Source organism: Pholis gunnellus, assembly GCF_910591455.1.
Source record: "Pholis gunnellus genome assembly, chromosome: 4".
Classification (NCBI taxonomy): domain Eukaryota; kingdom Metazoa; phylum Chordata; class Actinopteri; order Perciformes; family Pholidae; genus Pholis; species Pholis gunnellus.
In genome coordinates, this window is record NC_136530.1 from 28358251 (window position 1) to 28646608 (window position 288358).

General features: G+C 42.2%; 5 protein-coding genes across 6 annotated transcripts; 2 read left to right on the top strand and 3 right to left on the bottom strand.

Moving 5' to 3' along the window:
• Positions 1-15794: 15794 nt before the first annotated feature.
• On the top strand, positions 15795-22668 carry hyi (hydroxypyruvate isomerase). 2 transcript variants are annotated; one of them, XM_079158074.1, is made up of 9 exons: positions 15795-15839; positions 16141-16420; positions 16555-16666; positions 17502-17616; positions 18416-18494; positions 19273-19322; positions 19402-19471; positions 20506-20640; positions 22314-22668. In XM_079158074.1, exons 2-9 carry the CDS (start codon positions 16222-16224, stop codon positions 22367-22369), a joined length of 816 nt encoding a protein of 271 aa, XP_079014200.1. In that variant the 5' UTR covers positions 15795-15839; positions 16141-16221; the 3' UTR covers positions 22370-22668. The 2 variants fall into 2 exon arrangements, with proteins under 2 accessions (XP_079014200.1, XP_079014199.1); XM_079158073.1 differs by having other exon boundaries at positions 15803-15897.
• Positions 22669-23644: 976 nt separating this feature from the next.
• szt2 (SZT2 subunit of KICSTOR complex) lies at positions 23645-132152 on the bottom strand. The gene is made up of 75 exons (XM_079158648.1): positions 132020-132152; positions 131015-131140; positions 130022-130195; positions 128030-128200; positions 127235-127357; positions 125608-125770; positions 123836-123942; positions 123494-123704; positions 122447-122617; positions 122134-122365; positions 121905-122034; positions 120794-120939; positions 120538-120690; positions 119848-119962; positions 118830-119035; positions 118502-118738; positions 116569-116647; positions 116371-116459; positions 115732-115900; positions 115446-115563; positions 114475-114588; positions 114068-114271; positions 113830-113927; positions 110158-110296; positions 109763-110071; positions 109475-109682; positions 108130-108177; positions 106442-106569; positions 105132-105399; positions 103573-103744; positions 103362-103454; positions 103007-103085; positions 100671-100961; positions 100338-100473; positions 99519-99635; positions 99346-99415; positions 97364-97549; positions 96498-96719; positions 95607-95832; positions 94158-94232; positions 93317-93455; positions 92171-92300; positions 91911-92031; positions 91668-91820; positions 90160-90262; positions 88220-88334; positions 84436-84523; positions 78094-78212; positions 77770-77934; positions 75975-76059; positions 71639-71812; positions 67768-67959; positions 66701-66912; positions 65762-65928; positions 64865-64962; positions 64581-64713; positions 61270-61400; positions 59930-59977; positions 58300-58421; positions 57155-57340; positions 51268-51523; positions 51073-51152; positions 49317-49442; positions 44069-44271; positions 43330-43426; positions 42058-42138; positions 40507-40581; positions 36359-36424; positions 33490-33703; positions 31490-31667; positions 31267-31389; positions 29535-30051; positions 27812-27922; positions 26624-26692; positions 23645-26528 (listed from the first exon to the last, which is right to left on the bottom strand). Exons 1-75 carry the CDS (start codon positions 132041-132043, stop codon positions 26385-26387), a joined length of 11148 nt encoding a protein of 3715 aa, XP_079014774.1. The 5' UTR covers positions 132044-132152; the 3' UTR covers positions 23645-26384.
• A 2155-nt stretch (positions 132153-134307) lies between these two features.
• On the top strand, positions 134308-138475 carry ddx10 (DEAD (Asp-Glu-Ala-Asp) box polypeptide 10; the record flags this gene model as incomplete). The annotated part of the gene is made up of 2 exons (XM_079158251.1): positions 134308-135657; positions 136421-138475. 2 exons carry the CDS (start codon positions 134308-134310, stop codon positions 137555-137557), a joined length of 2487 nt encoding a protein of 828 aa, XP_079014377.1. The 3' UTR covers positions 137558-138475.
• Positions 138476-140382: 1907 nt separating this feature from the next.
• Positions 140383-154288, bottom strand: LOC306695133 (transcription initiation factor TFIID subunit 4-like; the record flags this gene model as incomplete). Its single annotated transcript, XM_079158282.1, has 15 exons — positions 140383-140508; positions 142630-142737; positions 144851-144907; positions 145095-145220; positions 145878-146008; positions 146291-146451; positions 146740-146824; positions 148104-148236; positions 149863-149994; positions 150605-150694; positions 151504-151626; positions 152260-152388; positions 153201-153308; positions 153389-153510; positions 153790-154288. 15 exons carry the CDS (start codon positions 154286-154288, stop codon positions 140383-140385), a joined length of 2130 nt encoding a protein of 709 aa, XP_079014408.1.
• A 53874-nt stretch (positions 154289-208162) lies between these two features.
• Positions 208163-213837, bottom strand: LOC306694469 (aquaporin-4-like; the record flags this gene model as incomplete). Its single annotated transcript, XM_079157335.1, has 5 exons — positions 213821-213837; positions 211839-212295; positions 210405-210569; positions 209291-209371; positions 208163-208417 (listed from the first exon to the last, which is right to left on the bottom strand). Exons 2-5 carry the CDS (start codon positions 212220-212222, stop codon positions 208163-208165), a joined length of 885 nt encoding a protein of 294 aa, XP_079013461.1. The 5' UTR covers positions 212223-212295; positions 213821-213837.
• Positions 213838-288358: the final 74521 nt, after the last annotated feature.

Here is a 288358-nt window from a genome sequence, read left to right on the forward strand (position 1 = left end):
CAAGATCAGTAGCTACTTTTTGTTTTATCTTGGATGATGTTGCCCCCGATTAGCAACTGCGACATTCAAGCTTTGACCCAAACAATTCTTTCATATAAGGCCTTAAAGTCTTACATCTACCATCCCTCACTACACCAGAGCTGGGAGGATAAGTCATTCATTCCAGATAAGAGCATGTCTATCATGTAGGCTGTCAATAAGTTAGTGTTTGAACAGTATAATATGCAGCCGTCTCCACACTGCAGCTTGTGACAAGAAGACATTTTCAGAGCAAAGGATGTTGATGTTCTGCATATAGGCTAAGTTCTTAAGTCTTCAACCCAACATGAAAAGACTTAAATTCCATAGCAGTTTAGTGTATTAATGAACGATCAGTGCATGTTTAGCAGGTACGGTGCAGGGACTAAATTGTGTTTTTGATGAACTACTTTAACAAATGTGACAAACTAATTACACCTGGCCATTCTAATGTCTAATACCTATGCCACAGGAAAATATGTTTCCATCATGTTTCGGAGATAAGCGGAGCTCAAGTCTGAATTACAATCAAAAGGTGAATGTGGCGCTTGGACCAAATATAGGTTGGAAACACAAGGTACATACCTGCACTGTTTAGACACAAGATTGATTGCAGCTTGTTTTGTTTATATGAAATATCACTAGTGTAGTGTTTTTTATTGGTGTTAAGTGTAAATGATGAGTAGATGTTGAATTTTCAGTCTAAACTGCTGAACAAAGAAATCATTTTGTGAATCGTTATTGCCTGATCTGTTGTGACTATTTCCAAAGTGAAAAGGTTCACCAACCAACACCTGACTCCAGCTGTGTACTTAACACACACACACACACATGAGAATGATGTGTGTAAAAAGTGAATTTCTCATAAAACTATTCCTTTAATTAATTGTAGCAGATAGTACAACCGTAGGGTGTCTTTCTTTTTGTGCTCCAGCTGTTAGAGCAGAGAAAGAGTTCAACAGCTGCGTGATGGGGAGAATTAATTCTGAACTGCTTTTCACCTACATCCCACAAAAAACCTGCTGAATGGAAAACACATTTCACAGGGTTTCAGTGTCACATGGTATTTTATGCAGTCTTTTTTAAAAGAGAGTTCACTTTTTGCCATGCAACAAGGTTCCTCCGCTGGATGGCTGGTTTCCTCTGGACTGATATTGTACGAAATATAAGGAATGAAGAGAACCTTAGTAAACGGATGTGTGTGAGCTAGGCTTCGATGTGTATGTGTAGGTTTTATTATGCTGATTCAATTGTTGTGTTTTGTTTTTAAAATCTTTTAAAATCATGTCATCCAGTTGAGTGAATATATAGAGGTATCCATGGATCGGGGTTGCGCCTGCTGTCGTGGCCCTGCTTGACACCAACTGCGACTATTATATTTCTATTACCCTCACTGCTACTACTATTACCGTTCTCTGATATCGCACTACTATTATTATTAAGACCTGTTTCTATTATTATTATAGCTGTGCGATTAAACTCTTTCTCTGCCCATTTAGATCAAGGTTCTGTCAAAGTTTCTACCCGTTAAAGGGGGGGGGGGTTCTCACCTAGTTCTTGCTCATGGGAGAATGTTGGGTCTCCATAAATTAGTTATTAGTGTATAGACCTCTATATGAAAAGTGTCGACTTCTACAGACTTTCTTTGTTAAAACATTCTTTCCTCAACTTTCCCTCCTGGATATTTTGGATTGTATATCATTATACCTGTAGGAAATATGGCTGGCACAAATATTATTTTATAGCTTTCACCATCTGCAGTCATCACTAACCAGTCTTTTCCTCTCTTTTTTCCTTCATCCTTCCTGTTTTAAAGCCGTAGTCTCTGTGCAGCGCCTATCTACTGTGCAATGAGCACAAGCACTTTGATTCTTGAAAGAAACTGAGACTCAAAGAGAAACCCAGTGTTGCAAGTTATTCCTCTTAATTCATAAGGTGTTAAAGATACAAAGTGGAAAAATGAGAGTCTCATTTCTTTAGCTTAAAATATTCTATCATCATGTCATCAAGCACAATCACTTTACCGATCAAAAGGCAACACCTCATTCCTTCAGTTTGAGAGCATAATAATGCATGAGCATAATGTATGTCAGATCTAATTAAATACATCATAGTCAACAGGAAGGCTTCAAGTGTAGAGCCCCACTTGTGGCCCCTAGAGGCCATAAAAGTTCATGACACTGCACAACAAACTCAAAAGATGTTCCTGAGGACAGCACCCTGAAGACAGACTACACGTCTGCTTTGTGTCTTTGCTTTTTAGTTCTTGGAAGAGAGAGAGCAGCATGTTGTGTCAATGTATTGTTTCTTTTCATTTGTTTATTCCAATCCATAAAAACTATTTTAGTGTACTCTTGCTAATTTTTCAAGATTACCAACCCTAGCTTTAAATTATCATCGTATATTAATGATGCGCTGAGATGTAACCTAGCAACGATGGAATCTTTCACGTCCATTTTGTTTTCAGTCACATCTATATATAATTAATTGTTTGGAGCTGGTTGACATGAATTTGTGATAAGAATTATTTGATAAAAGACATATAATAATATGATAAAACATTATAGTAAGTCAGGCAGTGATTGTAATATATTTATAATGACTAGATGAACTGAGTCAGTACAGTACTGTAGTCTACCTGATCCATTAGCCAGTGTGTATCATTACAGTAAAAAAACAGCATCTTCTACAATGTTTATAATGATGATATGAATCATATTTATGATGATATGAATTAGTTTTATTAGTTTTTTGTTTCAGTGAGGGAGTGTTCATGGCAGAGCCGATAGAAGTTTAGCTAGCTTCAGTAACATTTGAAAAAAGCAGGACTTTTGGTTCTAGCAAAGTATTTCTACGCTGTGCTCTAGTAAATAATTGAATCATGAACATGTCGGTTGTATGTAAACGGTGATAGCGCGGCAAAAAAGGACAGTCTGCAGTTCATTGTCGTACCAGGAAGAGGGGGCTCCGTCCCTAGAGAGGATACAGAGGGCCCATTGAGCATTAGGTTCAGAACAGTTCAGGTGAGGGGTGCTGTTGAGCGGACACCCGGTGAGAGGTGTACAATTATTTTCAGGTCATTGTGAATCTATGGCGGGACAAAATGGACAAAATGGACTTTGGTGGGCTGCCACAGTTTTAAGAAACACTGCTTTTGAATTGGCTTTACTTCTCAGAATTTGGGGTTACTTCCTGTGTTGGGTCTATAAAGGGTCTATAAAATGTTTTGGAAATACAATTAGTTGATCAGCTGATGGCTATGCTTCACACTGAGGCATTCTTGAGTTCTTTTACCTCTACCCTATTCATGATTTTCTGATACTGGGACACCTCCTGCATAATTATAAACATTTCTGTTAATATTATTTACTTTAGTATCATGTAGTATTTATGAACATGTATTTTACACGTAATGATATGGCCTGAATATGTCCTTTTACAGGCATCACATCCTTTTGTCTCACGCAGCATTCAGCTGCTTAAAGGGACAGGTACTGCAGGAACTATTCGTTCTTAGATCAAACTGCTCACAAGGTGTGTTGTCTTGAGTAACTGGGTCAGGATTTCTGGAAAGAGACATTACTGTTGAGTTTATCAAATGTGGATTTTTTTGGCGATCTGAGCACTTTAAGCCGATTGTCATCTAGTAAACGGGAGAGAAAGAAGACATCTCTACGACCGATATCTCTAAAACTAGGCAACTCACACCGAGGACAAATATGTTAACAAATATAAGCATCGACTAAGCGGTTCTTATACGGGTTCCGTTTACAATGGCAACGCAGACAAAAGCCCCCATTTATCTTCATTTGAACCACTACACACAATCACCCATATGTTTAAGACCCTGGAGATTAATAAAGAAAAAGTTAGGGGAGATCTCAATTGTTTCCCCCCATGTATCCCTACTATATATGCAGTTTGCGTTCGTACATGGCTCCAATTACGTAGCATTACAGTCCGACTCCTACCCTTATAAGGAAGTTGTGTCTCTGTAACTGTAGTATTACCGCTGTCCACTTAGTGTTGGAAGCCTTCAGATTTGGGCCAATTTAACTTGCATCAAATATACACGTCTCAACCTTTCCCTCCATTGGTGGCTTCACATTTCTCCATAACACTGTAATCATCTTCAGCACCACCCCAGGCAACTATGCCTGGTTTTAGTGTCTATATCAGGGGTCCCCAAACTTTTTCCTGTGAGGGCCACATCACTGAACATATCGTTTGACCTAGGGCCCGATTATGGGGGGGGGGGGTTGGGGTGCTACGCGCAGGTTAGCGACTGTTGCATCGTGCGCGCGGATCGGGGCGGAACACCGCCGTGCGCGATACAGAGAGCTGGGGAATTGAAAACGCGGCGTGTAAATAAATTAAGCACAAGTACTCGTCCTTCAAGCTCCCGTCTCTCATCTCTCGGCTCTTCTACTTCTTCTACTCTTCTACTTCTACAGGGTGCGCGCATGACAGCTCTCATCTCGTTCGCCCCCTGGTGGTCGGCTGATTCAGGAAGCGTTTGATTTGATATGTAGCAGAGCACGTATTTTAAACGTTAATATCGCAGACGATCATGCTCATTTAATCGTGGCAGCCAAAATCGTGATCGCAATTAAAATTCGATTAATTGTGCAGACTGAAAAAAAATCATAATGCGTCTCTGGTATTGTTCAGGGGGCCGGACCAAATGTGGAGGCGGGCCGCATCCGGCCCGCGGGCCGTAGTTTGGCGACCACTGGTCTATATCCTCTGGGGTCTCACCCAGTATATAGACTAGAGGTAGGCCCACCACGATGATTCATTGTATCTCTGCCCGAATGTCTCTCCAGTGTTGAAAAATATGTATTTTTGATTCTGGGGTGAACTGTCCCTTGAACATGCTCTGATCACATGGTCTGAATTAGGCACCTTCTTGAACTTGCACCTGAAGTCCCAAATGATGCTTCTTGTTAAATTATGCTTGTATTTTTATGTTATACTATGTGTCGTTAGTACGGATCTTGGTGCTCCTTTTATAGTCTTTTGTGCAAAGTGAATGCCCCTCAGGGCAATAGAGGTTTCATTCATATGGATGTGGAATCATTTTGGCTGTGCCGTTGCTCAGTCTCCAGCAGCAGACTTCTGTGGTTAGAACCGTCGCTGAAGAGGCAGTTGGTCGAACCGGGCAGCTATAAGGACTGTGTATAACTGTATAACAGGGTGCTGTTAAGCTGGAAAGTCTACATGTATACATGCTTGAAAGAGCTGCATGAGAAAGAAGCCTCCTGAGAGCTGATGATTGCCAGAGGAATAGTCCCCATTATAGAGATATCGTGAAAATAAAAAAAACACTGACATGAACACAGAGCGCTCTCACTGTGCAGGCCCCACAGAGCTCCTCGTTTTATGGGTGCAAATGATGTCTTATGATCTCAACAGGCTTCTCTTTGTACTGAGGAGAAAGACTATCATTCTAGTAAAGTTGTGCCCAATGTTTTCAAATGACTCCTGCCATCCTGCAATCTTTGGAAAAAAAAAGTCTTATAAAAGAGGCTGATTTAACTGCACGGGCTGGATTTAGCTTTTTTTCTGATTCATTCTGAAAGTTACTCTTTCATGCACAAATTATGACAATCTCATTATTCCTCTGTAGACATTAAAAAATTCAAGGAATGGGTAACCTGTGCCACTGTGGTGGCAGATATGCAACTATGCCATCAAAGCTCATACATAAACAAGGAAAACGGCTTTGGGCTAGCTGTCTTCTGTAGTGACCACTATGTTTGAAGGATCTATCCATTACACAAACGCAGACCCGAAAGGTGGAGATCCACCAAATCTGTTGATGTGAAGTCGACTGATCCTGTTTTTAATTGAGAGCAAGAGCCGGCCGTGCGTTGCATGATGGATACGGCGCGGCGAGTTGACTTACCATATGTATTGGCATAGTCATGACTTGACCTCAGCTTCATGCAAATGAGGTTTGTCCCTTGCAAGGCAGCAGGCCTCACAAAACTCAGATCAAAACAGTCCAACTAGGCAGCGCTGTCAGAAATGAAATCAATACTCTGTTACGGCGCTGCCTATCTGTCGACTCAAATGTTTTCAGACATATTTTATTGTGCTGTTTGGGTGTTAAATGAGACAGCTGTCACCCGACCACCATGTTGAAAACAGTTGAGCCAAAACCAAGCACCACCCGCCTACAAACCAGACCGTTTAGTTTCCATTTTGTTGGCCAGATTTGATGCATTAATGGTGCATAAATCAGAATCAGAATCAGCTTTATTGGCCATGTATAGAAGGAATTTGACTCCGGTTTTTCGTTGCTCTCTACGTACATACACAGAATTTACAATAAACAGGAAAGATGTAAGCATAGACATTTAACGACTAAGTACAATATAAATATATATTCAAAAAGTGTATATATACTGTTTATATGAACATAACCTAGTGCTGGGCGATATACCAGTTCAAACGGTATACCGGCTTTAATTTCCCGTATGATATACGTTTTTCACACATAGCCGAAACAACTGCCTCTTCAACAGGCAGCTAAATATATTGCAGCGGAGGGCACTGCAGTCGGAGCTAGTTGTCTTAAGTGTATTGAGAGGGACCCGTAGTCATGGTTATAACTTTATAACAACAATTAACAACTAACGCTCTTTAACAGGGCAAAACACCACGACACAACAGTTTGTGACAAATAAACAATTAGTAACACTAATAATTGTACATTTATAAAATTTCACCGCCGAACGGCATGCTGGGTACAGCTCGCTCGCTAGCCAGCTAGCACAACAGTCTGTTAACAGCTGGGAGAGGCTCCGTCACCACAGTAACGTTACATTAAAGAACTGAACAGAGCGATGCAGGATGAACAAAGATTGACCGGAGCTGCACCGATATAGTCTGTGCCCAAGAGAGGAGCTGTCTCCGCTGCTTGGAAGTGTTTTGGTTTTAGAAAATTCGACATCCAAAAGACTATATATTGCAAAGTGTGTCGAGCCGCTGTTGTTGATGCTGGTGGTAACACTAGTAACTTTCTCCATCACCTCAGCAGAAACATGTGTTGGAATACCAAGAGTGTGATTTCAGTCGTATAAATACCGTGATATACCGTGAAACCGGCAGAATCTTAAAAATACCCTGATACACATTTTTGGTCATACCGCCCAGCACTAGCATAACCCTATACAACAATGCAACAACAGTGTCAATTAAATTCAGGTAATAGTGCAGTATGACTGATTAATTGTTCACCAGTCACGGCCAATGGAAAGAAGCTGTTCCTGTGTCTGGTGGTTTTGGCGTACAGAGCTCTGTAGCGCCTACCAGAGGGGAGGAGCTGGAACAGCTTGTGTCCAGGGTGTGAAGGGTCTGTAGTGATCTTTCCAGCCTGTTTCCTGACTCTGGAGGTGAACAAGTCCAGGATGGAGGGCAGGCTGGAACCAATGATCCTCTCTGCAGACCTGACAATCCGTTGTAGTCTGTCTCTGTCCCGTTTAGTGGCCGAGCCAATCCACACAGAGATGGAAGAACAGAACAGACTGGATGATGGCTGAGTAAAACAGGATCAGCAGCTCCTGAGCTACTTCCTGAGCTGGCGCAGGAAGTACAACCTCTGCTGGGCCTTTTTACAGAATGCAAAACTATGCAACAAAACAATGCCATTAAAAAGATAAAACAACAACTTCACATAAACACGTGTTGTAAGTAGACTATGTGGGGGGATGTTTGACTAACAGTAAGAATTGCTGACATTTTTGGAATCGTTATGTAAATTTCCTAACAGGCTTTACTTACAGATATTTAGCCCGCCATTATACACATGACGCGCGGAGTCCACTGGGTGTGTCTGCGCCGGAGCGAACACGGCCACAATAGACTATAATTTATGCTATATGCTTGTGATTCTAGAAGGGCCTTTCAGAAGCGTCCCATAAGTGTCTCTCTACTCTACTCCATGGAAAGCTGAAATTGTGCATAAACGCATCAATTTTCCCCCATTTTATAACAAAACGTCGCTTTTTATGCCACTCTACTAAGTTTTAAAATGTTGCTTTTAACGGTGTCTAAAGGCCGTTATGATTTGGGGTTTTTATTATCAGTGGAATAAACCTTTTTTCTAAGAGTGAAACAGAGTTGTTCACATCCGAACAAGATGTCAGCTCTCAGACAATCACATTCTTGTCAGAATCAGATCAGATTTGTGGAGGGTCAGGGAGGAGCTGTTCCTCATACAGACGTTTTCTGTGCAGCCTGGGAAATCAAACGTGAGCCTTCCCTCTTGCTGAACTCGGTGTGCGACAGAGCTTGTGGTGTGTTGGCAGAATGCTAATCCTCCTGGGTTGTGCGGCGCTGAGCCTCCAGAGGCGCTTACTGCTTCCGTAAGGATATTTAGATCTCACTTTGGCTTTATTTGATATTAACTTCCTCGATTCAGTGTTTTCCAGGGATTTGCTAGTAAAAGAAGGGATGGGTGCAGATTTAGGAAACTCACCAAATGATATTACAAGGCCACTTTTTTTTTTTTTATCAACACCAGAATACTGCTGTGTGAGCACAAGATAAAGCTTTTACCCTCCTTTTGACTGAGACACAAAGCATTCCTTTATGTTAAACTACACCCTTCATTGTCAATATGATCAAAGCATAATCAAAAAGCCATGTCTTGCCACCACCCCATGCAAAGTCTGACAGCTTGCTGCCTGGTCTGACAGTCTACCCTGAACAGTCTTGGTTCTGGTTCTCCCGTGCCTCCCGTGCCTCCCTTCCCTCCAGCAGGGCCCAGCAGCGCATTAAAGATAGAGCACCGACACGGTTGGTTGGGCTCCGTGGTCGCAGTGTCACTTACCAAATCAGTCAATTTCCCACTTTCCACTGAAACCAGCAAAGGACTCTATAAGCCAAGAAGCAAAACATTACCGTGAATGATGGCTGGAAACAACACCAAGAACACCGCTCCGAATAATCAACGCCTGTTTTTCTTACTGTTCTGCATTGCTCCTCTTCTCTATCATGCTTAGATCACTGGCACCCAGGACCATTTGCTTCCCAAATTTAGATCTGCTCCTACTCTGCGCACCAAAGGAAACGACATGAACTGCCACAAAATGGATGATTTACACGAGACAATGTATTTTTCTGGGGGGACCTCTCTTGCTCATCCGGTAGATTGTGAGCCCCACGTGGGCCGAGTTCTTAGCAGCGGCCCAGGTTTTTAATTCCGACCCGTGGCTCTTCACTGTGTGTCACCTTTTCCTGTCATTCTCCAGCTGCTCTGACAAAGGCAATAAAGCCCTAATAAAAAAAAGACAATCATTTTTCTCTTCTCGTCATGGAGACATACAGGTTAACCCCAGTCCACAAGCCTTTTGCACAGGCAAAAACGGTGTTAGCACAACACAGCAGTGTGCTGGAGCTTGGTGCGAGCAGACTGACAGGTGAGCCCGCTGCTGAGCTGACAAGCTGTCTTTGAGATGAACGGCCAGCCAGAGCTTACCCATCTGACTACAATAAAAGTTTGCGATGAGACGGACAATAGGCTGCCGGTGGGCTGATGGGTCATCTCCTGCTAGAGAAACAGGCCGACTACGTGAAATAGTAATACGACAGGTCCGCTCAGTTCAGCAGAGCTTCATGGCCTCTTTCAGCTCATTGTTCTAGTTTTCTGTGTAACTACTATACACCTGTTTCGGGTCATCGTTTCCTGCAGCAGCAGGCAGCTGTTTTGAACAGAACCCGCCTGTCGCACAACAAGTGCACACTGTATATGGTAAACCATCTACTAACAGACAACATAACGTATTTGGCTGTATTTAAAGTTACAGTGAGGAACTTTGAACTGGTTCGGATACTGTCTCAATTTAATACTGATGCCTCTATATGAATTATATATTAATGAGACCATCAGTGAGAAGGTTGGCTCTATATAGTTATTTTTAATGCTTGTCATTGGTGCCACTGGATTTTGCGTGAAATCAGACAAAATCATGCAGGTTCACCAAAAACTGGGTTCTGGGTCTCCTGTGCCTCCCTTCCCTCCAGCAGCTACCCAGATCCGGCTTCACTGCAGCCTTCGACCTGCAGTCAGAAGCTCCGGTGGTAGGAGGAGAGCTCATCCCCCAGCAGCAGCGTCTGCTCCTCCGGTCCCGCTGGGAGCCAACACCAACACCACGCTGCTGGAGACCCGAGGTCGGATTGCTGGGCCCGCTGGGAGGAAGGGAGACACAGGAGACCCAGAACCAGGACTGAGCAGGGCAGACTCTGCTGCAGTAAAATGAAAAGTTTTTCAAAAGGGATTTTGTTTCAGAAACACTACCACTTTGTCTAAAGGGACCGCCAAAATCCACACAAGAGAAGTAGTTCCGGCTCTTTCCTCCCACCCACCCCCTCACTGTATGCACCTGCAATTGATCGATATGGGTTGGAGGCCTGACTATTTGCTCTTTGCGTGTAAGATTATTGTAAATCGAGGCTGATCAACCCTGTGGTGAAACGTGTGGTTTGCACGGTTGCTCTTGTGAATAAGTTCATCTTTGAAGTCGACACAAGCCTCTCAGTGTGGGACGACTGGTTTTAGTTTTTTTACAGTAGCATTTCTGCCGTGGAGTGCAGTGAATGTAAGGGGGCTCTCCCACAGCCAGAGGGTTCCTGTGTAAATGACACAACGGCAGCTAAACTGCCATTATCAGCTGTTGTCAGAGGTGCAACCGTGCTAGCATTTGAATACATTAGACTAAGTCAGCAGGGCTGTTTGCTCAGAGATAATGAAGCCTGCAGTGACTCTGGACACCTGTAAAGGCAAGTGGCAGCCTGAAAACCGCTCACCTATCTGACGGTTCAGCACCACATTTCAAATGGAAATCTGTCTGTGATGACACTCTAAGCTGGAGGCCAAATATTGCCACATGGAATATTTGGATGGGTTACAAGAATTATTAGCTGTAAATGCTAAAATCCCTGCGTGTGTGCTGTAGATACAAGTCCTTCAAATGGAACAACAAAGAACGCTGTTTGTCCAAGAGCTCTAGAACGACACATGGAAGCGTCTTCTGGTCCGACACCGCTGTCAGCAGGATGACATCGTCTTGACTGTGCCTTCAAAACTGTTCCGCATCACGTTAGAAAAAATGAATCGGTTCTATATATATAATATTTGCACATATTATCTCACCTTTTGTTTTTGATTTTTGATGTTCATACATCAAGCACAGTACTAAAGGAGACATTTCACTGAACTTTGCAGAGACTTGTTGAGTATGAGACAAATAAAACTTGAAACTATAAGTTAAAAATATATAGTAGAATACCACAAAGAAGAAAAAGCTCACCTGGAACACAGAACAGTGCTTCCTTTCATGTGACCTCTGACCTCATTTCCTCCTGTTGTAGCTGAGACATCCATCAGCATTTGGAAGCTGTCAGAACAAACGTGAGCCTGAAAAAGAGAAATCAATGTAGAGCCCCGTCTGGGTCTGCCGACCCATTGTGGGCTTGTTAGTGTACAGACGTATGAGGGGCTGGTGGTCTGCTTTTCAATTCCCTGCCCTCGCCGAGAATCCGTGCCGTCTGGTCTGCTGGCGGCCTCATTAACAACAGGTGGGTGTCTGAGCACACACGTGTCCACTAGCTGTGTGTGTGTGTGTGTGTGTGCCAACGTCACTGGAAATGAAGGAAGTGAAATGCTCCCTGATCTGGGGGCCGTATCACTACTAGAATGAGTTCATTAGCAGGCTACAAAGAGCGCTGAAGAATGCCAGTATCAGACTGACTTGGTCGATCAGTTGTTTACTGCTTCTCAGTCAGGCGTAAGAACCAGCATGGCTTTAACTGAAGCTGTGTTATAACTGTAGTCTTGACCACTGACGCCTGGGCCATACTGCCTGCTATGGCTACCTCGCTGAACTGCTGCCACTTGCATGGTGGTGTCCATGCCACTGTCAGCCCTTAATCTAGCTTATTAGCAACACAGTATTTGTGTTTAAAGTGAGGAACCCAGACTGACCCAGTTCTGGCTTTGCAAGCAGCCTTCGACCTGCTGACAGAAACTCCGTCAGGAGGAGGAGAGCTCAGCGGCCGGCAGCAGCGTCTTCCTCCTCCTCCTCCAGGAGCAGAGCTTCTCCTCGCTGCTCCGCCGGTCCCCGCTGGAGGTCAACACTGACACCACACTGCTGGAGGCCCAGGCCGTATTGCTATGCCCGCTGAAGGGAAGGGAGGCACGGGAGAACCAGAACTGGGCGGAGCAAACCCGTGCTGCAGTAAAATGAGAGGTTTTCTATAGGTGAAACACCACCACTTCTGTCCACAGAGACTGACAAGTCATTACAAAATGAAAGCTCCTTATAGTAACTTTAAAACTACATCACCAAGCATGCATGTAGAAGTAAGAAGAATGTTGCTGCAGAAATGTAAACATTGTTACAATGAATTTCTGATGCATCAAGTGCATGGTTTAATTTGAATACCAAGACCTTCAATAAACATGCTACAGACACCAGAGTTAGTCATAAGTTATAATTCTTTACAAACTGAGGAAAACAAACCAGAGGGGATTGCATTCAAAATAATAACATATTATTTTGCTGTGATTGGAGGAAAACACTCCAATTATATAACTTATATGACACAATTGTATATAGACATTTTTTGCAATTAATACATCTAAATTTATATGTAATGGTTAAACACTGATTTTTGAAAATCTTTCTAGACACTTATTAATTATGTAATTGTGATACTTACTGGATGCATTATTTTGGCCACCTTTCATAAAACCCCAAACTTTGAGAGCACTCTGTATGAAATGAGCTAATTCTGTGAGGAGAGAATCATCTGAAGGGAAGCAGCAGCCTGTTCACAACACAACACACACATGACATGAAAAAGGATACAACATGTATTTCTGCTGGCGGTTCACTGCGTGCGCCGCCATGTTTATGTGACTTTAGGAGAACTGGCCCGGGCAAGCTTCCCGTTCCGATTTCCAATTCCCCTTAAACTCATCGTAGTTTATTAAGGGGAATTAGTAATGCTCTGTATAAAGACAGTAAGCCCTACTACAAGCATGAAAATAAGAGCCATAACATCAAACCTGGTTGGAACGAGTATGTAGCTGAGTATCGTGCTGAAGCCTGTGGAGCTTTCAGATCATGGGCTATAGCTGGTAGACCCAGACAAGAGCCAGTGCTCGAGTACAAGAAGCTCACCAATACTAGATATAAGTATGCTATTTGCTTCATTTGCAAAAATGAGCAATCCATGAGGAATGACTCCATGGCCAAGAAGCTGCTGAGCAACAATGTTGTTGATTTTTGGAAAGAAGTGAGAGCTCCTAACTGTAGAACATCGTTACCATGCACTACAGATGGAATGTCAGGAACAGACAACATTGCTGAGTTATGGCGACAGCATTGTAGCACCTTATTCAATCGTATCAAAAGTGATTTGTTTAAGGTGGACAATTTTGAGAGTAATGAATCAATGGCAATTACGTCATATGAGGTGCACCAAGCTATAAATAAACTGTCTGAAGGCAAGCCAAGTGGTTTAGACCACATTACTGCTGAACACCTTAAACATGCTAGTCCGAGGTTAGCTCCTCTCCTCGCTATTTGTTTTACTGGCTTCATGATTCACAGCTTGTTACCAGACTCAATGCTGTCTGTTCTCTTAGTGTCAGTCATAAAAAACAAAGCTGGTAAAGTATGGAGCCTAGATCATTACAGGCCCGTTGCTTTGGCCAGCGAACTGGCAAAAGTCCTGGAAAGAATCCCGTGGACAGAATATATGACTTTAACACCTCCACAGATAACCAGTTCAGCTTTAAAGCCAAACATGGCACTGACTTGTGTATATATGCCTTAAAGGAAATTGTCAACAAATACAGAGGTCAAAACTCATCAGTTCTTATGTGTTTTATTGATGCCGCCAAAGCTTTTGATCGTGTTAATCATAGTAAGTTGTTTTTCAAACTGAGCCAAAGAGAAGTCCCCACATATGAGAATTCTGGCTCACTGGTATGCGCACCAGACTATGCACGTAAAATGGGCTAAAATTGTCTCAGCCCCATTTGGGGTTAGCAATGGTGTCCGACAAGTTCTGTTTAATCTATATATTGATGATCTGTCCAAGAAACTGAAAGCCTGTAACACTGGGTGCATGATTGGAAATACTCTGGTTAACCATATCATGCAGATGATCTAGTGATTTTTAGTGCATGTAGTGCTGGTCTTCAACAGCTCCTTACTATATGTACTACTGTCCATGGTGTGGAACATGACATCAAATATAATGCCAGTAAGAGTGCTATCTTGATCTGTCGAACCAAAGAGGACAAATGTCTAAACTTTCCTGACTTCCAACTGTCTGATAACAATCTTGGTGTCTGTGATGAAGTAAAATATCTTGGTAATTTTATTACAGAACTCATGACCGATGATAATGACATTTAAGATAAGCTCAGATAAGATAATCCTTTATTAGTCCCGCAGTGGGACAATGTCGTAGAATGGATGCACAAGCAAACACTCTCTCACGTTAGCTTGGTCTGTGTACAGATGGAGTGAAGATGTCTCTGTTCAGAGCATATTGTCCTCCACTCTACTGCACACTTGTGGTCAAACTACAAAACAAAATGCTTACAGAGACTTCAAGTAGCTTATAATAATGATGCCATGAGAATACTGCTAAAGAGACCGAGATGGAGTAGTGCCAGTGAAATGGTTGTGGCTGCAGGAGTCAATACTTTCCAAACTGTGTTAAGAAATCTCATGTATAAATGAATCTGTCGGTTTCATGACTCTGACAATGAGATCATATTGGTTTTGACCAACATACGGTTTAGAACCACATGCTACCAGTCCCAGCTGTGGCAGCATTGGTACAGCTGTCTCTTTGTAAGGCATTGCTAGGCCGATGTACTGTTATTGTTTGTGTATGTCATTTTATGTATTTGTCTATCTGGACCCTGAGTCTGAAATAAAGTTGATCTATCTATCTATCATCGCCACCTGTCGCCCACACGCGCATGGGAGAAGTAATCCATGGCCCAATCCCAATGTCCCCCTCACGGACTCACGGACTTTGAGGCGCGCTCCCGCGAAGTCCGTGAGGGTTTAGAGCTGTCCCGCTGTCAAATCGTCAAGTGTTTGAAGGCTCTCTCGCAGACATTTTGAGCCCTTTATGAACCCATTCCGCAAGTCAGCATGGTATGCTGATTTAGCCTAAGGGAATTACCCACAAGTCATTGCAATGTGACGTTAAACACGGGGTAACCAGCGGATGCATGGAGACATAAAAACAATAAGGTAAACAAAGAGGACGGCTCACGCGTTCAGCCTGGAGTATTACATTTACACAGAAACATTAAGGGTTAAAGATGGAACAAAAAATAAACTTGAAATCAGGGAATATTTATTCATCACATATTTGATTTTGTCATTGAAGCTGTTTTGACAAAAACGAGTAAATAAATTATATGAAATTACTTCTCATCTTGTCAGGAAAGAGCCTGGAAGACGTTCAAATAAGAGAGTAGCCTACAAGTATAAAATAAATACACACAATTATACATCTTATTTTTTCGTTTTCATGGTAACGTGATATGTTGCAGCAAAGTGCTGTCCCGTTCATATTTACACCATCTCAAGCCCTCACAGACTCTCACATTCAACCACTTGACGTCAGTAAGTCCTTAAGGGTTCAGGGTTTGAGGGTTTAGGGGGGACATTGGGATTTGGCCCATCAGGACTTTCTTCCTGCGCGTGCGCATTTCACAGACCAGGAAGCACGCTGCTTCCAGTCATGTGACAATAATAAAACTCTCCGTGTGTTCGGTAAGACGCTGTAAAACGTGCAACTTCTGTTTATACTTTTTTGGTAACTATTTGCAAGGTAAATATACGAATATTAATACAGATAACGTCACAAGAAGAATGTAGCACGTGGGAATAAAAAACACTTTTTAAAGCAGTGCTAAGCTAGCGAAATACTAACAGTGTCTATACCTCATGTATGGTTTTTCCTAAAACATGTCGCCACATATGGTTGCATATGAATCCGATCTGAACAGGTCTACACTTAACCCGTCCGTGTTCCGCTCTATGACGCTGCCTAACTGTGGCGGACTGTACGCAGGTCTCCCCCGGCTGCTATCGAGGCGAAAGTCCAGCTCGCAGACTGAACGTCGGGTCGTTGGCCTCTGCAGTGTGAACCAGGATGGCTCCGCTTAAGTTCTGCGCGAACCTCTCCTGGCTGTTCACGGAGCTGCCGGACTTCAGCCAGAGGATGTACGCGGCTGCCTCAGCGGGCTTTCGGGCGGTGGAGGCCGGCTGGCTCTACGACTCCGACCTGCAGGAGCTGCAGAGAGCCAGAGAGGCTACAGGGGTGGAGGTGATCCTCATCAACACCCCACCCGGTAAGGACTGCAACATGGGCGGGCAACAAACAAACAAACAAACAGTACTGTTACTTCCATGCGTAGTAAAAATGAGAGGATGATGATGATGATGGTGATGATGATGATGGGAATAAAGGATGAATGTATTGCAGGAAATGTAAAGGGAGGCGATCTGGGTCTTGGTGCTGTTCCTGGCAGAGAGGCAGAGTTCAGACAGGGTCTGGATCTGGCTTTGAAGTATGCAAGAGCTTTGGACTGCAAAAGGTGAGCGTAAAAGTAACTCTTGTGTTTTCACCCTTAAACCCTCGCACACGAAAATCAGTGTGACGTGTAACGAATCTGCTTGTGCATACGGAAGGAAAGAGAGTTTGTACAGCACTTTTCAACAACAGGTACTGCAACATGCTTTTCGTGGACCAGGTTTTTATTAATTATATCTCTCTACTCTGCTCAGCTTCCCCCTCAGCCCCGAACAGCCCCCCGGACTTTCATGCTGAAAAACAGCCCCAGTGCCTGGTTTCCTCCAGACATGATGCCTAGAATTGAGGCCAAACAGTTCAGTCTTGGTTCCACCAGACCAGAGAGTCTAGTTTCTCTCAGTCTGAGAGTCTTTTAGGTGCTAGACTGGCTATCGGGTTCTTGGTCTCTTCTCCCCCGATTGCTCAGTTGGGTCGGGCTACCAGCTCTAAAAAGAGTCCTGGTTGTTCCAAACTTCTTCGAGCCACTTTGCTCTTGGGAACCTTCAATGCAGCACAAAGTGTTTGTAAGCTCCCCTTAGATCTGAACCTCCACACAGTCCTGTCTCTGAGATACTTTTACCTCATGGCTTGCTTTAGGCTCTGATGTGCATTTTCAGCTGTGAGATCTTCTACATTCAAGTGTGTGTTTTTCCAAATCATGTCCTGAACTGATCAAGGTGAAGAAAGGTCTGTAAGATGAGCTGGTAGACGTGTGTGCAAAAACAAATGAGTTCAATTATAATAACGCGTCGAGAAACTATATTTGTTTTACTGCTGCTGAGAACGATCGTTTTTCATGTAGTTACAAAAGCAGAATTCTTCATATTTGTGTATGAAGTATTTTTCTATGAACTTTTCAGGATCCACCTGATGGCAGGGAGGGTTCCCGTGGGCTCACACAGAACGCCGGTTGCCAAGGAGATGGAGGACATCTTTGTGGAGAACCTAAACTATGCTGCTGATATCCTCTCAAAGGTCTGTGACCTCTTCTGTCCAACATAACAACAACTCCCAGCAGGATGAACCGAGGGAAACAGGATTTCTGCAGAAAGATAGTGGAACAGCGCAAAGAGAAAGTAGAATATATATGTAAGATTAAAACATATGGAAGATGTTTAAATATGATTCAAAGTATATCCACTCTGTCCAAATCAAAACCAAGCTTGTTACAAAATGAGTAAGCAGGAGAAAGACTAATATACCATGACACAACTCATCACCTTATCAAAAAGATTTGAATAAACATGATTTATTATTAATAATGCATTCATCTTCAGGATTATGTTATTTGATCCCAGAGACACTTTAAAGCTTTTATTAGCTTCTTACTCTGGGAAAATACCCCAAACTATCTCTTTAACCAAATCACACATGTTGGCGATTCTGTGATCTTGTTTTGATAACTAATGTAATAACTAATGTAATAACTGGTTTTACTTCCATTGACTGGGCCTGCCCTGAATCAGTTAGAACCGACTGAGGAGAGAGAATGACGAGCAAAGCAGGTGCCTGGCTGAAACCGGAGCGTTGCATCACACTAGTTTTTCCTTTTCTGTGTTAATGTCATATCCTCATTTCTTTTGGTTGTATTTCTCTCTAGAATAGTGTTACAGGACGGGAATATTGTGGTATTCCTATAGCTGCTGCACTGTAGGCATACAATGTGTCGTGGTAGATCAGTTAACATCACACCACCCTCAATGAATGGTTCCTAATGTAGATGACGATGCTCTGTGTTGATGTGAACGCTGTGAAACGTCACTGCTCCTCACAGGAAGGAATCACTGGTTTGATTGAGCCAATCAACACGAGAATAACAGATCCCAGGTACTTCCTGGACTCTCCTCATCAGGGTAAGACGCTGAGACAACACCGCCTCTGAAAGTCAAAGTCAGGCCAATAAGGCAAATGCAACAAAACTGTTGGAAATGATGAAATCTCACTGTGGGAAACACACAGGGTGTTTAATTTATTCATCAGTTATTCATTTCAGAATGGTAAGAGTGTTGATTTGAGAACCAGGAGCTGTCCACAGGAGAAAGATTATCAGTTTACGCTCTTCTATTGGTTATTAGATGGTGAATTATTATTTTATTGGGCTTTTCAAATCAGTTATTGTCCAATATCTCAATGTGTTTGATGCATTCCAGATTTAGTTAGGATCGGTGGAGGCCTACCGGCTTATATTTTTGACGGCAAACATAAACACGCACAGTGGACGTGGCCGATGAAATTGTGAATACAGGAAGAAAATCTAAACTACTGTGAGGCAGCATTAATACCATGAGGGGTTTGATTGTTTCACTTGCCAGTCGTGTCATATCTAGTCACAGCTTTCAACAGCTCTTGAACTTTGGTCAAGTGTGTGAATGAGGAAAATGTATACGTCCTTTCCATGTCATATTTTTGATATGACATGGAAAGCTGGCCAGTAATAAGTCATTTAGCCCCATTAACATATTCTGATGCAAGTTGGCGGCACATTCTGTAATTTAATCTCAAATTAAACACCGAGCTCTGCAGAATCGATGCTGCAGTGTTTGATCTTGTTGGTGTCTTTTTTCTGCACACCTCCTGTCTGGCTACCTGCATGAGTCATATCTCTGCTCATCCTCGTTGTTGTGTCTGCAGCAGCTGCAATACTGGAGAAGGTTGGAAAGCCAAACATCAAGCTGCAAATGGTGGGTGCTCTTGGAAAATAAAGGAATGCAAAAAGAAATGATAAAACTCTGGACTTAACAGATGTGCAAACTGTTTCAGGACATCTTTCACTGGCAAATAATGGATGGAAACCTGACCGAGAACATACACAAGTATTTACCCATTATTGGTGAGTAAGATGAGATCAAATATTGTAATCGAATCCTTCAGCCTTGGTGACCAGTGACCTCATATTTCTTCCAGGCATCCTATGTATTTCATCCCCCAACACATCTCGAATCCTAGTGGCCTTTAGATATCTTAGAATTGATATTTACCCTTCAGTGATCTCAAATGATTTTAATATTATAACCCTATTGAACTAGGCTTCAACTGATGGAGTCTGTTTGGGTGACACCTTTTATACTACACACGTGTTGTTAATGTTAAATTATGTATGAGCGCCGCTTTCAAGCTGTTCCACACAGAGCCAGAATCTAAATTCTGTGTTGTGAGAAATGGGTTTGCTTTAAGTAAAAAAAAAATGGTCGTATTTAAATTTCTTCTGGTTAGCACTGGAGTCTAGCAACATTGACCAACGTGGAGGATGGTGAGTTTAAATCATCCACCCAAATAAAACATGCACCCGCAAGAATATTTCACTAGTCCACGTAGGCTGTCTTTAATTTAAATGTATTTAATGATTATTAATGATGTATTTTTTTTCCATCTTTGCTATTCTGGAACAACTCAGAACGTACATTTTTCAGCTACATCTGCAATCCACACGTCTTTAGTACACAACATTCACCTCTTGCTTTCAGCTTTTGGGTTGTCTAGAAGGTGACCCACAAGTTGGGGAAACGGCCTCGCGTGGTTGGGCTAGGTTGTCGGGCAGCGAGTCTCGGGAGAGTTTTCACACATTTCCCAGCTTGTGGGTAACCATCTACACATGACCCAGTTTTTGTTGTTGCGGTGACTCAGATAATTCAATCAATAAGATGTAGTAGAGTTTGGATCAGAGATGTGGCGGACTCATGCTGTTTAATCAGTGAAACTTTGATTTCCTACAGTAAATATGTGGAAGAAACACGCCTGTGCTTATTCCTGTTCAGCTAATATGGATAAACACATGCAGCTATAATGATGCGAAGCAGAGTGATGTTGACCAAAGAGCAGGCTCCGTATAGCTTGTGGAGCTAATAAAGATGGAATCTTCCTCAGGTCATGTTCAGATTGCTCAGGTTCCAGGCAGGAATGAGCCCAACAGTGCTGGAGAGCTCAACTACAGCTACCTGTTCAACACACTGGAGAACCTCCACTACCAGGGATACATCGGCTGTGAATACAAGCCACTAGGTGAGTGCTCTTTTTATTCAATATACAGTTATGTTCATAATAATAGCAGTGTGTTGAAAAAGGTGAGTAAACCTCAAAATTCTTCAAATAAATTGTATTTTAATGAACACAAATGCATTGGGGACACTGCACATTCTATTTCAAAGCAAGAAAATTGGAAAAAGTAATTGAATTTGATAATATTTTACAGAAAGTCAAGAAATATAATGTTCAAAAAAATAGCAGTGTTGACATCTTTCTTTACAAACTCAAAAATATACTGTATAAACTAAGAAATGCTTGAAGATTCAACTTTCCTGAGAATCATAAACTAATATTTAGTTGCATAACCACGGTTTCTGATAACTGCTTCACATCTGTGGTACATGGAGTCGACCAACTTCTGGCACCGGTCAACAGGTATTGCAGCCCAGGACAATTGTACTACGTTCCACAATTCCTCTGCATTTCTTGGTTTTACCTCATGAACAGCATTTTTTATGTCAGCCCACAAGTTTTCTATGGGATTAAGGTCCGGGGATTGTGCTAGTCCACTCCATTACTTGAATTCTGTTTGTCTGGAACCATGATTTTGCTCGCTTGCTGGTGTGTTTGGGGTCATTGTCTTGTTGAAACACCCATTTCAAGGGCATTTCCTCTTCAGCATACGGCAACAAGACTTCTTCCAGTATTCTGATGTACTCAAACTGATCCATGATTCCTGGTATGCGATAAATAGGACCAACACCATAGTACGAGAAACATCCCCATATCATGATGCTTGCACCACCATGCTTCACCGTCTTCACTGTGTACTGTGGCTTGAATTCAGTGTTTGCAGTACGTCTGACAAACTGTCTGTGGCCCTTAGACCCAAAAAGAACAATCTTACTCTCATCAGTCCACAAAATATTACGCCATTTCTTTTTAGGCCAGTCAATGTGTTCTTTGGCAAATTGTAACTGCTTCAGCACATGTCTTTTTTTTAACAATGGGACTTTGCGGGGGCTTCTTGCTGGTAGCTTGGCTTCACGTAGACGTCGTCTGATTGTTACAGTACTCACAGGCAACCTTAGATCTTCTTTGATCCTCCTGGAGCTGATCATTGGCTGAGCCTTTGCCATTTTGGTTATTCTCCGATCCATTCGAATAGTCGTTTTTCTTTTTCTTCCTCGCCTTTCTGGTTTTGGCTGCCATTTTAAAGCATTTAATATCATTTTAGCTGAACAGCCTATCATTTTCTGCACTTCATAGGTTTTCCCCTCTTTTATTAATTTCTTAATCAAAGAACGCTCTTCTTCTGAACAGTGTCTTGAACGACCCATTTGACTGTTTTTCAAGGACAAATGCACAGCCAGCATATGCAGCGTCAGTTGCCATGATGCTTAAATAAGGGCCACCTGTTTAACACCTATTTTTTTCACATAATTTTTTGAACACGCCCCTTTCAGTAAATGATTCAGTTTCACAGAATCAGCAGCATGCACGTCATGCCTGTTGGGTCTGTTGGTTTTCTATACCTTTACTAAACCTTCTAGAAACTTACTTGCAGTGTAGAAGTTGAAATTCTTACAAAAACAGTGATTTATCTTGCTAGTGATGTGGGACTGCTATTATTTTGAACACAACTGTATATTATGGCACCCAATTAGAAAATATATATACATGTTTATAATGATCTCTGTCCACTTTAGGCTCCACAAAGGAGGGTCTGGGTTGGATGAACGATTATGGCAAACACAGCAAGTGATGAGCAGCTGACCCGTCACAACACGGTGTACGTTTCAGCTGCTTAATGACAGACGTCTTATAGGTGTTCACTTCTACCACGAGTAACTCTTCTTTTTCCTTTGAACAGTTTCTAGTGGCCATACACAGTATATTTAAAGTATTTACTATACTTTGATGTAGTATATTTTACTGTTTAAATGACAACTTCCCATCTAAATGTGATTAATTAACCGGTGGTTCTATTGCTCTCTTATTAACAGACTATGTATGTAAACTATGTATAAATAAGCATTTCACTGTGAAAAATAAATTGTGATAATTATACTAAAAGATGTTGATGAATTCTCTATAAATTGGGAATGTTCGTTCAACAAGACGTGTGTTCATGTTGGTAAGATAGACGAGGGAAACTTTAGCAGGAAAGCTAATGTGTAGATGGAGCCTAACTATTCTGTGGAAACTATGCAAAATCAGGCGGCGCCTCATGGAATGTACATATTGGTTTTTACTGTTGGTTTTTCAGAAAGTGAACAAAGAAATCAAACGCTAGCTCATTTCTACAGGTATGACAGGGGCCTCATTATAGGACAAATATCCTCACGGCTGGTCTGATCTTTACTTGACTTTCAAAGATGGGAATAAACCTTCCTATTGCTGAAGCAATTCCTAACCTCATGGCTGTGTTCTATCCTATCACATAGCTCCCACCTTAAGAAATCCTAACTATCTGTTTAATTATTCAATCAACACTCGTCCGTGCATATATTTTAAAGCCTTTCAATCATATTTCAGTGTTCATGTTCCCATCTTCATTGGCATTGCCATACAGACCTAACAGTGAGGTTGCCATTTTTGTCAGTTATTTTGAATTGAGGACGGTCTATGCCATCGTAACCTAGGATGATGGTTCTGTAACAGCTACATTCCTATCCTTGGTTAAGATAGGACTTTCTTTTCTGAATACAGTAGGGCGAACGGGTTTCCGTAATACCACCTAAATGTCACCATAAACTGAGATAAGATAGGGTTTCAGATTCAGGAAGTTTCTGTTATGAGGTTTTGTTTATCAGAATGCCCGCTTTTGTGATGGTTGACTGTTTATTGTGGAGCTGTAGTTCCCTCTATTCAGAAGCAAAGATGTTTGGAGCATGTGCCCCTTCCTACAGGGAAGTGAAGAAGAGTATGGTTGTAAAGTTAATATAACCAGCATCAACAAAGCACCCGCTAAATGTGAAGCAGATCAGATGAGAAGAACAGATAGTACGTTGTGCTCACGTAGAAACCATACCAAACGTTCTCATTCATCCTACTGCTTTATTTAGCATTTCACATACTGTATAAAGTGTTCTGTGTACATAATATACATTATACAGTCAGAGACAGTGCAGTGTTTGTATTAGAGTCAAAATGCTAACTCGTTACAGTTCACATTTTGCATGATGAATATCCAGTGTTTAACATTCAGACTGAAGTCTCGCCGCTTCGCTCCACATTTCACGTCCACAACTGAGCTCAAACATTTGCTTTCCTTCCAGAAAATGTGTAGAAATCCAAGGCTGCTGAGCACGTCATTAATGAGTGGCCTGTGGAAACCAAGCCTTCGTGTTCACAATACTGTAGGCTGGCTTCGTGCCCTCTTGTAAATTGAGGTGTGGTTACCAGCCAACACCCTTTCAAAATATACAACACAACCTCAAACTCATCGCCCTCAACGTGCTTGGGAAACATTCGGCACTGATGACGTGTGTCCTGCTATTATGCAAATCAGCAGAGTTCATTTGACACATTTTCGTCCCGTTTCTGCAAACCGACTCAGACACTTCCACCGCAGAACATCAGGAGTATGTTCACAGAGATCTTCTATGCAGAGCTGATGTTACTACAACAGCGTCGCTTCAGAGCTTTGGGAATAAAAATAAAAAGAGGAGAAAGGCACTTCAGGGCACCAGATATGGCAGTGGCGTTCACGTGGGGTAAGAAGTTTGACACTTTTGAAAATGGAAGATTAAAGCCATCCTACTCAGACGTCCCAGCTGTCTCACTCACATAAAACACTGCTGTGGTCTGAAGAGCTAGCAAGATGCTATCAGAAGGCACACGATCCCAGATAATGAACGAAGCTGTGGAGTATGAAACTTGTGCAGAAGAGTTCATTGTTGGGTGCAAACGACATGACTTGTGTTACATTTTGGCATGAAGCATCAGAATCAGTAAATCTAAACTGCTGATATACATTTAGGGTAGTTCTCTGTCAAAGAGGACAAAGACAAGAGGCTTCTCTACACCCAAAGGTTTCCTTCACAGTCACGTCGTCAGAATGTGTCGGAGCTCAGGTCGAATTTTGCTCATGACATCAGAGACGTAAAGCCATCTCATCTACTTCACCACTTTTAGAATGGTCAAAGCCCATCAGTAAAATGGGCTTTGGTTCTGTGCTCGAGGTCTTCAGACAAACCTCTTCCCTGACAACCCTGAGGACCCGACCCAACAGGGTGTCCGGGTCCACACACAGTGGACCCTCTCGGTTGCAGGTCCAAATCAAACTGCTACGAGGGGAAAATATTTTGGGTTTCACAACATGAGCTGCGTCTTTAGTTTGCCTTGGATTGGTTAGTGGAGGTGGTGGGCGATGCTATGTTTGTAAAAACGTAGTATTGTCTTTGCCGTCTAAAGCGGGGCCGACACTGTGCAGATTAAACACAATCTTAACCCTGATCGTTTGTTTTCTAATCGGCCTGTATTTGTGACAGATGGGTTCATCATGGGACGTGCAGTTTCAGGCTGGAGGTCTACTTTGAATGAACTTCATTAAGAACGTCAATGGATAAAACCACGTTATGTAGCAGCTCTGCTAATTTGATTCAAAGTTTTATATTTTGTCTATATTATAAATGTGAATCCATTTCTTTTGAAGTTAGCAGAGGTGTCCCCCTCCCCCCACCTAGTCAGCTTGCACTCACTAGAAAAACGTTACTTTTGATATACTTGCTTGTTAACAAAGCGTGCACTTAACTCCCAGCTGCATTGTGAGTAGCATTGAGCATTTAAAGGTGTATCCACTGTGAAGCAGATCAGAGTAGACACTGGAATATCTTCACTTCTTCCATCTGGTCATAAATATAACTTAAAGGGCCAGTGTGTAGCATTTTGCGGGATCTATTAGCAGAAATGGAATATAATATTCATGACTATGTTTTCATTAGTGTATAATCACCTGAAACTAAGAATGTTTGTGACTGTGTTAGTTTACAATGAGTCCTTCATGTTGCAGTGTCATGTTTCTACAGGAGCCCAGAACGGACAAACCAAACACCGACTCTTGAGAGAGACTTTCATGTTTTTTGGTTACCTGAAGGCCACCGTAGTTCTCCGACACACGTGTGGAACTGCGCTAACGTTATCCGTCTGACTTCTGTTGCTCCTTAAGTAGTGGTATTATGGTATGGATGGCCTCTAAGCGAGGCCGATTGCGTTACCACGGTTCTGCACTCTTCGGCTCACATTACCGCAGACTTGGAAAAAAGAGGAGCGGAGGCATATTCAGTTGGTTGCAATCTGCAACCACATGGCTAGATGCCATCAAATCCTACACACTGTCCCTTTAACGAGCAAACACATATACTGCCACTATCCTACATGGGTTTCATTCCATATTGTGGACCAGTAGCATTGACTTCATCGCAGGAACACAGTATTAACGGGGTGGGCATCACACACACTTGAATGTGTAGTTAAAAGCAAGTATATCAGAGGATTAGGCTGACAGTGAATGAGCTAATGGAGTTAGGAGGCTTCAGTGTGAATCAGATTTTTCCCCAGTGGTTTGGTTCTTGGTTTAGGTTTGTGACGTTGGCACTGACATTAACACAGTAGCAACCCCGTAAGCTGCTGAGCCTAGCTGCTGGGAGAACTTACTGGCACAGAGGATTTTCCACACATGACCTCAATCCAAAAACTCTACAGACTGCTGCTTCCTGTTTCCATACGTCGGTCAAGATCACGTGGATATGAGTTGAGGTAAGTCCAGCTCTGCTCTACAACAGACCCGTCCAGAGGTTATAGCAGGCGGTGTTGATGACGGACTCCAGGTGGTGGTACATGGACACGAGCTGGGGAGGAGGGCTGCTGCCGGCCGGCTGCTGCGAAGGCAGCGGCTCCCGAAACACGACCTTTAGGCTCTATATGAGGAAGGAAACGGACAAGAAACAGTGCTGAGATGTTTGCACTACCACAGTGTAATAATATTATTAATCACGTCAGTGTGATAACCCACTGTTTTTCCAGCCTGGGCGTCCAGAAAGACCAAAACAAAGCAGTCTGTGAACTTCTGGTTCAGAACAGCCTGAAACAAAGACGACAGATGTGGACGTAGATTAGATGGACATTGAAAAGTAAAGCCTTCTACTGACAAGGATTCATCTTTTTGATCTTCTTCATGATGTTAAACATAAAGGAAATTTGTTTTGGGTGACAATGAAAAGGTTTAATGTTAGAACGCTGACAGAAATGATGGAGCAAACCGGAGCACAACATAAAGCTTCTTCCCCCAAAGTGCTGTGTGTGAAAATCTTCTTTTATTCGATACTACAATGTTCCTCAACACAAACACTGGGGTCTCTTAGATAACTGAAGTACTGTTAACTGTAAGCTCATGTCATGACATTTCTTTATAAAATAATATTTATATGTAAGGGTGGTCAAAATGCAAAATACACATCTGCAAATACTATATGTCTAGGTTTTATTGTGAAAGGTAAGAAGGTGTAGATCTGGTCTGAGTAATTAACATAAAGATGAACGGTAATATTCCATGGAGCTCCACTGTTGTCATGTTCCCTCATTACCAAGAACACAACGCGGCGCTAACACATGTTCAGACTGTATGGAAACCAAAGGCTGCCTGAAGGAGCACACAGAGTACACATTGCTAAAGCACAGCGTGGGAGTGATGCAAAGTACAAGTGATTGGATTGGCACTAAATACTAGACTACCCATAAGTCTTAGCAGCTGTTGCTATGGAGGAGACTCAGAGCTGTAGAGCACAGACGGCTTTGTTGTCGTCGTCAGGAATGAACGCCGCATCATAGCGGACTCTTTGCACACAAACTATTTAGAAAAACGTTTTAAAAGTTACATCTGACGACAGCTAAGAAAATGGATAAGAGGGAAGGGCAGGAGTGAGAGGTCAGGCTGTTACTGCAGCTCTCTCGTTTTCAGAAACTCAGAAGGATCCCATAATTATCCCCCTCAAGACAAAAAGAATCCCTCTGGAGTTCCATTTTACATTTAAACACTGCTCGCTCAGTCTTAACGTGACCCCACACTCGCAATAAAACGATTGTTCCTAAGTTTAACATCGTGTAGAAGCCAAAGAAATGCTGAGGCCGACTTGGAGACGTTACAGTTTATCAACCTTTTATCAAATGTAACTGCTGAGGCAGAACAGGAGCATCTTCTCACCAGATACTGGATGCCGTTGTCGTCAAAGTGTCTGCAGCTCTGAGGGAAGCGGTTCAGCAGGACTTTGATCAGGCTCTGGTACCAGGCTGGACTCATGGTGAGGAAGCAGTCCTGCAGCGACACATCACACACTGCTGTTAAGACAACCACCATAGACCCTATCTGAACACAGCGTTTCATTCTGCTTGACACATTCACTTCAAGTCAAATATCACAACCGTCTGCTTTTCTTTTTCCAATGGCTGAGCTCCCTGTCAATGAATAAAGTCTGAGGCAGTATCATGACCTGTGCATTATATATCTTCATTGATAAAATACACAATGTTTTTAACATGTACATATCGTCACCGTCAAATAAGCCCTCCTATATATTCTATATACGGACATACCCAGCTACCGCATGTGTAGAAAGTAGAACCTCTAAGTTGATTAGTCAACTAGTCGGTTGTTTTGGTCTTTGTCGACTGAGATTAGTTTTTTTATGCTTTTTTAAATATCAATGACTTAAAGTCCATCTGTGGTAAACACACCATTTTAATTGGTGCCTTTGTGTGATTTTTTGTGGAGAAACTCAGTTTTCAACACACGTTGATTAAATCAACTAATCAATTAGTCGACAAAACAGGTTGGAGTGTTAGTCACACAGTGTAGGTCTGTCTGTGTGCTCCGTTCTGCTTCTCGTGATATCTCAGGAACTCCTCGAAGGAATTTCTTCAAATTTGTCAGAAACGTCCCTCGGACTCAAAGAGGAACTGATTAGAATAGAATGTGGTCAAAGGTCACTGTGACCTACAAAAACACGTTTTGGCCATTACTCAAGAATTCATTAGACAATTTTAATTGTGACAATTTCCCTCAAATGTCTAAAAGCGTAAAATGATGATGAGACAGACGTGGATATAAATGTGTGAGGCAGTAATTGTAGTCTGTACATAACCACTACATGTTTATGTCTTTGTTGTTACTTTAAAAAACACATCTTTAAGTTTTGTTTGTACTTGCGCTTGGAGCCGTATCGGCACTCGAGCTGCGAACGTGAACGTTTATACTCTCTGCGCTGCATTATTCTCCGAAAATCCAGAGGACGTACAAACACAACGAACTGTGAAGAATCAAAAAGACTACGAGTGTAACTCATAGATATGCCCATAGACTGTAGGTGTAACCGGCTAAACGCCACAAACCAACCTCTACTATGACGAAGAGGGATTGTAATGATCTGTAAACTCATATCTCATATTCATGGACTACTTTATTACCTTTATACAAGAACTGTAAAGAAATAAAGGGTTAATATCCTGTAAACTATTTGATTTGGCTGCAAAATATTTACTGAAATGTAGATTTTTAAGACCTCCTGTTTCTAAAGCATCTAAAAGTGAATTAGCCTTCTTTGTATAATCCCTACACATGTAACTAGTGTTTTCATCAGTGAACTATTGGTGACAGTCACGTGATCGCGTGCGCCGCCAGCCAAGTTACAAAAATTCAAAGGTGCGCGACCAAGCTCCATCACCATGTTCCCAGATCTTAGCAATAACCCTGGTGAGTACATCATGTTTTCATAACCAATAGGAATGACGGCCAAACTGTAAAAAGGATCCAGGTTGTAAGAAACCAAAATGACCCTTAAATTATTCTCTTACAATTGACCAGGCCCTGACACGGTTGAGTTTGAGTGCTGATCAAAGGATGGTGGATGAATGTAAAATGGGAGTCTCACCAGTTGTGGGTCGATCTCCCCCACCGAGCGGCTCTGCACAGCCTCCAGCAGCTCCTCCAGCTCGCTGAACGACAGCTTCGTCAGCTTCAGTTTGTCCAGGGCCAGGTGCTCCCCGTGGAACAGCCTCCTCCACAGGTTGTCCCTGCGACAGTGACCCATGGCCTGCTCCACACTGGCCTGGATCTGTCTGCGGGCCGACACCACCTCGTTGTTGAGCAGGGGGAACAGAGGGGAGGAGTAGAGCAGCCCTTGAGTCTCTTGTCCGCCACCCGCCAGAGGGTAAAACTCATTGCCGTCGCTCGGAGCCAAGGAGGCTGCGGCTTCGGACGACGTTTCCTCCCAGAGGTCCTGCTCGGCACCGCGCGACCCGCAGGCCTCTGCCCGATCGGGGGGGAGCCGGCCACTCAGCTCACCAGGATCACGGTGGATCTGAGGAAGCTTCTTGAAACGGCGCATGTCAGCAGTGAGGCGGGGGAAGAGCTCCCTCTGACTGGTCATGATCACATAGAACCGCAACCTACGCATAAAGGAATAGGAGAATTTATAAAGACATTCACTTCAATTCAATATGCTCCTTGAGATTAAATCTGGACCGATATTACCACGGATATATCTGTATTGCTGAATAAAGTAATTCATGTGTATGGTATTAGACATTTGAGGCTGATACCTATGCTATTTGAGAGTCAATATCAAATATAGTGAATTTAAATGTAACATAGGAAACCAATTTAAGGATCCCCGAGGTTGTTAAAAGAACAATGACCAGAGGAGTATTCAAGTTACAGCAGAAAAAACAAGTGGTAGACAGCGATTGGCTGGGCCCACAAAAGTCAGTGCAGCTCGGGTCAAAGTTCAACATATTTGAACTTTCCGCTCCGCTTGGCGCATCGTGGCCATACGCACAGGGCCGTCAGAGCATGAACCCTTTAGCCATAAAGGCAGGGTCAGGATGTTCAGTCACCCTTACATGTGATGGGAGCCTCTGATGAGGTCACGCCCAATGTGAGACACGAAACCAATGCTATGAAAGAGAACTTCTCCTGTGTGCTCAGCGTGCAGGACGCCAGGCCGTCTAGAGCCAGTGTTTGGTTTGTCTGTTCTGGGCTACTGTAGAAACAACATAGTGGACTATGTGATAAAAACCTACTCACATACTTTAGCATGAGCCTAGATATGAAAGGCTCATGCTAAAGTAATGAAAACACCTCTGTTCTCGCTTTTAGGCAATTATACACTAATTCAAATATTACAAATAAATAAATAAAGATTACTAACTTATTCATATTCTTCCAATTCTGCCCTCTAAATGCTTCACATTGGATTTTTGAAGTTCAATGTGTTTTGACTAATTTATTTTTCAGCTGTAAAACGTTCTATTCTATCCTAACATAAGGGATGTTTATGAAAAATAAAATGTTGCCATTATGTGTTTCCGTAAAAATAATTTAAAAGATATCCAGCAAAAAAATGTATCAAACTCAAATATAGACATCGACCTCAAAATCCAGCATCATGCAGGCTCTACTTTAGATTATCAATATGGACAAGAGATAAACAACAAAACTAGGGCTGCTATGAGCAATTCATGTCATAGTCAAGTCACTATTTATTTCAATTAATCAAATATATACAATTTCAGAAAAAACTAACTACGGTGATATCCTTTTGCTTTTTCTGGCTCACACCCAAAAAAAGGTTTCTTCTTTTATCTGCTTTCATGTGTCTTTACCTCAACAAGTGCCTCTCCCCATCTGACTGTTCCTCAAATGGAGCAGCATTGTGGCACACCACCAGGGACACGTCAAAGTCATCATGGTGGTGCAGGCCCTCCAGATCCTTGTAGGAACCCGAACTAAAGCAAGGAGGAAGAGAAGATAGAGAAGGTTAAAGTGAAGCTGTGATTATATGAGAATATATAGTACATGTATACTGTGATTGGGATGCATTTCTACCTGTTCCACAGAGCCACTAGTGCATACTCGTGCAGGTCAGGCGTCCCTTTCTTGTTGTCAGTGGCGATGGCAGCCTTGGACATGCGGAGCGGTTTCATGCCGTAGGTGCTGGCGTGGTCAGTGATGTAGTTGTAGAGCTGATGAGCTGTTATCATCCCCGTGGAGATGGAGAAGCTCCCTGATGGACACAAGGTCAGAGACTCTTATGAAGACAATCAGGATTGCATTCAAGTGAATCTTTTATCTCTCCAATGACTCGGAAAAGAGCTTCTGCTCAGACTGAAGCAGCAGTTATACATTAATACGTCATGGAAGGAAAACAATAAAAGCAGTTGGGTTTGATTTAACTCATCTGTTTTTCTGTGCCAGTGAAACAATTTGAAAGATTCTATTTTGGCCAGCAGTGAGCTGTGGGGTGAGCTTGAGGACATGCCAGACATAGGGTGGATTAATACCTACACTCTAAAGAAGCACTGAGCCTGTCACTTGTTGCACACTCAAAGTCCACTCAGTCATATTTCTTGGTATTAAGGTGTTGTGTTTCAACAGCCTAATTAAAAATATCCAGCGAGGTTGGTGATGTTTGGACAAATTTGCACCGGGCCCATGCACAGGTTTAGACCTGGTGGCGCCCCATATTGAGTGACTTCAAAATAGTGGTTCACATGTGGTTCAACATTGTCATGAGACATATCCTGCAAGTTTTGTTATCTCTTGAAAACAAAATGTGATACTAACAAGCTTTTGACACATTTTGATAAGATTGGTCCTGTAATTATCCACAGAAAATGTAGTTGCAATCGGAACTAAGATTTAGGAGGAAATGTCAAAAAAACTATTTTTCCGAAAATGGCGTAAAAATGATCTGCCAGACTTATATTGTTCATGAGGCTTTTTGTAGAACACGTTGAGGGGGACATGTCTGTCCAATTTTAAGGCAATTAGACTTATGGTTTGATGGGCGTGGCCTTGCCCGTTGTTAGTGTTAATCAAAGCGCTGCCGCGTGGCCAACGGGAGTCTAATTTCTTAGGAAGCACTTAAACATCATTTACAGTTACTGGGCCAACTTTCATGTTTCTAATTTGTTCCAGCTTGTGAGAATTTGAGCCGCCCCTTTGGGGCTTGAATGCTAATAAAAGGAAAATAAAGAAGTGGAATTAGTCCACCAACAGCCATCAAACAGGACATTTTGAATTTTTAAGTAAAAGTGTTGTTTGTGGTGTTGTGAATGTGGAAGTACCATGTATGTTCTCAAATGGTTAAAGAGAAACTTTGCATCAAGTCATGTATGCAGGAAAAGCAAAGCTGTATTAAACACTATGGGTTGAAAGGTCTGTTGAACCACACCCATGATCGAGTAGAATAGCCTTGGTGTTACTCTTTCAGTACCGTTACTAACCTCTACTGCTAGATATCAACCATAAATACTGTGTGGGTACTTGCCGAAATGTGTCCCAGTGTTAAGTATTTAAAGTTGGCCCTGTATACTGGGTCCGATTCGTAGGCCTGTTTATGTATTATTTCTTAATCAGATAGTTCCGAGCATGTATACATCCCCCAACTTAAAAGTACTGTCTGTGCCGTTAACGGTACTGAGCCTGACCTTCTTTCCTCTCCGTCACTACCGCTTACATTTAGTTTTTGAGCAACCAGTCCCAAACTAAATGTTACTTCTAAGCATCAGCAAGATACAGTAGTAACAGGTAGAATAGAAGTATAATAAACAAGACTGGGATACTGACGGATGGAGTAAAAGCCTGTGGCTTACAGTAGCTTTGAATGCATTGTGAAGGCAATTTGCATATTTGTTGCACCACTTAAGCCTAATCCAACCAAGACTTTTGATCCACTGTGAGTTAATCACAAGGTATTCCGATGGAGTCACACAGTTTGCTATTTCCAGTGCAAATTCTAAGTGAATCTACCTACGTGTGGTGATTCTAGAGGACTCATGGGAGGTTGCAGGGTGAATTTAAATATGACTTTACACCTGAGTCACCTTGGAAGACGTGGTTGCGGCCAAACTTGGGAATGTCTGGGTGATGGGAGATGAAGTCGTCCAGGAAGTCGGTGAGCTGGTAGCCCTGGCGCAGCGTCATGTGGCAGCCGACCAGGTACTGGTGAACCACTCGCAGGTGGAAGTCGTAGCTGAAGGAGTGAACGTGCATCAGGTCCCGCACCTTGTCGCACTCCTCGGTGAAGAGCATGGAGAGCTAAAGACAGAGGGGTGGACACAGTCATAACCAGCACAGAGAGACTAGCGGAAAGTCACGGGGCTAAAGAAGTCGCAGCAAAACAAGTGTGTTCTTGATAAGTCTGGCCGTTTTCATTACACACATTTCTGGGAGTGAATAGCATCTCTGACTGGTTATCTGTGTAATCATCCACTTGTGAACCTGCTTTGCATTTGAAGGAGTACAACCTGCCATTTCAGCTGCAGCCGGCCCCAAAAGCTTTGTGCTGTGCACCTTAAAGCCCTGCTGCTCCCATTGCTTCTTAGCGGGAGCCTTTTGTAAGCAACTTTGATATCAATCGGATTCACAATGGCATCGTATTTAATTAAATCCGACATCAAAAGGGGGCTGACAAAAGCATTAATTGCAAATGTGAATGGCTGCAGAGAGAGGCCGCAGTGTGCAGTTAATTACAGCACAATGAGAGTTTGCGGGGAGGGCTGAATGCTCCTGCTGCGTTTACTTTCATCTGGACCATTTGCCTGGAACCTTTACAAACAGGCTTCATCAAATCAAAGAGGTGAGAAAAACTGCTTGGCTCTCTTTAGCGAGAAAAAACCTTCAACTCTGGGACCTTGCAGCACCTTTTCCCCGTCTCAATGCTTGTTCACAAACTAGCACAAGGGCAGGACAGTCAGCATTATCACCGCCCTCATCCGCAGGGATAAGAAAGAAGAATATTCTTTTGGCACAGTGGAATGAAAAAGACAAACATTAACATGTCTCTCCCCGGAGGTGTTCCCTGCAGTCTGGAAGTCTAATTAAGTGTGTCCTCTTAGCCTGCTATCGATGAAGCCAGGAGGCCATTGGGACTAGAAAAAACTCTTCAGCTCAATGGTAGCACATTTCCTGCGTGCGTCCTCTCCACTGTCAAGCTAACATTTATTATTTCCTAACCTGTAATCCCAAACGGTTCATGTTCTAGCTAATTAAACACCCCGTGTAACAAGTTGTCAGGTTGAGTCGTCGGGGCTGCAGCTCATCTCCTGTCAGTCTCTCTCTCTCAGTGGAAGTGAAGTTAATGACAGTGGCTACATTGATGGTAGAAGCTGTAATCAGTCTGGGTCTCACAAGAAGAAGAGAATACACAAAGCATGTTGATTAAAAAAAAAAAAAAGAGCAGAAAAGCTTCATAATGGTGACAACCATTGACTTTTCCCTTTCAGGGTTGTACTCCTGCATTATCTGTCCTGGAAAACAGAGATAATTAAACATGTATGTTATACAAACATTGTCATTTTGGTGGAAAGTAAGGTATTTTACAAATAGGTAGCTAGTACAGTGATCTGACAAACATTCTTGGATATACATTCTTTAATGTGGTAGTATTAGATTGACTGTCATCTAGTTTTTTGATTGAGTCCATGTTGACATTAACAAATGAAACATACAATTTCAGGTGAAACATCCAAAACCATGTAGGCCTACATGTGATTTGTTTGTTTTTTTAAACCTCTTGTGCTTTTAAATAAAATACAAAATTATGATTTATATTTGTAGTTTTTTTAAGTGATAATTTCAAATATGAGGTCAGATGTATGTTTCCATCTTGATAAACACATGTGGGACTTTGAAAAAATCAGGGACAACAATCATCCACAACCTTAGTTTTCTATACACATTTGAGAATGTTATAAATAATAATAAATACATTAATTACAATAACAATTTTGGCCTATATGTGAATTCATCAAATGTGAAATGTTTTACACAGGTATGGAAATCTAAAAATACTAGAATCAGCCTATAAACTAAAGCCCATATGTACTGTATGTTTTTAATAATAGAATGCAGCTCTCCTAATATTGCTAGAGGCCTCAAATTACTTCTTTGACACGCATCAAATCACTGTTTTGTGCTCAGTAGTTTTGCCTTATTTACGCTAGTGCTACATGTCGAATTTGAACAGAGGTGGCCCTAGAATTGAACCCTGGAGATCTCCACATCATTTTTGTTGGCTCAAATATGTAGACATTGACACAAAATCAATCCCTCATTTAACTAGGATTTGAACCAAATCCAACCAAATGTCACAGTCACAGCCCTATGTTATTCAATCATGGCCCTTTAAACCCAAAGAGATGCTAGAACTGATAGTGGAAGTAGGCCTGGAAGGAAGTCCTAGCTCCAGTCAACCCCCTGGCAACCAAAGATGCAAGAGGAAATATAGTAAGATTATCAGAGAAAGGGCAGAGGGGACAACAGCGACTGAACGGACAGTTACACAAATACAAGCTGAGAAACCCACGACACCCAAACCAGCAAGCACAGAGGCGGACAGCCTGTTGAAAGTCAAGACGGAAAAGGAAATCAAACGAGAGCTTGACTTTTGAGGCCTGAACCTCAAAAAGAAGATATTTCACAGCAGACCGTTGCTGAAGTAAAACCAATCTTCATCCAGCTAAACCTGCTACTTGCTTTGTAGTCTAGCTGTATGTCGTAGCAACTGTCGGTCCCACAGTATGAAAAAACACTTTGAATACTGAAACCCATTCATTCCCGAAGAGACAAAAACACAGATATGTAGATTTGAAAAGGAAGAGACCAGGACTGATGGCAGCAAGCAGAGCGGCGGGGAGGGGTGAAGCCTGATTGTAGTGAGACACCCCTCCCTTGAGAATGGCTGGGACATACCGCACAGTCAGATACTGGGGTGGCATCTGGAAACGGCTTGCAACGAGGTTTGGTGAGGAGGCTGCCCTGATGGAGAGATGACATGAGGTGGGACTAGGCAGACACACAGACAGATGGGATGAAAGGAAGACTGAGGAGATACTACAATAAGAACATGGTTTCTCAAACCTTTTCCATGCTGCAAAAAGGCAATGAGACACACATTACATACGTACACATTAGAGCTGTGGACCTCCAGTTAATAAGACTGGTGTCCAGAGGTCAATACAAGAATATCATGAAATCTGTTGTTGAGTGGACCATTTTACCGAGCTATCCGACTAGTCAGGAAGTCGACTACTAAAACCACTAGGCAGCACAAGTTAATGTGTAAAACACCAATGATTGTATATACAGTATTTACATATATTCTGCTACATTCATCAAGTTATAGTACAATGGCAGTCTCCTATGCATAATATCACCTTATTTATCATTGTTTACCGGTGCATTGTCACAGTAGGAGCCCAACTGTTTCCCTCTGTGCTGCGGTAAACTAAAGAGACATCTAATGTAAACAGAAACACTTCTTGTGGGTGTTTCATTGCAAATACATTTAATGTGAAGCAGTAGGTTTTTATTGTGAAACTACAGTTACCGCTAACTAGTCAATTTGTGAGATCACAGTGACCTTTGACTGACAAATTGGAATCAGTCCATCCTTTAGTCCGGGGGGACGTTTGTGCCAAATTTGAAAAAAATCCCTGAAGGTATATCTGAGCTTTCACGTTCACAAGAATGTGTAACTTTTGAAAAACATAATCTCCCTCTTACAAATGAAAACATAGATCCATGAGCAATCAAACAAACCTACAGCCTTTCTAATATTAGCTAATGTTTGCAAAATAGATAATGCTGCGGAAGTGTGCTGAATGTATGATTCCTCTATACTTGTGCTACTATGTTCTTTGCATTTATCATCCCCTCGTCATAGTAGGAAAAGCACTGGTGTTTCCAATAACATTCACAATGGTTTCTGTTCTATTCAAATGTCCCAGTAAACCATGACCATGTGACAGCAGGACCCTGAAACTGAAGCCGCTGAATGGAATTAAGCCACCAACAATTTGATCACGCACGCCTGTTCTTTTTTTCTACTGCAACATGTGTACAGTAAAAAACATAATAATGAAAAAAAAATATATATATATATATGTATATATATATACATACACATATATATATATATACATACACATATATAGGCCTACACACACACCCCGGAGGAAACAAATGACATCTTTGAAAACATCAGTCTGTGCCTTTGTCACATTAAAGTGCACTGGTTCCAAAATCTGAAAACGGATCAGTCACAAGAGGGAGAGAATGGAAACGGCTTGTGATGCTCACCTAACAGAACCAGGGCTTAAGCAGGAAATGAAGCTGTGGGGTGTTGGCAGATGGGATTAGAGTTACATCTGAAAAGCCTGAAATCTTTCACAAATGCTGAATCGCAGCTGTGAGAAATCACAACTCTGATCATGTGTAGACCACACAGTAGAGCCATCTTTGAACTCAAATTATATATTTAAAGTTACAGGAAACTAGATTTAGAATTTATGCTACATCTATATACAGGCAAAGGATTTTGAAGTTCCAAAAATATTTTAAAAAACTGCTCATCTATCCAGAATATTCTGCTAACGGGACAATATGTTAGCAATATTCAATATTCAGATCAAACAACTATTGTCAATGTAAAGATATAGTGGAGTAATGGCTACCTGAGCAGTGAATGAAGACACTCTCCCATTGTGGGTGTTGTAATCCGAGCTTTTCTATTTTCTTTCTTGTTGCCATAGCCGTTTACTTTTTTACACCGTTAGCATCGTTAGTGGTGAGCCGCTGCTCAGCCGTCGCCATGTTGAGAGCCGCTGACAGACAGCAGAAATGCTTCCAATCTTTTTATATAGCACCTTTAACAAATTTAAGTCTAGAAACATATCTGTCCCATCAAGTTCTGTCTCATAACTGTCTTGAAACCGTGTCTCTTCTGTGGAGGGTTTAACTAAATTGGACGGTGCAATTCAGCTAATAAGCTACAACATTCCCTCAAAGCTTAGACAATGTGCTACAACGGCAACTGTCAGGGTAAAGTTTCCCAAAGTTTAACTTGAAGTGAAGGATTTGCGCGGCTTTACTTCAACCCTGCAAGCAAATTCCATAGGAATTAATTGATTTGGCTGCAGATTTTGGTATTTAAATACAGATGTGAGCTGTAATAGTTTAAACTAATTAGCCTATTGAATGTCCCTCAGTATTCCTCCCTGTGAAGAAACACTGCCAAACTGCTTTAAGACCCAGCATCCGAAAACAGGAAGCAAATAATATTATTTAAGGAAGGAAACAACCTGAAAGCAAATTAATAGCAATCCATTCCATCTAGTAAGAGCTGATAGAAAGACCACAAAATAACCCCCATTTAAGACCTAATCAGTCACAACGCTGAGCTTCAGTGTCTTAAACATACTTGAATGTTTGTCTGCTGGACAAAAAATCCCTCTTTCTTTCTTGCAGAAATACATCTCTGGCAATGCACGGCATGACGCCGTACGGATTGGAGAACGCAATGCAGTCTAAAAAGTGACATCGTGTCAGCAACACCCTGTAAGTGAAAGTACTGAAGCAAAGTTATTTTCTTTCCAGATGAAGAATCGCTCTCGGAGAGCATCAGGATTTCATCTTCACAGGCGGGTTACCTTTTGAAAGGTTCGGAACCAAAAACAAAAAAGATATATCCAGTGTCAACAATGGATAGAAACCGAGGTCCAAGAAGAAATGCTAGTTAAATATGGTACATTTGGAGGTCAAAGAAATACAAAAATATATAAAGATGTGCTGCCAAATTAACACATATTGAATTTATCTCACAATTTCTGGACCTGGATGTATTGTCATTCTACTTAAAAAACATTGTTAAAATAATGGTAACATTAGTAACAGCTGTATGTCGTAAATAAATGAGTCGACATGTTTGTGCAGTAAAGCAATGTTCCTTCATGCTGTTTGTCAAAAGAGCAAGTGCCAAAAAAGGCCGATGGATGCTGCCAGGATTCAAACAGCTCGGCTGCCATTTCCAGACTCTACTCCCTTTAAAAACGTCGCATCACTCTTTCGTCTGTTCAAATGCCCATAAACGACATATGTTTCCGTTCCCTTTTAGTGGCCGCTGACCGTCGCTCTCACCAGTTAAAATGACAAACGTCATTGGCGGTCGGTCAGCCGTCGCTAATTAACATGACTTCTGTGAGTAACTCGGTGGCAGACCACAATGAAGCTCGGCTGTTATCTGGTTTGTTTGCTCTCTGCCAAATATGATTGAATTTATAAGATTTGGTCATATCTTGGGTGATTAAACTAGGGCCCCAAATGTGGTGAAAATAGTCCCCAACAAATACATTATTCGTTATAGAGAGTCACAGACAGGGAAGTGAGGAATTATCGAGAGACAGACTAGCCCATTGTTGGTTTCAGTCTTTTCATGGCATTTGTTGACAATAACAATAATAAATGCAGCTTAATCCTTTGATAACTGGAGGTTCTATGAGCAAAAACCTCCACTATTGATGACCAGAGAAATCAGAGAACACCAGCTGCACAAACTTCATCAACACATAAGCCCAGAAATGGGACATCACACAGACTATTAACCAAACTTTTTCCCAGACCTGTAATCTCAGCAAAGACCATCTGGCACCAAAGATGTAGAGCGAAAGAAAAACCCACAGCAATGTTATCACAGCAACAAAATAAAACAACTACAGCAAGGAGCACATAGCAGCAAACGCCTTCTCAAACCATGGACCATCAAGTAAAAACACAAGACTAAAAATGAATTTGTATTTTAATTAGTTTTTCAGTTGCCCACTCTTTCTGACCCATGGGACCTTGAAGACCCTCGGCCAGTTGCCCTGGAACTTTCGTGAGAATCCCTGGAACCCAATTCAGGGCACAGAAACTTCCCCCACAAGTCCCTGGACCCTGCTGTGAAACCACTGCTATTCAAGGAGATCAGTTGACCTGCGGTTCTCTTTCATGCTTTCAATCCTACAAAACCCCACGGAAAGAAAAGTCACAGCTCAGAGTGGAGCTTTCTGTCAATCATTTACCTGGGAGTTGACTGTCTGGCCCATGGGAATTCGGGAACACTCCAGTGCATACTGCTTCACACAGAAGTAACACCCCTGGAGGAAGGAGAAGGCATATGGAGAACATGTGATTATTTCATGAAAAAAACATCCATGGGGAGAATGGCACTCTGAAGTTTACTTTACTGTTCATCGGCATAGCTGCAGGTTTCAAAGAGACAGGATGATAGTTTAAGACCTTTCAAATGGCCTCCAATAGAAACTCAAGACTAATTGAGCCACACAAGCACAACATTAAGTCCCAGTGGGTTTATCTCCCACTGAGCCTACAGTGGCTATTTAAAGCTATAACGAAGAACAAAACAAAAACCCAGAGACCAGGAAACTAATTGTGATGTTTGTCTGGAAATAATATGGCTGGAAAAGCAGACAATGCACACGGGGGTCAAACTCACTGTACTTTGAAAACATGGAAACGCTAATATCTCCGGGTCAAAGTCAACCCTTTGCTTTATTTCACTTGTCTTGTCTCAGTTCGAGAGAAAACAGTTGTATTATGTCTTCTATGGCTCTTCAGGAGCTTTCTCAATTCTGGGAAAATTGAATTAGTGATTATCTGTGGGCTGGGAAACTACAAATTGTTGAAAGAACGTCTGCGTAATAAACTGGGGGTAAGGAGCTTGAAAGGATGTTTGGAGCTTGGATGGAATGCCATTAAATGTTATCAAAATGTCATGGTCCCCAGATGATGAATCCTAATACATTTGGGGATCCGCTGACTTTTTTGATCTAGCACCATTATCAGGTCAATATTGATAGCATGCTAACACGCTAAACTAAGGTAGTGAACATGGTGAACATTATACCTGCCAATCAACATGTTTTCAATGCTATTGTGAGCCTTTTAGCCTGCTGACGTTAGCATTTAGCTCGAAGCGCCACTGTGCCTAAGTACTGGCTCACGTAGCTGCCAGCATGTCTTGAAGTAATTTTAGGCTGCATTCAAGACTATATATATATATATATATATATATATATATATATATATATATATCGCTGTGAAAAACGGATTGTGGGTCGGAATAGGCAAAACAGCATGCTGGCTTACATACTGCAAAATGCAACCGGATGTAAAAGGACATTGTGGTATTTTGCTGCATTTGACATACTATGTTTTGGGACCAACTAAATCTTCTTCTAGCAGACACAAGAGTAAGGTAATATAGGTAGTCTTGTTCAACAACAAAACCACTGGTTTACACTAACTTTAGTGTTTGAATATCAACCAAAAGAGACTTGAAATCCATCACAGTAACAACATTCTCTTTTAATCTCTTTTAATACTTTGTCAGTTACTGTAACATGATGCAAACAATATTTTAAACTCCTGACTATTTTAAGAATGAGTCTGTAAAAAGTTGATTTTCATACCCCACTGTCACAAAGAAGTCGTCAATATCATGAATCGTTCCAAATGTGCAAAAAAGGCACCAACAGATATAACTTTGTGATGTTGGCAAACATGTTAGTGAGCTCGCTGATTCTGAGTGCCCTTCGTCATCCTAATCTCACCTGAAAAGCCAGTTCCATCAACACGATGCCCCCTGGCAGCGCCCTCTGGAGGTGATACGCGGTGGTGCCCGATGCTGCAATCTGCAAAGGTCATTTACATAACAGTCATACAATCACAGTTTGTCTAATAAAGGAGTTTGAGCCGTTATTGAATTCCTTTAAAAAGAGTAATAAAGCCCCTGAACCACTTTTGTGAATTGGGACTGGTACTGTTAACATTTATTAAACAGTTAGAACAGAAACTAAACATAGCTTCTAGCTGCAATGTTTACAACAGCAAAGCCAAAGTCTATCTATTGTTTTAACAATATGTTATATTGTAGATGTCATTAGGGGAGTTTTAACATTCTTTTTTTACTTGTGCACCTGTGACTACAACCTTGGGAGGACGTTTATTGACCTAACCCCAACAATGGAGGGCACTGGAACAGGAAACACTATTTGAAGGGGAACCAGACTTTAACACAACACCGGCAGTGGATGGGAGACTGAGCAAAGCAGTGGAAAATATCGCTTCTACAAATGTATTATAAAATGATGTAAATGTACATATTTTCTGCTCTTCGTCAAGTTCCTGATAAAATATCTTCATTATTACAAATTTAGAACCAGTTCCAGTTCAGAACAGGGTTTTTCGTGGGGGGGCCAATCCATATTTGTGAGTTATTGAAGTAGTGTGCAACCAAGTACTAGGAAACTCTAATCCGAGCCACCTCTCACTGATGTTAGCAGCAATGAAAAGGTTACCGCTACCTGACAGAAAAATGCACCATGCTTACTGAACGCCCAGCAGCTAGTTGAGCGCCGCACTGCACAGTCTTTGTCATTGCCGCGACAGCACACACATTCTATCGCTATCACGATCGTCTTCAGAGGCATGAATGCAGTTTACTGGGAAGATCTCTGAATTCAATAACAGCTCAAACACCTTTAGTGAACAGCAATGTACGAGTTTCTAATGCTATAACAGCCTAAACTGATCTCTGCTTTAGATAGTGTATGTAGTACGTAACCGTGTTTAACTTAAGCACTACTAGTATTACTAATTATTCTAGCTTCTAAAACATATATTCAGAAACTAAAAATGAGATATAGCTACAAGGAACAAATGGAAGAACTGTTTTTGGATGCATGGACTCACTTTTAATGAGACACTCCAAATGTAGAGGGGCCACTGTTACAATAGCAGCCTGGCTCGATCCCAAGTGTGTGTGTGTGTGTGTGTGTGTGTTTGGAGAATAAGATTTGTGCATCTCTGAGGTTAACGCTAACCTTAGGGCTGTCCTCGCTCTTCTGCTTTACATAAGAAAAAGACATCCTCCCTTCCGATGACATGGAGTTCAGCATGGCAGCACGAGCCCGGGCAATGCTGTAAGAGATGGGGGGTGTGGAGGACAGGGGTCAGATAGGGTCTGGTTAAACCAAAGAGGTCTTGACCCGAGGGACAACGGACCGCCAGCAGCGCGTAGCCGAGCCGTGAGACATAATTCAGAGAGAGTCCCACGGTCTGAGCCTAGAAAGTGACAGGCATCTGCCCCGCATCTGCTCTGGTTACATCAGCCATGGGGCGGCAGCGCTGCGAGGTCAGAGGTCAGACGAGGATCAAAACACATGTGATGACTAACGGATGAGTGCTGCTCTCAATGGAGGAAGAGAGGACACTAAGAGGGGCAGAAATGGAGTGATGCATTTTTTAAAGTTTTGCACGAAAAAATGAGCAGACACAAAAGGAAAAACACTTCGGTGCGTAACACATAGCACCCATTCACTAATGGAACGGTCAGCCAGTTCATAGATTTCAAACAGCAAACAAAAAGCTTCTAACTTTGTTTAAAAATGGTGTACTTGATGTGTGTCTTCTTGAAGATAGTTTCACATACATTTAAGCCTAATTTGATCAAAGGGGAAGCCTCAAATATCAGGCCAAATGCAGGAGAAGCAATGGTCACAAGTAGACATTCAACAACAATTAAAAGCAATTTTTCTCTTTCTTGTTTTTGCAGAGACAGACCTGCGAGCTGGAGACTGAGGTCGGACCTGCACGAGAATGAAGCCCATGCTCTGCAGGTACTGGACGTACTGCTGGAGGAAGGTGCTAGAAATCTCCAGCAGCCAAGGTTCTTCTTTCAGACGGCTGGGCAGCATGTCAGCCGAGTCAGTGCTGTAGCTTCGGTCTCGACCGGACGCTGTGGAGTCGCTGGAGCGATGGCGTTTCTGGCACACAGAACAGCGGAGTTTACAGCGGACATCACGTAAACATACAACAACTCGTTAATTTCTGTGCCATTGGGGAGATTAAAGTTACTTGTATGAACTTTTACCTGGTTATAAAACTCAATGTAATACATACAGTGGGTACGGAAAGTATTCAGACCCCTTTACATTTTTCACTCTTTGTTTCATTGCAGCCATTTGCTAAAATCAAAAAAGTTCATTTTATTTCTCATTAATGTACACTCAGCACCCCATCTTGACAGAAAAAAAACAGAAATGTAGAAATTTTTGCAAATGTATTAAAAAAGAAAAACTGAAATATCACATGGTCATAAGTATTCAGACCCTTTGCTGTGACACTCATATTTAACTCACATGCTGTCCATTTCTTCTGATTCTCCTTGAGATGGTTCTACTCCTTCATTGGAGTCCAGCTGTGTTTAATTAAACTGATTGGACTTGATTAGGAAAGGCACACACCTGTCTATATAAGACCTTACAGCTCACAGTGCATGTCAGAGCAAATGAGAATCATGAGGTCGAAGGAACTGCCCAAGGAGCTCAGAGACAGAATTGTGGCAAGGCACAGATCTGGCCAAGGTTACAAAAGAATTTCTGCAGCACTCAAGGCTCCTAAGAGCACAGTGGCCTCCATAATCCTTAAATGGAAGAAGTTTGGGACGACCAGAACTCTTCCTAGACCTGGCCGTCCAGCCAAACTGAGCAATCGTGGGAGAAGAGCCTTGGTGAGAGCGGTAAAGAAGAACCCAAAGATCACTGTGGCTGAGCTCCAGAGATGCAGTAGGGAGATGGGAGAAAGTTCCACAAAGTCAACTATCACTGCAGCCCTCCACCAGTCGGGGCTTTATGGCAGAGTGGCCCGACGGAAGCCTCTCCTCAGTGCAAGACATATGAAAGCCCGCATAGAGTTTGCCAAAAAACATATGAAGGACTCCCAGACTATGAGAAATAAGATTCTCTGGTCTGATGAGACCAAGATTGAACTTTTTGGCGTTAATTCTAAGCGGTATGTGTGGAGAAAACCAGGCACTGCTCATCACCTGCCCAATACAATCCCAACAGTGAAACATGGTGGTGGCAGCATCATGCTATGGGGGTGTTTTTCAGCTGCAGGGACAGGACGACTGGTTGCAATTGAAGGAAAGATGAATGTGGCCAAGTACAGAGAGATCCTGGAAGAAAACCTCTTCCAGAGTCCTCTGGACCTCAGACTGGGCCGAAGGTTCACCTTCCAACAAGACAATGACCCTAAGCACACAGCTGAAATAACAAAGGAGTGGCTTCGGAACAACTCTGTGACCATTCTTGACTGGCCCAGCCAGAGCCCTGACCTAAACCCAATTGAGCATCTCTGGAGAGACCTGAAAATGGCTGTCCACCAACGTTCACCATCCAACCTGACGGAACTGGAGAGGATCTGCAAGGAAGAATGGCAGAGGATCCCCAAATCCAGGTGTGAAAAACTTGTTGCATCATTCCCAAGAAGACTCATGGCTGTACTAGCTCAAAAGGGTGTTTCTACTCAATACTGAGCAAAGGGTCTGAATACTTATGACCATGTGATATTTCAGTTTTTCTTTTTTAATAAATTTGCAAAAATTTCTACATTTCTGTTTTTTTCTGTCAAGATGGGGTGCTGAGTGTACATTAATGAGAAATAAAATGAACTTTTTTGATTTTAGCAAATGGCTGCAATGAAACAAAGAGTGAAAAATTTAAAGGGGTCTGAATACTTTCCGTACCCACTGTATATGCATCTGTATGACCTCCATCAGTAAACAAGACCATCGATGAGAAGATTGGCTATTTCGATCTAGTTATTCGTGCCACCAGGGTCCGATTCTCTCAGAGACCAGAACTGCTTCAGCAGCAACTACTCCTCCTCCAGCCAGGAGCAGAGCTTCCCTGAAGCGAAGGGAGGCGTGGGGAGAACCAGAACTGTGCTGAGCAGACTGTCAGACCCTGCTGCAGTAAAATGAGAGGTTTTGAAAAGGGACTCTGGTGCTTAAAGACTATCGTTTTGGTCCACAAAATGGAAGTTTGTGGTAATGGCTTTAAGCCAGGGGTGCCCAATACGTCGATTGGAGGTAGTGCCGGTAGATCGCATGCCATTCAAAATAAATGTGATGTCCTCATGGCATTTGCCACTTGATTGACGTACAGTGCAGCCAGTCTGAGATCACGTCTTTTCTAACACACGAGTCACCACGTCTGCGCGATCAACAACGTGAGCTACTGCAAAACTCCGCGAGCTAATTAGTTAGCCTTCCAATTTATTTCTACTAAAGAAGCTAAAGCTGCAGCGCCATGATTTGGGGAACTTCCAAAACCTCGCGTCAGAGCTGGAGACGCAACGGAAGGCGTGTGCGCAACTTGACAGTGCTCGCTACACAGAGCAGATTGACAAGTGTCTGTCAGAGTTTGACAAACGCTTTCAAGACTTTGCTTTACTCGAGCCAGTCGCTACATTTATGTGCTGCACATTTCAGGAAGATATTGAGGTTGATTCACTCGCATTAAAAATGTCAACGCTGTCATGGACAGTTTTAGTAACCAAACATGAGGAAATGTGCCACCTTCTTGACTGCATTATTCGGCTCTACTTATTTATGTGAGTCAGCCTTTTCCCACATGAAGAAGGTGCGCCAACATATATTGTAAATATAAAGTATACTCAGTATATATATATATATATATATATATATATATATATATATATATATATATTGTAAATATAAAGTATACTCAGTATATATATATATATATATATATATATATATAGAAATAAATAGATATTTAGCATTTTTAATGTAGGTAGATCATTTTGACTTGATTTTAAAAGTAGCTCGCAAGCCGAAAAAGTATGGACACCCCTGCTTTAAGCAAACAAAACGTACCTTAACCTATGGCTAACAGACACTAGGTTATAATAGCTTGAAAATAGACTGAAAATATGTTAATGTCCCCCCTAGTATTCATGAATCCATTGTATCCCCAAAGGCCTCTCAAAGTAAGTTGGTCAGGATGAGCTCAGACTAAGGCCATGTCCACACCATTCCATTTTAAAACACATATGTTTTGCTACGTTTACACTGAGCGTTTACACACTCCGGAGTTTTAGTTCACCGAAAACTAATATGTTTATCAATGCATATTTTGTTCTGCACAACTATTGTGAAGTCCACACAAACTGTAAAGGAACAAAAGCAATAATTGCCCTCCAGTATGACAGGGACTTCAGCCACCAGCAGAGCTACGAGTGAGAGAACAGACAACAACGAAACCAAGAAGAAATGAGTGAGATTTATTGACCTTTGATTTGTAAGTGTTCATTTTAAAGTAACTTTGATGTACACTACCGTTCAAAAGTTTGGGGTCACTTCGAAATGTCCTTATTTCTCAAAGAAAAGCACTGTTTCTTTCAATGAAGATAACATTAAATTAATCAGAAATACACTCTATACATTGTTAATGTGGTTAATGACTATTCTAGGTGGAAACGTCTGGTTTTTAATGAAATATCTACATATATGTATAGAGGCCCATTTCCAGCAACTACCACTCCAATGTTCTAATGGTACATTGTGTTTGCTAATCGCCTTAGAAGACTAATTGATGATTAGAAAACCCTTGAAAACAGTTATGCTGGTGAGAGAAGCTATAAAACTGGCCTTCCTTTGAGCTAGCGAGTATCTGGAGCATCACATTTGTGGGTTCGATTATACTCTCAACATGGCCAGAAAAAGAGAACTTTCATGTGAAACTCGCCAGTCTATTCTTGTTCTTAGAAATGAAGCTATTCCATGTGAGAAATTGCAAAGAAACTGAAAATTGACACGAAATTGTCTGGGTGACCCCAAACTTTTGAACGGTTGTGTGTGTGTGTGTGTGTGTGTGTGTGTGTGTGAGAGTGAGTGAGTGAGTGAGTGAGTGAGTGAGTGAGTGAGTGAGTGAGAGAGAGAGAGAGAGAAAAAGACCCACAGCCTTGTAACTAAGTATCAAGCACAACTCTTTATTGTTAGACTAATATAATACTCTTATTTTAAGCAACCAATCTACTTTCTGTTTACACCGGCACCTGCATACCCACTGTATGTGAATAGTCATGTGATATTCGGTTTCAGGTGTGCTGGTATGGACAGAAATCATTTCGCAAACAATGCTGAAATGCCTGTGTGGATGGAGATCGTTTTCGTTTTAAAACCCTGGCTTTAAACAAAAACGTATTAGTGTGGATGTAGCCTAAGTTGACCCCACTGTGTTTTGAGTATTCCCCACAGACCGAGAAGGTCGCCTGTTGTCTTGGAGTACCCGGGCTATATGGAGTTTCTGGGTAACGTCCTGGATTACACATGGACCATGTTCAAAGTCTTCATGGCTGGTGCCTTGTCATGGAGGTAGACGCATTCAAGCTTAAGAGGGAGGCCTTTTCAGGGCTTGGACAGCTCAGGGGACAGAATGAGCAGAAGGACAGAACAGAAAAATAAGTAAAATTACCGCCACGTGATTGTAGCCTCAACCAACTACTACAGTTGCAGTTTGCATCCAAGTCCATCCAAAATGTCATCAATTCATAATTTTCCACATCCACAGGCAGTGGAAACAAAACTGAGCAAGTCCTGAACCTGAACAACAACTGGAGGACAAGTAGGAGGACCAACCAATCGCTCTGGCACAGGTCCATGTGCAACACGAGCCCTGAGATGCCCAAGGCCCTGACATATGGTGGGCTCAAAGTGTTGGTGTGGAGGTGTGCTGGTCCCAAATCACAGTGAGAGCCTGTCGTCTGCAGCTCTTTCAGCTCACTGCGGCTGTTTCTGTTTCATGTATGTCAAAAATCACAAAGGGTTGCTTGCAACACAGAACCGGCTAAATGCCCAATCTACTTTGTGTTCGTAGTGATTGGTGGTATTTAAAAAGAATGTGAACATATGCACCTGAGTGAGTAGTGAATCACAAAATCTAAAGAGAAGACCCAACCTCCTCTTCCCATCACTTCCCTTTGAGTCAGACAGCAGACATACCTTCACTGGAGGCTGAACGATCTGCTCCTCTTGGATCTGCTTGCGGAAGATGGGGTCGAAGAGGAGAGGGGTGGCACAGTAGTGGACCAGCCTGGACGACTGCTTCAGGGTCTCCAAATCAGTCCCCTGTTGAGACAAACATGTTCGGATAAGATAGTGACATTAAGGATTTTAAAAGATGGATACTAAACGCTGTACACGGGGCTTGATATTCAGATCCAGACATGACTACGATGCAGTCACATCATATCTAATCTTGATTTAGTCCATCTATCCACCTAAAAACCAATTGCCAGTGGAAATGGCCGTGGTCCCCGCCGTGTCCGGGTCAAGCTGGAGATCTCCTCCTGGACGTGCTTGAGGTCGAGTGCTCTGTGGGTGTCTGTTGAAATATCTAATTCGTGAATTTAATGCCACTGTGTAACCCCTGTTGAGATGTCACCGTTAATTAACCCCAGATATTCCCCACTTTGAAAAGAGGCGATACTAAATGATTTCCCCCGAGGAATGAACTGGAACTGTGAATCCATAAAGCCATCAAGTGGTGAGAGGCACCACTCCCCCAGGTTTTGTCGAGTCTAATTAGCTTTATTTCATATTAAGCTACTTTCAACGTACAGAAATGTAATACTGCTGACTTACTGGTCAGATCCAATTTGTTGTGAGATTGCTCACATTATGCTTTTTTTATTGTGTCCAATATCTAACACCATTTAGACCTTTCTGAACCAACCCACGAGCAAAAGTACAATATCACACCGGGGGGGGGGGGGGACGACGGTAACTGGTTGGTTGGATCCTCAACCATGACAAACCCTGCATTGTTTGAATGCACACACAAAGCCTTGGGATTCTTCTGTGTTAACTATTACACAGAATCTGATGTATTGATAGTGAGTTGCGTGTCATGACTATAATCAAAAAAGGAGCAAGTACAGGAACAGTTGGAGCTGAGCTGTGTTGGTATTGCAACCACGTTCTTCTTTGTTTTTTATCAGCTATTTCTTGGTGTGTATTCAAACTCGTAAACGGTTAACGACTAAACCTGTATGGTTTTCTCACAATACGGAAACATTAGAAACAAGTCCTAACTGTCCCTCTGCTGAATACTTCCAGAACTGCTGTGTTCACCTTTCTTCGTGAAAGTGATAGATTGAAGTGAAACAACTTCAAATTAGACTTGTCGTTGTTAAAAATCTGAAAGATGTCAGATATCAATGTGAGTTGATTGGTCAGTCTTGCTTTTGTTTACATAGGCTCTGCAATGTGTTCATAATGGCAGTTACAGCAGTGTCATCGTGGAAGGGTCACACCCACCCTCCGGACCCCCCTCAGGTAAACACTGTCGTCGTTGTTGGCAAAAAGTAATTGCAAAGTAATGGTGCGTGTCCACAGGCGCGTTTTTGGACGAGGGGTTCCCGTCATTCAAACCGTCCAACACGATGGCCTGTTTGGAAACTTTTCTTCTTATATTACATAAAATAGTTCACCGAAATGTGTTTCTGAAAACATTTGAGGCGAGATAAATTCCATGCAGTTGCTAGATCCGCCTTCATTTTAGATCGACAACGGTCAGTTTTTCTGGAGTTACCAGAGGTTGTGAGTCTCGCTGGACGTCCCTGATTTGCATTAAGTAGCATGACCTCAACTTTATGCAATGCCATGTTGGCAGCCGTGTGGAAGCAACTCCTTTGGAATTTAGCACCCAGTTACAAATATTTTGTCACATCTCAGAACAATGACTTGGGCTACTTACTGAAATGGGCATGTTGGACTGTGCTGACCTCTGCTGCCACGTCACAAACAGGTTCTCTATCTTCATCTGTTTCTCCAGTTCTGTCAGCACAAACACAAAATCTTTACCCTTTCTGTCCAGTGTGGGGTTCGATGGGCTCATAATAATGATATTGTTATTATTATTAGCAGTAGTAGTAGTTGTAGCATAATTAACCTCTTCGCTCAGCAACTTTGATCTCCAAGAGCTGGCCCCCGTGTCGGGCCACCACGTCCCCCTCCGTCAAGGGCCGGATGGTGCACACGTCCCTCAGAGCCTCGTCAAAGGGCAGCAGCTCAGAGGGGAAGTGGAGTGGAGCGAGACTTCGGCCAGAGCTACCCAGCCTGCCCTGCTCTTTACTGGGCAGAGGAGGCACTGCGCTACGCAGCAACGCATCAGGCTCCATGGAGGGGCTCAGGAACGGGTTGGGGTCCTGGAAGAGAGAAATAAAGACAAGGGCAGAGGACAACATGTGGATGGTTTGACTTTAAATGCTTAACTGAAAAGACAGCAAAGACAGAGAGGATTGGTACTATTATATAACGCTTCCTGTTAGAGTGAAAGCATCATCTAACCAATTTTAGGAATATTCAAGTTAAATTATATCAATGACCATCTTCTTTTCACTGAAGACTTTAGGGAGGAGCTCAAATGTTTTTATTTAATCTAACTTAGTTACTTATTTCTTGTAGTTGATACTCGTATTGTTTGTTTATGTTGTTTTTATAAAACAACAAATTGAAAGATGAAATATTTTCAAATAACTATCGATTAAAAAGTAGAAATCCTGATTTCATTAAAGAGATAACAGACTCTTACAAGAGACATGGCACAGAGGAGACAGCTCCACTGGTTGTCCTCACAGCTACACTTGTTTTATTAAGCCATCAATTAAACTCCAAACCAAGCAAGGTAGGGACTCAGAAGGCCTGATGTTGTGGAGTAGATTGAAACTAACCCATTTGATCAAAATGATGAACAATGAATGCTGAAAATTAGCAAAGACGTAATTAGTGCAGATCAAGATATCTAACCCTAACTACAATAAAGTGCTTTCCTTCTAGAGGGGGAAATAAACCATTTCAAACCTTCATCTGTGGGGACCTGAACGCTAAGACTGGAGAGAAAGCTGACGCTGCAAACAACCAGGAACTCTTTGGCCCACCTGGAGGAACCTGTTCTCCTCTCCCTGAACTCCCCCCTCCACACAATCTTGATTCAATTACAAACACAAGTGGCACCTAGCTTCTACAGCTCTGCCCCACCTTGGGTCCGTGCATAATCAATAGTAGGTAACGAGGAGACTCCGCTCTTGGCAGCAGTACGGTAGACTGTGGAATGACAGATTAATGACTGCATGATCAGCTGGGATGCTAAAGTTTGGGGCGTCTTTCAATCGGAAGATTCATTCCATCCTTCCACCATCCAACGTATATAGAATATTTTCCCTGCACTGTCTATTGGTGTTGGTGGTTGTTATCATCAGTGGCTACATGCATGTCCAGAGCATTGTTCGCGTGCCCTGGTTGCTGTTGAAAAAGGAAATTTTGGGCGAGTTTGCTCAGCGGAGCAGCTCGGGGCCCAGATGCCCCAGTGTGGCAGAGCTGGCTGCGCCGTGCCTCACGGGCTAGAGGGCTCTAAGTGTGCGCTGGTGCTCCCTCTGCTTCTCATCAGGACCATGACAGATGAAGCTCTGTTCAGGCAAATTTTCTGCTGCTCTGACTCTGCCTTCTGTCCGCACTCATTAGTGACGCAGCGATGAAGAGCGGGGCCGTCGGAGGGAAAGGGGAAAAAGTTCAGTTCTTTCCATTCTTTGAGCTTGTTTTGTAATTGGCCGTGGGGGAGAGGCTAAAAGGGCATTTGGTGTCTTCTTCGCTGTGAAACGCTGCTGTAATAAATTTAATAGATCACTGCTGCAGCCCGCTCCACACAACAACGCGGGGGCAACACGGAACGTGACACTTTTCTGTATTCTGTAACCTTTCTTAATTCAAACTCGACTGCGTTGCATGCTTTGTGACGAAGTCGCCATGCCAGATTGACGCGGGCCCTGGGGCCAAAATGAGCTGCGGGGCCGTATTAACCCATCTAGCCCGCTCCCTTCCTCCCATTCTGTCCATCCTTTTATTCCGATGCTGGGAAACTAGCTGGCCAACGGTTTTCTGAGTGGAGATTTGATTAAACAAAAGTGTATTTACTTTGCTGCACATCCCTAAACCACAACAGCAGGAGCACAGTGGTAATGCTGAAACAGTCTGAGCTCCTACACATACCACTTGATCATTGTCACATCAGTTGAGATGCTTTTGAGAGGTGCACGTCACCAAATCAAACTACTAACAGGATCCACTTTGCCTGGTTGGTCATTTCGCCTAGTTTAATGCTCATACCTTCCACCCATTCAGCATGACACGAGGGCTGATGTTGCACTGGAAGCAGAATTATTGCAGCTCTCTTGCAACACTTTGGGGCTCAAGCCTTGCTTTCCAAAAGAGGTTATTATTATTAATCTAATTATTACATTTAATGGGACAAAGTGCAGTTTTTCCATCACAACTCAAAAAGTCACACTAGAACAACCGCCTCCTACAATCAGTCTGGTTACAGTTTACATCGACGCGTTTTTCCAAAATCTCATCATTTTACACGATTAGACATTAGTGTGAAATTGTCATAATAAGCATATGAACTTGCATTATGGGAAAATAATGTGTTTTGTGAGGTCACAGTGACCTTTGACCAACACATTTGAAGAACTTCCCTCCAGGCGTTCTTCAGAACGGACCAGATGGACAGACGCACAAAGCTGAAGACATAATGTCTCCACTGCTGTCGCCGGCACGGAGGCATATAAACGTAAAAATGTGTGAAATGACTTTAGGCAAAACAGAGCAATTTTAGCAGTGAAAATGACAGTAAAAATATGATAGATATAATCAAGTGTTATTTGTGTTACATCCTGAGAAGGCAGCAGTGTGTCTCTGCATGGTTTGAATGGATTTTTTAGAAAACAAAGGAAGCCTTTTACTTACTGTAGGAAAACCTGCGCGGTGGCCTTGCACCTGGCATGGATGTCAATAGTAAAAAAAACTAAAAAAGATTGTGATTCTACCTCAACAGCAGGGACTGTTACTCATGTGCTTTCTCTACCCATATTTGCCCAGCTGGCTTCTTTTAGTCACTGAACTCTCAGCTATCTCAGGCTTACTGTCAGATTCCAAATGTCCCTACACAGTTGAGGGACACTGCCCTTCTTGCAAAATCTCCAGTGCTCCCGTGGTGTTCTACACTGCGTCAGGCTCTCCAGCTTCAGACCAGAGTCTCTCTGCACCACCGTCCTCTCACTCACCAGTAGGAACAGTGAGGCTGTATATGACAGCTGACTCCTGATGCGAGCACGGAGAGGAAAGCAGGTGGAGGAGTGTGAAGGAAGGCGGGTTGTTAAATATGCTTAGCAAACAAGTTTTGCCACTGGAAGTACACTTAAAAAAACTACAGGCCGTGAAAACTCCCCCGCTCAGGCCTCTCTGCGCCAGAGCCGGTCGTAAATAATGCAAGAGGATAAATGGAAACTGACGGGGACTAAATTGCATTGAGGTAGTTAAGCGTTTCATTTTGAAAAAACAAGGCCGTCGACCTGACGGGTTGTATTTCCAGGACGTGATCAACAGGAAATGCAGAGGGTGAAAGAATAGAGGAGAATAAAATGCTTAGTCGCATAGCTGGGAAATCTTGTTTTGGTTTGTGCCGCCGAGTCCATCAGATGCACATCGATCTGCGGCTCCATATTTAATACAGGAAGTTCCAGCAGATTTGCTGAGATGCTCAAAACAGAAAACATGCTGCAACAAACTGCAGGGGACAGGAACATGGAAGGGAGTCTAGCATTTATACTGAATGTCACCTGGAACACTGGGTTCATCAGGAATTGATTCAAAAATTCACTTCAATTTACGAATAACTCTTGTGACGACCCCTCCCTTCCACCAGGGGTCTGTGTTCTGTTTCCTCTCAGGATGTTAATCGGCCACTGATGGGCGACACCTGAGCTTTGGTTTGGTCCCAGTTATAACGGCTGCCCCTCTTCTCTGGCTGGGGCTCCTCTCCTCTCCGACTCTTGTTTGGCTGACAAGGCTGCTGCTTTGTTTTGTTTGTTTGTTTAGTTCATTAAATAAATGTGTATTTATTACTTTTAACTTGTTTTGTCTCCCTCATGTTACGGCCTTTTGAGCCAGGTTATGACACTTAGTCTTACACAAGTACATAGTTTCAATACTAGCCAACGAATACACTTCAATCTAAATAACAAGGCAGCTTTCGTCTTTTTATCTTGTCGGACCACAGACAAATCCCATTTTGTAGGAGCACTGATGGACCTTTGGAAGCCAGGTAACACCAGAACTTGTAACTTTCATGACTTTACTTAATGGAATGTATTTCTGTTTGCTCGCAGCGAAGAACCCAACGAGTTATCGTTCCACTCTGTAGTCTGTAGGGCCTATACAAGTGCTGCAGTGCTGGTACAACTTCATGAGATCTGTAGTTTTTGAGATGGTAATAATTGAAATGGTGGTGGACTTTGATAAAATCATGAAGGACACGCTTTCTATTAGGAAGTGCTGTAGGAGTAGTTATTTATCCTAAACCGCAATGACGCACTGAAGCTAGGGTCATATATGCAAGACATTATGGTCACTGTAGTTCACGGACACGCTGACTTGTCATCAGAACAGTTAGAGAAATGTAATGTATCGGAACAAGCGGAAGGAAGTTTCTTCGGCCGTGTTTACACTTGTCTTTTCAACGAGTCTTTTGTCATCCTGCCAGGATTCACTCTCTGTACGCTCCCAGATCTTTCTCCCATTGGGATCCAATCCGCTAGCTAGACCACATGCCGAGGTGGCCTGGCTTGCATCGAGTTCTGATCTCAGTGAGTTGTTTACAGCATGTGGGGACAATCCAGACAATTTATCAAACATAGGTCTCCATCATCTCCCCCCACCACCACCACATGGAGTTTCTTTACAGAGGAGAGCAACGGGAACAAAGGAGGAAAACCGAGACTGGAGCACAGCTAAGCCCTGCCGTCTGAGTCCTGGTTACTTACTGCTGATGAAAAAACATTTGCTGATAATGTTCCTTCAAAATAAAGGCTTTTATATATCAAAATAACAGAGGGCTTTTATTGTGAAAATGTAACAAAAAATGTGTTTACCTCCCCATTGGCAGAGCTTTGTTCATAAGTCTTCATCAAATGTGTTTATTTACAGTCGCTCCTTTGACAACGAAATAGATCTGATCACCATCTGATCAGGCAGGACGCAGTGAAGTTTAAAGTGTAACCACCACAACCTAAAACATGTGATTACTAAATGTAAGCATCACTCTGGATAGAAAGGTCTCCACAGTGGTTACAAATGTCTCAGGGTACAAGTAGAAACACCATGAGCGCAGGTAGATACATCGCGAATACCATGAGAAGCACACGTCAAACAAGCTGCTAGTGTACAGGTAATGACATCACTTGTCACAGGCATTTCCCCCCCAGGATACAACAGCTGTATGAAATGTGCCCCAGGACTCGCTACCTCCTGCAACAGTGTAAATCCAGATGCTGTCCTGGCAGGCTGATTCCACCTGAACTAGCAGCAGACTCTCCGCAGCAGCTCCCTGCCCCCATCGTATGCACACGTGATGACTGGCAGTTTGAAACCGAAGGCAATACAGCTGCTTTTTGATGACACATCTGAAGTGTGTCAGCATGTCTGCAGAAGTCAGTGAGGTAGCCAATTCTAATGGAGGAAATCGATATTTCTCATTATATTGTTCTGTTGACTGTAAAAGAAGTGAATGGCTGCCAAGAATTGTAACTTTACTTTTATTCCTGGTTTATTGAAATTCTTCCATTTAAAAAAAAAAAACACTGGAGCAAATTCCAGTCTCCATTTCAAATTGACCACTGAATTGGTTTAGATGTTGTGATATGTAGCTGATGTAATGACACCTTGGCCAACGTTCTGCCGCTGGCGATGCTCCACATTAGGAACCGTGTCGGCGTCTTTACCTGCTTGGAGTCCATTTCATGGATGGGCGCATCAGAGAAGCAGTAGTGATGAAAGAGCCCCATCTTCTGGTTGAGCAGGCAGTGGACGACGTGAGCCCTCGCGTTCTGCCACTTGACGAGGCGGACCAGCTCACGATTCAGAGAAGCGCCCAGGTCCACGGACCAGTTGTAGCTGTACAGAGTCACCTAAAGCAAGGATGGTTACAATATGACTAGTCGAAGACACCACCAGAGATGCTTGCGCTTACGCGAGTTGTGGCATGTAAACGGCAGAGCAGTATAGGCATTACACACACACACACACACACACATTATTCCATTATGTTAAGACTGCACCTCTCTAGCTTTTAAAGGTGCAATGTGTAACCATAGACTGTCCATAAGAAGTGGACGAGATCATGGTGACATCACCCATTGGTTTGTGGACTGCCGCTTTGAGAAGTAGGGTCATTTTCTCATAGACTTCTACAGTATACAATCAGAGGAGTCGCCCCCCCCGATGGCCAATAGAGAGAATGCAAGTTCAAGGAACTTCGGCATTGGCTTCACTTTTTAGTGTAACATGTAGCCACCTGCTCCTTACACATGAGGGCTCCGGGGCTTCATGGTCCGTGTATGTTTGATAGTTTGTTTACTGAATTAAATCCAAAGTGGCATAAACGAGAAAACAACTAGTATTTTCGTTTCATCCTACCCGGGGCTGGGAGGCTACAGCGAATCTCTATCACGAATGTCAACACTGTATCCTCCTCACATTGTGTTGCTAAAGGTCCATTTCTTTATGTTTAAAAGTTGTGGTCAGATCTTACACATTGCATCTTCAAAGCTCAGGTAAGACAAGCGGTCAGAGGGTCTCTTCCACCTGGTGCTTAGCTTCTGCCCTTCATTATGGTGGTCCCCAATTGGGTTCAAAAGAGGAAATCTCATAGACATATGTGTCAAATCCTGGACAAATAATTATCTGCATGCTGACATACTACTGGATATGAGTGGGACACTTTTTGTTTTGATGAAGCAGCCTTTAAATAGCCAAGAGGAGCTGTAATGTAGTGGTCAGAGAAGTATTCACAGCTGAAACTATTAGGACCTTTTGTATTTATAACATGTTCTCTTGGCCTGAGGGACATTCACATGTGCCAAGTCACCTTTTTGTCCAGGATGCTGATGAAGAGGAACCTTTGGCGGGGAGCCAGTCCCTCCCCGGCCTGGCTCGGACTGAACACGTCGCTCTGCTCCAGAGCCTCGAAGCGCTGGAAGCCCTTATGAGCTGGGCAGAGGAGAGAGAGAGAGCGACTGAGTGAAGTAGGAATCAGAGCACAACACCGTGGCAAGTCCTTTACACAGACTCCCTGCCGACTGTGAGGACATTCTTTCATCTGTTCTTAACCGCACCGTGACTTTGAGATCAACTTTTTTTTACATGTAATTCGTTTTCATTTGCATATTTACTGTGGAACTTCTAAGCGGGTCTTTATCAGCCAAGAAGCCAAATGCACTGTATTACCCAGAATTCTCTGAGAGGTCTCCAAGGTTTGACTGACAAATGAGTGAACGCCTTACGTATCGGAACAAACAGCTCAGTGTTTATTCTTTAAATAACATATTCTGGAATTTTGTTAAGGTTCCAGTCCGTAAATATGTAGGGTATTGTACTAGAAAGGAAACAATGAGGTAATGTCATCACCAGAGATGGGTAAGATACTATTTCAACTTTTAGAAGATTTATTCAACTCTCAAGTCTTTAAAGCAGAGGAAGCGCTCATGTTCCTGTCTGCTCTGTTTGTTTCCTGCCACAGACGGACTCTCCTGTCATTTCAGATCCAGCCACCCCTGCAGTATATATACCAGCCCATTTCCACTCATTCCCTGCCAGACGGGCCTTGACTTTCCAGAGTTTAGTTCTGCCTGCCTGACCCAGCTTGTCTCAGACTCGTGCATCTGGTTTTCTACTGAGCTATTCACACTTTTGGGGCTATTTATCACTATATTAGAACAGCGCTAAGACTGCACTACAATGTAAAATACAATCTTTTTAAGGTATTCTCCTTTACTTTTCGTTGTGTTTTACCAACAGCCAAAAGATTATTTTTGGCCTGTCATCAAATTCCTTGCGAAATTAATTTAAATTGACAACAGTTGATATAATAAGTCTAATACTATTACTGCTTTTATTATCATTATTATTCTACTATATCCACTGCTGCTGTTTTCTTCCATCATTATTCTGCTTCATTTATATCATATGGACTGAATGTGTTGTAACTCTGTTATGTTGTTCATCCCTCCTCTGTTGCTCTCCCAGAGGTTTCTTCCTCTTTTCTCCCTGTTAAAGGGTTTTATTGGGTCCTGTACCGATGTGAGGGTCAAAGAACAGATGATGTCATATGTTGTACAGATTGTTAAGCCCTCTGAGGCAAATTTGTGATTCTGGGCTAGACAAAAGAAATTGAATTGAGTTGAAATAAGTTTATCATTTTATCTGTCGAGCGTGCCTGCCTTTAATTAGGGTAAGTGAACATAAACCTCTCCAAAATCTCCCTCCCATTATTCACTTGACTGTGCCTTATTCAAGAAAAATAGGCTGTATCTAAAGATGTAAAGCAAATACAAGTGCCTTTGAGTTACTTTAGCTACTTGCCCTTTTGTTGATAAAGAATACATATATTTAACAAAGAAAATCCCAAACTATATATTAAACACCACATTTCTATCAAAAGAACAGCAATTTCAAACATCCCATCAGCATCAATGTGTCAAGCTGAGAGGTGAACTTACGTGTAAACCTATTTAGCCCTGGGGTGTTTTCCTCCTCTGAACTGTCTTCTGTAGGCAAACAGAGATGGCACAAACAGAAGGCGGCATGGACAGTGAAACACACAGCGAAACACAAAGGGATGGAAGCAGACACTTGCAAAAATAACACAGAGGTGTTAGACAGCTTCTGGCATGGACGTGGAGACAGAGAAACAAAGCGCAGCAGCGAGAAGAGCATGTGGAAAGCTTGAACACAGAACAGTCATGCTCAGACCTCTTCCTCTACGCTACAGATGTGGTTAGAACAGGTGTTAGCGACGTGCTGCTGGTAGTTTATTCAAGTCTTCACACACTGATATATGCCTTTATAAACATTCATCAAAACCAGCTTCTCTGGATGGTCACTGCCACACTCTGTCATCTTTATCAATTTTCAACTACTATCGCCTAAAGGCCTAAGATTGTAGATTGTTTTTCTTGTTTTCCTTTCTTTTCATTAGTATTCGAGTAATTCCTTTGAATCTGAAGTCTGAAGCCATTAAATGCATCTTGGCTCTCTTCAGAGCCATAAGTTCCATTTACAAAAACATTCATTTGACCTCACAGAACAGATGAGTATCGCTGCCTCGATTGGTTAGACTCTTTGTGTTACAGTGGGACTTTGGGGAATCCGAACTGACCGTTTTAAAACGAGAAAGTCACACAATAAGACGAACAAACTAACCACTGATTGAGGCAGCGGTACACCAGAAACTAATCTGTTCTGCGAGGTAAAATTACTGGTTTTGTCGACTTCGAAAAGCGCATAGATAACGGCTTCGGTTCCCCGTCGGAAAGGGTCGTCTGGCGGCAAGGTAAAGCGGTGAAAATGTTTTAAATATAGACTGGTATTGATTTTTTTGTGTGTGTCTAAAATAGGCTTTGCTGCTGCCCCTGCCCACAGCAGTCCATTGCTTTGGTCCCATGCTGGTTCCCCTGCCTGTTTCTTCAAATTGGGGGAGTGCCGACTGCCATCTATTGTACGTAGTACACCGACTATGGATAAATACCTCATACAACACCACTTAAAAAACTCCACACTATCCCTTGAAACTTGGAGTAGCCGCTAGCCCAGAGTAAGATTTTGGTTTGGTTTGGAGAGCGGTCACAAACATGCCTCAAGAAACTCCGGGGAGTCCGTGCTACTTCTGCTACTATTACATCGTCCAACTGTTTGTGTTGAGATAATCAATGCTATTGTTACAGTTCAAATGGCCATTTATATTTCCAGGACCTGCATGATCGACAGAACCCCTACTCGATTTGGTTGGTTCGGCTTAGCACGCAAAGTTTCATGAAAACCTGTTCGGAAATTCACTCACCTTGCTCTGTGCTGCAGTGCCACTGATGAAAGTTGCGGCCTACGAGAATGAAGCTCCTCGTGGCATCTGGAGGCTGGCTGAGGTTGTGGGCGAGAGGGAACGGAACAAATATGTCTCCAGATGCGGGGCAGCTAAAAGAAACAGAGACAGACATTATTGAAATGTAAATGACAAATCTGTGTAAGAATGAAGAGACGTCAGGTGACTACACTCAGTTGTCTCCTGATGTGGAATGGTTTCTTTCCCTCTGTTATGCACTGTGGAGGAGTGTAAACAGACATTCCCTACCTCAAACAACCAGTGGGAGTCACTAGTGCAGCTATAAGGACGTGATCCCTCACTGGCTTCCCACCAGGCAAGCACTTGTGTACGTTGGATGCAAGAACAAGGTGGAGGAACAACCGGGCATAAAACCCTTTGCGTCTCAGCCCACCATCTGTGTGCTCTTCGACAAATCTTCATGCAATCCAAACTTTTTGTTGCCTTCGTCTTTCTGGCAGTGAAATGGAGTCACATTGAACTCATATTGTCTTGTTCAATGAGTTAGATAATTATGCCAAAAGAATGAATGAAGAAAAATGTTCCCAAGTTATCATTCGGTCTGTGGGAATGACGCGAACAGAAATAAAATCGACTACCATGTGTGTATTTGAGATGAGTCACCCGTGAAGGTACTGTAAGTTTCCCCTTTTTCTTGTAATGTAAAATAAAAAATACAGAAAGGAACCTTAAAGTCTTGAAATGCACTTAAAGTCTTACACCTTCTACAGACATGACTTTACGTGACAATACACTCAAATATGACAAATATTTCCAGAAGGCATTTTATGCATTTAGATTAAAAAAATCTTGAAATGGCTGAAACTCTTTGAAATGTTAGTTTTCAGCACACGAAGCCCCCAAATTTGGGGGCTAGAGGGGGAGGGGGGGGGGGGCAACAGAGTACACACATGTAGTACAAATCACTTCTGAGAATGAATAAAATGATATTTTATGATATATCAAAAACCTACGTAACGAAGAAATTCTGATAAAATAGACCATGTAAGCTATTTTACTCACTCAAAAACATATATATACACAAAGTACTACTATATACTACAAGTGGTACCACAATTTCACCTATTTTTCGCCAGGACACGGCAAGCTATGTTCTCCGTTACCGATACCAACAAAAAACTAGGGCACTTTCACAGACAAACCGCATATCAGAGAGCACGAGGACTCCACACTGAATCCAACCATATCTTCCAAATTCCTCTCCTTCAAACCATTAAAAAGTTACAATCCCTCAGCCACAGAGCAACACACAGCCAAACAGCAAAAAATTGTAAACGCTTCGCACCTTGAGATGGTTTTCTGGAAGAAAATCACCAAAAATCCAAAATTAATCCTTTCAGCCATGTGCTCCTGGTCTCTCTGCTTCGTTGTGTGAAAAATCTGAGTCTCTACGAGCTTGTATGAAGGTTAGGTTGTCTTTTTCATTTTGGCCAATGGGTTTGACCCTTGGGGGCGCGTGCCACGGTTTTCGATTTTTATTGGCTTCAAATTCTGTCAATCAACTCAAAGAACGTATCATTACACTCCTTGGACTCTTCCGCATTCAACGCTGTCATCAGAAGGCTCTGTAAGGTTCAAATGAAGTCTGTGAAACTGGAACTCAGACGAGGATGAGTCCTGTTTTACAGGTTTATATAGGGCCCAGGCTCTCAAAATGATGCCAAACTGCTGTATTAGATAGATTGAACACTATTAGTGATAAAAGAAGTGAAATATATAGTTATATAGTATATAAAATTACAATAAAACAGCTGAAAGTGCTGCTTCCAAAATCGGAATTGACCTCGGCTGACCTGTACAAAACCATCGATACTTCTGGCCTGCTTCGCTTTATCAAAGCCAAATTTGTTTTGGAGACTACTGACATGACTGCTATGATTTGGGAGAGTTTTTAGGCTAGCCAGGGCCTCATTTCAAGAACAGCAGCTTTTTTTTCCAGGCAAACCTGAACATTTTCAATTTGAGCTGTGTGTTATCTTCATTCAGCATTAACCAGTAACATATACACTGATATGTACACATATTAACAAATCTCACAAGTGTTAGTGTTATTATTCCATTGAAATTATTCAAATAGTTGTAGTTAGAGAGATAAGCCCCTTTGAGTATGGGTATGACATTTTCGAGCAGAGGCCTAAAAATAGGGCTCATGTTAAAGAGGTTAAGCCCTGTAGATAGCTGAATTGTTTGCATTCAAACGGGGCAGCAACCTTCGGTTCTGCCGATTGAAGCCAATGAGAAAGTGCCTTAAACCTTCATTCTCTCTAGTGTCCACCAGGGGGCGACTCCTCTGGTTGTATAGAAGTCTATGAGAAAATGACTACTTCTCTCTTGATTTATTACCTCAGTAAACATTGTAAACATGAGTTTATGGTCTCAATCTCTAATTTCAAGTCTTCTTCAATACAGCATGATGTTCATTTAGTAAATGATGGTCCATTTAGAGTCAAACAGACCATAAAGCAGAGTATGCTTTAGGGCGAGCTTACTGCGATTGACAGGTCGCTGCCACTACCAGAGACGGATACAACGTCTCTACATCACTCCTCCACATTCCAAATATGGTCACTTCTGTTCATTGGTTGCGGAAAAAACAACATGATGACGGCTGTATTCCAAGATGGCAACAAAGCAGATGTAATGCCATTTGACAAGTAAGCACTGAAAACAGTTGGACGTTTAGTTGAAGTGTAACTATGAAGAACGACCGAGCACGGCGGGACAACACAAGTTCGCCCCCATTCCTTTTCTATAGGACAGCGTATGATTTTATTTTGCTTCATGTTTTACTTGTTTTCAGTCCAGTCGACGGTTTAAATGTGGGAGCAATTTCTTTTAGAGTAACCTAAACTAATCAGTAACTGATTATGAATTCTTTATGGGCTAGAAGAGTCATTAGCATTTCCATTCAGTGTTCGTTTTCACATCAATCCAAAGAAACACTTTAATGTTTCCTCTATAGATGAGCATCTAGTATCTCGTACACAAGCTTATTTATAGTGTTTGATTTCAATTAAAACCACCTTTATTTTTAGTTGAGAGGGTTTGATTTAAATGTGGCTTCATATATATTCTCATCATAATCCATCCAAGATCTTCCTCATTGTCAGTCTTTTGGTTAATTTTGCACTACATTGTCATTTGTAAGTGCCTTCATCATTTCAAGTGTTAATTGCAAAAAGAAATGTTATTAGCAATCGCTTTGCAAGTCCTCCACCACACTAACTTCATACCCAGCGCAAGCGTCTCACCTCGTCTTTTCAAAGGCCTTCACTGTCGTGTCGCTGGCCAGAGAACTGACCAAACTGACGATCTCTGCCAAGATGGACGGCAGCAGGAAGTGCGAAGCCATTTCAGCCGTGCACTGCTGAATGGAGGGGCAGCCTGTGATCCAGCAGCCAAGAGAGAAACAGAAAGAGAGAGAGACACTTCAGCTCACTGAATACAAAACTTCTCATTGTCAGAAGATGCTGTTCTTTGTCAAATTATTTTCTACCCACTCTGGCAGAAAATAAGATATTTAAATAACACTTACCAAGTTTAGCCATGAAAGTGATCCACGGCTGGCAGGTGAGCTGGTAGATGGGGTGCAGAGTGCCCATGTCTCCCTCCTCCAGCTGAGACACCTGCCTCCTACACAGCCACAAACAGATACTGCATCAGGGATGGGTTTCTTTTTTACAGGAGTGTAGCTCTACTTGTTTTAAAGCCTTGTTGATCGTTTGCAATGACAGGTGCTGAGATTTTTGGCTTTCACAAATCAATTTTAGGATGGTGCTCTAGAGGAAATTCATGCTGAAACTCTCTGCTTACCCATGGTGCTGTAGTAGTAGTAGTTTACATAACATTGTGCAGTGAATGTGCAAGTTTTCACATAATGTGTTCTGCTACAACTGTATGAGTTATCCTGGATTGGCTAACTTCTGTTGCCCCTTGCCAGATGTTTAGAAGACGTACAATAAAGCAACACATCTTCGAAACTTTATGTATAGAACAAAACAAATAAATAAATTAGATAATTAGCTGTAGCACTTTTTTGAATCATAAAATTGTGTCCAAGTGATGAGTACCATCTCAATATTTACTCTCCTTTAGCTCTGTTTTTGGACTCCTCCACCGTCTGAGGGAAATATCCGTCTCTTTAGCTGCTAAATGCTCCACTATGTTCTCCAGCTAATCTTTAAATGTGTCTGTCTGTCTGGTTACTGGAGACGTAGTGTGCAGTGACTTGTTTAGGGCTTTGTCACTGTCAATTAAACATGTACACAAAAGAAGGAAAGACCTATATTATCTTTCAAAAACATAAAATATAACATTTAGAAAACATTAATACATGACTTTTGACTGAGAGAAGAGGTGATCTTTTTGTGGTCAAATCTTTGGGGTTTTAGCACACATTGATAGTAGTTCAATGCAGTGACGTTAACCTCACCTCTGGGCCTGCTCCAGCTCCACAGCCATGGCTTTCTCCTGGCTCCACTGCTGCTTCACGCTCTCCGTCTTGTGTCTCCGTCGTGCTACTCGGCCCTCCTCTCCTTTTTCTTGCACTATGTCATCAGTTGTCTTTGGGCTCCCAAGCTCCGAGGGATCTGGCTTACTCTGCGAGGGTAGAAAAGGAACACATTTAAGGCACAGATACCCAATGTAACAATCACAGACGCCTCTGGTTTTTAATTCAAATCAATGAATACAGTGATTGATTGCTGCTCTGAGGTTTGGACACCATGTAGTTATTTGGTGTCCCTCTGCTTCCACATCTTTTAATTAGTTCTATTAGCTATTAGGCAAACGAACCGTCTAAAACAATAAAAGTTAGCAAGATGTTTTCCCCCCACTGTTTTTCTGGGCACAGAGCAGCATCTGTGGGGGTCGGAGATGCACTGGTTTGTGTTATCACTTGTGGCCCCTACCGGCTGGTGGGTTAAGAGTAGTGAGTGAGGAGTCAGCAGACAGTCAGTGGCAGTATAAAACAGGCTATAAAAGGTCTTTTGAGAAAGTGTGAGTCACCACAACCACAAGAGGTCCTTGAGCAAGCAGCCATAACCGGCTATCTAAAATATTATGCGGTTTTCTGGGGCAGAATAGGAGATTAGCCTTGGACAGACACAGACGTGCACACTCACTCAATCTAGTGACGCACAAAAACGATCGCATGATCCTCGTGGCGGTGATAATAATATCAGCAAGTAGGTGGTTTCAGCTAATTATTACAGTCAGCTAATGCAAGAGAAATCCCAGTACAACTATATAATATTAACAGAGTTATACACCCCCTTACAATAATATGTCAATGAGTATTGTGATAAATGCAAACGTAGCTCGTGATTAGGCTACACACAGATGAAATCCTTCAACCTTTGGAGGCACTGACCAGTATGTCCCAGAAGCTGCGGCGGGTGCTCTTGCTGGTGGGCGTGGTGGACTCGGGCGTGCTGGTCCCCGTCACGGGGGGGCTCCCTACAGCTTGGGTTAAGTTGATGGGAGAGGGGCTGGTCTTAAAGACCCGTGAGCCACTGCGCTGCCTGGGGCCATCCTTCACTTCTTTCACCTCAGGCAGAGGAGTCGCCAGTCCTGAAGACAACACTTTAAGACACAAACAAGTCACATTTATATCTAAGAGACATTTTATGTTTTTACCAATATAGAACTCACAACATAATCAAGCAGCTCAATACAGTGTATTGGCAACTAGCGAGTTTTATTTTTTTTCCTCACAGTGAAACTGGGAGCCTTCAATGATGTAAATAGTGTTAAATTAAATAATAAATTAAATCAAATGAACTGTAGACAGCTGGAGATATGTGTGATTTGCCTTCGGAAATTACACTTGACAAAAAATAAGTATAAATACAATTGTAAGAAAAAGTCGTGGTATGTAAAAAAATAAATAAAAATGTGTTGAGTGGCATGCGTCTCTCTTTATCGTTTGAGTCAGTTTGAACTAGTTCCACAACTAAACCCGACAGGTCCCCACAAAGACTCGGATCACTGAGGTGAGTAAAGCTTTTGGTTTGTTTAATTTCAAATACATTTCTCTTTTTCTTTTCTGGACTGTGCCGCATAAAATAGAAAAGTAGCAACATACTGTAGCTTGGGGTCTCATCCCCGGTTTAGGTCTCAGTACCAGTCGGGTTCAGTTGAAGCACGTCTTAAAGACGTAAGTACGCACCAGGTTCAGGTCTTAGTTAGAACCCGCATTGAACTCCTCCAACCATTGAAGTTGCTGTTTACATGTCGGTCTTCATCATTAGACATTTGTGTGGAACTGTCATAATTAGCGTATTAACTCCTGACTTAAAACGTGTTTTGTGAGATCAAAGTAACCTTTGCCAAACATATTCTAATCTGTTCATACTTAAGTCCACCCGGAACATTTGAAGAGATCCCCCCTGAGATATTGTGTTTACAAGACCCTCTCAAACAAATGGATGACATCACCTTTGGCCTCTTCTCTCTGAGCTTTGCTCGCCGGGCAGAGCGCCCCCACGCACAGGGACTTCGGCAAGACTCTCAGCTCCATGACGACGTCGCAGAGAGCGTGGCGCAGCGCCCCCTGCAGTTTATCGCTCAGCTGCAAGGGGCTGACGTTGCCTTGCTCCCAGATGTCAAACCGCACATACAGCTGTGGCTCTGTTAGAACACAAGCAGACACAATCCTGTTGATTCAGCACATAATAAAGGGGGATCAGCAGCATCTGGAAAACACTTAGTCATGTTAAAATGAGCAAGTCAAACATTGACCAAATTGCTTTACCAGGACATTAATAAAACACAGTCTTTATGTTCTAATAAAGACAAATGAGTACATATTAGGGCTTAGGGGTTATGGTTAGTATTCGGGGAGGGGGGTTGGTGAGAGGAAAGAACCAACTTTCAATTTGAACAAGAAAGCAGCAAGGTTTATGGGAAATGTGGTCAGCAGCACTGAGGCTCTCCACCATGGATGATAGAGACCGACATTTAAATAATTGTCGGGAGTGTCCACATGCTGTCCTCACCTCTCTGAGATCCCTCTCTGTCAGGCTCAGCAACTCACAAACGCACCTCTTCCACTTCAATTGTACAGGTTGATAAAAATATAATACAGCTCATCTTTAGACATAACAGAGAAACTAGACATTATGAGTGAACGCCCTTTTTGTGATCTGGCACCAATGCAAACATTCCTCTGTTACGTCCTTCCTTTTTTCAGCAAAATGCAAACTTCTAATATTTTGGGTCACCTTTCATTAAAGTATACTATAGCACAGATGGGGAAATGTACTATGATTGTGACTCACTGCACCGGCACATTTTAATTAATCAAACCAACCTTTTAAGTGTGGCTCTATTTTTAATACCCAAAACCAAAACAGCTGGAGTCATATTTGTCACTTCTCTCTTGTTGCAACACCGACAACAGAGTAGAGCTCTAGAAACACAATCATATTAATAAGCCCCCAAAACCATGATTTAAATCTGATTTATGGCCCTGCGATGTGGTGTCACAGTGACAAATCTAGCCTCCAGGAACAAAGATCTCTTCATATCACAGAGCGGTATTCATTTACCAGGAAGATTTACTCATTCAATTTTAGGAGGCATTTAATATTCAGACTTTAAATTTAATAGCCGGACTGTTACCCATAACATAGCTTGACGTTTATGACTGCAATTAATCCATTTTAAATTAGTGCAGTTTATACAATAAATTGACTCCCGGGACTCACCGTAAACTTGTAAGATAATCAAACTGTAATTCTAAAGGGGGAACGGCACTGATTACACACATCACATTCAGTTCACTAGTCATGGCTAGCACCGCTCTGTGTATGAAAACTGTTGTGTTGATTTATGAGAGTTTAGCCACGTCTCAGAACATAAGCCTGAGGATGTGTGCCGCCACCTGGTCTTAAAGGCATAGTTTGAATGTTTTGAAGTGGGGTTGTATGAGGCACTTATCCATCGTCATTTCCTACAGTAGATGGTCGACAAGTTTTGTGTGAAATTATCATAATTAGCATTTCAATTCTTGAGTTATGGGTTAAAGGGTGTTTTGTGACATCACAGTGACCTTTGACCACCACATTGTAATCAGTTCATCCTTAAGTACAGGTGGACGTTTGTGCCAAATTGGACAAAATTGCTCAGAAACATGTTTTGCAAGTTGTTTTTTCCAATGAAGTCTGGTGGCTTTAGCGAGAGTATAGATGGATACAACGGTCTCAATTCACTGTCGTAGAACGCTGTCTCATAGCAGAGTTAACTGGCGAAAATGTTCTAAATATAGCATACACTTAAACTAATATGTTTTTTAGGTGTCGAAAATAGGATTCTGCTGCTGCCCCTGTCCACAGCTGCACATTGCTTTGCCCCCGTATGGTGACTCCTGTCTGTTTCTCCAAACTGGGGGCAACCGCCATCTACTGAAGGTAATACACTGACTTTGATAAGTACCACATACAACCCCACTTTAAAACACATTAACTATCCCTTTAAGATGTGATCTGCATCTGGATATCTTATTTGGATCAGGACCAACACGTATTCAATCAGGTTTAAATGCACAGAGAACACATTGCAATCACCTGGAGGCAGTCTGCCACACAGTGATAGAATCTCAGCCAGGTATAAATGATCCCCTTCCTGCTCAGCCTGGATATCTGCAAGTTGGGCTCTGATTGAAATGTGGGCAGGCTTGTCTTAACCAGGATGCATATTAAAACCTGCTATAAATGCAAAGGCCCGTGATCAGATGTTATTATCCAGATATAGTTCTCGTATTAATACCAGGTGCAAACCTAAAGCCTATCTTACAAACTGGAGACAATGTGGGTGTTTACCTGGCAGTAAGGGTCTAATAAGTATATGTCATAAAATTGTATACGGGATGTGAACATTTTTGGAGTTTAGCCCACACTAACAACCACACTAAAAAGTCAGGATACGGCAGTCTCTTTTGACCATTTTTCAAAACTGCACAGGACAAACAACAATATTTTCTCTCGCCATGGTGCATTTGGTGTTTCATGTACATTTTGGGCACCGATTCATTTGAACCTATGTGCTAGGATTGTTTTGTGCTGCTTCCTGTCCATCTACACTGCCAGCTCTCAAAAAAAGGCAAAATGCACACAAAAAAACAACTAGAATAAATTACAGCCTTGTACTTGTATGCCTCCACTAATCAGTCATGTTGCAGTTTACATCCATGTCTGTCAAAAATGTCATCACGTCATCATTTTATCCTATAAGATATTGGTGAGAAATTGTCATAATTGACATTTGAATTCTTGAGTTATGGCCGTGTTTTGTGAGGTGACCTTTGATCCGTTCAGTTTTCAGCTCTCCCTCTCTGATCACATTCACCAGGGACGAACTTTTGAACATTCCACATCAATTACCACATCAATGTTTGTCACTGCTCCTCACACAACAGCTCTCCATGGGAGCGCTGGTTGAACTGTGACGGCAGGGATTTGAAACTGCGCTCAAGTCAATACATCTGGGGAACGTCTCCTGTCTGGACATCAGGATTGACGAAATGCTGACTCAACAGATCAAACAGACCTTTTCAGATCCACTGCCCTGTGCTTCGCTGAAACCCGGCTTGGTAAGCCCATCTCGGATACTACCCGACACTGCTGGGAAAACAAGGGGGGTGGGATCTGCTTCTAAATAAACAAAGGTCAATGTGCTAATGTCAGTGTTAAGGAAAACATGCGGTCCTCAGCACCAACATGTTGTTCTCGGGGACTTCAGCAGAAAAGACCTTAGCCATGAGCTGCCAAAATACAGACAGCCAATGTGTCATGTACGTCCAGTAAAAGTGATGGTTTTTGCTACTGACAGACTGATTGCTGTTATAAATGTCTGACAACATTATGGAAAGAGTCTCGCTCAAGGACAAGTCTCGTTCTGAAGTCCCGCGAGATGACATGTTGCCAGAAGGATGCGGTGGAAACGTGAGTGACTGCCGGGCAGAGTTTTTGTCGTGTTGAGGTCCACAGAGGAAGAAGGCTGTAAAGAGCAGGACCTGTGGCTACCCGGTATTCGCATATACATCACTTATAATAACAAGCACAGTCTGTCTTAGCCCACGTTCAGAACTAAAAGGCAGGATATGTCCACTTTTAGTGGACGGTAGTTACATTGACACCGCTCACTTTCCCTCACAGCTCGTTTCGCATCCACCAGTTACAGCGTTCTCCTTCAACACTAATAATTGTTTTCCCCATTCGTCAGTTCGACACAAAAACCTGACAAAAAAGGGTCCAGGTTGGAAAAGACAAAAGTTACCACAACTGCTCAGTGTTGTGTTCATCTGTACCTGAGCTGATGTCCATGGACTCCACTTTACCCACAGTGGTCAACTCATCAAAATGGTCTGGATGAAGGGGGGTGGTGCAGTTCTCTGACCTCTGCAGTGCAGCGCAGTCCTGGACCGGAACCTGGAGGGGACGGCCGTGGACGTCCACGCATGAGAGGGCGATGCAGGCGATACCTGAAAGAGCAGAGGTGTTTGTTCAAACAACCAAACAAACTAGTAATGAGCCTTAAAAACCGGAAGCTAGTCGGCTCCCAACACCTGCAGAGTCAAATGATTTGCTTTTGTTCAGTTAACCAGAGAGCCTTGACAGGGAAGCAATTTTCATTTAGCCTCGGGGTCATCTGTAGAACAGAAAAATATCATATTTTGTTTTAATTGCCATGATGTCTGTCACCTTATCCTTTGTTTTGTCACAGCAGCATATGGTAAATATGAGCACGGTAAAAGTGAAAATGGAAGTTTTAATATCCATTTCCTTTTGATGCTTCAGTTCCTCATCACTTAAGGTAGTTGCCCTGTAACTCTGCTTGTGTGAGTCAGTATTGCTGTATGTGTGGATGTGGTCCTGGGTATTTTTGCATACAATGTCAGCTGTACCATGCATGGAGCCGGTGGATGTCTTGGACAGGAGATGCGATGCATTTCAGAAACATGCCACAAAATAGTTTAACCATTTTTTCACCAATGAGAGGTGCTATAAACAACAAAATGACCACATCATATATCCATTCACAATGCTTTATGCCAAAAACACAGCAGAGCAGCAGCGAAGCGGTCATGTGATGTCCATGGAAAGCTGCGTTTATGCGGCCAAACTTAAGTTGGAGATAGTTTAACTAACAGTGAAGTGCGGCCATAAAGTGCCCTCAGCCAATCAGTACACTCCAATGACCTATGAAACACATGAACATGCATACCAGCTGCAGAGGTTCGCAGAGTAGAGGAGTGTCTCTCATTTGTTCCCAAAGACACCATTTTCTTCCTATAAATATTAACAAAAAATAAAATGTGCACTAAATGTCAAAATCAGGTTGACATGATTTTTAACTAAAGACATGACTAGCCGTGATCAACCTTGAGAGTCTGTATGTAAGTCACCCCGGCAAAATGTGATCTGGAGACACCGCCTGTAGCAGGAAGTTTATCGGTCTGTCCTCGTGCAGGATGCAGTCATGTTTGGAGTTGAGCTCAAAATGAAGGCCGAGTTTGTAGATGGGTGTGGTCCATTGTGCATTTGACCTACCACCACTACTACACTGTAGGTTACAACCACGTTCTGCTTCTCAGAGCTCAGATTCATTCAACTATTTGATCTTATTGCATCCATATAATTTCGGAGACAGATACCCTTCCACACTTCCTACCCCCCTACTTCCAGCCCCCCTGCTCGGACCAAACCCATCTACGAGCTCGGGCTTTCATTTTAATCTCAACTACACACTTGTAAAGTTTTGTGACTGCGTCTTAGACAGACGGACAAACAGACATATAACCTGTAAAAGTACTCAGACCTCCTCCTCTGTGGTACTTCCTGCTACAGAACGGGTCTCCAGGACCACATCTTATCCCAATGACTCACACGGTAAGAAAACAACACCAGCGTGGCTGTCGCAGCGGGTAATTAGCTGATAGGAAGACGTAATCGTTATTTCACATGCTGGGCAGGGATCAGGTACCTTCATATGACTTGAGCACTTTGTTTCGCAGCTGCTTAAACAAATGAGACTGAGTCAGAGCTCCTCCGCACAGCAATTAAAAGGTAGTTAGACAGCTAAGTGGGATGAGTGCAGGAGCCCTCTGTGTTTAGGAGTTGACAGGCACAGAGAAGTCATTTTAAAGAGAGACTTAAAGGTGAGGATCCCCAGAGAGGTCACAGGACTCTGCAGTCAGAAACTAAACTGTATTTTAACCCTTATGAACACCAAGCATTTTACCCTCTGTGGCCTCGTTTTTCACTGCAATACACAAGTCCTGCACCTCTATGGAAACAGCACAACCGTGGCTAGAAGTAAAGAGAAATCAAAAATGTCTGTTGTGCAGCATAACACAGTTATAATGCCAGAAATCATAAAAAATGTCTTAATATAATTTATCTTACAAAAATTGGAAAACACTGGAATCTATATAAACAACATTTCTCCAAGTGTTAGTGATGTTCTATGTGCTATATTAACTGAACTATTTACATGTTTACAACCTGTCCTCTCTTCATTGCTCTGTGTTCAGCAGCCTGCAGTTCAGTTGGAGTTTCACAGATCTTTTGTCAGGTGACTGACAATCATGTTTCTTAGTTGCTCTGAGGAGTTCAGAAATTAATGTTTTTTTGGTTACTTCAAACTGTTTATTTGTGGCAAGATTTTAAATGAGACCTGTAGAATAAAATGTTTTTGATGAAATATCACAATTTGAAGCCATGTTTTTTGTTGCTTTTGTCTGACGGTTCAAGGACCGTCGAGATGATGTTTTTTAGAGCTTCTGGCTAGGGTAAAAGGTGTACTATTGGCGATTGTTTGAAGAAAATAGCTGAATACCATAACAGGAACATTCCCATTCGACAAAGTCAGACGCATGACTGGACTGGATGAGTCCACTCCTCTGCCTAATACACATTAACGGCACAGAGTAAACAACAGTGTGATTATATACACTTTCGTTGCTTGTGCCTAATGAAACAAAGCTAATTCAGCCGGCCCACCCAGGATAGCGTGTTTCGCAAATGAAAAATGTAGCGCCGTGATTATGAGCTAAATGTTAAGTTGAAATGGCAATGAGCGGTAGCAGATTAGTAATTATAAATGAGGGGTTTTAATTTGGTAAACTCGTCATTTACACCATTAATTAGTTGCCCTTTGGTGAGAGCTATTGAAGGATGGCGGAGCTGTGTATTCACTCTCCACAGTGACGTTTTCACAGTTTCAGCAGCAGCACTCCCCTTTCACTGACTGAAATATATGGAGAGGCAATATGACCAAACAGAGAAGTCTGCTGAACTCTTCGTCTTGATTTGCATAAAAGCAAAGCATTAGACGCGGTGCTGTTGGCAGGAAGGAACCCACACAAGGATGAATACATACTGCACTGGCCAATAACACCTATAGAGAGATGTGTTAAGTGTTCGGTTAAAGCCTACGCATGAGGTTCGGTGCGACAGAGAAAGAGGAACCCACCTTCAGAAAATAAGAAAATGATTGTGCTCAAAGAAACTAGCACTGAGATGAAGAAGTAGTTTCTGTTATGCCAGACAAGCAGAGGGAAATTTGCTCTGAATTTATGGGAGTTACACATAGGAAAGGAAACAGTCAGCATATCCTATGATATACTGCCTCCAAACTAGCAGTCTAACTATAGGAGAGAGAGTCCAATGAAACACTATGTCACAGCAACGTTTCCAATAAATAGTTTGCTCTATATCTATAGGCATTAGGGACCATAGGAACTTTGTCATTGTTCAAAGGTACACCATTTTTATTGTGTACGCACCGCAAGAACTAACGTAGTTCTCGGAATGCCATTTTGAGGGACTTTTTAGCTCCTATTCTAGAGCAGGTAATCTCCCAGCCCAAGAGGAACTGGGAGTGATGTAGGTGAACGGTGATTGGTCGAACACATGACATGAGCCAATGCAGCCCTGGCAACTGGCATTTTTAAAACCTGGTAGAATGTAAACAACACGCAGCACAGAATACAGACAAATTGAAGAAAACACAGACAAACAGACCGACAGTAAAGTCCGGAAGTTAACTCGTTCATAAGCACACACCCACTCGAATGACCATAGAACGAGTTAGGGCTAAGCCAGCAACTTTAGCACAAAGGCTAACCCTGAAGCACAAAGGCTAACCCTGAGGTAGATGAGGAAAATGTATCAGTCCAAAGAAGTTCTATGGATAACAAGACTAAAGAAAAGAAAGAGAACTTATCTAGGTACAACCAATACTTTAACTAAGTACAAAACAGTGGAGAACACTTGCTTGGAAAGAAGGGGCCATTCAGAAGGAGCTGGAGTCAGCATTTGAAAAAAACAAAGGGTGGAGAACAAAATATTCAGCATCTGGCAGAAAACAAAACTGTGCAGGGAAAAATGAAACAGATGATGAACAATAACAATTATAGAAACACAGGTGTTCCAAACCAAAAAGCTTTCGGGCTTTGGGCAGCTTGTGTTGGTCTTATGGTTATGTCTGTTTGCTTTTTACATAGTATGTCCTTTAGTGCTGCCTTCGCCATGTCGTTGTTTTTTGCAACCGATGAACGGAAGCTACCATATTTGGAATGCAGAGGAGACATCGAAGGGGGGGGCAGAGCGCGAGAGAGAGAGATGGGGGAATGTGATTACCTTTGCCTCCTGTCCCCTGGCCTCCAGGTTTATTGTAGAGGTAGATATCACCGTCAGCCAAGTCACTGCTCAAATGAAAGTAGTGCTACAGAAAGACCAGGAGAGCAAATCAGCCCTGGAAGCTCAAACCACACAAGTCAGCATTTATTTCATACATCACAATGAGACTTGTCAAAAATGATTTTAGTCTCTGCCACAGTTTTGCAGAGCTGGGAGCCTCCCATATCTAGGATTTATTCATTCTTAATCCAGATCACTTTAAACAGAGCTGTTTGTAGTGCCCTTGCATATGTCAAACAGTCATCTATCAGTGCAGGGAGGCATTTTTGATTTGCAAGCAGCAATTACTTATTTTTACAAGTCAACAACTCATTCAAAGGAGTTGGGTTTCTACTTTTGTAACCCTGCTCCACTAAAGAGACATGGTTTGGTATATAAAACAAACAGTTACAACACAGAATAGTACAAATGTGGAATATTGTTTGCAAGTGAAAAAGCTAGCTAGCTCACTGTTAGTGAGAAAGCTAGCTAGCTCACTTGCTACTCAGCAAGCCAGCTAGCTTGGATTGCTACTGTGAGTGTTTAGGGCTGCTGCTAACAATTATTTACGTTGACAATTATACCGTTGAGTATTTTCTTGATTAATTGAAAAGTTGCTTGTCTATAAAATGGTGAAAGAGATTCAGTTTACTGTCACAGAGGAGTAAAGACACCGGAATATATTCACATAAGAAATGAGAATTTTGACTTCAATTTTTCTTAAAGATGACTCAAACCCATTTTGTTGAAGCTCTACTACTGTTAGCATGTTGGCTGGCTAATGTGTAAATAATTTGCTCTTCACCTTCGGTAGTTCAATAACTATCTCTACGAGTAGTGACTCATTCACCAAGCTTTTAGCGCCACGAATTTTGCGAGTGTATAAATAATCTTACCTCTCTATGACTTCCTGCTGTGAACAGGTCTCTACACAGATAAAACAACAATTTATGACCTACTTGCATATTTTTTTTATTATTTCCAATATGGTGAAAAAAAGATAGCTTTAAAGGATAATTCTGATCCATGCCTTGAAGAATTTTATTTTTTTAACAAGCCAAAATTTTAGTCAAACCCACACTGTTCACATCGATCCCAGTTTACAGAGACACTTCCTGTTTCAACTTTGACCTGCTGTATTTGTGCATGCACAGCTCTCCTGTGCAGGGAGGGCTTATTAGCATCAAATTGCGTGAGTTCACTGTCTATTTGACCTTAAAATAAAGTAATTTAGACAATTTGGCTGTTGCTGTATTTTTTTTCCTTCCAATTATCTGACTTCTTGTGTTTCTTGCCCCGTCAGACTTTGCTGTAGCGATGTTGCTGAACATGTTCCCGGATGTCAGCAATTACCTTGCTTTTGCATCAGAAAGCCCTCTGAGCCGACAGAAATGACTACAGCATATGACCTGAGTTGTAATGAAGCAGAACCTTCCTTTAAAGGTCGACCATCAGATTCTGGCCTTTGTCTGTAACTCAAAGAAAGGTTTGATATCCATCATTGTTGTTATTTTTCTAGGCACTCTAGGCCAAATAGAAAGAGGCAAGAAAGACACACTTTTCATCATCATTGGGGAAATTCAACTTTTACAGTATTGTTAAGCCAGAAACAAGCACACACAGGACCTATAGACATGGAGAGATGTTAGAGCGAAGGGGCTGCCACAAGGGTTTGATGCCCTGCTCAACAGTTAAGAACATTAACATTGCATATTACCATATTAGGTTGATAACACTAAGCTGGTCTGGGTCGTACCTTGAAGTGGTGTGCCGTGTTGCTGTCGGTGTACTTTGGTACATGCAGGAAGATGAGGAGGTTCTGCCTGAGGTAGTGAGCCACAGCGGGCAGCCAGGGGAGGCAGTACCGGGGGAGGCCGAAGGTCATCACCTCAGTGGCTGGAGATCCTGATGGCTGGATGAACTGAGCAGACAACAGTGTGAAGGCTTTCATCCAAAGAAATTGTGCTCTCTGGTTGCTCCAGTGGGAATAAAAAAAAATAATTCTGGGAATGTACACAGAACTACAGGGCAGCCAGAAACAACAAAAAGTTAAGTTTAATTTTGTCGACGAGCAATTTACCTCCACGTCGGCCGGTGTCAGCTTGCAGTTTCTGACGAGCATGACAGTGATAATATCCAACGTGGTCTCATCCAGGCGCTTACGCAGCACCTTGACCAGCTCGTCTGTGATCTCTGGACCTGAGCAAAAAAGTGGATAATGCATTACACTGCATTTCAGCGATTAAAGGTCTTAGCATGTTTCAAACCAAGTTGTTGAACCATCTAAAAGCATCTAACGCACCCTTACTCAGGGGCACAATCAGGACAGACAGTCCAACAGTCATGCCCACTTTACAAAGTGGCTGGCCAGGTGTGCAAAGGAGTGAAATGATAGACGATATGGAATGCGGTCGCATCATAACAGGTGGTCTGTATTCAAGGATGGTGCAATAGAAAAGCTAAGGAAAAAAATGTTGCTGCACACTGGCACCGAGGCCAAAGTTGAGTATGTAGGTCAAGATGAGTCCATACACAGTCTGGTCAAAGTACATAATTCATGAAAAACTCAGGGTCCATTTCCTACTAGTGTATGGAGTCTTCATCAGCAGAGTTTGCCCCTTTATGGAGATAGCTCAGTTGTCATCACACGACTTAAAAAGGCAAGTTTGGTAATGTTGAAATTTAAAAAAAAATATCCAACCTAAAAACCCAGCCCAGTGTAGCCAACTCTTTTCAAATGAAAATAGCTAGTAGCACTAGCTCCAAAAGCTAGAAATCTAGCAAGAAAGTTGCCAAGTCAGCAACACTGACAGCCCGTCCCTTCACACCCCCTCCAAAGCCACTCCCCCAAAATGATCATTCTGAACATAAACAATGAACACTACTATTGTTTGTTCTCACAGCTGTTAAGATAGCAGCTTGTGGAAGACAGGCAGGTAGACAGGCAGGTAGTCAGCAGGTAGTTGGACGGGTCTTTTACAGTCCTGACAGCCAGATACTGGCTTTTTATCTTTTTATTATTTTCTCAGAGCATTTGATTCATTGATTGCTGTCAGGATGTCATAAGATGTTCAGCAAAAATATCAAAAACGTTGTCAAAGAAGATTACCAACCCTGCCTTTAAATATGACGACTAAGCTATGTCCTTTCAAACATCCACTGAGAAAGCTCTGGAAAAAGCTCAGAGCTTCATTCAAGGACAAGAATGAACGTTCCTGCTCAATTATGAAAAACTTGATGTTGGGCAGTATTTAATTGATCAACACTTCAGAGGGTTGAAATATCAAGTGCTGCGTAATAAGCATCAATATTTTCTTCTGCTAACAGAAGAGATCTTAACGGGTATTTTACAAAAACACACACGTTCACGCGTCAAGGAGGGAGTCAACACAGCTATGCAGTGATGTTGCAAAAGGAAGAGTTCAAAGTACAGTGAGTGGAGGGAGCAGACGAGGATTTTAATGAGTTGTGTTTTTCCAGAAGCCGCTGGTGTAATCCCGTGTCTGAAACAGGGAGATGTTCCCAGTACAACAGTGCCATCAAGGCATCAGCGGGAGGAACAGCAGCCTGCTCCAGTCTATCTGTACAAAAGGGCTACCCAACTTAGTTTGGATTTTATATAAGGAGCCCAGCAACATAAGGCAATACAGTGTCCAATCATATCACTTAATTGAAACTACACATATTTAATAAGGCAGCTTGGGGGCTTGACTCAGGGTGCTTTAGTTCGGCTAAAATAAAGTCTGTTTGCCCGGTTAGTCAGTTCATTTGGACTGAAAGCTGTCAGTAGAACCCTGGTACAGACATAAAAGGTGGGTCTGAGTCCGCCTTCAAGTGGACTCTTTTGCTGTTCGTTTGTGTTGTGAAAGCAAACGGGCCAACCAAAGGATTTTATGATAGCAGACGTGATTTTAACATGATTCCAAAAGATCAAAAACTACTAATAAATCCATCTGCTGATCATGAAGTCTCTCCAGGAAGTGATCTCATTGATCTGGATAAGGCCATGTATAGAAATCACCACACAGTGTTTTTCCTGATCAATAGGTCAAAAGCTGTTAAAACTGCTGTGTTTGTATCTGACTGTGTACTTCATTAAGTACATAGTTCATTAACTCCATTAAAAAGTGTATGATAGCGTGATACGCCTAATGCCAAGTTAATGCGCTCCCAGACATTCGCATCTAATAATACTTATGATTATAATCATATATTTAGGGCCCGAGCCACCGACAACGTCGGTCCAGCGAAGGCCCTATTGTTATTGTAGGCGTCCGCGTTTTTCTGCGCAGGAAGGGGCTTTTTGGAGATACTTGCCATGCATGAAAACTCACTAAATTTTGCAGACTTGTCAGGTCTGGCGAAAATAGAGGTGTGATATAGGTGTCATATTTGTGTGTTAAAAAATGGCTCTCTAGCGCCCCCTATAAGGCGGATTTGCGGCGCCTCTCGGCCAGTACGTCCGATTTACTTGAAATTCAACACACATGTCCAATCATGCTAGATCTACAAAAAAGCCAATCAGACCCCTAAGCTCCGCCTACTTAGATTTTCCGCCATCTTGAATTTAGTGAAAAACACATTTTTGTGAACTTCTCCTACACGCTGGCTCCAATTGCTATCAAATGTGCTGTGGATCATTATTGGATGTAGATTACTCAGCTTTATCAAAAGCTTTTTGATATCTCTTTGCGTTGAAAAGATATGGACCAATGAACTTCCTAGGGGCATGGCTTAATATCAATACACATAACTTCTCAACCATTTGTCGAAAATTCACGAAACTTTCAGCATATGTGCACATCGCATCCCGTAACATACCCTAAGATTTGCATTCAACCAATAGGGGGCGCTACAGTAAACCTGCAAAGTTGTGTTTTTTGGCACATTTTCCATTTTTCAGCCTTCGTACTTTAACGAACTCCTCCTAGAGAATTTATGCGATCCACTTCAAATTTGTTCAGGATGCTCTTAACACCTTTGTGATTAAAAATTATTAAAAGCTAGAGTTTTCGTCGAAGAACCTTGACGTGGCATGGCGGACATTTTGCATCATTTTTATGAAAAATCAAGTTGTTATAACTCCAAGGTACATTATCCAATCCTTACAAAACTGCTTGTGCATGATGCCATTCAAGCCTAAATATAGATCAATTGAAAGAAATTAAATAACTCATAGCGCCACCTACTGGCAAAAGCAAATGTCATATTTTATACTTTTATTTACTCCTCCTAGCCAGTTCAAAAGAGCAGCCCCGGGGCTACGCTTGACTGACATGTATGAAACTTGGTCAGAACATGTATCACTTAGAGACCTAAAAATAAGGCTCTTGGGACCATGCTCTTAACTGTACCGGAAGTCGGCCATTTTGATTTTTATGTCATTTTTTGATCGATTTTGGCCTATTTCTAGTCGCTATACTTTAACGAACTCCTCCTAGGGACTTTGTCAGATCCACTTCAAATTTTGTCAGTACAATCTCAAGACCATTGTGATTAAAAATTATGAAAATTTTTACTTTTGACTGAACGGCTTAGCCGTAGCGGGCGGCTACTTTACGTGATTCCCCATGCAAAGAACTAATATAACTCAACTGGACTTGTTCCAAACGGTCCCAAACTTCACATGCTTGATAAGACTCATGGCCTGAGGATGTCAACAAGCTAATTTTCACTAGAACTCACAGCGTCACCTGCTGGCGAAAGATACTCTGCGTTTTCTGATAAGCACCATCCAATTTACATGACTTCTACACAATGTGGTTTACATTTGACATAGAGCAACATAATGCATGTTTGCATGTGTTCCAATAGCGCCAGGCAGCGGAAACAGGAAGTATTGGACTATTTGCAAAGCATCATTTCCAGCAGGACTAAAAACGTCTCACTCGCGGACGCGGCGTCCGACGGTCGTGGAAGTTCTCGCCCGCCCTGGCCGGAACCCGCCGGCACCCCGACACGGCGGAGGAGGCGAGGGCCCGTTCATCGCTGCTCGCAGCTTTAATCATATATTATTTCTTCAGGAGCTTTGCGATACGTTCATTTCACCATGTGGATCCTAATGATGAAGGATGCAATCACCAAAACATAAATATCACGAGTTACACGTCAGTCTGTGGAACTTCACGTTTTCTCCTCTTGGTTCATTTGTAAAAAGTCAGTGAAGGACTGGAATGACCACAGACCATAACAAGATATATTTGGAATAATTACAGCTAAAGCTGATCCTATTCACCTTTGAAACCTGTTTTTGTGGGGCCTTCATTGTGTTGTTGGCCTAATGGCCTGACAACATCCTGCAATCTTAAGAACTCCAGCCATGGCATATGATTGTGATTGGTGTTTTAATCTCTATAATTTGTGAAACAAAGCGCTTTGGAAGGCCGATGTAATCTCGGCATTTATCTCAAAACACAAGCACACCTAACTGAAATGACTCGGACAAAAATATCTAAATCTGTACTCACTTCCCTACTTTGCACTGCCGTTTATTTCCCCCCAAAAGATGTCTAGAGTAGCAGTTGATAAATGCCTCACTCACTGAGGAACCAAGTGCAGAAGAGAATGTTAGCAAAACTGTCTCCAACTCTGGCTGTTTCCACCCCTTCGTCATCGTGCCGTCGGTGCAGTGGAGCAGCATCAGTCCCCGGCTCAAACCACTGAGGAGCGCCGCTTCGGGCATGCATTTGCGTTGACTGCCATCCAGCTCCAAAATGCCTCGTCCCATAACACCACGAGCAACACGATTAGCCCAAAGGCATTTAGGGAGTTATTGAGAACTGCTTTGCCATTCATGCGCGATCCGCCCTCGCTCTTCTTACTCCCTCCTCTCTGGCCTTAGAGAGCAATGTTTGTTCACAAATTATCCACAGATGGAGGGTGACCGTATAAATACCACTGTGAAATGTCAATTTGTGAATTAATCACATGCAGAGCTACGCTAAGTATGGAAGTATTTCATCTTCATACAGCTGTATTTGATTTACAGTAAGCCACTGCCAACACCCCAATTTCTGTCTCAGTGATTTATAAGCTGAGTGATTTTCAGCCATGCAAGCGGCTGTGAGACTGTAATGTTTATTGCAAAGCAAACTGTATGATGGATACTCATGGTCCTCCTTGCACAACATACTAAGATACAAGTGGGAACAATAAGGAGGCAGATCAGATCAGGGGAATTCACAATGACATTGTTAGCTTGCTAATGTTTAGTATAGTGACGTTTACCATGGGTTTCTCTTCAGATACAATATTCCCCAAATTGACCTTTGGCAAAGCAACTTATAATACTGATCAGTTGTCAAATATATAATAACAAATCTTCGGTATTTCAGACTGACAATACTCAGGTAAGCAACATTTACCTTTAAGTTGCTCAATTAAAAATTCTGAAAATCAACAAAAGACACTGGTGTCTAAAAGCCGTATTGACAGGAAAGACGCAGAGGAGAAAAGGACGACATCAGCTGGGACAGTGCAGGTGGGGCATCAAGGTCATTGTGGCTGCATACAATTTTCAGAGGCCAGGGTTTCCACTAAAGGTCATAATCCTAAAGCACAAGTTTGGCTGCTATGTCAATGACACTGAACTCTATAGTTGATGGTCTTGATTATCTGAGAACAAAACTGTTTTAGGATTTTCCTCTCTCCTCACGATACAGCCAAGCTTCTGTCTGCTTGTATTACTGCAGAATGCTGCTGCCAGAGTTTTACCTGGAGCAAAGAAAATCATTATATTACTACTGTTCGAAAGTCACTTCAGTGGCTGCCAGTTAGTCTTAAGATAGATTTGAAGATCTCTGTACTTGCTATAAATATATGAATGGCTTTCCCCAGTAGACGAAAATGTAACATCAAATAGTTTTTGTTTCATTTTACCATGACATTGTCTTTGTGTATTCTGAATTAAGTGCCTAATGTGCTGCGTTACATCAACCTCTCCTTTAATTTAGCTTTTAAATTGATTATGACAGGAACTCAGCTGGTTCCAAATTCCTAGCCAGTCCCCATTTAGTTTGTCTGTCATCACAGCAAAATAAAATACACGGATGTGTAAGTTGTTTTATCCAGGAAACCCACTGACCTCACTTAACCTTTTGGCCTTGTGAACCAGATGTGCACTAGCTGATGTTGATCCCCTTTGCGGAGACAAATGTGTAGAAAAACCATGCTCTTGAGTTCCAGAGCAAAAAGTAGCAGAAACCACTCACTACATGAAATGCTCAACCATAATCATCTATTTTCTTCTGACGCCTAAGTAAAGACTCTCTTCTTAAATTTCTTTTACACAGACTGGATGCCAGTACAAATCTCAGCTCTACCTTGGATTTGTTATTGCCACTGCACCATTTTATCATGAATAACTTTTGCTAATATTAGAAATGTAAATCACTATCAGCTGTTGACATTTCCCAGCTCTTACCTGCGTTTCCCACTCCATGCACCTGCAGCAGGATGTGTTTGTCTACTTGTCCAACTGGCCGCGAGCCGTCCAGAGAAGACCTGGAGCCCTGAGGACAGAGACACCGATGATGTCAACGGTGTGGCACCAGCATTCTGACAACAGCACTAACCCGGATCATTGACATTGATTACAAGGACTGACCTTTGACAAACAGCTTTCAGTTAGTTCCTTTCAGTGTAGCTTTGCCTCTGTGCAGGGACTTGGCATCCTCATGTCACCCACAAATGTGATCATACATTCTAGCCAATCCTGCCCTACTCTTGGTTCTTCACTAATGAATTGTCGGAGATAAGAACATTAGGTAAACATCCTAAGTTTCTGTACCCTTTAGAATTGACTTAATAATATCTGTTTGACAAAAAGGTCTGGGAAATCCAATTCTAAAGGCCTGCAAATATGGTGGGAGGATGTTGATAATTACATCTGTAACTCTACAAGTGGCTTCTTGTTGGGTTGAACTTAGCAAAGTTGCTCTGTAGTGTTTTCAGTTCCAGTTGTTGGGGGCTCATCCCAATAATCTCTAATGTACAGTCTATGGCTGTGATTCCTCTGATACCTTTCCACTGTCAATGTTTGGGTGTTGCTATAGCTACCCACAACACAAAGCTTTGTTGTCCAAGTCAAGTCTCAAGTCATTAAAAACAAAGTCATTAAAGACAAGTCATAGTCAAGTCTCAAGTCATTAAAGGCAAGTCATAATCAAGTCTCAAGTCATTAAAGGCAAGTCATAGTCAAGTCTCAAGTCATTAAAGGCAAGTCATAGTCAAGTCTCTGGTCATTAAAGGCAAGTCATAGTCAAGTCTCAAGTCATTAAAAACAAAGTCATTAAAGGCAAGTCATAGTCAAGTCTCAAGTCATTAAAAACAAAGTCATTAAAGGCAAGTCATAGTCAAGTCTCAAGTCATTAAAGGCAAGTCATAGTCAAGTCTCAAGTCATTAAAAACAAAGGCATTAAAGGCAAGTCATAGTCAAGTCTCAAGTCATTAAAAACAAAGTCATTAAAGGCAAGTCATAGTCAAGTCTCAAGTCATTAAAGGCAAGTCATAGTCAAGTCTCAAGTCATTAAAGACAAGTCATAGTCAAGTCTCAAGTCATTAAAGGCAAGTCATAGTCAAGTCTCAAGTCATTAAATACAAGTCATAGTCAAGTCCCAAGTCATTAAAGACAAGTCATAGTCAAGTCTCAAGTCATTAAAAACAAAGTCATTAAAGACAAGTCATAGTCAAGTCTCAAGTCATTAAAGGCAAGTCATAGTCAAGTCATTAAAGACAAGTCATAGTCAAGTCTCAAGTCATTAAAGGCAAGTCATAGTCAAGTCTCAAGTCATTAAAGACAAGTCATAGTTAATAAAAACAAAGTCATTAAAGATAAGTCATAGTCAAGTCTCAAGTCATTAAAGACAAGTCATAGTCAAGTCATTAAAGACAAGTCATAGTCAAGTCTCAAGTCATTAAAGGCAAGTCATAGTCAAGTCTCAAGTCATTAAAGACAAGTCATAGTCAAGTCCCAAGTCATTAAAGACAAGTCATAGTCAAGTCTCAAGTCATTAAAGGCAAGTCATAGTCTAGTCTCAAGTCATTAAAGACAAGTCATAGTCAAGTCATTAAAGACAAGTCATAGTCAAGTCTCAAGTCATTAAAGACAAGTCATAATCAAGTCTCAAGTCATTAAAAACAAAGTTATTAAAGACAAGTCATAGTCAAGTCTCAAGTCATTAAAAACAAAGTTATTAAAGACAAGTCATAGTCAAGTCTCAAGTAATTAAAGGCAAGTCATAATCAAGTCTCAAGTCATTAAAGGCAAGTCATAATCAAGTCTCAAGTCATTAAAAACAAAGTCATTAAAGACAAGTCATAGTCAAGTCTCAAGTCATTAAAGGCAAGTCATAATCAAGTCTCAAGTCATTAAAGGCAAGTCATAATCAAGTCTCAAGTCATTAAAGGCAAGTCATAATCAAGTCTCAAGTCATTAAAGGCAAGTCATAGTCAAGTCTCAAGTCACTAAAGACAAGTCATAGTCAAGTCTCAAGTCATTAAAGACAAGTCATAGTCAAGTCATTAAAGACAAGTCATAGTCAAGTCTCAAGTCATTAAAGGCAAGTCATAGTCAAGTCTCAAGTCACTAAAGACAAGTCATAGTCAAGTCTCTGGTCATTAAAGGCAAGTCATAGTCAAGTCTCAAGTCATTAAAAACAAAGTCATTAAAGGCAAGTCATAGTCAAGTCTCAAGTCATTAAAGGCAAGTCATAGTCAAGTCTCAAGTCATTAAAGACAAGTCATAGTCAAGTCCCAAGTCATTAAAGACAAGTCATAGTCAAGTCTCAAGTTATTAAAAACAAAGTCATTAAAGACAAGTCATAGTCAAGTCTCCAGTCATTAAAGGCAAGTCATAGTCAAGTCTCAAGTCATTAAAGGCAAGTCATAGTCAAGTCTCAAGTCATTAAAGGCAAGTCATAGTCAAGTCTCAAGTCATTAAAGGCAAGTCATAGTCAAGTCTCAAGTCATTAAAGACAAGTCATAGTCAAGTCTCAAGTCATTAAAAACAAAGTCATTAAAGACAAGTCATAGTCAAGTCTCAAGTCATTAAAGGCAAGTCATAGTCAAGTCTCAAGTCATTAAAGACAAGTCATAGTCAAGTCTCAAGTCATTAAAAACAAAGTTATTAAAGACAAGTCATAGTCAAGTCTCAAGTCATTAAAGACAAGTCATAGTCAAGTCTCAAGTCATTAAAAACAAAGTTATTAAAGACAAGTCATAGTCAAGTCTCAAGTCATTAAAGACAAGTCATAGTCAAGTCTCAAGTCATTAAAGACAAGTCATAGTCAAGTCTCAAGTCATTAAAGGCAAGTCATAGTCAAGTCTCAAGTCATTAAAAACAAAGTTATTAAAGACAAGTCATAGTCAAGTCTCAAGTCATTAAAGACAAGTCATAGTCAAGTCTCAAGTCATTAAAGACAAGTCATAGTCAAGTCTCAAGTCATTAAAAACAAAGTCATTAAAGGCAAGTCATAGTCAAGTCTCAAGTCATTAAAAACAAAGTTATTAAAGACAAGTCATAGTCAAGTCTCAAGTCATTAAAGACAAGTCATCGTCAAGTCTCAAGTCATTAAGTCAGTCAAGTCTCAAGTCATTAAAGACAAGTCATAGTCAAGTCTCAAGTCATTAAAGGCAAGTCATAGTCAAGTCTTAAGTTAATAAAAACAAAGTCATTAAAGATAAGTCATAGTCAAGTCTCAAGTCATTAAAAACAAAGTCATTAAAGACAAGTCATAGTCAAGTCTCAAGTCATTAAAGGCAAGTCATAGTCAAGTCTTAAGTTAATAAAAACAAAGTCATTAAAGATAAGTCATAGTCAAGTCTCAAGTCATTAAAAACAAAGTCATTAAAGACAAGTCAAAGTCAAGTCTCAAGTTATTTAAAACGAGTTAAAGTCAAATCACAATTCTTTGGAGACGAGTCAAAGTCAGGTTTCAACTGAATTGTTGTCCGGTTGTATTCTTGTCCCATTATATCCGAGGTCGAGTCTCCTCAGCTTTTTGTGTGCAAGTCTTAAGTCAAATAGAGCCTTCAGGCAGTCAAGTCTCAAATAAGTCATGTCTCATAGCAGACGAGTCCAAGTTAAGTCACCAGTCTTCAATTTGCAAACTGACTGGATTCCAGGCAACAGGTGTACAGCTCTGACAGGAACCAAAACCAGAGGACATGACTGTTTGTCATTGTGTGTGGTGCATTTGTTGACTTACAATGAGTTCCTCAGAAAACAAGGGCTCTTGACTCCTAGCGAGCCCAATGGAGCGAGTCATGTGGAGGTTTCCATCCACGTCGGAGTATTTCCCTGTTAGCGATGTTTCACAGAGTCTGGAAAGATAAACACAAGCCACAGGTATCTCTTAAAGGATGTCTCTGTGACAATACGCTAGTATAAGGACATTATAAGGTCCTTATGATACGTTTGGAACAATTTCATCCTCGGCCATATCTATCAAATGTCCCCCACTGACTATGCCATCCTCATACATCTCATCTTTCTTGTCCCTCCCCAGTGTTTTCTATCTTTTCTAACAGTGAGCCATTTTCAAATAATGCACTAATGTTTCCAAAAAGTGTTGGAAAGTCTGAACGGCAAAAAAGTTAATTACAGCAACAGAACACTAAAGACTGATATCTTAAAAGACAAAGGCAGCATGACCCACACAAAACAGTGTGTCATGCTCGCTCAAGTAAAATGGTCAACTTGTGACAAAGACCAGGTTCATATGGACTTTCATTGCTGCTGTGTACGACGAATATCCCTGGACCTGTAATATACAGCAAGGTTGTTTCTAAGGAAGCAGGCTTTATTGTGATAGAATGGACTCACTACCAACTAACAGCTTGAATGTGTGACTACAAGGCCACAGCGGGACAGACAGCCAATCTGAAGGTAACAGAAACAGTATTCACACTGAGAACAATATCATGTGCAATATTATGGTTTTCAACATCCTGCAATATTACATTTCAATACCATGTGTTTTCAATATATTATGTGCAATGTAACTTTGTTTCACTTTTCAATATCATTAACAATATTACTCTATACCATGACCTTTCTATTTTAGTGTACATTAGGCACTGGTGTTAGTGTTACCTATTTTACACTTTATTATTGTTATTAATCTTCTGTTGTTGCGATTTACTTTTTCTATTTTACTTGTATTTCTTACTATATTTAGCTCACTCTCATCTCTATTCTATTTTGTACCGGTATCTGTATTACTACTTTTACACTTAATAATTATTATTCCTCTATTGTTCATATATGTTTATATTTGTCCTCTATTGTTTTTTCTTATTCTTCTGTTGTAATATTTGATCAAACAAACAAGAATTTCCTTTGCGATTAATAAAGTTCGATCTTATCTCTTATCTTATATCTAATTGAATGAAAGTTGACAAAGTACCCTAAAGAAAAAGAAAAATGGGAGCATTTGAAAGCAGAAGTGTGTCCTGGAACATTATACTAAATGTGATTTTGAAAAAGGTCCTTCTATTAAAGTTAATAATTGCAGCCCATGTTATTTTGTGATAAACGTGATGTGTGCTGCAGTTTGATTGACTTCTGTTGTCAGCACATCAGCACTAAGGTAGTATGAAGGAGAATAATCTGAAAACAACCACCAATTTACTGAAGCTGTTTAACAGCTGATGTCACTTTAAGAAACAGCCCTGTCATACATAACTTATCCATAATGAAAGTGGTCGACAATGCCACATGATCAATTGTGTTCCATCTTCACAGCTGCATGTTCTTAGTACATGTCTCTCTGCTCACTCCCGTGATAAATCACTTTCATTCCGGTCTTGCGAAATGATTTGTGAACTGTGTGAGGATACAGAAGTGTTCCCTCCAACCTCACAGTTAACAATGTGATGTGGAAGCTCCACCATCTGGCTCGGGGGCATCCACGAATGACATTTACTCGCAGGGCCGTGTTTGACGGCGGTTCAATTTCCTCTCTCCCATATTGCTGCTTTATTAAGAACATCTGTGGGGGGATTTCTTCCCCTTCCAGTGTACTGATGAAAAATGTTCCCGCAAAAAACTCTGTTGCAACAGCAAATGCGAGCCAGAGTAAAGAAAGATTGAAATCCAGTGAGGAAGTGATAAAGCCGAGATTGAATAGTGATGAGAAGGTCTAACCTGAGGTAGTAGACTGATTTGGTGGTACGCTCCTGGTAGACAAACATGTTCTTCCTGTTGACCACACAGAAGGAGTTGAGCACGGAGCGCAGGGCCTGCATCGCTGCGACAGGGAGACAACACAGATGCACAGATTTAGCTAAATAAATCTATTCTTTTTGAGAGGAGGATCATCAATATATTAAAACAAAACATTGAGGAGAGGTTTGTTAATGGGAGAACAAGAGGTTTGTGGCTGAAAGCTGCTTGGAAATAACTTCTGGCACACTGTAAAAAAAAACGTTGTAAGAAAAACACAATTACACGCTAATTAGCACAGTCCACCTACCAGTTCCCCTGCAGAGGTACGAGTTAAGTGCCTTGCACAAAGGCATGGTGGTTGTCGTTACTGTCCAACTCAAAGGCCTCTTACTTCACTTTTCCTATACACTGTATTTTACAGGTTGTGTAGTTTTCTAATGAATTCCTCAAGAGGATAAGGATCGTGTGAGGGACTATGTCATTGGTATTACTAAAACAGAGACAGTGTTCAATTGGAACGCTTCTAGTTACTAAATGACGATTCATTTCTGAACATGCATAAAATTCCATTTAACAGGTAAACAAGGAGAATAAAGTTTGGAGTAATAAATTAACATTTACTTTAAATGAATCTGTCAGTTGTTTTTTTAATCTACAATTTACAGTTTTTGATTGGCAAAGTCAGCCCGTGGATGTATGACAATAACTGGATATTGTGTCATCCAATTGTGCCCAGTGGCCACATGTGGTATTGCAGCAAAAATAATACCCTTTTGGCCCAAAAAGCACTTTCCCATAGACCACCATTGTAAAAGAGACATCTGTAAAACTGTCGACAACAGGGTCAAATATGACTCTTTCTATTAAGAATTTTTGATCCATGATGGTTTTATATGTAGTAAACTTTTCTCGCGTTGAGAAAAGCGATTTAAAGATCTGTGACATCAACACAATGTCTAAGGGCCGAGTGTGAACCTGTGGGCGGGGCCAGCAGGAGAAATACTGCTGCGCATATTCAGTAGGCTGCATAACCAGGAAGTAAACCCAGACAACTTTTTTTGGTTTACGTGCCAGGTGAGCAGCTCTGATTGGACCGAATGGGCCAGCACTATAAACGTCTCTGAGTAAATGCTGCTAGGTTTTCACCTTGACTTGTTTTTCTCCCTTTATTCCCCCAAATATATTAACTTGATCGTTTATTTCCCATGAATATATAATTACAACTACTACTCAACAGCAGCGCAATAAATAAGTGTTTGTAATTCACCTTGTGTGAATTGAAAAAAAGAAGAGCAGATTCCTCTCAGGCTCCGCTCACTTCAACATTTCATGTTAAACAATTTATTGAGTCATCTTCAGCCGTTCTACAAAGTGAACACAGTAACTGCAATACTAAGAACTCTGGTTTTCTAATACTTTAAAAAAATGTGCTGCGTCATTGCGGGAGTCAACCCATATACGGGAACATGTTCAGATCTGCCACTCACCCCTGGACACCCCCATGTTGGGTCCCATCTTGAGGCGCGGGTGAATGTGGATGATTGTGCTCCACACCACGTCGCAGGCAAAATGTCCAGGGATGAACTGCATGGTGGCTGCCAGGTAGTCTCTGGCCTGGTAGCTCTCCTCCGTGTTGTAGTCTGTGACATCAGGGTAGATATTACAAAATATATACAATAAAGGGTCTGTTCGCCCCAAATGACTTAAAGTATGGGTATGTTGTGACTCACCGTCGGAGGTGTTGAGCCGCTGCCTGTAGAGAGACTCATTCTTCCAGATGTCTTCCTCGCTCTCAGCCACCAGCAGAGAGTTACACACATGGCTGTCGTGTAAATCCTGCAGCAGCATGCGCTACACAAAAAAACACACAATCGTGTATCATTTGTATTTAATCACATGCATATTGTGTTGCTTCTATCCTTATGCTCCTTTAATTACTGTCACAAAATACTTCATTTCAGTCTGTGGTGCAGTGTGCTGCAGCAGCTACCTGGTTGACAGTTCTGCAGATTTCGCCGATCCTCCTGACCACCATCTGATGTAGGTGTAAGTATTCAGGCAGCTCCTCGTCCTTCTTCTCCAACTCCTCAGCACTGGCCTCTTTGCCTGCTGTGAAGCACCTGCAACAGACATGTATGGGATTCAGAGAGCGGCCGGGATAGAGCATGTGACAATCTGTCCACGGAACTGTGCCGAGTTTTAATGAAGCGACACTCTCAGCGAGGAGAAGACACTTTCCTTTGAGAGTGAATGACCTCACCATTACAAAATGCTCAAACAGAAATGGCTGATGAGGTCTCAGCGAGTATCATAGTAGATGAATGCAGGGTGAACATTTTGTTTTTTTCTTCTAGGACTAAAAGAACAAGTGGAAATGTGTCATTCTGAGAATTCAAGACCAGGTAGAAATCTCTGAAATGCTTTAGAAATATGGGCCATAGATTACAGGCTCATTATCAGATGTTCAAGAAATAGAGCAGGAATCAGCTCGAGCATTGCCAAACACTTTTTTTCACCCAATAACAATGATCAATTGTCCTCAAAAAGGTATTGACAACAACCAGTAAAGGGTTAACTAATGTATGCCACAAATGAGCCACGATCTGATTGGACAAAACCCAGCAAGCTTTTCTGAGCAGGAGCTACTGGCTGCAGTGACATAGCGAGCTCTTTCTTGCACTGACACTGCCCTGGAGAGTTTGAGCATCAAACACGTAATGTCCTGCATTCTGGTGAATTATATATTAAAATGAAATCACAAATTTTACAATTTATGGTAGGAATGTTCATCTATGTTAAGGAAAACATACAGTTCAGGTGTCCGTTGACTCAAACTGGAGCGCGCTCTCAGCACTCCTACGATCACAGCGACGCACATTAAAGCAGCACATTTCCTCCGTCACACACTTGTTTCTCACAAAATGTGTCATGATGAGCTCACAAGTGCTGTTTCAACATGCGGCCGAGGTACACGCTGTGTGTCTGAGCGTACATGGGCTACTTCAAAGTTTACAGGCCCTCTCCTCCTAAACAATGTCCATGTGGATAACGCACCTCCTAAGAGGAGCCCTCCATGGGTCGCACCGGGAAGCCACACAGTTTGCACTATTTAATCATAGTCTGAGGATTGTCTGACCTGGAATGGGAGTAGACCTTCACTCTGTCCTGGTGGATCTTAACAATGAGCCAGAAGTCTGGCATCAGAGGCGACTGACACTCCTGTTCATCCAGGGTGGGGCTCTCACACTCAGAGTCACTGCTGCCGCCATCATAACCTTCAAACACACAGAGGCAAAGTGACGAAAAGGCAACGTTATGGTGTCATCGTTTATCTTCATCAGTGAAGTCATGCCGGGTCTGTAAGCCTTGTTAAGAGACACTTATACACAGAAGCACCAGTGTCAAACAGCTTGTTTCATCGATGTCTGTTAAGTCTTTCAAACTGTTAGTAATTGTATTGTAGTATCAAGCATTCAAATCAGTGGTGTTTCCCAAGGTTCACGGTTGGATCTATTAACCAGGAGCTATTTCTGCCTCTTATTCAGAAAATGTAATGATGTGGATTGTCCACAAGATGAAGCTGTTTATCCAGGTGAAATTGACTATATAATGAACGGTGTTCAAGATGAGCTGGTGAGTTCAAGATGCAAAATAGTTTCGAAATTTCTTAATATATTCTTAAAAACAAACTATTTAGATTTAAAGCTGGACCAACTGACATTTAAGCTAGAAGAAATAGACACTACGTTTGTAAAGCTTGACTAACCTTCTGGTTACATGCTCTTACACTGGGGAATGCATTTTAATCTCAAGTGTGGAGAATGTGGAAGGTAGGTAACGTTCATACTGTGGGTCTGTATTTTGTATTTTTTTGTAAATGCAAAACTAACAAACCGGTGAGAAATGACCACCTCATTCTTCAGACCTCTCTCGACACTGATCGTGACGGTCAGACATCCTCTGTCTTGGTTACTTACCCTGCATGTCTGAGTCCAGGCTGCCCTGGCTGGAGACCACACTCTGGACTCGACTCGGCCTGAGTTTGCCACAGCCTGAGGAAAGAGCAGAGAGTCACGAAACACAGCACGGAGATGAGCTCTGTTATCTCACACCGCCTCAGAGGATGGCGGTAGATGGAGAGGACACTGGAGACAAAAGACAACCCTGTCTCCTATTGTTTTTGTGAACGGTAACATGATAGAGCTGGTCGATATCACCTGATAATCAGTTGTCACATTAGCCTCTGTAATGATGAATGGATGATATCTTCAATAATTAAATCAAATTGGGAACAGATTATCAGCCAGCAATCTGATCACGTCAATAAGAAACATAGAGCGACCCTTTCTCATACTGGCCACCAGCATCTCCATCCCATGCAGTCCAATGCTTTGGTAACAATGACTGTAAACAGAGAAACACTAAAAAGCCCCAGACAGAATCAAAAGCATCAATGTCTGACTGATAGCAACAACCACTCTGTAGACGGGCTGCCAGCACCCTGACATACAGATGTTCATCAGCATTAAAGAGACTAACTAGTACTAGAAACTAGTACACGCCAGACAAGCCATGATTCAGTTCACAGTGATAAGAAACAGAAGAGTATAACCCATCACAGAATACTAAGTGGAACCTCATATGACACTGAATCAATTCATCATGTTACAAATATAAAAAAACACTTAGTTTACTTGTAGCATTTTAGCAAGTCATGGCCACACAGTTACCCGACGTTTGTAACGCCTGATACTGACGACATTCATTGGAGAGCTTAAAGCAACTTGGCCATGGTTACACTTGTTAATGTGACTTTTGTGATCGAATGCACCAGATCAGAACTCAGCTGTGTCCACATGTGTGTGTTTACACTTCAATGTGACCTGCCTGATCAGATGGTGAGCAGCTGTTAAAGTGGAGAAACACATTTCCTTTCCCTTAAAATCTTTGCTGTCTTTCCCGTTTCCTCATCCTCCCTGGAGTATAGGTAGACTTGTTTTATCAAAGAATAGTTGCTAACAAAGCTTATTCGGTGGTAAACACATTTAACTTCCTATATATTCTTCACAATAAAAGTCCCTAAGTTATTTTGTAATTTAAAAGCTTTTGTTTTGAAGTATCCAAATCAGGAAAAACTGGCTTTTCATCAGCACTAACTTAACAGGACTCTTGTCCCTTTGCTCTTCTCAGGAGATGGACTGTAGAGAACAGGAACCTTTGTGAGATAAATTGTCCGCATTGTTCCCACATGCTGTCCACATGATCTCACCGAGATCAGAACTCAATGTGAGCAAGGACACCTTAGAATGTGGTCCTGATCGTATGACAAAAGACGCATCAACAAGACAAGTGGCTTTAGTCATGCATTCAGATTTTTGTGCGTAGGTCTGAGGGGTAGAGGTTTGCAGTGTGTCTGCTGGACTCACTGTGAGAGGCCGACTGCATGGACTCAGCCAGGCTGACGCTGGACGGCGTCTTGGGGGGCGAGGTAGGATCTGCACAGCGTTCGGTGTGGAGCTGGGGGGCACAGAGCTGACCTCGGTCCCCCACCATGCTCTGAGAAACCGCGTCATCGGCCTCGGGCTTCAAGGCTTCTGCAGCAGGGTCACCGGGAGTGTCAGCAGAAGCACTGAGGGGATTCTTGTCTTCACTCTGCAGTTGGATAGAACATTCAAGTTTCATCTACTGGAACTCAAACTTCAACAAAAAACATCTTGTTCTCATTATTCTCCATTAAATCTAATTCCTCATTGTTAAATATTCCTTATTATCTGCATTCCTTGCAGAAAATAGATAGTAAGTTATGAAATTAATTATTACCACTACTACCATTTTTATTGTTTTTTTCTTCTGTTTTTGTTATTTATGTAGCTTTATTTATATTTTATTATTATTGCCTATAGTTATTAATAGGCCTAATATTAGGTGAGTTTCCTTAATTGATTATCTGGACAGATAGACATGACGCATACATCCTACTGTTTTGTGCATAAAGCCCGTTCATAATTTCATAGAAGCATATGATGGACAGATCATACGATCCATTATGATTTATGGCAGGCATTTATAGTTAGTTAACAGAAAAGCTGCTGGATCTGACTGAAGTTAATGCCATTGAGTTTGTCAGGCTTCTTTTCTCCACAGCACAGTGGAAGATGAGAAAAACAGTTACTGAGGAAAAAGAAAGCTTAGCTATTGGCTAACTACCACGGAGCATCAGCAGACATCTCGATGAAACTAAAACTCAACACAATGATTATACAAATGCAGGCATCGAGTCTCATTGTTTCACATCAGTGTGGAACGACGTGTCCGACCTCACTGTCCACCTGAGCCTCTGCTTCACTTTCCAGCACCATGTCCTCCACCGGTGCTGCGGCGCCGCAGGGGTGGGTGCGCTGCTGGGGGTCCGCGGTGCTCTCCGTCAGCCTCTTGGCAGCGTGGATCCTGTGGGGGTGCAGTCTGCTCAGGGACGTGTAGTAGAAGCTGCCCTGTTCTCCGTTCAGCACGTAGCCAGAGAAAGACATTCTGCGGAACTCCTGCGGGATCAGACGTTAACCCATCAGAGATCCTGACTGTGTGTCCAAACACTGATCACTCACTGTCCCATTAAAAGATACCTAAGTCCGTTTTGAACATCATACATTTAGCTTGAAGAATTGCGGCTAATGAAGCACCATTTCATATTTTCTAAATAAATGACAAAAATATTATCTTTTGCTAATTTGTATTTCCTGCTGTGCCGAAAAACCTACCAAACCATGACCCCGAAACCACAGAACTTCCACACTGTAGACTTTGTGTAGTGTTACACCCCTACAGAGAGGGAGGCATTGTTTCCTTAAAGGCACTGGGAGGCTTTTATTGTGAAACATCTGCGCAAGAAGTATTGAAAGCTTAAATAAGCTTAAAATGGCAAAGTAGAACCTTCTGGAATTAATTAATGAGTGAAAACACCATATCTTTTAAAAAATAAAATATGATCAAATATACGTATAAAACTGGTTCATTTTTAATAATTCACAGCAGGACATAAATAAATATGAATGTGTTAAAAAGCACTGAAAATTAATATGGAAGTATTGAATATATTTAAAAACTACTTCAGCCTGATAAGCAAACCAAACCAGGAGGAAACACTGTGCTTCAACCTCCCTTGAGTTGCGTGTGCGTGTGTCCTTGCCTCTCTGAATCTCTCCAGAGACTGCTCCGGCCCAAAGACAAACTGAAGCGGGACATCTTCACAGAGACAGTGCGGTCGCCCGATGGAGCGCAAAACATGCTCAGCCACTTTCTGCAGCGTGGCCGAGCTGATGACCCGAGAGTGACGCAGAGCGGAGACGATTTCATCCTCCAGCAGCCAGCGGATCTGCACAGAGAGAGCAAAACACAGACCAGCTAATCACTGCTGTGTGTGTGTGTGCGTGCGTGCGTGCGTGCGTGCGTGCGTGCGAGTGCGTGAGTGAGTATGCAGTAAGAGCAACAATGTGGACCTTATCGTTTTCAGTGAAGAATGAAAACATCCATTCTAGTGTCAAGACTAAAGAACACTTCCTAAAAGATGCATTTATAATCTCCATGTTCTACACAGTATGCAAGAGAAAAACTAGTGTGGATTTTGATGTAGGAATACACGATTATGGCTGAAATGATAATCAAGATTATTTTGAGATAATGATTATTTATCCAGATTTTAGGGACAAAATATTTTATTGCACTGCTGGGAAAGTCAACTGCAAAAAAAACTTTTTAAAATATATGTTTGTCCTCTTATCTATAGTGCTGTTTATTAATCTAGATTGTTTTGGTTTGAGTTGCCTTATTTTGGAGACATCGGCCACAGAATATAATGGGACTATATGGCTCGGCTTGTGTTGTTAAAAGCGGTTACTCAAAAGCGGTTACTCAAGATAATCCACACAACTTGTTGTAATAAGATTGAAAAATTGTAAAGATATGTACATTTGATTCTGGTTACATTTAAATAAACAGAACTGCTTTCACAACAAATCTTTGCATCCAAATAAGACTGTTCCTTATTCACAGAGTATCTCCTACAAGCAAAATAAAATGAGGAAACTGCTCTCTCTCTCTTTTGCGTTGTGCTACGTTCCTGCTGATTAACAAATCTTTGCATCAAAGGTTCTTTTGTTAAAAAGAAACATTTGGATCGCCCCCTGGTGGCTGACTGTTAGTTTAGGAGGCGCTTGATTTGACGTGCAGCAGAGTTTGGTACAAGCGGAGCACTCAATTTAAACATTAATATCGCAATCGATCATGTTTCTTTATTATATTCGATAAACTGTGTAGATTTACTTTGATATCCTTAACAGTGCGACTGAACATGTAAAGTTTGTGCTACGGCCAGTAAACAAACAAAAGGGTTCATCCACTTGTGCACACGCATGTGGTCAGCAAACTCCATGCGTTACATTATATTATGGTAAGTGTAGTGCTGGAGAGCTTCAGAAATGTTAAAGGGTGTGCCCTGTGGGGAGCATGCATGAGCATGCAAATGTCATGGTAACCTGACAGTTTTATTATCTCTGAAGTAAAGGTGGATATCTGGAACCCTAAAGCTTGCTTTGTAATTTGATTAGAAGATGAAAAATCTTACACATTAGACTACTCCATTTTCTAAACTGCTTATCCAGTTCAAAAAATGTTCCAAAGGCTATATACATATAATTCATCCTGGGGGGAAAAATAAACTGAATATGATGTATTTTTAACTGATAGCATATTTGTGAACTGCATATTTGGGTAAAGCTAATAAGTGAAGCCTCTCTCTTCTAGGCGTTGTGTGTATTACATGGTCATCTGGGACAGGTCTGCTTTGTGTCCCCAGAGTCAAAGCTAAACATGGAGGAGCATTCCGTTTTTATGCACCATGTATCTGCTACAAACTGACAGAAAACTGCCTTGTATTAAATCATTTCTTACACTGCACTGCAACGTTTATTCTTCTATTTTATTGTATTCTATTTTACCTTGTTTTTATATTGTATATTCCTTTCATAATGTGATTCATTTGCACTTTGCCTTAAGATGGTTCAGGTAAAGCACTTTGAATTGATTGTTGCTTAACTGTGCTATGTAAATACACTTTATCATTTGTTGTATTTTATTGCTGTGTTGGCTCACATTTAGAAGAATAAGACTCACCTCGTCCATTGTGGCCATAATTGCTAACTTGTGAGGAAGTGGGAGTTTGGATAAGGGATCACTGGAGACCCTGATAGAAGACAAGACACGTATCAGAAAAAAAAACAGAGAATAGGAGAAAGTCCAGCTCAGTGTCGTCCTGGCCAACAAGCACATATGTTGAACAAACTCACCCGTCAGCACCGGCTCCCCTCAGACTGTCCAACACCGCCATCAGCTCCTCATCGGAGCGATAGGAGGAGGGCTGTCCTGGTGAACGATTCAGGGACACACTGCTCTCTGAGGTGTACCTGCACACAGAGGGGGGGTTTCTGTCACAGTTATTGTCAGGATAGCATTTACAGTGGTGAGCCACACAATGGTCCAATGAGTGAACAACTTCATGACTACTTTAAAACAACTCTTATAGATATGTCCTCCACCTTTCATGAAGTTACTACAAAATTAATAAAAAAAATCAGTTATCAAATAGTTTCCAATTTATTTTCTGTGGATACAGTATTCCATTTGACATGTTAGCTCTGCTTCACACTATTCCAATGACGTTTTCTGGTCTTCCACTGTCGCCGTCTTCACAGTGTCCCTGGCTGTGACAACTACGAGAGTTCAGTGGCACTTCTACCAATGACTGTTTAGTTATAGTTAAGATGGGACCGTTAAACATGGATGTAGCAAGACAGTTTCCAAAATATATATTTTTAAAAACATTCAACATGTGCGTTGGGCCTCAGTGATCTAGACATTGCATTTTGGTGCATATAAAGACATTTTGTTTGTTTACAAGAAAACTCCAGAGGATCTTTAATATTGCAATGGGATCTGCAGAATTTGTGCCTAATATGCAGAAATTCACGCCAGGCGGTCCTGAGATAACGCGTTCACGAGAATGTGACAGACAGTCGGACAGACCGCCTAAACACGTAATAACTGAAATTCTCTTTTCTTGCAAATCTGCTCATGTGAGGTGGCTTGTTGCTCACACTTTGACTCACCGGTTATGATGGAAATCAGCCATGACTTCGATCTCCAGAGGTAGAGTCAGGACAAAAAGATCTAGCGTGACTAAGAGCTCATTCAGATCCACAGACTGCAGGGCCTCGGCATTCTCCAAGCAGGAAATGATCTCACCTGCGATCACACAACTGAGATAAGCACCGCAACAAAACAGTCTCAACTCTTCAACTAAATATTTTACAGAGGGATGATGGGAGGACAAAAACAGCTGCTTTGATGAATGAATGATGGTGGTAACTTTTTAATGAAAATGCCAACTTCTGAATACTTTTGTGTCTATTCTGGGACGAGACCACCGAGTCTGTACTCACCGAGGCAGGTAGGCAGTGTCTGTATGGGCATGGAGCCGTGGCAGCTCTTCATGTTGACGGAGCAGGTGACGTGAACAAACAGCGGCGGCATGTCCAGCTGCGGCCCCTCAACCTCCAGCAGAGAGTCTCCCTCCAGGATGCTGAAGGAGTCCTGGTCCTGGTTGACCGTGTTGGAGTCCGACAGGGAGTGGTCGTCGCCCTCACCGTGCCGACCGGCGCCCACATGCTCCTCGTACTCCACCACCAAATCAGTGTCGCTCTCCGTCATGATGCAGCAGCCGGAGAAGTTTTCTACATGCAAAAAAACCCATTACTGCTCATTATCATATCACTAGATGAGGAGTAACAATGAAATGACCATAAAGCTAGTTATTACACCATATAAGGAAATATTTCATGTTTGTAATGGCATACAGGCTGTGCATGAACAAATGTATATTCCTTTTGTTTCCCAAAAGGTCACAGACACAGCTATGTACTGTTAAGACATTGTAGAAAAATATGAAAGCATGAAAGTATAACCATTACAACCTATAACTTGTGTGCTATTTATAGCCATTACAACATATAACTTGTTTACACTTTTTATAACTTTTTATGTAAGAAAGTCACTCAAGCCTTATATAATTCATCCTGTTCAAACAGGATTAAACCGGTTAAACATCCTGTTGTTGATCCAGAAACTGGATGACTCATGAACCTGAGGGAGGTACAAGCCTCAGACCAGCATAAAAAGCAGCTGCAAAACAGCAACGGAGGCTTCACCCGTAGGGGTGACTGGAAGACCCTCAGAAGGAGAGCTGCTTTTTCCCAGTTTAGAGACTGGACTAGCGTTCTTTTATAGAAGGGCCTGTGAGACATTTCTGCTATCAGAAGACAGCTTACAGTGACTGATATATTTTGCACCACATAGACTTTCCTTGAGTTGAAATTGTTTTATGTAACTGTTTTGAGAAAACTTTAATAAAAACACAGCCTTACCATTTGAGAGTGTCTGGGACTCAAACTGAAGACTCTGTTTTTTTAGATTAAGTTACCCCTCTTCCCCTGTCCCTAAAACGTGTGATAAAGAGGTGATGACCGACTCTACCAAAGGAGCTTAAGGTGAAGACTTGGCAGTGTTAGTCAAAAATGGTGAGAAACTCAAAATAGGCAGTCGTAAGGTACAGACGTTCTACGTAACTGCTCATACTGGGTTACATCCTACTGAGAGCGCCTAGGGCATAGCTGTACAAGACTCTCACAAAGACAATAATTCCAAAATCCTAACGATTCAGCTACGGGGTGAGATAAAAGGCCGAAGGTATTTTCCTGACACCTCTGTGGGACACTAAACCCACGAAGGATTGGTCGGATTACCGACGGAGTTATCACAGTGTTAGGTGCGAGCCTGCCCCGCTCGGCAGGATCCGCTCACGCTACAGTACATAGATCATCCTGCATGATTTGGGAGGTGTAGCGCTGCTGTGTATTAATGATTACAGATATATAGCATGTGAAAATGTTAACATGTCCTACAGATCTCGGAGATTCCAAGACCTCAAGCTGAAGTAACAGCTGTAGCGGACTTCTGAAACATAGAGTTAGCACAACATCTGATGTATTGAGCTGATAGAATAAGCTGTTAAAGAAGACCCAGATTCTCCAGGACCCCAAACACAACATCAGCTTTAACCCATCATTAGCCAGATAACTTCATCCTTACCTAACTTACCTTTAACTTAATTCAATGAAGATTTTCATTGAACTAAATGTCTGTCAAGTCGCTATGTATCGCCAAATGAGGTAATTTGGTGACTACTGGGTGTCTGTGGCAACGTTTCTACACAATAGGTGACAGTTTTCCATCAGCCAGCAGTGGTTGGTCTGCCCGAGGCGGTAGGCGGAGCTAACGCAACAGGACTCACTTGTGTGTGTGAAGCAGCATGCTGTTTATTCTGGTCTCTGCTAGCGTTACGGGTAAACGGTTACTACGACTGGACAAACAAAAGACAAGAGCGATGATGAAACTAATCAAATCCAATGCCAACTGCCGACTGACTGACTTATCCAGACTTAACTTAACCTAACTTCGCTTTACTTGCTAACCTACCTTAATTGATAAAGTGAATCAGAATCTGTCCCATGATGGTCCTTCACAGCAGCCAATGCAACTGATGTAAGTTTTCTCTTACACGTGTGTCTGTTTTGAGGTTTGTTGTGGCTTTGCTGAATAACTCTACATGCGCATTAACATTTCAACTGTCTTAGCCTTATAATAAAACAATAATTGAAGGGTGCCCCCGGCTGCATTAAAAATACTTAATTAAAGGTAAACATTTGTGAGCACTCCTCACCGTCCTCAGTAGCCGGCTCAGCCTCTGACACCAGCTCCTCACTGGGCCTCCTCCCCGTGTCCCCGTCCTCTGAGTCCTCCTGAGGAGACAAGCCACAGCGCAAAGGTTCATCCGGTCTAATCGTGTTCTCTTTCACAGCCAGGACATCAATTATTTCAGTGCATCTCTTTGATTAGATTTATAAATACACATTCCAGCCCATGTTAATACACAATCATTTCCTTTTCCTCTATATGATCTCTGATGTTCATTTTCATCTTTAGTGATGATGAGATATGAAAACAAAGCAACGCCAGTCCAATCAAAACACAAGGATGACAGTTAAGAGTGTCAAAACCCAACTGGGTGGACTCACCTCTCTCTTGCATGAAGGCGGGCAGTAGAAGAAGTAGTGTGGGTTGGAGGGCACAGTTTTGAAATACTGGGACACAATCCCCATGAATTTACTCTGTGGAACAATTAGTATTGAATTCAGTTTCACCCCTTTAGCTTATTAAATTAGGTAGGGTGTAATCACTGACTACAGGTCTAGTTTCAAAACATGAAATGAAGAGCTCAGATGGTACCTGTATGATGCCGTGCAGATTTGGATACACTTCACACTTGGGCTGTGTTTGAAGCAGCAGCAGAGGGAACTCTGGGATCTTGGCCGTCTTGGACTCATCCAAGATCAGTGGAGATGTGGGAGCCGAGGACTTCCCTCTGGATTCAGGTTCACTGGCATCCTCCATGTCAATGCTGTAGCCAAAAGCATTCACATTAAACATGAACAACTGTGTTAGCTCATAGGAAACTGGCTGAAATGTAAAAAAATGACACCTCAGTGAATTGAAAGCATTGATTGTGATTTTAATTGTCGGACCGATGCTGCCATTATTTTAATGTCACCATTTCAAACAGTTGCCTAAGGAGCACGAGTGGAAACATTTGGTTATGAAACAAAGGATGCTTCCATTCTGACTTCATGGGGGGGATGAGTCTGATTTTACATAGATGTGATTGGTTTCTCTGTAGTCTATTATGGTTGAAATATCAGCCTATAAATAATACTGTTAATAAGAAATTGAAAATAACTCATGTGCTTTCAATAAATCTTGAGTGAGTGTGAATAAATCACCATGTAGACTAAGTTGCACTATCCAAACTAGAGGGACCATCAGAGCAGCATCTTGGCCACAGCCTCAGAAAGAAAGGCTAGAACAAGAGGCTGCTGTGTCAAAAACAATTATTCAGAGCAGTCGCATCAGAACGCCAGATATATTTAGAAGTTATGAATGATTCTCCTTCAAAATCAGCAGAGGGAGTTGGCTAGAAACAGCTGTTTGTACCTCTTACCCCCCCCCCCCCCCTCTCTGTCAATCTCCATATCTCTCATTCTCTCTCCAGCTCCCTCCCCCTCTCTCTCCCTCCCCCTCTCTCTCCTGGTTGTTTTTCTTTTGTCTGTGGATTGCTACAATGAAGGGAAATTGAATTAGGGCCAAAAGTTCTAAAAAAAAAGTTTGTGTAAAGAAAGTGGGTTAAGAGATCGTGTCCGTTTCAGTTCTACGGACAGCGCCACATACACACAACAAAAACAAAACAAAAAACCCTTAAAACTGGTTCGACAATTAATTGACAATAGGCAACACTTGACCGATCAGATTGGAGTATTCTTAGTCTCGGACAGCCCTAGTTTACAGTGTATGTCGGCCTGCTGCAGTAGAGCTGTTAACTGAAGCTCTGTAGAGTGTAGAGGTGGTGATAATTCTCTCTGGGTTCATCATCACATGTGACACACATTACACATTGTCATTTGATTCATTGTTCAACCTTCATTTATTGGTTACTGCAGCTTTAAAGCTTAAGGCTGAACAGGTAGAGAATATTTACATCGCGGTAGATTTGCATCAAACCAACATCTACACGAGCAGGTGATGAGATTCACTTCACGTAACCTTAAATGATGTGACAGTGAATGAAGATCAATCAATCAAGCACTAGTTTATTGTGTGCTCTCCTTGTATCTTGATGAGCATTTGCAGATCTGAATATACACATTCACATGACCACTCTAACTTAAGATAGAAGGAAAGAAAAGTATGAAATTGAAAGAAACATGTAATACACGATGTTCAGTACAAATTACCTGGACGAGGAGGCCATGGCGGCCCTGTCATCTGGTCGCTCCTCCTCCACCTCTCCAATGATGAAGGTGGCAGGGCTCCTCGAAGGTTTTGGATTGCCTCCCCATCCTGGCGTCCCGGGGTGCTCCCTGAAGACCCGGATGTGTCCACAGAGGGTCTGGAGGAAGGAGGTGACGTCGATCTCCTGCAGGGATTCCTCGCAGTAGTCCATGGCCATCAGGACATCCTGCGAGCTGATGCTGTAGGACTGCTGCAGGCTGCGGTACACACCTGAGACACAAAGCCAGGAGAGCAATGAATGACCCGATGACCAACCGTGATGTGTAAAAGTGAAATATTGATATAATGGTAACACTTTTTGAAGGTCTGAATATATTCCTGCAGGCAGAGGACCAACTACCAGGATCCTATTGACCAAGCATCTGTCTGAGATAAACTGTTGTATAGGCCCAAGCTACTGTAAACTATTCAGTTTAGTGAAATGCTCTGGGTGAATTGGAGTTCCCTCTGATAAACAGTTACACATTGTACATGTCTAGGGCTTTTATTGTGAAAGGTAAGAATGGAAGAAGAGGATCTGGTCTGCGCTGCCTTTGTCAAAGTTGAAAGGAGTAATAAAGTGTGGTGTCTCGGTTCACACTATGGAGCCTGTGTTGTTGTACACTATAATGGACATTTTAAATATGTCTGTTCAGCACAACATGATTGGTTGATGCCTAATCATGACAAAAACAACAGCTCTAAACAATAGATTGACGTGCAAATTAAATGCTGCCGATGTGTAAAGGTCTTTAATCTTTACACACCTCTTATTTAACCTTTCAAACAATGGCTCAATACTTTGTTTTTAATCATTGTATCTTTTTGTATGAACTATGTAGTGTAAATAAAGTATTATTGTTCAGCCTCGGAACTGATGCATATATTTATGGTCGCATAGATATATAAACGTGACAACATGCTTCTAAATGGGCAGAACACGCAACCATGGACAGTCTGTCTGATTATTGATAAGATACAATGCATCAATGATTTGATCATGAAGCTCCATTTGGGATTGAAAAAGTTGATTGCTTATGATCAGATATTTTTCTATATATATAAAAAATTAATTTATAACTGTAATTTGTCCATTTACCTCCTTGTACTTGCGATTTCCTTTCCCTTTAATGCTATGAATTAGTGTACAAATAGCTCCCTCCTCAGAGAGCTTTTTACAGGGCTTTATAAAGGGTAAATACCAGACAGGGCTGTGTAGATTTTGCACATTTTAGTTGATAATGTGTCACTAATAGTTCCATAACCTCCTCACCTCTGACGTAGCTCTGGTGGTAATGCTCTTGCAGCAGGCTGCAGTAGTTGGCGAGCTCCTTGTGTTTGTGAGGCTGAGCCAGGAGGTCGGTCCAAGGGGACGGACTGCTGCGGTCCTGGGACAGTGACCTGCCAGAGGACACACGGAGACGGGAGGCACACATCCTCAGTTAGAAAGACTGATAGATTTCCAATAGATTTATGTTAATTCATATAACTGTGTGTAAAAAGACAATGAGAGACAGTTTTGTGTGCTGTTGCATAAGCGTTTCAGATAGCTTTAGCCCAGATCTCCAACTAAAGGAAGCAAAGTCCGAGGAGCCAATAAGCCGGTAAGGGACAGCTGAACCTCCACAGCATGCGTTTGAAAAACAAAAGATCAGGACAAAGGGGAGGAAAAAACATGAAACAGTTGTAAAAAGACCTCGATCACCAAAGTGTTTTCATCCATGGAACAGCAAGGTGTGAAGACAAACTGCTGCAACATACACACATACCTGCAAAGCTGCAGTTATACCAACTGTAGTACAATACACAGTGATAGAAGTAAACTAATACTTCTACACACACTCTACTTTTCATCATTTAAATGTATTGGATTTGCTTTGTAAAATAAAAAAGACAAAAAATGTAAATAAACTGAATATAAAAGAATATTCTAATTTTTTTTGTTATGTTAAAAGATTAATTGATATAAATTAGAATTACAACAGCTTGAAAATCATTTTGACTTGGCTTTCAGTCGTCAACAAGGCTGTGAGAGAGACGGCGAGTTAGCCTTCTTTGACTGTGGGGGTGTCGTATTTACAACGGTGGTGTACCACTCTGAAGCTGTCGGGGCAGTAAATCGCAAAAATACCAATTCTTGCTTAAAATTCTACTTTTTACTGTGCTATTTACTATGTGCATGTGGTGTCAGCCTATCATATTCCATCTCCCAAATTACACAAGAAGCCTCTTTTAGAATTGGCCTTTTCACCTACCACCTAACTGTAACGTTTAAGGTTCTCTTTAATTTAAATGAAAACAAAAAGTTGAATTTATAAGCCTTCTTGATCATTTTATTCATCTGCTCAAATGAAACAATGTCAAAGTCTGTAGTTCTTCCTGTGGCAAATTCACCAGACTGCATACACGTGGGCCATCACCACCATGTGCCAATGAAAAAACAGACATAAACTGACACAAGGCTTCATATTTGACTTCCTGATGATAATTATTTTCTTCTTCATGAAAGTCTGTGTGTAAACTCAGGACAATGACAGACAGAAGACAACTGACTTTTTGACCAGTGCAATAAGTCAGCAGTTCACACGCACCGCACAAGGGTGATTGGGTTATTTTGGAAATAATGTGCATACGTGCTCTTCCCTGCACTTAGTGGATTTGGGCCTGTGTAACTAACACTAACTAACACTAGAGCTGGGCGATAATTCAATATGATAATGGTCGTCTTTCAATGGTCGTCTTTCAGTGCAGCATTGCACTTGCTGTGTATGTGTGTGTGTGTGTGTGTGTGTGTGTGTGTGTGTGTGTGTGTGTGTGTGTGTGTGTGTGCAGCGACACAAGCCTGAGGAGGAAGCACAGACAGGCCTGGGGAGAGAGCCTACAGCGTTAAGAGAAGCAACACTTCTGAGCAGCGCCTCAACGCACAGAGAGGGAAGGAGAGCGGAGCCAGGGTCAAGCTACCTGAACTTCATCTGCTGACACATCTCCCAGGACTCAGCATCTTGAGCTCTATTCTCACAGAGACACACATGTTAACAACGGGACTGCGGTGCACGTTCTGGCAACATTCATGGGTCATGGGTAGCTTTGCTGGTCATTTCTATCGGTTATGATAATATTGTACTCACCAAAGTGATTGCTAAATGTTGGAGACAAACCAATAGTTTATCTAAACCAGTTTACATGCACGAGGTAGCTAGTTTTGTTTTCTACATGGAACATGAGAAACCTCCCTGTACATCATAACAGTATTGAGGTTTCTGATGGTCGGCCTGCAGATGCGTCTCATCTCAGCCACTTTTTTCTGTACTACAGACTCAGTTACCTCAGTGAGAATGACTAAATGTTGTGGTTTAACAGTGACAGTATAATGTCAATATAACTTGAGTTAAGGACACACCCGCACTCCTGGCAGAGAACGATCAGGAACCTGGATACGGTCTTTACATGCCGCAGTATCTACCCGAGTACTCCAGCTAGCGTATCCGGGTTTCTGCAACCAGAATATGGTGTTTACATGCAAACATGACCCCCATAACCCAAAAGCCTGATCGTAGACAGGATACTCCTGCACATGCAGGCACTTCTCCAGGAACCTCTCCTGGTGGAGTCATCACTACAAAAGATGTTTGCGTGTATTAGAAAACATCTGTTTCATTGATTGATTGAAGTCAGGAGCTCAAGACATCAAACCTGAAGAAGTCACGTCAACTTAGACTCTCAAAGTGCATTTGTGTGCTTGTTGCCATTAATGTTTAGCGGAGGCTTACACTTTGCAGAAACACAACAATACATTGAGCAGTTCACTGTCAGATTCTGAGCCATTATGTTTCTGTATGTACGTTCACATATTGTCTCCTCCACATGTGCTGGCTGAATGCTTTCAGTGATGTCAGTGTGGCCCCAGATCTTGAGAAGAACCTTGGTGAGTACAATGTCATCATTACTAAAAGTCATCATTTTAGTACAATGTCATCATAATTAAAAGAGTGGTGCCAAAACTACCTGAATGATTAAAAGGACAACACGGTAAGTTTGCAACAATGATAAATTCTCACTGCAATGATCAATTCTGTTCATTATCTTACTTCTGAGGAATTAATAAGTGACAAGTTCATATCCAAACAGTGGAACTGATCATAGAGTCTGGTTCTGCTGCAGAACAGGTATGTGATGTCTGCACAGTAAATAACCTCACATATGATCAGACTGATCACCGCTGTACTTCCTTAAAAACCTTTTCATATGGGCGACAATTAGATTTCTTTCTGCCTCGGTCTTTCATTCCTGCAGGCGAGCACGGTACCTGAAGAACACGTCCCTGGGCTGGCGGCTGGAGTTGGGGTGAACCAGCTGCTCCTTCAGGTGCTCCAGGGAGCAGTTGTAGACGTAGACCGGACACCTTAATTGGCTGCCTTCACTGGTGCTCTGCTGGGACACCTGCCTGCTGAAGCTGATGTGGAAATCTGCCTTCTGTGGTTCAGAGAACTGGACTCCCTCTTTTTCTCCCAGATCTGGAAAGTTAGCAACAGGGATATCGTTCACCTACTGTGTGTAAAATCTTCATCTCAATGTGCTAACAATGCTAACCGACCTGAGCCTGGGGTCCCAGTCTCAGTCTCTGACACTCTGCTGTCCCAGCTGTCCTGGTCCGGGATAAGGGAGTCGGTGGGCCCGGCCTGGCCCTCGGACCTCGGTGAGAGTGCGGGGGACCTGGTGCTGGAGCTCCTCCTCAGCTTGTCGGACAAACCGAGGCCGGACTCGGACCTCTCCAGCCCGCCGGTGGAGCCGGACAGGGAGTCAGCCTGGGATTTATTGCTGAGGGTCAGAGTGTCGTCATCCTGCGTGCTGACGTTGCTCCGAGGCTCCGCCTCCAACCCCGACGCCATCAGCATCAGGACGTCTGCAAAACCAACACAGAATATCCACATTTAACCGCCGCACTGCTCAGAATATGTTCAAAACCTAAGAGGACAACTGAAGGTGTACCTGTGAAGGAAGCAGGGAGGAAGGTGAGGATGATCTGCTGGGAGCTGATGTACTTGGCATAGCACCTCCACTGTGGAGTGGAGCAGTTCCTCTCCCCCAGTGAGGGCTCCTCATCCACAAGGTCTGCATTACTGAAACTCTGAGGAAACACATGTTTACAACATTACAGCACCTGTGAGGACATATTAAAAGTTTGGAATGTTATATTCCATTTCGGCCAATAGATCCCTTGAAATGCTACAGATTGGCCCTTGAATAGGGTAAAGTTACTTTAAAAATGTATTTCGATACAATTACTCGTTACTTTTAAAAAAAAAAATGTAGTCAGCAACCCAACTTGGCAACTTGTTGTTACTTTCGGAAAATCTCAATACCAAATGACCAGCATGAAAACAAATTATCGGCATGAAAACAAATATAAAATGCATACAAAATACTACTCATAATAACGCTGAATCAGTGGGAGCCCTGAGCTAGTTTCTCTGCAACGAGACGGTCCCATTTGGGGGTAATGTGAGACAATGCACCCATAGTCTGTTCCTTAATGTCCAGTCTACTTTGTTTTCTTTTGATTACTGTCACTACAGAACATCCTGCTTCACAAAGAGGATGTGTGAAATGGAAGCAGGGTTTTCAGTGCTTTTGTGGCGATCTCAGGATATTCAGCCTGGATTTTAATCCAATACACCAGCAGAGTTGTTGTCTCAAACATACTTTTAAGGCCACCGTCATTTACAATCTCCAGCAGCTGATCTTCCTCTGTCGCCACATATTATGCAGAGCGGGCTTGGCGCGTAAGACATACTCCTGATATTTAATTAGACTCCTGATATTGTCTGTTAAATGAAGCTTTCTTTTTCTTGAAAGTTGTAGGCTCTTCTTCGGTCTCCTTAGTGGGCCTTTTCGCCCTTTGAGAAGCTCTCCAAACATTTTTTACTCATTTTCGCGAGCTTGTGGGCTTAATTTTTGAGTTAACGTATCACGTGACCGAGACAAGCATCTTGACATGTCAAGAGGCACAGGTGGATGAAATTGGGAGAGAATCCGGTCATTTTTCAAAATTAAACATCTTTCAGACTCCGATAATCAATAAAATGGAAATAATATAAGTTATTTATTCTTTCAGTGAGGCCTGGTACCAAATGAACCACGGACAGGTACCGGTCCGTTGCCCGGTGGTTGGGGACCGCTGTTTTAGACCACTGTTACACCACAATCAGCGGGGCCTATCACGCCGTCCCTCGTGCTGCACTGGGACTTTCTGACCACGTCATGGTCCATCTGATTCCTGCATACAGGCAGAAACTAAAGCTCTGTAAACCTGTGGTGAGGAAACTCAAGCAGTGGACTAGTGAAGCCATGGAGGATCTTCGGGCGTGTTTAGACTGTACAGACTGGGATGTCTTCAGGACTGCTACCAACAGTCTGGATGAGTACACAGAGGCTGTGACGTCATGTGTTCCATCAAGCACCAGGGTGAGTTACAACAACGACAAACCCTAGTTTACAGCAGAACTCTGACAGCTAAGACGGCAAAAGGATCAGGCATTTAGGAGTGGGGACAAGGACTTGTATAAAGAGTCGAAATACAGGTTTAGTAAGGCAATGATAGATGCTAAACGTCTGTACTCTGAGATACCTGCAACACCAGCTCTCAGCAAGTGACTCTGCTTCTGTCTGGAGAGGTCTCAGACAGATCACCAACTACAAGCCAAAAGCCTCACACTCCATGAATGACCTCCGCCTGGTAGACAAGCTGAACAAGTTCTACTGTAGATTTAAAAAGACAATGGGACAGTCCTGACCCCACCCCCCACGGCTCCATCAACCAGCCCCAGACCACCAGGCCTGTGTTTACAGACCTCTTTAACACCTCCCTGGAGACATGCCACATACCAGCCTGCTTCAAGGCCTCCACCATCATCCCCGTCCCCAAAAAATCACAGGACTTAATGACTACAGGCCCGTCGCCCTGACCTCTGTGGTCATGAAGTCTTTTGAACGCCTTGTCCTGTCCCACCTCAAAATCCTCACTGACCCACTCCTGGACCCCCTGCAGTTCGCCTACAGAGCCAACAAGTTTGTAGACGACGCAGTCAACATGTGTCCATCCTCTGCTCCTCCATCACGGTCTGGTACGCTGCAGCCACTGCCAAGGACAAGGTCAGACTGCAGCGCATCATTCGCTCTGCTGAGAGGGTGATTGGCAGCAATCTGCCGTCCCTCCAGGACTTATTCGCTCCAAGGACCCTGAAGCAAGCAAGAAAGATTGTAGCCGACCCCTCTCACCCTGGACATAAACTGTTCGAGACCCTTCCATCTGGCAGGAGGCTGCGGACCTCACGCCACATGAACAGTTTTTTCAATCTGCTGTTGGGCTTATCAACAAAGCCCGGGACCCCAACTGACTCTGACATCCCCACAATTTCCTACCGGTCACTCCCCTGCACATCCCTTCTCTGTTTCTTTATTTAAACAACACTTTTAACATTACACTTCATCATACTTGTTTATAGTACTGTTATCTGTTTGTTGTGCACTTTATTTTATATTCTATTGTAAATTTCAATGTTTCTATTTCTTGCACTGTGTTGATTGTTTAATGTTATTGTCAACGCTTGCTCATGTACATGTTGTCTTGATAAATTCACACAAACCCTATCATAAACCTTACCTTCTTCTTTCCCCTTACTTAAACAGTGAATCCATATCATTAAGGAAGGAAATGGCCAATAGAAGACAGGCTTTATTTTAACATAGACCAAGAGCTCCCTCTCAGACTACTCTCAGGAGTTATACGCTCACATGAATGTGTTTAGTTTGACCAGAGCATAACATGTTCATGACACGAATATGAGGTGTATGAATATATTAATTACATATAAAACATGTAGAACAATGAATAAAAATAAAAATCCAAGTCTGATTTTTGTACTAAACATAATGCAGTGATCCAGCCACTGCTACAATTTCACACAGCGACTAACAACCTCCGCTCTCATGTTCCATAGCATATCGTTAACTAACGGCCCGTTTATAACTGCTGCAGACGTCAGCTTAACGTCACCCATCTCTCCTCAGAGCGGAGCAGAGGAAACCCTGCTGATTGGGTGTTTTTGTGTCTTTAGCTGAGCTCGACCAGAGAATATTTTGGTTAAAACTGATCTGGGATGCTGTTCTGTCCTCATAGTTGTCTGTGATGTGATGTAATATTGCCCTGGTGTGTTTCATGTGGAGCGAGCACTGCACCAGACTCTTGATTAACAACCTCTTAACAGCTATTGATTGATTGATGTTTGGCCTTGTGTGCCTTGATTCATTTTAACACAGTTAACACACAAGTCATAATTTTGTTTGAATGAAAACTCCTGTTGGAAGAAGGAAATAACTGGTGTAACAGGCAAACCAGCTTTAAAAGTGACACATTTTCTTTTTAAATAAAAAAAATGAAGAATGAATCTGGATCTAATTCCTGCCGATATGCCGGTTCATGTGGATTTTGAAAAGTAAGTGTTGTAATATAACATTTAAAGAAACTTTAAAGTGCTAAATTTGAGAATGAAATTTGGTGTGTTGGTAGGCCCATCTTCCAAAAGGGAAACACTGTAATGTCTATGAAAACTACTATTCTGGCTTAGCACTTGTTTTTTGTTTTTTAATGGATGGGATTACCTGTAAAGTGCTGGTAGATCCCATCACCTCTTTGCTGCTGCCGGTGGTGTGGAATGATGTCACGGTGTCCTGTCTGTCTGGAGGCTTCACACACTCCTCTGACGAAACACAAGAGGCAGAGATTGCACGTCAGAAGAGGAAACCCCCTCCTGTATCGGATTCAAATGAACAAAACAGAAGGCACACGTCGCCACACACACACTGGCTTAGCGCTGCAGCCGAGATGACATGTGCTGACCTTTGATAACAGGTAAGGAGAAAGGAGTGATGTGGCCGTCTCGCTCCCGCTCTAAGATGTGGTGCATGAAGGCAACGTGGTCGCCGTCGGCCAGCGGGACCTCTCTGTCGGTGAGCTCGTGCTCCAGGCTGCTGTGGAAGAGACTCAGCAGGAGCTCGTTGGGCAGACAGGGGGAGCTGTGAATCTGCTCCTCGTTCTCCACTGCTACAGGCAAAAAGGGGGAGACACACGCGTCACCTTACAGTTTCTAAAAGAGTAAATGGTAAAGTAATCCATGACTTTGTTTCTGTATTTCATTGTTAACTTTTAAAGAAAAAAAAACTATGTATATCAAATACATAGTTTTTTTTTGATGACTGTTTTGTATTATTCTCAGTGTCGAGGTGAAGACCAGATGAGTATCGTACCTGTGCCGAATGTGAGGAAGAAGATCTCAACCTGCTGGCACTTAGGGAGTAGGTGGATGAGGTCAAACTGGAAAGGAACCATGTGAATGCTGTCCTCAGAGGCCAGGGCTTCTCCTGCGCGCGCGCCACACACACACACACACACACACACACACACACACACACACACACACACACACACACACACACACACACACACACACACACACACACACACACACACACACACACACACACACACACACACACTTCAGTTTACGAAGGCTTTGCCATTCAAATACAGCGAGCAATACACAGACTTAACATGACACAGATGCACAATTAGGAAGAGCCAGTAGCTGCAAGGGAGAGGCATAACTACGACACAAATATATTGGTACATTGGCAGAAACGTAACTTTCAATTTGAGTTTTCTCAATGTTCTCTATACACGATTAGCTTTGCCGTTGTTTGCTCTGTTAGCTGCTGGCCAGCGGCTCAGCTGTCTCCATGGTGAGAGCCGTGTGGAGGCAACTGATATGCTCTAAATTTTTGTATTGAGCACCATTAACTACTGTTATGCTGCGATTAATAAAAATTCCTGCACAGATCCTTCACATTAAAAGCCTTAAAGGCTCAAAGGCCACAATCCTCCATAAAATAAGATTTTAAAGACATAACATATGATGAGCTTATAAAACAGGTTTTCTTATTGATTATATTACCCTGAAGTAATAAACCCCCACAGTTAAATGCTGCTTACTCATTAATTAATCAGAAATAATAATAGAAATTACAACATAGAATAGTATAACCATTTTACTTTCATATAAGCACATTAAGCTAATGTTACTAATATACTTATGTTCTAAGTTTTTTTACTTTTACTGCTGTAAAAGACCTGAATACTTCCTGCAGCACTGCTAGACACCGTTTAAGAAAGTCCAGTGTCAAGTACCAAATGTACCAAATGTTTTACCGGGGTTTCATACCTCTCACATCCTTGAGACCAGCTGGCAGGGAGCAGACCTGGTCCTTATTCTGACACAGTTGGCTCAAATACTCAAAGGTCATCATGGTGGACATACAGGCCAGGTCCCTTGGAAAGATCTATAACAAAACAGCAGGTCGCTGTCAAACACAACCCAATAGGCCTTAAAATAATTCGTACGCACAGATAAGCTGTCAGTGAACGGAACTGAGAATTAGACCACACCCCCTCCATGTCCCCCCTCAGCTCTATTTCACAGTGAATGAATGTATGGACGGACTACTCACTGCTTGAGGGATCTCCTGGTACTTGAGGCCCTGGAAGTGGCGATGCTGGTCCATGCAGTTCATCACGATGCCGCTCTGCGGCTCCACCCAGCACTCTGTCACAAGGTTGAGCTCCGTGTCCACGTCTAAGGCCTCCACCTCGGTGTCGTTGTCGTCATCAGTGGAGAAGCTGGAGGCCAATGAAAGACAACGGACAGAGGTCTGACAACAGTACTTGGTGCCAGAATTCATGAAGGAGGAGCAAGTATTTAGACCATCCTCAAGTTTAAAACCACAATGTGTAGCAGTGTTGAGGGGTTGAGACCAAGTCAAGACCAAGACCAGTCCGAGTCCTACACTGCACGACACACTTAAGATAAATTGTGGAACATGCAAACCACAGACACTCCTCATATTGATCTGAAACATCCACATTTCCATAAAAACACCTGGGGATTTCTCTTCATTCAATGCTATACACACTGATTCACCACCAGTTTTCACCAAGATTTTACAATTGTGTGTAAAAAAAGTGGTGTTCAGAGTGGCTGTTTCTCCATCTACGGAGGGCTGTGAAGTATGTAATTGGCTGCCGCAGAAGCCCTCAGAGTTCCATCCTAAAATAACGAGTTGTGTGAAGGTGATTACTGCCAGTCTCACCTGTCCTTCGTAGATGTAGAGTGAGGTGGGAACAGGATGTACTGAACGATACAAGAGTGGCTCTCTCTGTCCGTGTCCCCTGACACACCCTGAAAATAGAAAAGAAATTAGTAGTAAGTAGACCAGTAGTAATACCAAATGTAACTGTACATAAACATTCCAGCACTGAAGATGAAGGTGAATTTAGTGACGCCTCACCTTCATTGGCAGCTCGATCACCATGTTAACGATGCCCTCTCCGCTGGCGGCAAAGTGAAAGCCTTCTGAAATGCGGATCCTTCGCGGACACAAAGAGACATTTTCAGGCGACGTGCTCCACAAAGCTGCTTATCTCACATTAAACCAGCACAGCTGCTATGTCTTTACGCATTTAGGAGCCAAATAGCATTGAAACTATGGGGTCAGATCAGTCTCAATAATTGCAAATGCACACAGATAGACTCACAAATGCAAACAGAAAGATTCACAAATGAGCACAGAACAATTCACAAATATATTCGATTTACAAATGCACACAGAAGGATTTACAAATATATTCGATTTACAAATGCACGCAGAACAATTCACAAATACATTCCAATGCACAAATAAATAAATTACGATTTATATAAATGTAAAAAAAAAAATCACAAATATATTTCTGCATTTGTATGTATTTGTGTGTGGATTTGTATGTATTTGTGTGTGGATTTGTATGTATTTGTGTGTGGATCGCACTGCATTCATTTGCAAATCGCTTCACATTCATGTACGGATTTTTGAGACTGTTCTGCCGTCGCTGGATTCACAAATGCGTTTTTTTCAACATAGACCTGTCTGTAGCCAATCAGATGTCAGCCTCATTTTCAACCAATCACATGAGCGCAGCTTCATACATATTCATACATATTGTAGCCGTCTGTGTTCACCCAGAGCTCTACGATACCTCATATCAGTAGAGACCGGACCAAACTATGTGTGTGTAAACCATATGGTACAAACAATGAGGCCACTAGGCTGCTAGCGTAATGCTGCGGTTCACACCAAACACGATTCGCGCCGCGTTAATCGCGCCGCCGTTCTCGCCGGGGGACTATTTGTGTTCATTCGCGTGAATCGGTGAATCGCGCTGGACACGCCGGTGAGGGAGCGCGGCTTATCGCCCTGATAGCCGTTCAACTGTCCGCCGTCAACTGTGGAAAAAATAACCTCTATTTCTGCTTAGTATGTGTTGTGGAAGTCCCAGATATCACGGGGAACCAAACGCCGTCATGTCTGGTTCATAACATAGTCCGGAGGAGCTCCGTGGATTTCATCGAACTGTATTCACTGTGTCTAGCAAGCCACACGTCGGCTGTTTACCATAGCTGTATGAACACAACATAAAGTGATTTGGCTATGATTTAACGGCAATAAACCAACAAAAAGGAACTCCGAAATAACATTTATACACATAGTTTGGTCCGGTCTCTACTGATATGAGGGTGAACACAGACGGCTACAATATGTATGAATATGTATGAAGCTGCGCTCATGTGATTGGTTGAAAATGAGGCTGACATCTGATTGGCTACAGACAGGTCTATGTTGAAAAAAACGCATTTGTGAATCCAGCGACGGCAGAACAGTCTCAAAAATCCGTACATGAATGTGAAGCGATTTGCAAATGAATGCAGTGCGATCCACAAATAAATACATACAAATCCACACACAAATACATACAAATGCAGAAATAATTAAAATTTTAAAAATTTATATAAATCGTAATTTATTTATTTGTGCATTGGAATGTATTTGTGAATTGTTCTGTGTGCATTTGAAAATCGAATATATTTGTGAATTGTTCTGTGCGCATTTGTGAATCTTTCTGTTTGCATTTGTGAGTCTATCTGTGTGCATTTGCAATTATTGAGACTGATCTGATCCCATATGAAACAGCGATAATTCATTGTGATTAGCTGCAGTGATGAAATTAGAAACCTCAGGTCACATTTGCCATCAAACAAATGTTGCTTCCTGGAATTGTTTTGCTCATCTTTCTGAGCAAAATAATGAAATCATTCTTTTAAAACGATTTAAAGAAATGACAGAAAAAGTCAAACGTTTTCTGGACAAAAACTAGAAGAAAAAAACACAAATGAAGTGAACTCACTCGGAGAGCATGGACAGGATGTGAGCGACCGCCTGCATGGCCACGGCTGGTCCTTGGCTGCTCTGCACGGCCCACACCCAGCGATGGTGCAGGAAGTACCGGGACAGAGAGGCCAGGGTGGAGGAGGCCATCCGGTTGGCCGCCATGCTAAGGGGGACGGAGCTGTTGGAGGGCTGAGGGAAGTTCTCCATGTTGAAAATGAAAGGAGTCCTGAAATCCAGCGGCAGCTTCTCGTACCTGCACAGGTTTCACTTCGTTAAAATGTGTCCACTTTTAATTTAGGCATTCTGACACTGCAAGCGAATGCCCTGCTGTAATATGCACTGACCTTATGAGCAGCTTCTCCAGAGGCTTGTTGAGCACCACCACGCAGGGCCTGTCTGACAGCGCCGCTTTGGGGGCGGGGATGGAGGGAGACTTAGACGGCGACGGATGACCCACAATCTTCCTCTTGGTCTTGGGGGTCGCCTCTTTGTTCTGAACACGTTGAGGGAAGCGAAGTTTGAGGATCTGATCTCGCAGCTCGTCAACAATCTGATGGAAGGCACAAATGTCAGGACAGGTTAGCTCAGAAAACATACAGAAACCCGTTTTTCCACAGTCTGTACAAATGTGGCTGGCGCCACCTCACCGTGTTTTCATTGATCGGCTACCTAATTAATGTACCAGCCGGATGAAAGGAAAACTGGAAGCCAAATGACCGGGACGTTTTTTACGTGACACTGCTTTATAAGTGTTTTTAGCGGTTTTAATCTGCAGGTCTGTTTGAACCTCTGCGGTTAAAAACCTTCTGAATGATGAACACTCATTTAACCGGAAGAAGCTGACTGAGATGACGACAACAACTCCCATGATCCTACGCTAACTTCACAACGTCACCGTGCTCCGTCTTTTGTTATTGTTTAGACTGAGACAGAAAATGACATATTGTGTGTTTAACTTCAGTAATACCTGCTGAGTTTTGCATTTATTAACTGTTACCAGAGCTTTCAACTGCATCTCCTCTAACCAATGGTCCTCATCTGCTGAAGACTGTGAAAAAGCTGGTAAATCTCCTTTGAGTTAAGCTTGTTCGTCAAATTTACTGTTGTTACTCCAATCAATACATGGATGTCTACTGCTGTATCATTTTCTGCACTCATCTTTAAAGCTACATTTCCAAACAAGAGCCACTAAATAAGACAATATTCTGCTAAATACAAACAGAATGCAACATGCAATCCAATACAAACTACAACATAACCACACTACTACAAGCTGGAACCTCCTTGACATTATCCTCTTCCCAAAGGCAGAGTCATTGGTTTGGAAGTGTCCCTGGTACTGTGATAACCTTCTGCAAATACCTTGTTTCTGACATGAGCTGGTGTACCAATAGGGAAGCCCAGACGCAGAACCATGCAGGGCGTCTTGGAGATGAGGCGGACCAGGTAGAAGGAGGTGGGAGGCTGGTCCGACGAACTGTGGAGACACAAATCACTTAAACCTGTTATTTCAAGAACTAAATTATTTTTAACAGAAGGCCTAAAGAGATTAGCATTTGACGAATCCATTTAATCATTTTGTTACTCAGATAGATGAAAACATCTGTTTACAAACACGTGCTGTATAATCCAAGTCCTATTTATTCAGTCGTAGACTCACTACTTCCTAAACACATGCATCTTCACTAAATCCTTATTACATTAAACACTTCGGCGTTGCCAGCATGAATTACTTTTCTTTTTTTTTTTATTCTTTGTTCACCATGGAAGTTTTCTTAAAGAATTCAAGGTAACACAAGATAAGTAATTGATATACATTTTGGTGGTAGAGTATTCCTGTAAAGGCTGTGTTTTACCCTGCTGAGAACACAGTTGTGCGGTAAATATTTCCAGTTGAGGAGGATTTACTTTGAGAAAACTGAAGATGCTAAATAATGGCAGAAATATCAGCTACCACCAGCTCCAATCCAAAGCATCCTCTTTGTGTCAGTATCCAGCACATAAAACAACAAAGGTCTCCTCCAGCTCTTGACCCCATGTGGTATTTCTCACCTGTATATGAGTTTGACATAGGAGTATCCCTCCACCAGCACGAAGCTGCTCCAGTCCCTCAGCAGGGATGTGAGGGCAGAGTGGGAGATACGACACTGAATGGTGCTGTAGCGTCCATTGTTTCCAGCTGTGTGCAGGTGTTTGGGGACAGGCCTGGAGGGACAGAATGATGAATGTAATGCGGGACGGACAGACCAGGATGGACAGAGCCAAACAAATATGGCAGATATTAAGGCAAAACGCTGAGTTTTCTCACATGTCATGTTCAAGGAGGATGGCGATGCGATGCATGTGCAGCCATCTCTGCCAGAAGTTGGCATCCATGGAGAGGATGGGCTTCCAATAGCAAGCAAACTGGGACTGAGAGGAGTCTTTGGATCCACTGTGCTGCAGGGACAGGACCTGGACAAAGAGGAGACAATTCAGCCAAAGGAGGCACGCAAACAGAAGAAAGGCTGAGAGGATGCATTGGTTACAGGCATTTGGCCTGACCTGCCCTACACTGTCTTTGAATCAACAGACCATTTCTTTGGTAGACTATGAACTATTTTCTACTGCGGCTTCGAGCTACAGTGTGTAGAATTATACTTTGGTGGTAGTACCAATTCATAATTGACATTGCTTTATTCAACACCAATACACATTTGTTCCCCAAGGTTAGCACGTAAATGCAGGTTTTTGGGTGACAGACTCCGTTCCCATTGCCAGTCGACGAGTATTCCTTTATGTTTTTTGTCACATCCGACGTCACGAATGCGTGGGTGGCCAGTTATGGCTGCATGGATGGAACTACCAGTACACACTCTGAGAACATCACCGCCACTCAGCAACTGCTCCTCAGGCAGACAGCTTGGTGGGTTTAAATTTGTTTTGGCAAGACTGTAGGACATGTTTTGTACGATGACTTTGAGCTGATTGTCTGCATACATCACTGCTTGTTTTTGAGTTTGAATGAAGTGTTTAATGACGCCTTACATTGGTGTCTAGATGGGGAGTTAGCCCATTGTGGGTTGGATTCATTCAATCACACAATACAGTAGTGGTTGTTGCAGACACACCTGGCAGAGATCTACACACTACTGAGGGCACTTTTCTAGTATTTAATATATATTTACTTCTACCTGACACAGCATCGCACTATAAAAAATGTAGAAGTTAGTGGGTGTTAGCGGGTATATTGCCCAGTGGGAACGGGATTATAGTGGCTTTAATGGAAGACAATACAAAATATATAGTTTTCATAACAAAGCTCACAAAAGCAAGCTATAGGTTTAGTTAAATCTGCACTTAGGAGGAGTTCTATTAGACCAGACTGTCTAGGTGTTCTCAACATGGTTAAGAATGATCAATGAAGGTCTGCACAATACCGGAGTAGTGGAGCCGGGGGGGATGTAGAACAACGGAACTCCGTTTTTGGTGCTCTCAGGAATCATGTAGTTCTCAGGTATTGAATTAAATGATTGGAGGTGCACCAACATCTGATCAGTCTGGTTGATGCTGGAAGAACACAGAGCAACACATTATATATAGTACTAAAAGAATTGCAACCAATCTTATTTAATGTTCGACACTACGGTGTCCTTCAGACAGGTGTACCTCTGCAGCGTGTTCCAGAAGCGCCGGATGACGGACGTGCGGTACGGGCTGGTGATGGGTTTCCTCTGGGTGCAGCTGATGTCATGCAGGATATCGTAGCTCCCCTCCATCGTCACCTCCACCCTGGTGGTTCTCTTGGCGGGGTCCAGCGGCCAGGAGGCGGCTGCCAGGTACTCGATGTGCATGTTGTGTTTCCATAACAGCACCAGCTTCACCTCCAGCTGAGTGCCACCTAAAGAAAACAGGACTCGGGTCTAACGGTGCTCTATCTTGATGAGCTACTGTTCAGATTTTGTGAAGAGAGGCGTTTTACCTTTGGTCAGGCTGATCTCTCTGATGGTGTAGCCCTCCCTCAGTCGCACAGACACCACGCTGATTAGATGAGCATGGACTTCCTTCTCGGTGTGCTTCTTCCTCCTCATGACCAGGGCTGGGTTACCGCTGGCTGACACCAGGTGCTCATTGAACAGTTTGTGCTGGGAAACTACAAAACAGGGAAGTAGTTGGTATGTACGCCTATTTATTTTCATCATCATAATCATCATCGTCAATAGCAATACGCCTATGTTGTATTACATTTTAACTCGGAAATTATGTCAGTGGAGCCCACAAGAAAAATACCATAGAGAAGAAAAAAAAAATATATATATAAGTAAAGTTTAGAAATTAATTTAAAATAGACTCCATTGGTGGGATAGTGGCCGTAAAGTTCTATATTCTTCCTTCTATTCAATTAATCTAGATAGGTCACATCTGAAATTAAAAAAACACACCAACAAGTCAAGTTGGAGTTTACATCCATGTCTGTCCCAAATGTCATCATTTTATCATATTTGACATTTGTGTTAAATTGTCAAAATTAGCATATGAATTCTTGACTTACTTATCATTAATGACTATTGTCATCAATGATAACCTAGGAAACAGGTACCAGTATGTTTAAATCAATAAATGCTGTCTGTGTTTTTAGTCTTAGAACTTTTAACTCTTTAAAAGTGTGTTTTCAGTTCATGAAAGTTAATTGAAACATTTTGGTTGCCTAAAAATGACTTGTTCAGCATTCAGTTATACTACTAACAACCAAAAGATGAAGATGGAAAAAAACAAAGAAGGAGATGGACCAAAACCAAAAGATGGAGACAATCAAAAAACAAGTTGGAGACGGCAAAAATGCCAAACTCAAGGCTTCAAAACCGAACGTCGTGGTGACTACATCCACTTCTTACATACAGTATGTTTTGGTGACCGAAGAAGGAACTGAATAGCCCTTATGTTGCGCCCTTCTACCCCTCAACGGGGGCGTAACACCAACACACACTCAATTTCAAGACTTCATAGTATGCATAGCTAGCTGTCTCACCACAGAAGTACTCGGAGTTCATGGACTCGGAGGTGTTGAGGAAGGAGTAGGTTAAGAAGGCCTTGTGGTAGGTGTTCATCTCCTGGCTGTTCAGATCCACGTCAGGACAGTTGGGCAGGTATGATCCAAAGGTGGCTAATGAGATGAACTTCATCAGCTCTACGTTGGGGATGTAGCCAAAGCTGCAGTCATAGGAGTACGCACCGCCAACCTGGAGAGGGACGAGTCAAAGAAGAGCAGTCGGAGGCTTCAGTACAATGTCTCCTTCATCCAGGATCAAGACTGTGGAGTCAATACGTCGACATGCGAAACACTGACAAGTAACAATGTTATAGTCTTTACCTGCACAAAGGAGCAGGCAATGGTTCCACTCCTGAGCTGGTTCAGCAAGGTTTCACACACGGCCACATCAGGAACACTCGTCACTCCATCTGTGATTATGATGATACCTGGAACACACACAAGTTCAAAAACTAATTCTTATTGTGAAGAGTGATGAAGTCACGTGAGGTGCTTCAAATGTGTAAAAGATGACAACAGTGTTCATCACACCAAGATGACCAAGACCCGCAAAAGGCAGACGGAAGGATATGACAGCGTTTCACAACAGGTTGAAGTGCTTTTTTATTATTCTTATCTTTATTATTTTATTTCATTTATTTCTTAGTTCATTTTTAACGTATCCAACTGTCTCACTGAGCTTTCTTCTGTTGTTATTATTGCCTTGTTTTTGCTGCTTTGACTGTCAAAGCACTTTGTGAACTCTGTTTTTAAAGGTGCTATATAAATAAAGTTATTATTATTATTATTATTTGAAGCATATTGAGACTAACACTTCTAGTCATACCACAATCAAAGATGGAAATTTCATGCAAAAATATTTGGGCTTTATGATATAGTGGGCCTGAAAGCTGCAACTTCAGAAAACACAAAAGAAGAAAACAGCTTCAGCAATTTGACAAGAGCAGCATTCTGAAAATAAATGCTGCAAAAGGGGAAAAAACACAACCACATACAGACACATGCACACTGCAAAAAAACTAAAAACAGAAATGCTGCAAGTCACACAACACAATAAAAAATGGTTACATAATAACAAAAAGTAATGAACCCACCCAGTTTGTGATTAGTTACTGAAGTTGAACATCCAGTTCCAAAATGAGGCAACGATGTATATTTCATGATCCAGATTTCATTGCAGATATTTGCTATTATAGCCTATCATTAGCTGTTTGTATTCTGTGTGACTTGCAGCGTGTCTGTATTTGGTCGTGTTTTCTCAATTTTAGCATTTTTTTCTAAATGCTGAAATTGTCTGGTCAAATTATTAATGGAAGTCTTTTCTTCATTTGCTTGTGTTTTCTTAAGCTGCAGTGTGTTGAGCTCTCATGGCCACCAGACTGACATCCCCAAAACATGACACTCTCCAGACCTTCGTTTTGATTGTGTGGGAATTACAAACAGGAGTGGGGACACGGTACATCCTTGTTCAATTCCCTGTGAGTGGGCTTGACTACATGCAGAATTCAATTCAATTTATTTTGTAAAGCCGAAAATCACAAATCTGCCTCAGAGGGCTTTACAGTCTGTACACATACAACATCCTCTGTCCCAAGACCCTCACATTGGAACAGGAAGAACTAACGGGGAGAAACTGCCAAACTGTTACTCCAAAGAGGCTCAGGAAACAAACTGCTGGCAGAAACAACCTTAGAACCCCAAAATGTCAGAGCAACACTCAGAAAGCACAATCAATGACTTTAGACTTTATTGTCCCCAAGGGGGGGTTTGTTTCTCTTGCATTGAGTTCTTGTAGCTTCCTACCTCTCTTGCACAACTCTCTGTTTACTTTAGATTCATGTATATTTGAGTATACTGTATGTAGGTAAGCGTGTGTTGGTATACATGCGTCTTTGTGTAAATATACATTTCATCATAGTTGTGTTGTTTTTGGTGATGCAGGAGTTGCCTGGTTGTTCGAGGGGTTTGGACTCCTTCAAAGTGCTTCTAGGAAACAACCCAGCAACTCAACAAGGGAGGAGTTCCAAACCCCGAAGACCCCCCCTTGATTGAAAAACTAAATGATAACTTTGGGTTCTGAAGGACAAAACTACCTGCGCTGGAGTTTGGGGGCAGCAGCTGAAGGGCCAGGATGCCCTGGCGCACCATGCTGACCAGACCCATATCAGCTGACACCATTGAAATGCCTTGCTTCCTGTGGGGCTGGTCATCCAGGATGTTGCTATGGAGACTGGAGCTCTGGACTGGCTCCACAGACTGAAAAGCACAGGGAAAAAATACATTAATATATATCGTCATCAACACTGGACACTTTGATGACTCTTGACACCAACCAGTCAAACTACTGACATGGCGCATACAAAGGGAGGCAGTCTCTAAATCGTAACTGCAGCCCCCCCACTCCACCCTAATCTTGGAGTACAGATTACAGTACTTGATACAGTCCGTGAGACAGTAGATGGCGTGTGGTGTTCAATGTACGGCTCGAGAAGGTCTTTAAATAAATGATTCCTTGTCGGCAGAATCGATAGCGCTCGTACAGGAAGTCATCATGATGTGATAACGGATCTTGGCGATCTCGAAGAACTCTCTCCCTATAAAACGCTAATCTGACTGATATCGCTTCCTCATCGATGGATCTCTGAGGAAGGGAGCTGACACTTTTTTCCGGGGGAGTGGCAGCTTATCCAGCGGATCTAGCTCAAGCCTGCTCTGGAGCAGGTTCAGGCTTATGGATGTGTTGCTATGGTGATTTTTCCAAACTTGCTTCGAGGAACCGAAAAGCCTCACTTATGTAATCTCATCCTGAAAATGATCTGGCTAACTCAGTTAGCCACGTACGAGGAACAGGGCCCTGGTATGTCAGGCTTTATAACAAAGTTGTTTTCAAATGTTTCTTGAGCTGTGATGCATTAGGACATCAGGATATTAGACAGGCAGCACCAGTCAGCAGCCAGCTAATCAAAGTTTATGGAAGTATAGGTTTGCCTCTGGGGTTATCGGGAGGTCACCTCCCATCAGTGTACAGAACAGTCTGTCAGTATGAATCAGACCCACAACACCTCCAGAAGGCTCCAACCTAAAGACTAAAAGATCCAGTAGATGTATCCCTTAAGACACGTTCCTTCTACCTAAAGGTACCTTGTTATTTCTGAACTCTCTACAAACAACAAAACATTAAAGGATAAGATGGCCATTATTCTGTAGTCTTCTGAATGTCAACAAATCTCCAAAAGGAAACCAACAATGAGCTCTATAACAGTCAGTCTCTTAATACTTTCTGACTTCCCTACTCGGTCTGTGCTCTCTGCTCCAAACCCATTGAAGATTTGCATCTTTAAAAACATCATAAACACTATATTTATATGAAAAATTAAAAAGGCACCTGGCCACTGAAAAAATGACATCTGAAATTATTATTTTTTAAATCAAAAATGACAAACAGAGGCGGATTAATCCACATTTCTCTCGTAAGTATTTGTGGCAGCAGGACGGTGTTTGTAGGATTGAGTCACAATAAACAACACAATGAGAAACATATCAAATACCGCCAGTCCTATGCAATAAGAGTTTAGATACGTTCACAATATTAATATTGATAAGAAATGATTCATATGAAAGTATTTGCTTTTGATGAAAGTTATACACTTTGTTTAAATGAGATCCGTTTCCTTGTCAACATCTTAAAATACAATGTAACTACTGTTGGTGAGTACTTGCCTGTTCGTGCTGCTGATGGAGGACTTCTGCGATGTTGCTCTCCACTGCTCTGAGCTGCTGATAGATGTGATGCAGGAACTCAACCAGGTCCGTTCTATCAAGCTGACAGCCCTGAACCAGAACCTGCAGGGGGAACCAAGGCTGTCAAAAGGACTGCAACAATATCTGGTTCAGGAGCATATGGTTTTCTAACACTAGCACGTTTTCTAGCACTTTTCTAACAGCATAGCGGCCACTTATCATTGCCTTCAAATCCCTGACTGAAGCCATTTAGTTTCAGCGTTCCACTTTGGATAAAACTGAACTTACAAGTATCGACAGCTTAAAAAGATGTGTTGGTGGCTGAGGTCTGTAGGCTGAGAGGTCAGCCTGAGTAATGCCTACAACCTGAAGCTACATCAGATAGATCATCAATTCCATCAAAAAAACTTCATTCGTCTCAAATAACATTTTTGCGCAGAATAATATTATGTTCTATAATAACACTTCTGCATAATGAGTACTTTTACTACATGTTGCTGATAATACTTCTGTACTTTAACTTAAGTAACGTTTTGAATTATTTTTGGACTATGGTATTTTGAGTAACTCTACAATTATTGGTTACACTTACAACAGAGCACACCTCTGACCACACCCTGAGGTCAGAGGTGAAACACCAGACCAGAGAGGACAGAGAACTTCATGTTAATCTTAGATCATTCATTCAAAGGCTCATGAACATCTGGATACAAACATGTGTACATAAAACACCAGTGAATAAAAACAGGATGAACCGCGAGCTACTCTAATGACCTGATGGGATGTGAGGCCAATGATTGACGAATACGCCAAGATGGTGACGAAGATCTTCGGCTTGAATGGTTGATCGGTTCCAGGGACTTTGAAAGGTTGAGCCAGACCAGCCAGACACCTGGACAGGGCATGGAACACCTCGTCGAAAATCATCTCTCCGGTGCTGTCATCCTGCAGAAAGCCAAATAAAACACACCTTAAATACACAACTCAGCAACTTCTCTTCGAGTTTGGTCAGACCGAGGGCATTGCTCTCGAGTTAAGTAACATACGGATATATACGGCAGCTTAAAGCTGGAGCATGACACTCATGATAGACTGACACACAGTTTAAGACTCCATCTACCAGTAGCACACTGTCCACATTAGACCCTGACCAATACTGCATTACCGAGGCGGATCTCATAAAATGATATCAACCTATAAAACATGAACATTCAAATGTGAGAGACACAACATGTCTTCATTCAATGTTTGTGTCAGGCAGCAGAAATAGCTGTCTAATATCTGATAAGATGAAAGTGATCAGTGAGAAGTGTGGGCCAGCATCACTCCTTCTCATGATGATCAAAACTTCAATGGTCAAATAAGTTGAAGTGTCTCCATATCATTCTAACTGCTCGCTGCTCTCTCAGCCTCTCTCTGTGAAGAGCTCAACGAGAGAAGTGAGAGTGAAGCTTCACTTTTTCTGGTGTTATGTGATTCTTCATAATTCCAGGGTTTAACAGTGAAGCATGAGGAACTATAGTTGATGGGTGCTGACAACCAGAGATTGATCTATGTCAGCACTGCAGTCTCATATGAGTGGGTCAAACATAATGCACATTCAGTAGATCCGGGTAACATCTGTCTGCAGGATGAAAGGGCTGCAAGTGTCTTGTGTTTGCAACTAGAGTTGGAGTACACAGACGGTTTACAAAACCACCTAAACCTAATCAGTTCAATCTTCATTCCAAGTGAACATCTGTGCCAAATTTGAAGAAATATCCCCCGTACAGACCACCAGAAAACATAATGCCTCTGTGCACGGCTGTCCCCAGTGCGGAGGGATAAACATACTACCTCAGTCCTCACCTCCATGTGGCCTCGTAGACACAATGCTAGGGAGTTTTAGGGGAGCTACCCCGCCCTGAGTCACTCTGACGTGCAGTGACAGCAGCTCTTTGACTTAAACACTCCACGTAGTAATTGTGACCATATAATGTGTCCACGAAGACTGTGATACCAATGTCATGTGACTCAGTAGTAATGTCGGGGGCGACTGTGGCTGAGTGGAGAGCAGGGCTGTCTTTCAATCACAGGGTTGGTATTTCAAACCCTGGCTCTGGCACCACTAGTTGCAAGTCGATGTGTCCTTGAGCAAGACACTTAACCCCGAAAATTGCTCCCGTAGCTGTGCCTACGGTATGATAGCATCTAAAATGTAAGTCGCTTTGGATAAAAGCGTCAGCTAAATGACTGCAATGTAAAAAAATGACTGTAATGTTACCTCTGAACAGACGTGAAGAGTGTGATACCAATGTCATGTGACTCTCATAGTAATGTTGCCTCTGAACAGACGTGGGATCATGAAGGTCATGAAGGTCTGACAGGATGAGGTGCAAGTTGAAGACCTAAGCCTTAAATTATCTTTACCATAATATTAAAACTCATAACTCGAGCACAAGATGGCAATTACTGAACAGCATCTGGTGTCTCTTAAAATTGCACTGCACTTTGTATACACAAGTATTACAACTGACATAATTGTTTTGCGCCATGACCAATCCAATCCACAGGTGTTAGATACTTTTGTAAGTAGCACATTAAAGATACGATAAAAAGAGATACATTTTTCACCATGAAGAATTTACAGAGCAAAAAAAAAAATGGGTTGATATATTTGTGGTTTGGGGAGGAACACGCCGACCACTTTTCCATCTCATTTGTGACAACCTCGTTCATTCAGGGAACAAGTTAGCTACCAACCACTGGACCGTGTTTAAGTCTTACCACTATCCCTGTGGAGGGGCTGAGGTCCAGCTCGATGATGAAGCGGTACCTACGGGCCAGGAAGGTGGCTCGGGTGGACGGCACCAACATGTAGGGGTACATGGTGGGGGAGAAATCCGTCTGCCATCCTTTCGGCAAGATGCTCAGCAAGTCCAATTCGTTCTCCGAGTTCAGCTGTAAATGACGCGAGAGAGAATGATATATATATAATATATACATAATATATTAGCACTTATACTAATAGTGCTATTTGTATGGCATTAGTGTTTAACACACACAAAAGTTATATCCCAGTGGCATATGCCAATCCTTACTGGCATGTGTCACCGTGCTCCACTGACAGATCTGTTTTTCATTGACAGCTACCATATACAACTAGTACCTTATGCCATAGCATTATACTGGAAGATAAGCAGAGTAGCGCTGTATCTGTAATAGCTTATATCTCCTCCTGCAAGCTTCCTTGTAGGACAACCTTAAAGATGGAGTACTGAGATCGATTTCCAGGTCACGAGCCGGAGAAGCGAGGAGACAAGGAGGCACAAATAGAGAAAAAAGAACGGCCCCTTTAGTCCAAGTGGACGTTTGTGCCAACTTTAAAGAAACTCGCTCAAGGCCTTCACGAGATATCACAAGAATGACCTTAGTGACCTTGACCTTTGAACTCTAACATCGAATCAGACTTATGCATCCAAGAAATTACCTAATTTACACTTTCACTTTCCGATGACACTTGAATCATACTGCTGTTTCTTTTTGGAGAAGATATCTAGGCATCAAATGTGGGTCAACCTGAAGCCTGCGCTCACCTGAATAGTGCTCTTGGTTAATCAAACCACATTATACTCTCTCATCAGCCGTGCTACATATCAGCAGCAGAATACTAATGGTTGCATTCACCACTTCCAACAAGAGTGGCAAACCATTATCCTCTTTGTGCTATTGGGCCTCCATGAGGACAGCAAGAGGAAGTAAGGGGCAGGGTTAACTCACCAGTTCAGGCTTTGATGCTGGCCAGATGACCTGGTTAAGTTTACCAAGGAACCACGCCAGACGCACATTCCTAGAGATCCGATACTCCTCCTTCATCAGCAGATAGATCCGGTCAGCCTCCTCCACCTGCCCATGAGAGACATACAGTACATGTTCAGAGAACGTTGTTGCTCACTGATCTGAATTGCCAAGTGTCTTGATCATGGCTGAAACATAGCGCTTGGTTTAGCCTCAAATTGCTTTTAACACCAAATTCAATTAAAAGATTTGGCAGTTCAAAGTCCATCAAGTTTCCTTGCTTTCAAAGTTAATATGCAAAATTCTGATTTAAGACCTTTGATGGATGTTGGTGTTCACAGTATAGCTACCCCAAAGCCACGACTAGCATTTTCTTCAATCAAATGTCTGCTTTTGTTAAGTCTTCCTGTTATAGACGTTAACCCAAAAGTTCCATATAGACATTAGCATGAAGTGTGTAGCATTTCAAGTTAAGACTTTAATCAAATGTAATGCATTTTAACGGGTTATTTGTACGCGGAGTTCACCGATGGATCTAGCTCATTTACAGAACGTCCAATTTAATGTGATAATTATAATACATGTTTACCTTAGCACAAACTAACCTCCCTTATTGACTCAGATAACTTGGTGCTGGTTGAAAACCGTATTTACCTAAAGCACTGTATGACCTAAGCTCTGTGCTAACGGGCCAGAAACACAGGGACACATCTCGACTTAATGTCACGAGAGACCTAACGTACGGCTCGTGTTAACTTGTTATTGCTAGCTGCTGAGCTAACATACAGCTAGCAGAAGTCTGTATTCGTCCGGAGGTGTAAGCAAAGCTTTATTTTGCTGGAGACTATTCTCTTTTAAGTGTCACTTCAAAAAGGACTTTGTCGAGTTCTGACTGTTAGGACGAACACACAAATGGAAAATGTGCGCTTCTTTTCTTAACCAAATGCAACCCCTGTGCTTTCGACCGCAGAATACAGGTACTGTTACCTCGTTGTCCTGTCTCTCTGCCATGCCGTGTATAGCATAGGGGCAGCGGGGACGTTAGCGAGCCTCAGCTGAAGAACATTCACTTTGGTTTGTGAAAAAGAATACGTCCCAATACTTGTTTATCATCTGTCTTGTCAGGTGTTCGCATGGGTGTTCGTGGAGAAGTGTCAGCTAGAAAGGGTGACAGGGCATACCCTTTCCGGTCCAATCTTTCAAAATAAAAACGTGCTACACTAATATGGAAACATTGGTATTTCTAATGATATAACGTTAGTGTCTTCTGGTAATGCACTCCTACATTTTATTTCTGTAGCATATACCTGGTATATGTAAGACATTTATTTAGTCATTTAATTACGAGCAATCACCAATATAATCAAAGATATTATTTTTTCAGAGCATGTACATGTTTTACCTTACATATTTATGATAGGACAAGAGGCCGTTTTTACAGAGGATATGTTGTCATTGTCACCAATAGAAAAATAACAGTTATTCTTTACTTTATATAATTCACAATTCACAAATTTCCCCTTGGGGATGAATAATGTATCCATCCACCCATCCATCCAGAATATGTTACTCATAAAATGTGTGTAACCTTGACTTTCTGTGAATAATCTAGTTATATACTCTGTTGAAGGAAGCCGAGATAGAGGGCTTTCTATGTTTATACAATCAAGCCACCAACAGAAATGCGTTCATAACAGTGGTAGTTTTTGTCACAGTAGTGTCAGTGTTTAAATTTTATTTTTATTTTCAATGGACGGTATTTTGTAGCATGCCTTTTATATTCTCTAACAATATTGTAAACCATGTTGTTTATTCATATTTTCATGTCTTGAGGATTTTTTTTGTATCTATCCATTGGTTCGACTATAAACTTTTGTTTTGAAATGACATTCATTAAACTTCCGTGGATCTTGTTTTTAAAACGGTATGTGACCGGAAGAGTCGCCGCTTCTCTTTTTTTTTCTCCGGGAGGAACACAGATTTGTCAACTAGACAACTAACTAGTGAAATACACATGAACAGTCTATCGAAATACTGTACAAAGTTAACAGTGAACTGATTTATACATTAGACAGTCAGAATCAGTGTAGTAAAGCCACCGTTATAGTTGACACAGCTTAAATGTGTTCAAACTAAAACATGGAAAGGGAACATTTGTTCGGAAAACCGAAACTACATACATTTCTCGATAAATAAACTGAATGTTGCCCAAGTTGTTTACTTCTTCCCAGTTTGGCCACTAAACACTCGAAGTTGTATTCCTTTTAACCAAGCGCTACTCCTAATATTGTAGGTTATTCTTTGCCCAGAGTTGAGCTTCACAGGTAGCGTCAGATCCCTTCTCCAATGATTTACTTATTGTAGAAGATCCATAAGGAGGGAAATCAACTTTACGCATTCCATACATTCTGTGTAGAAAAAAACAATAGATATTCAATTAAATATAATTATTTTATTACATTATTGTATTACATTATTTACTTCACTAATTATTGTAACAGTATATTTACTATCACAATTTAAAAAAAAGTAAAGGAGATCCTTGACTCAAGAAAATCAACCTATTGTCTACATAAATAGTATATTCGCAAATATTTTGTCATTACATACATTGATGGGCATTTAAAAGCTACGAAAACATCATTCATTCTTTGACAGAACTTTAACTAATAGCATAGGGCTCCAACTAAAGGATGATTTTCATGTCAATTCATCGGTCAATTCTTTTCCGAGTCAAACGATTAGTCATTCGGTCAATAAAAGGTCAGAAAATAATGAAAAATGCCCTTGTCAATCAATCCAGAGCCCAAGTTGACGTCCTCAAATTCCTCGTTTGAAACCAGAAAATATTTTCACCTGAGAAACTAGAGCCAGAATTGACATCTTCTTCTGAAGACAAAAAAACCCATAAAAACTATCATGAAAATAGTTGCCAACTAATTTTCTACCACTTGAATAATCAAAATCGAAAGTGCTGCAGCTCTTGTCCAATTAAAAAGTCAAGCTAGAGGAATGCAGAGTAGGGTTACGAATATGATAACAGAGAATATGACAGAGAGATTGTACAACAGATGTTCCAAGTGCTCTGTTTTGAGGTTTTAATTCAGGAGGAACTAAGTGCTGCCTGACAGGTAAAACTGAGGGCCTTTTTATGCTGCGCATGATGATGACGTGTAGCTACATGCGACGAAGAGCTGTCTTCTCCACGCTGTTTAGCAGAAGGTACAGCCTTTGAGTTTTTAACTCTTTTTTTCTTGCTCCGTATATCTTAAAACATGGAGAAAAAGGGCGGAAATCCCACCGGGAAGAAACCTAAACCCACGAAGATGAAAGACGGCACCGACCCTGTCAAAAACTTCGAGAAATGGAAGAAAAAATACAACAAGACGAAAGCACACGTGAAGAGAGACAGAGCGGCTCAGAGAAAGCCCGAGTGGAAGGTCGAACGGGAGTACATCGACAAGCTTGTCAGCAGGTACGGCGACATTAACGCCAAGGAGGCGGTCAAGTTCTCAGACTTCCCCATCTCAAAGAAGACCTTGCTAGGTTTGCAGGGGGTTCAGTGCAGACAGCCCACGGAGATCCAGAGACAGACCATCGGCTTCGCTCTGCTCGGTAAAGACGTCCTCGGCGCGGCCAAGACCGGCTCCGGGAAGACTTTAGCGTTCCTCATACCGGTGCTAGAGTGTCTGTATCGCCAGCAGTGGACCTCCATGGACGGCCTCGGTGCTCTCATCATATCCCCCACCAGAGAGCTCGCCTACCAGACTTTCCAAGTGCTCCGCAAGGTGGGCAAGAACCATGAGTTCTCCGCGGGGCTCATCATCGGCGGGAAGGACCTCGAGGGCGAGTCGGAGCAGATCCACCGCACCAACATAGTCATCTGCACGCCGGGCCGGCTGCTCCAGCACATGGACGAGACTGCCACCTTCCACGCCTCCGACCTCCACATGCTAGTTCTGGACGAGGCGGACCGCATCCTGGACATGGGTTTCGCGGACACGCTCAACGCCATAGTGGAGAACCTGCCCAAGTCCCGGCAGACGCTGCTGTTCTCCGCCACGCAGACCAAGTCGGTCAAGGACCTGGCGCGGCTCAGCCTCAAGGACCCGGAGTACGTGTGGGTTCACGAGAAGGCCAAGTTCAGCACGCCGGCCACCCTGGAGCAGAGCTACGTGGTGTGCGAGCTCCACCAGAAGGTCAACATGCTCTACTCCTTCATCAGGAGCCACCTGAGGAAGAAGATCATAGTCTTCTTCGCCTGCTGCAAGGAGGTGCAGTACCTGTTCCGGGTCCTCTGCCGCCTCAGACCCGGCATGCCGATCCTGGCATTGCACGGCAAGCAGCAGCAGATGAAGCGAGTGGAGGTCTACAACGACTTCCTCCGGAAGCAGAACGCGGTGCTCTTCGCCACCGACATCGCCGCCAGGGGCCTGGACTTCCCCACGGTCAACTGGGTGCTGCAGTTCGACTGTCCGGAGGACGCCGACACCTACATCCACCGGGTGGGCCGGACCGCCAGGTACAAGGAGGGCGGGGAGGCGCTGCTGCTGCTGCTCCCCTCGGAGGAGATGGGCATGGTCGGCCAGCTGCAAGAGAAGAAGGTCCCCATCAATAAGATCCAGGTGGGACCTCGTGCATACACATGCATGGCAGGAAAGTAGAAAGTCCCTTTCAGTCCCAGTCCTGTCACGGTGTAGCTATGTGAAAGACATCCCAAAAGCTGTTGCCTAGCAACGCAATTTTGTTGAAAAGGTCTATCTCAGTTTAATGCCAAAGACATTAAACAGACATTATACAGCATGACGGTGCAAATTAGATCACACACCATACATTAAAAAATAGACCATAAAGAATTTGTCTGGTGACATCAGCAGCAAATGGAGATCAGAGGCGGCCAATGTTTATTGTAAAAGTTATTTTCCCTCTTAACGTTTTTGCATTTGTAAGATTGTTATTGTTCATTTTATACGTACAGGTCCTAAAATCATATCGGTGCATCTCTAATGTTTGGTTGTTTTTTGTAATCGTGCATGTACACAAAGCATTATTTCAATAAAATCTCTTTTGCAGGTAATTTAGTGTACAATAATAGTATACTGACGTAAGAGCTAAGGGGTCGCACTATGTTTTGCAGCATTGATAATATTAGCACATTTTAGCTGCTAGATAACTGAGAAAAGAATGTTGTCTTAAAGGTACCCTGAGTTTGTGTAGGGGAAATGGAGCATGAGATACTCACAAAATAGGTATCCACTCATCAGAATATTACTCCACAAACTCCTCAGGATGCCTTTAATTGCCATATAAATATATATATTTGAGTACAACAATAAAAGAGCAGCAGACATCTATATTCCCTCATTTTGCTCTCTGATTTGGTTCCAGGTGAACCCAGACAAGCAGCAGAATGTCCAGCAGAAGCTGGAGGCCTTTCTGGCCCAGGAGAAGGAGCAGAAGGAGAGGGCTCAGAGGTGCTTCGTCTCATACCTGCGCTCCATCTACCTGATGAAGAACAAGGAGGTGTTCGACGTCTTTAAGCTCCAGATCCAGGAGTACGCCGTTTCTCTGGGCCTCGCCGTGGCTCCGAGGGTGCGCTTCTTGAGCAAAGCTCAGGCACAGAAAGACGAGAAAGAGGGGCGGAGAGAGGAGGAGGAATCTGAAGGGGAGGAAGAGCTGAGGAGCTTCAAGGCCCAGCTTAGAGGAAGCGTTCCTCAGGAGGAAAGTTGGAGCTCAGAGTCAGAAGATTTAGGCGATGACGAGGAAAGTGGTAACGAAGGAGAGGGACTGCATCTCAGTGCAGATGACGACGAAAGTGACGACGATCTGAGAGACTTGGACCTGCTAACGGTCAAAAGAAAGGATGTCTTCAACCTGACGGGGGATGCGGAGAGTTCCGAGGAGCCCGAGGAGGTCTCCAAAAAGAACCCGGAAAAAGAGACAAAGTTCAAAGAAGCCAAAAGGGCCCTCAAGAGAAACTTCCAACTTAACACCAAAGTGGCATTCAGCGAGGAAGGGCAAGCCATGCAGCTGTGGCCTCCGGTCCAACGGGCAGTGACCGAAGCAGAGGAGGATGAGGATGAGGGGGTTTCTGGTATCAACATGGAGAAGGCCAGGGAGAGGCTGAAACGTGAGGACCAGGCATTCGACAAGCAAGAGTACAGCCGCAAGGTGAAAGCCAAACACAGAGAGCAGCGGCTGAAGGCGAAGGCGGCCAGGAGGGAGGCTAGTAAGCAGCACGGACGCAAATCGGACGAGGAGGAGGACGAGGTGGTGGCGTACCTCGCCAACCACAGCGAAGACGAATTTGACCCCAGCACTCTGCCGGACCCTGACAAACTGCACTCCGGAGAGGAGGAGATGACGGCAGCCAAACGGCAGCACAGTGGCGAGGAGGAGGAGCTCACAGCAGGGAAGAGGAAGAAAGTGATGCAACAGAACGATGAGCTCAAAGCTCTGGACACCGGTCTCTCTCTGGCCGAGGACGAGCAGTTAGTCCTGCACCTGCTAGGAGGACAGAGCTAGAGCAGATGGGATTTAAAAACCGTACGAACTCAGTTAATCAAGTTCTAACAACAAAGAAAACGAGAAAACAGAAGCACAGAAGTCTGAGTTGTGTTCACATTTGAAGAGTGACGTTAGTGTTGCACACCCATAACGTTGGAGGACTCTTTAAGAGACATGTAGTGAAGCATCCGAGGCTGACCTTTAGTCCATAGTATGGGTCAAAATCCTACAACTCCCACAATGCAACCAGTGCCATCTTTTCAATAAAGCCTCCTGAAGACTTGGCTTCAAATTGTTCTGGTCTATGAAATTAAATATACCTGACTATATAAGCAACAATCAAAGTTATTTAACATCGTTACAGGTGCAATATACAGGATTCAGGGCATTTATATATCAAACAAACAACTATTAATGTAAAGATGTCCAACTGAGCAGAGAATGGAGTCTCCCTCTGTTTAGTGCTCGTTATATCTGCATGTTGGTTGGTGAGGGTGCTGCTCTGCACTGCAGCTGATGTCGCCCTTAACGACAGCGTCGTCATGGAAGCATAGCGCCCACCCTCCAGTCCCCCCTCATGTATACTCTGTTAGCTTCTAGCCACCGGCTTAGCAGTCACCATGTTGTGAGTCAATATAAAATGCTACCAATCTCGTATATTTAGCACCTTTTCAAGTATTAAGTTTCACTCTAATGGGCTTCATCAGGACTGTGTTGCTCAGGTCTGATCAGATTTAATTTGTCTACATTCCACAACTCCAGTTTGTACTGCAGCCTTTATTTGATCGACATTTGTAAACCCTAGCTATAAATGCTAAGTTATTCTATTAAATAATTTGTATTTCTCATTTACGTGTTCAGTTTAATGTTTTGAAATGGAGTTTGACCATTCGTTAGAGCTGCAGTCATGTTTTTGTGGACATTTGTAGGATTAGAAGTGATGTAGTTAACGGTGTCATAAGTCAAGAGGTTTAAACCCCGCCTCCACTCACCTGACCAATCACTGCTTAAAGTGGCCTGGTCGGCAGTGCAGTCCTCACCAGGGGAGGTATCGTAAAACTAAAACATGGTTGAAACTAAATAAATAGATGGTAGTATTACATAAAGGAAAATGGACATGAATGTTTTAGCTATATCACTACTGAAAAAGAGGAGACGGCATGAACTTCCGTGTAGCGCAATAACAAGAGCAGGGTGTGGATGTTGTAGTAGTGGATCAAAGGCCACTTCACCAGGCTTTGAGCTCAGCTGTGATGTTAACTGAGGTCGGGCTCAAACTGCAGGTGATGATTGAGTGAAATTAAATAACTAAAGTTGATTGCCAAATAAAAAAATGTGATTATGGCCACTAGCAAACATCTTCTGAAAACTAAAACTAAAATAAACTTCAAATAGAAAATTCTCCACCTGATTCTGCTGTTAGAAATGGGGATTCAGACAGTTTTAAGAAAAGTGACTGATCCTGAAGAAAGTAGGAAACATTTTATCAATACATTCATTTGTATACTACCCTTTATTAATGTGCAGCCTGTGGAGTTTCAAAATGAAAACAGCACCCATCCTCTACTCACTAAAAATAAAAAAGACTTCTTTTGACAGCAGAGGCCTGTTGGCAGTTTACAACAAAGCAGATCAATTAAAGACACAAACCAGCTCAACAAATGATAAAAGATAAAATAAATGTTAACACCAGAATGACTAGATGGCCCTATATCACACGTAAGTGTTCTGAGTCTTCAGGAAATTAAAATGTAAGAAAATTAAATGTGCTCCAAATTTCTCAATTATTTTTTCATCAAAGGTGCTCTTGAAGTTTTGATGTATGATTTGATGATCTGTTCTATTCCCCAGGTTTCTAAAAACCACTATGTGAAGGTTTGCTTTCTGATTCTGACTTGCAGGTCAAGTGAATTTACACGTCAACACATTTCAGTTGTTAGAAAAGTGTCTCCTCTTCCGTTATCGTCAAGAGCACACGTCATCAGCTCATGACGTGAAGATGATCACGACATATTACCATGACAATGTATTCCATGGGGACCAGAGTTCCCAGTGGTGTACCTTTTCATAGATGTGAAGCTGTGTGTATGACACGTGTCTCCTGCAGGTGGCAGTAGAGGGACTCATACAGGCCTGGTTGCTCTTCCCTCAGTTAGATATTTCAACCTCAAAAGTTCCATCTACAGCAGCTATGAACTGAATAAACTAGAGTCAAAAGGAAATGTTTCAAGGTGTAATACTCACTAACCTCATTATGAGAACTTCAAACTTTGTATATCTATTTGGACACATGCCATGTTCTGTCATTGAAGAAAAGAACATTTGCATATTGTGACAGTTATCCAGTAAATGTAAACACCTCATGCTTTCCATATAGTATGATAATTGGGCTTCATGCAGGTTTTTCCTCCCAGTCCTTACCTTAATGTGGACGGGTTGGAGGCTCTGTCGTCTGTTTGGTTTCATAAAGAGTTTGATGATCTATAAACTGAGTAGGAGTTAGTGTTCTATCAGGAGGTCCTGCTGTAGATTAAACAACTAAAGACAGTAAAAGTCAGGATGTGACACAGTCCACTTCTTTTAATGGTCAAATAATAAAGCTCAACATTCAACTTAGAACTCAACTAATCTTTTTCAGCACTGTGCCTAGAACACCAGCATCTTTTCAATCAAAACTAGGAGTGCTTTAGAGTCCAGCTGATCACCATTACAGATCCAAACACTGGCAATAAATAGGAGATAAACTAAAATATTTGATAGAACTGAAACAGAAGTACAAAAGAAAACCAAAGATCTGCTGCAGATTATTATGAGACCGATCCAATCATGAACAGTGAAGGCAGTCAGAGCATGGCTCTGTACAGAGTGAGCGAGTGGCACAGGAAGTGGTCCTGCTCCATACACAGCAGCAGATCCCTCAGCATGACCCGAGTCACTCTCTGAACACCCTGTCTGGGCAGCAGGGTCACCTGACACACACAATACAAGTACACTAAATATTATGCATTCTTATGTCAGAAGTAAGCAATACTCTTCAGTGAGCTGGTGGCCAGAGTTCCACACAAACAGTCTTTCATTTCCTGTAAAAAAAAATTGTTTGCAAATTTCATCAATTTCATAACCAACTGTTACTCACACCTTAAACTACATCAGACATGTTGAGTGTCAAAGTCCATTCTTGCCCTCAGGAAACTGCAGGTTCACTTAGTTACCATCTCTTCCCTGGACTTTCAACTGGATCTCATCTTCATCAGCGAATGTAGTTTGCTTAGTCAGCTCACGAAGACTTTTTTTTTTCTGAAGCAGCTTTTGTGTTTCTGTTTATATAACTAAAGAAAATATTCTGTGCTTTGTAGGGCTGTACCAAATAGTTCCACACTTCATTCACAACATTGGAATGTTGCACAGTTGTTTTGTGCACGTCTATTCATTCTGTTTGAACCTCGTATTTCTGAACCTGACGAGTCAGGTAGTTTGTTGCACAGCACCATCGGAAAATCCATCATTGGAAAAAATGGCTGGAACTTCCAAAAACAATACCTGGCAGGTGATTGGATGATCCATCTGTCAATCAAACTCTTACAGAAGCCAGTCAGTAAGAAGAAAACAACAACCACACACACACGACTTGATGGATTTTCGTGTAATATGTGATCCTAAGATTCGCGTGAACTCATGACCTCGCAACAATCTAGCTGCTGTGTTAGCTCAGTATTTCTGCACAGCTGCAGTTAAAGGCCAGATCAGCTTACACTCATTGTGTCCGCGCATTAAAGAAAGCTGATTTAAACTAATTTAACCCAATGAATCACTTTATTCACATAAAAGGATTTGTTTTTGTTTTTTGAGGTTGATGATGTCACAGACATTCACTGAAAATTTGAAACAGCCCTAGTGCTTTCACACTAAAAACCAAAGTCAACCAAGTCCTTGAATGGACTTAAAAAGTAAATATGATAAAACCGAAATTAAAAAAAACTAAATTGATAATTTGGTGTGTCACATGCTAAAAGAGCTTCCACTCCAAACACATTTGCCCACCCTCCTCTATAGTTAGCCGTCGTCAGTGTGTGTGCTGTGCCAGCTGAGGAGCAGCCTGTGAAGAGGTAAAGGAAGCCCTGTGGCTGTTTAGAGGAAAGAGCGAGACAGGCAGCCGGCTCCTCTGGGTAATGGAGTTCAAAGGCAGTGGGGAGTATGTGCAGTGAACAGAGCGTCTTTAAACCTACAGCCTGCAGGGCTAAGACTTAAAACACACAGAATTAAAGACTCAATGAGCTGAACCAACAGCCTCACACATGCTAACTGAGGTGAGCTGTGGGCTGCCTGTGTGTGTGCGTTAGCCAAGGAGGCTAGCTACAATGACCAACATGCTGCTTTATACAGAGTTAGTTTCTCCTCTTGGTGCTTAATGGTTTTTACTGCGTTGCCTTTTGTATTTATCTTTAATGCTAAATATTCATAAATGTTTGGAGATTTCATAGCTTAGTTGAACATAGGGATGTTAAATGTTAAGATCAACTAAACTGCTTTTGTCTTTCATTTTAGACGACTGATTGAAGGATGAGGAAATAGAAACACTGTCATGTTAAAACAGTGGTCAGTTACCCAAAACAGTTATTTTAACTGCATTTATTTGGAACAGGCTTCTATTAGAGACTAACCTGTGTTCACAGCTTCCGGTCTAAGCACATCTTCTCATATTTGAGTTACAAGCCTCCCTGTTTACCTGTTGTCTTGATCTTGATTTCAAGCATTGCAATTTTTATGTTCAGCGCCAATGTCGATGTCGTTTAATATCAGCTGGAAGTGTGAGTTTACTTGCAGTCCTTTAGGAGGCATTGCATGTACATTGTTATAGTCTGTATATTGGATTAAATCCAGAGTGACAGAAACAAGTGAACAACTCTCCCTCCTGCCTTGTTTTACGTATTGTTGCTCTGCTGTTAGTTCGTAGTGGACTGTAAATTTAGATTGGACCCAGCAGTAGAAGGAAATGCTGCCCCCTATTTCTTTGGAGCAGGTGGCTAGGTATTACACATTGCACCTGGAAGGTCAACAGGTGCTTCTCTGGTTTGGTTTGGCAGACCAACCTGGCTTTCAGTCTGCTCCAGAGGTCTCTTCTTGCGAGGCCCGATGGCAGCCAGAGCGGTGAGGTTGGCCTCTCTTTGCTGCAGCTGAGCTTCTTCTAATTGTTGTAACTGAAAAGAGAAGAGAGACCAAGGATTACTGAAAATATGGTGACTAAAGAGTCAACTTGACCAGCAAGTAAACTTTTTTTTGTGTGTTATTTGTATTATGACGATTTTCCTAAAATTAGATTTGAAAAAATTGCAATGTAGCCCCTTGCTGCTGGTTTACTATTGCAAATATCTCAAACAGTGACCGACTTTACTTAGCACACCTATTCAAGCTTTGAGACTGTGAGTGTATGGTGCAGTGGTTGTGTGTGTGGGGGTGGCAGCATGTAAATGAACACAGAGATCTCTGGGAGCCACACAGCAGCCTGAGAAGCTTTTACTGACTACTTAAATAGCCACACTGCTACCGGTGCCTTTAACCCACCCCCCCCTTAAAACGTAATGCTTTCTGTTTTAATAACACATGCAATAGTCGATTCTATTCAATTCATTTTGTTAACAAAAACTGACTAAAGTATTGCAAGAAAAAAGACTTTCCATCTTAATGACATGCTGTCAGCATGATACCACCAGGCTTCCCACAGAATTGACCAATCCTAACTTCCACCCCCCGTAGTTACTGTTGCTAGGTCCGACAATCTTGACAAAAAGAAACATGGCAAGAACCAGAACCAGAACCAGGACTGCGAGGGTTAGACAGTCAGAGCCTGCTGCAGTAAAACCAGTGGTTTTCTAAAGGGACTGTGGAGCTCAGAAACACTACTGCCTTTTCCACAGGGAACGCCAAAATCACCACAAAATGAAAGTTCCTACAGTGACTACAGTGACTACATACAATGTAAGGTGTCCATGAAGATTCTAACACCTATCTATTGTGACTTACATAGTAATGTTACTGCTGAATGGAGATAGCACATCTTAGTGCAACAGGAAAGAGGAAAGTTGGCTGAGGTTCTGCCAAGTCCTAAGCTAGCTAAACTATTATTGGAGTGCAGAGCGAATAGGGGTGGGACTTGAATTGCAATTTCTCTCATTGTGGTCTTGTGAAATATATTGGCCGTTTGCTTGAGATATACACAGATGACTAGGTACACCTCGCAGTAACTAATGCAGTCTAATTCAACAGTCAATAAATCCTACATTCACGGTTATAAGATTCATATATATATATATATATATATATATATATATATATATATATATATACACACACATACATACATACATACATACATACATACACATATACATATATATTAGTGCTGGGCAACGATTACAATTTTTTATCGTGATTAATCGCATGATTTTTCTGCAATTAATCGCATTGTTATGCGCAAAGTTCAATAATGAATTCAAAAGTAGTGTATTGCACACCTTTATTTTAAAAGTACTGCTATATGAACAAAAGTGCAATAACATTTGGTTTAAAAACACTTAACACATTTTTAACAGCAGTATTCCCTTTACACAGCAGCGATCATATTTCTTGCACTATCTGTGCTCAGTGTGCTGACTTTATGTGAAATGTTCCACTGCTGTGCAACATTAATACAATGTTTCAGCAAAATGTCTGTCTTCTGTCTTCATGACAGTCAGAGCATGTGAATGCAGCTCCCTGTTCATCAATATAATGCTGTAACTCCAAGGTAATTATGGTTACCCAGCGATGTCCAGTAGTCATACAACTCGTGTATTCTTCTTGTGATGGTGCGTCTTGATGGAGACTCATACATGCCGTCATTCGTTGCGATCGACGCGAACGCACCTTAAGAACGTTCCTCAGACCGACATCTTCCACAATACTGATCGGCTGCACTTTGTATCCACTTCTCTGTGGCATTTGTTAGCTTGTCTTGCTTTTGTTTATCTAAACTTCTCCCACACGCTGCATCCAACGTAGTCTGCCGAAGCCTCCCTCCACCGTTTGTTTGGGTGGGTGATTTGCTGGCATCAACGGTGCGTATTGCATTTTCTTTTTAAACTGCGTTAATGCGCGATAAAATAATTGTTAATTAATTAATTAATGCATTAATGTAATAACGCGTTAAGTTGCCCAGGACTAATTAATTATAATTGTGTATATATATATAGTTAACAGATCCCTCTCCACAGCTTCTAGCTTGATTGTATGGTTGAGTCTCCCAGCATTCTCCAGGATGAAACACATACACACCTCTTTGGCTCTTTGCTTGAGCTGCTGATGCTGTGGATCCTCAGTGTGTGAGCGACTCTGATCACAAACAGACAGATGTTTAGTTAGTGAGCAGAATTGACATAAATATAGGTAGAAATGGTCACGGTAGTTTCAGATAAAATGCTCACGAGAACTAAAAAAGAAACACACTCTTAGACTTTACATTATAAAAACACACTGATCTTAGTATTTATCTGGTGGTTTAATTCAAACATAAGCTCACTCTGGCCAAACGCAGCAGTCTCTCTCTCTCCTCTTCATCTCTCCTCTTCTTCTTCAAACTCTCCACTTCCTCCAGGAAGCGAAACTGGGATCGCACATCACTCACTTTGGCATGCCACAAGTCCTCCTGTTGACACACACACACACACACACACACACACACACACACACACACACACACACACACACACACACACACGTTGGAGCAACCCTGTTTCCATGGCAGATTTTTTTTTCCGCTCCTACCCTTCGATCAGCACGAGTTCGCCACAGCTTGAAATGCAAAGCGGTGCAAACTCTGCTATGTCACATTTTACAAAATGTGACCAGTTACACTGAGAGGTAGTAGTATAAAAATCTAAATCACGGATGAGGTGATCATATTTAGAAACGGCTTTGTCAACATCTTTTATTATCCATTTCTATCATCATTACGATCAGCGCTAATTCAGTATCAGTGCCAATTCACAGCCCGCACACACACTCTGCCTTTGGCTGCAGACTTGTATGGGATGTCGTGCTGCTCTGTAACATTTACATATACATAACACTTTGATTCCCTGAAGATACATCTTTCTATTTGAGCTGTTGTGATGCTTCACTGTGATTGGCTTAGCTAATAATGCCATAGGATATGTAAAAACAAGAAACGTTTTTCATAATAAGACACTGAGCAGACATGTATGATCATTTTTTCCTTAGTGTGAATAAATATAAATCACTCCTTTGCAATAGCATGGAGCAACCACTGCGGCTGCTTTGGGTCGGGGTCAGACTGCTGTACCTTCAAGGCCGCCTTGCGGTGTTCTGCCATCACAGTGAGCTTCTCCAGCAGCCCACGGAGACACTCCTGAGTGGCATGAGACACCAGAGCCACCACCTCTGGACCGACATCCGTTACTCCCAATGCCTGTCCTAACACAGGAGACACAAGAGTATCACAACAAGAGTCAGACACATTACAGACAACTTTTTCCAGTTAAATAAATGTGATATATTTACACTTAACTGTCTTGTTGAGACTTTAATGAATGCAGTGGCATCCAACATTAGTCTGTAAATATTTTAAATGTAGCCTGGCATATATTAGGCCTTTTTTGTTTGTGCCTTTGATTTCCATCAGTGGCTGTTAAACTAAAGAGTAGCCTGCAGTAATACTGGTGTAATGAATGCTGGGTCTCAGTATGGCTCCTGTACCTGTACGGAGGATTCGGTGGAGCACTGGGTTCGGTGAGAGGAAGGGCTGATCCTGGCACGACTGCACCACAGAGCCGACCACCGTGGTCAAGATCTGCGCATTCTCCTCTCTCAGGTTGACTCCAGCCATGGAGGCTACATCGTTAATGTCATCCTCCTCTCTGGGAAACGGACGGACACACACACACACACACACACACACACACACACACACACACACACACACACACACACACACACACACACACGGACACACACACACACACACACACACACGGACACACACACACACACACACACACACACACACACACACACACACACACACGCTTTGTGCAGGCCCGCCAGCTTTGCCCTTTGGCAGAATGCTGGTCAGATTTACTGAATTGTTTCACTTGAAACCCCTCACACCTGAATCTGAGTCTAAAGATATCAACTGCATGTATTACTTGTATGATCCTGAACTGTCCTTGAATGCACATTTGGTAGAACGAGGTGGCTCCTGAGTGAAAGGCTGCTTCAATGAAAAGGTTCCTACAAAAAAGAAAAACATACAAATGTATTTGGAGAGTAGAAATATATTTAGCCAAGTCTTTGTCCGAGTTTGTGGATGTAATTCGGTCGGCACAAATACTTTAGAGACTCAGAAATTGGAGTTCGCTGAAATTGTATAACTACAGGCCGCAGTGAAGGGCCAACTAAGACTTCATCTGATCATGGGGCCTTTGTATCTCCACCTCTATGAATAAGCAATAGTCTTACTGCAATTCTTGTTGCATTGTAATCTAATCTCAATATGCAAATTAGAGAGGCAGCGCTGGTAGATGAGATGAAGTCTGGCCTTTCTGATTACATTTCCATTGCAATGGGATCTTTGTGCAGTTACACCAGTACTCGTACGCGTTAGATAACATTTCTAGATATTTGTACCGAACACTCACGTCGAGGGGTCACGATCCGGTGAACGCAGAATACATATATATACGTAGACTGGATTCAAAGTTCACATGCACGAGTTCCGCCTGGATTGGCGTGCTAGTCGGTCACGCTTTGGTGAAAGCAAAAGCAAAATGTCAGAGCCGCCTGCGGGTTCCCGATCAGTGTCAACAGCAACGGAGACATAGTTGTGTACAAGACGAGGACAGTGTGACGGTGTTGCTCCAACATTGTCGGGGATGTGAATGGAAACACATCCAACATGCTAACGCACATTCGGCGGCATCACCCAGAGGTGACCATCACCGGGAGGAGAAATCTTTGGGTACTTTGGCTATATTTAAACATTCAAAGTGGAAATGGAACTAATGAAACACTCACCCCTAAGGCACAAGTTTATTTTGGTATTTTCATGACATAAGAGATGCTTTTCAGTTATATAGCCTATTGTGACCCGTTTTCATCCGGCAACGTGTTGGTTCAGTGTTTATACAGTGAACTACAGAAATGTTACATTACCACAGTCCCCAGCAGAACGGATCCTTTTTCCCCCGATGTACCAAAGATGCACTGAACCGTGACTCCTAAACCAGGGCAGGAACTACACCCTGATGACTGTGCACTGCTACACTACAGCCCATCCTCTTTCCAGGTTACAGGGTGGAGAGGAGGCCATAGGGCTCAGCCTCTAGCTCTTTGGAGTTTTTTTTACATTAAACATGTTCTAGTAGAGGGCTGGGGGGGAAAAGAGATACACTATCTCACATAAGACTTTTATGTTCCAAGATTCTGATTAGATTCACAAATGCCAAAAATTGACACCAAGAAACGCAATCAAGTGATGACATTCCAAAAGTTCCCCTCCCCTAACTGTTACCTGCAAAGGGTTTTCCTGACTGGACCAGTGTGTGTTTGGGGATGGGTCTGCTGCTCTTCAATATGTAATTTCTGGACTGGACTAATGTCGTCATACCCGGTCTCAGAGTCACTCCTGCAGGCTGCAGGATAACCTGCAGTAAGGGCAATCATTAAGATAAGATTTAGATTGATTGCCCCAGGGCGAGATTGGTTTTTGACAGCCAGTACAACACAGAAATATAAAGATATACACATGGCAACATACATATTAAGACCGTAAAGAACATCTTCATACATGCAGTCATCCATCCCACTCACAACACTGTCAACCAGGCAGTTTGTCAGAAAGGACGAAGCTCCTGCTAAAGCTAGTGTGTTTAATGCCCTCATGACCAGCTCTTTTGTTTTGCCCACGTTGAGCTGGAGGTAGTTGTCAGTTCACCATTGTGTGAAGTGAGAAAGAGTTTTGACAGAGTTGTTGTCATTGAGTAGTCCAAGTATTGCAGTGTCAGAGTATTTGAAGTATGTGGTGATGGGTGAATTAGTGTAGAGGGTACAAAGGAAGGGGCTGAGGACACAGAGGGGCTCATGATGATGGTTAATGATGTTACTGTGCCGCTTCTAACAGCCTGCTGCTGGCAAAATTGTGAACACAGTGGATGAAGAGTAGAGGGATGTTGAGATAGTGTCATATATTTATGAGGAAAAATGTTTTTTGAGTAAAAAACCATGGTAAGGCCAGCCGTCTGAATGTTGCTGCTTCTAAAGTCGTGTTATTATGGTAAGTATGGGCTCTGAGCGAGGAGAAGATCCTGAAAGAAACATACACGATTCCTTTATGAACATGAATACAAATTAATATTGAAGAAGTTCCAAGAAAGTAGAGACAAACAACTTTATCTTTGACTACACCAAGGAGTCTCTTATTTTAACCAACTGTCACTGTGTCAGAGTGAAAGGACAACAACACAGAAAAGGCACATAACACAACTGCTTGTGTTGAACCGCAGATGATGATGATGAATTATGTCCTCGAGTTTACAGGGGACAGACATTTTGCATCCCAACGCTCACACAAAATGTTGTGGTTCCGTAACAAAAACAAACACTGCACTATTTTCTTGAGTTTTTTCACGTACATTTATGACTATAATCTCACAAATTTGTGCATTTTGTCTTGTAAATTGGCCGTTTAATCTTCCCCCCCTCCTGGCCCTAATAGGCCGTCATAGCTTTCAGCTCCAGGAAAGGACGGACGCACACTTTTGCTTTCTGTGACTGTGAGGAAAGGATGTGTTCTTCGGACAGGTAAAACGTGAGACTGATGGAAGAGTTTAGTGTGGGGCAGCTGAACTGACACACACAAACTCAGCAGAGGAGCAAAATACACATTTGTAGCTAAGGAGTATTGAAGAAGAGACATCAGTAATGTTGAAATGACAAATATCTATAGTTTAAAAGAAAGCACATGACAAATTAATATGACAATCAATATTTTGTAAAGCTAATTAAGCTGCTTCACACTGTTTTACATGTCTTACTCCACATTGCATCACTTAGTGTGTTTGCATGCACCTAAAAGGTTCCCAGTGGACTTTTTGACCTCTAGTATCACTATGGAGCCGTTTGTCTATAAGTGGGTGACATGATACACACTCCTGTCCAAAGATTTACTGCAATCTTTCCTTTCATGCAGCTGCCCCACCGTTACCGTCCCTGTCTCAAGTCTTTGTACTCCACATGCATACTGTTGTTCCATGTCCTTGACGTTTCTTTACCTGCTGGCTGGTGCTGACGTTCTGTCCTGTGACAGTGCTGGACTGCTTCATGAGGTTGCCGGTAGAAGTTGAAGCCTGTTGGATAAATAACTGGGGGTCTGCAGTGAGGCGACGCACTGCAGGAAGGCTTTTCTGGTAGCAAATAGAAAAAAAAGAAAGCTAAGCACAGTCCAACTATAAATAAGCAAGTAGATTCACTATGTGATTAATATACACATGGGTGCATTGACAAAATATCAGATCAATATTAAGAGTCCTTTATTGTATAGTATCTGCAGGTACCGAGTCTGCTACCTACATTTACTGACCTAACCCAACAATGATTAAATATCTGACATATAACAAGTGTAGCCTTCTAAATTCAGCTCAACTTATTTTGCCCAAACTACTTCATTCAAATTCTGAAGATCCAAAACTAAATTGACCAGCTTAAATTATCAGTATGATATGAAGAGAACTGGGAGAATGAGACTCCTGAAACTTATGTGAAGCAAGAGAGGTCACGTATCACTCTGCTGGAGTTGTTGGAACTATCTTACAATCTTTTTTCTTTACACTCTAAAATTGTTTCCAGTTTTAGGAACAAAACCATGGAGGTTGAGTCGAGCACTTGATTTTAGCCAATACTGACCATCAAAATATATCTGGATCCTTAGTTAAAAGTCTGTCTGGAGTTTGAATCATTTTAGACCTGCAGACACCCGAGGAGAGAACGATAATGTGTTGTTGAATCTCTGGTCACCTTGAGGAAAGGCACCAAGCAGGGCTGTGGAGTGGACTTCAACTCACGATAAAGCTGTTCTGTAAACTCCTCTGCTTCTAGCTTCCCTTCCTGCAGGATAGGAAAAAGGACAAATGCTTCACTTTTGATACATTTAATGTTACTTGAAACATTATGTTGTAAACAAGAGAGAATACACTGGTAAATTAATACACGATAACCATTATACAAGTAAAATTGGGTAGTATGAGGAGAACAGGGATTAGACAAAACAGTCTTAACTCAAGATCTACATACTAGCTTTTCAGTAAGTAAGTAGTAAGTAAGTAGTTCTCTCTGATGACCATCAGGGGGCGACTCCTCTGGTTGTATAGAAGTCTATGAGAAAATGACTCTACTTCTCTCTTGATTTATTACCTCAGTAAACATTGTAAACATGAGTTTATGGTCTCAATCTCTAGTTTCAAGTCTTCTTCAATACAGCATGATGTTCATTTAGTAAATGACGGTCCATTTAGAGTCAAACAGACCATAAAGCAGAGTATGCTTTAGGGCGGGGCTACCTTGGGATTAAAAGGTCACTAACACGGCGCTGTCCGGTCTGGGAGTTGTCCGTGTTGTCGTCCTAGATCTTTATCCCTTTCAGTGTGTTCAGTTCATCAAACTTAGTTGGAACATCATGTTGACTAAAAATCTCTTTTTCAGCAGTAGGGTTGCCACTTCTGGTTGCCAAAATATTAAGATGGCGATAGCCAAAAGGTCAAACTTGAGGCTTCACAAGCATATTTAACAAACCAATGGGTGACGACACGGTGACTATAACTACGTCTTTGTTTTCAAGCCTTAAATTGACATTTTTTATCAAATTCAGACTTAAGAAGATTTCATTATTCTAATACTGATGAAGAGAAGAGAAGTACCAGCAGACTGCTGACCAGTCCTCTGACATTGTTAGCCATGTTGGCAGACCTGGAGTCACTGGAGGCCAGCTTGATCAGAGTCACCAGGAAGTTCTTGCACTTCTTCACACTTTCCAGGGTCGCCTGTTGATGAAATGTCAGGCAACAAACAATCTTGATAAAGGTCAACTTGGGTCAATTTGTGACACACTCTTCTTGTTTCTCCATAGCAAAATGATGTAATCGTGCAATTTAAAAAAAAACACAAAAATTGACTACATATCAAACAGAAAATGTACTAAAAGAAGCTTTTCTCCCGAGTAAAAAAGGCAGAATCAAAAGTTCATCCTCAAAGAAATGTACACATTCAGTGGCAAAATGTACATGGAGCATGGTCAGCATGACAACAAGTGCACCTCCACCCAAGAAAACTATGGGACTTGACAGTGAGACATCCACAACAACTAGGCATGCTGGGTATGTTCAGGGGATTGGAGTCAGATTATAATTTGGACTACAAATACTGTCAAACTGGAAGCATGGTAATGTCATCTCCTCCTTGCAACATTGATGAACTATGAAGGGAGTTTATTTTAGCTCATATAACACTCTGAATCATGAAATCATACAATAGAGTCATAATATTTTTAGGAATGTTTTCATAGTAGTGGAAACGATACTAGTAATAATACAAAGGAAGACTGTTTGACAGCACAATGCAGCCAAGTGAAATCCAAACAGAGGATGCAGGTCTGAGCTGGGACTGGTTCCACTCACCTGACTAACGGTGGTTGGCGTCTCCTTTTTGGGTTCAGCGACGACCGTGTGAATGCGAGGCTGGCTGCCCCGTTCAGACACAGCACTGAGGGTCTGGGCTACAGCTGGTTTGGGAGTCACACCAATCACCTGAACAACACAATCAAATCTATCACTCCAAAACTAAAAATAGCAGCAGATGGAACTAAATAACGGTAAGGTAACAGGCATGCAGCTACTGGTGACGGCCACAGGTGAATTAAGCAGAAAAGACTTTTTAGAGTTGTATGTTGTTGTGGTGTGTAGGAGCAGCAAGGTGGAGATACGCCCTGCTGGGATGCAAACTCTGACAGGCTCACTTGAACTTCAGATGAGTCAGTTTCATCTGTAAATGGGAACCTGCCCTTAAACAAACTCTCAAGCATCTGTGCATTTTGGTGAAATGTTGATTCTGGTACGGGTTAAACTACTGCACGCTGATCCCCTCAATAGGAGGGTTTCAGTCCAGTTCCAAGGGAACTCTGGTACTGGTCATGTATGGTGAGAAAGCAAGAATTAAGAACGTTCCTCAGACCGACATCTTCCACAATACTGATCGGCTGCACTTTGTATCCACTTCTCTGTGGCATTTGTTAGCTTGTCTTGCTTTTGTTTATCTATACTTCTCCCACACGCTGCATCCAACGTAGTCTGCCAAAGCCTCCCTCCACCACTGCCAGTGAGCAACGGACTTTCAAAATAATAATAATTTTTAAAAATGCGTTAACGTGCGATAAAATAATTGTCTGCGTTAATTAATTAATGCGATAATAACGTGTTAACTTGCCCAGCACTAATTATTATCATCATTATTATTATTAATAATGACAGGTGAGGTTGATTTGCAGTAAAAATGCTCATCATGCCCACACTCTACATGAGCTGCTGTCAGTGACTGAATTGGAGTAAACCAGCTGGTGTACCTTGACCACAGCTGTCTTCTGGACTGGTGCTGGGTGGAAACTGGGAGGGGCTGCCATCCTGATCACGGTCACCTTCTCATTACTTTTATTTCCAGCTGCTGCAGATACCTGAATCCCAGACATGCCAGCTAGTTAGGACCAAAGGAGTGAGGATGTCACATGAATTCAAAGCAGCAGCACACACATACCTGTGGGACCAGTATTCTAGGTGCTTGACCACTGACACCTCTTGGTGCCTGCTGAGCCTGCGCCAAAGCCTGCTGAGATACGAGCATCAGCTGACCACTGTCACTGCGGATCAACATCATACCTGCCAGAATTAGAGACCAAAATCACTGACTATATCTCATTGATGATTTGTCTCGAAAAGAGAGCATGGTGGGTAAAGTATGTATACATCGTGGACCAAATACAGTACAGACACAACTGGTGGCAGACATTAAAACACTAGTTACAGACTCAACACACAATCTACTGAATATGAAAAACAGAATACAAGATGTAACAGTGGTCAAAGCTGTAAACACAAATGAGATCACTACCAATCAGGACTAGAACTAGACCAGAACCATGGTGTGTTGCAGCTCACCTGGTGGTATCTGGATATTGGCTGGGAGCTGTGGGGAGGCAGTCTGTGGCAGCCGAGGGGCCACAGTGACCGTCTGTGGACCTGCTGCCTTTGGTACGGTTATCACCACCGTCCTTCCTGGGGTTGTGGTGTGGTTCATGGAGGCCACCTGGCTCAAGGCTGGTTTTGCTACGTGTGGGTGGCCGTTAGCGCCCACTCCTCCTGGGGTGGCCACCTTTGCTACCAACATGACAGAGGGAGAGGAAGTGTGACGCCCTGAGACTGTAACTGTAGAGGAGGTAGGTTGGTAGACATGGCCAACTGGGATGACTTTAGGTGGGGCAGAGACAGAAACACCCTTGGAGACACCTGCAGCAGTGGGTGGAGGTTGCACAGCAGGGATTGGTCCACATTTGGCTGGGACCTGTAATATCTTGACTTGAATAGAGCTGTCTCCATTCCCTGCTGCCCCACAGGACTCCAGCGTTTGGGTTTCAATAACCACGTTATTTGTGGCCATAATTATTTCTGAATGGAGAAAGAACAATGTGATTTCATACATAATACAAAAATATGAAAAACAAGCCGTAACGTTACCCCAGTGAAAACATACTGCAGTTAAAAGGTATTAGCAGTAAACACAAACATGCCTTATTCTAGGTGCTGACCGTCAGTTCAGCACTAAATACTGACAATAATCAACTATTTACACCTTCAAACTCACCGCCAACTTCACTTAAATGTTGTTGAAGAACATCTACTAGCTAATGTTAAGATTACGTTACAGGTTAACGTAAAACACATCAGCTACAGCTAATGTTAGCCAAGGTGAAACGATTTAACGTTAACGTTAGTATGTAACGTTATATCATTTGACTTCTGTTTGTTTGGTTCATTCAAGTTATGTTTGCAGACTTACCAACTACCTTTAACAGCTAACGTTATATGTTTCAGCTTTAGACGAGGTCAAGTTTGATATAAACTAGCTTAGTTTAACGAAACATTAACGTAACGTTGCTTCGCTGCCAGATTTTGGCTAGGGTTTGCGTCATTTCATCCAAAGGAACAAACGTTCCTTGCGAAATAATCGTGAGGGCGGAGTTCCTGAAAATGGATAACGTTACACCCCCTATCATAAATCATATTCACCGAGTTTTCTGAGAAAAAGCAAAGTCCCGAGCTCACCTGTTTGGGTGTTTTAATGGCAGCATGGTGCATGAACTCATCCTGGACCAGTGCTGCATTTGTGGACACTCGGGAAAGAGGGGCTCACCTTGATTAGCTACTGCACCTTTTTCCAATATATTTGATGTGACATTTGTTGTTGTTAAATTATTAAAGTAGTGCAGTTTCCAGCAGATAACGCAAATGCACAGCCTCTCCAAATGCACCGTTTCACGTCCAGCACTCAGTATTTGAAAAGGTAGGAAAGAACATCTACGTCGACTAGACGTCCATAATATATTTTAAAACTTGACCTCTGTAATCGTATTCCTAGTATAATAAATGTCTGGCAATGACCAGACTTTTATCCAAGGGATATTCTTAGCATAGTTACTGCAATATGTAAACACATAAGGCTTTGTGACAACACACAGAAAACAAGCGATTAGCTCTGTCATTATTCCTACATGATGGTGAGAAAGAATTTTCCATAAGGATTGTCAACAGTATTAATCACAGAAACATCAATTTGACATGAAAAAAGCCACAGAACCATTAGGAATAGCCTCCATTACCAGAGCAAAAGTCTTAACTGTAACAGGAAAAATGAATTTATCATACTTTCATTAGACTCACTAGTTCAGTGCCCATTGAAGACATTCGGAATGGGCCGATTGCTCGGCCTGTGGTGTTGCGGCTTGCAGCTTTCTGGAGAACGGTTCGTAGAAACAACTTCACACTCAACACTGCACTTCCTTGGGTCCTCAGCGCTAGACCTGCTGTGACATAGTTGAGTGTCATACCCAAGTCGCAGCTAATCATGGTCAGAAACACCAATGAAATACATGTTGGTCCAGGGGGGAGATATTACTGTTGGGCTGGTAGGCAACTGCCTGTGGCCCCCAACTAAAAGGGCCCCAAACAGCGATAGATTTAGATGTGAAAATATATATAGTCTCTAAAATATATTAGAGAAATGTTACTGGTTAGAACTGAAAGCTCCACCTTGAACATACATTCAGTACATTGTGCTGATAATGCTTCTCTTTCACTCTAGTCAACCTGGACAGCTTTTGCCAGGGGCCCCCATTAACTAAATCTGGTCCTGGAAATCACACCCAGGTTGGGGTATCTCCTGATCAAAAACATTGATGAAATAGTGTTGGTGATTTCCAACTCGGCATATAAGATGTGTGGATTTAATTAGCAGAGGTATCTTGCTAATGGTAACGTTACTAGTATTAGAAGTTAGTATCAAGTCTTCCAGCTGGGAAATGTACTCAAGGAGGAAAAACATGCAAGTACTGGCTGTATCATCGGTGAAATACACTTAGCTGAGGTATTCATTTCCAAATAGGCATGTAAGTTGCATTCTTTGGCAAAACCTTGCGGTTATTAAGTAGAGCATGGTTTTATTGAGTGGAGGTATTGTGCCGGCAGTAGAGTTATAAGTTACAATGGAAAAGATCAGTTGTCATCAATCAAAATCAGTTGACTCCCAAAAAATATGTTTGTGTCTTAGGAAATAGAATAGGAGTAGAACGGACATTAAACTGTTTTTCGATTGTCATTTGACTGGTACAAAGCAAAATGGTGCTTACTGGTATTGTTATGGTGGACACAACACAACATAACACAACATAACAAGCCTAGAAATGATTTCATCTTTCCATAAGAGGACACGTCCCTTCAAGGAGGGATCTCTTTGTAACAAAGGATTACATTTATTTTCTGCTTTTTAAATCATTGGACTAAAATTAGGAAGACATTTCTTGTGCTTTGGTTACAAGGATTCAAGAACTATTTACTGTCATTATGCAACACAGGGTTGCACCACAAACTGCAGAAACACATGACAAACAAAACCAAACAAAAGCAGTGGTGCATTCCTGCAACAGAAGGAATGCAAACAGCAGCAACAAAACAATCATAACATTAAAAATTCAACATCAGGGAAAGTCCATCAGCTTTGACTATGTTTGAGCACCAAGCATCATTGATGTAAACAGAGTGCGCCTCCTCTTATCCCATTCGAGTCCAAAATAATCTGAATTCTGAGAGACAAAATCATATTTGGGCCACATTTGCTTGTAATGTGAAAGTAGCCTTAATAGCGTCTTATTAACTTCTCAGTATTATTTATCATTATACCTGGGGGGCATGGGTCTAGTTATCAATGGTCAAAAGTTATCTCTCGATCATTTTCCCCCTGTCTACACCAGCTCACACCTTCATTTAGTTTTGCATCCTAACAGAAAGTAAAATGTAAAATAAAGTGATCTAATTCAAGTTCAGCATCATGTTGCCAACTTGTCCTACATGCCTACTGTGGCTGTGTACAGTTGAATGTGAAAATGAACAGATTCATACTGCAGCGGCTGATCTTCGCTTCGCAAGTGATCTGAAGTTGTGGGTTTCATCATCTGTTCTTCCAGTTATACAGCTGTTAAGACATTTACTGCATTTAATACACAAGCACATATTTGTGGTCCAAATCGGCTTAGTGAGCCAACCATGAAAGCTTGTGGTGTACACAGCTGTTTCCGTCTTTTTAACCATTTGTTTAATTAAAGGGTCCTTTGGTATTTAACTCTTCATGTCTGCCTGGAAACTGTCCCCTCATCAGGAGTTTCAATACTACTTGGTACAGAGTTATTTCGGTCTATTCCTTAAAGGTAATGAGCACCAAGTCCTCTGCATAATGGTGTGTGTGTGTGTGCTCTTCAGAACTAGTAACTAGTGGACACTGAGGGGTCTCATAGTCTGGATCTGTGACTCTGTAGTCATGTAACTGGTTTAGTTATCACCCACACATATCAGGCCACAACATCCTCTGATCTAATTCATCGTCAGATTTAATATTTAGCATCCAGAGTGGGGGTGACAAAAACTATAAATATAGACTAATTCATAGATTTAAACCAGGGGTCCCCAAACTTTTTCCTGTGAGGGCCACATCACTGAACATATCGTTTGACCTAGGGCCCGATTATGGGGGGGGGGGGGGGGGGGATGCTACGTGCGTGCTACTCGCAGGTGAGCGACTGTTGCATCGTGCGCGCGGATCGGGGCGGAACACCGCCGTGCGCGATACAGAGAGCAGGGGAATTGAAAACGCGGCGTGTAAATAAATTAAGCACAAGTACTCGTCCTTCAAGCTCCCGTCTCTCATCTCTCGGCTCTTCTACTTCTTCTACTCTTCTACTTCTACAGGGTGCGCGCATGACAGCTCTCATCTCGTTCGCCCCCTGGTGGTTGGCTGATTCAGGAAGCGTTTGATTTGATATGTAGCAGAGCACGTATTTTAAACGTTAATATCGCAGACGATCATGCTCATTTAATCGTGGCAGCCAAAATCGTGATCGCAATTAAAATTCGATTAATTGTGCAGACTGAAAAAAAATCATAATGTGTCTCTGGTATTGTTCAGGGGGCCGGACCAAATGTGGAGGCGGGCCGCATCCGGCCCGCGGGCCGTAGTTTGGGGACCACTGATTTAAACTCTGCTGCTCCTCTGTATATTTGAAAAGCCTTTAAAGTCCAATAACTAAAACAAGTCCATATGAAAATATCAGTCCTCATCATTTAAAGTCCTTCAACAGTCTGGAGATCATTAAATACACAAAAATGGGCACACAAGTTCAACACTAGGTAACCGATAAACTTGTGTGTCTAAAGATTTAAATAATGAATGAAGGTATCCACGCTGCCAGCTGTAAGTAAAGTACGCTGTAAGTTTGAAGATCTGAGGTTTGTGATCCTCTGCCAGTGAGTTGGTCTGAGCTGGAGGAAAATAATATTACTATTATATGAATATATTATTATTTAAACTCCCAAATATCTTTAGTTGCTGCATACAGTGAGATGGAAAGTGATTCTATTGAGTGACACTAGAACTGTTGAAATGGTTTATTGACTGTTATAATGTTTGTAGACATATGAGATTTGGCCTCCAACGGTTTTGATAGAAATTAAGAATCTTAAACAGTCAGAAGCTGTTGTTTCTGTATCAGGGACCATAAACCATATTATATCTTTATTATTGATTAAATGTGTTTATATACATAAATGAGTAGAATGTAGAACTATAGCATGTTGAGAGTTCTTACCTCACTGCCTGGTGTTCTACAGAACACACACGTAAAGACAGCTGGAGTAATCCAGATCATTATTATTTCAACGGTGAAAGGTTACAGTTTGAGAGTGATGACTTCCAAATCGTGGAAACTACAAGCACTTTTCAGTGTCCGTCCTCCAGTAGACAACTGGATGAGTAGTGAGGACAAAGTCCTGGTTAAAAACTGCAGTCTCTAACTGGAAAATTCTAACTTGATCTCATCTAATTTTAGGCTTTTCTCTTGTCATTTTACTCCACATTGTTACTGAAAACTGAACCACTTAGTTAGGTTGCGAGAATCATCATGGTTGACCTTAAAATAAGTATATAAATGTAAATAATTTAACACAAGTAAGGAAAAACGTCAAACATCACTAACGTAACTTTAAAATAACTCAACTACACTTTGGGACATAAACAGCGGTCTCCTGGTTTAAAGTCCATTCAACAGAAATATGAGTGTAGTTGTTCTGAGTGTAGCGTTTTCCTGTGTATGTGTTGACATTGCAGTCAGTTCAGACTACATGGTCTAAGATTAATAAAAAATGGTTGTGTCATTATTACATCATTTGGTGAAACTGGGCTGACCAGCCATATGATTTAGCTGGTAGGCTAATGATTACTGATGGTGCTTCCTCCTCAAGTCACACAGACAGTAGATTATATCAGCACATGCAGCAAACAAAATGATCTTTTTCTATTCTTGCAGGGCACCACACTGACCCCATCATCTCTGCAGTGGAGGACAGATGGAAGTAGGAAGACCTCCAAGAGAAACTCTGAGGAGAGTCTTGAAAGAGCCAGCAAGAGGAGCAGAGCCAGTCAAAGTCCCTCCGAGGGCTGCAGCCAAACTTTCAGTGGGCCCTCATCCTGTGTCAACGCTGCCAGTTCTGCCTCAGCGTTCGCTGGCCCACCTGACAGCACAAGTAAGATGAGTTTAGTCAGTTAAGTCAAAATATCTGTAGCAAAAGTATCTGAAATCATCTTATGCTGAACATAATGTCTGGATGAAGTATTCAGATTATTGAAATCTTTCCGAGGTCTGAGGGATCCAAGGATAAATGTGTCTGATTAGTCTGAATACCAGTGTGCACAGTCTGATAGTAACTGCTCATCTCTGAATCCAGCTGCAAGTGAAGCTAACAGGCTCATGTTTCTTGTCTTTTTCTATTTTTGTTGATTGTCACACTGAATCAGGAGAAACCCTGAGCCTCTCCAGACCCAGCAGTGGACCTGTGTTGGTTACTGGGGAGACAAAGACCAGCAGCAAGAGGAAGTCCTCCTCTGCTGAGAGCAACGAGGGGCTGAGGATGAGAAGCAGAGAGACACCCCGTCCTACTGAGGACCGCACCCAGAGCTTCAGGGAATCCTCTTCCTTCACTGAGGATGCTGGAACACCGGCCAGCATCACCACAGTGGATTCTGGGAAATATACACTCGCCAACAAGAGCATCAGCACTGGAGCTGAAGAGAGGAAGAGCCGAAAGAGGAAGTCTGAGGAGACAGAAGGACCCCAGTCCCTCTGGGGGCCCAGCCACCAGGCCACCGCTGAGGCCTCCTCCAGTGACAAAACTGGTACCTCCTCGTCAGTAAACACCGGTCCCACTAACAGCAGAGGTTAGAGGAGATAGAAATACATGAAACATTGATGAAGTCTGTGTTCATTCATTTTACTCCTCATGAGGAGCCAGTGAAGACTGATGTTTACTGTGTGTAGTGGATCTGGAGGGATGTTGATAGGAGGACTTTGTTACCTTTGGGAAAAATCTGACTGTTTACACTCTTTATGCTAAGCTAAGCTAATCATCTGCTGGCTCAAAAGGTCAAACTATTCCTCTGAGGTTCAGCCTTGTGTTTTGGATTTATATTGGAAATCGGGATTCAATTCCAAATTTATACAAGTTACTGTAGTATCAGGGGTTAGTTCATGTTCAAGGAAAGTTCTTCAATAATCAAAGTGTTTTGTTTCTGCAGCTGCCTTTGAGGACAAGTACGAGGAGGAACTGCTAGGTGAAGGAGGCTTCGGGTCAGTGTTTGCTGGCCACCGCAGACACGACAATCTGCCTCTAAGACACACTTACACACGCACACACACACACACACACACACACACACACACACACACACACACACACACACACACACACACACAACACAGAATCCATGATCCATTTACTCTGTATGTGGCATACACTAACCAAATGTCTGTGTTTCTGTCCTGTAGGTGGCCATAAAATACATCCTCAAGATTGGTATTGAGCAGCACACATCAATGGTAAGTGATTTGTTCTTCGTTCTAATGCCAACAAGTATCTACATTATTGAAATCATCTCTCAGTACAAAGGGAACATATGCACAGATTATTTTATTCTTCATACAATCTAAGAGTTAGAATATTTTTTACTTGTGTGTATATGTGGACATGACGGTTTCATTATTTCCTTTCTCTATTTTTTTTATGTCTAAAGCTTCTGGAAGGGAAAATGAGGATGGTCCCTGTGGCGGCACTGCTGCTGAAACTCAAACCAGCAGCAGCAGGGACCAGTGCAGTGGTGACCCTGCTGGACTGGTACGATCTGGACTGGGAGCTGATTCTTGTCCTAGAGAGACCAGTCCCCTGCATGGACCTGATAGACTTTATCAAGTCTAGAGCGTCCTCCTTACCTGAGCAATCAATCAGAGGATCAGAGGATCGGTGATTCAATCCCCGGCTCCACTCGTCGCATGTCGATGTGTCCTTGAGCAAGACATGTAACCCCAAAAGTGCTCCGTAGCTGTGCCTATTGTGTGTGAATGAGTTAGTCTGATGGCCCCTGCCATCAGTGTGTGAATGGGTGAATGATGAAAGTGCTTTGAGAGTTCGGAAAGACTAGAAAAGCGCTATACAAGTACAGTCCATTTACCATGTGGCATACACAGATGGACCCTTTCAGATGGTGCCCCCAGGACCACAGATGGACCTCCAGCTCCCCTTCATCAGGATCACTACACTTTCTTTGAGGCAGTAGAAGTTAGACTGAGATGTTGAAGCCGGCAGATCAGCTGGGTTGAGAGCTTGCTGATGGTTATTTTATTTTAGACATGACAAAAAAAAGACTTGATCTGACTTCCCTGCATGAGAAATGAATAGAAAAATACTTTTTCTATTATGGGCCTTAATTAAACATTGAGTGTAAACAAATTATCGAGATAATTTGCTGTACTTATCACAATTTCATTTACACAATGAAATAGCTACACTATAAAAAAGACCCATTATGAATTAGTTTGTTAAACAGTACTATAAGAATGATAGATACATTGATATAAAAGTTTTTAAATATTAGACTAAGGAAGTGGTTCCCAAACTTTTGCTGTTGGGACCCCTTTTGCGGTTAAAGATAGTTGGGGACAAGAGGTAGATCAAGTAGGCCTAATGGCCACCTAACTAACCCTAATGTGGAAGAGAAGAATTGTGACTGTTCACTGATAAAATCATGACAATATTGGTATAAAATTATTTTACAGAATCATTGTATTAATGTTCAAGAACAGGTAATAGCGCCATTACGTTTAAAACGGTACCTAGAGCCCCGCCCATAGTACTACTACACCTAGCACAGATTCACATAATACTATATAGCTACACGGGACGGGTGTTACGCCTGTTTAACAAACTGCATTGAGTATTTTAGTTATTATATGTGTTCTGTGTTCTGTTTATAAGTGCAGGACCGATTTCTACCAGTGAATTGCGTTTGTCTTATTTATTTATTATTTGCATCTGTATGTTTTGAAATTCTGATTGTGAAGTTATTATGAAATAACCCAGAATATGATTATGGTTTATTTTGAACACTGGAATTAATTTATTAGGCTAAATGTTTCTGTGGAAACTGAAATTATACAACTCATCAAACCCGACACTCCGGAATAATCAGTCTCACATGACATGAATGGAATTGACGATAAAAGATGTAAAAATTGTTTTGTCTCTCCCGCTCTGACTTTAATTGTATCCTTGCTTCTCAGAGCAGAAATAAAAGCTTTGGGGCGGCACAAAAGAACTTCCGGTTCAAGTGACAATCGAGAAGTGAGGAAATGACAAATAAGAGACTTGGGATCTACTGATGGAATGTGAGGTGAATCTTCAAGGAAGAATACAACTTGAGGCTAATGGCAGAAGGAGTCTGTTTCAAAAGGCCCGATGTAACAGGCTCTTGGTGCTGGGGTCCGGTGCCGGTCAACGATGCCCTGGTTACGTTCGGCGGAGCAGAGCACAGAAGAGAGGGCATCATTCCACACCTTGTGATACAGGCGAAGATGGACTTGGACTTAGGGTACAGCAATTTCATCCTACTGGACTGGGAACAGAGGCGGCTGATAACCCAAGGAGCATCCAAAGGGCGACATATCTGTGGCAGCACTGGACAAGGAGTTATGAGCATATTCAATCCAGGGAAGATGATCACAGCAGGAGGAGGGACTCTGGACTGTGACTGCACCAACAGGGGAGGATGACTGCTTAATTATACCTGCTGCTAGGAAGTCCCGGATGTATTCCATGGCCTCCTGCTCCGGGGGAGACAGGTTGTGCAGGCGGCTGGATGTAGAGGGTTACCTGGGAGCAGGTCAATGGCACAATCATAAAGTCGATGTGGGGGCAGAGAGAGAGCTTGCTTTTTGCTGAATTCTTCTATAAGGTCATAAAAAACTGGGAGAATTGATGACAAGTCTGGGGATTCCATGTCCATTGAGAGGGCAGCGCCCTCTGATGGGGCTAGGGCAGATCTCAGGCAGGATGAATGACAGAAGGAGCTCCAGCTCCGAACCTTATTGACAGACCAATCAATATGGGGATTGTAGAGTTTTAACCAGGTTTGACTGAGGACCAAGGGGTGTGAAGGGAGGAGATAATGTGGAATGGAATGGACTCATGGTGATTGCCAGACAATACAAGATGCAGTGCTTTAGTGATGTGGGTAACATGAGTGCGGAGCTTTGAGAGTGTGGGCATCTAGGGAAGTTTTGAGTGGCTGGATGGAAATTCCGGCTGGCTCTCACGGGAGATGGAGGGGATGAGCTAGGGGATGGCAAATATGGAGGGAGGCTAATGTTTTCTCTCTTACATTCATGAAGACAATAAGTTTGATTGTAAAGTGAATTAAAGCATCAAGACTGTCTGAGTCATCCCTAACAACCAACCCTAAGTCATTTAGACCTCTGAGGAAAGAACCCTGGAGAGATGTCTCATTCCACCCTGAATCTGCAGCTACAGTCCTAAATAAGATGGAAAATTCAGCTACGCTGCGGGGGCCCTGATGTAGTGACAATAGGCGTGTAGAAGCATCCTTACCGCTAACAGGGGTCAAAAACTTTCATTTCAAAAACAAAACTAGGGTCGGAGGAGATAGCTGATGACGGACTGTCCCTCACACTAGAAGCCCAGGCTAAAGCTTTCCCTTTAAGTAACCCCATAGTAATGGGAATTTTAGCTCTATCTGTGATGTACGTATAGGGATTTGAGAGACTCCATAACATCCCGGAGAAGCTGGTCGTGGTGGCCGACATGAGCGCCCTGTGAGGTGAGAGCTTGACGGAGACAGAGACAAACAGGGGAAAAAAGAATAGAGACAGGGGAAGAGGGAAACACTGGAAAACAAAAGGGAAAACAGGAGACACACGCTGAGTGTCTAATAATGACGGGATGGGTTTACATTATAGTTACCTGAAAGCCAGGTGTGTCTCATTAAGGGTTAAGGGTACCTTGTGCGTCGGTATTTGACGCACTGGGAATGAAAGTGTCCTTCACTGATATGTATGAAAATGTGAAAGGCATGACCCTAACCAGGTATGACTGAGAAAAGTGATAAACTGAGCTGAACTTTTTATTTTTAGTTGCTACGTTGAAAAATATGGAAGGAGTAGAATTACTTGAAATATGTCAATATGATGCAGTATAATAAATATGTAGAAGAACATAGGTTGTGAATGCTTCAACATTTTACACTGATCAATGCTTCCAGCATTTACACCAATAATTTGGCATACCACAATGATGACATTATTCAAAGGTAAGCAGGGATTTAGAATAAAAGGAAAGAAAATGTAGGAGTACTTCAGCAGATGAGGGAGACAGTTTTGTAAATATTATAATTAACACTATAAATAACACTGAACGGGCTACCCACCAGCTCTTCTCGATTTTTACTAATTAATGTGTTGCATGCTCTTTGTTAAATCTTTACAGAAATCCTCACATTTAGCATATTTTCTAAAAACTATTCCTTTCAGGTGCAAACTGTCCAGACTGCCCAGTGCCATCACAGCATTGCAGATTTGCCTTGTCTTTGAAAATCTGTACTCATGAATTCTTGTATATTTATCATAAAATGATATCACAATGATTATGCAAAACAGATAGATTATGATATATAAGTAAACAATGCTGCTTGGGTTGCTGTTACATGCGTCTATAAAACATATTTGAAAAGATATACTCTTGCATGGAAAAACATCGAACTCCTTTTCTTCGACCCGTATTTCCCAAAGAAGAATGAAAAGAGAATTGTACAATACAAATATTGCATGCCAAAAAATGAAGGCTGATAAAGTTCTTAATTTCACTGGGAACTCTGTGTCTGTGCCTTAAATGTATACTTTACCAAATGCAAACATGTCATATTTGCTCCAGGTTAAAGTAACTGATGGTCTCTGCAAATATTACAAATCAATGCAACAGTACATGCAACTTATAGTGTATTGAACATATACTTATACAACATATACAGTACATAAAAACCAGTCGCCTCGTTGGGAGTAAAAAGGTTGTTTTGAATATACTATCCATTGACCTCTGATTCAAGTCTAAACAGCAAATAGTAGTTTATGCTGCTGATGTGCAGCCTGCACGTTAAAGGAGATGCTGAGTATTTGACCTGTGGGAACACTACAGTGGAACCATCTCACGTACAATGAACATTTTATAAAGGCAAATCACTGTCAAAATCCGAGAGCGCAAATGAGATCCACGCGCGCGTGTAGAATTCCCACGAGTGGAAATTAAACAGCAGCGCACGTATTTTACTTTGGCGAGCGCTTTTACATCACTCCGCGCAGAATCTCTGCTCCCTTTTTGCAGCCTGCGAGGGGAAAACCATGCTTTGAGCGCGAGGGGCGTCCCCTAGTGCACGACAAATATCACTGCTCTTCTGCTCGCCAAACTTCCACCTGCTCGCTCGCGAGTAGTTTTTCTTTTTGACAATAATTGGGCGGACCCAGTCACCATTGTGTTTTATGACATGGTTAATATCGTGTTTTCGCGCCGCGGTTTTTTGCTGGAATGTGCAGAGGCCTGTTGAATCGTGTTATTTAGGTTTTATGTTATTCTACATGCTTTGTTGTCATATAAATATATGTGACTGGTTCTTGTGAGTTTGTTCTTGTCATTGTGTTAATTACATTGATATTGACTATATGCATTGCCCGTTAATGACGAAGCATCCCTTCATGCTGGCGTCATATTGAGGTTTTTAGGAGGTGGTTCAACTGTAGTAGGACAGGTATAAAATATACGGCCCGCCAATTGGGTTGGCCAATATGATGATGAAGATATATTTGATAGTCCTCCCTTTAATATCACTGGGGGTATTATGACGATTTGGTCAATGTTGGAAATCACAGAGCAGGATTTCTGAAGGCAAATCACTGTCAAAATCCGAGAGCGCAAATGAGATCCATGTGCCATATTTTACTTTGGCGAGCGATTTTACATCACTCCGTGAGCAAAATTCCCTCTGTTGAGCTCGCACGAGCAACAGACGCTCGCAAAACTTTAAACTGCTCGCGAGCGAGTCTTTTACCTGCTCGCTCGCGAATAGTTTTTCTTTTTGACAGTAAGTAGGCGGACCCCGTCTCCATTGTATCTCTACGTCTAATTGGTTACAATCCTCGTTTTTGGATTAGACTGGATATCACTGACACAGACGTCAGGGGGAGATTTTCAGATTGCACTACAGGTCAGGGGCAAATAATGTACATTTTACTGCATTTTGCTGATAATAACATACTTAACTAAGGGTTTTAATGCAGGTATTTTATTAGTAGTGGATTATTGTTTCATCAGTATGGTATTAGTACGTTTACTGCAGTGAGGATCTGAATACTTTTTCATCCACTAACTACTTGTCAGTGATTTAACAGTTAATATACAAACAGTGGTCCCTAATCTTGGCTCCAGATCTTTGAGCAGGTCGAAATTGTTGCTCATATTATATACAACTACATTATATCTCTTCTGTAGACACAACAGTATGATTAAATATGATCACATCGTGTTTTCAATAAAGATCAAAGAGTTTCTTTGAGCTTTTTTTCACAAGAGGCTTGACTGTCAAACACACATTGTCTGTAATAGAATAATGGAGTGAATTTAAACCAATCTGAGCAACTTGACTCCATTCACAAGAGAAACACATTTTTAACTATTGTATTTCAAAACGCTATTAACATAATTTGTATTTCATCAGCCTCTACAGTCTGAAAAGTTTACAAAACCTGTCAGACAAATGTAGAACATCCTGAGATGTAGTAGATGGAGTAGTGTTTAGTGGCGGATTGAAAACCACCTCTAACAGACCTAGCGCCGGATATCCGGTCTATCCAAAGATGAGGATTGTAACCAATTAGATGTAGAGATACAATGGAGACTGGGTCCGCCCACTTACTGTCAAAAAGAAAAACGACTCGCGAGCGAGCAGCTAATAGACTCACTTGCAAGCAGGTTAAAGTTTCACGAGCGAGCAATTTAAAGTTTCGCGAGCGAATGTTGCTCGTGCGAGAGGGAATTTTGCTCACTGAGTGATGTAAAATCGCTCACTAAAGTAAAATACGTGTGCGCTACATGTGTGATTTGCGCGCGCGCATGGATCTCATTTGCGCTCTCGGATTTTGACAGTGATTTGCCTTCATAAGGACTGTTCTATGGCAGTATCAATTTACAGCATTTTTGCATCAATGTGATGCAGTACCTTTGTTTTTCAGGTATTTCATTCAATGGATTAGCCAAAACAGACATTAGCCTCTGTTTGTGTTATCTATCAATGGTTTCTCAAGTGAATTTCCAGGACTATAATGCAATATAAAATGACATGTATCGTGATAAAAAGACTATCAACACTGCAAATCCCAAAGTTACAGCCTCCATTTCATATCAATAGAAATGTTAATGCTAGTGTACCTCAAATTTAGGATCCGATTCCCATGATCCCCTGCAAATCCCTGCACCAACGGATTCATGTTTTTAATGTTATGATACTACTGTGTGAAAATCTATGCGGCACAGTATCAAAAACTAGCACCTCAGTTACCTATAGAGTACATTCACTGGCGTAAGAGATACTGTGTACTCATGTCTGCTCAGTATGTTGACTTTGCTGAAGTGAATCTGCTGTCAGTAGGAGAAACAGGCGTTGATATGTCTACAAAAATGGGGACTTCTGTTTGTTCAGTCCTTGAATTCCTGTTTTATTCGGATTAGGGTCGGTGGGTGTTGGCTGCCTCGGCTTTCCCTCCGTAGAATGTATTCACTAAACTGGGAAGAGTCCACTCCACCGCCACATGAACCGGTGATCCCGAACCCTCTCTGCTGTATCCGCTCCAGCACCTGCAGTCACACACAAACCAAAGCAAGACATTTAGACATTTTCCCAAAGTATTCTGGGAAGAGTAATATGTGTAGATTTGAAAATAGTGGGCTAAGGGAGGCAGGCAGCTTAAAACAGTGGGTATTTGTTATTAGGAGCTGAGGTAAAAGGCAGAGGGGCTGTGAGGCTGAATGTAGTGGCCAGATGGAATGGTGCGCAGCAGAGCTTCAGGTGCAATCAGGACAGAGTATGTATAAAAAACACAGAACCACAAGGCCAGGTCGAGAATCAGTAATAAGTAGTCATCCAACCGTGGTAGGAATGTGGTAAGTGAGGGGGGAAAGCAGAAACACGATGACTCCACCGGGGATCCCTGTGGGTAACAGTCGGTCCCACGCCTTGGATGGCTGAGAGCTTCAGGAACGTGGATAACTAAACGCAACCGAGGTTGCTGGCGACTAAGGATGGTGGGAGAAAAGGGAGCTCAGGGACTTTAGGAGTTAGCTGGTCTTCTTCGAACAGGTCGTTAGCAGAAGGGTTGAGAAAGAGTCCATTGTATGAGGTAAAAAGTTGTGGAAACGGGAAGTGAATGGATCAAGCAAGCAAATACAGAAAAATAAGATAAGAAAAGATAATCCTTTATTAGTCCCGCAGTGGGGAAATTTACAGGATTACAGCAGCATAGTGGACAGTGCAAACAAGATACATAGTAAAAAAAACAAGATCAAAAGCAAGTAATATAAATAAGTAAATAAGTAATAAACAGTAAGAATACTAAAAGTAAAAAAATCCACAATAACTCAAACATAACTATAGCTAAAAACTATTATATATACAGACAGAATAATTGTATTGCACAGTGTATTTATATTGCACAGATTTTTAGTGTTTAGGGTGGTCTACGGGGAGCACAGCTCACCTGTGGTACCTCTCCTTCACACACCGGGGTTGAATCAACCGGTGGCTGAAGGAGCTGCACAGAGCTGCCAGGGTGTCTGGCATGGGGTGGGAGGTGTTGTCCATCAGGGATGATAACTTAGCCATCATCCTCCTGTCTCCCACCACCTCAATCGTATCGAGTGGACACCCCAGCACACTGCTGGCCTTCTTGATGAGGTGGTTCAGTCGCTTCCTGTCGACGGCCGAGATGCTGCTGCCACAGCAGACCACTCCATAAAAGATGGCTGATGCCACCACGGAGTCAAAGAAGGTCCTCAGAAGTGCTCCCTGCACTCCAAAAGACCTCAGTCTCCTCAGCAAATAGAGTCTGCTCTGTCACTTTTTATAAAGTGCATGTGTGCTTTTTGGTTTTACCAGAGCTGATCTGGAGGCGGTTCCGCTGGCACCATTCTAATATAAAGTCCTGGTTCAGTTCCCTGTATTCCCTGTCATCACTGGCGGAAATGAGGCCGACGATTGCAGAGTCGTCAGAGAACTTTTGCAGGTAGCAGTTTGCAGAGTTGTATTTGAAGTCCGAGGTGTATATGGTGAAGAGGAATGGAGCTAGAACGGTTCCGTGTGGGGCCCCGTTGTGGAGAATTTAAGAATTAAAAGCATTATTTAGTAGAATTTATAGCACCCCTAGTGGTGAATGAAATTGTCACAATGATGAGAATGTAAATTATGTTAAGAGTCACAATATATTTACTTATGGAATGTAATATAAGTTTACAGGATGTTTACTTATAGAAGATATTATATGTTTGCAATAAGTTTACTTGTAGGAGTCTTTTAACATAATCATTGGAAGTGTTGAACCAAAGTACAGTCACATAGGTATGTGGGTTCTGAGCCATGAGGCAGAGACATCAAAGGGGACACAGAGGTGCTGGACAAATGGCCAACAGAGGGGGAGGAGAACCGGAGACAACTGATGAGGAAGCAGACGGTCATAAAACAACAGAGGACTCCTGGGTAACACCATGCGGCCGCAGGACAGAGGTGATGTCAGAGGTGATGTCACAAGGGGTCCAGCCATTGAGATGAGCAGTGGATCGATGAAGGAGGCGTCAGAGCGATTGGAAGCCAATCACTGACCCCAGAAGACGGCCTTTGTGTTTTACGACAGATTTCGGACACTTTCCGACCATCAAAGGACATAAAAGGACTGTTTGCGAGGACGTGCGCCAGGCCATGGGAGTTCGCTTTGCAGGATCCGACTTGGTCGGGCCTGTGAGTGGAGTTGCACGTGGTCTCTGCTCTCGAGATGCATACTATCGATAGTGTATTATAGATTGTAATTGTCATCATCAGTTTACAGTTGACATTGTTTAATTAAATACTGTTTTGAATTTGGACCGGATCGAGTTACTATATGATGCGCCTGCGCAGAAAGAAGTAAACACAGCAGCGGCCTTGCGATTCCTCCACTAGCTTCAGCCTCAACACCGTGCTGCAGGACACCAGGTCGGACTCACACTCCCGTATCTGCACATACTGTTGACGGTTGGTGAGGTAGTCCAAGATCCATTCAGTGAGGTGGTGGTCCACCCCGGTCTGCTCCAGCTTGTCCCTCAGAATGGTGTATGGTGTTGAAGGCACTGGAGAAATGCATCTGTGTAGCAGGTATATGACAGCGTCATCCACCCCAATGCCAGATTGGTAGGCGAACTGAAGTGGGTCCAAAGATGAGCTCACCTTGGAGCAGAGATGTACAAGGACCAGCCTCTCTAGCGTCTTCATCAGGTGGGATGTTAACGCCACCGGCCTGAAGCTGTTGAAGTCCTTGGGTCGCGGGGTCTTCGGGACTGGTACCACGCAGGATGTTTTCCATAGCTGTGGTACTTTCACCAGCTTCAAGCTCAAGTTGAAGACGTGCTCCACCATCCTGCACAGCTGGTCTGCGCTGGACCTGAGGAGCCTTGATCTGATGCCATCTGGACCCGTGGCCTTTCTCACCTTGATTCTTCTCAGTTCTTTCCTCACCTGGTCAGTTGTGAGGGACAAGTTGGGGGCTGTGTGCCGTAGGTTGTTGGAGAGGGGGTGGGGCGGTGGTCGTGGAGTGTAGTGTATGAGGAGTGTGGGGGGGGGAGCCGAGTGTTGTGGGGAAGGGGGTGGAGGAAGGGGGCAATCTACAGGAGGTTGCAGCAGCAGGGAGGACTGGATGGGGGGGAGGGGTGGATGACTGATCGAATCTGTTAAAGAATAAGTTCATATCATTAACCCACTTTTGGTCCCCCGTAGGCTGTTGGTTGGGCCCCTTGTGGCCAAACATCGCCTCGAGGCCCTTCCAGACCCCCGCAGATATTGTTCTGTTGCAGCTGGTCCTCCATCTTCGTCCTGTAGTCTTTTTCCCATCCCTGATCTTCCTCCTCAGCTCCTTCTGCATTATCTTCAGCTACTCCTTGTTTCCTGATCTAAAGACCCTCTTCTTCTCCTTGAGGAGGGCCTTTATTTAAAAGGTGTTTAAAACATCTTTAATCTCCTGGCGCGACTCTCTGTCCCAGCTCGGCATCCCTGTCTCTTCCTCCTTAGCTTGTGGGGAACCTCGGGTCTCTCCTCTGGTTGCAGCACTGCCGTGTCCCGGAACGCTAACAGCTGGTCACTGGTGTAAACAATGCGACCATGGCTGCGGGCTGGATCTTCGGTCACGGTGGTGAAAAGTGCGATAAACAGTAAATAGACAATCAACTAGCAAATAGACAATCAACCTAATGCAGAAAAAGCAACCAAATAAAGAAAATGCAAGCAATTACAGGAAACAAAAGCAAATACAAAAACACAAGCAAATACAGAAACACAACGGATAATTGTTTTTGTATTTGGTTATGTTTTATAACTTTTTTTTACTAAATGCTGTGCACATGTCGTCTTTGTCTGGTGGACGGTTAAATCACAAAAAATTCTTCTAAAGAGGAGGTGCAATACTACTAATAAAACTGATAGTTACATGTGATCCGTGTGAATGTGATCAGTTGTGTATCTCTCTAATATAGTCTGCAATTTGTTTTGCGTGTGTGTATACTTGTATGCTGCTAACAATAGCTGAGAAAGAGGCCCCTGGGCTTTGGGTCACTCTTCATTTTCTCTAGGTAAAATCCATTTCCCACTCTGGGCTGAAACATCAACTACTTCAGAAGTAGTCCATTAGTTTCTCTCTCCCTCCCCAAAGGGAACAACATGGTGACATTATCTCAGTTTGCCCTCAGGAGTCCTCTGTTCCTCTGACTGCATCTCTGTCTGACTGATATTTCCCCTGAGACAAAGATAGACAGACATACAGTAATGAAATGTGTCAGCCATCAATGTATCTCTACATAAGGACGTCATTGGCTGATTTTCAACACTTTCAATATAATAAAGGGCACTTTAAGTGAACCGAACTAACTGAAAATTAAAGAAAAACACATTTCCGATCAAATTTGATCGACGGTGATCCAACCTGACCTGGAGAGGATCTGCAGAGAAGAATTGCAGAAACTCCCCAAAATCCAGGTGTTTAAAGCTTACCATAACTAAGATTGTGTTAAGGGTCTGAATTCTTTTGTCAATGTCTTATTTCAGTGTACATGAGACGGAAAATGTATGATTGTGAGTTGGGTTATGATTAGGGTGAAGATCAATTTCATTACAAGTTGGACGCCTAAAAACCTCTCAAGGGAGGCGTCCGGGAGGTATCCTAATCAGATGACCAAACCACCTTAGCTGGCCCCTTTCCACCAAATGAAACAACAGCTCTAATCCGAGCCTCCTCCAGATGTCATGCTCCATTTTAGCCTCGCTCATGAACAAGACCTTGAGATACTTGAAGTCCCTCGCTTGGGGCAGTGACTAACTCCCAACCCTGTGGGCACAATCCCCCATTTTCCCCCAAACAATGCTTTCTCCACGGTGGTGTTGGTTGTGTTCAGGAGTCCCTCAAAGTTCTCTTTCCACCACTTCACAATATGTCCGCAGTTCTCCTCCCCTGCTGAACACAGCCTATACTAAGCACTGCTCTCCCTTTCTGAGTCATGCAACAGTTTGCCAGAACTTTTTTGAGGCCAACCAAAAGTCCTTCTCCATGGCCTTCCCCATTTTATCCCACACTCTGGTTTTTGCTTTGGCAACAGACGCAACTGCAGCCCTTCTGGCATCTGCTGCTTGCAGAGACCCCTGGGCCAGCCAAACCCAAAAGGCCTCCTTCTTCAGCTTAACAAATGCAAAACAATTTACATTAAAAAAAAAAACTTTCACTGTATTTTTCGATCAAAAAATATTATCTTTTCTTCCTGTTAAAACAAATGTGACAAGTGGGTATGACAAGTAAGCCTATTTTGAGACCTCTGCTCAAAAATGTCATACCCATACTCAAGAGAGTGTAAATCTCGAACTACAAGGTCTATTTGAATAATTTAAATGGCATAATAACACAAATAAATGTGAGCTTTGTTAACATGTGTACATATCATTGTATATGTTACTGGTAAATGCTGCACGAATGTTACACTTTGTCAAATTGTCAGGTTTGCCTTTTCTTTTTGCCTAATAAGCACTTTTATTGATTTGAAATGATGCAGACTGTAATGGTAAAATATGTGTTAAGTATAATAATGGTAAAATATATTTTAGTATCTTGGGATGTTTTGAAAGATGTTGTTCTACTGATGGGAAAGTACAGAGATACAGGAAAAGATCACTGCAGTCCTACAGAGGCATTTAATTAGTTCATGAAACCAATGTCCTATCTTCCAAGGTTGTTCATATGCACACACGAGAAGAAGATGAAAGGAAACATTGTTTCTGACCTCTGTATGAAACTGACTCCCAGTTGAATGCACCTTGAAGACTCAAAATAATGAGCAGAACAAATCAACCCGTGTCCAAAAACCTATACTCCCTTTCCTATGAGGTAACTAAAGGCGTGATTTCTTGTATGCATAAAATATGATGTGCCTTATACTTTTTTGACAGTGGTTTGCACAGTTCACTGAGATACGTGTCTGTGTGTCCGCTCTCCTGCTTGCAAGCAATAAATCGACTCTTACTACTTTGAGCATTCATCAGACTCTGTTTATTTAATCAACTCTTATCCCGCATCTACATAGAAATATTCCACAACAAGACGAAGGCCTAAACTCTCCCAAATCATATCACAACATGTCAGCAGTCCTTTAAAAAAAAATTGGCTTTGATAGAGTGAAGTATGCCTGAGAAATCAAGGCCGGTGTACAGGTCAGCTGAGGTCAGCCAACGTCAATTCTGATTTTGGAAGCAGCACATATAGCTGTTTTATTGTACTTTTATATACTATATAACTATATATTTCACTTCTTTTATCACTAATAGTGTTCAATCTATCTAATACAGCAGTTTGGCATCATTTTGAGAGCCTGGGCCATATAATAACCTGTAAAACATGGCTCATCTTCGTCGGAATTTCTGTTTTACGGACTGCAATTGAACCTTACCAAAGCCTGTGATTGGCCGATTTGCGCATTTCACACAGATTTGAACCCGGAAGAGTGTGGGCAGTGTAATGATATGTTCTTTGAGTTGTTTGACAGAATTTTAAACCAATAAAATAATCGAAAACCGTGGTCCGCCCCCATTGGTCAAACCCATTGGCCAAAACTGAAATTATTACTCATTCGTCATAGAAGCTCGTAGAGACTCAGTTGTTTCGAAGAACGGAGGACAGAAAGCAGCTGCAAATGGAGGAAAGGATTAAAAAATGTTTGGGGCGATTTTCTTCCAGAAAAACATCTAAAAGGTACAGAGCGTTTCAATTTTCATGATCATGGGCAGAGTGATGATCCGTGGGAGAATAATTGTAACTTTCTAATGGTTTGAAGTAGAAGAATTTGGAAGATATGGTTCGATTCAGTGTCTTGTGCTCGTCGATATGCGGTGTGTGTGTGAAAGTGCCGTAGGTCGCGCCTGGGATCGGTAACGGTAATAACGGTGAACATTGCTCGCCTTCTCCTGGTGAAAAATAGGTGAAATTGTGGTAGTACTTGTAGTATCTTGAAGTACTTTGTCTATATATATGTTTTTGAGTGATTACAATAGGTTACATGGTCCATTTTATCAGAATTTCTTTGTCATGTAGGTTTTTGAAATATTTTAAAATATAATTTCATTCGTTCTCAGAAGTGATTTGTACTACATGTGTAAACTCTGTCACCCCCCTCTAGCCCCCTCCTAAGGGGGCTCTCGGTGACAGGAGGTTGCTCACAGAAGATGAAAATAAAAAAAGGGAGCAACGGTGCCAAAATATGCGGACAGAAAACTTGATCCTGAGAAAACAGTTTAGTCACTACTGTCTGATCCCTAACAAACATTGGTGTTAAAGTATGTGAAATCTGAACCCAGAGTGTGTTTTGTACCTGGACAGAGTTGAGGTGGCAGTAGCCGTTGAGCGGGAAGCGAATGATGTGCGCGGAGTCCTGGTTCCAGCTGGTGTTCAAGGATTTGGATATGAAGTCTCTGACCTCAGGAAAAACATCCTCTATCACGGCCCGGTGGGCGCTTACGCTGATCCTCTCACCAAGCTCCGGAGCCACATGAATCACGACACACTCGCACTCCAGAGACATCCTCCCGCACTCCTGCTCGGTCCTCCAGCGCTCCATCTCAGCCTGGAGAGGAGTCAGCTGGAAGAAACTGGCCTCTTCGAACAGCAGGGAGTATTCCTGCAAACACACACACACACACACACACACACACACACACACACACACACACACACACACACACACACACACAATATACATGAAAACAAGCTCAGAGACATACACACGGACAGAAGAAACAAAGGCAAAAAAGACAAGTTCATGAAAATACACACACATGCAAACACAAGCACACAAACACACATACATAAGCAGAGCATTAATCAACATAGATAAACAAAGCAATGATACAGTCATGATAAGTGAGCCTTTTCAGTGAATGTGAGAGGTCTACAGCTATCATATTTTGCTTAAAATAATCGCCTTTGTTTGTTTGTGCTCATCTATGCGCGCAATGACCACTTGTGATTCACAATTTTTGAAATTTCATTGACTGCCTACTCCTCACTCCTCTTAACTGGCCGGTAGAGGCTGCAGGTGATCAACAACTGCCTCAGAAGCAAAACTTATTTCCGGCAAAGTTTGGTCCCATTTTGAACTGGAGCATCCGCAAATTTCCTTACCCCATATGTTATGATCCACCAAATGATACCAGATGAATAAATCCCTGTTTTTGTTATCTTTGACTGTAAGGGAGATGGGCTTCTTTGTTTGTGAGGGGAGATGGAGACACACCTGGTACAGATCTGCACTCTACTAAGTGCACTTTTCTTGTTCAACATTAGTATATACATATCTTGTACAGTAGTGATTATTTGCTCCAGTCAAGGATTCCTCTAACTGGAATAATGTAATAAGTGCACATCGTTTGAGATCACATGTGTCATTTCTGCACTGTAGTCACATCAACATGTCAACAATGCCTTGTAGTCTACATTGGCTTTTGAGTGAATTAAATAAGGTTATTAAGTGCACAAAGAACATATGTGTCAAGGCAAGGAATTCTAACACTGTTTGGGCCTACAACAAAGTTCTGTGAATGCACTCATTTTAATTTTTCTACAAACAACAACATATTCCATCAGATGCATTTGAAAGATGCTATATATAAAGATAATGTCTTCATGTGGTTATCTGTGTGTGCGCCACATAATTATGAGAATGAGTTAAGGAATATGAAAGGTAGAGAATTAAAGTTTCTCTGACTGTGGATAATTCAGCCCACATGGAGTAGCTTTCCAGTTCTGAAGTCAATGCCAGAATATGTGGCTAAAAATGTTTCTAGGTGCAAATATTTAGCCACAATTACTGTAAATACTGTTTATGTTTACAATAAGTCAGAAAGTGGTTATATAACAACCATAACAGAGTAACACTCATGTGAGTGCAGTCAGTTATGCTATTGATTGGGGATCTTTTTTTGCGTTTGGTTAAGTAGAAATGTCTTAATGCAACAAATGTATATAATATCATAGAATTGGTAAGTGCAAAGTAAACTCTTATACATAATGTAACAAATCTAAAGGGATAGTTCATTAAAAATAACTATATGGAAAGTTATTACAGTAAACAAAACATACAACAATATAACAAAAGCTTCTTTTATTGTAAAAGGTTTTGTGCCCTTCAGCAAGGCATTGTAAAGTGACTGAAGGCTGTCTGAAAGGTTCTGAGTCATAGGGGCAACTGTAGCAGCATACTCAAAGCAGTTCTCAGGATATTTTCCATAAGTGGCCTATATACTCAAATGTGACGACAGTAAAATCCCTCCTCTGACAGACTGGACAGTTCATTTGTTTCTTGGATTCCCTGTCTTTTGGAACTGTTCAGATAAACTGTGGTAGTACCTGATACACTCACTTTGAAGTCATCGGGGATGAGGAGTTTTGAGGTCCGGAGGAAGTTAAGTATGTAGCGGAACATGGGGCCGTCTCGATCAATGAAGTAGTGCTGCTTAAGACTGTCCAACACAATGGGCTCCGTTCCCTCGAACAGACGGCCGATCCTGCCAGAAACAATAAAGACGAACACAGAGAGGCCTCTTCATCAAACAATAACCAAATGTTGGAGAGGCTGTCACGTCTGCTGGCCAGAGACGTCCTAAAATGTACTGCTGGAAGGGTTGCCCGCACCATGACCTGTCCATCACCATTGACGATACTGACTGGATGACTAACTGTCATTCACAGCAAACATTGCATCGATTACACGCTCCTGCAGATTCCTGCTGTACAACATCAGGAAGATTCGCCCCGGCCTCACTGATGAGACGGCGCAGGTGCTAAACCAGGCTCTTGTCATCCCCGGCGTCAGACCTCTGGAGCTTGTCCAGAAAGCTGCAGCTCGCCTGGTGTTCGATCACCCCAAGTTCTCCCACACAACTTCCCTTCTCCGTGCTCTACACTGGCTCCCTGTAAGAGCTCACATCCAGTTTAAGACTCTGGTGCTAGCCTACAGGGCAGTGAAAGGAACAGCTCCTTCCTATCTCCAGGCCATGGTCAAGCCCTACACCCCCGCCCGACCACTTCGCTCTGCTACTTTGGGGCGATTGGTTGCCTCATTGCTCAGAGGTCCCTGTGGCCGATCGACCCGGTCATGGCTTTTTTCTGTCCTGGCCGTCAGTGGAATGAACTTCCCACTGACGTCAGGATAGCAGAGTCGCTGCTCATCTTTCGGCACAGGCTGAAAACTCACCTCTTCAAGAAGTACTACCCTGAGCCTTCCACTTAGCACTTGTATTGTATTCATACTAGTTTGTTGCATTTGTTTTCGTTTGTTTCTGCACTGTACTTTGGCTCTGGGTTATGCTCTTAGATGCTTGTTTGGGAAAGGAGATGTACTTATGACTTCTGGTGACTAGTAGTTCTCTTGAATACCTATGTTGAATACACTTATTGTAAGTCGCTTTGGATAAAAGTGTCTGCTAAATGACTGTAATGTAATGTAATGTAATGTAATGTAATGCTGAATGTTTAGACCTTATAAAAATGTAAACATTTTGCCAACTTTCAATCTCATTCTTATTCTTATACTCTTAAAAGTTGCAGATCGAAGGGTTCTTATTTTAGTGTATAGTTGCTGAGATGATGCAGCAGCTTAACTTGCTGTATTCAACCCGTTCTCACTTCCAACTCTTCAACTGCCAATCTAGCTCAGTGCCCCTCTGCATCTGATTCCAATGCAACCAATACATCGAGGCACCCTGTAGCATCTGTATGAGACACACCGGGCTTTCAAATAACTACACTATAAACCCATCCGCATCATTATTATATGGTCATAGCAACTGACATAGTATAAAGACCGGGGAAATTAGAGAAGGGTGGGATTGTAGGGTAGGATGAATGGGTCAAACAAACAGAACTTTCACCCAGGAGACCGCTGTTCGTGTCCATTGTGCAATCAAGTCAACCTTGACTTATTTTACTTTACTTTTGTTACGTAACTTACATAGCATATTTAATGCCCAACCAAGTACTTCTGTTGCCTAAACCTAACCAAGTACTTTTGTTTAAAAAGTAAACCTATAAAATAACTAAACTTATGTTGGAAGTTTTCTTTTGAAAATACACAAGCTGACACTTTATGTATCCTGTTAACACTGAATTTAATTTTTAAAGACATTGCATTTAACAAGGGGAAACTGGCACAAACAAAACTGACACTAAAGGGGTACCTTAAGCCACTGACCAAGTGGCGGTATCTGATGAGAAAAATGGTAGTTCAAAATGCTATGTCTATCTTAATACATATGAACATTGAAAGAGTTATTGGCCACTGTAATAATCTTCCCCACTTCCTAGCCAATGAAAGAGCTTTCCCAGCCAAGTCACGTTACAGTATTGTGGCAGTGTGGGTTTTGGTTAACTTCAGCTGCAGAGGGAGAGGGTGCAGAGGCTTGCAGGTCAACACATCTGTGAATATTTGACCTGACTGTTAGTCATGCATGCTGCAATAACATGTGCTTAAGTATCACAATGAAGCTGGGTCCAGAACAACTGACACACAATCTGGCAGAGGCAGGTGCCAGGCAAGGGGAGGAGAAAGGAAGTCCAGAGGGAGATACCCGCACGGCAACTCTGTTTTGTGGCCAGAAGTTTGTTTTAAATTAGACCCTGTTCACATGCAAGTCTGTGTCTGTGCCGTCCATCTGAGCTCTCCAGTGGCACTCACCTGTTACTAAGTATTTTCCAGACAAAAATGTATTTTTAAAATGCATTGTTACATAGAACTGTGGACTGAGGACTAGGAGATGTGCCCCCTATCTCTAACATTGTACTCGGAGGGTGATGCTTCACGGACAGTATGGAGAGGAGGAATGGTTACTCTCGCACATATACGGCTCATTTTTCAGACTTGAAAGAAATGTGAACTTTCCCTTTAGGGAGTAAATCCACACTAGATTTTGGAAAGAGGAAAACCACAACTGCACTGACCTTTATAGCTTATAGGTTATACCAGACCATGTAAGACTGTAGCAGCAAAACCCTGGACTGTTTTACAGGGTATATATTCAACTTTCCATTATCTGGGGGACCATGGCTCAATGGGTAGAGAGGGTCGCCTGGTATCCGCAAGGTCAACGTATAGTGTAGAGTATAGAGTATAGTATAGTAAAATTATTTGAGAGGTCACATTGTCTTGCCTTTTAGGTACTTTACAAGTTAAGATTTGCATTAGCCAGAATCCAGAAAAAGGCAGTGTGAGTGGTTAATGAACCACCAGCACTTAATAGGGTTAGGGTTAGGACTAAATGACTAAACAGTTACATAATCATTAAAACAAAGTAGTCAAGCTGACACAGTGCTGACAATCACCTCTATTATATTTGAGTTTTTAAAGCAAAATGAGGGCACTAACAGTGATCCAAAAAGACCATGTACTCAGTCGTTAAACTGTGGAAACATCGGGAGCAAAAAGTAAAAAAACATACTTCTTGGAGTCAAGATGAATAGTGAGTCTTGGGAACATCTACAGAAACTGTATCAGCACAGGGAAACAGTGGTGACAAGTGGAAACGTTCTGACTAGGACTGACAGATGATTCAAATAGGAATAGGTCTTCTTCACGGAGTGTTGCACCTCCATGTTTCTACAGTAGCCCAGAACAGACAAACCAAACACTTGCTCTAGGGCATTTCACGTTTTTACCTAACCTGAAGGCCACCGTAGTTCTTCGACACAGAAGGAAAGGGGTAAGGGGAGAGTTATTCAATTGGTCGCAATCTGCAACCTCACCACTAGATGCTACTAAATCTGATACACTGCTTCTTTAAAAAAACACACACTGAATTTGCATCTTTACTGAAAAAAATGTATCTCCTTTTGCAGTACAAATTAAGTGGTAGTGTTTACCCCCTTAATATATGCAGAGAACCCATTAAAAGCCTTAAACATGTTGGAATATTAACTAAGTTGATCAATTAATTTACTCCAATTAAGATTAAATGTCATTAGTTTACACCTGAAAATATTTTAGATCCCTAATGTAATTGTGAAGCAAAATATCAACTGTAACAACACTTTAATTTGATAATAAATGGACTTGTCAAATATTTAAAATAAATATTATATGTAAATATTATATTATATTTAAATTAGGGGAAAGTCATACAAACCTCAAAATCTTGATTCATTAAGCGCTTTTGAAATGATTTTTTTTTTATAGTGGATGTGTATCTCTCACCGTGACTCAGGGTACTTGGTAAGGGTGGCCAGGCTGCTGGTGTACATGTGTCCTCCTACATCGATGTGGACGGGTGCGTTGGCTTTGGTGAGCTGGGCTGGTGTGGGGATGCCGGCAGAGCCCAGGGGAGACTCAGAGACCTGCTGCTGACTGGACATACTGCGGCTATTGCCACAGCTGTCCTGGGACACAAAAAACACACACAGACACACACAGTAGTGGCATTACCAGTATAAAAGTAATTATAGTGCTGTAGTATCAGTGGCAGCGGCAATATTAGCAGTAGCGTGGTTGTCAACAGAGGCCAGTCAGTTACATACCATCTTGTAAAAAAGATTCTACTTATTTTAGATCTCCAACTTGACAACATTAATTGATGTAAGTGCACAACCTAATTTAACATTAAGTCAGCCAAATATTAGGTGACCAGAGACACGAGCGGAGATGAATACTAATGTAGCTGCTGGTATGTAAAATGAGACACCTATTTACTGCCTTTTGAAAAGAACAACTTCTTTTTAAATAGTTGATCATTTGTAGATCTTGTTCTGCTGCCCCGTAGTGGCCAAATATAATTAAATGCAACCCTACATCAGCAAACATTGCAGAGGGCTTAATATGCCCTGTTGTTTTATTTTCGATTATTTATTTATCCAGGCCTATGGGACTATACTGTTCTGCCAATACAGTCTGCCAGGCGAGTGTCTCCATGGCTACCTTTGCCCTGCAATGAGCCAATCACACTGTACCCTGTGACATCCCATGGGTTGGCTGGCAGGTCTGACCCACTGAGTTTTAGAGAAGTGCAGATGAGTTTAGAGCTGTAGCTCCGGGGCAGCCTCGGGACAGCCAGATAATGCCAGAGGTCTGACAGGAAGCAAAAAAACACGAGGACAGTCTGTCAGGCACATAGATATGACTTTGCTCTGTCGGAGCACCAGCTATTCCAGATTGCCCCATGGGCTACTTTTACAGTGCCAGGTGCCTGGAAAGAAGCAAAACGTTAAGCTCAGAAAGACGCAATTGGCAACCTGCAAGAGGTCCAATGCCTAACAGGCTAGGGAAAAAAGGTCTTCCACTGTTGTGCTGTTTTTCTCTTATTCTCTTCCAACCTATTCACTTCTACTTCACTTGTACGTCTTGCAAGGTCAGAGGCTTAACTACTCTGAACTGTTGTGTTGTGTGTGTGTGTGTGTGTGTGTGTTCGTGTGTGTGTCTATTTCTGGCTGAAACTTGTTTATGTAAAATACTATAGATATAAAATATGAATAGCATACTTAACTCTGAATTAACTATTGGGCATACCGGAACAAGCTATAAATATATGAAATAATATCCCTTTAAAAAGATTTTGGGGGTGAACATTTTAACAAACATTTGTCTATTTACACATCCAGCAACATGATCATTCATTTGAAGTTGAGTTTGTGATGAATCTAATCCAATATTCTCTCTCCTTTTAGCTCTGTTTTTGGTCTCCACCAACTCCTGAGGGAAATATCTTTACCTGCTAATTGCCCAATTTGTTCACCGCTAGTCTCTAAATGTGTCTGTCTGCTGAAGTGTACAGTGGCTTAAACAGCTACCTGCTGCTGCTGGAAACGGTGCTAATGAGAGCTGTGAGACTCAACCAAAACAATAAAGTTGAGGCATATAAGACCAAAACAACAAGCTGAAAAACACTAAAGCAGTGGCGGGCCGTGCATTTTATATCTGGGCCTTCTGTGCTGTCCTACTACAGTTGAACCACCTCCTAATAACCTCATTATGACGCCACAGCTACAGTTATTATTTGTTTCTAGGGGTGTAACTATACACGTATTCGTATTAAACTGTTCGGTACGAGGTTTACGAACCGAACAATATGTTACAATAATACTAGTGAATTTGGAAAATGCAGAAGCTTAAATTGTGGGAAATATAATAGTCTTTCGGTGGAACCACTGCGCTCAACCTGGCAACCCACCCAACATGCTATCTGACACGCCCACCACGGAAGAACAACATTGTACTCTGGTAATGCATGTGTGTTCTGGAACGCACACTATGCTAAATTAGCTTAGCAGGAAAACAACAGCAGCACACACGCAACACTCTCCCCGCAGCGTTTAACTGTTCCCTACTGATTCAAACAGGGCTACAGCAATCGCCACACTTTCCCCATTTCTCCAGACCATAATTATTGGTCTGGAGAAGCATGGGATGCTTCGTCATTAACGGACAATGCATATAGTCAAAATCAATGTAATTAACACAATGACAAGAATAAACTCACAAGAACCAGTCACATACATTTACATGACAACAAAGCATGACAAATCAATCCAGCAAGACTGCGGCGCTAAAACACGTATTCATCCACACACTGAAACACTGAAGAGCACGAGCCATTCAAATATTATTTACATTAGAGGGAACAATATTAACCATATCACAAAAATGACACCATAGACAAAGTAACACAGTAGTAACGCTACTGCAGATGTAAAAACACAAAAGCAGTTCACTTACCAAAGCTGCTGTTCACTTTAAGACAAAGTCCATCCTCCTTTCTTTGATTACAAAGAGTTTAATACTGCGGTTGTACTGTACATCAGTGTGGTTCAGTTCCAGCTAAAGGTCCTCCTGCGAACGTGTTCGTTGAGTTGTAGATCCACTCGGGACTCAGCAAAAGTTTTCAAAAGAACCCTAGCTTGTAAGTGTCCGGCCGTGCTATGGTGTCTTGTTGCTGCCTTGGTTACCCAACTCAGGTTAGCGTGGTGTAGCTACAAACACCAAGGCGCTCAGTTGCAAATGAAACACATTCTTAGCCATAAAATGTGCAACGCTTCTCCGACGCTGTCAGCCAGGAATACCATCCATACAAATCCTTTTCCTGGCTGGGTCAGGGCTGCTAGCTGTGGGGTTGGCCGACCTTTTCCAACGATGTCCAGCTTGTCTGGAAATGTCCTCCAGAAAGGTGATACCAGTAACTCCGAAATCCGTTTCTCCTCCTCCTTCAGCCATTTATTGTTAAGAAAACCAAGCTACACCAAGCAAAATGCTAAAAATATCATGTCAATGTCATAACTTCTTACATATCTTTCAACTTGAACTCTTACTACTACTGCTAAGTTCTGCTAGCTAGCTTCAGCTTCACAACAGTGACGCTAGCTCACTGACCAATCACACCGCTAATGCTGAGCTGTAAGTTAATGCTGACATACTTGTAGGCCACCAAGAAAGCTCTTACATGTCAAAGAATACCCCCAACATGTCAAACTAAAAATCAGATTGGTTGAAGACTATGACAATCAACAATATCGTCCCCATTCACTTAAACTGCAAAGGCATCCTAACGGGTCTCGGGCCTCTCTTCTTACCTAGAGACATGGGTGAAATCTGATTGGATAAAAGCTCTACTTAAAACAAGCTGCACTGGAAGCAGTGCTGCAGGTTGGAAGCAGAGCAACAGAGGAAGACAGTAGCTGTGCAATGAGAAAATAAGTTATTGGAAAAAATAATTTATATACATGTAGTGTATTTATGAAAAATTATTAAATTATAAAATAGCTATAATTTTGTGATTCTGTTTAGGCCAGCAGAGAAGACGGCCCACCACTGCACTAAAGCATCCATAAAGCTGAGGGGGGCTTCAAAATCCTCTGTGGGTTTGTCATTGCGGGTGACACCGCTTATATTACACACACACTGAGTTGGTCCACTGTTAATATAAAAATATTAGTGCAGCTTTAATGGCTGTAATTCTGTAACATTTTAAAGTGATTAACATACTACCAGATGCCTCCGCTTTCAAATCCTCCATGCAGCAGGGGCTTTAAATGTGTGAAAAAACTAAAACAACAACAGTATTTCTATTCAGGACATATCAACTATGCGATTAGTTTACTAAACTAACGCACAAAATCAATCAACTATCAATGTCCTTTTCTAAAAAACAGTTTACAAGCTGTTTCATCTCTTTCATCCATAACACTTTGATGAGTATAGGCCTACACCAGGGGTCCCCAAACTTTTTCCTGTGAGGGCCACATCACTGAACATATCGTTTGACCTAGGGCCCGATTATGGGGGGGGGGGTGCTACGCGCAGGTTAGCGACTGTTGCATCGTGCGCGCGGATCGGGGCGGAACACCGCCGTGCGCGATACAGAGAGCTGGGGAATTGAAAACGCGGCGTGTAAATAAATTAAGCACAAGTACTCGTCCTTCAAGCTCCCGTCTCTCATCTCTCGGCTCTTCTACTTCTTCTACTCTTCTACTTCTACAGGGTGCGCGCATGACAGCTCTCATCTCGTTCGCCCCCTGGTGGTCGGCTGATTCAGGAAGCGTTTGATTTGATATGTAGCAGAGCACGTATTTTAAACGTTAATATCGCAGACGATCATGCTCATTTAATCGTGGCAGCCAAAATCGTGATCGCAATTAAAATTCGATTAATTGTGCAGACTGAAAAAAAATCATAATGCGTCTCTGGTATTGTTCAGGGGGCCGGACCAAATGTGGAGGCGGGCCGCATCCGGCCCGCGGGCCGTAGTTTGGCGACCACTGGCCTACACTGTAATGCATTACATGCCAGCATTTCAAAAGAATACTTCCTCCTTAAAAGTGCGATGTGTGTTGAAGTGTGATGCCTGGTATAAAATGAACATATCCATAAGAGCTCAATTTTAAAAATGAACTTTTTTTCTGCACAGTATCATTCATACTCGACTCACACACACACACACACGCGCACACACACACACACACACACACACACACACACACACACACGCACACACACGCACTCTCATTTGGCCTTGGCTGCGGCGGATTTTACGCACGAGCTGTTAACACACAGCCTTCCTGAAGATGACAAACGATCACATGTCCTCTGTTACCTGTGTGGGCGCAGCGACCGGGGACCTCACCACGGGCTGGGTGTGAATACAGGACTCCGTGGCTCTCGCAGGCACCGGCTCGCTCTGGTTCCGCTCTATGGGCGACTCCGCGCGTGTCCCGGGGCGCACGCACAGCCTCTTGGCGTGAGGAGGCCCCGGATCCTTCTCGGCACTGGCTTTATTCGTTGTCGTTGTTGATGATGATGTGTTTATTGTTGTTGCTGCCGGCTTCAGATCCGCAGTGTCGGTAACCCGGCGGAGGTACGGGATCACGAGCTGGAGGTGGGACTGCGCGTGGCCGTTGACCGTTTCCGAGGCAACGTAAAGCGTTGTCGTCGTCGGCCTGGAGCCCGAGGCGCCCACGATGCTGTTAAGCGTCGCTATGGAGACGGCGCCGATGCAGTGGTTGGTGTAGGTCTTGGAGAGCTTGGCAGCGCGCGACAACATCTGCATCCTCGTGCCCAACAGGTTCTTACCGATAGCTTTGTTCTCGTACCACGTCACGTCGCTGGCGCAGCAGTGGTCCCGCGCCCGCTGGAAGAACGCTCTGCAGAGCGGGTTACGTTTGGACACGTAGTGGACGAAGCTAGCGTACGGGCACTGCTCCGAGCCGGTCTCATACATCCGTGGCAAGGTGTCCTCGTCTGCGTCCGGACGCTTCTTGGTCCAGGTGGCGGAGCGGGACTTGTGATACGGTCCGAGAGCTTTAAAATATACAAACTTTCTCCCGTTCTCATCCACCGCCAGACCGAACGAGTCCTCCTCCAGCTCCCGCTGGTTCTCCCGCCCCCTGGTGCAGAAATACATACAGGTCTCGAACCAGACTTTGTTGAGCAGCCCGAACGGAGTATCGGTGTTGAACACAGACGACTCGTACAGTTTCCGCAGGTCCGAGCGTGTGATGGCTTGTTTCTGCACCACGGGACCAGCGCCTTGCTCCTCCAGCCTCCGTATGACCGCGGCCAGGGTCAGGTTGGCGCTGCGCAGCTCCAGGTCCTTGGTGAGGTCCAAGGTGCGGCAGTAGGGCGGCTCGTTAAGGTACCGATTCAGGGAGCTCCGGATGCTGATGAGGGACGACTTGCTGTACAACTGTCCACTTTTGGAGCGCGCCTCCGCGTAAAAGGAGCGCAGTACCGCGCAGAGCGCGTCCTTGTCCAGAGTTTCAAAGTCTGGACTTTGGGCTTTCTCGCTGAGGTACTCCCTGAAGATCCTCACTGCATACCGGGTGGCAAGGCGGGTGTTCTCGCTCAGCTTGTTCCGATCAGACCGCTGAAGGTCTCCGTCCAGGTGAGACTCCAGCCCAGCGGGCACGCTGCTGCTGAAGGGGTCCGCCTCCCCCTCCTCCTCTTCCCGGTCCATATTCTGCATAACGACCGCTTGCACCTCCGCGGCGGTACCGCTGGAGCCCAGCACTGTGTCCCCTGACTCCCACTCCAGCTCCACGCCATCTCTATCGGACTCCTCGTCCTCTTCCTCCCCGGTGATCTGGACCTCCTGGATCTCATCTTCATCGTCTTCCTCGTCCTCCTCCTCCCTGCGCCTCTTGGAGCAGCTCATCCGCTCCTGCTCCGTGTCTCCGCTGGCAGGCATTCTCGCCATATTGCGGTCTGTGAAGCAGTCCTCCGGCAGCGCGCATGCGCTATATTGGACCGCAGCGCTGAAAGCCTTTTGTGTTTAAGTGACCTTCAGCCATGCACGCGTTTTTTTAAGACACGGGGAGCGAGCACAGCGGGAGGGTAAATTTGGAAGCGCGCTCCCTGTCAAAAAAAGGCTGCAGTATTGGACTGCATATTGGACCAGCAACATGTACACGCAGATGTGATGTGGTGGATAACAGGACTGCAGGAGTGTGACCTCCAGTATCATCACGAGACAAACACACCGTTATTCACGCTTTTAACAGATGCAGAATGTGATGAGTATTAGTGTTTAATTAAGACTACAGATACATTCAGCAAATAAACTAAAATGACTTATGCATACTTGTCATAGTACTTCAACCTTTACTGTATTCTGAAAAAGACACAATGATTTAAAGGACAGAATAGTACATGCTGTCATTATTGCACTGAGAATAGCTAACCATCACACATGCACACACTATATTATCATTAAGACAAATGTGTACAGCTCTTGGTTACACTACATAAGTTTTACTTATTTGCCTGCTTTGCATAAATTAAATATGCATGATGCTGGCTTGTGTGTTTCTGTGAGTGTGTTCAGCTTGGGACTTGTGGTGAAATCGGATGGCTGTAATAAATACATATCACTGGAACTAGAACTTTTTTATAACCATCACAACAAATATAAGCACATACTGTGTAATACATCAGTCATGCTTGAGAAGTAACTATGACCTGCAGTCTTTGCACATGCAAATCACATGCAGGGAAATAAACAGTTAAAAATAAAGGAATCAACAGGAGAGCTCGCCAACACACAATGACATGCAAGGCCCCCGAAGTGCTCCTATATGCTTGGCATATGGGAGAAGCTTCAGTTGTTAGCAATCTGCAAACTCACCGCCGGATCCTACACACTAGATCTCTAAAAACGTGACGTGGCTAAACTATTGTCTGTTCAAAATCCGGGGTAGTGCCACCCAGCCAGTAAAAACAGTGGCTCCGGTGGAGGTTGGTCAAGTCTGAGAGAATAACTCAAGTTACATGGACGGCCTCATTCAACAGTGCGTGTGATATCTCACGCAAAGTTACTCATCATTTTCGTGCATTTTCCTACAAAAGCGAGCAACATGTCATGTCTATTTCTGTTACATGCACGCACTCTTTTCAAAATAAACTTCCGTCATCACAGGAAACAACTCAGTTAGGTTGAGACGACAAAACAACTTAGTTTGGTTGAGGAAAAGATCGTCATTTCAGTTATAACTACGTAAGTTGCGTTACTAAAGTACGCAAGATACGTGACAAATAAATCAAGTTGATTTCTCGTTTCACATGGGGAACAAATACCGGTAACCCCTAAGCCAACCTGATGATTTTGTGGGACATGGTTGAATTACAGCACATATATATAGGTATAGGCAGCGTAGCTCTCTAGTAGGATAATATGGTACTTTAAGCTCCTTAAGATATAATGGTGCCTGACCAATTAGGGCTTTGTAGGTAAGTAGAAGGATTTTCTATTCTATTCTAGATTTTACAGGGAGCCAGTGCAGAGAAGCTAATAAAGGAGTAGTGTGATGTCTTTTCTTAGTACACGAGCTGCAGCATTCTAAATCAACTGAAGAGATTTAAGAGACCTAGAGCAGCCTGATAATAAGGAATTGTAGTAATCTAGTCTAGAGGTAACAAATGCATGAACTAATTTTTCTGCATCGCTTTGAGACAGGATGTGCCTGATTTTTTAAATATTACGTAGGTGAAAAAAGGCAGTCCTTGAAGTTAAAAGTTTGTTGAAGTTAAAAAAAAATCCTGACCAAAGATAACTCCGAGATTCTTTATGGTGCTGCTGGATGCCAGTGCAATGCCATCTAACTATATCATTAGATAACTGATTTCGGAAGTGTTTTGGGCCTAGTAGAATAACTTCAGTTTTGTCTGAGTTTAACATCAGGAAGTTACAGGTCATCCAGGTTTTTATGTCCTTAAGACATGCTTGAAGTTTGGTTGGTTTCATCTGGTTTGATCGATAGATATAATTGAGTATCATCTGCATGACAATGAAAGTTTTTCATGTTTCAAGTGTTTTCTGGTAATATTGCCTAAAGGAAGCAAATATAAAGTGAACAAGATTGGTCCAAGCACAGAACCTTGTGGAACTCCATGACTAACGTTGGTGATGTAATGGTGTAATGGTTGATGGTGTCGAATGCAGCACTAAGGTCTAACAAGACAAGAACAGAGACAAGTATTTAGTCTCCATGCTCCCATTGTCTTTTGTCAGTTCGTCTTTAGTTCTGCTTATCTGCCTTTTTTTTAATTTAATCATTAAACTGCACCAGTCAGCCTGCTGTTGTGTATCTGCATTTGGGTTCTTATCTTGCTTTCCACACCACAACAGCTGATATCATCATGCATCCCTCATATTGACCATTTTCTCGAGCTTAACACTCACAAGTCCCCCAACTTTAATGGAAGCATGATACTAAATAGCTGAAGTAGCCCTTTAAAACTCCTACTGTTCCACGTCCACTCCACTTGATCTTAAATCTACAGTCAACATCCATGCACAATTATAATGAAAAAGAAAGACATGTTGGTAATAGACCGCTCACAGTCCAACAGGATATTACGGTACAGTACACTGATGCACTGTTATTGTTGTTCAAGCATGCATTTGGTCTGTTGTCTGGGATCAAGCGCTGGAAGAAAGTCAAATTGATTATTTGTGTCTAAGACACCCTTTTTTGATGTGCAGTTATGTTAGCAGTTATTTTAGCAGCTTCTTAATATAGTATCCCATCATTCTCTGTGTCTGCTCACAACTAAGAGCAGTGGCATCTCCCCTGGGCAAACATGACCTTGATATACAGTCGGCACTCTGTGTACTGCTCTCATTGCCATACGGACTACACCAACTTATTATCTCGTATCGGGTCTGCAGCTACTGATATTCACAGTGGTGATGATCATCACATCATCTCTATTACAGATAAGATAATAAGATAATAAGATAAGATAATGTCTTTTTATTGTCATATACGTTTTTACACATACACGAAAATTGACCTCTGCATTTAACCCATCCCTTATAGGGAGCAGTGTGGTTGTACATTGTGGTTCATAAAAAAGAAGGAAGGATGACATACTGGTGCAGGACAACCCAGAAGTTAGATCCGTACAGTTTCCCTCCACACTGGATTTTGAATTATTGCCAAAAATAAGCTTTGTCGGTAAACAAATATTTATGATACTTTTTGTTCAGCAAGACATTCTTCACAAATGACCACTTTTATGATTTTTTAAGAGTGAATGCAATTGGCAGAAACAAAAAGGTTATTGTTATTATTTGTTAAATAATGGCTACAAAGGAACTACATCAAGGTCACATGACTTCACGTCACCACCACTAGGCTAAAGGCAGACAAGTCGGCATGATGACTTTTAGTTGTCTCACTTAGCCACTTGCTAGCAACCATCTTTTTGATGACACGTAAAAGCTTAAAAATTCACCAGAGGCGGTATTTACTGATGCATTTGATATTGTAGAAAAAAAACGTTTTTGTTTTAACCACAGACTTTATTTAAGGCATCTAAAAAAAAAAACATTAAAAAAACCCAATGACTTCGAGACGAGGGAACTGGAAGTGCAAAAATGCTGCCTCATTTCTGGGTTTGAGGATTAATTCCTGCACCACTCTATTGGCAGGAATTGGAACACACCGTCTGTTGGGGAAAATCTAAATGACTAATTATAAGGTGTGCTTACAAAGCTTGGTGTCCTTATGTGTCCTTGTTGTGTGAACTTCCTCTGACATTAAGCGCCACAGTTGTTTAGTCTATCCGAACACTCAGCACTGCTTGTGATGGTAAATAAAGTTGTAGACGGCGTCGATACTTCATGGCGTCTTCCGATGATAAAAGTGACCTGTGTCCCGATACTTAGAATATGCTGAATGAAGGCAATTCGTGTGTTATGCTTTCGTGACGTAGATTGCATGTGACACTATTGTTTACTTGGTATAAATATCCAAGGCTCAGAGTCAGACCTCTGAGCAGCCTTGATTCATGTATACTGTATGTGAGTCAACTCTGTCTCCTTCTTGCAAGAATAAATGGCCAATTAATTAATGATTTTCCATCGGTCTCGGGTGAATTTTTCTAACACCGTCCTAACATGACGATCCTCAACATAATTAATTGAAGAAATGTCTGGTGAATATGCAGTCCATGCAAGAACTGAGATGTTTTCAGCTTCCAGGAACTGTGTACAGATCCTTGCAGCACAGGGCCATGCATTATGCTGTAACATGAGGTGATAGCGGTAGATGAATGGCACAGTGACAACTGTGATTCATCAGTAAAGAGAACACTTGGTGAGGACGGCCAGCATGAAGAAGAGCTTCAGTTTGTGCAGAAATTCTTTGGTTGTGCAAATGATCGACTGTGAAGATGCCAAATGTGGAGATCCTGGGACGGCGTGGTTACGCTTGGTCTGTGTGGTTGCCAGGCCGGTGGGTTTACTGCCTAATTCTCAGAAACGACATCAGAGACTGCTTATGGTGGAGAAATGAACATCTAATTCATGTGTAGCTCTGGTGGACATTCCAGCAGTTAGCATGCCATCGTCACACTCTCTTAAAACTACGACATCTGTGGCATTGTGTTTTGAGATAAAACTGCACATTTTCGAGTGTCCTTTTATTGAGACCAGCCCAAGGCTGTCTGTGTAACTATCATGTTGTTTAATCACCATCTTTTAGAGAAATAATGCTCCAAATATCCCAAAATACAATGTAAAAATCCCATTCACTTTTTGTCGAGGGAACCAGTGTTATTCTAACTTCTGGGGTTGGTATACAAAAATGTGTCATCCCTTCAGCACTCTATGACAACGTTGTTATGGGATTATGTTTTCGGTTTGTCCGTCCATCCCATTATCTTGAATTCAAAATTTGGCACTAACGTCCATTTACACTTAGATTTTGGTGTCAAACATCAAGGTCATTCCGACCTCGCAAACACGCTTTTGTGAGGTCACAACTCAAGAGTTCATATGCTAAATATAAATTTCACACGAATGTCTAATAGAATAAAATGATGAAGTGAAGACATTTTGGATAGACGTGGATGTAAACTGCAGCTTGATTGATTGGTTGAGCTATACCACTGGTAATTCTGGGGGCTCCTCAGGACTGATCTGTCATGTTCTAAGTGGTGTTTAGCTCTAGATTAACATGTCGGTTTGTCAGTGTGTTCCCTGAACATTACGCTCCCTCTTACATTCCTCTTCTTGAGAACCTGACATGTGGGTTGATGTTGTTGATGTACAGCTGTAACACATCTTCAAAGTTGAAGTGAATTATCTGAACTCTCTTTTGGTGTTTGTACATATAAACACTATTTTGTGAACGCAGTATTTTTCATCAGTGTAGAAAGCACACATTTGTGCAGTCTAAGAACTGCGTGCCCTTCACACGTACAGCTCAGTGAAGACTGACAGACTTTGTAATGATTTCTAAAGCAAAGCACTGTTTAAAAACGGTATAGTCTTCTTTTTGAGTTGTAGTGATAATAAATAATCTGGAGTCTATATTGTTAAAGTCATCAGTGTTTTATTAGACTCAGTAGAAGTAGCATTTGCTTGATTTGCTTGGTCTGACATTTGACAGGTTTCATTGATTAATCTCTGAATATTTCTGAGGGACAAACTCTTTGGTGTTTTTTATTGATGTGTTTTCAATCACATGTACTCTAACATGTCTAATATGAGTTTATAAAAAATGAATGTTGAGTGTCAAACTCACTCTGTCTAAGTCAGTGCTGATTACACAATTACTGAGTGTTACAGTGCCGATGCATTATTTATTAGAGGTTTATTACCCTGCAGAGAACTTCATCCCCTTGTCTCCCAGACTACGTAAGTGTTACATGTATGAAATTGCCACTGCCGAGCAAAAGCAGCCCAAAATATGAGCTGGTGACATTGTTTGATCCTAAAGTGTCTGAAAACAAACTTAACTTCGACACATTGTACGAAGCATTGGGAAACAACTACTAACGGTGTGGCTTTCCAGCTGGTTAACTGCCTGTGTGGCTGTTGGAAACGAGGTGATAATACAAACTATTTTTAGTGCCCACTCACACACATAATGCACCAATCTAATTACAATATATGACATTGTCAGTAGGTGCCAGAAATGTCACCTCCCTCAGGAGAACACAAATGCAAGGAGTGCTATCACACAAAATATGTATTAGTTTTGGTAATTACAATTTTTAGCAAATAAGTAGGCTACACGAGTGAAAGCACACACCGGGGAACATATAATATACTACTTCCTTTTTAAAAATACATTTTACCTTCAGTTCCACTTTAAAGTAAATCTGCACAATATCTTGACGATTTCACATGGTCTCAAAAAAAGCAATAAAAAAAAAATGTTTAGCTCACTGATGTAACTCAGGAGGCGCTATGTAGATGTCTGCGTGTTGTGAATACCCTACTTTGAAAATGTGTAAATGGAGCTGAAGATAGAGGCCGACGGCTTCACTCGGTGCACCTGCAGTCTTTACGCATCACTGTTCAGCAGTGGTGGGCCGTCAGGGCCAGCTAAGCCTTCTCTGCTGGCCTAAACAGAATCACAAAGTTATAGCTATTTTATAATTTTATAATTTTTCACAAATACACTACATGTATTATAATTTTTTTTCCCCATTAGCTTATTCTCTCATTGCACAGCTCCTGTCTTCCTCTGTTGCTCTGCTTCCAGCACAGCTTCTTTTAAGTAGAGCTTTTATCCAATCAGATTCAGCCCATTTTTCTCTATGTAAGAAGAGAGGCCCAATGCTCACTAGAGAGCCTTTGCAGTTTAAGTGAATGGGGACGATATTGTTGATTGTCATAGTCTTCAACCAATCAGATTTTTAGTTTGATATGTTGGGCGTATTCTTTGACGTGCCGAGGTAGCCTCTAAGTGTGTCTGCATTAACGTGCGCCGTGATTGGTCAGTGGGCCAGCGTGACTTTTGTCAAACAGAAAGCTAGCTAGCAGATCTTAATGTTTAGTAAGAGTTCATGTTGAAATATATGTAAGAGAAGTTATGACATTTTTAGCATTTTGCTTGGTGTAGATTCTTTATTTCTTTTACCTAGCTGTGTTTTTTAATACTCAATGGCTGAAGGAGAAACATATTTGGGAGTTTACTGACTTTGTTAACAAAGAAAGGAGGATGGACTTTGTCTTTAAGTGAAGGCAGCTTTGGTAAGTGAACTGCTTTTGCGTTTTTACATCTGCAGTAGGGTTTCTACTTGTTCATTTGTCCAACATGTCGTTTTTATGAATAATATGAATGGCTCGTGCTCTAGCGCTGCAGCGTTGCTGGGTTGATTTGTTGCTTTGTTGTCATATAAATATATGTCACTGGTTCTTGTGAGTTTGTTCTTGTCATTGTGTTAATTACATTGATTTGGACTATATGCGTTGTCCGTTAATTACGAAGCATCCCGTCATGCGCGGGGTTATTGTGTTAAGGCCACAACTTTTTGAGCAAAGAGAGAAGCCGCCCCTCCCCATGCAGCATGTGCCTCTTGCCCGTCTCCGAAACACTACAGTCTGGCATTTCTCAGTCTAAGCTGCAATACACTGAAGCTTTTTCGGAGTTCCACATTCCTATAGTCATTCAAAGTCTCTGAAAAGTCCCGTATCAATGATTGGCTGAAATCCGATAAGCTCCTCCTTGGCCTATGACTCATTCTTCTGGTCCGTCCCACCTCCTTCAAAGCCAGCCTTCCCTTCCCCGCTGCAGCACAGTCTCCATTCCTTGACCACTCCTGCTTCCTTCCTGAAGTCGGTTTCTCTCCTCGGCCCTTCTATTACCTAATATGGTCGTGTCCTGCAAAATCCTCTCTCACCTAACTCTTAATACATTTCAGCAAATCTTCTTTCACAGTGTTCAATACATTCAATGACTATACTTTTTGGTTTAACACTTCTATAAGTAAATATTGACATATAATATCCACCACTAGGTGTGCTATTAAACGTACTAGGAATGCTTTTAAACTTAAATTTCTCACAATTGTCCGGACAATTGAATCCGTTCGGGCTGTTGTTTCCCCGCTTAGCCTCCCTGAAGACACTTGTGGTGACTCAGCTGTTTTTTGTTTTTGTTCCGGGTTCAGAGGTCACACAGTCCGTTGTCTCCTACGTGAGCGCAGTCCACCAAAAACATTATATTTCCCACAATTTAAGCTTCTGCATTTTCCAAATGCACTAGTATTATTCTAACGTATTGTTCGGTTCGTAAGCCTCGTACCGAACGGTTTAATACGAATACATGTATTGTTACACCCCTAGAAACAAATAACCGTAGCTGTGGCGTCATAATGAGGTTATTAGGAGATGGCTCAAGTGTAGTAGGACAGCACAGAAGGCCCAGGTATAAAATGCACGGCCCGCCACTGCTGTTCAGTGTAAAGACTGCAGGTCAGTGTCAATGGAAAGCAAAATAAATCATTTAACGTATTCCCGCCATTATGTGATCATGAAGTAGCTGTATAGACAGACCTGGGCAGGCAGCAGCCTCTCTAAGTCCCACTGTTGCTGTGGCGTTTTGTCAGTGTGTCTCTGCTCTGGGGCATGTCACCAGGAAGCCGGAGACACTTCACAGGCACGGACGCCCCCGCGTTTTAATTCTCATTAGCCGAGCTGGCTTCAGACCTCGCGACCCAATTAGCAATTAGCCAGCCATTTTTTTACATGGAGACCTTTGCTGTGCGATCCTGGCCTGATTTGTATGCAGTTTGTGCAGACGCTGATAAGAGGACCCAGAGTGCATGTGCAGTTTACAAAAAATAAATAATTTTATGATGATTTGCATGCCAGGACTGCTGCAGGGCTAGAGGAAATAACATAGCCTGTCTTCAAAAGGAGATCTGTACACCAAGCACAGCAAAAATGTGTAGGACTGCGCATTTTTTTGGTGCAGGCAGGTAATTTGCTCCCTGACTAATCTGCAGAGATAGGGAGAAGTTCAGAAAAAGCACTTACACAAAGAACAAGCTTTAGCTCGGAGGCTTGTCAAAAAGCTGAAGAAATTAACACCAAAGTGTAATAGCTGGAACAGACGAGGATCTGCTCGAAGCTCGGAGGCGAGGCGAGGAGAGGAGGTGTGTGTATATGTACATGCTTGTGAGTTCATAAAGAGCAAGCAATTATACCAGCATGTATATGTATATGTATATGTGTGTGTGCATGCAAGTGTGAGTGTATCTGAGGATAATTAATTTGCTGGAGTGATAAATGACATATCAAAGTGTGCAGTGTACACATGCAAGGTTGCTGGAGATGGAGGTTGGATGAGGTTAAAACTGAAGTACTTGCTGTTAATAGAAGCCAAATTCTAACATGTTTGACACACTTTCACAATGATTGGTCCACACAAACCAACAATTTCGATTTTTTACACGCAATGTGAGTTTTTGTTCTGCAAACATATTCTCAGAGAGAGTTCACCTCTCCTTATAGTCATGGTCAAACCACCAAAATAGGTTAGTTCTACTAACCAAGCTTTTAACCGAGATCCCTATCCGTCTCTAATCTTAAATCAGTGCTTGAAGTTGCCTTAACACAACCGTAAAAACATTATTCATTATTTAGTTATATTGTAGGGACACAGAGGGAATTAATAGGTACCATCAATCTAAACTTTGTGTCTTTATTTTGCAATATCTAGGTGTTTTTTCCTACAAAGCACATGTAGCCTGTGCAAACCAAAGTACTATTGATTTGACAGGGGGTAGTCACATGACACAACCAAAGTTTCAGACCCTTCCATACGTAAAACAAAATGTCAAAGATTACAAACTGTGGTTTTGTTTTGTGTGCTGGGACTTTTTGTGCTGGGACTTTTCAAGTCTGCTAATATTCATGCATTCATTGCTCTGGAATAGGACTGAAGCATTGTTACTGTTAAGTTCTGTGCTTTTGCAATACAACAAGTTAAGCTGCCTGCCTAAAAATGGAAATAAAGAACTGTAAAAAATATCAATTTCAGTATCCTCATACAACTGTTCAATGATATCTTACGCATTTTCTACGTTCTCCTACCAATGCTGGGCATCACGTGTTTGTAAAATGCATTCAGTCTCTTCAGATTAAATTTCTGTCTTCCCAAAAAACTATTTAGTTAGGTTTAGGCAGCAAAACTACTTGGTTAGGTTTTTGGAAAAGATGAAAGTTTCGTGAAAAATAAATCAATGTTTACTTCTGGTTTCACATGGGACACTGCAATGTAACTGAGTAGACGGAATGAATGAATACTGAGTGATCAGGAAGGAGTTGTGACAAAAACATTTGTTTTGTTATACTTGTTCCATGAAAACTTGACACTAACTCACAATTAGAGCTGCAATACTAAACAAGCCTGGAGTCACCTTGCAAACTTAGAGGGATGGCGGCATCAGTCGGTCAGTCCACCACTTTGGTCAAGACTGAAATATCGCAACAAGTACTGTGGTGACTTTTAACAGATGGCTCAATACCTGGAGATAAAGACAACTGATCAGAGAAAACAGTCTCGTAGTGCAACCCTGTCTCCTACGACATATCCTCCCATGCTACTAAACTGCATTTTCAATTAGTTTCAAAGGAAACAAATTTTCTCTCAGATTAGGATCGCAGTTTTAAACACCTGAGTTATTCGGTAAGGTCTTGTAAAAACATCATGGTTTGGCCTAAAATAGTTAAATTCTTTTACTTTATATAACATAAGGATGTACATTGAAATAATAATAATAATATTTGTGATCTGTCAAAAAAACGTGATCTGGGAGATGTAAATGACAAAGCTTTCAGTTTCTGACACCCCTCCCCTCCCCCTCCCCAACTCACAGATAAACCAAAGTTGAGACTACAGTCTAGGTTCTTCCATGTTATAGTTAAATCAGCTTGTTTCCTCCTACTGGTGTGACAGTTATTATATTCTGTTAGATTCACTTTTCTTCTGTCTGTAATCCAATGGCACAATACAACTCTCCTTACCTTACACTGATGTACAAACAGTCAGAACATGTAGAGATACTTTAAACTGCATCCATGTTCTCCATGCTGAGGTCAGAACAGGCGTTTCCCCCATAGCTCCACAAATATGCATCTATAAGCATATATCTGTGCAGAGAGCAAGCCGTCACTTTGTCTTAAATGGATCTATGATGCATTATTAACAACCTGACAAACTCCTGGGTGGCCTGAAGCAACACATCAAAACCTGGGCTTAGCCAAACACAAAACACACAAAGAGCTGTGGAGGTGTGTGTGTGTGATTGTACATTATTCCCACTGTGGGGACAGAAAATGCTCACACAGTAACATTTTAGGGACCCACCTCCCATCTGGAGACAGCCAACTGGGTAAGGTACGGGATTGGAGCAATAAAAGTATGCTCATCCAGAAAAAGCTCTTAACCGGTCCTGAATCAAACAGAAGACATCGTGGCAAAATGTAAAAGCCACACCTTGCTGTTGCTGTGCTAACAAATATCACATTATATATACATGTATCTCAAAACTATGGCAATCTGCATCAAGTGGCGGAACTGAAAAGTGCGATTCAGAATCAAATCCAAAATGCCACACACTAAAGCATGGATGTATTAATGCAGTCCACACAGTAGTGAGTACAGTAACTACAGACTAGAGCATTAGGAACACAATGACCAATTGTTAATAAGCAGGACTATATAGTAGATAATGACGAGATACTTGAAATAGAACTTGAGAGCAGCTATTGCTTCATAGAAACACATGCATGTGTGTCACTGTTTACCATGGTGATTTGGGCAAATGACAGGAGCTACCGTTCTACATATATCTAGAGCTATAGCTCCCGTATATATAGGAATATTAAGATTATTGAAACATGATGGTGAGGATGATGATGAAACTACATCTTAATTCTTAAAACTTCTTCCAGAAACAGTGCCTAGAGAGACAAACCCTCAATTGACTACAAGGCCTGGATAAACTCACAGAGGAGAGACACCTCATCTGAGTGTCAATCCAAACGATTCATGAGGTATAGACCCTTGTGAGGGCCGAGCCTACCAGGTTTTATGACAACAACCTACATTCCTGACAAGCAAATAAGACACAGAGACACATCCAAATGTAAATAAAAGACGAAAAGAAACTGATATTCCAAACAAATGTTATGATAGGTTAACATGTTTATTACTGTGAAAATACATGTGCTTTGACAGGTTGGTTTTGACCTTCTGTACCATACCAAAGACAGATTTTTTTAGATATAATCTGTGTGTTAAATTGGCTTTCTATTTCGCTCAATTTCCATTTTCTACACATTCACAAATTCAATGTATTTGTTCTTATCTTACATCATACATTATCGTTATTTTACTGTGTGAAATTTCTGTGACTCATCTGAGAAACATTTATAAAAAGAAACATAACAACCCTCCATTATAACTTTACCCAAGTTATTGAGAACGAGACCAAATGCAATGCATGCTGGGAAGTGTGCTAACAATCTTTCTGAACAACTGTTTGATGAGTTCAGTGTTCAAAGTTCTGAAATGGCTATGTACTGAATCAAAACTAGACTATTTCTATATTTTGTTTATATATTATATATTTTAAAGGTATATATATCAACAGTGCATGACTTGGAAGATTAATGTAGAAAAACGTGTGATATGAAGTTAAACCTACAACTGTTTAGTTCAGCTTTAGTGTCCAGAATTATTTCTTTCTTTGTACTGAATCAAAAGTAGACATTTTATATTATGAATGATGTTCACTGTTGGTGAAGTCTGAGGACTGGCTTGGTTTGTTGCTACAACTGAAGGTTTTACTTTAAATGATGATAAATTATATTTCTAAGTTTGAACAAGTTGTGATCTTCATCTATGTTAAATAATAAGAGTTTGTCGTCAAGAAGTTCATAAGTACTTTTAGCATTCCTCATTTAAACTAATAACAGAAAGCTGCTGGCAAACTGCAAAACAAATAATACAAATGAGAAAAGTGTCTGATGACAAAATTGTGTTAAAAATCCCACAAAAAGAGAGCTCAAATGTGAAGGAATCAGTTTGATGGACTTTATTTAACTTTGAGAAGAGCAGGAGTTGGTGGTGAACGTGGAGGATGAGGAGGAGGAAGAAGCACCTGCTCCTGGTGGATCTGGAAGTCTGTGGAGTCCACCAGGGCCTGGAGAAAACCAGAGAGCAAATGTCTGGTATGAATATCATACAGCACCAAACCTCCATTAAAAATATTAACATTCAGAAGAGAATCAGAGCTTCAAACAGTTCACACCTCAGATATTATTCTAAGATGTTCCATCACAAAGGTATAAAAACATTCCTGTTTGTATTTCATGACTTCTACAGACTTGATCATTTCTAACAAGCATTAAAACATCTGATGAACTGAAAATACATGCAGAGACACTGTGACACCACAGATACACTAGATGTGCATCACACTGATAACTGCAAAGCATTGTGGGAGGAAGAAGAGCTCTTTCTAGTAGATGAAGTTCAGCGTCCTGTTTTCCAGATGATGGAGGTTCATGTTGATGGCTGTGTGCTCTTCCTTCATGCAACATGAAACCTGTGAGAACAAGAAGATGGAGAACATTTAAACATAAAGGCAGCTTTAATCCATCAGTCCAGCAGTCTGTTATTACACACTGATCTGTTTGTTCTCTAGAAGCTTCTATTTACCAGACTGAGTGTGTCCCTCTGCTCCTCCACTTAGTTCTTCTCATGGCAATAGGACAGTTCATCCTTGATGGTATCAGATCATCTTCTCAAGTCTATTCAAGATTTAAAAAACGTTATTCTCCGTAAAAGTTAAAGAGACAATTTGTTTACTTGTTTATTTGTTGACTTTATTCATTAATATGTATGAATGTGATGAGTTTCAGTTCATCTTGCAAATGTTTGAAATGTGTGTCTCACCTCTATGTCTTCACGATGTCCTCGGGGCTCTTTGGGTCACATGTTCTGCAGGTTAAACAGCTCGGATGCCAGAGTCTGCAGGTGAGGCGGAGGTGCAGGTAGCTGGAAACGTCAGGAGGTGGAGGTTTGAGCTGCACCTTTCTGATGGTATCTGAAGGTGGAGATGAAGACTGCAGGTTACTGATGAAGGCTGCTGGAATAATCTGGAAGAGGTTGTAGGTGCAGCTGTCTCTCACAAGATGCTGGTGGTGGCTGAGGCTGTAGGTGGAGGTTTGGGTTGCAGTCGTCAGAATCTTCAGGTGGAGGCTATGGTGGAGGTTTCTGCAAAAAGGCTTTACATAGAGGTTTAGGTCAGTGAATATCTTCAGGTAGAGGTGGAAGTGCAGGTTAATGACAGAGGTCATAGGTGGAGGTGCAGGCAGTACCTGTTTGCTGGTATTTGAAGGTGTAGATGGAGGCTGCCGGTCGCTGGTGAAGGCTGCAGGTTGGAACTGAAAGGCTGGAGGTGGAGGTTCTAGCTGATCTGCCAGAATGTGCAGGTGGAGGTGGCTGCACATTACTTATTTTTATCAATATGCAATTTCCCATGATGCACCCTTCCCTTTGATGGAAAGACATTTTCCATAAATGTTTAATTCAAACAAATACGGACAATTTGCTTCCGATAATTCACAAATCAGCAAACAACTGTGACCCATTTCCCAACACAATCATCACATAAATACACATTTTCTGCTAATATTGATATTTTTCCAAACTTTCATTTCAGCTACATCAGGGCTCTGCAATACATCGCATACATGGATTCATCATATGTTATTACTCACTGGGATTAATCCCATAATATCCACATGTGTAGACAGTGTTACCATGCTCTGTCATCTCTCTGAGCTTCAGTCACTTCAAACTGTAAACCACGTCTTGTACTACTGAACCATGCTCTCTGTATTGTTCACAGCTACTGTTCATATTTAAGGCTGATATAAGAATCACTCAATGAAAACAACAAACATACAACAAGATAGAAAATCACATTACTAAATTATTTTGATCCAGATTTGTATACCTTGAATCATTATTATGGACATATTTTCGTTATTTGAACAGAAAAACAAAGAGAAAGTGTTTGTTTGTGACTGTTCACCTCTCCATCACGTTGATTGAATGTCATAAAGAAAGCTCCGTTAGTTTCTGTATCTGTGGTGCTGCACTGACTGCTGTGATTGATGCTCAACGCTCCTCTCCTCCAGGGCCCTGTTCCTCGTACGTGGTTAACTGAGTTAGCTGGATAATTTTCAGGATGAGATTACATAAGTGAGGCTTTTCGGTTCCTCGAAGCAAGTTTGGAAAAATCACCATAGCAACACATCCATAAGCCTGAACCTGCTCCAGAGCAGGCTTGAGCTAGATCCGCTGGATAAGCTGCCACTCCCCCGGAAACAAGTGTCAGCTCCCTTCCTCAGAGATCCATCGATGAGGAAGCGATATTAGTCAGATTAGCGTTTTATAGGGAGAGAGTTCTTCGAGATCGCCAAGATCCGTTATCACATCATGATGACTTCCTGTACGAGCGCTATCGATTCTGCCGACAAGGAATCATTTATTTAAAGACCTTCTCGAGCCGTACATTGAACACCACACGCCATCTACTGTCTCACGGACTGTATCACAGCCTCGCGCTGTGTAGCGAGTGGTTCATGTTTGTACAGTGTCGGTGATGCGGAGAACATCGGGAAAGCCGCTCCATGCCGTGTTGTTCATAAAGTTTATTTGGCGATTAAGAAACTTATGGATGTGTTCATTACATCACCATGGCACATGTTGTATTGACTCACTATTCTGAATAATGTTTGTGTGCTTAGTGTTTACTTGCTCCCGTGTCTCTTGATGGCTGGTTGAACTACATGATGGTTGAAAGCACTCATAATGATATGACAGTATTATTAGTACACCATAGATATCATTACTGTAGAACATGATTAAGGTGGACTCATGATAAGAATAGAGAGAATTACACACAATTTATTTTCACCGCTTATTATGAATAATACATACATACTGATCCGTCCATACACAGATTCGCACACGCACATTCAAACTCCTATTCTATATGGTAATCTACACATACATGTATATACACACATATATATATAGTACATGATACATAAGCGCATACAGTACATATATCCTCATAAGTATCTATTAATTCGTATCAGTTAGATACTCTTTGGGCTTGTTTTTATCTACTTATTCTGAAAGAGTTGATATAATTATTTTCGCTATAGATCTCATTGGATGATGCGTTCCATTAAGCCTACTGCCAGCAGGCACATTTAAAGAAATATCATCTGATTGATTGGGGTGATGAGGCTCTTAAAATTAACCTATACATTTTCCCAAAACTTGCGCATTTAATGACGTCTGCGATATTCTGCCATGCTTCTCGTCTAGCCCTCGCAGCGTTATATTTCGTCATGATTATGGTCTTGAATTCCTCATATGCGTTCATGATCATCTCCTGCTCGTCAGCGGAGAAAAAAGAGGCTCTTTCTTTGCGTTTATTTGCCGTTGTACAGTTAGAAAATCATGGTTTCGGTGATCGACGCTTCCCCCTTTTGAAGTAGGACGGACACGCGCAACGATCCTGTTGTCTGACATCTGGTTCGAATTAACGAGACTGTTTGAGCGGATCAGCCTTTGAGGAACCGAGATAGCCTGATGTCAATCATCGAGTTAATTTAAGCTGGATAATAGGACATTTGATCGACTTAGTTGAACCACGTACGAGGAATAGGGCCCAGGTCTCCACCTGGCGCTGTAGGACAAACAAACACAACTGGTTTCTGAATGTTTTCATGGGAACTAGAATATAAAGAAGCAGTGGTGAAGCTGCTGTAACATGTAAACACGTTGTTGTAGTATCAGCTGTTTGTTGAACAGTAGATAGAGTGTAAAAAGACTGGGTCCCGCTGTGTTCACAGGCGCGATCCCACTACTGAGCGGCACGGGGGCTTTGACCTGCTCCGTCTCCGACCTGGGCCGTGCACCCCTCCTTAGACGACCTGGTGGTCCCGGGCTCACCATACCGACACCGAACTTAGTGCAGACACCCGATCTTCATAGTTCGCAGCAGCTCAGAGCTCCTGAGCTCAAACGATCCTCCAGCCTCAGCCTCCCGGTAACTGGGATAACACGCGCGCGCGCCACCGCACCCGGCGAGAGCGTTGTTCATTCAGAAGGATTTGGGTTTTTACAAACGTGACGTCATTAGGGTGATCAAGCGGAATCTCGTGATGAAAACAAAACCAACAGCTGCAACGTTGAAGGCTGATCAGCATTTAAGTACAATAGACCTAAAACCTTATTTGAATAAAGATCAATACTTTATCTCGTATACGTAAACGTCTGTGTGTTCAGTATGAGTTTATCATCCACAGTCATGCACAGTTGATGTTTTTCATAGTGTCAGAAGATTGCATGATACAATAACTTATATTCACAATCTGTGATTCAAATATAAAGAAGTTAGGCTTGTTCTGACACTTAATAACAAGACAGTATATTGAGCTGAGTAGCTATTTCAACCAAAGATTTAGTCATATTCACCTGTGCCTTTGTTAATTATCTAGGTTATTGTTAATTATCCAGATGTATAGAATGCTGATTATTTCATCTGATATTTGATGTTCATGGTTAATTTACAACCTAGTTGTATACATCATGTATTTAAGAACCAAACATACCTGAAAGAGTGAGCATGTTGATCACGAGGCAATACATAAAGACAATTGAAAATTGTAACAGTGACAAAGAAAAAAAGACAAAAGTCCCGCTGTGTAGAATGAGGTTGATTCTACTGCTTTATGTGTGAAAGTGACTCAACACTGATTGCAGTGCAGTTTTAATAAGACGGTTTTATTCATCAGCTCCAATTAATTTAAATGGAGCGATTAGGATTTACATTTTAATGAATGGCCAAGGGAGTGTGGAGCAGTCAGCACACGCACACACACACACACACACACACACACACACACACACACACACACGCACACACACACACGCACACACACACACACACACACACCTACACTTACACACACACACACACACACACACACACACACACACACACACACACACACACACACACACACACACACACACACACACACACAGATGCTGTTTTTTAGCTGGTTTATAGATTATAGTCAGGCTCTTAGCGACATCTGCTGGTTGAGAGGAGAACATACAACAATCTGATGAATCAAAACACTGACTTTCTGCAAACTTTATACATCTTTTATTTTGTCGTCATTATATAATAATGACAATAATAACGGTAATACTACTACTACTACTACTACTACTACTACTACTACTACTAATAATAATAATAATAATAATAATAATAATAATAACAGTTCCTGTAACCAAACTCAATGGTTGTTTCTTATGACAATAAAGATGGCTCTGTTCCATGCACCAGTTTAAGTACTTTATACCAAACACTGCATCTTTAATTCTGTGTATAACTTTTTAATTCTCTCATACAGACTTTTGTAAGACATTGTTCCACTACAGTACATCTACATCTACTGACATTTTTATGAAATGAGTAAAAATAGAAAGGCTTCAGAAACACAAAGACAAGTAGAAGTACAGTACAGTAACCAATACAACATGCTACTGTAAACTCACCTTCCAAAATAAACTGGGCTGTATGCCACTGTAAAATGTTTAGCAGTAATGACCACAATTGATATTCTGATTCCCCTCACCCATCACTGCCTGATATTATGAATTCACATTTAATGTATTCAGGGTCATATTGAGTCCGACATCACTTTTGCATTTCTAAAACAGATTTTCAAACGTCATAGAAATTATCCTTTGTTTGTGTTAGTTTTTATTTATTTATTCATGTGAATTATTGAGCTCATTTAGATATAGGAATAACTTTTTTTGTAAATTACCAAAAATAAATAAATAAAAAAAAAATAAAAGAATATATATACTATATATACGTATGGGTATATAATGTATTTCATGGTTTATTCTAACACACATTACGCTAGCCAAAGCATAGTTTGCTTAGCTGTCTAATTAACCATATAGTCATTATTTACAGTTACTCCATTAACATCTTCAAATCAAATGCGTAGAATATACAGTTTACATTAATATACTGCTGTTTTCAAAAATAAATAAGTAACTTTAAAGTAAAGTTGTCTGCTTTGTTTGTTTTGTTGTTGAATTATTTACCTGATTCTGGACTATTAGTATTTCCACAATACTAATTTATCTTGACAGCAGCCACTGAAGTCTTTTGGTTGTCTGAACTATTACTGAGGGCCATGCAAAGTTATCTCATCCTGGATGTTTGTCTCTCACTCCCAATGCTTTCCACAGATGGTACATTTTAGGTGCAATCTCTGCTGCAACCAAAGGTCCCATTGTCAATGACAAATAACTCTATATATGTGCAGTAGCAATTTCTATATGTTAATATCCCTTCCACTAAATAGGAACACTCTTAAAACACATCCTGCATGAAGACCAACCCAGAGCTTTTAGCAAAAACACTTTTGCTTCTGTTTTACTGGCAAAAACCTCGGCGCAGCCCTTTATCTTATATGCACAAGGTATTTGGCACAAAATCAAGGGCCTGTCTTTGTAAATATTCCTCTCAGTCTCCTTACAAATTCATTCTTAATTCTGTTTTTGTTAGTGTTTGCTCCGCCGGTCTACAGGAAGTCCGTCTCCTTCACAGTGGACTGTTGATCCGAAGACAGGACACCAGCGCTGTGTCTCCTCTCTAGTCACACAGAGGACAGGACCTCACCCGACACCTCCTTTGCCCTCTTCCTTTCATTCTGCTCAGCCCTCTCTACATCCATGACGGTGAAGAGGGGCTCCTGGGCTGTGACCGAGTCGTTCCGGTGTTTGGTGGCAGTGAAAGGTGTCTTGATGAAGGCCTCGGAGTAATGTCTCTTCAGCTCTGGGTCTGGACAGAACAGGTATTGATACAGGGCTGCGGCCAGAGTCCCGCCCAGAATTGGACCTACCCAGTACACCTAACACACACACACAGCACACAGGGGAGAAACAGAACATTGAGCATCCTAACACTGCACACATCAAGACTTGAAGACAAACTGTGGTTTCATAGTTTTCATAGTAAAGATATTCTTCCATAAATTAACTATAGGTCACTTGTAGAAGGACAGCTTGAGTTATTAGTTTTTTAAATAAAGTATCATTATTATTTTGAAATACCAGTTGTAGAGATCACTGTCTAGTTTAACAATTTAAATGTTGAGTGCATTGAATTGTATTCACCAAACTAGCTGAATCCAAACAGAATAAAATAAATACTTTATGGAAGAAATGTATGGGGTCTATCTTTTGCCAACATTTCTGTGGCCGTAATTACATATCCTTTGTTAAAAACAACCATATTTATTTTCACAACCCAAATGCAAACCTGATGAACCTGCATAGACAATAGGTTGTGACACAAATCTACTATCTGTGTCTGTGTATGTCACATCTGAAGGGGGCGGGGCTTATACTGGAAGTTATTAGACATTGTTTGCTTTCATTTTCTGTATGAATTAGTTTTTTTCTGCTATTTATACTCCTCATAAATATATACCGACAGCTTCCAAAAAACAGAGGAACTGTTTAACTGAAGAAGAAGACAATTGAGACCAGACAAAAAGTTGATATTGGACAGCAGCCAATTACATTCAATGACAATTTACCATGTGATAAACAGCTGTAAGAAGAGCGTTATGTAATTCCCTGTAGTGTAGTTATAATGAGACCGTAGAAGTTGGATTGTAGTTTCTGTGCATGGAAAATAAACAATCTTTCCATAGCTATTGATGCAAACATATATTTTAAACCACTGATCGATAATAAGAGCTAACAAAGTGTATAGTTACCCAGTGGTTTTCCCAGCACCATGTGACCATGGCTGGGCCAAACGTTCTGGCAGGGTTCATACTGGCTCCAGTGTAGGGAATCTGAGGAATAAATCCCACATCATACCGTCTCATGATCACATAAGCAGGACACTGAGACATTCACTAAATATATAAAGGGTTGCAACATCTCCTCCAAAATAAATGAAAAGCACATGTTATTTGTAAGTGCCTTCCAAAGTGATCCAACCAGGCACTTACTGGTCTGACAAATGGATCAGCAACATTCCATCATGTGTCATTACAAACCACTGTTCACTTTTCTAATGTTTCGCTTCGCAGTGGTTTCGAAGAAAAGGACAATCACTCTATATAGTTAAATGCAACTGAAAGACTTTTTGTTTTTTATGGCAAACCAAAAAAAAAAGGCAATCTGTCAACTTTTCAGCACAACATTTTAATACTGCTTCTGATTTATCATATTGGTCCAGTTCGATTGGAGAAATGAGTTTGGCCATCGCTTCATACGTTTTTCTTGACTCAAAGTCAAAGAGATATCTTTTAAAATGTGTCATATGTTTTCCAAACAGTAATTATTTACAGAAACTAAAGAAAGCCAATTATGCAATAATGTAACATTGATGCTGTACTTTTTTAAGGGGGCGCTGGTGCATTTATTTTGAATTATTTCTCTCAATGTTATTTAATTCATTTATAGTTATTTTGACAAAAGCTAATGTTTACAAATCAAAATTTACAAGCAGAAAGCCAAGCTGTCCCGTGCTGACTGACTGCATCAAATATTACATTTAATCTATAGCTGACTGCATCATAAACAAGCTATTAAAACACTTGTAAGCTTTACAAGCGTTTTAGAAAATATTTAATTATTTTCCTCCTCTATTACCACATTAGTCCCATATTTCAGGTAATTCTATTCTTCTGGTATTTCAGTGCACAATTTTTAAATAACTTACAAAATAACACAAGAGGCAACAGATGCTGTCATAAATGTGATTATTGTGTGAGAGCAGCGTTTTGTGCCATTTTTGTCAGTGATGAATAGATCTGACACTGAGCCCCTTTGTCTGTCCGGGTCTCTTCCTGTTCATCTGTTTTAGTGTTGTGTACTTACGGCAAACAGGTGACCGATACACACAGACAAGCCGATAGCCAGAGCAGACGAACCCTTCAGGTCATTACGTTTGTGGTTACAGGTAGCGCACACAGTGAAGACCAGCTGAAAGGTGATGAAGAGTTCTACAACCAGCGCGTTTCCCACGGAGATGCTCCTATTTACCTGTAAATACGAAACATACAAATAACCAATACATCATCAGATATGAACACCCCTTTTAACACATTGTATTCAAATCTCTGTGTCTGGATATAATACACTGCCTGGCCAAAACAAAAGTCGCCACCTGGATTTAACTAAGCAAATAGGTACGAGCCTCCTATTGGATAATTTGAGATGTTGAATAAAGAAGAATGTGAACCACACTGCCTCAACATCTGGAGTAAACTAATCAGGAATTTCTGTCCTGGCCCGACAATGGTGGAATGAACTCCCCACTGACGTCAGGACAGCAGAGTCGCTGCCCATCTTTCATCAGGATGAAGACTCACCTCTTCAGTGCTACCCTGAGCCTTCCACTCAGAGTCCAGACCTTAACCCCATTGAGAATCTTTGGGATGTGCTGGAGAAGGCTTTGCGCAGCGGTCAGACTCTACCATCATCAATACAAGATCTTGGTGAGAAATTAATGCAACACTGGATGGAAATAAATCTTGTGACATTGCAGAAGCTTATCGAAACAATGCCACAGCGAATACGTGCCGTAATCAAAGCTAAAGGCGGTCCAACGAAATATTAGAGTGTGTGACCTTTTTTTTTGGCCAGGCAATGTAGATGCAGAGGTCGAAGTTGATGTTGTAATAGTCATAATTGTCATGTGTTATGTTTAGTAATTATTAAATTAAATTATAAAGTTATATATACCTGTTGCATTTTATTAGTTTCGAAACTTTTTTTGTTTATAGTTCATCTATTTATATATATATATTATTATATTACATTTCAACAACAACATTTCAACAACAACACCGTCTTTATTAATTTATCATTGAGGTCAGGTTAATAGACTTTCCTGGTGTTTTGCATGGCAAGTGTTTGCTTAGAACTAATTCCATTAATTGTACAATAATTCATTTGGGAAAAACCAGACAGGTTGAGGAGACTGAGATTTCTTTGGGAGGGGAGCTTAAAGAGACAGGAGCTAAAATGGAGCGAGGGTGAATACAGGTTCATTCAGACAGACGGTATGATGAATAATAAAGACTTTTTTGAACATTACAGCATGTAAACATGTTCTAGTAGAAATCCAACATACAAGTATGAACCTGAAAAGGAGCAGGGTATATCCCCTTTAACTTTGGAGAGAGTTATGATATTATGATAATTAGAATAGTAAATATCTGCTTTCAGAGAGGAATGACTGCGGTGCAACATTACTGTGAAATAACAGTTAACTGCTGGTAATGACTTGAAAAGAAAAAGAAGACGAACTGTGGTGACCCCCATGCCACCCCTGACAGAGGCCGGGGTGATGCCGTACAGAATGGCGGCCCCCACTATGGCTCCCACACACTGGGCCAGCAGGTAGAAGACGCCTTTAGTCAGGCTGAGCTTCCTGGTCACCACCATGGCTGCCGTGACCGCAGGGTTGACGTGAGCGCCGCTGATGTGGCTGAAGCACTGCACCATGGTGGCAATGCTCAGGCCGAAGCAGAGCGAGATGCGCACCAGGTCAGCGGGACGGGGATCCTTCTCGATGGCCCCCCAGTTGATGGTTGAGCCGAGGCTGAGCAGGACAAAGAGCAGCATAGCGAAGAACTCTGCCCCCACGCAGCGCCAGAACTCCTGAGTCCAGATGCCATTGAAGGCAGACATGGCTTTGTCTCGAGAGCAGCAAGATGGAGGCCAGAAGTGACAGTGTGGTGTACGGCAGGGGAAGCAACACCTCCTGGAAGAGAGGACAAGAGGGACAACCGTCAATATAGGACAAAAGAAGGTACTGGGGCTTTACCCCCTAAATGGAAAAATAGCGATAATCAGAACACATAAAGTCACAAATAAGCAATGAGTTTGATACATACTGTACATAGAAACATACGAGCATATCACTTGTTAAATTGGATCACATCACAACAGATTAGAAAAGAGCCTTCTTCGAAATGTGACTGTTTTGATGTGAGCCAAACAAGTGAAATGCTAGTATTTGAATCCAGCTCTGAACATATTTAAATAAACATAAAGACAGCCTTTAAGGTAAATGTAACATTAATTGTCATTAAGCTGATTGACTTATCTCATTTATTTAAATGAATCCCGTAGTTTGCCACTATCACACTATTGTAATATCACAACAGTGCAAAAGGTTTATAAGTTTACAACAAGACACAGGAACGTCACCAGAGCACATGGTTTCATTGTCATTTAGAGCCTCAGACTGGTTTTGCTGTAGATTATAATGGTTTCTTTGTCCCTTTGATTCAACTTGGAACAATATTATACCATCAACAGTCCAACAATGTCAATACAATAACTGTGTGGGCCCCTTTTATTTTATTTTTGTATTGTACGTGTATCATGTTTATCTTTCAGAATCATTTATTAATCAATGTACTTCATTCTCTATGTAAATAAGACTAATGAAATAATACTTATTATTAAGATACTACTAGCGCTTGTCATAGCAGCAGCAGAGGTATTAATGGCAGAAGTGGCAGTAGTAGCAAGAGTAATAACAGCAGTAGTAAACGTAGTAACGTATCAATTCAATCAATGATTCCTCAGGGCTGTTTGTGCTTAAATCTACAGCAACTCAGGGTAAAATATTATAAATAAATACACCTGAAGTCTTCACATCAATCAATGGCATCAACATGAGAAAAGGCCTGAGCCAAACAAAAGTAACAGTCTGTTCCTTTTAGTGGATCACAATAAACAAAACTATACTGCAGCTCCAGATCTGCAAACCACACAGAAATCCATTTGATGGGATTGGAATATTCTTCTTTTTAAACCTAATTATTCTTCCTGAATTGTTGTTGTTGCCTATCACTAGTAGCTGTGATAACAGCAGCAGCGTTATGATAGTAGCAGTGACTGGTGACTACCAAATACTTCTCTGAACACCATTCTGATTATTGTCCAGAGGAAACGAAGAATGAATGAATGTGAGCCACCATGCTGCTACCATTCCTAGTCAACACGGACAATCTACTCGATACAACCGTTACATCCAGAACGTCACGAATCAAAACCATCCCAACAAACTTGTCAACACAAACAATATTACGAAGATACTATAAGACTAAGCCTAAATAGGAAGGAAAAGTTTCTTTTTAAGCAAGGCAGTTTTCTCTATATTATAAAAGCTTAATGTCCAAAACAACTGCTCAATACAATCCGAACCACAGCGTTTCGTGCCGTCTTGCCGCAAACGTACCTTCCCAGCTCCAGTGCGTCTTTGCGCGTGTACTCACCTCAGGCGCTCCAGAGCCCTGCCCTGTCTTTTATAGAGCAGGGTTTTGTGCACGTTGGAGGTTCATCCGGGCGGTCTGACCTGGATTGAACCGGATGAGGGGAGAGAGGAACCATCAGACAAATGGAATGACCGGGGAATAACGCAGTTCATGGATGAGATTTAGAGTAATATGATCACATTGGTCGAATGCTTTAAATGTCGGGGCCCAAATTGTGTGGTAGTTCTATATTGAACAATAACAAGTTTAAGTCGAATATCTGAAAATCCTAATTTAATTCTACTCATTTTGGACGTTGAACAAAGCAAGAAAGCTTTAGGCACCATAACGTTTTTGGCTATAGAGAATTTTCATAAAAGAGATATTTGCAGCACCACAAAGAACGAGTTATTATCGATTTTTTTTAAAGTCATTCTCAGTTTTCAGTATCATTGTTTGACCCTTTGGGCTGTTTTGAATGTGTTTCCCCATTGAGCTGTGTGTGTGTTTGCGTCCATTTAAGGTGTTACCAAGTAGCTCAGGCCATAGATGCTGTGGTGTTTGGCACTGGAACTTGTCCCTATAGAAGCATTCAATAAATAAATGAGTGGATGTAAGAGATGTTAAGTATGGCTTGCCTTTAATGTCAGATTTTTGTGTGACATAGTGAATGCCTCTGGCCTCAAGGCTCCAGAGCAAACAGTCTTCTGACAAATATTGTAGTAGAATTTTGTTTTATCATTGCACTAGAATAAAGTTATTGCTCTAGAACAGGGGTCATCAACGTTTTTCAGGCCAAGGACCCCCAAACTGATAGAGAGATGGAGCAGGGACCCCCGACTATATATATCGTATAAAATTGTGTTTTATATTAAACTGGGCCTAGTGCCATGTATAAACATACCTCTTTATTGTGCATTCAATACTAAGCTATTCAAATAATACACTGGTTCATACATTCATGTTTTTATTTTAAACATGTGCAAAGTACAGTAAGTAGGATCGCCGTGCCACTGCCATTTAGAAACATGTTATCTTGCATACAATACTGAACTATTAAAATAATGGACAGATTCATGTTTGAGAAACAAAAAATATACACCTCTGCTCTAGAATAGATGTCTTATTACACTAGAATTAATGTAGTTATTGTATTAGAATAAATGTCTTATTACACTAGAATTAATGTAGTTATTGTACGAGAATAAATGTCTTATTACACTAGAATTAATGTAGTTATTGTATTAGAACAAATGCCTTATTACACGAGAATTAATGTAATTATTGTACGAGAATAAATGTCTTATTACACTAGAATTAATGTAGTTATTGTATTAGAATAAATGTCTTATTGCACTAGAATATATGTAGTTATTGAACTAGAATAAATTGAGTTATTGTACTATAAAGTAAGTAAAGGGCAGACTTCTATAAGCTGCTAGAGAGCAAACAGTAGTTCACAGCCTTATTTAGGATGAAAAAAATACATTTGGACAAAATAGAGTTGTAGATTATTATGCGTCATTCAGTCTACAAGAATTTAGGTGTCATGTTTGACTAATTTCTGAAGTTTTCTGTTCATGTAACGACACTTGCGCAATTATGATTAAGCTCAATTTTATCGTCATTGAAAATGCTGAGAAATATATATTGCTGAGAAATATATATTGTCATAATAATGTCATCTATATTATCCAATTGTCCTGAGATGAAAAATAATTCACTAGTTATATTTTATATTCTATTCTATTTATCTCAACTGAGTTTTTGCATTTTTGTTGTTGTTTTTGTTTAATAAATTCTATTTCGATGTTCATATGTTTGTTACCATCATTGAATACTTTTATTGTGAAGTTTTTTTCAACTGTTGTTTTGAAAAGTGCCATTGAAAAAAAACCTTGCATACTTACTTACATGTGGAGCCAGTGAGGTGAGAACCATCATAGAACATCCCATAATGGAGTGTGAACGCAGAGCTGCTCTAATAACAGCACAGAGCATCCAGTCAGAACTGCATGTAAACAGTTATGATAAGATCACAAACCACTACACACAACAGATTGCATGCCAGCAAGCCGGCACTCCATGTTGTCAGTGCTATTGTTTTCTGGAGGAGCATCCACCCCTCCACATCACTCCCAATCCCACTGGATAAATAAATAGACACGCTGCTGAAACACAAGGCTGCCAGTGTTTATGCTTCTTCATGCAAGCTGACAGAGCAGCCCTCCCTCCTGTCACATTATACAGTCAGCCCACAGCACACACACATCATCGTTTCTCTTATATAAGTATTACACAATATCAGTTAACAGCCATGCAGAACTGGCAGAAATGTGTGAGTGAGTTGATGAGAACAAAAACGTATAAATAAATAAAAAAACTTTGGACAAACAATGGGGACAGCAGCGGAGCGCTTTTCCAGAGAGAAACCAGTTCTTTCGTCCAAAACATTCCACTGTACCGTTGACCCTGTGTTAACCTATATGACTTTATTGACAAAGTAATACAAAGTATGACATTCTGTAATATTTGCTTTTAAGAATAAAAAATGGACTGTACTTGTATTTCTCTTTTCTAGTCTTTCGACCACGCAAAGCGCTTTAACACTACATGTCATCATTCACCCATTCACACACTGATGACAAGGCTACCATGCCCATCAGGACTGGTTAACGTTCACACACATTCACACACCGTAGGCACAGCTAGTTAAGTGTCCTGCCCAAGGACACATCGACATGTGACTAGTGAACTGCCGATCTTTTGATTTGAGGACGACCCTGCTCTCCACTGAGCCATAATATCGTGTGATAATGACCCAAAAAACCTTTAAAGGTGTCAAAACATAGATGGCCAGTTAAGTAAACATGAAGGAAATCTCTATTGATGAACTACAGAAAGAAAAATATGCCAAGAACACAATTCAAAAGGATTATTTTTTGACATTATTCTTTATAGCTATTATTCAGCCAATAAGCATGAGGAGCACTGGACCACCAGGCCCTGATGGTGGATAAAACAAGTACAGTCCCATATTTTCCCATTGACTCCTCTGAGATGGCTATCTGTATTTTGGGCCAGCCCGTCCCAGCCCTTGGGCTGGTCTAGGAGCAACAATGTCAACTGTCACTTGTATTGCTTGTGTCTTGTGGTCATTCATCTGTTTGTATTTGCAACAAAGATGATGTGAGAAGCCATGCGTGCTGATAAGATACAGGTCAGACCATGAGCGGTGGCAACATGCTGTGTGTGGTGGAAGGGCATTGTAAGGACTCCTGTAAGGACTCCTGTAAGGACTCCTGTAAGGACTTCTGGTAGTTAGTAAATGCCTTGAATAAGTGGAGAGGATGCGGTGGGATAGTTGAATTAAAGTTGGTGTAAAGACGGGTTTTACACAACAACTTTGAGCCAATTGCCTCATCGATTGCTGCTTGTTTTTTTTGTGATCAAATTTTTATTGATTTTCAAGATATGCATTAAAAATCAATCATAAATTACAATGAATACACATATGTACATATATACACACATATTCATATATATATATGCATAGGCACACATACATACATATACATACACCTACTAATAATTGTAAATAAATACAAAACAAAATAAATAAATACAATTTATAAATAAAACGTAGTAATTACATAAGTACACACATACACACTCTTACTCCGTAATCCCCCCCTCCCACAATTGGTGACACCCACCCATAGTCTACATCTCCATATAATACGCTTGGGAATATATTATAATATAATTAATTACATAAATACATTGCTGCTTGTTTTTGAGTTTGAATGAGGCGTGTCTTACGACCCCTTGCAGCCCATTGGTTGGGTGTTGCAGACACACCTGGCGGAGATCTGAATGCACACTTCTACTTGTTCCATTAATGACTTTGGGAGACTTGTGACGAGGCTGCCCCTCGTTTGCATTTCAGATTAATTCTGAGGTGTGCTCACAACACGAGGACCTTGTTTAATGTAAACAGCGGTGAATGGTGTCTCCTGACTGCAGCGAACACAAATGTGTTTGCATCCAAAGTTCAATGTTCTTTATTTGTCACATGTCACAACAACTTCCAATGAAGCCGCCTATGGAAATTGCATTCCTTGTTCTCAGGCTTTCTCCATCAATAACCAACATGTATCAAATGAAAACTGTACAAGTACAAATGAGGATCTAAGACATAAATAACAATACGAGTAATATATAAAATATAAAATCAACGTATCCTCATGCAACGAGTATATATGATATCGTTGGAAAAAGTAAGAACTGATTTTTTTGGGATATCTACGAATTACATACTCATTTCCGTAGGTATAGCAATGACTGCTATAGGAGAACAACCTGGTAAAATAAATGTCTGACCCATTGTGTGTTTACCTCTGTTCCCCCCCCAATCTCCCCTCCTCATGTGTTCTGTCTTTCCCCTGTTTGTTGTTGTGTGCCATGTGTCTGTGTTGTCCTCTGCCTGCCTCCAGACACCTCCCATGGCCACATCCTTGATTGGGGCGCAGCTGCAAACAATCCAGTAGATCACCTCCTGCAGCTGACACACCAGACCTGGGTTCCACTAATCACATCTCGGCAGTATTTCAACCCTGGTCCTGCAGACCTAGGTTGTCAGTCCGTACCGTCTTCTGCCTCGGTATTCCGTTACCGCCATCCGTAAGTTCCCGTTGACGGTTCCTGTACTAATCTCTCTCCTCTGCTACGGCTGTAGAGCGCCTGCCTCCGGTGTCGATCCACGGGAATCACACCGTCGATCTGCCTGCCCTCCAGTGTCGGACCACGGGTACCACACCGTCGATCCGGCCTGCCTCCTGTGTCGGACCACGGGCTCCACACAGCCATTCCTGTCCTTTGTCCGGTAAAAATAAAATCCGTTGTATCGGATTCTGTCTCCTGTGGTTGCTGTTGATCCTGAACTCCCGTGACAGAACGGACTGACCAAGATGGATCCAGCTACCACAGAAGCAGCTACGCTGGCCGGCCATAGCACTCAGCTTGAGGAACACAAGCAGATGCTCAAGGAAATGATTAAGTCCCAGAGATCCATCGCATCTGAGGTTTCCCAGATTGGCTGCATCGTGCAGGAGCTAGCTCGGACAGTGCAGTCTCCACCTGCTCCAGCACTGGTCCTATCCTCTCCAGTCCTCACCCCGCCGGTTCGGGAACCCCCCGTACCACTCCGGATCCCTATGACGGAACGCTGGGGAAGTGCCGGGGTTTCCTGTTTCAATGCCGACAGATATTTGACTTTCAGCCTCAGACTTTCGCCTCGGACAGGTCCAAGGTTTCCTACGTGGTCAGATTACTGCGGGAAGGGCTTTGGACTGGGCCCTGAATACGTTGAGTATCGATCGGCCTAATTCCGTGTTTTATGTGGACTTTGTGGAGGATCTGAGGAAGGTTTTTGACCACCCGGTGGACTCTGATAATGCGGCTCGCCTAAGACAAGGCCAAGCGAGTGTAGCGGAACACTGTGGATTTCCGCATTATCGCTGCCGAGTCCGGGTGGGGAGAGACGGTGCTCAGGGGAGTGTTTCTTCACGGACTATCGGAAGCTATTAAGCATGAACTGGCCTCCTGTGATAAGGTCGGTTCATTAGATGAGCTGATCAAGCCCACGATTGGGCTGGATAATCGAATGCAGGAGAGGCGACGTGAGAGAAACTACAGATCCAAGGGGCATCACCCGTTACGTCATCCTCTTCCAGCTTCCGCCCTCGTGCTTCCGCTTCAGCCTTTCTGGTCGAGCGGACAAAGCCTTGAGCTCCAAGTCCGGCCCCCTCTTTCACCTCATTCGTCCCTGGTCCCATATTGCCCTCGACTTTGTCACACGTCTGCCGCCTGTAATGGTAAAATATATTCTAGTATATTGGGATGTTTTGGAAGATGGGTGTTCTACTGAGGGGAAGGTACGAGATGCAGATAAACACTGCATTCCTACAGAGGTGAATCAGGTCATAAAACCTAGGTCCTGTTTTCCAGTGTTGATGTTTACATGAACACTAAAAGGAGAAACAGGGAACCATTGTTTCCTGTTTCTGCATGAACTGACCCCCAGTTGATCGCACCTGGAGATAACAGATAAGGAGCAGAAACAAATCTACCCATGTCCAGAGACCCTATACTCCCCTCTTTTCACGAGGTAACTGGAGGCGTGACCTTTTGTATGCATAAAACATGATGTGCCTTGTATTTCTTTGACAGTGGTTTGCACAGTTCACTGAGATACGTGTCTGTGTGTCCACTCTCCTGCTTGCAAGCATTAAATTGACACTACTTTGAGCATTTATCAGACTCTGTTTATTTAATCAACTCTTATCCCGCATCTACATAGAAATATTCCACAACAACTTGGTGTCAGAAGTGGGATACGCTGACCGTCCGCCAGGCTCCAGGAGACCGTCCGGAGAACGGCCGTTCCGGGATCTAACAAACAGTTGATCTCGTCTCATACCTCTTTAGACCAGAGAGAGAGAACCGGCGCATCCCAGGAGACCTGGTTGACGTCACGCGTATCCAACGAAAAAGAATTTAATTTCTACAAAGATCGGGTAAGACGTTTTTAATTCCAGTAAAATAGTAAAAAGTAAATACGTAAGACGTATAGTACGGAACAGATGAATGCTCAGGTAGTGTGTCTTATTTGTGGTGTACAATTGTGTTTGACCATTGTTCTAATAGTGTTACAGTTGTTTCTGTATTTCTGAAGCATCGTCTCTCACATTTCGTAGAAAATAGGATTGTGGAAAACACGATAACAGATTTTGACTCAAAAGAGAAACATTTTGAGATCGTGACACAGATCGCTTGACTACTAATAGGTTTGAAGTAAGAATCGTCAATTACATTTATCCAAGCGTGAGTCTGACACTTTCTTGGACAAGAATCGTGATAAAGTAATAATAATACGTGAACTTTGAATAAGGTTTTTGCAACGTTTTTCCTTTGGTAAAGAAACTACGCCTTACGGTGACGACTGTATTGAAATAAACCACGCCTGAATAATGGGTGGAAATGACAGTAAATGTGAGGAGCCTGCGGGTCCATTAGTCGAGACGATGAAGCTGAAGTATGGCGAAAATAGTGTGGCATGTTTGGGTTACTGGTCAAGGGATTTTGGGTTCCCTGAAAATGGGTCATTTAGTCCCGCTAAATTGAAGATGTTACGGAGTGAAAAAAAAAAAATAAATAAAGAAAAGTAAAAAGAATATCAAAGTCACAGAATTAGAAAAATAGAGAAAAACCAGAAATGTCTGGTTCAATGGGAAAAGGAATGTGAATGTGGAATGACATGATATTAGACCTCGAACACGGACTGGACGAGTTTGTTGACACTAGATACCTTCTGGGCCCAAAGACGAACAGGTAAACAGAACCTTTTTAATAAAATCTGTGTAGTTAGTTTATAGGAAAACTTAGTGAAGGTATCGAGTGGTCAGCATCTCTGAAAGCCTGGGAAAGAGGGAGAGACCGCAGCAAACTGGTAACGTAAGGTGTGAATGAATTGTTTGAAGCTGAGAGCTAAAGGCCTGCTCCAGTGCTTACCTTAAATAAATAGATAAAAGAGATTATTAAGAAAATATCGGGTACGGCCCGAACTAGTTTATATTTGGAATAATTGGTGTAAGTTTGAAGACGTCGGATAAATGTTGTGTGAGGAGAGACAATGGTCTGTGCGTGAAAAAGTGTGAGCAGTGTGAAAAGTGGTTAAAAGAGGAAACACTGTTTGGAATGTAAGGAATGTGTTACCACAGTGATGAATGACTGCAGAGAAAAGACAAACTTCTTTCCTCAATGTATCTTGTTTTGGGTATTACACTTTTAAACATCCGGTGAGATACTGAAATTTGGAAAATTGACTCTGATAAAAAATGGGTTTTGTTTCTTTTGGGTTTTGTTTATTTTGAGTTTTGGTTTTTGATTTTGTTTGTTTGTTTGTTTGTTTTTTTAGTTAAATTGGGATTTAAAAGTGCACTGAATAGGGACAGAATATTTTTGGTAATATTCATAATAATGTTTTGATAATCAGACAAATAATTGGAAGGATGGATCAAATTGGGGTTCCTTGAAAAGGCAGTTTTTGCCTAAGAAAAATTAGATCAACTTGGAGTGTGCTTGGAGCAGAGAAAAAGGTGAAGCAGATAGAAGTAAATTGATGTCCAAGAGGGAAAGAAAGAAATGTAAACCGTTTAAAGCAGACTGGAAAGCATAGGTGGAGAGAGACGAATGCAGTGGTGAGACAAACACACACACACACACACACAGAAATCTAAGAATTGGATTGTCATTTTTTAATTTTATCACAACATTGTAGCCAACTACAGATGAGTGAAGATGTATTCTAACATTTACTGCTGAACTTTGGGTAGTTTTTGTTTTGTTTGTTTGTTTTTAGTCGAGGTACATGGTCGAGTGAATCCTGATCTGGGACTCCACTTCGCTGCCGTATGCTCCCCACCCACAAGCAACATGAACGACACCACTCAACATGCCAAGGAGGATGAAGATGAACGAGACTCATTCAAGATCTACAGTGTCAGCCCTGACTGAAGGCTTTCCGCCATCCATGAGCCTGGAAAACATCACACAGGAGAATTGTGTGACATGGACAGAGAAGTTTTATCAGCACAGATGCAAGGATGCTCAGCTGATAAGGTGAGAGGCCATGAGAGGAAGCTGGAAGATGGAGACTCTGAGACTTTGACACACACCAACTGAAGACTTTGGGTGCCATAAAAGTGGCAGCTTGAACATCAAAGAAGAGGCTGCTCATCCTCCATGAACAAGGAGTGAGGAAAGGATCGACAATCAGCAATCAGACTGGGGGGGTGCAGCAGGCAAGCGGAGTGGACCCCTAGTGATGGTGATGCACGCAATACAACACAGAGGGTGAGTTAACTTTAGATTCTTAAATGACAAACTCGTACATTTAATACACTCATTAGAAACTAGACAAACACTCACATCAGATGTATTCGAATGAAATTGAAGGATTTGGAAAGGTAAAACAAGTCATGTTAACTATTAAGGTATAGATGTGTAGAATGTCACATCCAGGCTGATTCACTTCACTGCACAGCACATATGTTATGTGAACTAGAGGAAGTTTAGAAGAAGTATGACTTAGAGAAGTGGAAAGGTTATGTTATAATGGTTATAATGAGTTTATTGGATGAAAAGTACTGCTGCTGTCTGTTTCTCTGTCTCCCACACAATCTGAGTTGTAAGAGGGGGAGATGTTCTGTCACGAGGCCGAGGAATGCTGTGATGTCTGACCTGCAGCAAGTCAGACTCAATACACTGACTGCAGAAGCACAGACGATCCTGATAAACTACAGTAATAAAGATGGAGAGATGCATAACAGATTTGTTTCTCTTGAACAGGAATTTCTACAGCTGATGCCTGTAGAATTGTGCCTTAAGTGTGCCTGCAGAAACACTCCTTACTTGTGATACTCAATTATTATGAAATTATGAATGAATAAGCCTAGACAATTGACTTGATCGCTTCCATTGTTACGCTAAATTAGTTTACAGCAGAGATAGCGTGCCAAAGGGGGGATAATGTAATGTCATTTTGGAATTTTGTCTGTCATTTTTGATTTTGTTGTAAAGATAGATCCACATTTTGTATTTGGTAACGTCATGAAAAATCGCAACCTTTGAATTAAAAGATTAGGGCCAAAATCCAAGTCTTCTAACTCAGTCATAGGACTTTAGGAATATAGAAGATAGGACATGGAAGGAGATTGAATCTTATACTTTTACTTTGGTAACTGTACTATGCAGGTTATAGTTTTGATGTATCGCTAAATTGACACGAGTGAAAAGCAAATTCACCAACGTTGGATGACGATGAAACACCTGGAACTATGTGGCCTTAGAGGCACGATGTGTTGTCTATTGTTTTTACCATGTCAATTCTAACACCTATTCTGCTTACACATCATGATGACAACTATGTGTAAAGAATGATCCTTTTCCCTACACAGCTTGTACTTATTTTAGAAATGCTACACGAGAACTGTTAGAAATGCTTTTGAATGTATTAGCCTGAAGAATTGTTAATGCAGATGTTCAAGTGGATTCCTGCAGAGATTGATTGACAGTTATTGAAACAGATATACAGGGCAACCAGTTATGAGTAGATGATGCATTGATGGATACAACTGTTTAATATTCTCACTGTGAACAGTGAGAAAGGGGGGAATTGTGAGGAATTTAAGTTTTAAAGCGCTCCTAGCATGGAAATGATGTGTTACAATATGTTTACTTGTAGAAGGTTTAAACTAAAAGGAGTTACTGAATGTATTGTGCACTGTGAGAGAAACCAGAGAATTAATGACACCGCCATAAAGTAATACAAATCAATGAGAGGGGGATGTATGCAGACCATGGAGTCCTCTACAGAGAGTAGGAGGACACAAGTTTTTTTTCTGTATAAGATCTCTGTTTGCATTAATGGTTATTTTTTCTTTTTGTATTATGGGAGATTGAAGCAGCACGTAAATACTATGCCAGTAACATCACTCTGTCCGATTCCATCGACGTGACGGACACAGACGACATCACCCCACGACTCTAGTCGACATAGACGCAGCATTGTTGGAAACACAACAATTGTGGTTATCTGACGGACACACATTTTTTTCATCCAATATGTGGTGACGCTATGCAAAGCATGTTGCAAATGCAGGGAATTACTCAAATTGCTATGTATGCTCTAGAATGACGCTGAGTATGCATCGACGTAGTTAGCAGTTAAAGGTATTCACGAAGAATTGACATCAATGCGTCTAATGATTATGCAGCAGAGATGACTTCGATTACATGGAAGGTACTTCATCAGACTCAAACTAAAACTCAGACTCAGACTCTAACTCGAAAACAGAATGAGATGACGATGGTGTAAAACGTGTTTATTGTTTGTTTTGTATCATTTTTTATGTGTGTTCTAATAATGGGGGTTATACACATCCACAACAACAGTTGTGTTCGATATTTTAAAGCCATACACATATCTAGTTTGCTACATCACAGATGATCTTTTATCTCACAAAAACACCTTTTTTCAGATGTCTCACATGATGATGTTTGAAACTATGTTTTGGGATAATACATTTGATGTTTTTGAAATGTCCTTGAGATATATTTTTGTAATATTGTGTGATTATAATGTAATCAAAAGAGTGGAATGTAATGGTAAAATATATTCTAGTATATTGGGATGTTTTGGAAGATGGGTGTTCTACTGAGGGGAAGGTACGAGATGCAGATAAACACTGCATTCCTACAGAGGTGAATCAGGTCATAAAACGTAGGTCCTGTTTTCCAGTGTTGATGTTTACATGAACACTAAAAGGAGAAACAGGGAACCATTGTTTCCTGTTTCTGCATGAACTGACCCCCAGTTGATCGCACCTGGAGATAACAGATAAGGAGCAGAAACAAATCAACCCATGTCCAGAGACCCTATACTCCCCTCTTTTTACGAGGTAACTGGAGGCGTGACCTTTTGTATGCATAAAACATGATGTGCCTTGTATTTCTTTGACAGTGGTTTGCACAGTTCACTGAGATACGTGTCTGTGTGTCCACTCTCCTGCTTGCAAGCATTAAATTGACACACTACTTTGAGCATTTATCAGACTCTGTTTATTTAATCAACTCTTATCCCGCATCTACATAGAAATATTCCACAACACGCCTTCTCAAGGTAACACAGTCATCGTTACGGTGGTTGACCGCTTCTCCAAGGCGGCTCATTTCAACGCACTGCCCAAGCTTCCTTCAGCTCTGGAGACCGCTGACATTATGGTCAGCCAGGTGTTCCGTTTACATGGGATTCCAGTGGACATTGTTTCAGACCGCGGACCGCAGTTCATATCTCAGGTCTGGAGAGCCTTCGGTCGGGCTCTTGGCGCGACTATCAGTCTGTCCTCCGGCTTCCACCCCCAATCTAACGGGCAGACGGGGAGACTCAACCAGGAGCTCGAGATGCGTGGCAGCATCGAACCCTTCCACCTGGAGCACTCATCTGTCCTGGGTGGAATATGCTCACAACTCCCATACCTCATCTGCTACAGGTCACTCGCCATTCAAGGTCTCCCTGGGATACCAGCCGCCTCTGTTCCCGGCCCAGGAGGCTGAGATAGCCGTTCCCTCAGTTCAACACCTCCGCCATTGTAGGAGGGTGTGGAAGGAGACCCGGTCTGCTCTTCTCCGTACAGCGGAACAAAATAAACGCTAGGCGGATCGCCGCCGCATCCCTGCTCCGCAGTAGCAAGTCGGTCAAAAGGTCTGGCTCGCCGCCAAGGATATCCCTTGAAAGACTGAATCCCGTAAGATGTCCACCCGGTTCATCGGCCCGTTTGAGATCTGGGCCATTATCAACCCCTCCTCAGTCCGTCTGAAACTTCCCTCATCCATGAGGGTCCACCCGACTTTTCACATGTCACAAATCAAGCCAGTATCCACTAGTGCCCTGAGACATGAAATTAATGCGACATGAATTCATACAGAAGGAGATGAAGAAGAGGATAGAGGAGCTCAATGTATCCTAGGAAGTCCCCCGGTAGTCTAGGCCTATACCAGCTTATCTAGGGGCTGATCCAAGGCAAACCTGAGCCAACCCTAACTATAAGCACTATCAAAAAGGACAGTCATAAGCCTACTCTTAAATGTGGTGAGTGTGTCTGCCCCCCGGACTGAAATGGGAAGCTGGTTCCACAAAAGAGGAGCTTGATAACTGTAGGCTCTGGCTCCCATCCTACTTTTTAAGACTAGGAACCGCAACCACTGTTAACTCTATCAGTATCAGGGTCCTCTGTTTGGGTTCACCCTTGCAATACCACAGCACAAACATGTAACATTGGTCAAACTTCTTTTCTTTAAAAAAAAAGTGTATTCATCAAAACCATTCAGGACAATGTATATGAACCCACTAAAATCGTATTCCGGTATTAATGGTATTCATTAACATCTTGCTAATTAAACTAATTAAATCAGACTTTTTTCTATTACATTTTTTTGTTTTTTGTCATAATAATACTAAACTTATTTATATAGCACTTTACAAAAACAGTAAATAGAAAACAAAAACAATAACAGAATAATATACAATCAACAGAGGTGTCAAAATGTTTACGGTGGGATAAATAAAGTAAAGACTCCATCCATCCATCTGTGGTGGAAGGTAAGTTATTGATTTGAATTGAGTTTTACTGATTGCTGTCTGAACTGGTTCAGTCCAGTGGAGGGCAGTAGGGTACTACAAAACAGAGACCTAAAGATACAGTATACCACGCCTTGGTATTATATTCTACCGCTCTCTCAGGAAATGTCTCTCTCTCTCTCTCTCACTTTCAAAGTCAGCAAAGGTAATTACAATCTCTTTTTTTATCTGTGATTTTCTGAAAAAAAGGCAATTATTTCTCTCTGTCCTCTCCTTTCTCACACACACACACACACACACACACACACACACACACACACACACACACACACACACACACACACACACACACACACACACACACACACACACACACACACACACACACACACACACACTCTCATTCCTGTCAGCCTCACACAGGGGTTTCTGTTCTTGTCAGGGATTGGCTGATTGATTCTGACATTTCCACAGCCCGATCATTTCCTCCTCTCCTGAATATGAATGTGTGCAAATGTCTCTTGGGAATTTGAGTATTTTTGTCTGTGTGACACTCGCATGTGTGTCTGTGTGTATAAATGTGTATATGAGTAAATGCATGTGTGTGTGTGTGTGTGTGTGTGTGTGTGTGTGTGTGTGTGTGTGTGTGTGTGTGTGTGTGTGTGTGTGTGTGTGTGTGTGTGTGTGTGTGTGTGTGTGTGTGTGTGTGTGTGTGTACTTTACATGGGTGTATAAATTGGAGGTTACATACACGATTGGAAATACAAACAAATGCACAAAATACAGACAGATGGCGAGATGTACATTTATTTCTACAAGCTGTTTAATTACAGTACAGCTGCTCTGTCTAAGGTGAGATCACACCTGCTGAATCAGTCTCAGTAACAGATGCATGATGGACCTGTCTGCTGGTGTCTGTGACTGTCTCTGATTGCTAGCAGAAGAACACATAGAGAAATAGATATCAGTCAGTTATTTAGTTACAGAGATCAGTCATATTTCTCCCTTAGAAACACAAGCCACATGCTGTTGGAGTGACAATTTGATTTGTTCTTAGTTAATCTCAGATAAGGAAACACTCCACAAACACCCTTCAACAGGGAAAAATGAAAGAAAGAAGGCCTTCCTTTCCCTAAATGGACAGACGGGAAACAGATGTTGTCTGTGCAGATGTTGAGAACCTTAATGGACGTCGGCAGGAATAAATGTCTATAATGGGTCAGCCTGCTCTAGGGCTCTTCACACCAGAACGTAAGAGCTGGAGCTCTGGAGGTCAGATCTGACAAGAGTCTGGGTCACCAGTGGATGTTTAGATTTAGAGAGACAGAAGAAGCATCTGGAATGAGGCAAAGAAACAGATGCAGTGATTTTCACAAAGTTAGTATTCACATCGGCAGGACATAATGGATTACAAGCACTAGGTTAAATTGCTGTAGGAGTTTGTCCTGCCAGAAAGAAGGTGTCACAGTCTCAAGATCACCTCAAGTGATCTCTTTGTTTGTTAAGCTGAACTACCAGTGAATCAATCTGCTGAGTGCACACCGTCACAATAGTAATTTGAATATTAAGCTTATATACTTATGCAAGATTTTTTGGTAATGAGATCCAGTTGCAGTCTCAGGCCTCATAATGATCCTCATCATCTTTTGAGATAATCAACAGTAAAATGCAGACCGGCCGTGATGTGGGTCCACGTACAGCTGAAAATGCAGGATGACTTCACCAAAACTGTCCAATCAGTGATGCACCCGTTTGTCCACATGACTTTGTGTTCTTGGATTGTTTGTCAGCACAACACTAAACGGATCAGAACTACAAGGCAATAATGGATCTTTTTCCATCTTTGGTCTGGACCAAGTGAGCCAAGGACAGGTGTGAAAGGGTCCTTTTGCAGGTTTAAGCCGATGCCAGAGAGTTTTCAACCAATACACCGAGTAAAAGTGAATTTGTCAGCTAGCTGGCAGTGAAAATCTACCAGCCATCGTCATTTCAGCCGGCTGAATCGGTTATAAGAAATAAGAAGGCTGTTTGTCTATGTCAGTCTGAAACTAAGGACCTGCCAGATCTGCCATTATGATCATTATAACTATAAATAGGCAACAGTAACCAACATCTGAATGCAGTCAGTAGTAAAGGTCCATCACAGAGGAAGTGGTTTAAAATAGGACCCACTGGGATAAACGCAGTTCATAGGGCTGCACATCCTCTCTCTTCAGTTGGAAGTGCACAGTCCCCTTTTATAAACTCTATATATGGGATTCTGACTGCATTTCTTATAAAGTACACTATATGTCTAATAATACTGTATCGTCTCCTCTGACATTCACAACATTTCATCTAATTGTATGTCGATTCAATAAATTACCATAAATGAATCCGCACAAAACATTTATTTGGAAATATATGGAAGAAATTAACTGATAAAATGTTTTCAACTAGGCAAAATAAGAGCCTGGTGGTGGGTGTGACTTTTCACAAAAAAAGTGTATAGTTTCTGAATAGATCGTGTAATTCATGTAATTGTATTTTATTTACCTGCTATTTACTTTATCTACTTGTCAGCAGACATAAAAAGACCCATATCCTCAATTACTGGCACAGAAAAGTAACATTGGGGGCATTTGTCAAGACCTGGACAGGGACAAGGACTAGAATTAAAAGTATCAAGCACATTCTATGCCCTAAGGTTTTCAGTTTTTGTGGAGTTCTTGTTCACCTTTAACTAACTTCATTACAGAGTATGGGTCACACAACTTGTCCTAATTTATAAGGCTGAGCTCATTTGTGTTCAGCTCATTGGTGCTGACAAACTTTTAAGAACAATTACGGAAGGTGTCTGGAGGATCCATGAGCTCCCCCCCTGAGTTAGCAATCAGTGGATGAAAGTTTCAGGTTGCTGTTATTAAAAGGACTCCCTGTTCATCATCATACGTCAACAGCATTCACATAAAAAATGATCGATACCTTCAATAAGTAAGTACAAGTCTGAAAAAAACGTTTTGGGCAGTTTCAAGCTGACTGCTGCACTTTTCACTGTTGGTATGCTGAGCTGTTACTTCCACTATATATTTGCTTTATACATTGATGTAGCCATGTTTTACAGCCAAGCAAAGGCTAAGCAACAAACCTGATTGGCGCTGTGTGCCATATTAGCTGTAGCAGTCTCTGTGGACTGTACAGGACACCATGGACAACTTGTTACTTTCATAAATTGGATTTGTGAGCAGCACCGTCTCCTCACTGGTGTCCTTAAAGATGGAAAATGTAACAGAGTGGAGCGATAATGTTGATGTGAAAGACAATGAATGGTTACATTGCAACCTTGGTTCTCTGAGTGACCAGTGATCGGGATTCCACACCAGCACGGCTGCTTTATAGATAAAAAACGTTGAACGTGACGGCCAAGCTGGTGTCTGTTAAAGAAGTGTCCACTCCTGACAGCAGGGGGATCATTATGTAATAGACTGGAGAGATAGTCTCTTCACTCAGAGAACCAAGGTTACACTGTAACCATGCAATACTGTAGGTAATATTAACCATGAAGCATCATCAGACATTAACTGCTGCAAAGTGGTTTGTGATACTATGAAACAGGAATCTTTAAAAGACGTATCATGGCAGCAATTTAATCCTCCATCTTCCTGATCTCAAAGTAAACCGATGAATGAGATCATGTTATGAATAAGTCAATGACGATTGTGAACTGTGTGAACATATTTTATGGACCAATGGAAATATATTGTCAAATGTTGTTGCTTTGCTGTCCATCAAAAGTTGACCTAGGTTCACGTTTTTTGCCGGATGGAGCTCTGCATCAACACCCTGCTGAACCCGCACAGCATTGTCTTTGGATGAATGAATGTAGAGGCCGCATTCGGTGACATAGTGCTATTATTGGTCTGAATATGGCTTTAGAGGAACGATGAGCCACAGCAGTGGACTTGAGACTTGAGTCAGACTGAAAGAGTAACTTAACACCAGGCTGAAAATCTGTGTTTCTCTGCTATCTTTGGTTGAAGGTTTTACCACCTCTGCCGGCTGTGGTTGAGCGTGATCACAGGTGTGCTCTGTATCACCTGTAACTATGCCTAGCAGTGATGTCACAGTGTGGTGATCCACCCTGGAGTACACTTATACATCACTGCAGCAGGGTGAGGAGTTCATTTGTACCACTTCCTACACTAGACTGTGAACATAATCCATGCAGCCATTATGTTCCACTTTGAAATAGAATATGGATAAACCAATTAGTAATATATGCTAGTGATATCTAGAGGATAAAGTTGAATTAGTAGGCCTCTGCATTGAATAGATATGGCCTCAGCTGTGTAAAACAAACTATTCAGCAACATATTCAACTGCAGCTGCTGTTGTCCTTTCATTGGTCAGCAGTCAGACCTGAGGGACTTGTTTGTCTTCCAATTTGCTTGAGAACACTTGAAAGACTTGAGACTTAACTTGACTGAATGACTTGAAACTTAATTTGCCTCAAAATACTATTAAACACCTCTTCAATGACACACCAGTACATGGAGCGTACTGGTACCATGTATCTCTTCAATGACACACCATGGTACATGGTACCAGAACATAGATCGGCCAAAGAGGACAAAAAAAGATTCACATACAGCAATGATTTCATATTTGATAAAACATTTCTCTGCGTGCACCGATGCACGTAACTGTTCAGGCCTGCTCTCTCACACTGACTGTGAGACTCACACAATTAACATGTTTCACACACAATCCATTTTTATCAGGCAGTAAACAACAAATTCATAACTGATAACGTACCACGGCAAAAAAGAGGACACTGACAGCGCACGTCCAGACAAGACAGAGCAACACAGCGCAACAGCAGCACTGTTTCACACTAAGGTAAAGCGAGCTGTCGTCTGTGAAAACCCGGTCAAGCCAGCCGCTGATTTAAATGCTCCTGTATTTGTGCTGCCAATGTACCGGTACATGGAGCGGCCAACAAAGACAAAGAACGAATCAAAGAAGTCCCTATTTGATAAAACATTTTCCAAAGTAGGTTTGCTGAGAAGCACAATGGCTTTCTGCTGAAAATGTCCCTGACTATGACCATATATAATTAAAGTAGTTCCATAACAGAGAAAGTCAGCTCCTCATGGCTGTGGCGGAATTGCTAAGAAGAAAAAGTATATAAAACAGTACATTTGCATAATACTATTGCATTTGGAAAATACAGAAGCTTAAATTGGGAAATATAATGTTCTCTGCGCTCAATATGGCAACCCACCCAATGTAACAGACAACATGCTGGCTGTCTGACACGCCCACCACGGAAGAACTACATTGTACTCTGGTGAGGCTTGTGTGTTCTGGGAGGCGTGCTACGCTAAACTAGCTTAGCAGAAAAACCAACAGCAGCACACACGCTACAACTCCCTGCAGCGGAGAAACAGGGCTAAAGCAATCGCCACACAATCCCCATTTCTCCAGACCATAATTCTTGCTTTGTAAAAGAAAAGAAAAGCCCAAACAGAGAACCAAATGTCCGAACCCTAACCCCTACAGGTTATTATTTGTTTCGTATAAAAATGAAGCTCAACACCTACAAATACACTAACTGCAGAGTGCAGATACATGAATCATGACGGGATGCTTCGTCATTAACGGACAATGCATATAGTGAAAATCAATGTAATTAACACAATGACAAGAACAAACTCACAAGAACCAGTCACTTATATTTATATGACAACAAAGCAAGTAGAATCAATCCAGCAACACTGTGGCGCTAAAACACGTATTCCGCTGCACAATCAAGAGCACGAGCCATTCAAATATTATTCACATCAGAGGGAACAATATTAACCATATCATAAAAACGACACCATAGACAAATGAACACAGTAGTAACGTCCACTTGAAGTCTTACTGCTACTACTAAATTCTGCTAGCTAGCTTCACAACAGTCACGCTAGCCCACTGACCAATCACGGCGCACATTGTTTCTGAGCTGTACGTTAATGCTGACGTACTTGTAGGCCACCTAGAAAGCTCTGGCACGTCAAAGAATACCCCCAACATGTCAAACTAAAAATCGGTTTGGTTGAAGACTGACAATCAATAATATCATCCCCATTTACTGAAACTGCAAAGGCATCCTAGCGGGCCTCGGGCCTCTCTTCTTACCTAGAGACATGGGTGAAATCTGATTGGATAAAAGCTCTACTTAAAACAAGCTGCACTGGAAGCAGTTCAACAGAGGAAGACAGTAGCTATGCAATGAGTAAATAAGCTAATGGGAAAAATAATTAGAATACATGTAGTGTATTTCTGAAATAGTTTTAAATGATAAAATAGCTATAACTTTGTGATTCTGTTTGGGCCAGCAGAGAAGGCTTTGCTGGCCCTGACAGCCCACCACTGTCTATACCAATACAAAGAAATATCCCTCTGAATGACGTCTGCTCTCACAGACCTTGCCTGTGATCTTATGTATGTTACTCAGTCTGGATGTATATGCTAGCATACGTTCATTCTGCCCGACCTCGTCTCACCTTCCCCTGCTGTCTTTGTCCACTCGCTTTGTTGTTCCTCTGATGAAAATGTCACGTGTGCTTTACACAAAACCAAAGGCAGCCAAAGTCAGTGATGCTCTCCTGTGATATGCAAAAGAGGAGTGAATGAATGAATGACATCAAACAGGCAGCAGTGTACACAGAGCTCCAGAGGAGTCCACGTCCACCACTGGAGAAGAGGGAAGTTCACGTCTCATTCATAGTTCCCATCTCTGTCCAATGCATTCATGGCAATGACATAAAGGTCTGGTTAGGAACAGTTCCTTCATTCATGATCAGTTAATGTGAGTGTTATCTTTACTCATCACATTTGATACAGTTGAAGCCTACAGCAGAAGCACGGCCTCTGGCTGTCATAGTAGTTCACCACTGGTCATGGACCAGTCCAAGCTGCATTACACCAGTCCAATGTGTGTCGCATGAAATAAACTAAACTATAGTGTATTTTACTGTTTGCTTTCTACTTGCCACTTAATTGTAAACTCAGAGCATTGGCATTGTGGTCCTGGCATTGTGGTCCATTGTGGTCCTAGAAAACCTGAGTAGAATTTCCTACGAGGAACTTTTAACTGGTTAGGAAACAGCCTCAATTTAATACTGAGGCCTCTATATGACTTACATTAGCAAATGAGCCCATCAGTTAGAAGACTGGCTATTTCTATATTGTTATTCTTAATGCCTGTCATGGGGTCCGATTCCCTGCGACATCTGACAAAGTGATTTACACGCATGTTAACCAGAAACTCCTTCAGCTCATACACTTGGGGGCCCTTCAGCAGCCGCCAGTCTACCTCAGTCAGACAGATCTGGCTTTGCTGCAGCCTTTGTCTTGCAGTCTGCGCCGGCAGCAGTGGCTCCTCCTCCGCCCTGGAACAGAACTTTGCCTTGCTGCTCAAGCACTCCCTGCTAATCCAGACGGGACTGGCCAAAGACAACGCAATGATTGGCAGGATCTGTCACGTGGTCCATGACGACCTCAACATCACCTTTGCCCGTAAGTTCCATCGCGTGTGCTGGCAGCTGATGGGCGGGGAGGGATGCAGGACCTGGAGCTCACTGCCTACTTCCTTGGAACCAACAGACACCTGCTCCTGGAGGCCCAGGCCATATAGCCGGACACATTGGAGAGAAGGGAGGCACAGGACAACCAGAACCAGGACTGAGTGGAGAAGACTGTCCTGGTGCAGTAACATTTTTTCCTAAATTCCTAAAAACACACAAAGCAGTGGTGTTCATAGAAATACCACAACTTTAGTCTACCGGGGCCACCAAAATCAACACAAGATGAAAGTTCCTTTTAGTATCATTTAGCCCAAAGATAGCCGGATAAGCCACTTATCTGGCTTTGAGGTACAGGCCTCTGGTGGAGGATATGGAAACCTTTTCATGTCTTTTCTGTAAAAAACAATGAATGAGTAACCTTCAATCTTCATTCGCTTGAAGAGGGATTGTTGGTCCATTCAATGTCACAGCACTGGCTTTACTATTATTGAGATCCTCAGTTAAAGTGAGCGGAGTGAATGCTGCAGGCCTGTGGTGATGTGACTGCAAAGCCACCAATTCCCAGAACACTGTCACGATTAGGCTTTGCCTCTGTGTTCTGTTTCTCTACCCTCCTCACTCTACCTGTCAGTCACTCCCTCAGCCTATTCCCTTCACCTGCCTCTGATCACTAATCAAGCACTTCCCCCTCATCAGCACAACTCCTCTCACCTGTTCTTCCCCGTACATAAACTCCTGCCCCTCAGTCACTCCGTGCCAGATTCTTGTATTGTCTACCTGCCCGTTCGGCTTGTCCTGTTCCCGGTTTTCCCGTCTGTCTTCCCTGTCCTGCTGGAATTTCCTCCCTCGTCTCGTGTCTGTTCTGTGGATCCCCAGCCGATTCCTGTATGGTCTGCTATTTGGATTGTTTTGTTCATTAAATATACCCTTTTCACAATACTCTGCCTGGTCTGCGCTTGAGTCCTCCACCATGCCACGTGACAAACACAGGACTGGTTTTTGATTGCCTTGGAGGAAAATCCCAGAGGAATTAGCCTTTGATGCATGCTGCATACAATACGTATTTTCAAAGTCCCAGACCTGAAGCTTCTTTGCCTCTGAGCATAAACATGTATGCCTACTCTGAGTGATGATGCATGCAGAGCAGCCTCGACTCATCCTTTGGTCTCCTTCTGAAACTTGTGAGGGTTAAAAATGAGGATTGACCGGTGAATTGAGAGCTTTGCTCAGTAGCTCACCTCGATCTCTTCACTATCACAGTCTAATGCTGTGACTTTATGACTGCAGCCGGCCTCATGGCGTTCAATCTCCCAATTCTCTCAATTTCTGCCTGGTGAAGCTACAAGCAGCCTCATCTGGACCAGTCCATATAGTTGGCCAGTAAACAACTCAACTTATTTGAAAAATGAATGTGAGCACTCGTTAATTATTACTCATTGAATATGTCAGCACACTACTTTACTTTTTTTCTCTTTAATAATATCATGACTTTCCGTGACACAACACACAAATCCATCAAAGGTGGCTGTATTTAAATGATGACACCTGCCTCTCTTCAGCCTGGAATTTCCTCCTTCCTCTAGTTCCTTTATTCATTTGCGCCTTTCCATTCAACTAATTATGATTCCTCCCTTCTTCCCTCCTCAGTCCTTCGGCCAGTGACCTGCATGTTCCAATCACTTAAATGCATCTCAGAGGAGAGAGGAGACTTCCATAGGAGCATGGAGCAAAGAAACACAGGTGTATCCGATGCAGAAGTTGTTTACTGGACGGCGACACCCGTTTCCGGGCTATTGTGTGCATGATTGCAGCATGATTGCAGTCCCAGAAACTCTAAGTGGATGTATCACCACTATGACATCACCCACTAGATTGTTAACAGCTGTTTGGAAGCCTTGAGTTTGTCATTTCAGCCGGTTTGTTTTTGGCAATCGCCATCTTAGATTTTTTCAGCCAGAAGTAACACATTTTAGATAACCAAAAAGGTTACAATATACTTTCTTGAAGTGGAAACAAAATGTGATTGAGTTGAAGTTCAAAGATGAAAACATGGACAACTCCCAGACCGGACAACACTATTTAAAGGTCTGTTTGACTCTAAATGGACCATAATTTACTAAATGAACATCATGTTGTATTGAAGAGGACTTGAAACTAGAGATTGAGACCATAAACTCATGTTTACAATGTTTACTGAGGTAATAAATCAAGTGAGAAGTACAGTATATAGCAGAGTTGTCAAACTCATTTTCACTCTGGCACTCACGGTTTCCCTCAAAGGGCCGGTTGTAAATGTCAGACTGTGTAAATGTAACTACTCCTAACGTATTGGTAAATAACTGTCTCTGCATTTGATTATTGTTTATTCAAGTGTAAAAATATTGTACATGCAGTTATATAAATGTAAAAATATATTTAAGCACATTTCTGTATAATGATAATATATTGTAATATTTAGGGTTAAGAAACCCACATTACTCTATCAAACTATTAAAGAAAATAGCAAAGACAAATATCAAACAAGTTATTACAATAACTTTGTTCAAAGCTTAAAATCCTTTCAAGGGTGCGTTTGCACAATCCCACGTGAAGTATTTCATGCGTTGTAAAGCCACGTTTAAAGTAGTCTTCAATGTACTCACAATACATTTCCATGTCAAATGTAGAATAACCAGCCAAAGAGCTGCTTATGACTGTGTGTTTAAGTATCTCATAACTTTGACTATGTGGATATTTTTATTATCAAGTCTAATTTAAAAAAAAACGTAACATTAAATTACGTGGCGGGCCGGATTCGAAGGGCGGCTGTGACGTTATTTATGCTTATTCATGAAATAAAAATGATTAGACGTGTTTCTAATCTGAATCCTGAAGACAACAGAAAAACATTGCAACTTTTTTGATTTCAGATATTTCTCCTACACCATCACAATTATTGTGAGTCCTACAATAGACAGCTAGACAAAGACAGACCTCCACGACTTTGGGCCCGAGCTGAATCTATTTGAGGATATATATTTTGCGCAGATATCATAATTTACAAATATTACTGTGTACATTCCATATTTCAAAAACACAAATATTGACAATTTGTAAAATGTATTATTTAAAAAAAAAAAATTTTTGTGGCTCAAGGAGGGGCGCTCAAGGTGGGGCCACGCCCCATGGCCCTCTATTGGCCAGCCGCCACTGAGAGGTTGTGAACCAGACAAAACAAGTCTCCTTGGCCATCCAACCTACAATAGAAAAATGGGGAAAGGTCTTCAGAAATTTGTCTCAACTGGGCAAGTTTGAATTGTTCTTTCATGTCAGTTAGTATTGGTCAGGTTTCATGCTGTACAGAGACAAAGACAAGCATTTGAGCTTATAAGACTATCTAGGAAGACACCGACAGCAAAAAACAGCTGAACAGTCTTGTGAGTTAAATATTTAAATTTCAGAATTGTTTGACAAAGGTGTTTTCATATTCCATTTAGTACAACAAGGCAAATACCACCTCAAGCAAGCATAACACTTTTTGGGGAAGTTTTATCCAATGTTGCCAGTTCTTTACAGCTCTTCTAATGCAAAACTTTAAAAAGTGTATGATATTTATGATGATGTATTGATGAATTATTTACTTCCACCAACATATCTAGTTTTTTTCTAAGATTATAGCTTTTAAATCTTCTTAGTTTTGTAATGGTATTTTTCTCTCTCTTCCTGTCTATAAGTTTCTGTTGATCTGGGTGGCACCCTTACAGGGGTCAATAAAGTTGTACTGAAATTAGCTCCGGCATACAGTTTATGCACTGACCTCTTTCAGTTCTTCCAGATCATCGATGCTGCTTGTCTGCCATTGTGGTCCAGCCTGTTCCTGCCATGGTCAAATAGCATTCCTGGGATCAGTAACTGTAATGGTAATTCTAAATTTCAAATTGTAATCCCTTACACTATTCGTTAAGGAAAAGCATAAACACATTACTGTAACACTTTGCTCAGTAATGCATCACCGCCCAACACTGATGATAATGGTGAGATAATAATGAAGCACTGGTGCGTTTCTGGTAACAACTCTGTGTTACGTCAGGGGACACACTTCAGTGCACATCAGTCTTCACAGTAGACAACATCATCTGCCAGCAGCAGAGATGCTTCACTAATGTCAACACACTGGACTCTCCAGAGTCACACCTTGATATCCTGCTTGCAAATAACAGATCCAGGAGCACCCGCAGGCAATTTTCTCAGAATAGTACACCTTGAACATGCTTCACTTAATGCTGACACAGCTTAAACGTCTACCAAAGCAGAAAGTACCAAAGACAATGAAAGGACATTGTAAATGTCTAGCACAGTGGTCGCCAAACTATGGCCCGCGGGCCGGATGCGGCCCGCCTCCACATTTGGTCCGGCCCCCTGAACAATACCAGAGACGCATTATGATTTTTTTTCAGTCTGCACAATTAATCGAATTTTAATCGCGATGACGATTTTGGCTGCCACGATTAAATGAGCATGATCGTCTGCGATATTAACGTTTAAAATACGTGCTCTGCTACATATCAAATCAAACGCTTCCTGAATCAGCCGACCACCAGGGGGCGAACGAGATGAGAGCTGTCATGCGCGCACCCTGTAGAAGTAGAAGAAGTAGAAGAAGTAGAAGAGCCGAGAGACGGGAGCTTGAAGGACGAGTACTTGTGGTTAATTTATTTACACGCCGGCATGTCATGTCTGTCAATACATGGTCGCGCATTTTCAATTCCCCTGCTCTCTGTATCGCGCACGGCGGTGTTCTGCCCCGATCCGCACGCACGATGCAACAGTCGCTCACCTGCGAGTAGCACGCACGTAGCACCCCCCCCCCCCCCCCCCCCCCCCCCCATAATCGGGCCCTAGGTCAAACGATATGTTCAGTGATGTGGCCCTCACAGGAAAAAGGACCCCTGGTCTAGCACAATAATTTAATGTTTCATTATGAAATGGCCATTTTAGAATGCTTTTTCCTCCTATCAAAAGACAAAACTCTGGCACTTTCATAACCACTAATTCAGTCATTTTATGATAAATCCTATGTTAAATCTCTGAAAACAAACACATTATTCATATGTTTTTGGTCATTAACTTTGTCAAAGTTTCTGCACACAATAAAGTTGTATTGACATGATTAAAAACTAAACAAACAATCCTGATCAGTTGTTGGAAATTGAGTAGGAATGTCTAACAGCCACACTTGGCGTAAAGCCTGCAGTCATACAAAGAGGTGAGACACGATGAGTTGTACAAATTGGGGTAAAGTTTCACACTTTCAGCAAGTGTCTCCTTGCAGACATTCATGGTGCTGCACTCTGCTGCGTGACAGTAGAGTAAAAAAAGAGAGCTGAAAGAGGTGCAACTCACATAAAAAAATGCAATCAATGCAATCCCCTTAACATGACAGCCACAGTCACGGGCAAATTCACAGCATTGTGCGACCTCTGCGTCCAATTCCATTTATTCTCAAAGCACCTACAAAGGGTGAAATGGACCTCCTACTGCGCTGCCAAGCAAACAGCGCATCAGTGATCCTGTGCTATTTGCATGTATTTAAATGAGGTAATATGCAGACATTTGGTGCAAATGAGCCAAAATGAGGCTCAAACTCACAAAGATTAGCTCTGAGAGCCACGCTCTATTTCAGTCAGATTATTTGCATCTTCAGAGAGTTGGTGGTTGCTGGAGATAACTGAAAAAAAAGAATGAAAAATAAGGTTATTAAAGAAACAAATGAACAAGTGATTTTTTCCCCCCTTTCCCTCTGCAAAAAAGGGGCCAATTGTACTCAGTTGCAAAATGCACTATTCCCTTTGCTGTTGTAATACTGCACATTTCCCCACTCTGGGACTAATAAAGGATAATCTCATTTGATCTCATTTTAAAACTTTATAAGTTGTAGAAAAGGAAGGAAGGAAGATCACAAAGACAGGCAGGGAACTTCAAAATAAAACAGGAAACAAACTAAACCAAAACCAAGATCATGACAGCATTACTTTCTGTAGGTATAGTGACAAAGCAAGCTAGTTTAACTGACCTTTGGCCTGATACATTTGCACAGTAAGCCAATAGAAACAGTGACAAACTGTGTTAAAAAAGTAATTATTCTAGATTGTGCCATCACTTTATTTTGGACAATACGAGTGATTTACATTTTTCCCCACACACATACTCACCATGTTTTTGGGTTCAGCATATTGCTCAAAGACACTTCCACATGTTGACGAGATCAGCCGTGCATTGGCATCTAGGAAGCCCCAGAATAAAAAGACGACTGAGCCACAGCTACCTGCTGCGAGCCACAGCTACCTGCTGCCCAGTAATCTCCTGCCATCACCTCTCAAGCTCTCTAATTAACACATTATATCTTGTTTGTTCAATCTGTAAGATTCAATCTGTGTGTTTGTGTTGTATCGAGTATAGAGTAATATGTAATGTCATCTAATACGTGATGTAATAGAGTCTTGGGCCTATCAGGCTCTTTTGGTACCAGGACGGTTGCTCCCCTTGTCCAGTTGGTGATCCAGCATTGGTTGACACGTTAATGCTCATACAATTTCTCTGTCTTATCTGGATCTGTGCTATGGTGTGTTCATCAGGGGAATTGGTTTTCCCAGCAGAACCGTTGTTGCTGCTCAGTCAAGAAGACATGCTTTATTGATCCCCCAGGGGAAACTCAATTTCTTACTCTGTTGTTTTTACTTATCACACACACACACGTGGGCGCAAAATACAGAACCTGCACCTGCAGTAATGGAGAGACGTCAGACCGAGGGGGTTGCTAGTGGACATGCGCCCAGAGCAGTTGAGGGTTTCGGTGTCTTGCTCATGGGAGCCTCGGCAGTGCCCAGGAGGCGGACTGGCACGTCTCCAGCGACCAGTCCACACTCTTTTTGGTCCAATCTAATCATATAACCATGTGCTATGAATGGTCAAAGCCTTGACATGACTGTCTCTGACTAAACTGACAGGTGCTAAATGGACTGTGGTATACTGGGATTCATTGGACCGCCATGTCAGCCCCCTAGGACATATTTAGTCTTCAAATGTGGACTTGGAAGTTGCTTCTGAAATGGGACTTTGTCAGCAAGTGAGGAAAAAAACAAAACATCATTCCTGATATCTTATTCTCTTACACATCAGACGAAGAGACATAGTGGAAAGGTTTTGTGATAATATCCCAAGCCAAAATGTATTTCTTCTTGCCTCCCAGACATGTGTTCCAGGATCTGGATTTATACACTACTCACTCCTCAGAGGTGTGTCTCTGCCATTTTGTTTGTGAGAATTTCCCCCCATGTTTTTTTTCTTTTTCCAATCCAAACAGGTCGTTAGATATTTATAGCATACATTTGCACAATTCCTTTCCCTAGTTAAGCTCGGTATGGCATTGGGCACCAGCTGCTCAGCCTTTATCATGTGACCCGCTGTGTGCAGGTAAACGTCTCGGCTCCGGAGGCCACTGATGAATTGTTTCCATCTCAGCTTGAAGACGTCATGGGGTTCTGACACCGTGTCTGAATTAATTGGCTGATTATTCCCATGCCGGTGGTAATTAGTACTTTAGCATAATGTAATTGATCCAATGTCTGAGCAGGATGTGTGTGATTGGCTGGCAGCTTTTGATTCCCGCCGGGCAACTCTGAGGAGGGGAACTGGGCTGATATTTCCACTGTTTTAATTAAACCGCTTAGAAGTTAGCAGCGAGGGGCTGAGCTTCACCTACGTTATTTCCTTTAGGGCGAGTACTGCTCAATCTATCATGTCATGTATAATTCATTTACATACACATCTGCAGAAAGGTAGATTGGGACGCTGTGAGTCGGGCAGAAAGACAATCTCCCAAAAGAGACAGAGGATAGGATTCAGAAATCAAGATGGTACACTTTGATATTAAAGTAGAACATGATGTAATATAGTGTGGCTCAGGTTATAAGCTCTCTGAGGGCAGCTGGTCCTCAAATAGTAGTTCTGATTGTGTGATCTTTGATGTTGTCTTTTCATCCATGTAACACTCCTTACAACATATCCTCATACAACGGCATATCTTGCGAATAGTTATTTCAAATTTTTTGTTTCGTTCTCCAACAAATATCCGGTAATACGTCTCAATTTCCACTCGTTGCATGCATAGGGTTTTAAAAAAAAAGAAGAACTACTTGGTTAGGTTTAGGAAAAGATTGTGGCTTGGGTTAAAATAAGTACTGAAGTGCTGTTAATTAACTATGGAAGTTACATGAAAAACAAGTCAACATTTACTTCTGGTTTCACATGGGACATGAACAGCGGTATTACATAATAAGGGATATATGTGAATTACAGTGCATTTGTCACGGTTCAGCAAAAAGACAAAAGGGGATCGACCCAAATGCAGACAGACCCAGGGAGAAGAAGGATATTAACAGTGGTTTAATAAAGACTAGTCCAAACAACACTTGGATGAGTCCAGAGGTGAGCACTAAAAATCCAAAAACCAAAAACAGGCAAAATGACATATGAACTGTAATGGTAAAATATATTCTAGTATATTGGGATGTTTTGGAAGATGGGTGTTCTACTGAGGGGAAGGTACGAGATGCAGATAAACACTGCATTCCTACAGAGGTGAATCAGGTCATAAAACGTAGGTCCTGTTTTCCAGTGTTGATGTTTACATGCACACTAAAAAGACGAAACAGGGTACCATTGTTTCCTGTTTCTGCATGAACTGACCCCCAGTTGATCGCACCTGGAGATAACAGATAAGGAGCAGAAACAAATCAACCCATGTCCAAAGACCCTATACTCTCTTTCTACGAGGTAACTAAAGGCGTGACCTTTTGTATGCATAAAACATGATGTGCCTTGTAATTCTTTGACAGTGGTTTGCACAGTTCACTGAGATACGTGTCTGTGTGTCCGCTCTCCTGCTTGCAAGCATTAAATTGACACTACTTTGAGCATTCATCAGACTCTGTTTATTTAATCAACTCTTATCCCGCATCTACATAGAAATATTCCACAACAACTTGGTGTCAGAAGTGGGATACGCTGACCGTCCACCAGGCTCCAAGAGACCGTCCGGAGAACGGCCGTTCCGGGATCTAACAAACAGTTGATCTCGTCTCATACCTCTTTAGACCAGAGAGAGAGAAACGGCGCATCCGAGGAGACCTGGTTGACGTCACGCGTATCCAACGAAAAAGAATTTAATTCCTACAAAGATCGGGTAAGACGTTTTTAATTCCAGTAAAACAGTAAAAAGTTAATATGTAAGACGTATAGTACGGAACAGATGAATGCTCAGGTAGTGTGTCTTATTTGGGGTGTACAATTGTGTTTGACCATTGTTCTAATAGTGTTACAGTTGTTTCTGTATTTCTGAAGCATCGTCTCTCACATTTCGTAAGATAGGATTGTGAAAAACACGATGACAGATTTTGACTCAAAAGAGACACTTTTTGAGATCGTGACACAGATCGCTTGACTACTAATAGGTTTGAAGTGAGAATCGTCAATTACATATTTATCCAAATACGTGAGTCTGAGACTTCCTTAGACAAGAGCCGCGATAAAGTAATAAATACAACGTGAACTTTGAATAAGGTTTTTGCAACGTTTTTCCTTCTGCTAAAGAAACTACGCCTTACGGTGACGACTGTATTGAATTAACTTCCACGCCTGAAAAATGGGTGGAAAGGACAGTAAATGTGAGGAGCCTACGGGTCCGTTAGTTGAGACGATGAAACTGAAATATGGCGAAAATAGTGTGGCATGTTTGGGTTACTAGTCAAGGGATTTTGGGTTCCCTGACAACGGGTCATTCAGTCCCGCTAAATTGAAAATGTTACGGAGTGATTTAAGGAATTGAAAAGTAAAAAGAATATCAAAGTCACAGAATTAGAAAAAATAGAGAAAAACCAGAAATGTCTGGTTCAATGGGAAAAGGAATGTGAATGTGGAATGACATGATATTAGACCTCGAACACGGACTGGACGAGTTTGTTGACACTAGATACCTTCTGGGCCCAAAGACGAACAGGTAAACAGAACCTTTTTAATAAAATCTGTGTAGTTAGTTTATAGGAAAACTTAGTGAAGGTATCGAGTGGTCAGCATCTCTGAAAGCCTGGGAAAGAGGGAGAGACCGCAGCAAACTGGTAACGTAAGGTGTGAATGAATTGTTTGAAGCTGAGAGCTAAAGGCCTGCTCCAGTGCTTACCTTAAATAAATAGATAAAAGAGATTATTAAGAAAATATCGGGTACGGCCCGAACTAGTTTATATTTGGAATAATTGGTGTAAGTTTGAAGACGTCGGATAAATGTTGTGTGAGGAGAGACAATGGTCTGTGCGTGAAAAAGTGTGAGCAGTGTGAAAAAGTGGTTAAAAGAGGAAACACTGTTTGGAATGTAAGGAATGTGTTACCACAGTGATGAATGACTGCAGAGAATAGAAAAACTTGTTTTCCTCAATGTATCTTGTTTCGGTATTACACTTTTAAACATCCGGTGAGATACTGAAATTTGGAAAATTGACTGATAAAAAATGGGTTTTGTTTATTTTGGGTTTTGTTTTGTTTTATTTTGTTTGTTTGTGTTTTTTTTTTTTTTAGTCAAATTGGGATTTAAAAGTGCACTGAATAGGGATATAGAATATTTTTGGTAATATTCATAATAATGTTTTGATAATCAGACAAATAATTGGAAGGATGGATCAAATTGGGGTTCCTTGAAAAGGCAGTTTTTGCCTAAGAAAAATTAGATCAACTTGGAGTGTGCTTGGAGCAGAGAAAAAGGTGAAGCAGATAGAAGTAAATTGATGTCCAAGAGGGAAAGAAAGAAATGTAAACCGTTTAAAGCAGACTGGAAAGCATAGGTGGAGAGAGACGAATGCAGTGGTGAGACACACACACACACACACAGATAATCTAAGAATTGGATTGTCATTTTTAATTTTATCTCGCAACATTGTAGCCAACTACAGATTAGTGAAGATGTATTCTAACATTTACTGCTGAACTGGGTATTTTTTGTTTTGTTTGTTTGTTTTTAGTTGAGGTACATGGTCGAGTGAATCCTGATCTGGGATTCCACTTCGCTGCGTATGCTCCTCACCCACAAACAACATGAACGACACCACTCAACATGCCGAGGATGAAGAAGGTGAACGAGACTCATTCAAGATCTACAGTGTCAGCCCTGACCGAAGACTTTCCGCCATCCATGAGCCTGGAAAACATCACACAAGAGAATTGTGTGACATGGACAGAGAAGTTTCATCAGCACAGATGCAAGGATGCTCAGCTGATAAGGTGAGAGGCCATGAGAGGAAGCTGGAAGGGGGGGCAGAGACTTTGAGACTTTGACACACACCAACTGAAGACTTTGGGTGCCATAAAAGTGGCAGCTTGAACATCAAAGAAGAGGCTGCTCATCCTCCATGAACAAGGAGTGGGGGAAGGATCGACAATCAGCAATCAGACTGGGGGGGTGCGGCAGGCAAGCGGAGTGGACCCCTAGTGATGGTGATGCACGCAATACAACAAAGAGGGTGAGTTAACTTTAGATTCTTAAATGACAAACTCGTACATTTAATACACACATTAGAAACTAGACAAACACCACTCACATCAAATGTATTCGAATGAAATTGAAGGATTTGGAAAGTTAAGACAAGTCACGTTAACTATTAAGGTATAGATGTTTGGAATGTCACATGCAGGCTGATTCACTTCACTGCACAGCACATATGTTGCGTGAACTAGATGAAAGGTTAGAAGTATGACTTAGAGAAGTGGAAAGGTTATGTTATAATGGTTATAATGAGTTTATTGGATGAAAAGTACTGCTGTTGTCTCTGTTTCTCTGTCTCCCACACAATCTGAGTTGTAAAAGGGGGAGATTCAACAAGTGTTCTGTTACGAGGCCCAGGAATGCTGTGATGTCTGACCTGTAGCAAGTCAGACTCAATACACTGACTTCAGATGCACAAAGGATCTTGATAAACTACAGTAATAAAGATGGAGAGATGCATAACAGATTTGTTTCTCTTGAACAGGAATTTCTGCAGCTGATGCCTGTAGAATTGTGCCTTAAGTGTGCCTGCAAAAATATTCCTTACTTGTGATATTCAATTATTATAAAATTATGAATGAATAAGCCTAGACAATTGCCATGTGATCGCTTCCATTGTTACGCTAAATTAGTTTACAGCAGAGATAGCGTGCCAAAGGGGGGATAATGTAATGCCATTTTGGAATTTTGTCTGTAATTTTTAATTTTGTTGTAAAGATAGATCCACATTTTGTATTTGGTAACATCATAAAAAATCGCAACCTTTGAATTAAATTAGGGCTAAAATCCAAGTCTTCTAACTCAGTGATAGGACTTTCGGAATATAGAAGATAGGACATGGAAGGAGATTGAATCTCATACTTTTACTTTGGTAACTATACTATGCAGGTTATAATCTTGATGTATCACTAAATTGACACGAGTGAAAAGCAAATTCACCACCGTTGGACGACGATGAAACACCTGGAACTATGTGGCCTTAGAGGCACAATGTGTTGTCTACTGTTTTTAGCATGTAAATTGTAACACCTATTCTGCTTACACATCATGATGACACCTATGTGTAAAGAATGATCCTTTTCCCTACACAGCTTGTACTTATTTTAGAAATGCTACACGAGAACTGTTAGAAATGCTTTTGAATGTATTAGCCTCAAGAATTGTTAATGCAGATGTTCAAGTGGATTCCTGCAGAGATGAATCGACAATTAGTGAAACAGATATACAGGGCAACCAGTTATGAGTAGATGATGCATTGATGGATACAACTGTTTAATATTCTCACTGTGAACAGTGAGAAAGGGGGGAATTGTGAGGAATTTAAATTTAAAGCGCTCCTAGCATGGATATTATGTGTTACAATATGTTTACTTGTAGAAGGTTTAAACTAAGGGGAGTTACTGAATGTATTGGGCACTGTGAGAGAAACCAGAGAATTTATGACACCGCCATAAAGTAATAAAAATCAGTGAGAGGGGGATGTATGCAGACCATGGAGTCCTCTACAGAGAGTAGGAGGACACAAGTTTTTTTCTGTATAAGATCCCTGTTTGCATTAATGGTTATTTTTTCTTTTTGTAATATGGGAGATTGAAGCAGCACGTAAATACTATGCCAGTAACATCACTCTGTCCGATTCCATCGACGTGACGGACACAGACGACATCACCCACAACGACTCTAGCATTATTGAAACACAACAATTGTGGTTATCTGACGGACAACAATATGTGGTGGCGCTATGCAAAGCATGTTGCAAATGCAGGGAATAACTAAGGATTGACATCAATGCGTCTAATGATTATGCAGAATCGTATGGTGTTAGATCAGATGACAGAAGCACAGGGTAGGAGAACATTGTTGCACGTTCGTTACTAGACATGACTGAACTACAGGACGCAATGAGTAAAGACGAAACACCTACACCCGACTTTCTCACTCGACTCTGGAGGACATGGAAAGGAACCCTTATCCAAATGGCCGGTTTATTAAATCGCATTTGTTATTTTTGAAACTTGCATTGTTCCAATGCTATGTAAGATGGTCTCCAATCTTGTGTTAAAGCACATGGTACAGTACACACCAGTGTCAGACAATGACAGCAGAGATGACTTCGATTACATGGAAGGTACTTCATCAGACTCAAACTAAAACTAAGACTCAGACTCTAACTCGAAAACAGAATAAGATGACGATGGTGTAAAACGTGTTTATTGTTTATTTTGTATCATTTTTTATGTGTGTTCTAATAATGGGGGTTATACACATCCACAACAACAGTTGTGTTCGATATTTTAAAGCCATACACATATCTAGTTTGCTACATCACAGATGATCTTTTATCTCACAAAAAACACCTTTTTTCAGACGTCTCACATGATGATGTTTGAAACTATGTTTTGGGATAATACATTTGATGTTTTTGAAATGTCCTTGATATATATTTTTGTAATATTGTGTGATTATAATGTAATCAAAAGAGTGGAATGTAATGGTAAAATATATTCTAGTATATTGGGATGTTTTGGAAGATGGGTGTTCTACTGAGGGGAAGGTACGAGATGCAGATAAACACTGCATTCCTACAGAGGTGAATCAGGTCATAAAACCCAGGTCCTGTTTTCCAGTGTTGATGTTTACACACTAAAAAGACGAAACAGGGAACCATTGTTTCCTGTTTCTGCATGAACTGACCCCCAGTTGATCGCACCTGGAGATAACAGATAAGGAGCAGAAACAAATCAACCCATGTCCAAAGACCCTATACTCTCTTTCTACGAGGTAACTAAAGGCGTGACCTTTTGTATGCATAAAACATGATGTGCCTTGTACTTCTTTGACAGTGGTTTGCACAGTTCACTGAGATACGTGTCTGTGTGTCCGCTCTCCTGCTTGCAAGCATTAAATTGACACACTACTTTGAGCATTCATCAGACTCTGTTTATTTAATCAACTCTTATCCCGCATCTACATAGAAATATTCCACAACAGAACCAGGATCAGGTGAATCAGAAAACATTGGGAGGGATACATACAGGAAGCATAGCAGACAAACCGACACAGAGACAGGGGAACACAGGGTTCAAATACCGAGGGAGGCGTTGGTGATTAGACACAGGTGGATTCAATCAGGGAGACAATCACAGTGGTGGGAAAATACACAAAGGCAGGAAGTGAAGTGATCTGAAATGAGAGGAGAGGTAAGTAACACTAAATAAAACAGGAAATACTGAAATCACAAAAATAAAGAAACTTAACTAGGGAACAGGACGAGACTTGACAAACAGGTGCTGCACAGAAAAAAAGGAAGGAAGATCACAAAGACAGGCAGGGAACTTCAAAATAAAACAGGAAACAAACTAAACCAAAACCAAGATCATGACAGCATTACTTTCTGTAGGTATAGTGACAAAGCAAGCTAGTTTAACTGACCTTTGGCCTGATACATTTGCACAGTAAGCTAATAGAAACAGTGACAAACTGTGTTAAAAAAGTAATTATTCTAGATTGTGCCATCACTTTATTTTGGACAATACGAGTGATTTACATTTTTCCCCACACACATACTCACCATGTTTTTGGGTTCAGCATATTGCTCAAAGACACTTCCACATGTTGACGAGATCAGCCGTGCATTGGCATCTAGGAAGCCCCAGAATAACAAGACGACTGAGCCACAGCTACCTGCTGCCCAGTAATCTCCTGCCATCACCTCTCAAGCTCTCTAATTAACACATTATATCTTGTTTGTTCAATCTGTAAGAAAACAGAGGCGAAGAACCAACTATGCTGTTTTAACGGGGTGAATATCACTATTTCTTGGCTCTGAGATGTTGCTAGGTAACCAAAGAAGAATCCAGAAAGTTACTGCTTCCAGCTAAGAAAAAGTCCCTTGGAGCCTTTGTACTCAACCAAATCGCGCCGAATCCTGGCAAAGTATCTAAGGCTTCGGCCAGGTTCAGTAATATCCAAATGTAACTCATTAGGAAACTCTTCTCGACCTCTCTTTCTCTCTCTGACTCTGCAAACCATTGCATCCACTTGCGTTATGTGCCACACAGCCTGATCTCACAGAAATATGTTAAATGACCTCGAACAGCACAACACGTATAAATGAAACACATCCACGTGAATATGCAACACTCAGAGCTAATGATGTAACATCAACGGTGAGAAAGACTACTTATGGTGGGCAGGAAGGGAGGTGGAAGGGCCAAACAAACACAGGACCTTAAACCAGGAGAGGACTTTCGACTAAGTGGCTTTGTTGCCTAAACTTAAGTTTACGTACTTCTTAAAGCCCGACTATGATGTTCCTCCTAAACCTAACAAAGTAGTTATGGTGGTTCGTTAGCATATGAAACCAAATACAAACCACCTCCAGATATGGTCTGCCTGTTAACATGTAGCATGCAATGTGTTCTTTACACATTTCCACCTGTGTTAACATATATTGTTTCTTGATCTGAATGTAGATGACACAGTCATGTATTCCTGTGCCTCGACCGCAGAGATAGCCTTTTCTAATCTACACCCTGGTTATCTAATCTAACCCCCTATCGTTTCTGAAAAGGTTTAAAACTCTACCGAAACTAAGACATTGATTTTCTCTCATAAGCTAACAGCTAAAAGATTCCAAACCTTTCCATCCATACTCTTGATCGTGTCTCTATTCGGTATGTTGTCAATTACAAAAACTTGGGAATTTGTATGAACAAAAGTCTACATTTTAAACACCATATTAACCATCTCCCTAAGAAATATAATTCACACTGGGTTTTATCAAAAGTCTACAGTCAGTTTCTGTCAAAAAAACTCAACCACTTTGTCCAAACTTGAGCCCCTGTATTACTCATCCCTATGTCACTAAATCGAGCTTCAGGACCCATCATTGTACCTTGTACAGCATGCAAAAATGGTCATCCATCACTTTTGTGTTACAACACTGGTACATGTCTATTACATCATCTCAGGCAAATTTACTACTTACTTAAACTGTTAGATTGTACTTTTGTAAAGCAGTCATAATCTCAGGTCGTACAAATGGCTTCAGTTTAAAGTGCCCTCCATCAGTATAGAGATTGGAAAAATAAGCCTGTTCCACTATGGTCCTTTGCAGTTCAAGCTTCAACTTTAGAACATTACGTCTTCAAATGATTTTAAACTTAGAACAAAGGTTGCAGGTACTTCAATTAACTAACAAACATGAACAAAATGCTGCACCATTAATGCTCTGCATGATGTAATGTATTTTTAATGGACCTCTCCCCTACACCACAAGTATTGATAACAAGGTATCTCAAAAACAAATTATCACAACCATCATGACAAAATGTGTTAAAAAAAATGACTGAGCACATGCATGCTCCCAAGCGGAGGAACCCTAAAGGTTTATTTTAATTTGAATAATTGCTTAAACTTTTCTTTTTTGGCAACCTACTTAAACTCAACATTTTAACCCTACTTCTGGTGTATCAAATTAGCTTACTACCATAAAACCATACACACAATATAGAACAAAGCACACAAATACACCCTCCTTCTCTGTCACACCCCCAACAACTCAAGACAAAGTGCAGGAGACAAACAGATCGATGTGGTTGGTGACATTCATTAACACATCAACAGCAGAAAGTGTGTGTGTGTGGAGGCATGTATTACTCATGTTGTGGGGTCATAAATCTGTAATCTGTTTACACAAGCACATTGTGGGGGACTCGCCATCCTCTTGGGGACAAAATGCAAGCCCCTCTAATGTAAATCATTAAAATTTAGGGTAAAGACTTGGTTTAAGGTTAGTTTAAGGTTTGGTTTAGGTTAAGGTCAGGGTAAGGGTAAGTCTAAGGGTTAGGCAAGTCACAGTTATGGTAAGGATTAGGGTAACTCCAGAGAATGAATGCAAGTCTGTTACGGTTGGTTATACTGGACCCAATAGCTGACACACAGACGGCAGAGTAGGTGAAGGAATGGGTTTTAATAGGTAATGGTTGGCGGGGAAAAGGGAGACAGATGATAGCTGGAGGACAGGCTGGCTGAGGAACGGGCTGGTGACTTGTAGAGCAGGGGAAGAATGCAGGTAGGCAGGTGAGGCGGAGTGAGTGGCGGTGGCTGGGCTGCGACGTATGGCACGGAGATCTTTAGACATAGGAAAAAAAAGGTTAACCGCAAATTTAAAAATAGAAAGCAAAGGAAAATACTCTAGTCAGAAAAAGACACAGAGCGGCCAAGGTTCTACCACTGAGCTGACGGAACAATCTGGCGATGAGAGGGAAGAAAGCCGGGGTACTTGAACTGCATGAGCTTGATGATCTGATTGCAGGCAGGTGCGGAGATGAGCCCAGGGGCCGGGTGATGGAAGCCACGCCCATGACACACACACACAATCACACACACACACACACAGAACAGAGAGGAGACACAAGGAACACAGGGAAACACCAGAAAAGGGCTGGAGTCACAGCAGAGCCGTGACAAAGTCAACGTAATGTCCTCTGTGTGTGTGTGTGTGTGTTTGCTGTCTTGCATGCATCCTGATTTACAGTCCATTCATGTCATTGCTATACATGAATCTGATTCTATTGATGTGTTTGTGCTGTTTCTGTCCTTGTGTTTTGCTTTGTGGATGTAGAGTGAGGATGTCAGGCGGTATACATTTGTTGAAGGCATGTGTGGGTGTTTTGGGGGATTTATAGTTGTCTTATTCTGGGTAGAAAATGTTTTTCTTTGTGTGTGCTACAAAGCCAGTTCTACGACTGGTGTTTACAGGATATGATGGAGTGTTTTTCCTTGGCAGTTTTTAAATAATGATACTATTTTTTTTATATTCATCATACTGTTATAGACCACAGATGTAATACGAGTTTATATGATGCAGCGAGTTAGCTGCCAATTTGTGTCAGTTGCCAATAGCAGTACTGCAACAAGAGAAATCCCCTGTTGTCCAAAAAGCATTTCCGCCGTCTCTTATCCTACTATAGAGAGTGACAGGGACCAAAACCAGGTTTTTAGTCCATCGCACTGCCAGTGTGTAACAGGTCTGACAATTTAGATAGACTAAACAGAAACTGAGATGGGCCTGAGAGAGAGCCTGGCATTACAAACGTAACTAATCACTTACTTGAATGGGGCTGCATTTTTACTTGCGAAGGATACACTGTGATCCAGAGAGGGCCAGCAGCAGTACTCCAGTCCCTGTGATTTAAACTGCAGGACCTTCTATAGAGATTTGTTCACACTTTATGTTCGTCACTACCACAGAGAATTCTAAAAACTGCTGTTCTGCAGTGAACCAGTCAATGGAAGTCTCTTTCTTCTGCTACAGAGATGGGAATATGTTGATGTGTTCATCGCAAGTTTGGATTATTTATTCGTACCTTTTTTGGGGGGAAACACTTTTCAACTCTTTATGGGCTTTTACATAGAACACAGAATTTCAAATAAAAAACGTAACACTTTTCACAGGTTCTATATCCTGTTGATGATAATATTTAGTTTTCTTCAATATTATCGCTGTGACACCGTTCAGTGGTTTCCAAAGTCCAACCTCTTTAAAGGTGCACACAATTAGACGAGAGGCTGAACATTTAGTGATGTTTTGTGAATTTTGTTTTGATTTAATATATTTTTCTCCCATCTTATTCAATTATTTTTGTAAATACATTTAACTTATTTCGTGATTCTTTTTTATTTTTTCCCCATTATAACAGAGTCAGTGTAATGCCCGATTGCTTCGATTCAATTCTTGTGCTCCATTGCTAAGACAGAACCAGCTTTGCTTCAGTTGAAAGGGTCAGATAGGGTGAGAAGCTCAGACATCCGAAGGGAGCTCGGAGTAGAGCCTCTTCTCCTTCACGTCCCCAGGGGCCAGTTGAGATGGTTTGGTCATCTGGACAGGACCCCTCATGGACACCTCCCTTTAGAGGTTTTCGGGAAAAGTCTAACTGTAAGAGGCCCCGGGGAAGACCCAGAATATGCTGGAGGTATTACGTATCTTGTCTGGCCTGATACTGCCTCTGGGGTCCCCCAGGAAGACCTTGAAAAAAGTTGCTGGGGAGAGGGACGTATGTATTTACCCTACTAAGCTCACGTGACCTGGCCCTGGATAAGTGGAAAAGAATGGATGAATGAATATTCCATAGATTCCTAAAAGCCTAAAAGAGGCTGGCACCTAAAACGTGGTTAATCATGTTATCATGAATGAAATAAAAGTAAATATATGTTTAGGTATCTAAAACCACTTGGTTAGAGTTAGTGAATGATGGTGGTCATGGTCAAATGATACAAATATCAGGCATGATTACTTAGTTCATTTGACACTACTACTCCACTCAGCAATGCGCCGCACCAGACTGATTAAAATCTCACTGGACGCTGAATTCAATGTAATGAAAAAGTTAAAACCTTTAACATTCGCTTGCAAAATAGTTAGTTCAACTTTCAGGGCGGCCATGACACACTGGGCTAAGAGGGTTGTCCGATAACCGCAAGGTCGACGATTCGATCCTTGGCTGGGACGTGTCGTGTGTCGAAGTATCCGTGAGCAAGACACTGAACCCCTAACTGCTCCCCGGGTGCTTTTCAGCAGCCCACTGCTCCCTATAAGGGATGGGTTAAATGCAGAGGTCAAATTTCGTGTATGTGTAAATGTATATGAAAAGAAATTATTAGGGCCCGAGCCACCAACAACGTCGGGCCAGCGAAGGCCTTATTGAAATTGTATGGGGTATTTTTCTTAGAGATTTTTATTTTTATGCTTTGGGAGCATTTTGGGGGTACTTGCCATGCATGAAAACTCACCAAATTTTGCACACTTGTCAGGCCTGGCGAAAATAGAGGTGTGATATAGGTGCCATATTTGTGTGTAAAAAAATGGCTCTCTAGCGCCCCCTACAAGGCGGACCGGCGACGCCCCTCGGCCAGTTTGTCCGATTGACTTGAAATTCAACACATATGTCCAAATCCGCTAGATCTAAATAAAAAGCCTCTCAGACCCTTAAGCTCCGCCTACTTAGATTTTCCGCCATCTTGAATTTAGTGTAAAACCCATATTTGCGAACTCCTCCTACACGCTGGCTCCGATTGCTACCAAATTTGCTGTGGATCATTATTGGATGTAGCTCACTCAGATTTATCAAAAGCTTTTTGATATCTTTTTGCGTTAAGAAGATATGGACCAATGAACTTCCTAGGGGCGTGGCATAATATCAATACACATAACTTCTCAACCATTTGTCGAAAATTCACAAAACGTTCAGCGTATGTGCACATCGTATCCTGTAACATACCCTGAGATTTTGGTTGCATTCAACCCGCAAAGTTGTGTTTCTTGGCACATTTTCCATTTTTCAGCCTTCGTACTTTAACAAACTCCTCCTAGAGAATTTATGCGATCGACTTCAAATTTGGTCAGGATGCTCTTCAGACCTTTGTGATCAAAAATTATTAAAAGCTAGAGTTTTCGTCTAAGAACCTTGACGTGGCGTGGCGGCCATTTTGCATCATTTTTATGAAAAATCAAGTTGTTATAACTCTGAGGAACATTAACCAATCCGCACAAAACTTCTTGTGCATAATGCCACTTCAAGCATGAACACACAGAAATTAAAAAATGTTCAATAACTAATAGCGCCACCTACTGGCTGAAGGCAATGTTTTTTTTTATACTTTCATTTATTCCTCCTAGCCAGGTGACCCGATTAGTCTCAAATTGTGTTAGGATGACCTTAAGACATTGATGAAGAATCGCCATGAGTATTGTGAGTTTTTGTTGAACGCTGTCGCCGTGGCGACGCATCGTTCTTTTTTTTTTTTGTATGATTTTTGGCCTAGGCCGTTTTAAATTGCCTCTGTAGGGCCCCCTACAATATTTCAAAAGAGCAGCCCCAGCACTACGTTTGAGCTACATGTACGAAACTTCGTAGAGACATGTATCCTATAGAGACTTAAAAATAAGTCTCTTGGGACCATGCTCTAAACCCTACTGGAAGTCGGCCATTTTGATCTTTGTGTCATTTTTCCATAGATTTTGGCCTATTTGTAGTCGCTATACTTTAACGAACTCCTCCTAGGGACTTTGTCAGATCCACTTCAAATCTTGTCAGTACAATCTCAAGACCATTGTGATTAAAAATTATCAAAAGCTTTACTTTTGACGGAACGGCTTAGCCGTAGCGGGCGGCTACTTTACGTGATTCCCCATGCAAAAAAACTCATGTAACTCAACTGGACTTGTTCCAAACGGTCCCAAACTTCACATGCTTGATAACACTCATGGCCTGAGGATGTCTACAAGCTAATTTTCACTAGAACTCACAGCGCCGCCTGTTGGCGAAAGATACTCTGCGTTTTCTGACAAACACCATCCGATTTACATGACTTTTACACAATGTGGTTTACATTTGACATAGAGCAACATAATGCACGTTTGCATGTGTTCCGTAGCGCCAGACGGCGGATACAGGAAGCATTGGACTATTTGCAAAGCATCATTTCCAGCAGGACTAAAAACATCTCACTCGCGGACTCGCCGTCCGACGGTCGCAGAAGTTCTCGCCCGCCCTGGCCGGAACCCGCCGGCACCCCGACGCGGCGGAGGAGGCGAGGGCCCGTTCATCGCTGCTCGCAGCTTTAATTATTATTATTATTCAGGAGTAAGGATGGATATCAGAATGTGGCTTTGTAAGAAAAACCAAACGCAGTAGAGACCCAAACAGAGGCCAGTAGCCCCATCAGCAGCCTGAACTTAATCTGCCGACTCCCCCAGCCTAAGAAGATGTTACAGTATCAACAAGCAAGGTCAGAATGGGCCCACAGTACTTGAAGAGGTGGGAGTGAGAACGGGTTGGCAGCAGAACGTTAAAAAAAAAAACGCAGATAAAGAAAAAGCTCTTTTATTGCACATTTACTTCACTGCACCCGTCTCTCTGCTCTGCGGTGTGTGTGTGCGTGTGCAAGCCCCCCCCCCCCCCCCCCCCCGCTCCTAATGAAACACAGAGATCAAAGGAGGAAAGAAACTAGTGCGACCGTAAATGACAGCAAAACGGGATAAAGACTTTCACACTGAGCTGAAAGAAAAACGAGTGCACATAAATTAGGCAATTAGGTTTTTTCTTCTGTGTGAGTGTATAGAAAATGAGTGACTGTATGCATGTCTACATATTCCTGCAGCCTGAGAGGACGTGACAGCTGGCTGTTTGGCTCCAGCTCCACTGCCATCTCTCTTGTCAGCGGCCCGACACCTCGGAGTTCTCCTCCGAAAGCCTCATCTGGCACAGCCCAACCTGGAAAGATTCTCTGAAAGATTCTCTGCCCTTCGCGCTCCGCTGGTTACCACTTGACATTTTCGGTGGTAAAAAAGCAATTCGGCAGCATTGATTTGAGGGAAAAGGCTGGCGGACGGGAAAAGAGGAAAATCGATGGGTGCTACAGAGTCGGGGCAGGTACAGGTACGCTACAGTTCCTCGACAACAAAAGGCCAATGTGGGAAAAGAGAGCTCGGTGACTCGCAATCAGCTGAAAATCACACGCTGCAGGCTGCGTCAGCAGCTCCCACTGAGAGTAAATTGTCTGTGTTGCTATTTCTGCGGGGTTCCTGCACTGTTGGTAATAGTCAGGTGCACTGTGTCTCTCTGCCTCTCACACATACACACACTCACAGATAAGGCACATTTCTTCACTTTGGGCATTTCCTTTGATCAGCAATGGTTAATTAATCTCATTTAAAATCTGCACTGAGAAGAAGCTGTAAAAAGCTGAATAAAGATGTAATAATATGGAGCTAATCAATTCAGCTGTTAATGCAACTTCAGAAACCAACTGAGTGCACTGGTAATATTTGAGTTGTCTGACAGTAAGCGGTTAGCGACGACACAAACAGTTACACTGATTACATTGATTGACCTTTACTACATTACATTAATTTAGCTGACAACAAGTGCATTCAATCATAGAGACATTGCAAGAATCATGCAAGTACATCAACTCCACATTTATGTTTCTACATTTAGAAAAAGATTATTTTTATTCAGTTGTTATTGGCAAGACATCCTTTAAAAAAGACTTCATACAATCTGGATCTACACCAAACGTTACAACTAAATATCAATCCTGACCACCCCCTCCACCACCTACTGGAGGGAGAGCAGAGCCCGTCCTCTGACAGACTGACGCCGCTTTGCTGTAGCAAGGACCCTTACAGGAACTCTTTCCTCTACAACACCTTCCTTCTGTCTCACAGAGAACTCTCAGCTTTATAGTTTCTGTCTGAACAATACTTCACTCCAATTTGCACATTGTTATACTTCCACGCTACCTCATTTAATTAAATCTAAAGCGAGGAAGAATAACTGGTTTATTACATCTGGATTTTAATTTGTAGAGCTGGACATTCAATCTTCTGGCTGTTGTAACATTGTTTGACAAACTTATTTGTATGAGAAAACAACGGTTAAATGGTAAAATGATGACCCAAGCTGTCTGTGGTAGACATCTGTCAGTTTACAGAGCCACTTCCTGCTTCAACTTTGACCTACTGTGCTTACTGTGGATGTGTGCACACTGTGTTCCTGGACAAAGAGGAATTGTTAGAGACATTCCAGATGTGCTCGCTCTCAATTAGACTTCTAAATGAAGTCTTTTTTCCCCTGACCATCTTCATTATGGCAATGTTACCGAGTTCCTGGATATCAACACTCACTTTGGTGAGTACTGTGTTATTACAACTGATTAGAAAGTAAAATACAATCCAAGCAGTGATAAAACCAGGGTTATCCCTCAACCCTCCTGTTGTGTAAAAACATGACCCATCATGTGTCAAACAGCAGAGTAAACGCGCTAAATAGCATTTTTTCTGCATGCAATTTGAGCTTGAAGATGAAGATTTGATGATCTGAGTCTTATAAGTAAAAGGGTAAATCACCCACCTTTTGTTATTTCAATACACCATCAGGGGATCTTTTTGGACCATAGTAAAGAACACACACACATACGCACTCACACAGTGTGAAACAGAATGTGTATACTCCATCCCGGGACCCCAGACATCCAGGGGCTGCAAAGGCTTAGGTTTACTGTGTGTCAGATATTTTAATATTAACTGGGTCCTGCATTAATATCTAACCTTGTGGGTCTGTCCCGGAGAGAGGCCCTGTGTTAGAAAACTTTTATGACTTTGAGTTTATATTGGTGCATTTTCCTAAATAAAGTTGTTTACAACGACACCTGAGTGAAACCACCATCAGTAGTTGCCAGATCATTAATTTTTTTTTGTGATTTTGCTTTAAAACTTCTACCTGAACCCGCATCTGTACCTGAGCCTGCCCCTATAACCGACCTGCTCCAGTCCTGTAAACCTGCGGATTCTCTGCTACTTCCGATGGACTTGTTGCCTTTAACTGTAACCCTTTGTATCGTCAATTCCCCATCACAATCAATGAAATGTTCCTGTCTGCATTTGGGTCCTTAACCTCTTCCTCGTACCTGTGATAAGTGAGTATGTAATCAATAATGCTGCACATCTACCATAACAGAATGAACTACAGTTTTGTTAATAAAGAATATCAGCAATCAAACAGTCTATACACCACTCCCAGATTTATTTTTGAAAACACTGTTGTGTGGATCCTAATAAAAACTCAAAGTGTGTGTGTAGGTGGGTGTGGAGTAAGGAAAGTGGTGCAGTAATAACAGCGACAGTAATTATTGGAAGCAGGCCTGATAAGGATGAGGTGAAGCCTCTCGCTACAGACTCGCTGGTGGGACTGAATAATAAATGAAAGGCAGAGATGAAAGGGACCGCGGGTCGCCCCCCGCACGCTGACACCCTCCCTGCATCCTCGAAAAAACAAGAGCATTCTGGGAGAATAAACAGGTTATTTAAAGATAAACAAATATGGATGCTTCCCCTGGGAGAACATCCGATTGTGTGACGTAGTAGGAGCTGGAGAGAGCAAGGGAGCGAAGAGCGACGAGTGAAGAGTGAGGTGACAGAAAGACCTGGTCAAAAGTTGAGCTAAATTCAATTGCTTACCAAGCTGAAAAACAAAGTGTATCTGTCCGGTTCCCACTAATTGAGACCATGGATTTAATTTACTGGGTTGGGTTCCTATTTTTTACAAGTAAAAATATGTTCCTGTGTATCCCAATACTGTGTATTAGGGTTGATTAAGTGTGGGGTTTGTGTTCAGCTGAAGTCCGATATTCACTCTCCGTTTTGTTCTGTTTTTGGTCTCCACCACCTCCTTTGATAAACATCTGTCTCTTTAGCTGCTAAATGCTTCGCTATATACAGTGGGGAAAAAAAGTATTTAGTCAGCCACCAATTGTGCAAGTTCTCCCACTTAAAAAGATGAGAGAGGCCTGTAATTTTCATCATAGGTACACCTCAACTATGAGAGACAGAATGAGAAAAAAAATCCAGAAAATCACATCGTCTGATTTTTAAAGAATTTATTTGCAAATTATGGTGGAAAATAAGTATTTGGTCATCTATATACAAACAAGATTTCTGGCTTTCACAGACCTGTAACTTCTTCTTTAAGAGGCTCCTCTGTCCTCCACTCGTTACCTGTATTAATGGCGCCTGTTTGAACTCGTTATCAGTATAAAAGACACCTGTCCACAACCTCAAACAGTCACACTCCAAACTCCACTATGGCCAAGACCAAAGAGCTGTCAAAGGACACCAGAAACATAATTGTAGACCTGCACCAGGCTGGGAAGACTGAATCTGCAATAGGTAAGCAGCTTGGTGTGAAGAAATCAACTGTGGGAGCAATTATTAGAAAATGGAAGACCTACAAGACCACTGATAATGTCCCTCGATCTGGGGCTCCACGCAAGATCTCACCCCGTGGGATCAAAATGATCACAAGAACGGTGAGCAAAAATCCCAGAACCACACGGGGGGACCTAGTGAATGACCTGCAGAGAGCTGGGACCAAAGTAACAAAGGCTACCATCAGTAACACACTACGCCGCCAGGGACTCAAATCCTGCAGTGCCAGACGTGTCCCCCTGCTCAAGCCAGTACATGTCCAGGCCCGTCTGAAGTTTGCTAGAGAGCATTTGGATGATCCAGAAGAGGATTGGGAGAATGTCATATGGTCAGATGAAACCAAAATAGAACTTTTTGGTAGAAACTCAACTAGTCGTGTTTGGAGGAGAAAGAATGCTGAGTTGCATCCAAAGAACACCATACCTACTGTGAAGCATGGGGGTGGAAACATCATGCTTTGGGGCTGTTTTTCTGCAAAGGGACCAGGACGACTGATCCGTGTAAAGGAAAGAATGAACGGGGCCATGTATCGTGAGATTTTGAGTGAAAACCTCCTTCCATCAGCAAGGGCATTGAAGATGAAACGTGGCTGGGTCTTTCAGCATGACAATGATCCCAAACACACCGCCCGGGCAACGAAGGAGTGGCTTCGTAAGAAGCATTTCAAGGTCCTGGAGTGGCCTAGCCAGTCTCCAGATCTCAACCCCATAGAAAATCTTTGGAGGGAGTTGAAAGTCCGTGTTGCCCAGCGCCAGCCCCAAAACATCACTGCTCTAGAGGAGATCTGCATGGAGGAATGGGCCAAAATACCAGCAACAGTGTGTGAAAACCTTGTGAAGACTTACAGAAAACGTTTGACCTCTGTCATTGCCAACAAAGGGTATATAACAAAGTATTGAGATGAACTTTTGTTATTGACCAAATACTTATTTTCCACCATAATTTGCAAATAAATTCTTTAAAAATCAGACAATGTGATTGTCTGGATTTTTTTTCCTCATTTTGTCTCTCATAGTTGAGGTATACCTATGATGAAAATTACAGGCCTCTCTCATCTTTTTAAGTGGGAGAAATTGCACAATTGGTGGCTGACTAAATACTTTTTTTCCCCACTGTACACCATCCTGAACGGGTAATGTACAGTGTTCATCAGAGATTTTGTACTCACGACAGCTTCCTGCTGCTGCTGGAAACCAGTTCAATGAGAGCCGTGAGACTGAACGAGAACAGTAAAGCCACTGGCTGCAAAACAAAATGACTGGATAAAAGATGTTAAAGGGAGAGGAACTGACTCTCTGTGGGTTCATCACTATGACAAATACATTTCACATTACATAGTTTTTTGATCTATTGTTCTCATGAAAACATCGATTCATGAGGCAAAGCAATAGCCGAGTGGTAAGTTCACTCCCAACTCCTGAAATACTGATACTCGTCAGTGCTCACCAATGTCTGATATGATGCATAGAGGCAATCTTTTGGCTCTTTATTTAGACACACTAGGCTTTCAACTGACGAATGAAAAACCATCTAAGTCGTTATTCAACACTCAGAGCAACTGACATAGAAAAAGAGCGAGAAAGTCCACGTAGGGTGGGCGGGAGGTTGGTGGTGGATGAAGACCGCCTTTTGTATCCCGTGTGACAATGGCTCAACGTTGACTTATTTTACCTAACTTTTGTTATGCAACTTATGTAGGAACTAACACCAGCTACGTAACAAACTGACTTATTCTACGTAACAAACTGACTTATTTGAACTCAAACCATGATCTTTCTCTTAACATAACTAAGAACTTTTGTTGCTAAAACCTAACCTAAAAAGTTAGGAGTTTATTTTGAAAAGACACTATGTAATGAGCAGATGCTGACACTGCATCCCTGACACATTAAAAACTGATGCTAGAGGAGAGTCTAGAGCATCATAGTTTGAAAACTAGGGCCAAGGACAAGGTGGCGGTATCTAATCAGTGGGAAGTGAGGTCTTGTTAGGGCACATACCACACAGGCACAATTCCCCAGAGCAGTGAGTCTGGTTTGATTCCAGGCTGATTGGACCATTTGTCATAGCCCTATGCTCTTTCCCCACATTCCCTATCCCCGATCGCTATCAAATAAATACACGAAATGCCAAAACAAGCTTTAAACTTTTGAGTGAGAGCTTTCCCACTGAAAACCAGCGCTGCTGCTGGATGATGATACGAGAGCGGAAAGAGTGAAGCAGAACAAGCCAAAAAAACAAAACAAGCCAAAAGAGGCTATTGAGCTCCACAAAACTGAGAGGAAGTGCAGAACAGGTGATACACCTCTGGGTTCATCACTACCACTTTACACGTTACCATGGTCATTTGATCCATTGTTAATATAGAATAAGACTTGAGTGCAGTTGCTTTGTTAGTTTTTCATGTCACCATGTGTAATTTTTAGAACGATAACTTATTTCAGTGGAAATAATCAATGAGCCCTTTCGGGCTTCATTATTTTTGTAAGTCATTTGTGTGATTTAAGCAATTTAAATAAACAAGTCATGGGTACAATGATTGTTCTCATCATGAATGGTCAATAACATTACATACTTTACATATTCACTCTTGGATTGTAACCAGTTAGTCTTTTCATCTTATCTTTGTGATGGGAAAAAGCTGTTTTTAAAAACGTAATGGACACCAGTACAGACTTTTCAGTTGTCCATATGCCGTGCAGTCTTTTAGTTTACACACCCTCTTCTTTCTCTTTGGTCAGTGTTCATCTTCAGCATGTCACTTACTGTTTGTGTGGTGTAATACAGATACACGGACAAACATAAGCCTCAGTATTAAGATAAAAAAACTTTACCAGCAGCTCTGTGGAATCTGGAGAAAAAAAGGAGCCTGCATCTGTGTTTCTTTTCTTCTGGGATTTGAAGAACTCCCACCACCACAAATCCTGAGAAAAGAGGACAGCCGTCTCCCTCTCACATTCACTTCTTTATTCCCACGGCAACTGAGTGGCGGTGACGGCTACAGAGGCAAACAGCAACAGGAAGAGACAATTCTTATAGTAACTGCCATCTCTCCCTCGGTAATAAGCATCAGAATTTTACCCAGAGCCCCATGGGATCCTGGGATTCTGAGTGCACCCATGAACCTCCTGGGGCCTCACCAATGCCACATGCTCTTAAACACCACAAGCATGCCTAAACCAAATGAGACAGTTTCACAGGAGTTAATCACTTGCGAGGCCCATCTTCCTTGCATGTCTTTCTGAGTGTAATTACTGTGTAACCCAATTAATTTCCCTTGTGCAATTAAAGTGAGGTGTGCTCTGCAAAATCACCGGAAGACTCGCAGATCATTAGCATACACTTAACAGTCAAGCATCATCTGCAGGAGAAAGGGAGAGGAGAATGGGGTTTCTACTCACATCTGCTTCCCGCATTGAAAACTCATACAGTTACTCATATCAACAGATACTACAGTTTTGGATTCTAATAATGACAAAAAAAATCATATTATATACACATACAATTAACACAACTGAAGACATATCAGGAAAAGCAGATATTTGTCTTTGAAAATTAATATTTAAAACTAATTATCGCCTCAATGGTGTATGCCTCCATCAGTTTACATCCAGTCAGTTTTTGCACTTTGCATCCATGTCTGTCCAAACTGTCATCACTTCATCATTATATCCTTTAGGACATTGGTGTTATATTGTCATAATTAGCATATCAATTATTGCGTTATGGCCAAAAAATGTGTTTTATGAAGTCACACTGAACGAAATTCTGATCAGTTCATCCTTGATTCCAAGTGGATGTTTGTGCCAGATATAATACAATTCCCCCCAGGTATTCCTGAGGAATTGCTTTCACAAGAATGAGAAGGATGTGAGATCACAGTGACCTTAAATTTAATTAGTAATTTGAAGAAATCCGCTCAAGGCGTCCCTGAAATACTGTGTGAATGGGACCAACATGAGGTCAAAGTGACCTTAAACTTTGACCAATTCAATTCTAATCAGTGAATCCTAAATCCAGATGGATGTTTGCTTCAAATTTGAAGAAATTCCCTCCAGGCGTTGATGAGATACTGCGTTCACGGGAATGGACAACCCTGAACATAATATTTCTGACCAAGGCTGATGATGGCTTGGAGGCACAAAAATAAAGCCTTTCCAGAAACAGTGTCTTTGTTACTCTGGATAATCTACAGAACACACCATTTTGGTAGAAAGAAGTTCACGATACAGTTTGTGGATTACCCGCAATTACTTTTCTGCGCTCATTTTAGTAACTTGTGAAGTTACCCATGTGGGTATTACTTTCCCTGTTTGTGATGGTTTATGTTTTCCTTGATTGTTAAGCACTTTGAATATGGTTTGTGCATACAATTGAGCCATCTTCATTTCTGAGCAAAATCACTTTGCCGATGAAGACCACGAGATGCTGTTGAAAGTGCAATTAGACCTAGAGTAATTCTTTTGTCAAACTACTATTTCCATTGTTAAAAATGAATGAATTATTTTCTTGATGATGATTGAGATGGTACTGTCTGATGGTTTTCAGGCATATTGTGCAACAGCAGAGCTACCAAAATGCACTAAATGTTGGAGAACTTTGTGGATCTACAGTAGCACGTACATTAATTTAAGGTTAATTGTGGGAGTTGATAATCAAACTTGCGGACACATGCTACATTTCATAACCAACAGTACAGTACTTAAAGCAGGCTAAATAAGGAAAAGGTAGCACTAAAGTTGTACAACAAAACTAACCATGAGGAGTCCACATGGACTGTACTTTTTTCTTGTTTTCCGCCCACTCAAAACGCTTTAACACATTACATGTCGTCATTCACATATATTCATACACTGATGGCAGGGGTAGAGCAGGGTCGTCTTATAATCAGAAGATCGGTGGTTTGATCACCGGCTCTGCTGTCGATGTGTCCTTGGGCAAGACACTTAACCCCAAGTTACTCCCGCAGGCTGTGCCTGTGGTGTATGAATGGGTATTAATGTTAGATAGTCCTGATGGGCAGATGGCACCTTGCATGGTAGTCCTATAAGACTAGAAAATCACTATACAAGTACAGTACATTTACTATTTACCATGCAAGGTGCCACCTGCCCGTCAAAACTAACTAACATTGATAACTCAACATAACTCTGATTAAAGGACGACCATGCTCTACCACTGAGCCACAGTCACCTCACACATGTCCACCAACCAAAGGCAGTGCTGGGTTGAGGGCGTATCCAGTCAGTCGTCAGCATCACCTACTGTCCAGAAATGGGGAACAAGAGATGGAGAATGTCAAATGTAAGAAAAAGTCCAGAGACAGCCACAAACAAGGGATGTTGTGGTTCATGGTCGGGTCAGCAAGCAGTGCCAGTGTTACAAGGTTGGCGGTTCCATCTCCTCCTGTCCGTGTCAGGATTCCTGTCTGAACCATTGTGTGTTAACCTCTGTTTTCCCCCAATATCCTCTCCTCATGTGTCTGTCATTCCCCTGTTTGTTATTGTACGCCATGTGCTCGGTGTTTGTTTTCTTGGACCTGCCTCCAGACAATTTCCATGGCCACACCCCTGATTGGCACCCAGCTGCGGACAATCTGGATCGTTACCAGCTGATCCTGATTCCACTGATCACCGCCTGGCTGCTTATCAACCCTGGCCCTGCAGGCCTGGGTTGTCAGTCCGTTTCGTCTTCTGCCTCGGTAGTCTTACCTCTGTTCCGTGATTTATCTGTTGATGTTTCCCTGGACTAACTTCCTTCCTCTCCACTACATTGTAGAATATTCGCTGTTCTACCTGGCCTCCGGTGTCGAACCACGGGACCTCACACCGTCGATCTGCCTGCCTCCGGTGTCGAACCACGGGACCTCACACCGTCGATCTGCCTGCCTCCGGTGTCGAACCACGGGATCTCACACCGTCGATCTGCCTGCCCTCCGGTGTCGTGCCACGGGACACACATCGTCGATTTGGCTACCTGTGTCGGACCACGGGCTCCACACATCCTCCTTAAAATACTGGTGAAATAAAATCTGTTTTGCCAGACTCTGTCTCCTGTGGTCTTGCTATTGGGTCCTCATCTTGACCTCCCGTGACAGAACGGACTGACCAGTATGGATCCAGCAACCACAGGAGCAGCTACGCTGACCGGACACAGCGCTCTGCTTGAGGCACACCAGCAGATGCTCATGGACATGCGTGAGGCACAGAGATCCATGGCAGCCGAGGTCTCTCAGATTGGCCTCATCGTGCAGGGACTGGCTCGGACGGCTCCATCTCCGCCGGCTCCAGCACCGGCTCCAGCGCCTGCACTCCCTTTTCCAGTCCTGGCCCCGCCGGATCGGGAATCCCCTGTGCCGTCTCCGGATCACTATGACGGAACTCTGGGGAGGTGCCGGGGCTTCCTGTTCCAATGCCGACAGGTATTTGACCGTCAGCCTCAGACTTTTGCCTCTGACAGATCCAAGGTTTCTTATGTGGTGGGATTACTGCGGGGAAGGGCTTTGGAATGGGCCACTAATACGTTGAGTATCGACCAGCCTAATTCCGTGTCGTATGTGGACTTTGTGGAGGATCTAAGGAGGGTCTTCGATCACCCGGTGGACGCCGAGGATGCAGCTCAGCGTCTTCTCCGCCTACGTCAGGGCCAAGCGAGTGTAGCGGAACATTCGGTGAATTTCCGCATTTTGGCCGCTGAGTCTGGGTGGTGCGAGACGGCGCTCAGGGGAGTGTTCATCTACGGACTTTCGGAGGCCATAAAGGATGAGTTGGCCATCTGTAATAAGCCCGGATCGTTGGAAGGACTGATGAAGCTCACGATTGAGCTGGACAATCGGATGCGGGAGAGGCGACGTGAGAGGAACTACCGATCCCAAGGGGAATTCCCCGTGACGTCATCTTCCTCCAGTTTTCGCCCTCGTGCTTCGGCGTCAGCCTATCAGGGCGAGCGAATACATCTTCCGGCTCCGAGCTCGTCTTCTTCTTCCTTCCCGGAGGTGGAGCCCATGCAGCTTGGCCGTGCTCACCTTCCGCCACAGGAGAGAGAGAGACGGATCAGAGCGGGTGAGTGTCTGTACTGTGGCCGCCTGGGACATTCAGTGTCCTCCTGTCCAGTTCGGCCAAATGGAGGCGCTCACCAGTAATGGTTGGGATACTGGTGAGCGGACCCAAACCTTCTCTCAACTCCCTACCAAGACTTTTGTTGCCTGCGTCTCTCTCTCTGCACTCCCTCTCTCTCTCTCTCTCTGCACTAGTGGACTCTGGAGCGGAGCAAAACTTCATGGACACAGAATTTATAGCTAGAGCCCAGATCCCCCTAGAGACGTTGGAGTGTCCACTAGTGGTCAATGCCCTAGATGGCAGCTTCCTGGCCAGGGTCACTCACCGGACCCAGCCGCTTCAGCTCATCCTGTCCGGTAATCACAGAGAGAGACTTCAGTTCTACATTTTTTCTTCTCCCCAAAACCCTCTAGTTCTGGGCCACCCTTGGCTCACCACCCACAACCCTCAGATTGACTGGGCGGCTGGGAGTATTGCCGCATGGAGCTCCCACTGTCATGCTAACTGCCTTAGATATGCGCAACCCCCTGAAGGACATCTCCAGGGCCCCACCTTGCCGTCGCCAGATCTCTCCTCCATTCCCACCATCTACCACGACATTGGGGAGGTGTTTAGCAAGGCTCGGGCCCTCTCCTTACCACCTCACCGCCCCTACGACTGTGCTATTGACCTTCACCCGGGCGCTTTGTTTCCTTCCAGTCGGTTATATAACCTGTCTAGACCGGAGAAGGCGTCCATGGAGGAGTACATCACACAGTCTTTGAAGGCTGGAATCATTCGTTCATCCTCATCACCACTCGGAGCCGGGTTCTTCTTTGTTGCAAAGAAGGACAAGAGCCTCCGGCCCTGCATCGACTATCGAGGTTTGAACAGCATCACCACCCGGAACAAGTACCCTCTGCCACTGATTAACTCTGCATTCGAACCCCTGTCTGGAGCCACAATCTTCACCAAGCTGGACCTTCGCAATGCGTACCACCTGGTGCGGATCCGAGCAGGTGATGAGTGGAAGACGGGGTTCAACACCCCCCTCGGTCACTTCGAGTACTTGGTCATGCCTTTTGGACTAACCAATGCCCCCGCAGTTTTCCAAGCATTGGTGAACGACGTACTCCGGGACTTCCTGAACCGTTTTGTGTTTGTGTACCTAGATGATATCCTCATCTATTCTTCGGGTCTTCAGGAGCATCAGCGCCACGTCCGGATGGTCCTCCAACGCCTACTGGAGAATAAGCTGTTCGTGAAGGCAGAGAAATGCGAGTTCCATGTGACCACAGTTCAGTTCCTGGGATTCATCATTGAGAAGGGTCAAGTAAGGGCTGATCCAGAGAAGGTCAAAGCCGTAACTGAATGGCCAACTCCCTCCTCGCGGAAACAGCTCCAACAATTCCTGGGATTTGCCAACTTCTACCGCCGGTTCATCAGGAACTACAGCAAGCTGGCATCCCCCCTCACTGGGCTCACCTCCTCCAAGACCACGTTCGTGTGGACGTCGGAGGCTGGTCTGGCATTTAAACTACTCAAGGAACGGTTCTCCTCCGCCCCCATCCTGATTCAGCCCGACGATACCCGACAGTTCTTCGTTGAAGTGGACGCCTCTGACACAGGCGTGGGGGCCATCCTGTCGCAACGTTCTGAAGCTGACTCTAAGCTTCGCCCTTGCGCCTACTATTCCCGCCGGTTGACCCCGGCAGAAAGAAATTATGATGTGGGAAACCGGGAACTGCTGGCAATCAAGCTGGCTCTCGAGGAATGGAGACACTGGCTAGAAGGGGCTGTTCATCCGTTTGTGGTCTGGACGGACCATAAGAACCTGGAGTACATTCGGACGGCGAAGCGGTTGAACTCTCGTCAGGCTCGGTGGTCACTATTCTTTGGACGTTTTGACTTTTCCATCTCCTACCGCCCCGGCCACAAGAATACCAAGCCTGATGCTCTCTCTCGCCAGTTCTCTCCCGAGGGTCACTCCTCCAGTCCTGGCACCATTCTCCCGGCAACCTGTGTGGCAGCCGCTCTCACCTGGGAGATTGAATCGGTGGTGCAGGACGCTCTCCGGACCCAGCCAGGCCCCGGAGGCGGACCTCCAGGCCGCCTCTTTGTTCCTCCGCCTGCACGCTCCCAAGTGCTCCAATGGGCGCATACCTCCCGGTTCTCCTGTCACCCGGGCATCAGAGGCACCATTGACGTGCTTCGGCGAACCTTTTGGTGGACATCACTGGAGGCAGACACTAGAGCTTTCGTCCTCGCCTGCTCAACCTGTGCCCGCAACAAGACGTCACACCGACCTCCCGCCGGCTTGCTGCAACCCCTTCCAGTGCCACATCGTCCCTGGTCCCATATCGCTCTGGACTTTGTCACAGGTCTGCCACCATCGCAGGGGAACACGGTCATTGTTACGGTGGTTGACCGCTTCTCCAAGGCGGCTCACTTCCTCGCGCTGCCCAAGCTTCCCTCTGCTCAGGAGACTGCTGACGTTATGGTCAGCCAGGTGTTCCGTCTGCATGGGATCCCTGTGGACATTGTTTCTGACCGAGGTCCGCAGTTCGTGTCCCAGGTCTGGAGAGCCTTCGGTCGGGCCCTCGGCGCGACCATCAGTCTGTCTTCTGGGTTCCACCCCCAGTCCAACGGGCAGACAGAGAGGCTGAATCAGGAGCTCGAGGCCTCGCTCCGCTGCATGGCAGCATCTAACCCCTCCAGCTGGAGTACTCACCTGCCCTGGGTGGAATATGCCCATAACTCTCACACTTCTTCGGCGACTGGTCACACTCCATTCGAGGCCTCCCTGGGGTACCAGCCACCTCTGTTCCCCGCGCAGGAGGTGGAGATAGCCGTTCCCTCTGTTCAGCTCCACCTTCGTCGCTGTAGGAAGGTGTGGAGGGAGACCCGGGCTGCTCTTCTCCGTACCGCTGAACAAAATAAACGCTTGGCGGATCGCCGCCGCATCCCGGCTCCACATTACCAAGTCGGTCAAGAGGTGTGGCTCTCCACCAAGGACATTCCATTAAGGACCGAATCTCGGAAAATGTCCCCCCGGTTCATCGGTCCTTTTGAGATCCAGGCCATTATCAACCCTTCCGCAGTTCGTCTGAAACTCCCCTCGTCCATGAGGATTCACCCGACGTTCCACGTGTCGCTGATCAAACCGGTGTCCACCAGTGCCCTGTGCCCTCCGGCCAGACCCCCACCTCCCGCCCGGCTCATCGACGGAGGCCCGGTGCATATGGTCAACAGACTTCTGGATGTTCGTCGCCGGGGTCGGGGTTTCCAATACCTTGTGGATTGGGAGGGATACGGTCCAGAGGAACGCACATGGGTGCCCCGCTCTCGGATCCTCGACCCCACTCTGATTCGGGATTTTCGCCGTCTGCATCCAGACAAGCCTGGCGGACCGCCTGGAGGCTCCTGTTGAGGGGGGGGTACTGTCAGGATTCCTGTCTGAACCATTGTGTGTTAACCTCTGTTTTCCCCCAATATCCTCTCCTCATGTGTCTGTCATTCCCCTGTTTGTTATTGTACGCCATGTGCTCGGTGTTTGTTTTCTTGGACCTGCCTCCAGACAATTTCCATGGCCACACCCCTGATTGGCACCCAGCTGCGGACAATCTGGATCGTTACCAGCTGATCCTGATTCCACTGATCACCGCCTGGCTGCTTATCAACCCTGGCCCTGCAGGCCTGGGTTGTCAGTCCGTTTCGTCTTCTGCCTCGGTAGTCTTACCTCTGTTCCGTGATTTATCTGTTGATGTTTCCCTGGACTAACTTCCTTCCTCTCCACTACATTGTAGAATATTCGCTGTTCTACCTGGCCTCCGGTGTCGAACCACGGGACCTCACACCGTCGATCTGCCTGCCTCCGGTGTCGAACCACGGGACCTCACACCGTCGATCTGCCTGCCTCCGGTGTCGAACCACGGGACCTCACACCGTCGATCTGCCTGCCTCCGGTGTCGAACCACGGGATCTCACACCGTCGATCTGCCTGCCTCCGGTGTCGAACCACGGGACCTCACACCGTCGATCTGCCTGCCTCCGGTGTCGAACCACGGGACCTCACACCGTCGATCTGCCTGCCTCCGGTGTCGAACCACGGGACCTCACACCGTCGATCTGCCTGCCTCCGGTGTCGAACCACGGGATCTCACACCGTCGATCTGCCTGCCCTCCGGTGTCGTGCCACGGGACACACATCGTCGGTTTGGCTACCTGTGTCGGACCACGGGCTCCACACATCCTCCTTAAAATACTGGTGAAATAAAATCTGTTTTGCCAGACTCTGTCTCCTGTGGTCTTGCTATTGGGTCCTCATCTTGACCTCCCGTGACAGTCCGTAGTGTAAAAGTGTCTTTGAGTAAGACACTGAACCCCAAATTGCTCTCTGGGCGCTTTACAGCAGCCCACTCCATTTTAGGATGGGTTAAATGTAATGTATGTGACAAAGGATGTTAACGTTTTTATGCTTGTGCTTACATATAGGTGGGTGTGGCGATCAGGTGACTTACAAGGTAGGAAAGTGTTGGACAGGTGGTGATTGCTGCAGCTGCTTCTGTGTCCGCCCGTGACCACTTACTCTGAAAAGGGGGCCCTTACCAATGGGGCGTCTCCATGCACATGTAAAAACATGATTAGAAACCAGATTCGTGACCAAGAAATCGCCATCCTCCAGGAGAAATCTAGTTGCTTCTCTTATCCCCTATACCGATTACAGAAACAGGGTTTACATTTACATAGTGGTTGTTCAAGCCAAAGGTAACCTGGTTGTGCACGTAGGTAAGTGATCGGTTTTTTCCACACTGGCAGCATGGATAGGGATGGCACTGTTTGTTGGTTGATTGTTATGAAATTGTATACAGACATTAATATTAACCGGAGGCTGAATTGAACTAACTTTGTTATCCTCTGTAGATACACCACCAGCAGGTTCACCCTTTCCACTATGTTGTAAGACATCTCAATATATCAGCAAGAATTGGATGGATTATCACGCAATTTGGTTCAAACATTCATGTTCCCATCCGGAAGAACTGCGAAAATAGTCATGGTAAAAGGGTTCCTGTTCATATTTTGAAAGTTATTCTCCTCATGTATCTTGTTTGGTTTCACTTCCTGCCTTTGTCTTTTTCCCGCCTGTTTCCTACCACACCTATAATGTGTATAATTTGTTGATTAGGATTTTGTATATAATCTGTGTCCTTACCTGTTTCAGGTCATCTGCTTTAGTTCCTACCTTGTTCCTTGTTTTTAGTTTTCCACTGTGTTCATCATGCTTATAGTTTTTTGTATTGTCATCTATTACCTGCTTGTTTTTGGACTTCCAGCTGTTAGTTACTTTCTTCATTAAAACATTATAATCCTCAACTCTAAACCTGCTACCTGAGATAGTGACACATTTTCTGACTATACCTCTATCCAGTGGCGGGCCGTGCATTTTATACCTGGGCCTTCTGTGCTGTCCTACTACACTTGAACCATCTCCTAATAATCTCATTTTGCAACCTACAGTTATTTGTTTTTAGGGTGTAACAATACACGTATTCGTATTCCTCTTGAACCCTAGGCCTATTTTTAGCAGTCTGCTCGAAAATGTCTTACCCATACGCCAGAGAGTGTAAATCTCTAACTACAAGGTCTATTTGAATAATTTAAATGGCATAATAACACAAATAAATGTGAGCTTTGTTAAGATGTGTACATATCAGTGTATATGTTACTGGTAAATGCTGGACGAATGTTAAACACAGCTCAAATTGAACATTTTCAGGTTTGCCTTTTTTTGTGCCTAAAAAGCACTTTTATTGATTTGAAATGATGCAGAAGCAGGCCTAAACTCTCCCAAATCATATCACAACATGTCAGCAGTCCTTTAAAAAAAGAAATTGGCTTTGATATAGTGAAGTATGCCTGAGAAATCAAGGTCAGCTGAGCAATTCTGATTTTGGAAGCAGCCGATATAGCTGTTTTATTGTACTTTTATATACTATCTAATTATATATTTCACTTCTTTTATCACTAATAGTGTTCAATCTATCTAATACAGTAGTTTGGCATCATTTTGAGAGCCTGGGCCCTATAATAACCTATAAAACATGGCTCATTTTCGTCTGAATTTCAGTTTTACGTGATGTATTTGAACCTTACTAAAGCCTGTGATTGGCCGATTTGCGCATGTGACACAGTTCTGAACCCGGAAGAGTGTGAGGAGCGTAGTCATTCGTTCTTTGAGTTGTTTGACAGAATTTTAAGCAAATAAAATAATCGAAAACCATGATCTGCCCCCATGGGTTAAACCCATTGGCCAAAACTGAAGTAGGTCAAATGTTAGTTACCCTAAGTTAGATTGATCCCAATGTCTTCAGGAAACAGTTCAGAGCCGCCACAGGATGTTGATAGAACAGTAGGACCCGGGCAAATATGCCTTTGTTTACATCAAAACAGCACAAAGGTAAGGAGTTTTTGAAATATTAGCGGCGAAGCGGTTTGTTGTTCTGGTGCTTGTTTGCTCACAGCTCTGTGGTGCTTTCACTTAGATAAATAGTGAAGATATCTTTGGATTCAGTGTGTTATTGCCGTGTTTTCTGCTATTTCGGTTTTCCGTGTTAGCATTTAGCTTCTTCTTATTAGCGCATACCGGAATGTGTGGTCGGCTCAGCCATGGCGAAAAAAGAGTGATATTGTGGATATTCTTTTAGTTGCTTATTTGAGTTTGTGTAGAATTGTGTTTGGAGTGTGTACACTGGCTTTCAGGATAGTGTTGAACAGAATCTCTTCGTTAATTTGGTATGAAGCATTAATAATATTTTTGTATGAAAAGTCCTTTCTACGACATTTGGAACAGAGCCTCGGAACAGAACGGAGACCTTTTGGGCGTTTTCGGGTACAAGAGGTTTTAAACCGTTCGGTACGAGGCTTACGAACCGAACAATACGTTTGAATAATACTAGTGCATTTGGAAAATGCAGAAGCTTAAACTGTGGGAAATGTAATGTTTTCAGTGGACTGCGGTCACATAGGAGACAACCGGGCTGTGTGACCTTTTGAACCTGGAACAATTACAAAAATCAGCTGAAGCACTGCAAGTGTCTTCAGGGAGGCTAAGCTAAACTAGCTTAACAGGGAAACAGCAGCTACTGATTCAAACAGGGCTAAAGCAATTGCCACACAATCCCCATTTCTCCAGACCATCAATCTTGCTTTGTAAAAGAAAACAACAGCCCAAACAGAGAATCAAATGTCCGAACCTAACCCCGCGATGACGGGATACTTTGTCATTAACGGACAAGTCAGAATCAATGTAACTAACACAATGACAAGAACAAACTCACAAGAACCAGTCACATATATTTATATAACAAAGCATGACAAATCAACCCAGAAACACTGCAGCGCTAGAGCACGAGCCATTCATATTATTCATAAAAATGACACGATAGACAAAGTAACACAGTATTAACCCTACTGCAGATGTAAAAAAACAAAAGCAGTTCACTTACCAAAGCTGCCTTCACTTAAAGACAAAGTCCATCCTCCTTTCTTTGTTAACAAAGTCAGTAAACTCCCAAATCCGTTTCTCCTCCTTTCAGCCATTGAGTGTTAAAAAAACAAAGCTAGGTAAAAAAAAAAGAATCTACACCAAGAAAAACGCTAAAAATGTCATAACTTCTTTCACATATGTTTCAACATGAACTCTTACTAAACACTAATATCTGCTATTTAGCTCTCTATTTGACAAAAGTCACGCTGGCCCACTGACCAATAGCGACTCACGTTAATTAATGCAGACGTACTTAGCAGGCTACCTGAGTACCACTGGCACGTCAAAGAATACGCCCAACATGTCACACTAAAGATCTGATTGGTTGAAGACTATGACAATCAACAATATCATCCCCATTTACTTAAACTGTAAAGGCTCTCTAGCGGGCATTGGGCCTCTCTCCTTACATAGAGAAATAGGGGCTGAATCTGATTGGATAAAAGCTCTACTTAAAACAAGCTGCAGGCTGGAAGCAGAGCAACAGAGGAAGAGAAAATAATGAATAATGCAATGAGAAAATAAGCTAATGGGAAAAAAAATTATAATACATGTAGTGTATTTGTGAAAAATTATAAAATAGCTATAACTTTGTGAATCTGTTTAGGCCAGCAGAGAAGGCTTAGCTAGCCCTGACATGGCCCACTACTGCCTCTATCACCATCATCAGGTGAACATCTTAAAGGCGCTATACAAGAGCATTTATATTGCCTCTTTAACTCTAGCCCTATTTTTAGGCCACGAAAATTTCATACCCATACTAAAGAGTGTAAATCTCTAACTACAAGGTCTATTTGAATAATTTTGATGTTATAATAACAGAAACACTTGTGAGATTTGATCAGATGTGTAAATATCAGTGTATATGTTACTGGTTAATACAAAATGAAGATGGCACACAGCTCAAATTGAAAATGTTCAGGTTCGCATGAAGAAAAAGCACTTTTATTGATATCTATTTGAAATAATGCAACTGAAACCCTAAAAACTCTCCCAAATCATAGCAAAACATGTCAGTAGTCTCACAAAAAAGATTTGGCTTTGATAAAGTGAAGAAAGCCAAAGATATTGAGGTTTCAGTACGAAGGGTCAAGCGAGGTCAAGCCAAATTCTCATTTTGGAACCAGCTGTTGCAGCTGTTCCATTGTACTTTTATATACTATATACATATATATTTCACTTGTTTTATCACTAATAGTGTTCAATCTAACCTAATACAAAAGTTTGTTATCATTTTGAGAGCCAGAATCCTCTCTAAAGGTGTGTTCACACCAAACGCGATGAACGCGGCGAGATTACATACAAAGTCTATGTACAGACGCGATGAACGTGATGGCGCGGCGCGTTTGGCGCGGCGTGATTGACACGTCAAAACGCCAAATCGCCCCAAACGCAGAAGTTGAAATACTTGAACGAAAAAATTGCGTGACGCTCGAGCGCGATAGCCTATCAGCGTTGAGTCCCATGTCATCAGTGAAGTCCTGCTGATGTTGAATCAGGAAATAAATGCTGTCGCCGCCATGTTCACCCAGAGCTCTACGATACCTCATATCAGTAGAGACCGGACCAAACTATGTGTATACATTTGTGTGGGTAAACCATATGCTACAAACAATGAAATAGACGCTACCGTATTTACGTCTAGATGACGTTATTGTGAGTGTTGATGGAGCTGCTATAATGTTAGCATAGCCTAGCACCGATCGATCCGAGCTCCATTGAGAAAACAAGTACAAATGGGCATCATTACGTAGTTATTTCGGAGTCTCTTTTTGTCGGTTTATTGACGTTAAATCACAGCCGAGCCAGTTTATTTTGTGTTCATACAGCTGTAGTAAACAGCCGACGTGTGGCTCGCCAGACACAGTGAGCTCGATGAAATCCACGGAGCTCCTCCGGACTATGTTATGAACCCAGACATGACGGCGTTTAGTTTCCCGTGATATCTGGGACTTCCACAACACGTACTGAGCAGATATATAGGTTATTTTTCTACGGTTGATGGCGGACATTTGAACGGCTTTCAGGCCGATAAGCCGCGCCCCCTCTCCGGCGCGTCCAGCGCGATGCACGCGAATGAACACAAATAGTCCCCGGCGATACCGGCGGCACGAATGACGCGATGAACGGGATTCGCGCCGCGTTCATCGCGTTTGGTGTGAACACACCTTAAGGCTGTAAACCATGGATGATTCTCGTCTGAGCTCCAGTCTTCATGTGTGTGTTGGAAGCTCAGGAAGCCTATGATTGGTCAATTTTAGAAAATGACACCATTTTAGACGCGTCAGAGTCTTACGAATGCGGTAGTAGAAGCCTGGTGTTGATTGACAGAGTCTTTAGCCAGTAAAAATGAAAAAAATGCCGCTCACCCCCAAGCCTAAAGTTCCATCCAAAAGTCTGACCCCTTCCCTCCGGGTCCCACACATTAGGTTGACCAGTTCCACCAGGAAACAGAGGAGAGAGACACAGGACATACGTAGGAGCAGTGTTTAGCCGGCAAACGGGGAATTATGGCGGTCTTTTCGTGATTCTTTGTAAAGGTAAGGTCCTACTTGGATTTCTTTTGGGATAAGCGGTTTGTTGTTTTGGCGTTTGTTTACTCAAAGCTCTGTACTGGTTTCAAGGAGAGAAATTCTGAAGATATCTCTGGCTTCTGTGTCGAATTCACATGCTCTTCGATGTATTGCTCGGCCGTGTAGCCGTTAGCTTTGTGATGGAAAATCAAAGTGGAGTGCATAGCTCGCCAACTCGTGGCGACAAATACGTGATATTGTGGTACATCTTCTAGTTGCTTATATTAGTTGTGTATAGTTGTGTTTGGAGTGTGTAAAAAGTGACTTACATGGTAGTGTTGCCCAGATGTTGCTGTTTAATCTGGTATATAACATGTATACATGCATTTTTTTTAGGTCTCGATATGTACATTTTTTCGACGGTATATGCTACCCCCTCTGAGCCCGAGAGCCCCCAGATTTGGGGGCGTCGTGCGCAGAGACCCGCTATGACAAATTCCTTGTATGTGCAACATAGATTGGCAATAAACGATTTCTGATTCTGATTCTGATGGCAACAGCTGAGCCAGAGGGGAAACCGGCGGGTGGGTTCTCCTCTTCCACGTCAGTCGGTCAGGACACATGTACGAACATGCATTAAAAGCACACTCTAAATGTTAGCATGCGAACAACCTAAACTAAGATCATGAACATGGTTAATGTTACGGGTCCCAGGAATGGGACCACAGCAACAAAATGAAAAATCTGTAGGACACAAATAAAGACACCAGCCGTTCAGTTGTTCTTCCAGATCAGATCTCTTTCTTTACTTCAAAGAACGTTTAAACAGCAGCATGTACAACTTTAAACTCTATAACTGTCATTAGCCCTTAACTAATGTGTATTCTGTCTTTATCTCGGGCCTAGAACTCAAGGCACTTGTTCTGAACTAACAGTAATCACATTGTACACAGTTGCTTTAAACTCATCTTCAGTGTAGTAAACAAAACTCTCAATCCACAACATTCAGTTTTCCTACATTCACAAGATCTCCAAAATATACATATTCACAGGGTACTGAAACATTTTAACACTTTGTGTAACTAACAGTAGTGTGAGAGCCCAAATAATTACGGTGTGGTTGTAGATCACGTTAGACATCCCTGCAAGACAACACTCAGGTAACAACAACCCGATTTAGCGCAGTATGGTAGCTAGCTTACATGCTAATGCTAAACTTGTGGCGCCAAACCGTCGCGGATTTCTAAACTACATATTTACACTTTCCCGCCCACAATAACTACACAAAGCCTTACAAAATTAGCGTACACATACAGTAGTTTCCCAAGAGTGAACATTGGCTGTTTCCACCAGTACTAACCTGTAGGACACAGATAAAGTTTATCAAACACCAAGACACCAGCCGTTCAGTTGTTCTTCCAGATCAGATCTGAGGAGTGAGCGGGAGTCACATCCTAAAGCAACCTGCGTGCAACTGCTCCGGTGTCAATAGTTTCTCCTCAGGCGCTGCAATTCTTTACTGTCCCTCTGTACGGTCCATATGTTCAGATTACACTCTGTAAATTACTTCAGTCCCTCAAACCATGTTCTACATATTAAATCATTTATTAAATCATTCAGAATAAACCTTGACAAATTAAATCATCCATTAACCTCAATGTGGTCACATTTTTGGGTGTGCCACATTAACATTATACGTGTGGAACATCACTATGAGCACGGTAGCATTTAGCTCAAAGCACCGCAGTATCTAAGTACAGCCTCGCAGAGCCGCTAACATGTCTGTAAACTAGTCTGGTTTGAACAAAACTATTGCATATTTCTATTTGTCTAAACAGAGTTATATTTATCTGGTCTGTGGTGTTGACCAATAAAAAGCTTTCTTTGTTTCATCTGCCCCCCCCCCCCCCCCCCCACACACACACACACACTTCTGTCTTTTGTCTTTGTCCGTTATTTTTGCAAGTTTTCCATTAAGGGTGCAGTGTTTAGTATTTGGTGGCATCTAGCTGCAGATTGCAACCAACTGAAACTCCTGTGAGTCTAGCACTTAGGAGAACCACAGTTCACAAAAACGTGAAAACGCACATGACCCTCTCTAGAACCAGTGTTTGGTTTGTCCGTTCTAGGCTACTGTAGAAACATGTGGCCTGCTCTGTGAAGACCACCTGCTCCGTATGTAGATATGAAGGCTCATTATAAGGTAATGAAAATACAAAAATTCTTGGTGGATTATACACTAAAAAACAAAGAACAAAGCAAATACTAAACTGTTCCTTTAAACCAAACTCCCTCATTTTGAATTACCCCCCTCAGAGTCGATTTGGGAGCCCCTTGGGGCACTGAAAGAAAAGATAACAGTTTTATCAATTTTGAAATGCAAAATGTTCTCATATTATTTATTTAAAAATATCAGATAAACAAACAGCTCTGTCTCCAAATATGTTATTATACGCAGCTAATTTTGACCAGTTCATCCTTGGTTATAATGTTCTTTAAGAGGTGTGCATCTAATTTCGAAATGAAACTCCCATCAAATCCATCAGTGTAGTCCCAAAGACAGTTCTGTTACTTTGATGTAAGCATTCCTCTGCCAAATCTGCAGATTCACAGGGCTGCGAAGAGAAAACAGGACTTGTTTCAAGCTGCTACTAATCTGACTTTGAAGTTCTATTGGCACGGTGTAATTGGGGCATAAACAGAAAAAAATACAGAGCTGATATATTTCTAAATGTTTTAAAACAGAAATACTAAACTTTCAAAACTATACTTTCAAACTGAAAGTTAAATAGATTTTTATTGTGGCCAACCCGTTCTCATGCCGACTCGTTTAATACTGATGCCTGGTCAGGACCCTTTGCGTCACTTTCTAACACACTGGATAGCCCAGTGCATCAATTGACGACGCTCCACTACAGTCGCAGTAAACAAGTGGTTAACGTTGTGAATTCATGTGAACTTAATGGTTGGCCGTAAAATAAGTGCGTAAATTAAGTAAAATGTAAACAACATTATAGGTACGGAAAAAGTAACTTGTATACTATGTATACTATGTCATCACAATCCCGGAGCATTGTGGAATCTAATTGTGATGCGAATGGGCTAACATTGTAGTTACTTTAAAAGCCCAGTGCGTCCATTTATACGCTAAAGAGTGCTGACAAAGCATTGTTTTTTGACGCCCTGGGAATGAGACTGGGCTGCAGTATCTCTGTTTGCGCTCCTGGCTGTCTAGTGGTTTCACTCTCATTCTGGTGATGTCTACCAAAGGACAAGGTTCAGCCTGAGCATAAATCTGAGTGCGATCATTTCTATATCCCACTGGGGACAAAAACAGATCACCAGAGAGAGGGGTGTAGAGATAGAGAGGTGGGGGAGGGCACCATCTCCCCCATGGCAAAATGCATTCAGCTAACTGGGAAACAAATTTGTTGGTGTGTGAGATTTTAGTACCTTCTGCGGTATGAGGAATCACACTTTTATTTGTAATCCAAATGAAAGTCCAGACGTTTCAGTGCTGGTATGTTCTGAACCCCCCAAAAGAGAAAAACACTGGAATACATTCACACACACACACACACACAAACATCAGGCGAAGGTTGGCTCATCGATTCACCAGACAGTGTTATGTGGAGTGTGACCTTTCCAAGTGCTCCCACTGATGGAGTGAAAGGTGCTGAAACACCCACAATGCAGTGGCACCTCTCAGGAGAAATGTCAGTAGAGCTCAACGCCGGGAGAGGTTACAGGCCAAATCGCTCCACAGACACAAAGACGCGGACACAAATAGCGTGTGAGTGAGGACTATGAGGGGGTAGAATGAGAGGAACTAGGTAACTTTATTCTACTGAGTCTGAGCAGTGGCATCACAAACTCAAATATGTCTGCATGATAGAAATCAAGAAGATTTTGATATTTAAGGATTTGCAGAAGTCTGATCTGAGGATATCATCTTTACTATTGTTGTACTTATACTGACAACTCCTATGTTCTTTGATACCTCTGTCTTTGCATTGAATATTAAATTGACATACAAAAGTTACACATGTTTTTTGTGGCTTTCTTATTGATACAAGGTAGCTCTTAGATGAATAAACTAATAAGGAACATAAGGAACAGTTTCCTTAACAACGAAAGAGCTGTCAGCCAAAGCAGCCATCACCCAGAGAGCATCACATATCACTATATTAGAGAAAAGCCCAACAATAACCAGAGGAGCTTGAATGTATTCAGCAAATCTATCTACCTTTTAGATAATGAGACATCTTTTGGGCATGGCTGATGTGTGACTGAGAGTGCTAGATGACAGCTCACAGAGTATCTACAATAAAAAGGTTGCATCCTCTAGGGAATATAAATGTGTTTGTCCAAACTTGTAATAATGGTAATTTGTGAAAATTGTGTTTTGAGTCATCAGAGGAAAGGCCAGGAGGCCACCAAAAATAAATAGGGTTCATCCTCTGGGTACTATGATTAGCTCATTTTGTGGCAACCTGGCCTGTGTCTATATCAACCAGTCTGCTAAATTAAACTTGAAATACATACTTTGTAACTGCCATTTAGAACAACATATTGAAGCATGTTCTGATCTAACGCCACTGCGTCTCCTCTGGTTGTATAGAAGTCTATGAGAAAATGACTCTACTTCTCTCTTGATTTATTACCATAGTCAACATTATAAACATGAGTTTATGGTCTCAATCTCTAGTTTCAAGTCTTCTTCAATACAGCATGAATGGTCCATTTAGAGTCAAATAGACCATAAAGCAGGATATACTTTAGGGCAGGGCTACACAGTGATTGACAGGTCTCTACCACAGTGTTTTCCGGTCTGGGAGTTGTCTTTTGTCAACTCTTTCCCAGTGTGTTTTCACTTCATGAAAGCTAATTATAACAGTTTGGTCGCCCATAAATGTCAGCGCTCAATTGTACTGACGCCACTATCACTATCAATACAATACAATAGTGGCGTCTCTTAGAAGTGTCACTTCTGTTTGCAAAATAATAAGATGGCTACGACCAAAATGCCCAACTGCAGGCTTCAAAACTGTATTACACAAACCAATAGGTGACTACATCCACCTCATATATACAGTTCAAGGCTGAAACCAATAATGCCTCCCACAAGAGTCAACGAGAAATGGTTCATGAGTTTGACCGTGGTACATTCATCATTGTGTTACAGGCCACTCTTACTGACACACCTTCACACCCACACTCTTGACTCTCCATGACAAAGTTCAGCCTCCAACGATAAAAACTGTGGCCGACAAGGGTGGCGAGTGAGCAGTAGAGCTGCTGGTAGCAGCTGAAAAACAATGTTTGTTGGTAGGAAATGGGAAGTGAACAGCTGTCTGATGTTTTATTGACATTTTCCAAAATGTTTCACAGTAACTCAGCTTGGGTGCATGCTTTTCCGCAGAAATTGATAAGAAAACACTAAACTTGTGGTAAGATAGCTCAGGTCCTATAGGCTTAGGTTTACTGAGGGCTGGTTGCTAACTGAAGGCTGTGGCAGATATAGATAGGGATTGGAATTCAAATGGACAAGTCTCTGTCAGGCTGGTTTACCTTGAGATGCTGCCGAGATGGTTGGTTTGTCAGTTTGCATGTTTACCTGGAGGTGCATGGATGAGGTTTGATGGGAAAGGTGGGGAAGGGGCAAGAGGGAGTGGCTGGTTTATGTTAGATTGTATGTGGCAGGTAAAGCAAAGCAGCCTCAATTATTCTTTGCTGTTTGTATTATTTTGCCATGCGGCTATAAAACAAGAATATGAACAATCAATTTCCTGAATGAAAGGATCAATCCCACCCCTTCTCTCAAATTACTATGACACGATTTTGCATGTCAAAGTTCAATGAGCTCGACCTCTGCAAAAAGTGAAAGACGCAGATGTGTTTCGCTCTGTTTTTTTATGAAAACAGATGGCCGGCAGAATGCTGTCTGACTGCAACTTAACACGTGCAGGTTTCCTTTAAGGACTGGTGTACCCTCAGCTCCACCCTCTCCTCTGATTGGTCCGTCTGCTCTGCTGCCAAACTCCAGCCATCAGCATCTTTCTTTGGAGATGCAGGGTGAGTTTGAACAACGTCTAATGCCCTTTATATGAGATGTCAGAACTACAGTATGTGCAATAAAAAATGAACTGATCGTACTTTCTTTTATTGTAACATGACAACATGTAAATATATTCACATTTTCACTGCAGAGCCAGTGATCCTATATTTATGGAAATTGTATTATATATTTTGACAGTGTCAGAGGACGTCGATTCAACTTTATAGCCTTTTCTGAGGCTGTAGTTTGTGGTGCTGTTGTACAGATTTCATTGCTTTAATAAATAAACAATAGAACTATACAGCAATGAAATACATGCAGCATAGAAACAACTCAGGGCACTTGTTACAAGAATGATTAGTGTCTAGGCTATGGCCTCTCTGTAGCGGTCTATAGGTTTGGTACCCAAACGCAAACAGACAAGGGGAGTCAAATAAAGTCAAAGTTTTATTTCAGGGATAATGGGTGGTGAGAATGGCAAGATGGTTAAACTCAGAATTCACAATAGCTGAGCAGCCAAGAACAACTTACTACCACTGTGGTAGTACAGTGGTTGCTTTAATCCACTCATCGCAGTGGATGAGTGTGGGGTCAGATCAGTCTCAATAATTGCAAATGCACACAGAAAGACTCACAAATGCAAACAGAAAGATTCACAAATGCGCACAGAACAATTCACAAATATATTCGATTTACAAATGCACACAGAAGGATTTACAAATATATTCGATTTACAAATGCACGTAGAACAATTCACAAATACATTCCAATGCACACATAAATAAATTACGATTTATATAAATGTAAAAAAAAATCACAAATATATTTCTGCATTTGTATGTATTTGTTTGTGGATTTGTATGTATTTATTTGTGGATCGCACTGCATTTATTTGTAAATCGCTTCACATTTATTTGTGGGTATTATGAGACTCCCCTGACGCCGCTGGATTCACAAATGCGTTTTTTTCAACATAGACCTGTCTGTAGCCAATCAGATGTCAGCCTCATTTTCAACCAATCACATGAGCGCAGCTCCCCCCTCCCCTCCCCACGAGACTGCCAGCTTTGTTGAATCAGGAAATAAATACTGTAGCTACGATCCCTCATATCAGTAGAGACCGGACCAAACTATGTGTGTGTAAACCATATGGTACAAACAATGAGGCCACGAGGCTGCCAGCGTAATGCTGCGTTCACAATGCGATTCGCGCCGCGTTAATCGCGTTATTTGCGCCGCCTGTCTCGCCAGGGGACTATTTGTGTTCATTCGCGTGAATCGGTGAATCACGCTGGACGCGCCGGAGAGGGGGCGCGGCTTATCGCCCTGAAAGCCGTTCAACTGTCCGCCGTCAACTGTGGAAAAAATAACCTCTATTTCTGCTTAGTATGTGTTGTGGAAGTCCCAGATATCACGGGGAACCAAACGCCGTCATGTCTGGTTCATAACATAGTCCGGAGGAGCTCCGTGGATTTCATCGAGCAGTATTCACTGCATCTAGCAAGCCACAAGTCGGCTGTTTACCACAGCTGTATGAACACAACATAAACTGATTTGGCTGTGATTTAACGGCAATAAACCAACAAAAAGGGACTCCGAAATAACATTTATACACATAGTTTGGTCCTGTCTCTACAGCATGTGTGTAGCATTAATAATATTTATTTATGAAAAGTCCATTCTACGACATTCGGAACCGAACGTCCCCCATTTGGGGCTCGTTCGGTTCCAGTCATGGAAAGTAATTTTAGGATGTTTTTAGGCGAGAAGTTAGTTGTTGAAGCATCAAAATGATGGTCGGTTTGTCAAGATTCAGCCAACTTAAAAATCTTTTCTTTTCTGAGGTGTTGCTAGCGGGAACGTGAGTAAACCCAGGGGGTTAGGGCTCACGGTACCCGATTAGAACAGCCTGATCTCAGCAAGTCTTTTTGAAATTTTCCTCTGGCTGGTATTGACGTCTCCGTAGCATTTTCCTCGTCGGCAAAGCATACAGCAATCCGGATCTGATCCATGTGGATCAGATCCGGATTGCTGTATGCAAATGAGCAGTGGTGTATAAAGTACCCAAAAGCCATACTTGAGTAAAAGTAAAGATACCTTACTGGAAAACGACTCCAGTAAAAGTGAAAGTCGCCTATTAAAATACTACTTCAGTAAAAGTCTTAAAGTATCTGATATTTACTGTACTTAAGTATCAAAAGTAATTTTCTGATATTAAATGTACTTAAGTATTGAAAGTAAAAGTACAAGTAAATGCTGTTAATAAAAAAGCAAAGGGTCAGAATTTTGAGAATTAGGAAGTTTATTCTTTTAAGTGCTGTGGCCACCATGACCAAGGACAAGGAGTTGTGTTGAAAATAATTGGGTTGGCTGTGATCCATCCAGGAGCAACAATGTTCAACATCATATATTGTACATAAGTATACTTTTGCATATACTATGAACTATGGGCCTGATTTCAACACAAAGGTTTTGCTCAAGCTGAATCTGCAATTGGTCGACTGCTACCATCATAACTCGATCTGATCATCCACAAAATGACTCAAATATCAAAACATGATCAATACTAAAGTATTACAAATCGTAATGCGGCGCTCTCGCGGATTCTGTCAATCATATGGTGTGGACGCTAGCTAACGTTCAGTTAGCTAACGTTAGCCAACTAGTGCTGCAGTGATTATAGCTATGATGACTCAAATCAACAACAACTGTCAACACTTCCTCAGCTCACTAACTCGCTAGCGATCTGTCTACTACACTAATTGTCTCATTTGATTTACGATAGCTAGCGAACGTTAGCCTAACATACACCATGTGTAGCTAAATTAGAAGATCAGACACCTGTCGCCCCCCCTCCCCCGCCAAAGATATACTGTGTGGTAAACACTGCTAGATATCTTAACAGGTTTATGATAATTCTGATAACTAAACATTAACGTTGCGACTCATGGGATTCATCTTAATTTACCCCAATGTGTTTCCTGTGGTTGGATGGGGAGTTTTTGAATGCCAATATTTCAGTAGCTTCGGGAAAGAGGCACTTCATCCGGTACGAAGAATCTTTCACTCCAACATAAGAAAACATTTCTCGCAATATATGGCCACGGGTGTTGGTCTTCGTCACCACCATCGTTTTGTTGCGGGAGTAGCAGGTGCTTCCATTTCTGAAATCAGTCATCGTAGAGTGGATTCGCTCGCTAGCTAGCATCTTGGGCATCACTGGGAATCAAAACACCATGGCTTTGAGAGCACTTGTTTACAGTTGCGCATTAACGTGATTAACCAATGATTTAACTTGCAAGCTAGGACCACTGATTCGCCAAACCTGCTCGCTTGCCGTCTGTGTTCCACCACAGTCCCCGACGTTGGTCTCATGATTCATTTTTTTTCTAAAGATAGATTTTATTTTGTAGCGAGTAACGAAGGTTTCAGGGGAAATGTATCGGAGTCAAAGTATCAGTTTTCTTTGCAAAATGTAGTGAAGTAAAAGTCAACAGAAATTTAAAAAGTAAAGTAAAGTACAGATATCCAAAAAAACGACTTAAGTACAGTAACGAAGTATTTCTACTTCGTTACTATACACCACTGCAAATGAGTTTACTTTGGTTCTTCACTGTAAAGTACTTTCACAACCAAATATGACAAATATACACTACCGTTCAAAAGTTTGGGGTCACCCAGACAATTTCGTGTCAATCTTCAGTTTCTTCGCAATTTCTCGCATGGAATAGCCTTCATTTCTAAGAGGAATAGACTGGGGAGTTTCACATGAAAGTTCTCTTTTTCTGGCCATGTTGAGAGTATAATCGAACCCACAAATGTGATGCTCCAGATACTCAACTAGCTCAAAGGAAGGCCAGTTTTATAGCTTCTCTCACCAGCATAACTGTTTTCAGCTGTGCTAACATATTTGCACAAGGGTTTTCTAATCATCAATTAGTCTTCTAAGGCGATTAGAACACTGGAGTGATAGTTGCTGGAAATGGGCCTCTTTACACCTATGTAGATATTTCAATAAAACCAGACGTTTCCACCTAGAATAGTCATTAACCACATTAACAATGTATAGAGTGTATTTCTGATTAATTTAATGTTATCTTCATTGAAAGAAACAGTGCTTTTCTTTGAGAAGGACATTTCTAAGTGACCCCAAACTTTTGAACGGTAGTGTGTGTGTATATATATATATATATATATATATATATACACAGACACACACACACACATATATTAGTGCTGGGCAAGGATTACAATTTTTAATCGCATGTTTTTTTGCGATTAATCGCATTGTTATGCGCAAAATTCA

Coding starts and splice junctions, on each gene's coding strand:
- szt2 (XM_079158648.1), bottom strand. CDS start 132,043: ATGGCAGAGAGACAGGACAACGAG. Junction 123,705..123,835: donor TTGCCTGCTCCTTTGTGCAG/GTAAAGACTATA, acceptor GTCCCTCTCCAG/GTTGGCGGTGCGTACTCCTA. Junction 36,425..40,506: donor GCCAGACAGTCAACTCCCAG/GTAAATGATTGA, acceptor TCTCTCCATCAG/GGCAGCCTCCTCACCAAACC.
- hyi (XM_079158074.1), top strand. CDS start 16,222: ATGGCTCCGCTTAAGTTCTGCGCGAACCTCTCCTGGCTGTTCACGGAG. Junction 17,617..18,415: donor CTGCTGATATCCTCTCAAAG/GTCTGTGACCTC, acceptor TGCTCCTCACAG/GAAGGAATCACTGGTTTGAT. Junction 20,641..22,313: donor CTGTGAATACAAGCCACTAG/GTGAGTGCTCTT, acceptor TGTCCACTTTAG/GCTCCACAAAGGAGGGTCTG.